Genomic DNA, 283,854 nt, shown 5'->3' with positions numbered 1-283,854 from the left:
CAGGAAGGTGTCCCTCTTCATCCTGAAGTTCTGGGTCCCCTGTCTGTCTCCCCAGCGCTCCAGGACGATGCGGTCCCACCAATCGCTGCTGGTGTCCAGACGCCAGATGTGGGGGGGCACGCTGGCGTCTGGGCACTACTGCGGCTCCTCCATGGCCCCCAGGGAGGCCAGGCAGAGAGGTAGGGGGCTGACGTGCACCAGGTGGTGCCAGGCAGCCTCCAGCCATTGCTGGCAGGCTTGCAGCAGCAAGTCCAAAAGCTGCACCAGAAAGCCCAGGGCGAGCTCTAGCTCCATGTTACCAACTGCAGCGGCGTCCCGAAAGGGAAGCACCGACACAGACAGGCGCAGAGAAAAACGCTTTGCTGTCCCTCGGCGAGGTAGGCAAGCAAGCAGAAAAGCTGAGAACCGGCTGTCCAGGGGGGGTCCCTTTAAGCACGAGCCTCAGATAGCCTCAGACAGCAGCCACACAAAGCAACTACTGACCTGATGCCCTGCCGGAACCGGTTTCAGCTGCCCTTAAGTGCGCCCCAGTGTCTAATCGGTGTGGACGCGCTAGTTCGAATTAGCAAAACGCTAATTCGAACTAGTTTTTAAGTCTAGATGCACTAATTCGAATTAGCTTAGTTCGAATTAACTAATTCGAACTAAGTTAGTTCGAATTAGCGCTGTAGTGCAGACATACCCTTAGGCTGTACAGAACCCAGCTCAGGCTCACAGTCCAGCTGCCTCCTGTGCCTGCAGACTGCATGCTCCCTGCTCAGTCCATACTGAGACCCTGATGGGGCAGTGGGTACATCCTTCAGAAGAGCAGACTGACTCCCTCAGAGAACTGAGGGGCAGGATCCCCTGGGACGCTAACATGAAGGGGAAAGGAGTCCATGCGAGCTGGCAGAATTTTAAAGAAGCCTTAGTGAAGGCACAGGAAGAAACCATCCCGATGCTCGGTAAGAAAAGCAAATATGGTAGGGGACCAGATTGGCTTAATGGGGAAATCCTTGGGGAGCTTAAACACAAAAAGGAAGCTTACAAGACATGGAAACTTGGACAGATGACTAGGGAGGAGTATAAATATAACGCTCGAGAATGGAGGGGAATAATCAGAAAGGTGAAAGCACAACTGGAAGTGCAGCTGGCAAGGGATGTGACGGATAACAAGAAAGGTTTCTACAGGCAAGTTAGCAATAAGAGGGTGATCAGGGAGGGTGTGGGGCCTTTACTGGATGAGGGAGGTAACCTAGAGTGATGCCCTGATGACAGAGGCATGTAGATTAGGCGACCCGGCATAGGAAAATGAAGCAGTGATTTAAATAATCGCCGCTTCATTTAAATTGAAATGGCTGCTGCGCTGAGCCGATCAGCTGTTTGTCGGCTCAGCGCGCTAGTCTGGACTCTCCACGGTCAACATCAAAGGCATTTGTCGACCTCCTCGGTATGCCTCATGGCATCCCACGAGGCATACCGGGGAGGTCAACAAATGCCTTTGATGTAGACTGTGGAGCTTCCAGACTAGCGCGCTGAGCTGACAAACAGCTGATCGGTTCAGCGCGGCAGCCGTTTAAATGTAAACGAAGCGGCGATTATTTAAATCACCACTTCATTTCCCTATGCCCAGTAAACAAATGTATATGGCTCCGTCGATGGAGCCATGTAGTGTAGACATACCCTTGGTGACAGATGATGTGAGAAAAGCTGAAGTATTCAGTGTTCTTTTTGCCTCTGTCTTCACAGACAAGGTCAGCTCCCAGACTACTGCACTAGGCAATGCAGTATGGGAAGGAGGTGGGCAGCCCTTGGTGGAGAAAGAACAGGTTAGGAACTATTTGGAAAAGCTAAACATACACAAATCCATGGGTCCAGATTTAATGCATCCGAGGATACTGAGGGTATGTCTACACTACCACCCTAGTTCGAACTAGGGTGGTAATGTAGGCATACCGCACTTGCAAATGAAGCCCGGGATTTGAATTTCCCGGGCTTCATTTGCATAAGCCGGCCGGCGCCATTTTTAAATGCCGGCTTGTTCGAACCCCGTGCCGCGCAGCTACACGCGGCACGGGCTAGATAGTTCGAACTAGCAAGCCATTCCGAACTATCTAGCCCGTGCCACGTGTAGCCGCGCGGCACGTGGTTCGAACAAGCTGGCCTTTAAAAATGGCGCCAGCCGGCTTATGCAAATGAAGCCCGGGAAATTCAAATCCCGGGCTTCATTTGCAAGTGCGGTATGCCTACATTAGCCCGCTAGTTCGAACTAGCGGGGTAGTGTAGACATACCCTGAGGGAGTTGACAAATGTCATTGCAGAGCCTTTGGCCATTTTCTTTGAAAACTCATGGAGTCGGGAGAGGTCACAGATGTTTGGAAAAAGGCAAATGTAGTGCCCATCTTTTAAAAAGGGAAGAAGGAGAATCCAGGGAACTACAGACCCATCAGCCTTACCTCAGTCCCCGGAAAAATCATGGAAGGGATACGCAAGGAATACATTTTGAAGCACTTGGAAGAGGGCAAAGTGATCAGGAATAGTCAACATGGATTCACAAAGGGCAAGTTGAGCTTCTATGATGAGGTAACTGGCTTTGTGGATATGGGAAAGTCAGTGGATGTGATATACCTTGACTTTACAAAGCTTTTGATACGGTCTCCCACAATATTCTTGGCAGCAAGTTAAGGAAGTATGGTTTGGGTAAATGAACTATAAGATGGATGGAAAGCTGGCTAGACTGTTGGACCCAACAGGTAGTGATCAACAGATAGATGTCAGGATGGCCGTCAGTTCCTAGCGGAGTGCCCCAAGGTTTGGTTCTAGGGCTGGTTTTGTTCAACATCTTTGTTAATGACCTGGCTGAGGGGATGGATTGCATCCTCAGCACGTTTGCAGATGACACTAAGCTAGGGGGAGAGGTAGATATGCTGGAGGGCAGGGAGAGGGTCCAGAGAATCTAGTCAGATTGGAGGATTGATCCAAAAGAACTCTGATGAGGTTCAACAAGGACAAGTGCAGAATGCTGCACTTGGGATGGAAGAATCCTAAGCATTGTTACAGGCTGGGGACTGACTGGCTAAGTAGCAGTTCTGCAGAAAAGGACCTGGGGATTCCAGAAGATGAGAAGCTGGACATGAGTCAACAGTGGCCTGTAGTGGGTTCCTATTTGAAGCCCTAGGGGTGTGCGGGCGCCAGCCTGCCCACTTCTCAAACCCTCTCCCCCAGCTTTGCAGGAGGGACAACTGGACTTAGGGATCAACTAATGAAAGACACGGTCAGGGGGTGCAGGTCAGAGGTTTAAAACAAGGGAACCGGACGGGGACACTGAGCAGAGAACCCCGGACAGCGCCCACTGCTCCTTGAAGCTGTCGATGGAGCCAGTGGATGCCGCCAAGAGGAATCTGCCCGGATACATGAGACCAGGGAGAAGCGGAAGTGGGCCCCACAGTTGCAGACCTGGAGCGGGTGCAGACCTGTCAAGCATCCTCCTCCTGGTGTCATAGATAGCGCCTTTCGCCAGGGCCAGGAGGAGGTTGACGAGGTCTCGTGACTTTGTGGGGCCGCAGATGGGGTGTGCGTAAATAAAAAGGGGAGGGAGAAGTGCGGCCAGAACCTCAATAAAGGTTCTGGAGGAGCCAGAAGAGGGGCTGCAACCTGGCACATTCCAGATACGCGTGTGCCAGGTGTTCCCTCACACTGCAGAAGGGGCAGGTGTCCGGGATGGGGGTGAACCGCGCCAGGTACACGCCCATACTCATGGCTCCATGAAGAAGCCACCAACTGCTGGCCCCGATGGACCGTGGGATTAAAGTGGAATACACGCTGGCCCATCGGGGTTCCTCATCCTCAACAGGTCGCTGCACGAGGCATAAAGGATCTGACAACAAAGGGTGCTGGGGTCAGCTGATCCCCATCTAGACTACCGTGCTGTGCCGACAATCAGCTGATCGGCTCAGCGCGGCAGCCATTTTGATGTAAATGAAGCGGCGATTAGTTAAATCTCCGCTTCATTTTGCTACGTCTAGTAAACTCATCTACATGGCTCTGTCGATGGAGCCATGTAGTCTAGACACACCCTTGGTGTCAGGACGGGACACGAGGGTGAGGAAATGCAGAGTGTGGAGCATAAGTGTGTACAGGTGGTCCCTGGGCATGGTTCAGAAATAGACCAGCTGCAGATCCTGCAGCCGACTGGGAGTCCAAGGATGGGAAAGCTGGGGGGGCCTGTGGAACAGGAGCCCAAGAAAAAGAGCCGGAGGGCTTGTGGTGAGGGGGGAAGGGGGTATCCCTTCACAAGTCTCACTGTAGGAAATCAAGAGCAGGCTGCAACAAAGCCGCTTTCACCTCCTGGAGTATTTGCAGAGGGATTTGGGGGGGCGGAGAGCCCCATGTGCTGAGCAAGCGCTTGGGGATCCACCCAGCCCCCTCCATCATAGTCCACGAGGTCTCCAACCCTGGTGGTTTCTGCCACGCTGAGGGGGAGACCGCCACCTGCACACACAAGGCTGGATTATGGAGCAGGGGCTCCGCGAGGAGGTCGGCTCCCTTGGTGGCCACAATGGACCTGGTCGCTGAGAACAGCTTCCAGGTCTGGAGGAGTTCCTGGTAGAACTCCGGCTGCTCAGAGAGCTCTCGCAGAAGACCCCTTGGGTGGATAAAAAGGAGCTGTCGGTCGTATCAGAGCCCTTGGAGGTGGCAGAGGAAGACGTGCGCCAAAATGCTCCACCCCTGACTACCTGCACTATAGAGGAGTCTCTGCAGGGCCTGGAGGCATAAGGTCTGGACGTGGCTGGGCATGCAGACCAGGCCCTGCCCTGCCTCCTCCAGGGGAAGATACAAGACCCCTTAGAGACCCGATGCATTCATGGCCAGAAGAACTCCAGGGCTCAGGAGTGGCCCGAAGCCGGCTGCAGCAGCTGGCGCCCCTGCCTATATGGTCGTCAATGGCCGTGATGTCATCATGGGGTGCCCCAGGGCCCCGTGACGTCATCATCCGGCACCCGGGCCAGCGGCACCCTAGGCAGCTGCCTAGTTCACCTAGGCTCACGGACCGCCCCTGCCAGGGCTATACTCTGGAGTCTGGCCAGGACCTCTGAGGCCAGGCTCAGGGAGTTGAGCCAGTGCCAGAGCATGGACAGGACAGCTGTGTCTAGACTACATGCCTCTGTCATCAGAGGCATGTAGATTAGACACATAGGCAAAGTCAAATGAAGCCGCGATTTAAATGATCGCGGCTTCATTTACATTTACATGGCTGCCCCGCTGTGCAGACAAACAGCTGATCAGCTGTTTGTCGGTTCAGCGCACTAGTCTGGACACTCCCCTGTCGACATCAAAGCCCTTTGTCGGCAGCCCCGTTATTCCTCGTGGGATGAGGTTTACCGGGGCTGCCGACAAAGGGCTTTGATGTCAACAGGGGAGCATCCAGACTAGCGCGCTGAGCGGACAAACAGCTGATCAGCTGTTTGTCGGCTCAGTGCGGCAGCCATGTAAATTTAAATGAAGCCGCAATCATTTAAATCACGGCTTCATTTGACTTTGCCAAAACAATAAATCTACATGGCTCCGTCGACGGAGCCATGTAGTTTAGACGTACCCGACTAGTTGATTCAGCACCAGCGCCCTTCCATGCAGGGAAAGACACCGGAGCAGTCCTGTCCATCTCCGCAGCTGTTCACCCACCCTGGCCTCCGAACCTTGCCAGTTCTCTGGTGGAGAAGGATGCGTGGCAGATAGAAAAATGCCCAGATAGAGCAGCGGACCCGCACTCCACCTGATGACCTGAAGTATGGGTGGAAGGGAGCCTGCCTGCCACCCGTCCCCAACCACCAGGCTAGAGATCTTGACCCAACTGACCTGGGCATAGCAGGCCACCGATTAGACGGCTTGGCAGGCCTCCACCCACTCCAGGTCACCCAGATCCTGGACCACAAGAAGCACGTCATCAGCGTACGCTGAAAGGACCAGCCGCAACTCCGGCTCTTAGCGCACCAACCCCGTCAACCCCCTGAGGAGCTGACAGAGGAAGGGCTCAATCGCCAGAGCATACAGCTGGCCCAACAGTGGACATCCCTAATGTACTCTCCGCCCGAAACTGACTGGCTCAGTCAGGGTCCAGTTGAGCCTGACCAAACACTCCGTGAGGGCGTACAACACCTGGAGAAAACCCACAAAAACGGGGCCTGAAGCCAAAGGCCTGCAGAGTGCCAAGGAGATACCTGTGGTCCACCCTGTCGAACGCCTTCTCCTGGTCCAGGGACAAGAGGGTGAACGCCAGACCATCCCTACACCCACGCTCTAGAAGATTCCGGACCAAGTACAAATTATCAAGAAGACTACAGCCCGGGGCAGTGTAGGTCTGGTTGGGGTGGATCATGTCTGCCAGCACGGCCCGCAGTCGCAGCGCGATGGCCTTTGCTACGACTTTATAGTCCGTACTGAGGAGCGAGACGGGATGTCAGTTCTGAAGGTCATGAAAGTCCCCCTTCTTCAGTAGCAAGGCGAGCACCGTTCACCTGCATGACAGAGGGAGGACCCCGCTCGCCAAGGTCTTGGCCCAAACAGTGATGAAGTCTGGGCCGAGAACATCCCAGAACACGTGGTAGAACTCCATGGTCAGCCTGTCCATGCCCGGGGTTTTGTTGGTGGGTGTAGGGTAAACTGAGGCAGCCTGGATGTGCTAATAGGCCCCTAAACAGCATGACTCCATCCTGGGATTAGGCCTAGGAACACCACAGTCAGGATAAGAGCTGCAGACAGTAAGATGACCCTGGGCACCATAGCAACCACATTCTAAAACACTCGGACAGGACCCCACTTGGTAACGTAACACATTTTGCTTAAGATAACATTCATAAAATGTCCTTAACTGTCTTGCTTCACTCCTAGATAATGAGCCTGAGAACCAAGCGCTGCACCAACTCAAGGCCATACCCGCCTGCTATAGAAACATCATCATCTATTCAGACTAAAATGTTATTACTGTTTTGCTGACATGTTTTGGCATTTGAACAGTAACTACCTGTATATTAATTAATGAGTTGTTACTTTGCAATGGGCGGAGATATTATGTAATCTTTAGTAGTTCTATTGGCTTATGTGCTCATTTCGTCTTGCTGCTAGACCTATCAAATAATTTTTCCTCTGTCCACCTGCTGACTATATAACCTATTGTATTGTTTTAATTAACCAGTGTTCACCAGGGTAACCCCTGTCACTCCATCAGCTGGTGTATAATAAATCCTCCACTTGTTTTCACCTGCATCCAGAGTGTCCTGGATTATTTCCAACAAATTGGGGGCTCGTCCAGGATTCAGGCTTGTGAGCTGATCGGGAGCTGGAGACTGAAATCCAAGAGAGGTGAGTATATTTAATTTACCACCTCATTAGGTCTAGGGGTTGACGTCTCTGGTTTCCTTCAGACACATCCTGGTTCCGTTCCCATTTGAGGCATGAGATACCTGGATGAGGGTGAACCAAGCATATGAGGCAGGCCTGAAAAAGGGGGGGAGGAACATTTAATCCCCCCCAGGGAACGAGCACAAGAGGGTTGTGTACTGTTTAAACTAAGGGGCTCGTTACGGAGAGACTGGATAAACCACCAGGGAGTGATTAAGCCGTATGTTAAGCTCGGGATTGACCGGATACGCAAGGCGGCAGGCAGCACAAACTGGTGACCCACTCTCTCATTGCACGTAACACTGTAAGACCTGTCAGACGCCCCCCAACAGGCACTTAACGTACACACTCTCGCATAGTGCAAATCCCCACCGGCAGTTGGGAAGGCACCAAGAGGTGCTACAAGGTGCAAAGACCGTACGGTATAAACCACACACGGCATCTCGGGGGTAAAGGCTGATTCCTAAGGGCGCATCTGAGAGACGTAGCTCTTGAGGGATGGCTAAGCCGTGTATGGAATCCCCGAGGAGAAGAGGTACAGGACTGTCCAGTTAAGCCACACATGGAATCTCTGGGGTAAAGGCTGATTCCTAAGGGCGTGTCTGAAAGACGTAGCTCTTGAGGGACGGCTAATTCGTGTGCAGAAGCCGCGAGGAGAGGAAGTACTATTGTCTGTGGAACAGGGAGGAAAACTGTGCGCAACTTCCATAAGCCCCAGCTGGATCGGGAGCCAAGGCACCCGAGCCTGGGCCGGAGAGAAGGAACCCAGTGCCTGTCCGGAGGGACTGGGAAGGTTTGAAGTGAGCTGTAGCTGTTCCAGCTGGAAAGTGTGACCTGCTGAACCTCTGAGTCCTCTGGACCGAGGGTTGTGTGTTTGTATGTCATACCCTGTCATTATCTGTCAGGGATTAGGATTGCCAGCAGCCAATGACTGAGTACACCAATCCGTGGGCTGTTTTAAATAACTACTGGGATTTGGAGCAATCCCAGGGAGTGCTCCTTTTCCTGCTAGGGGTAATCCTATTCCTCCTACTGATACTATGTTGGAAACCACGTTTATAATCACTCATCTGAATGAATGCAAATTGATGTATGAGGCGTGAATGCCGCTGACCAGGTCTGAGACTTAAACTGACTCCAGCCGCCCCAAGACTCCTGCGAGGGGAGACCCGATGACCGGGATATCAGGTCTTAAATGCAAGGGGGGTCAGCCGAACCTCGAGACCGAGCGGATATGTGAGGGAGTGACGACTCCCCTTATTTCATGAGCTGCTGATAAGGTCTGACACTCTAGACCCAGCAGACCCCTTCTTTGGAGTAGGTTTCCTATAAGCCACTGAACGGACAAGGAGTGGACAGGATGCTCCCCTGAATGACTAAAATGGATGGAGATCAGTCTAAGCATACCCCCGCACCACCGAAAGGCACCCCTGTGTACTACATGTACGTGCATCATGGTCCAAGGACCTGTAAGCATTTGACAGATTGACAGAGAAAGAAATTAAAGCCCTGAGGGATGAGATTGAAGCTCAGAAAAGCAAAAAAAGAAATCCTCCCTACAGTGGGCATGAGACGGAGGGCTTCCGAGAACTCGGCCACAGTGAGAGGCAGCTCCAGCCAGTCTTAATCATCCATGCCGACCATCAGGAGTTCAGTCCAGAGCACCCTGCAGGCATCGGCTTTGGTCGGATCCAGAGAGAACAAATTGGCATAGAAGGCCCTGTTTCTTCCATGTATCTCCTCCAGATCCGTGAGGGGGTGCCATCCTCTGCCAAAAGGCAGGTGATGTGTTTTTTAGCCCCCCCCCTCTTTTTCTCCAGGGCATAGAAGTGGCAGCCATGATCCATCTCCTGAAGGAGATGGACGCTGCATTGAACAAAGGCACCCCGGGCCCGGTAGTCCTCGAGGGCCTGGAGTTCCTTCCACTTCTCATGGAGTGGGAGTAGTCACGGCAGAAGAGCCAGGCGTGCACCTTCCCCACATCCCACCATCGCCACGCCGAGGGAAAAGCAGGTCGCTGCCCCCGCCAGGCCAGCCAGAACTCCTGGAAGGATGCCACGAAGCCCACGTCTTCCATCAGGCTATTGTTAAAGTGCCAGTAGGCTGGCCCCAGCCTCCCCTGGCTAAGAGAGGCCTTCACACCCACCAATGGTGGTCCATGAGCGGGGCTGGCCGCACGCTGGAGGAGTGGGCTCGTGCCAGATGGAATCAATGTAGATAAATGTGATCCAACTGGGAGTGGCGCGACCAATTGTCCCCTCCTAAATGTAGGTGAAGGGGGTGATGTTGTCTGGGTGGCGGTCACGCCAGACGCGCACCAGGGAGTGGTGGTCTGCAATCTCCCCGAGGACGCCTGCTGCGGCCTGGCAGTTCTCGAGTCCTGAGCGTGGTCAGGGTCCTCCAGGGTGGTGTAAAGTCCCCACCCAGGACCAGGCGCTCGTGAGGATCCAGGGTGCAAAGGAAGGTGGCCACCTGCTGATAAAAGGTCGCCTGGTCCAAGCCTGCATTCGGGGCATAGACGTTGACCAAGTTCAACATCAGTCCCTCTGTGAGGGCCTAGACGTGCAGCAGGCAGCCCGGGACAAACTCGGCACACCCCAAACCTCCAGCCGTAGGGCAGGGGAGAACAGGGTGACCATCTCAGCTGCATGGACGCTGAGGTGGCTGGAGTACACCCCATCTCCCCACTCCAGCCACTAGCCAGCCTTGACGGTAGAAGTCGTGTGGAAAACCAGCGAGTACCTCTCCTGAAGGAAGGAGAGCACCCAGCTCCTGCGGAGACGTGCCCGGGGCTGTCGGGTGGTTAATGAGGCGATGGTGGTGTATTTCATAGGGAGGGCTGGAGTGGATCCTCATGGGCAGGGTGCTCCTTGGGTCTGGCAGCAGGCCGCGATGTCCTGCCTTTTGGTCCCTCTCCCCTACTGCAAGAGGGCTCTTGTGGCCCGGCGGACAGAGCGTGAAAGTCCCCCAGTGCTGAAGGGTGAGCTGCACCTTACCCTTTGCCCCATGGGTGTCTGCGAGGAACTGGTGCAGCTCGGCCCTCAGTGCCGAGGGGGTCGGGGTGGGGGGTTTTCCTCCGGCTGAGTCCCCAGATGGACTTCGCGGGCCATGGAGATGGGTAAGCGTCCTCCCACTGAGCGAGCGGGGTCAGACCCAGGGCCTTGATCTCCTCAAAGATGGAGCAAAAATCCAGCCCCACAGCCCCAGAGTGCTCCCCGCCAGCCTGGGCGGTAACAGTGGATGGTACAGGGCTTGGGGGAGCTCCACCCAAGGCCTCCTCAGGGGTGGGCTCCGCAGGGGGGACGGCGCCATCCCCCCTCGCTGCCACGGCTTCCTCGGCCGGCGCCTCCTGCTGGCACTCATCAGGGATGTTGTGCGAAGGGGGCCTTCCCACCCCCCTCATCAGAGGCGTGAGATTGAGCCCGCAAACCACAGGCTCTGCGCTTCCCCGGATGAGCGTCCAGCCCTCTGAGCTGGAGGAGGAGGTGGAGGGCTGGTCAGCGGGGGCAAGGCCAGGGGCACCGATGGTTTGCAGGGGGGTCTGGGAGGCAAGGGAGGAATAGTGGGGCATAAGGAAACCTCCCCCAGGGGAGAGCCCTCTCCCTCACCTGGGGGGCAGCTGGACTGGTGGCAGGGCTCTGCGCCTCTCCCCAGCCCTCTCTTAGCGACTCAGCTCACGCCCACCATAGAGCACAGGTATGAAAGGCTCCATCCAGACAAACCCCTCCACAATCCAGGTGGCAGTCCCAGTCCTCTCCTCCTCCTCAACTGGGGTAGGCCTCTGGGTGGTGGGTGCTGGTGGGGCCTCTCCCCCCAGACAGCAGCAAGCTGTGGGTGGTGGCGGCAGTCCTTGGAGGGAGCAGCCCAGCAGCAGCAGGCAGGCAGGGCAGGGGAGAGAGAGAGGGAAGGGTGCTCTGGAGCACAGGAGAGAGCAGCAGCCATGCCCTGCTCCCCCTTCTCTGTAGTGAAGCCTTGAGTGGCCACTCACTGACCCCGAAGGGGAGGCACACCTGGGAGGCTGCACCTGGCCCTGACGATCCACCTGGCCAGAAGCCAGGGGGCGGGGCCAGAGGGATACGAGGTCTGCCAGCAAGGCCAGTGAGGCGCCGGCTGCTGCAAGAGCCAGAAGCCTCCCCTGTGCACCCAGGAGAAGAGCTCGGGCCAAGAGAGGAGGAGAACTGGCTTGGGCCACCGGGGCCCCTCCTGCACGGCAATCAGGGGGACTGCTGACCGCACCCGGCTTCCTGGCGACCCTGCAGGCCACTGAGGATTGGCCCGGACCACCCGGACCCAGAAGATCTGGACCCCTTTGACTCCCCGAGAGACCTGCCGGACACCCAGATACACGCTGAGGGGGAGAAGGGAAGTGGCCCAGGGAACAGCACGGATGATTAAACGCCGAGGTCAACGTGTTTCGGGCTGGAGCCCCCGCTGATTCAGCAGCAGTCAGTACTGCTTCTTCTAGGGCTCTGGGCTGGGGCACAGTGGAGTGGATGGGCCTGCGCCCCCCCTCCCCCGCCACCTGCCGCTTAGGTGGCAGTCTCCCCCTTTCCACCATTGCAGGCGAGCTGCCTGCACCCCTCCTGAGCAAGGAGACACCCCATTGTGTAAATTGTTCAAACTACATAAGAACATAAGAACGGCCGCACTGGGTCAGCCCAAAGGTCCATCTAGCCCAGTATCCTGTCTGCCGACAGTGGCCAGCACCAGGTGCCCCAGAGGGGGTGGGCCGAAGACAATGATCACGCGATTTGTCTTGTTGAAGCAAAGGCTTCTCTCTGTTTCGGTGGCTAACAGACAGCTTTATTGATCAATAAGGCACAAAGTGAGCCAAACGTGGTCCCAGAAGAGCCAGGCCCAGTAAGGCTGGTAATACAATCAATCCTAGTATCTTTATACTCTTAGCCAAACAAGTCTGACGTCAGGGCATCCAATTACAGAAATCAGCAATTCAACTTAGAAAAACAAAGCCTTATCAGCAAGATGGTGGGCAGGTACTAGGAAGTGAATCTCCTTTCTCAGCCAGCTCAATTAACACATTCCAATAGCACATCTGTCTGGCCTGGCACATGTGGGTGATAGAAAGTTCACTGGTCTACGTGCTAAAGCAAGAAGCTGAAATGGTTTCTGTTATACAAGATGGCTTCTAGCTAAATATGAAATGGTTTCCACAGTCTCCTGCCATCCTTCTCCAGCCTCTGACAAACAGAGGCCAGGGACACCATTTTATCCCCTGGCTAATAGCCTTTTATGGACCTAACCTCCAGGAAATTATCTAGCTTCTCTTTAAACTCTGTTAGGGTCTGTCTACACTAGCTTCCTAGTTCGAACTAGGGAGGCTAATGGAGGCATTCGAAGTTGCAAATCAAGCCCGGGATTTAAATATCCCGCGCTTGATTTGCATCTTCCCGGACGGTCGCCATTTTTTTGAAATTTACAAGTCCAGACTAGCTGCCCGTGTCTACACGCGGCAGGGACCCAGTATTTCGAATTAAAGTCCTAAATCGAACTACTTGTTATTCCTCCCGCAAGGAGGTTTAATAGGTAGTTCGATTTAGGGGTTTTAATTCAAAATACCAGGTCCCTGCCGCATGTAGACACGGGCAGCTAGTCCGGACTTGTAAATTTCAAAAATGGCGACCGTCCGGGAAGATGCAAATCAAGCGCGGGATATTTAAATCCCGGGCTTGATTTGCAACTTCGAATGCCTCCATTAGCCTCCCTAGTTCGAACTCACAGTCCATGCCTTCACAGCCTCCTCTGGCAAGGAGTTCCACAGGTTGACTACGCTCTGTGTGAAGAAGAACTTTCTTTTATTAGTTTTAAACCAGCAAACAAACTGTTTGCTTGTTGCCCTGCCCTGAACTAGGGCTGGGCCTTCCTAGACTGTGGACCTACCGCCCGCCCTGACCAAAGGCATGGGACTCCAGACTGGTGGTTTGACCACTACTAATTCCCCCCAAAGACTAAACCAGGCATAGTGGGTTGGAGTGGCCACCCACTGACCCTGAAGGGGAGGCACCGCGACCAGCTTACATGTGGTGGAGAACATGGGCCCGAGCCAACCCCTGACAGCAAGGGGTTTAGCCACACCTCATTTTAAAAAAAAGACAGAGAATGGATGTAGAAAAATGTGTTAAGCATTGGACTGAGAGCCAGCAACAACACTGCCAGCAGTTGATACAGCAGCTGAGTGTGCAGCAGGAGCAGCAGCTGATGCGGGAGATGGGCACCCAGCAGCAGCAGTTCCTGCAAAGACTGGCCACTCAGCAGCAGGAACTCCAGCTATGAGGTTTTCAGCAGCTGGCCTCCCTTAGGGCCCAACCCGACCAACAGCCCCCTGGGGCTGTAGGAGACCCCCGGGGCCTGCCGCACGCGTACGACTCTCCAAGATGGGGCCTGACAATGACCCTAAAACCCTTTTAGAGACCTTCAAGCATGTGGCAGTGGTTGTGGGCTGGCCACAGGAGCAGTGGGCTACGCTCCTGGCTCCCTACCTCTCGGGGCCCGCCCAGACAGCATATCGAGGGCTCTCTATCGAGGAGGCCCAAGACTATGGACGCGTAAAGGCTACAATCCTAGACCCCCTGGATATCACTCCAGAGACCTTCCAGTAACGCCTCTGGGGTGTTAGCTATGTGACCAGGGCCCGACCCAGGGCAGCAGCACAAGAAGTTAGAAGCCTCGCTCGGTGGTGGTTGTGCCCAGAGTGGAATTCAGCAGAGGAAATCATGGAGCAAATCACCTTGGAGCAATTCCTTCAAGTCCTCCCAGCGCGGGGTCGGACGTGAGTTCTTCGACACCACCCAGCGACCCTCCGGGAGGCTGTCGCCTTCATGCAAGACTACCTGGCAGCAGAGGGGCCTATTGGCCTAGGGGCATGTGCCCCACCTCCCCAGGGGCCCAGAAGCCACGAGGGAAGCCTGACCATCGTCTGGGCCCCCAGGACTCCTAGGTCCAACACAAGGAGGAGATAGGCCGACCAGCCTCCATGAACACAGACCTCAGGAAACACCCCAATCAGGCAGCATGGAGGGACTAAGGAACCCAGCTCCGGAGGTTCCTATTAGGCCAGGCCATTCAGATATTGGCCCCTGTTTTGCCTGCCATCATCTGGGACACCTACAGTGCGACTGTCCCGATATGTACTGTAACTTTGGGCGGGTGTACACCGGAGAATCTCGGGCCCAGCGATCGGGGCCACCCAAGCTGACAGTGCCAATAACCGTGGGGCCATAGGAGGTGATTGCGCTTGTAGACTCCAGCTGTGGACAAACTCTGGTCTGCAAGTACGTCATCCCTCCGCTGGTAGTGATCGGTGGGGAGCTCCAGCTCCAGTGCATTCACGGGGATGTCAAGGCCTACCCGCGGACCCGAGTGGATCTGCCCGTAAACGGGATAACCAAGGAAATTGTGGTGGGAGTGGGCCCCACTCTAGCCTTCCCCATCATCCTGGGTTGACTGGCTGGGGTTTACTGACCTGATCCGCAGAATCCGTCTCCAATCCCCCACCGGGCAGGATGCCCCTATGGATAATGGGGCCCACTGAAGATTGTTGGCCGTCCGCAGTATGGAAGTCACTGCAGAAGGGGAGGAAGAAGCAGAAGGAACTAAAGGACCTGAGGGGTTGAGCCAACCAGGGTGTCCTGGTTGGGAGGATTCAGGGCTTCCTCGCCTGGTAGACTTCCCCTAAGACTAGCAAGAGGACCCGCCCTTACAGTTCTCTTACGACCAACTGGCCCGCGTCAACGGGGCTGTTACCAATCCCCAGGCAGCCGAGCAGTGGCCCCATTTCGAGATGGCGTCTGACTGCCTGTATTGGGTGGACCGAGACCCAGAGACCCGGGAAGTTCGGTCGCAGTTAGTTGTTTCTCGTCGCCACTGGAGAGCAGTCCTGAGGCTCGCCCGTGACATCCCCGCCACTGGACACCTGGGCCAAGACAAGACCCTTGCGCGGGTCCTGTCCTGGTTTTTCTGGGCAGGGGTTTACCAAGAGGCAAAGGACTACTGCCAGTCATGTCCCGAGTGCCAGTCAGCTGCTAAGCACGGGATTCCGCAGGCCCCTGGTCCTATTCCAGTAGTCGGTACCCCATCTGAATGCTTGACACTGGACTTGGTAGGCCCACTTCAGAAGAGCAAAGCGGGATTTAGAATCTTGGTCTTGGTCAACTATGCAACCTGCTTCCCGGAGGCCATCCCGGTGCGGAGTGCGATGGCTCGTACGATCGCCGCTGAGTTGGTGAAAGTCTTTGCCAGGGTGGGCCTTTCCTGGGAATTGCTCACAGATCAAGGGATGAATTTTACTTCCCAGGTGCCATGACAAGTCTGTGCACGCCTGGGCATCCACAAACTCCAGACTTCAGTGTACCACCTGCAGACAGCTGGCTTAGTAGAGCGATTCAATTGAACTCTAAAGGGGATGTTGCAGAAATTCTCCCCAGCCGAACTGCAGCAGTGGGACCAATTGCTGCCTCTCTTGTTATTAGCCATCCGGGAGGTGCCACAGTCATCAATGTAGTTCTCTTCATTCGAGCTCTTCTATGGCCGCCAACCTTGGGGGATGTTGGATTTAATGAGGGAGACCTGGGAAAGCACTCTGTCAGCCTCTCAGGGTCTCCTCCAATATGTGTGTCAATTGCAGGAGTGACTTGCCCAGGCAGGGACCTTAGCCTGTGAGAACCTCCAGGCAGCTCAAGCAACCCAGGGGCGATATTATAACCAGAAAGCCCGAGAAAGAACTTTTGGTCCAGGGGACCGAGTACTTATTCTCCTCCCCTTGGAGGAGTCTAAGCTCCTCGCTTGATGGCAAGGCCCCTATGAGATCACCCGGTGTGCGGGTGCAGTGACGTAGGAAGAGCACCAGGTAGACCAGAAAAATAAAAGGCAAATCTATCATGTGAACTTCCTAAAACCGTGGAAGGAGCATGAAGCACTACTAATCACCCCATACCCACCGGAACCCACTCTTGGGGCCCCAGGTGCCTGACCCAAACGAAGAAGAAACTCTGGACCCTATCCCTGTCCTTCAGAGTATCTACGGGTATGTCTACACTACAGCGCTAATTCGAACTAACTTAGTTCGAATTAGTTAATTCGAACTAAGCTAATTCGAACTAATGGATCCAGACTAAAAAACTAGTTCGAATTAGCGTTTTGCTAATTCGAACTATCATGTCCACATTAAGTGGACCCTCAACCGGGGTTAAGGATGGCCGGAAGCAGTGCCGGCAGGGCATCAGATGAGGAGTTAGAGCGTGGAGCTGCTGTCTCAGGCTAGCCGAGGGCTGTGCTTAAAGGGTCCTGACCCCCACCCCAGACAGACAGTTCTCAGGGGTGCCCTGCTTGCAAAGCAGTCCTGGCTTGGAGTGCCCTGAGTGCCCACACTGGGCACATCACAGCACTCGTCCATCAGACCGGCTGCACTTGCTGCAGGCTGCCATCTGGGGAGAGGGGGCAATTGGGGGGCTGCAGGAGAGCTTCCACCCCCAGAAGCCCGTAGAGCCAGCCCAGTCCTCCCCATCGGGGGCTCGTACCCCATTCCTCCCTCACCTCCTTCCACTTACCCTTCCCTAGCTCCCCTTCCTGATGTACAAAATAAAGAAAATGTGTGGTCAAAAATAGAATCTTTCTTTATTGAACAAAACTCAGGGAGACTGGGAAAAGGAGGTGGGAGAGGGGAAGAGAGAGGGTGGGAGAGGGGAGGGCAACTAAAATGATCAGAGGTTTGGAAGAGGTCCCATATGAAGAGAGGCTAAAGAGACTGGGACTTTTCAGTTTAGAAAAGAGGAGACTGAGGGGGGATAGGATAGAGGTCTATAAAAGCATGAGCGGGGTGGAGAGGGTGCATCAAGAAAAGTTCTTTATTAGTTCCCATAATAGAAGGACTAGAGGACACCAAAGGAAAGGAATGGGCAGCAGGCTTCAAACTAGTAACAGAAAGTTGTTCTTCAGAAAGCAAAGAGTCAACCTGTGGAACTCCTTGCTGCAGGAGGCTGTGAAGGCTAGAACTAGAACAGAGTTTAAAGAGAAGTGAGATAAAGTGATGGAGGTTGGGTCCATGGAGTGGTAATAGCCAGGGGGTAGGAGTGGTGTCCCTGCCCAAAGTTTGTGGAAGGCTGGAGAGGGATGGCATGAGACAAATGGCTTGGTCACTGTCTTCGGACCATCCCCTCTAGGGTCCCTAGGGTTGGCCACTGTCGGCAGACAGGCTACTGGGCTAGATGGACCTTTGGTCTGACCCAGTACGGCCATTGTAAGCTCAGGGCTCAGGGTCGGGGGTCTCAGTGGACCCCCTTGATTTTCATGCACACCTGCCCCTGGGTGGCCAGGCTGGCAGCTCTCCTGCCCTAGACGGCCGCTTTCCTGTGCCTAGTGCGGAGGTCGTGGACGAGGTCCACGATGTCTGCACTAGACCAGGCGGGTGCCCGCCTCTTGCGGTCCCGGGCAAGCTCCCGGGAGCCGCCAGCCTAGTCCCGGGAAGAGGGGGAGGGCTGGGGGGCATCGGGTGGCTGGCTCGAGCCGTGCCAGGTGCAGGGTCTGCTAGCTGTGTGCTGGCAGGCTTGCACCTGGCACAGGCACCGTAGCCAGCCCGTGCCCCTTTAAGGGGTCCGGGGCCGGGAGGGGGGCATACGAGTTTCCCTGGTGTTGGCCAGAGTGGCCACCAGGGAACGCTGGGGAGGGTTAGCCTCCCACTAATTCAAATTAAGGGGCTACACACCCCTTAATTCGAAGTAGGCTTAGTCCTCGTGGAATGAGGTTTACCTAGTTCGAACTAAGCGCTCCGCTAGTTCGAATTAAGTTCGAACTAGCGGAGTGCTAGTGTAGCGCCTATCAAAGTTAATTTGAACGAACGTCCGTTAGTTCGAATTAACTTTGTAGTGTAGACATACCCTTACTCTCCCCCGACACTGACTGAGCCACAGCAAAAGCAAGCACGTTGACTGCTGGAGGCCTTTCAAAAGGCCTTTACCACGTTTCCCAGACAAACCATGGTGGTGGCCCATGTAATTCAGACAACGCCAGGCCAGATAGTCCAAGAGGGTAATTGCCCCCTTCCGCAACAGATGAGAGAGGTGGTAGAAAAAGAAGTCCAAGCGATGCTGGAACTCGGGGTAATCAAGCGATCTAAAAATGAGTGGCGAAGTCCTGTAGTGCTGGTGATGAAACCTGATGGATTGTGTACAATTCTGCATCAATTTGCAGAAGGTAAATGCCATCTCTAAAGTCAATGCCTACCCGATGCCCCAGATTGAAGAACTGCTGGACCACCTGGGAACAGCCAACTACATCACAACAGTCGATTTGACCAAAGGGTACTGGCAAATCCTGCTAGATCCGGATTCCTAGGAGAAGACGGCCTTTACCTCCCCGTCTGGACTATTTCACTTTGTCCGGATGCCCTTCGGCCTCCATGGGGCTCCTGCGACTTTCCAGTGTATGATGGACTGCTTGCTGAGACCCCGAACAAAGTATGCTGCCACCTACCTCGATGACGTGGTCATTTATAGTCAACAGTGGGAAGAACACCTCCTTCAAATGGCAGCCGTTCTTCGGATTCTGCGAGACACAGGACTTACGGCCAAACCAAAGAAATGTTGGATCGGCTGGCAAGAAACCGCTTACCTTGGATACCAGCTGGGTCTAGTGCGCCCCTTCATAGATAAAGTCCAGGCCATACAAAACTACCCTGCACCCATGACAAAGAGAAAGGTGTGTCTGTTCCTGGGCTTAGACAGGTATTATTGCCGCTCCGTCCCCCGATTTGCGGCCATTGCCGCCCTGCTCACCTCCTTGTTAACCAAAGGCAGTTCCCAACGGGTATGCTGGACACCGGAATGTGAAGTGGCATTCCAGACTCTCAAAGATTGCCTATGCTGAGAACTAGTGCTATTTAGCCCCAATTTTACCACCCCTTTGTGGTACAGACAGATGTAGGGCTAAAAGATGTCCTGTCCCAAAACATAGAGGGAGAGGAACATCCAATCCTCTGTATAAGTACAAAGCTTTTCCCAAGGGAGCGTAACTACTCGGTCATTGAAAAGGAGGTCCTGGCCCTTAAATGGGCAATTGAGGCCTTGAGGTACTACCTCTTAGGTAGCCCGTTCGTAGTGGAGACAGACCATGCACCACTGAAGTGGTTGCATAACATGAGGGATCCCAACGCCAGAATAACGAGGTGGACCTCGCCTTACAACAATACGCATTTACGATCCAACACCATCCAGGGAAGGAAAACGCTGATGAGGACTTTTGATCACGCATAGGAGGAGGTCAAGCGTCCAGCCCCAATACCTGGGAGCTGGAGTTGGGGAGGGGGTGTAGTGGGTTGGAGAGGCCACCCACTGACCCTGAAGGGGAGGCGCCCCTCCCAGAGCCTTGGGAGGCTGCACCTGGCCCTAATGATCCACCTGGCCAGAAGCCAGGGGGCGGGGCCAGAGAGATAAGACTTGCTGCTGTAGGTGCCAGAAGTCTCCCCTGTGCACCCAGGAGAAGAGCTCGGGCCAAGAGAGGAGGAGAACTGGCTTGGGCCGCCGGGGCCCCTCCTGCATGGCAATCAGGGGGACTGCTGACCGCACCCGGCTTCCTGGCGACCCTGCAGGCCACTGAGGATTGGCCCGGACCACCCGGACCCAGCTGGATCTGGACCCCTTTGACTCCCCGAGAGACCTGCCGGACACCCAGGTATGCTCTGAGGGGGAGAAGGGAGCTGGAGCCCCGCTGACCCAGCAGCAATCAGTACTGCTTCTAGGGCCCTGGGCTGGGGCGCAGTGGAGTGGGCAGTAGGGTAGCCAGGTGCCCGGTTTTGAACTGTACGGCCCCGTATTTGAGGTTTCTTTTCGGGAAACAAATTGAGAAAATAGAAATGAGCAAATAGAAATGTCCGGAATGTTCTAAATCCGACGGGATGTCGATTGTGATGTAATGGCAAGTGTGTCCAGTCTTTTTGTTGAAATCATCTGGCAGCTCTAGTGGGTGGGCCTGCACCCCCTGCTGCCATCCACCGCTCACGTGGCAGTCTCCCGTCTCTGCCATTGCAGGCGAGCCGCCTGCATCCTCCTGAGCCAGGAGACACCAGCTGTGTAAACTGTTCAAACTGTTTGCCTGCTGCCCCGCCCTGGGCCAAGGCAGGGCTTTTGAACTGTGGACATGGCCGCCCCACCTTGAAGTCCAGGCTTCAGACTGTTAGTTTGCTGGCCTGCCCCAAACTCAGGCCACATTGAATATTCTTTACTTTGTCACCCCACCCTGAGGTAAGGGCGTGGGACTCCAGACTGGTTGTTTGACCACTGCTAATTCCCCCCAGAGACTAAGCCGGGTGTAGAGGGTTGGAGTGGCCACCCACTGATCCCAAAGGGGAGGCGCCCCTCCCAGAGCGACCGGCTTGCAGTGCCCTTGTAGCCAAGAAGGCTAATGGCATATTAGGGTGCATTAGGAGGAGCATTGCCAGCAGATCCAGAGATGTCATTATTCCCCTTTATTCGGCTCTGGTGAGGCCACATCTGGAGTATTTGTCCAGTTCTGGGCCTCCCACTACAGAATGGATGGACGTATTGCAGAGGGTCCAGCAGAGGGCGACCAAAATGATTAGGGGGCTGGAGCACTTGATCTATGAGAAGAGACTGTGGAAGAAAACAAGCCTTCACTCGGCATTTGTAAGCAACAAGCAGCCAGAGACAGTTTTATTGCAAGCAATTGCACGGGAAGCCTGATTCGGATGGGGGGAGTGGGAAGAGCCCACCCCTCCGGAAGCTCTTTTGAATTCAAGCAGTTATAAAGCAATAAATATACTTTTCTTTTACATCAACGCTAACAGTCACCTCTTAGTTCCTCCTGAATGCTACCTTATCTCCAGGTCCTTGACCGAGACAGCAAGCGTTCCAGCCTTATCTCCAAGAGCGAGGCCGCAGGCAAAGGCAGTGTCTTATTACAGCTTCCGCATTGTCAAGAGTCAGAATTAGCCTGACTCTAGCTCTCTTGCTAACAAGACTAAGATGGCTGCACACAAATCCCCTTATTCCCTTTTTCCTGCCTCCACAGGGAGTTGGGTCTGTTTAGTCTGCAGAAGCGAAGAGTGAGGGGGGATTTGGTAGCAGCCTTCAACTTCCTGAAGGGAGAGGTTCCAAAGAGGCTGGAGAAAGGCTGTTCTCAATAGTGACAGATGGAAGAACAAGGAGCAATGGTCGCAAGTTGTGGCGGGAGAGGTTCAGGTTGGATATTAGGAAAAACTATTTCCCTAGGAGGGTGGTGAAGTACTGGAATTAGGGCTGTTGAGTGATTAAAAAAATGTAATTGCGATTAATTGTGTGTGTTTCTCCTTTGAACCGCTGCAGCGGCGTTTCAACAAGGCAGCAGCGCATGGAGCCCAGGATCAGCTGGAGTCCCAGCCAATCTCCGGCTCCGCTTGCACTGCCCCTTTGAAGCGCCAGAGCAGCACTTCCAAGGAGCAGCACAGCATTAACACTGCAATTAAAGCATTAAAAAATTAACGTGTTAATCCTGTCCTGCGTTAATCGCAGGCATTGACGCAGGGCAACTGACAGCCCTAACTGGAATGGGCTACCATGGGAGGGGGTGGAATCTCCATCCCTAAAGGTTTTTACGTCCTGGCTTGACAAATCCCTGGCTGGGATGATTGAGTTGTGTTGGTCTTGCTTTGGGCAGGGGGTTGGACTCGACGCCTCCTGAGGTCTCTTCCAGCCCTGGGATTCTGGGATTCTATGATCCCACAGGAACCAGGAAGTTCTCCCAACCTGCTGCAGTTTATAGGCCCCAATTTGGAGTCTCCAGGCTGTTCCCAACACACGCTGCACCGGGGGCTACATCACACTATCACAGGCCTCCAGCAACCCCAACCCTCCACATTAAGATCCAAGATTAGACGAAAGCATCCCAGCCCACAGGAGACTAAAGCTGGCTGTGCCTGCCACGGCAGGGGCTGTCTCAGCTACTCCCACTCGTGGCATGTGGCGGGGGAAGGCCAGAGCCCCGCAGGGATGCCACCAATCTGAATGGCGTGCAGCAAGGCTTTGCAGTGGGGAGGGGTGCAGAGGCGAAGGCTCGTCATTAATGCATGGTGGGGTTGGCAGGCGCTCCAGGTTAGGGTGGGGAGGGCTGCAGAGCGAGTATTCCTGCAGGGTGATGTGGGCAAGCAGAGGGGTTTGCAAAACAGGGGGTGGGCCTGAAAGGAGGGACGAATGTGGGCTGAGCATGGCAGTGCCGAGGGCCTCCGGGAAGCTGCGTGGGCCCTGGAGAGGACACAGCTGGTGCCCTGAGCTACAGGAGAGCACCAGCTGGGGGCGCCCCTGGACACTCTCTGCTGCCATCTGCTGGGGAGAAGGGGAAATGAGCGAGGTACTTGCGTTCCCGGGAGAGCACGGCGCCCTGTGGAGCATGGGCCATCCAGCGCCCTTATCGCCAGGGGAAGGGGACGAGAGCACAAGAGAGCTGCAGCGATGGGCCTGTGGGGAGGGGTCGCAGGGCCCTGACCCGGAACAGCTGGGTAAGGGCACCTGGCCATGACTAAACTGCAAAATGGACCAAGCCAGCGTGCTGGGCGTCACTGCTAGAGCAGAGACTCGTGCGGGGCAGCGTGCCCTCCCCGAGCCCAGGCAGCTCGGTGGCAGGGATGGAGCTGAGCTCATCTGGCCTCGCGGTGACAGACGTAGCTGAGCCGGGCCGGGCTTGGGCTGCGCAGCAAAGGTCAGCTGGGCCCTCTGCCGTGGCCTGCAACCCAAGCTGCAATCCCAGCAGCGGAGTGTGATGGGGAAGGCTCCCGAGCAGCCCCAGCACTGGCCTGTCGGAGCCCCGGGGCTCCCCCAACGGCAAGCGGGGAGCTGGGAAGGAGGGAGTCAGGCAGCACGCCCCAGCCCGCCCTCACAGCGCCAGAAGGCAGCTGCAGCCGGAACGCCAGGCTCTGGCAGGCAAGAGAAGGCTTTTCCCTAGGAAAGATTTGCAGAGGTCCTGCAGCCAGGCATGCTGGGAGACAAGGCAGGTGAGGCACCAGCCTCTGGGGGAGAGACAGATGAACTTTCAGGCTCCACAGAGCTCGTCTTCTGGTCTCCTGAGGTGGGGCCAGGGAGAGTTATCCCCCCCCCGCCCCATCGTGCCTGTTGTTAATGGCCTGTTGGCTCCGCTTCTTTTGCCAGTAAATTCTCTCTGCATAAACCCCTGATTCAGTGCCGGGGGGAGGGAGGGGGCACGGGGAGTGGTGCCCATCAGGGCACTCAGGCTGGTACATGCACTTTCCCAGGTTTTTTAACGATGCAGAAGGAACCGCTAGAAAACTGCTGACACGGCCGGGCTGGGCCCTTGTGAGCAGGGCGTGAATGAGCTGGGGGGAAAGCCATCAGGAGCAGCCTGCGTTTGCACAGACCCCATGTGCTACAGATGGAGATGGCTGGTTTGGGATACAGAGCACGCCTGTATCTGAAGGCGGGAGTAATGACATCGCCCTTGCCCTGCGTTCAGGCAGACGGGGCAGCAGAACGGAGCTTAGCCCTGCTGAGAGGAGTCACCCGAACCTGAGCTGCACATGCTCAGCGGAGGCAAACTCAAGTGAAGCTGAGGAGCTGGTGGCTGGGTTTGGTGCAGAGGCGGGGCTGTTTGATGTGCCTCTCTGCTGAGGTCAGGGACAGACGGGTTTAGACTGGAGCAGGAGTCTCTTCTTCTGCCTGGTGATTTCAAGCTATTTACTTGTTCCCATAATGTAAGAACTAGGGGCCACCAAGTGAAACTAATGGGCGGCAGGTTTAAAACAAATAAAAGAAAGTTCTTCTTCACACGGCGCACAGAGGCTTGCCGGAGGAGGCTGTGAAGACTAGGACTATACCAGGGTTTAAAAGAGAACTAGATAAATTCATGGAGGTTAAGTCCATAGATGGCTATTAGCTAGTACAGGTAAGGAATGGTGTCCCCAGCCTCTGTCTGTCAGAGGGTGGAGATGGATGGCAGGAGAGCGATCGCTTGATCATTACCTGTTCAGTTCACTCCCTCTGGGGCACCTGGCACTGGCCACTGTCGGCAGACAGGACACGGGGCTGGATGGACCGTTGGTCTGACCCAGTACAGCCGTTCTTCTGTTCTTATGTTCTAACTTGCTGAAATCTGTAAAACCTGGGTGAAGTGGCACAGTCTCAGAACAGGGTACTGTGGGCGCAGCAGCTAGTGGCAGCAGCAGAGGAGAGTGGCCATGTGGTGGCAGAGAGACAGTGGCAGCTGTGAGCCAGTTGCAGAGGCAGCAGCAGAGGCATTGTCTGACGCCCCACTCCCGTGGAGTGGGGAGCATGGGCAGGAGACGGGAGTGGTGCAGTAAGAGACTGTCAGACTTTCACATTGGGTAGATGGAAAACTGAGGCAAAGGCACCTGCCCACACACTGGGGATGTTTGTTTCTGGTCACCTGCTTTTGAGTGTGCTCGTGCTGTTTTCCCAAATTAACGCTGGCTCCTTTTATGGTGGGTTAGATTACAAGGGTCCGATTGGGACTGTCACCCAGTGTGTCGGTCATGCCACTGAGCCCACCTACCTGCCCTGTGGGTGCCCCACCTCTCTGTCCTGCTGGGCCAGAAGCTCTGGTCTCCTCCAGCAATGGCCCAGAGTTGGGGTAATCAGCCCCAGCAGAGCAACACAGACACTGACCCAGCTCAGCTATGGGAGGGATCAGTGACAGGTCCACCGAGGAACACAACCCCCAAAAGGGACCAAACCCCAAATAAATCCATCTTACCCATTGTGGCAACGTGTCGGACCCCCCCCCCCCCCAGACTCTGCACCCCGTCTGCAGCAAGACGAGACTCCCGCCAGCCAGTGGAATAAGGAGGGCTTAGTGCTGGGCCATGGTCTACCTGCCATGAGGCCCTCAGGGCCCCCTTGCTGGTCCGTGCGCACAGTAAGGGTCACCCACAGCCCAAGCATAGCGACCAGTGAATGCCCAACCAGAGGTACCGCACGCCCACTACGTCACACCCATGTAAGAGTTTTACACAGAGAAAGCTCATAAACATGAGCCCCTTTTAACAATTGAAACGAGAGATGCACATTGGTGCCCCCAGTAACAATTATTTACACTGGGCTTGGTGATAAACAAAAGTGTCTTATTAAATAGAACTATGAAATGTAGGATGTAAGTGATTGCTAGTAAAAACAAGCAGTTCAAAGTAAATTACTAAGCTAAAATAAATAAAATGCACCAGCTAATCCTATGACACTAAGAAACTGGTTACATGCACGTTCTTACCCCCACAGTTGTCCTACACATCTTTCACAAGCCTCCTGTCTTGGGCCTGATCCTTCCCTCGTTCAGCCTTAGATGTTTCCAGCAGGCATCTTGGCTGGTAAGTGAGGGGAGTATCTCCTGGCGTATGGCCACTCTCCTATTTACCCCTCACTCTTATATTGTTTTTACCCAAGGCAGGAATTCTTTGTGCTCACTTCAAGTTTTCTGCACTGTGAGTGGAAAGGTACCAGATCCAAAATGGGTTCCAGTACCAGATGGCCTGGTCACATGTCTTTGTAAGTCCAGACACAGTTTGGACTTACAGAAAAATAAAACCATTCACAAGTCATTGAGTTGGTCACTGAGGCATTACATTTCTCAAGTGTCGCTAATGGCTTTTACTAGAATCCCTGGACTAATAAAACAAGCTCCCAGTTAATATTTCTAATGTCACATACAAGAAAGATACATGCGCACAAATACAGTCAACAGATTACAATGGTTAAAATGACATGTCACATACTGTGTTTTGCAAACATCTTTGAGTTGTGCATATTCATATTCAAAGGCCAATTTTCATAACGTATGGGGGGCCTGACAATGTTCCCTTTTATTAAAGGGTTGATGTTCTACACAGATTCTGGGCTCCTAGGCAGGGAGATGTTGCCACTTAGCAGTGCCCAGAGTGTTGATAGATTTCCCCAGGTTACTTGGGGGGCTTGAGACAGTTCTATTTCGCACATAAGAACGGCCACACTGGGTCAGACCAATGGTCCATCCAGCCCTGTGTCCTGTCTGCCCACAGTGGCCAGGTGCAGGCCCAGAGGGAATCAACAGAACAGGCAATCATCAAATGATCCATTCCTGCCATCCAGTACCAACTTCTGGCTGTCAGAAGCACCAGAACACCTAGAATCTGGTCCTCTGATTTTGCATCTCTGCCCATCCTGGCTAACAGCTTCTGATGGATTATTCCTCCATGAATGTCTTGAGTTCTTCTTTGAGCCCTGTTCTAGTCTTGACCTTCAGAGCATTCTCTGGCAAGGAGTTCCACAGGTTGACTGTGTGTGGCATGAAGAAAATCTTCCTTTTGTTTGCAAAACCTGCTGCCTATTCATTTCATTTGGTGACCCCTGGATCTTGTGTTATGAAAAGGAGTAAATAGCACTTCCTTACCTACGTTCTCCGCACTATGTGAGATTTTACACCCTCTATTATATCCCCTCTTAGCCAAGCTGAACATTCCCATGCTTGTAAATGGCTCCTCACATGGAAGCTTCTCCATACCCCGATCTAATTTTTCCAATTCTAATAGCTCTTTTTTGAGGTGGGCAGCCCAGAACTGCCTGCAGTACTCATGATGCGGGCGTACCCTAGCTTTACAGAGTGGCATTAAGAGTTTTTCTAGCTTTTGCTGCTTCACCAGGTCTATTTGCTGTTTGAATAGCTGAGGCTAGAATCCAAACGCTCTCCAGATGTAGCTGCTGTGAACATTTCTGTTAATGCAGTAACCAGTCAGCCTCTGATATTTTCAATCAGTTAAAATCAGTTCTCAGCCAATGAATGCAGAGCTTTAATAAAACATTCAACATTTCCTCCTAGTTCTTGGATTTTCTAGCAAAGAACCAGGCTTTTCATAAACTGCATTTTCTGGAGGATAAAGTATACATCTCGTCTTTGGGACTGTCTGCAATAGTCACAGAATTATACAAAAGCTCTGCTCTGCTTGCTCCCCCACCGCATAAACAATCCCTCTGTGTTTCCAGTTGCGTTGTGGACTTTGTCTGCAATTCCAGGTCTTACAAAATACTCTTCCAGTCTGTCCTTTCTGTGGGTCTGTCAAACCTGAACTTCTCTGGGGTAATGAAGAGTGGCACACTGATGCTGGGCCCCTGCAAGCTTTGCTGCTGTTGCTTCTGTTTCTGTTGACAGCTTAGTCCTGACACCATCTCATGCTCCTGTCCTGGAGCTGGCCTGGCCAGAGCGTTGCTCATTCACAGAGGTCCGTTAAGGCCTGCCAGGTGGGGCTATTCCATACTGGCACACAGTGCCCCGGCGGCTGAACAGCAGAAAATCGTTTCAGTCCATGGCAGCAGTTCTTCTAACCCAGCTTCCTCTCCCGGCCACTTGCGGACCTTCGCGAAAAGTTGAATATTCCGGGCAGTGCTGGATGATGCTGGCCTGAATGATGCTGAATACCAGGCTCGGCACATCGAGCCCAGGGGCCCAGGGGGGTGAGCGAGGTGTCTCTGCTCCCCAGGCAGCAAAGCCTTTTTCACTGCCACAAAGTAAAGGAGGAGATTGCCTGGCCGAGGTGCAGCGGGACCCAGGCCCAGGAAGAATGTGAAGGACAAAGCGGCCTCGCAGGGTGGGGAGCGGGTCCCTCCCAGCAGCCTCCCGGGGGGGAGCGGGTCCCTCTCAGCGGCCTCGCGGGGGGGGGGGGGGGAACGGGTCCCTCTCAGTGGCCTCGCAGGGGGGGGAGCGGGTCCCTCTCAGCAGCCTCGCGGGGGGGAGCGGGTCCCTCTCAGCGGCCTCGCGGGGGGGGAGCGGGTCCCTCTCAGCGGCCTTGTGGGGGGGAGCGGCTCCCTCTCAGCAGCCTCGCGGGGGGGAGCGGGTCCCTCTCAGCAGCCTCGCGGGGGGGGAGCGGGTCCCTCTCAGCGGCCTCGCGGGGGGGAGCGGGTCCCTCTCAGCAGCCTCGCGGGGGGGGAGCGGGTCCCTCTCAGTGGCCTCGCGGGGGGGAGCGGGTCTCTCTCAGTGGCCTCGCGGGGGGGGGGAGCGGGTCCCTCTCAGCGGCCTTGTGGGGGGGAGCGGCTCCCTCTCAGCAGCCTCGCGGGGGGGAGCGGGTCCCTCTCAGCAGCCTCGCGGGGGGGGAGCGGGTCCCTCTCAGCGGCCTCGCGGGGGGGGGAGCGGGTCCCTCTCAGCGGCCTCGCGGGGGGGAGCGGGTCCCTCTCAGCAGCCTCGCGGGGGGGGAGCGGGTCCCTCTCAGTGGCCTCGCGGGGGGGAGCGGGTCTCTCTCAGTGGCCTCGCGGGGGGGGGGAGCGGGTCCCTCTCAGTGGCCTCGCGGGGGGGGGAGCGGGTCCCTCTCAGCGGCCTCGCGGGGGGGGGGGAGCGGGTCCCTCTCAGCGGCCTCGCGGGGGGGGGGAGCGGGTCCCTCTCAGCGGCCTCGCGGGGGGGGAGCGGGTCCCTCTCAGCGGCCTTGTGGGGGGGAGCGGCTCCCTCTCAGCAGCCTCGCGGGGGGGAGCGGGTCCCTCTCAGCGGCCTCGCGGGGGGGGGGCGGGTCCCTCTCAGCGGCCTCGCGGGGGGGAGCGGGTCCCTCTCAGCAGCCTCGCGGGGGGGGAGCGGGTCCCTCTCAGTGGCCTCGCGGGGGGGAGCGGGTCTCTCTCAGTGGCCTCGCGGGGGGGGGGAGCGGGTCCCTCTCAGTGGCCTCGCGGGGGGGAGCGGGTCTCTCTCAGTGGCCTCGCGGGGGGGGGGAGCGGGTCCCTCTCAGCAGCCTCGCGGGGGGGGAGCGGGTCCCTCACAGTGGCCTCGCGGGGGGGGAGCGGGTCCCTCTCAGTGGCCTCGCGGGGGGGGAGCGGGTCCCTCTCAGCGGCCTCGCGGGGGGGAGCGGGTCCCTCTCAGCGGCCTCGCGGGGGGGGAGCGGGTCCCTCTCAGCGGCCTCGCGGGGGGGAGCGGGTCCCTCTCAGTGGCCTCGCGGGGGGGGAGCGGGTCCCTCTCAGCAGCCTCGCGGGGGGGGAGCGGGTCCCTCTCAGTGGCCTCGCAGGGGGGGGGAGCGGGTCCCTCTCAGTGGCCTCGCGGGGGGGGGGGAGCGGGTCCCTCTCAGCAGCATCACCAGGAGCTGCGGGGCACTAGGCAGCAGATGCTGCAGGCCAGTCACACGGTGCCGACCTGAGCTCAGCACTGGCTTGGTACGTGAATGGGCCTGGCCACTGAAGGGTTTTGCCATAAGGCTTGAGCCTGCCGGGCAGAGGTTGCAGGAGGGAGCGTCCCAGGAGGCGGGAGGGGCCGTGTGCTGTAGAGGCGCAGGAGGTAGGAGTGGGTGGGGGTGTCCCGCTGGCCCCTCCCGCTTGGCGCTCCCTGAGGTCCCGCCACCCGCTGGCCCAGGGTCCATCACCTCAGCTGTGGAGGCTGCACTGCCCCTCCAGGCCCGCCACTGGCCTGGGCTCCCCAGCTGCCTCCCGCTGTGGCTAAGTGGCCAATTCCCCCGACTGGCTGGATCGATCCCTTGCGGGAATGGCGTCTGGTTCATCCGGTCCAGGAGAGTTGGCATCCGCAGGGCTGACCCCAGTGTGGGCGGCGAAGGGCACAAACAGGTTTGGGGACAGCTCTGCACCCACCCTCGAAATAGTTCCAGCACCTCTGGCTCAGGGTGCAAGCTGGCTGCAGCAGTCAGGCATCTGTGAAAGCAAACGTTAAGCCAGAGCCCACTCCCTGCAGCGCGCTTCGGGGACAGTCATCTCTGCCTGGGGTCTGCCCTGTGGCCTTGCTGGAGAAAGGGGAGGAGGGAGAGGGCAGAGTCCTGGCTGAAAACCCCTCCCGTCCCTGCTGGCACAGCCTGTCACAGGCAAGACGAATGGCAAACATTGAGTTAGCGTATTAATAATCCTTTGCTTCTGGCTCACTGGGTCTAATCCAAGCCTAGTGACCCAAAAGTACCCAGAGAACACTCCCCATTGTTCATGCTAAAAGCCAGGGGCCCCCCCTCTTCTCCAAACAATGCCTGTGTCTCATGGACGGAGTGTGTCCCCGCCAGCTCCCCAGGACAGCACGTCCTCACCCACCCCATGCAGCTCAGCCAGGCAATTAGCATTTGAAGGCCAGTCAGCACCTGGCAGCTGTGTGCCTTGTGCAGTGCACCGCGCACAGCTCTCCGGCATGGGGGCAGCATTCCCTAGGCACACGAGGGAAGAGCCTCCGTGTCACTCCAGCCAGCTGGCCTGAATGCAATGCCTGGCATGCGAAACAGCACAGGGCCAGCTGTTCTGCCCCAGGCGCTCCCACGGCAGAGGGCCCCTTCTGCCCGCGCTCCGTTGTGCTTACTGCAGGCGTGCCGTGGGCATGGATGCAGCATTGCCAGCACCACAAACCTGGAATCCTGAGACTGAAGAAATGAAGCAGGGGCTGGGGGGGAGCTGGCTTTGGGCTTCCCACGAAGCTCCCAGCATGAGGGCGGGACACTGAGTGTTGAGAAGTCACTTCCTAAACTGCCCACAAAATAAAAAATGCAGGCGCCTTCGCACCTCCCTCCCCCTCGTGCCCCGGCTCCCCAACTCTCCAGCCTCCTTCCCTGGCTCCTCCTTTTGCGCAGTAGCTGGTTAAGCTAAGCCCAGGCTCCGCCACAGGCGTTACCTGGACTTGCTAATTGCACGGGGGCCGTCTTCACCAGAAGGCAGCCAGCACACGTGGCCTGGCAGTGGCTGGCACTACGCAAGAGGCCCCTTTTCTCCGGGTGTTGAGGCACCTGTAGAGCAACAGCAGGTGCATCACTCCTCCAGGGCAGTGGCCGGACAGTAGCTTGGGGTGGGTCTGGGCTTTTCTGTCACCTCTGACCAAGGCTTTGCTCCATCTCTGGGCACGACTCACCTCCTTCCCTCCGCTCCACAAGCGAGGGCCCCCGGGGGTAATAGCTGCCTCCCACCAGCGAAAGTGGCCCTGTAGAGCCATGCTGAGCTGGGAGACTTTGCCCCCACGCTCCCTCCCGCTGCACAGCCATCGGGCAGAGGAAGGCCCATGCAGGATGGGCACGGCGCCAAGTCAGGAGTGGGCAATCATTTTTGAAGGGGGGGCCAGTTCATGAATTTCAGAAGTGGTTGTGGGCCTCCCTGGAATGGGCAGGGCCTCTTGTGAAAGGGGCGGGGCCTCTGGCAAAAGGGGTGGGGCAGAAGACTTTGTGTACCTCCCCCCCACCACAGACCCTAATTGGCTCAGGGTGGGAGAGCACAGCTGTTGGTTCCCTCTGGTGCCATGTATCCCTGGCAGGGGGAAAGGAGACTTCCTGCACTCCCGTTTCCAGGTCTCGATTGGCCTGGGGCGCAGGGGAGTGGCAGCATGGTTGAGGGCTGGACCAAAGAGCATGGCGCTATCTTGCCCACCCCTGCACGAGGTGCACAGCTATCACATTGCATAGGACAAGGAGCAATGGGCTTAAATTGCAGCAAGGGAGGTTTAGGTAGGAAAAATGTCCTACCTGTCCGGGTGGTCAAACACTGGAATAAGTTGCCTGGGGAGGTTGTGGAATCCCCACCCCTGGGGGTATTGAAGAGCAGGATAGACAGACAACATCGTCTAGGTGGTGCTTGGTCCTGCCGTGAGGGCAGGGGACTGGACTCGACTTCGCCAGGTCCCTTCCAGCTCTAAGATTTCGTTCCAGGAGGTGAGCATGGAGTGGGGGTCTTGCGTGTCATGGGAACAATAAAACGTGCCGTGCCTTGCAGCTGGGTGGGGAGCTGTGTGCAGCTTTCCCTTGGCTCTGGACAAGAGCTCTACCCTGGGGCCTGAGCAGCAGCCAACTTCCCACCGGCCTTAGCAGCGCTTGTCCAGCTGTGCCAGCCAGGCGAGGAGTGGAGCGTGACCGGCTCCATTCAGGCCCATCCCCTCCCGTGGCAAGAGCTGGCCATGCAGTGAGCCCTGCTATTCTTACTGCGGCTGCCGCTCTCCTGCGCTGGACCCAGAATGCCGGCGTGTCAGCCTGGCTCCCTCTCAAGCGGCGCACAGGAGGATGCTGTCCAGGAAGGCGGATGTCTTGCTGAGGGGAGCGGCTGGCAAACACTTGGGCCCAAGCAGGAAGAGAAATTCTTTACCTTGTGCTATTGTTCGGTAGCCAATATTCTATGTCTACTTCCTTAACTGGAGCCCCAGGGCTCTTCCTGGCCCACGCAGCTCCCTTTGCCGCCTGCCTCTCCCGATGAACTCCCCTGCCCGGTCTCCTCGCCTACAGATGGGCTGCGATTGACCCCGGAGAGTCAAAGGCCAGAGGCGTGCTGCTGGGCAGCTCCTGGCGTCACCACGGTAAGCACGAATGTGTTGTGATGCACGGGCTGTACCTCCCCAGTCTGGCCATTCTCGGTGATCCCACGTGTGGCGGAGATGCCTGCACCGTTGTGTCTGGCCACAGGCGCTGAGAGCCACGTGCTGCCTAAGGGGAAGGCAGAATCCCGAGGCTTCTCGCATTGGATCTTCAATCAGGCCTTAGTTTGGGATGTCCCATTGCCTATGATTCAAGCCAGTGCTGGGGCCCCTGGTGTCACCCAGCCCGTCTGTGTGCACTGGGAATTCCCTGGCTCTTGTCAGCTTGTGACAACCGCAGTGCTCATGGTGGGGTGTGATGCTGCCTGCAGGATGCCGCAATGTGGGTCCCAGCCTTGGGGCAGCCTGCTGGAAATCTGGACACGAGCCAGGTGAGAGTTCTGCAGTCAGATTTCACCAGCCAAGTATCCAGCTTACCCAGCCATACCCTGGGGCCACACACAGATGGTACCTGGAGCATCCGCTCTGTCTCACCTTTGTGACAGCTGGTCCCTCACACCAAGAATACGCAGGCTACTGCCAGGCCCAAAGAGACAGTCACCCAGCCCAACGGCACCTCTAAGCTCGCCCCAAAGACAGTGTCTGCAGCCAATCCTGTCATGCCCCCAGAGTTTATGAAAACTGGACTTATGAATATGTATAACTCAAAAGATGCTTTAGGAAAATGCATCATGTGACAGTTTCAAGCTGCTGCAGGTGTACACTCTACTGCTGTGCATGTATCATTCTTGTATGTGAAGTTAGGAATATGAAGTGTGGTTCCATTTATAAATCTAGAGTTTGTAGTGAGAGCTAGTCGTGGTAGAGCCAGAAGAACTTAATGGTCCAGAAGTTTTGGTAATGATCTGTGAATGGTTTTGTTTTTCCTATAAGCCTGGATTGTAGTTGGTTCTACCAGGACAAGGGGCCAGGGCACCTGATGCTGGAACCCATTTTGTATTTTGTACTTTTCCAACCAAGGAGAGAAAAGTTTCAACTGAGCACAAAGAACTCCCATGTTGGGCAAAAAGAACATAGAGAGGGGGACCAAACAGTAGGGGGTGGCCAAGCACTCGGAGACTCCCACTTAACACTCAAGATGCCTGCTGGAAACATCTAAGGCTGAACGGGGGAAGGATCGGGCCCAAGGTAGGAGGCTGCCTAGCTTGTGAAAGAGATGAGTAGGACAAATGTTAGGGTAAGAACTTGCGTGTAACAAGTTCCTTAGTGTGATAGTATCAGCTGGCTTGGCTTGTTTATTTTAGCTTAGTAACTTAGGGTATGTCTACAGTAGCCCCCTAGTTCGATCTAGGGAGGCTAATGAGGGCAACCGAAATTGCAAATGAAGCACAGGATTTAAATATCCCGCGCTTTGTTAGCATGTTCCCGGCCGGTCACCATTTTATAAATTGACTAGCCCGAAATAACTCATGGAACGAGGTGTACAGATAGTTCGGAATAGGAAGCCTAATCCGAACTATCTAGTCCGTGCCGCGTGTAGCCGCGCGGCACGGGGTTCGCACTAGCCGGCTTTTAAAAATGGCGGCGCCGGCTTTATGCTAATGAAGCCCGGGAAATTCAAATCCCGGGCTTCATTAGCAAGTTCGGTATGCATACATTACCCCCCTAGTTCGAACTAGCGGGGTAGTGTAGACATACCCTATGAGCTTTCTGTGTTTAAAACTTGTATACAGAGTAAAATGGATTTATATGGGGTTTTGGTCTCTCTAGGGCTGTGCTCCTGGATGCTCTCAATGGCTTTACAGCTGAGCTCTCCCAGAGCTGAGCTGGTTCAGCACTGGTGTTGCTCTGCGGGGGGCTGTTACCCCAACTCTGTGCCTGGGCTGGGGGAGAACAGAGCTTCTGGCCCAGCAGGGCAGGGTAGTGAGTGCCCAAGAGACCAGGTAGGCCGGCTCAGTGGCATGACTAGCACACCAGCTGACAGTTCCAAGAGGATTCCTGTGGTTAAACTGTCAGACCTGTCAAACCCTATGAAGCTTTATTAATCAAGGAAAGGAGAGGAGAGATATTTACAAGGTAAAGAAGGGTCAGCAGAGGTGCACACATGACTTACAGTCTTCTGTTTCAAAAGGCAATTGAACATTCTGAAATCAGCACACTCCATATGTCCTAAGCCAGCCAGCGCCCTGGGGAATCTCTTGCTTATACTCCAAAACCTTCCCCTCCCCCCCCCCCGAATCCAAGCAGCACAGAATCCTCAGCCATCTGAAGAAGGGGGCTGTGCCCACGAAAGCTCATGATCCCATCTACATGTGTTGTCAGTCTGTAAAGTGCTACCAGACCATTTGCTATTTGTTAAGTTTTTCCTGTTACAGACGAACTCGGCTCCCCTCTGAAAGTCCTTTCTGTAGTTTGGTGTTTTATCCTCCTCCTGCCATGGTCTCTGAGCTGCCAACTCAGCTGATGAGAGGCATCCACTTTCCTGAATCATCCTCAGGGGGGAGAGCAGAAAAAACAAAGTCTTTTGTCCTTTTAGCATCCCACAATAGTCTGAAGCTCAGCACTTCCCCATAATTAATTCACCTACACCCCACCATCAACCTCACCCTGGACCATTCTACACGAGAGATCCACTTTCTGGACACCACCGTACAAATCAACAATGGAAAATTAGACACCACTCTCTACAGAAAACCCACCGACTCATACAGTTACCTACATGCTTCCAGCTCCCATCCAGAACACACCACATGATCCATCGTCTATAGCCAAGCCCTTCGATACAACCGCATCTGCTCTAATCCTACTGACAGAGACCAGAAGCTTCAGGATCTCTACCAAGCATTTATAAACCTCAACTACCCACCCAGAGAAATAAAAAAGCAAATTGAAAGAGCCAGACGAATACCTAGAAACCACCTACTACAAGACAGACCCAAGAAAACCAACAATAGAACACCACTTGTCATCACCTACAACCCCCAACTTAAACCTGTCCAATACATTATCAATAAACTACAGCCTATATTGGAACAGGATACCATACTCAAAGAGGCTCTGGGAGACAGACCCATAGTCTCCTATAGACAACCACCTAACCTCAAGATGATTCTTACCAACCACCACAGGACATACCACACTAATACCAACCCTGGTACCTTCCCTTGCAACAAACCCCGTTGCCAGCTTTGTCCACATATTCATTCTGCTGATACCATTATTGGACCTAACCAAGTGAGTTATAAGATCAAGAACACATATTCCTGCGCATCCAGAAATATAATCTATGCTATCATGTGCCGAAAGTGTCCGTCTGCTATGTACATTGGACAAACATCTCAGACACTTCGCCAAAGGATTAATGCCCACAAAACAGATATCAGACAAGATCACAAAGAGAAAACAGTTTCTTGCCACTTTAACCAGAAAGGACACTCTCTCAATGACTTAGCCACCTGCATTCTGCTACAAAGACCTTTTACATCTGCACTTGAAAGGGAATCCTCTGAACTGTCATTCATGTTAAAATTCGACACTTTCCAAAAAGGACTCAACAAACGTTTGAACTATCTCACCCATTACCAAGATAGTTTCCCCAATTATCACCTCTAATACCATTAACTCACAAACATCCCACTCTCCCTACCTCTAATATCATCAATTCACAGACACTTACCTTCCTTCCTCCTCCCCCCCCCCCGCGCATCCCCCTCCTGTTCTGCAATGTGATTTGTCCTTTTCATATTTGTTCTTTTTTTTAATTGTATCCTTTGGTATATATGGTTGTGACTACTTTCTTCCACTATTTGATCTGAGGAAGTGGGTCTGGCCCACGAAAGCTCATCATCTAATAAACCATCTTGTTAGTCTTTAAAGTGCTACATTGTCCTGCATTTTGCCCTAATTAATGTCTCTCTCCCTGCAGGTGACTACACAGTCACAGATGCTCACAAGGCAGGTACTCAGCTGTAGGCTTCACAACAGGGGATATGCAGGTGATACAAGTGAGAAGGACTCACAAGCATTTTGTTAAAGCCACCCGGTATAATTCTAAGAGCAGATTTTACAATGCCAGGCTGATTCCAGCCAAGGATTTGGCAGAGCTCAGCTGAGACCTGGGGACCTTGTTGTGAGCTGACACCTGATCTCTTGCATCACAGTTGTATTCTGCCATCTGTGCTCATGGGGAGTGTCTGCCTCTTTGCAGCCAGTCCTAGAAGGTGGGGTTTCTTAGGCTTGAGGGAAGTCCTGAAACTTCTCAGCTTCCCAGTCAGACAGCTGCAGTGTGCAGGGACGGGAGGTGGGCACAGGAGCAGGATGTGAGGGATATGAGATGCCTATGCAAATCCAGTGAGTGAGGTACCTCAGCACTGGGGGAAAGCAGGTTACAGGCACAGGTAAGAGCTAAACTGGTGTGAATGAGTGTGCACGTGACAGGTCTGAGTGTGTATGTGTGCATGAGTGTGCACATGACAGGCCCGAGTGTGTATGCGTGCGTGAGTGCATGTGACAGGTCTGAGTGTATATGTGCACGAGTGTGCACGTGACAGGTCTGAGTGTGTATATGTGTGTGTGAGTGTGCACATGACAGGTCTGAGTGTGTGTGAGAGTGTACATGGACGGGGTGTGTGTGTGTTTATATATGCAAGGGAGCAAGTATGTGCTTGCAATGAGAAATGGTAAGGGCGGGTGGGTTGATTCGCTAGACTGTGGAAATGAATTGTGCTTTACAAGTGCTAGTGAACGTGGGCTATTGATGTGTTTTAAACAGACTCGGCAGCCGGCTGTGTACAAGTGTGTTGTCCGGTTGTGGTCAGCCCTAGCTTCACGGGACTGGCCTATGCTAAGACTGAATGTCTGTGAGGTCGCGCGCTAGCCAGGAGCTATGTGCTGTTACATTCCAAGGGCAGAAGCAGAGGAGCCAGATTTGGGGAGCAGCCTCTGTTGCTGCAAGCCTCCCTGGTGAACTACTTACAGCCTTTCCCTTACCCCTGCCACTGTGCAAGAGCGAATGCAGACAGGGTGCTGCCACTCTTAATACCCCATCATCTGACCCTGCTCAGAGCCAGCCAAGGCAGCACTGCAGTAAAAGTGCCAGCGGCTGCTTGTGCCCTCCGAAGACATGGCCGTTAGGGGCCCACAGTGCTCGTCCAGCTGGAACGGCTCCAGCGACTAATTTAGCTGGGGGACAGCTCAGAAAAGCTCCGTGTAGCCCAGTCCAAAGAGTCTTACCCCACACACAGCCGCTGACAAACTGAGTGTGAAGCTGGTGCTAGCTTGCTGGCCAGGCAGCTCAGGAGCCATTTTGGCCCATGCTGCCCACAGTAGCACAGTCACGCTGCCTTCTAGGCAGCTGGCTCACACTTCCCAGGTTGTGCTTGGTAGAGACTTCCCGAGGTGACGTTTTCACTGTGTTCCTTTTAATATGCCATAGCACCAGGAATTCCCATCACGGACAGCACACCGCACAAACAGAACATAGGACTTTGTAACAGGCAGGAAGCCAGGAATACGAGGAATCTATGAGCCAGTATTGCTTAGCATGAGACACAGTGGTCTCAGCACACTTGCAGCTTAATTGCTGCTTCTTACGGTACCATTTCTTTAGCAGAAACTAGCTCATTCTCATCCGGTGGTGCTGTGCATTCTGGCATGATTAGGGTTACCTGCATCCCCGTTCTATGGCTGTTCTCTTCAGTGCTGAGAGACGCTGTGACATACAGCCACGGTCTTCTTGGAAGCCTCAGTCCTTTGTCTTTAGCTGCAAATGGAGGCTCTCCTTGTTCCTATTGAGATAATCCCGCAACACCCTGATTTTTGGATCTACAGCAAATAGTAGAGGAAATACTCCCTTTTTGCACAGTGGCAGATGCTGCATGGGATATATTCTGTTCCGTAATTAACAGTGGGCCCAATATTTGCCATCCAGAGTAGAAAAGGGATTGAATTGCAATGCTACTTCTTCTTTTGAATGTTGTGTTCAAGGCTGTATTTCTTTGTCAAAGTTGGACGTCCAAACTCTCCAGCCAGTGAACAGCGCCGCTGGTTAGATTGTGGATATCCTTCAATAGGCCAATACATTTTCGTGTTGGGCATTCTGCAACAATGTGATGCATAGTTTGTGGACTGCCACAATCACAAAGTGGAGATGGCAACAAATTTCACTTACACAATAGGTAAACGCACCTGCCCTGACCCGTCCTAAGCTGGTTTAGGACACACCACAGTCTCCAGAGAAGATCGAAATCTTTCTGCTCAGTGGTAGGGTCCGACAAGATGTTAGTTTGGGACATCTACTTGCTGCCATTCACCTTGCCATCGTTCCTTAACATTGGCCGTGACTTCCTTCGCTCGCTGCCAGGGGGCTTGAGGGATCTTAGATGCGATGTTGGAGGCTGATCAAGGTATTTCTGGACGGGAAGGGGTTGGCTGCTGCGGTTCATATGTTGGTATAGTCTGTATTCCTGCTGCTGTCGACAGATGCTTGGTGGGACGATGTTTGCCAGCAGCGGTAACCATTCTACGCTGGTAAATTGCATTAGCCCAGTTTACAGAGCCCAACCATGAGCCATCCCAGTAGGAGCCAGTTGGCCAGGGCAAGAGATGCAACAAATTCTTAAGAAATGACCCAAGAAAGCCCCTCTTTGGCGGTGTTCCAATGCATGCCGTTGTAACAACAGACCACACTTTGCAGGGCTCCTTCGGGGAAACTTCTGTGAAAGTACAAGGGTGGATCTAACACCGACCTGCACTGAAATAACTAAGGCCATGTCTATGCTAGAGAAAAACAGTGTTTTACGCACCATAGCTAATATGCACTAGGTTTGCCCCCTAATCCTCAACCAGCTAAACGCAGCAAATGCCACAATTTGCCCTTTTTGCACTAGGGGGCTTGTTACACAGTTCTGGATCTCTGCTCGGAAAGCCACATGCTTGCCCTCTGTAGAGACGCCTAAATAGGTTTTAATTCATGTCTTTTATTACTTCAGTGACAGGTTACATTTCAGCTGATTCCAGTAGGCCTCTCTAAATCAGAACTAAGAGTCTGCAGGGAGACTTATCAGAGAATCATAGAATCATAGGACTGGAAGGGACCTCGAGAGGTCATCGAGTCCAGCCCCCCGCCCTCAAGGCAGGACCAAGCTCTGTCTAGACCATCCCTGACAGATGTCTATCTAACCTTTTCTTAAATATCTCCAGAGAGGGAGATTCCACCACCTCCCTTGGCAATTTATTCCAATATTTGACTACCCTGACAGTTAGGAATTTTTTCCTAATGTCCAATCTAAACCTCCCCTGCTGCACTTTAAGCCCATTACTCCTTGTCCTGTCCTCAGAAACCAAAAGGAACAAATTTTCTCCTTCCTCCTTGTGACACCCTTTTAGATATTTGAAAACCGCTATCATGTCCCCCCTTAATCTTCTTTTTTCCAAACTAAACAAGCCCAGTTCATGAAGCCTGGCTTCATAGGTCATGTTCTCTAAACCTTTAATCATTCTTGTCGCTCTTCTCTGTACCCTTTCCAATTTCTCCACATCTTTCTTGAAATGTGGCGCCCAGAACTGGACACAGTACTCCAGCTGAGGCCTAACTAGTGCAGAGTAGAGCGGCAGAATGACTTCACAAGTTTTGCTTACAACACACCTGTTGATACAACCTAGAATCATATTTGCTTTTTTTGCAACAGCATCACACTGTTGACTCATATTCAACTTGTGGTCCACTATGACCCTTAGATCCCTTTCTGCCATGCTCCTTCCTAGACAGTCGCTTCCCATCTTGTATGTACGGAACTGATTGTTCCTTCCTAAGTGGAGCACTTTGCATTTCTCTTTATTAAACCTCATCCTGTTTACCTCTGACCATTTCTCTAACTTGCTAAGGTCATTTTGAATTATGTCCCTATCCTCCAAAGAAGTTGCAATCCCACCCAGTTTGGTATCATCTGCAAACTTAATAAGCATACTCTCTATCCCAATATCTACATCATTGATGAAGATATTGAACAGTACGGGTCCCAAAACAGACCCTTGAGGAACTCCACTTGTTATCCCTTTCCAGCAGGATTTAGAACCGTTAACAACAACTCTCTGACTACGGTTATCCAGCCAATTATGCACCCACCTTATCGTGGCCCTATCTAAGTTATATTTGCCTAGTTTATCAATAAGAATATCATGCGAGACCGTATCAAATGCCTTACTAAAGTCTAGGTATATGACATCCACCGCTTCTCCCTTATCCACAAGGCTCGTTATCCTATCAAAGAAAGCTATCAGATTAGTTTGGCATGACTTGTTCTTCACAAACCCATGCTGGCTATTCCCTATCACTTTATGACCTTCCAAGTGTTTGCATAGGATTTCCTTAATTACCTGCTCCATTATCTTCCCTGGGACAGACATTAAACTGACTTGCAGTGAAATGTCTTAGGGTGCGGATTAAACCCGATTTGGTGATTCCGGTACCAATGTGGCAAGCAGCCCAAACAAGTTGAGGCTGGGTAAGGAGCTCAGGGTTTGGCCGGACAACTTTCCCAGCTGGAGCAGGGTAGACACAAAGGGTTAAAGGCATCAGAGCTTTATTGCGTAGATAAAAATTTGAGAGAGGTTCTGGCCTTTCTTTACAATATGAGTTGGTTGAGGTTATTTCTAGGCTGACTGTGGGGTAAATCAGGAGAGACATGTCAGAGCCGAATGCTACAGCCCAGATCAGTCAGAGATTTGGCAGATTTCTTAATGGACAGAATAGAGAACATAAGAACGGCCGTACTGGGTCAGACCAAAGGTCTATCTAGCCCAGTATCCTGCCTGCCGACAGTGGCCAGCACCAGGTGCCCTGGAGGGGGTGGACTGAAGACAATGATCAAACGATTTGTGTCCTGCCATCCTTCTCCAGCCTCTGACAAACAAAGGCCAGGGACACCATTCCTATCCCCTGGCTAATAGCCTTTTATGGACCTAACCTCCATGAAATTATCTAGCTTCTCTTTAAACTCTGTTATAGTTCTACCCTTCACAGCCTTCTCTGGCAAGGAGTTCCACAGGTTGAATATGCACTGTGTGAAGAACTTTCGCTTATTAGTTTTAAACCTGCTACCCATTAATTTCATTTGGTGTCCTCTAGTCCTTATATTATGGGAACTGATGAATAACTTTTCTTTATTCACCCTCTCCACACCACTCATGATTTTATATACCCTATCATATCCCCCCTCAGTCTCCTCTTTTCTAAACTGAAAAGTCCCAGTTGCTTTAGCCTTTCTTCATATGGGACCTGTTCCAAACCCCTAATCATTGTAGTTGCCCTTCTCTGAACCCTTTCCAAGGCCAAAATATCTTTTTTGAGGTGAGGAGACCACATCTGTACACAGTATTCAAGATGTGGGCGTACCATAGTTTTATATAGGGGCAGTAAGATATTCTGGGTCTTATTTTCTATCCCTTTCTTAATAATTCCTAGCATCCTATTTGCCTTTTTGACCGCCGCAGCACACTGTGTGGACGTTTTCAGAGAACTATCCAGGATAACTCCACGATCTTTCTTGATAGGTCGTAGCCCAATTAGCCCCCATCATACTATATGTACAGTTGGGATTATTTTTTTCCAATGTGCATTACTTTACACTTATCCACATTAAACTTCATTTGCCATTTTGTTGCCCAATCACTCAGTTTGGTGAGATCTTTTTGAAGTTCTTCACAGTCTGCTTGGCTACATCTAGACTGGCATGATTTTCCGCAAACACTTTCAACGGAAAAGTTTTTCCATTAAAAGCATTTGTGGAAAAGAGCATCTAGATTGGCATGGACGCTTTTCCGCAAAAGTACTTTTTGTGGAAAAGCATCCGTGCCAATCTAGACTTGGTTTTGCTCAAGAAAGCCCCTATCGCCATTTTCGCGTTCGGGGCTTTTTTGCACAAAACAATACAGCGTAGTCTACACTGGCCTTCTTGCGCAAAAGCATTTGTGCAAGAGGGCTTTTGCCCGAATGGGAGAAGCATAGCATTTCCACAAGAACACTGACAATCTTACATGAGATCGTCAGTGTTCTTGCAGAAATTCAAGCGGCCAGTGTAGACAACTGGCAAGTTTTTCCTCAAAAGCAGCTGCTTTTGCAGAAAAACTTGCCAGTCTAGACACAGCCCTTCTGTCTTGACTACCTTGAACAGTTTAGTATCATCCGCAAACTTTACCACCTCACTGCTTGCCCCTTTCTCTAGATCATTTATGAATAAGTTGAATAGGATTGGTCCTAGGACTGACCCTTGGGGGACACCACTACTTATCCCTCTCCATTCTGAAAAAGTACCATTTATTCCTACCCTTTGTTTCCTGTCTTTTAACCAGTTATCAGTCCAAGAAAGGACCTTCCCTCTTATCCCATGACAATGTAATTTACACAAGAGCCTTTGGTGAGGGAATTCGTCAAAGGCTTTCTGAAAATCTAAGTATACTATATCTAATGGATCCCCCTTGTCCACATCCCCCTTCAAAGAACTCTAATAGATTAGTAAGACATGATTTCCCTTTACAGAAACCATGTTGACTTTTGCCCAATAAATTATGTTCTATGTGCCTAACAATTTTATTCTTAACTATTGTTTCAACTCATTTGCCCGGTACCAACGTTAGACTCACTAGTCTGTAATTGCTGGGATCACCTCTAGAACCCTTTTTAAATATTGGTGTCACATTAGCTATCTTCCAGTCAGTAGGTATGGAAGCCAATTTAAGTGATAGATTACAAACCACGGTTAACAGTTCTGCAATTTCCCATTTGAGTTCTTTTAACCCTTGGGTGCATGCCATCCGGTTCCGGTGATTTGTTAATGTTAAGTTTTTCTATTTGTTCCAAAACCTCCTCTAATGACACTTCAATCCAGGACATGTCCTCAGATTCATCTCCCACAAAGTATGGTGCAGGTTTGGGAATCTCCCCAACATCCTCAGCCATGAAGACTGATGCAAAGAAATCATTTAGCTTCTCTGCAATGGCTTTACTGTCCTTGATTGCTTCTTTTGTATCTCAATTGTCTAGGGAACCCATTGGCTTTTTAGCAGGCTTCTTGCATCTAATGTACTTAAAAACATTTTGCTATTGTTTTTTGAGTTTTTGGCTAGCTGGTCCTCAGAATCTTTTTTTGCTTTTCTTATTACAGTTTTACACTTAATTTGACAGTGTTTATGTTCCTTTCAATTTATTTCACTGGGATTGGACTTCCATTTCTTGAAAGATGCCTTTTTGTCCCTCAAACAAAATACAGGACTATGTAGCACTTTAAAGACTAACAAGATGGTTTATTACTGCTTCTTTTACATCGTTGTTAAGCCACAGTGACTCTTTTTTAGGTCTCTTGCTATGTGTTTTAATTTGGGTGTAGGGTTTCCGTCCGCCCCCACAGCGTTGCCTGTCGTCAACCGCGGGGAATTGGGTCTGCTGACGGCGATGCTACCCAATTCAGGCCACTGTCCTCCGACAGTGCCCACACAGCCTGGGCTTTACCCCTTCCGGGGGGGAGCATTCGTTCCTTCTCAGTTATGCCACGGAGGCCGGGGGAGGGGTACCGGGTAGGGAGGAGAGAGGGGGGCCCGGGTCCGCCCTCACTCCCGGGCCCCAGCCCAGGGCCCCGAAGGACACAGACCAGCTCCGGTCCGGGGCTAGTATGGCAGGGGCATCCTCCTGAAACCTGTCCACGTGAGGGGGCTCCGGTATGGCCCTCCCCTGGGCTACTTCCTCTCCATACTGCCCCCCCCCCCACTGCTGCTGGCCCGCTCATCCCTCCGTGGGTCAGCTGCCCATCTCTCAGGATGATCTTCCGGACCCTGTTGCTCCACGGCGGTCTGCGAAGTCCTGCTTTCCGCAGCCAAGAGAGGGGGGGTTGCCCTCGCCCTGCCTCCTTGGGAGAAGGCCCTCTCCCTCACGCCTGAGGAGGCATTTAAACCTCCCACTGCGCCCGGCGCCGGAGGGTGACGTGCTTCTGATGTCACCAGCTGACTCCACCCCTCCTGCTGCGTCTGTGCCGCCACCGCCGCCGAGGCAGTCAGCTGGTCCGTGGCGCGGGTGCAGCTGGCACAATGCCGGTGCGCACTCCCCCGCCACCCAAATAGGGCTTTTGCCGCGGGGGTCTCAGTGCGGGGTTGCGGGGCCCCGTCACATTGGGGTATACATTTAAGTTGGGCCTATTATGGTGTCTTTAAAAAGTTTCCATGCAGGTTGCAGGGATTTGGCTCTCGTCACTGTGCCTTTTAATTTAACCTCCTCATTTTTGTGTAATTCCCCTTTTTGAAATTAAATGCCAGGGTGCTGGACTGCTGAGGTGTTCTTCCCTCCACAGGAATGTTCAATGTTATTATATTATGGTCCTGTAATGGTTATCTCCTGGACCTGATCCTGCGCTCCACTCAGGACTAAATCGAGAATTGCCTCTCCCCTTGTGGGTTCCTGGACCAGCTGCTCCAAGAAGCAGTCATTTAAGCCATTGAGAAATTTTCTCTCTGCTTCTCTTCCTGAGCTGGCATGTACCCAGTCAATATGGGGATAATTAAAATCCCCCATTATTATAGAGTTCTTTATTTTGGTAGCCTCTCTAATCTCCCTTAGCATTTCAATGTCAGTATCGCTGCCACCAAATCTTTTTCTCCAGAAGGATCCTTTTGCAGCCCCACCATGGCATTATCTGAGCACCTTGCAAATGTAGGTGAAATCATCTTCCCCATGCCAGGGGAGGTCTTAGGACTAAGATTTAACCCTTCACTCTGCAGGCCGGACCCTGCTGCACTGGGCACAGAAAGCATAAATGACTCTGCTCCAAAGAGCTTCCACTCAGAGAGACAAGCCTGAATAGGCGGATGAGCACAAACAGGTCTGGGTGGGGTAGAGAGAAAGAATAACAAGCAACGTGTTTAGGGTGTGCTTGCTGCATAGCTGACCAGCAGCAGTGGCTAGAGCTGGATCCCTGATGCTGTTTCTGCAGGGCCAGCTGGCTGCGTAAAAGGCCACTGCCCCTCCGGCTGCACTGTCCTGTAGGCACATGGCAGAAGTGAGATGGAAGAGGGTATGCAGGAGGAGAAGAGGGTGGCTCGGGGGCTTTGCCTGGGAGCTTTCCCCATTCATAAGTGGGCACAGGAGGAAGAGCAAAGGCAATTGTTGGGGAGGAGGGGCTGTGGCATTTGCTGCTGGTATTTGCAACTGGTGCTGCTGCTCTGCACACCAAACGTCAGGGTGGGCTGTCTCTACTGGGCAGAGGGGACTGGGAGTGCTCAGATTGGGCAGGAAGGCAAGAAGCCAGGTCACACATTTGCTGGGAGAGAAGAGGCCACTTGAGCTGGACAAACATCTGGACCCAGCAGCTGCAGATGGGAATGAAAAGGAAGCGACTGTTGAGGGGAAAGCCAGTGTGAAGGGGGGCGCCTCCGCGCTGCCGTCACACCGGCAACATGCTCTCTGCAGAGCTGTGCGCACGTGTGAATAGCTTGTGGAGCCTCGAGATGTGGGGCCAGCCACTCGGGTGGTACTAAACGGTGCTGTGCCACTCTGGATCTGGCCGTGCTGTGAGGCGCTTGGGTACAATGATGTGGCTGGAGAATAAGAAACTAGACAGACTAGAGCAGACTCTGGGTTGTGGGGAGGAGGGTCCAGCCGGCCGCGGGGCAGCCCAGGACCAAAGAACCTCTACTCCACAAGTCTCAGAGGGGCGCCATGTGAGTCTGTGACTGTGTAACGGGAGAGGCTAGTCTGCCCTCCCCTTCCCTCCTGATCCGGCTGGGGGTTTTAAAATGCCCGCGCCGGCGTTGCGACCTTCTTCCCCCAACTCCCTGCCGGCCGGAGAGCTGCCGCGCGGCTCCGCAGCTGGGCGGCCGCGGCTGAACAAGCGGCGCACTTTGCTTCCCCCCCCCCCCCCCGGACCGTCCCGAGAAGGGATTAGGGCGACTGCGGGGTGGGTCCGCCCCGTCACAGAATGAAACAGCGCGTGGTCCTGCAGCACCTTGGAGATGAACAACCCATGTCGGTGGGATCCTGAGCTTTCGGGACACAGCCCGCTTCCTGAGTGGAAACTGATGATTCATCCAAAAAAGTGGGTTGTGCCCACGAAAGCTCAGGGTGCCACTTACACTCGTCACTCCACAAACACCTGGGTGCTCTGCCTTCTGCATGATAGAAGGTTGCTCCAGGTGTGTTCTGCATTGTACCTACGTTCGCCACGCTGGCTTCTAGATCTGCTGCGGCATGAGCCGTAAAGGCTGCTGCCTGGCAACTGCAAGGACAGCTCCGGCCAGCTGCCTTCCAATGTGTGCGGTTGTAGAAACTGTCATAAAGGGCTGAGCTCCCATTTCATCTCCAGCTTGTTTGGTGAGGCCCCACAGAGTAAACAGAGCGGCTTAGCAAGAGGGCAGGGCGAGGGCATGTTGTTTGCTGGGGAAGGAGGGTGGGGCGAGGGCCGAGTGGGTGCTGAGGCAGGAAGCAGAGCGAGGGGGAAAATCACCCATTTTAGCTGCAGCTTGTGTCCCGGGGGAGTGCCCGGGGCACAGGTGCTGGGCGTAGGGGTGCTGGGGGTATTTCCCACCCCGGCTTCAAAGGGTTTTAATCATTTCCAGGGTTTACAGTTTAGTTCAATGGCCCACACGTTGTTCCAGCCCCCCCATCCATGGGGAGACTTCTGCTAGTCGCTCGCTGCTCGTTCCTGCAGAGCTTTCCAACACCAGTAGGGGCTACTTTTCCCAGTCACGAGGGCAGGGACACACTTAGCTCATCGTCCATGGAACATACCAGCTCTTCTCCAGGTCCAGGGTAGGGCACTTCTGAGAGAGTGACACCCCCTTCCCTCAGGGCTTGGGCTGAGCCTGTGCCAGGAAGCTTACATGACCAAACTAACCCACAGCCCAACCCCCCAAGCCCAAGTCAGCTGGCATGGGCCGGGGGAAGGGGATGTGTTTCCTTTGGTGTGTAAACAGACCCTGCCTCAGTCAAGGCATTTGGCCCTACCCCATGACTCACAGTGTGGCTGCCCTCTTGCCTGTGGATATGCCTTCAGCCTCATGTAATGCACGGGCAGGTGGCAATCAATGTCATTCAGTCTGGGTGTGTCAGTCCCAGGATATCAGCGAAACAGGATGGGGAGGGAATTTCTTTGATTGGACCAACTTCTGTTGGAGGGAGAGACAAGCTTTGGAGCTTGTATAGAACTCTTCTTTGGGTCTAGGACTCTTAGGATATGTCCAGACTACATGCTTCTGGCGACATAGGCATGTAGATTAGGCGACCCGGCATAGGAAAATGAAGCGGCGATTTAAATAATCGCTGCTTCTTTTAAATTAAAATGGCTGCTGCACTGAGCCGATCAGCTGTGTGTCGGCTTAGCACACTAGTCTGGACGCTCCGCGGTTGACATCAAAGGCATTTGTCGACCGTCTCGTTATGCCTCGTGGGATGAGGTTTACCGGGGCGGTCGACAAATTCTTTGATGTCGACCACAGAGCGTCCAGACTAGCGCACCGAGCCGACAAACAACTAATCGGTTCAGTGCAGCAGCCATTTTAATTTAAATGAAGCGGCGATTATTTAACTCGCTGCTTCATTTTCCTATGCCGGGTCGCCTAATCTACATGCCTCTGTAGCATGTAGCAACCCACCCCCTTTGTTAGTTAGAAACTTCTAGCATGGGTGCATACCTTGCCAACTATACAAGGTGGCCTTGGTACATCAGCAACTTTCTTATTAAGACAGAAGGGAAGTACCAGACAACGAGGAGACGGGGAGTTTTCTTATCAGTTTCTTAAGCAAGCTGTTCAGCTCAGCAAGTACAAAAATGCAGCTGTTCGCTTATCTCATGCCCTTGCTCAACTCATGTCTCAAATTTTGTTCAGGGACTACCCAGAACTCTTTGCTGGACTCTTCTCCGTCTGTCTTAGCATAACCGCCCTAGGCCCAATTTTCTGTGGTCTAACACCACACTCCCCCTTGCACCATGGAGATAGTCCTGCGGGAAACTGGTTTTTAAGCACGTGCTCTCCGCTAACTTGCTGCCTTTGCTAGAGAGGTGGCGGGGGTGGGGGAAATTACTAGCTGAGTACTCACTCGACTGCGCAATAGAAGCTAATTTAGTCCCCATCATTTTGTATGTATCATTGGGATTATTTTTTCCAATGTGCGTTACTTTGCATTTATCAATTTAAATTCAATTACAATTCATTTGCCACTTTGTTGCCCAGTCACTTAGTCGTAAGATCCTTTTGAAGCTTTTCACAGGGTGCTTTGGTCTTAGCAATCTTGAGCAGTTCAGTCTCATCAGGACATTTTGCCTCCTCACTGTTTATCCTTTTCTCCAGATCATTTATGGATCTGTTGAATAGGATTGTTCTTAGTACAGACCCTTGGGGATGGGGAGGCACATCACTAGTTACCTCTCTCCATTCTGAAAACTATTCCTATCCTGCCAAGTGCACATTTTCATGCCCTGCTTAGACACACTCTGGGTATGTCTACACGAGCTCGTTAATTCGAGCTAGGTAGGCAAATCAGGCAACCGGAGTTGCAAATGAAGCCTGTGATTTAAATATCCCAGACTTTATTTGCATGTTCCCATCTGGCCGCCATTTTTAAATCCCCCTTAGTTCGAATGAACTGCCCGCGGCTACACGCGGCAGTTTAAAGTTAATTCAAATGAAGTCCTTAGTTCGGATTAACTGTTACACCTCATTCCCGGGCTTCATTTGCAACTCCAGTTGCCTGATTTGCCTACCTAGCTCAAATTAACGAGCTAGTGTAGACATACCCTCCCAGTCCTTCAGAGGAGTGGGAAGTGGCAGAACTCTGTGGGCAGGTAAGGAGCCTTCACTGCCCAACCACAACCCTGGGACTCTTGACCCAGGGCCCTCCCCCATCCGAGAGCCGTGTAGGCCACTGCACTTCCGATGGACACAATGCCAACAATCTGCAGCTCATTACTGACTTGCTCTAGAAAGTGGACAGCTGGCTTGGGACAAATTATTCTTCCTTCACTGTGCACCCTGCAAAATCCAATACTGGCCTGAATGCGGGAATGGGCACTGTCACCAGTGCTCCTGGCGCCCCGATCTCTGGCCACCTCCGCCTGCCAGCCAGCGCTAGCGTCAGAGTTTGAGAGCAGGGGACAGCGCCCAAGCTCACAGTCAGTCGGACCTGGCTGGAGAGCTGAATGGTGCGCGCGCCTGTCAGCAGAGCCCCTAGCCATGGCAGCTCTTTGCCCAAGCGTGAGAGCACAACTGACCAAGGGCTGGGGTGAGTGCCCCAGCACCGATGATTTTTACATTAAGACTGGGTAAGAGCTGAGTAGGAATTACCAGGGACAGTCTCTGGACACCACAGCGCTCCCTCCTGGCCTTGCAGCGAATTGGCAGGTGATGGGAGCCCTCTAGGACAGGAGAAGCCCAGGGGCTACATGGAGTGATGTGGGTGACTCAGGACGGGTGCTCTCCACTAACATAGAGCTCTTTGCTGGGTGAGCGTATTGCTCTCCCCGCAGGCACTGGGCCCATGAAGGATATTCCTTCACCCCCTGGTCTCTCTAATCTCCTGGGATTAGGCCCATAGCACATGAACTGTTTGGGGATTCTGGAAACCCTGTTTCCTAAACTAGGAGCTACGAAGAGACCATTGGCTCAAACCCGTCTGAGCTGCCCTGTGGATATGCCAGACAAAAAGCCTGGAGCCATGTACAGAATGCTGTATTTCCAGGACTTCTTTGTTTTCAAGCACTTTATCTCCTATGTATCTTTGCACCTGCGCGTTATCTGCACACTATGTGTTGTTTGCTAGCCTTGTTATTGTGTGGGAAGATTGCTCAGAATCACAACTGCACTGCACGGGTGCTCACCCAAATGTCTCCATCTCGCAGAGGAAGGTCTGCTAAACCACAGCGTGCATGCACCTTATGCAGGTAGACTCCACCTCTTTTTGGCTGCCGTTGGGGCAGCCTCGATAGAAAATGCTCCCATTTCCTCTCCGATACCAACTTATTCCCATGGGAATTAGGGTGACCTCACATATGAAGTGCCTACCTAGTAACTGTCACCTCTGGAGTACACAGAGTGGGACCGAAGGAGACATTTTCTGTGGAGAAACACTGGATCTGGGTGAGCTGGGGAGACTTTGGGGTTTTTGTCTCATTTTGGAAGCTTTACCTCCCTTGTGCGCAAGAAGAAACCCGGTTCACAGGTGACAAACCTCCTCCAACACAAACCGCTGGGACACAGCAGCATGTGCTGCATGCTGAAACCCTTTCCAGAGGCTGTGTCGTCTCCTGGGACCTGCTAGCTGATTCATCAAGTCTCATATGCTACTGCTGAAGGCTCAGAAAGAGGGACCTGTGCAGGCTGGTCCCTGGGCTGTCCCACCGACAGAAAGGAACAGTCGCTCTCAGGACTTGGCCCACTACACAGCAAAGCTGCACTGCTGAGTTTAACCTCAGCAGTGACTTTTGAACCCACCGAGTTAAACAGGTGCATATGGCTGTGTGCATGCTCAGAGTCCCATTGTGCTAATGATGATTCCTCCATGAGTTTTGATAAATGAAACAAACCTGCTTTACACCAAACTACAAATGTCCACACAGCTCTGCATGCTGGTTTAACTAAACTGGGTTTAAATCTTTCATGTAAACAAGGCCTCGTTTTAGTATGCAGCTTTGGGTGTCTCTGGTGCTTTGCAAGTGAACATGCTCATTTGGCTGTCTCAGCTAACGCCCTACCTAGCAGCTGGGTCAGCTGAGCTTGAGGATGGCCACTTCAATGGAGGAACTGACTATAAAGAGTTCCTGGCTTCTCTTTCCCAAGCTCAGACGGAGAGAGGTAACCGGCAGCAACTCTGCAAGCTCAGCCGGTAAGGGAGTGTGTGCCAGCTGGCAAAGGGGAGACCGGCCTGCTGCTCAGGGTGTAGGAAAGGGTTCCACTGTCACTCAGAGTAGGGGGCTGGCTGGCGGCTGACCCCGTCACTCACACTCGGCGGTTGAGTGGGGGACTAATCTCAGAGCCGCCAAAGGGGTGATGGTGAAATAGCAGGAGCAGACCCTGTTGCTCAGTTTCATGCAGACGCCAGAGCAGTGGGCGACTGCGCCCAACCGGCCCCTTTTAGGGTGTTTTAGAGCGACAGCGTTCCGTCACAAGAGATGATTTTCTGCTGCTGAGCCTCAGCTCCTGCCCCTGCGGCGCAATAAACCCTCCTCGTCCCTCGCCTCCTGCGCTGGGAACAGGCCAGGCCAGCCCTGCTCCTCCTGGCCGCAGGGGCGGCTCTGGCATCTCTGGCTGAGTCTTGCCAGGCAGTTGTCTGGCTGGTGGAATTGCTGCTGCCAGCCCTTTGGCCTGGAGCAAATGGCATCCCTGCTACAGCCCTGCAGGTCAGGGGCACAGGAATGGAGGCCTCTTCTAAGGCTCCATAGTTCAGGGACAAACTGTTTACAAATGGGACATTTGCTCCCTTTTCAGACATGCAAGTGAAGCTGTTCATGGAAGCATCTGCTGGGTGCTCACGTACAGATGGGGATCAGGAAGCCATGGTGCATATACCAGTGCATAAGGGAGGCCCTGAAATGGTCATGTGTCAGCCCAGTGCCTCAGTTTCTCTATCTGTAAACTTAGAACAATGCTAGCGCCCTGTCTTACAGACAGAGTTAGTTACTTGCAGTTACAGTTAGCTTGGCTCCCTCACCTGCTGGTTGAATTTACCTGCTGTCTCTCAGTTTACACTTGGATTGTAAACTTTCCAAGGCAGGAATTACCACGTTCTGTGTCTACAATGCCTTGCCTCATTAGATCACACACACACCCCTGGGCTCGCTAGGCCACATTTCAACAATAACAATCATCAAGTCACTCTGATCCAGGAGCCTCCCAGTTCCAGCTGTGACGTGGCAGCTTTGCACCATGCAGCTGCCTTAGCCTCATCAAAGGTATCCTTTCTTTCCAGGCTCTTCTCTCTCCTGCCAGCTGGGAAGGCAAGGCTGGAAAAATGGAAAGTCCCCATCAAGGGAAACATTTTGGCTCCTCGGGGCTGTATAAGCCCCTTGTTGACAAGAAAAGAGAAGCAATGTCTTTCCTTCTGGAGAAGGGTCAGGGAAAAGGATGCTGCAATGACTTACGCGCAGAGACAAGAGCTGGGGGTGTAGATAGCAATGTAGAGCATATTGCTCTCTCCTAGTGCGCAGGCTGACGAATGGGCCCAGGCCTCTTTTCAGGGCTTTCACCAGGGACAGGTCGCATTTGCTGCCAGAATGTTACTGCTGGCCGGGCAGTGGTGTGTCCCCAGAACAGGGTGCTGTGGTTTTCTCTGAGCTACAGTCTTGGGTGTTCTGGCTTCACCGGGTTCCCTGCAGGTTTGTTAACCCAGCAGTCTGCAGGGCTGGATTCAGACATGCTGAGGCCCAAACTATGTCAAGTTTAAGAGGCCCCACAGCATTAACAACAACAAAGTGTATTATTCTAGTAGAAAGGACAATGGAAATACAGGCAGTCCCCGACTTACGCGGATCCGACTTATGTCGGATCCGCACTTACGAACGGGGCTTTCTCGCCCCGGAGGTCGAGGTGGCGGATTGCTACCTGCGAGCTCCGGGGCGAGAAAGCCCCGTTCGTAAGCTGCTCCGGTGCCCCTGGTCTGCTGGAGACCATCTCCAGCAGACCAGGGGCACAGCGCGGGACCCCGCCGCTGCTGCCGCTTCAGTCCCGGTGCCTGTGGTCTGCTGGGGATGGTCCCCAGCAGACCACAGGCACTCGGACTGAAGCGGCAGCCGCGGCGGGGTCCCGCGCCTCTGAGACTTTGCCAGAGCAAAGCCTCAGAGGCGCGGCACCCCGCTGCCACTGCGGCTCTGCTCCCCGTGTCCCTGGTCTGCTGGGGGGGGGGGGGCGCAGCTAGTGTGCCCCCCCCCCCCCCGAGCAGACCAGGCTTTTGTTTTGGACCCTGGGGCAGAGCAGCTGGGGTGCTGCCGATTGGTCCTGCAGCGCCGCTCTGGGCACTACTGGACCAACCCGGCAGCACCCCAGCTGCTCTGCCCCAGGTCCTGATTCAGCCGCTGCTGGTCAGTTTCAGCAGCGGCTGAATCAGGACTCCTGGGGCAGAGCAGCTGGGGTGCTGTTGGGTTGGTCCAGTAGCACCGAGGAGCGGTGCTACTGGAGCAACCCAGCAGCACCCCAGCTGCTCTGCCCCAGGCGTCCCCAAGTCAGCTTCTGCTGAAACTGACCAGCGCTGACTACAGGAAGCCTGAGGCAGAGTTGCTCTGCCCCGGGCTTCCTGGAATCAGCTGCTGATCAGTTTCAGCAGCAGCTGACTTGGGGACGCCTGGGGTTCTTAAGTTGATTCTGTATGTAAGTCAGAACTGGCGGTCAGTTTCAGCAGCGGCTGAATCTGGACGCCAGTTCCGACTTACATACAGATTCAACTTAAGAACAAACCTACAGTCCCTATCTTGTACGTAACCCGGGGACTGCCTGTAGAAGCAGTAAAGCAGGGGTGGCCAAGCTAAAGGTGAGCAGGAGCCAGAATGTACCAAAGCACATTGCCATAGAACAACCTTTCTGTCACCAGCCCAAATCAGCTCCCCATTGCCGCTCTCAGCACATCCCACCCACGGGCAGCCCCACCGGTCAGTGCCTCCTTCTCCTTTCCCTGCTGCCCACGGGATCGCCTCTCTCAGTGGAGACACCGGAGGGGGAAAGCATGGGTGTTCCAGGCTCAGTGGAGAGGGTGGGAAGTGGCAGGATCCTAGGGGGAAAGAGTCTAGGGCAGAGCTGGGGGTTGAACAGTGAGCACTCTCCGGCCCAGTGGAAAGTTGGCCCCTGTAGCTCCAGCCCTGGATTTGGTACCAATGCAAGGAGCCACATATTAACTTCTGAAGAGTTGCATGTGGCTCTGGAGCCACAGGTTGGCCACCCCCGCAATAAAGGTTTATATTTGCTTATACTCTGGTTCATAGGCAAGCATGCAACTAAGAGCTAGTGTAATTGTTTTGTATGTCAAAGCCCCTCATAAACTGAGGCCCTAAGCTGCAGCTGACTTAGCTTGTGCATCTATCCGACCCTGACAATCTGAATGCTCTCTCTCTCTCTCTCTTCCCGCAGGATCCCAGGCACCATGCTGAAGTCAAACAAGACCTTAGTGCTAGTGATCCTGCTGGTTCAGTCCATTGTTTTCATCTGCTTCCTCTCTCAGCTTCACAGCAGCTATTCCCCCCAGGAAGAGAAGCCAGCTCGGGTGCACATCCTCATTCTCTCCTCCTGGCGCTCAGGGTCTTCCTTCACTGGCCAGCTCTTCAGCCAGCACCCGGATGTCTTCTACCTGATGGAGCCTGCCTGGCACGTGTGGATGACCATGTACCAGAACAGGGCCAGAACCTTACAGATGGCAGCACGTGACCTCCTCAGGTCTGTCTTTCTGTGCGACATGTCTGTGTTTGATGCCTACATGTCTGTGCAGAGGAATAAGTCTGATTTGTTTCAGTGGGAGGCCAGTCGGGCCCTGTGCTCCCCCCCTGCCTGTGACCTCTTCCAGCGCAACCACATCATTTCCAAAACCGCCTGCAAGACCCTATGCAGCCAGTACCCATTCAGCAAGGTGGAGGAGGCATGCAGGACCTACAACCATATAGTGCTCAAGGAGGTCCGGTTCTTCGATCTGACCGTTCTCTATCCCCTTCTCACTGATCCTTCCCTGAACCTCAAAGTCATTCACTTGGTGCGTGACCCGAGGGCCGTGTTCCACTCGCGTGAGAAAACGATGTCTAGTCTGCTGCAGGACAGTAAAGTTGTGGTGGGACCCCAGCAGAACCAAGGGGAGATGGGGCCCTACAATGTGATGCAGGAAATCTGTAGAAGTCACGTCCAGATTTACACTGCAGGCAGCCAAGCCTTACCCAGCTTTCTCAGAGGCCGCTACATGCTGATGCGCTATGAAGACATCGTCAATGATCCCCTGGCAAAGGCAGCACAGCTGTACAGGTTTGCAGAGCTCCACTTCGCGCCCAAACTTCAGATGTGGGTGTACAACATCACTCATGGGAAAGGGCTGGGGACACACGACTTCGACATCGATGCCAGAAATGCAGTGAACGTTTCCAAGGCTTGGAGGAAGAACCTGCCCTTCAAGAAGATAGCAAAGTTGCAAAATGTGTGCAAGGATGCCATGGAGTTATTGGGTTACCGACTAGTGAAGTCTGAGGAAGAACAGAAAGACATGGCACTGAACCTGTTACTTGCCCAGGGAACTCTGCCCACTGACAAAGGGAGCTGAATACAGAAAATGTGCCTGTTTGTCAGCTGAAAGCTGCAGAGTTGAGAAGTGAAGTGTGTGCACACGTGTGCACAGAGCGACAATAGCACCTGACACAGAGCACGGAAGGAGGCATTCAAATTCCTGCAAACTTTCTTCTCTGCCTCACTCTGCTGCCAAGTCTCCACACTAAAAATCCACTGACGCAAGGAACAAGTGACATTAGGTTGGAGCATCCAACGCCCAGCAGCTAAGCAAGCCCTGTTTTTTTGGAAAAAGGCCACAGTTTGGGTGGAACAGTAAAAGAAGAAAAACCAACCTAGCTGAGGGGGAACCGAACACCTAAGGAACAGGACACGAAAAGTAAATTTAGAACCCCCCCAGAAGGCCAATTTTAATTAAACACCAACCAAACTGCAAGTAGCACATACTGTTGGATAACAGGCGGCAAGGGAGTGTCTCCACCAATACAAATTTCACAAAGGAGTAAATGATGCTGAAGAGGAAAGGGGACTGGTTAGAATTGAGGTTTTGGATAGCTCCTTTTCTGAGGGTGCTAAACTTTTTAGTCCGGTTTTCTTCTTCTCTACTTCTGTACCTGAGTATTCACCACTAGTCAGTAGTGTTGGAAAGTAGTGTGACTGTTTGCTATACAACACCAGCCGGAACTCAAACATCTAGTTAAAGGGAAAGCTGTTCTCTGGGTTTGAATAGGCGGGTCCATTTCTGGGACTATGCAAACCCTGTTGTGCTAATAATAATTCTCTGTCTTCTGACCTAGCCACAAAACGTGCTAACACAATGGGAAGGCTGAGAATGCAAACAGATGAGCCTGTTCAAATGGTGGGAAGAGTACAGAGTGCTAAGCATAGCGAAAACCTGGACTAGCTAAGGTTCCTGCTGCACCTTCACTTCTCCACAGTTGCAGCTGTTGTAGAATTGGCATAGCTTTTGCCGGATTCATTGTACGCAGCAGAGGCTGGCTAAAGCTTGGAAGCACTTCTAGCCAAAGGGCTGCTAGTGCTCATGGCAGCGCAAGATGGGAGGACAGAAGAGTGATTTCCAGGTCAGCGCTGCGCTCAAGTTGCATTTAACAGGATCACCTATTTCCAAGAGCCAAGAAATGGGAATGCTAGAGGCAACCTTCACAACTGAATTCTGTAACGTGCGGATTTAAACCCTCCCACTGCGGCGCAGCAGAAGTATTTGATAGTTAGTGTGTTCACGCGGGGATGGGCGGGGTCTGTAAATCCCAAAGTGTATCATTTCCCCTAAGGATCTATGAGCCATCCCGAACTCGAAGTCTTTAACTCAAGCTTAGTGGATTTTTAGACGAGATGCTGTAGCTCAATCAGAAATTATGGGCTTGTTGCAGATCTCAATAAAATTCTCTGTCCTCTGTTATGCAGGGGGGCAGCTCAGATGGCCACAATGCTCTGTGCAAATATTAAGAATCCAGAAACAGGCTTAAAACTCAGGTAACCCCCAAGTATCTGACCTCTGTACACTCTGTACACTGTTGAATGACACGTAAGCAGGGACCGGCCCTACTATTGTGAGGAATTTGCAGCCTCGTAACTAGCCTGAGGCAAGACCGTCCTCGGCGTGGGCGGGGGTGCTGACGTGGCGCGAGCGAAGACGGCGTAGTAGCTGACTTTTCTGCACCCTCTCAGCTTTGTGCCCGAGGCAAATGCCTCCCTCGCCTCGCCCTTGTTACGGCCCTGGGAATTTGCCAGGTTTCTATGCTGTCCCCAGTGAAACTGGAAGTGACAGGGTCTGAGTCTCCCCCTCAACAGTATTTACCCAGATGCCTGCTTGGCCTCAGGTACTCCTCTTCCTTGCTCCCATGCTACAGAGTCCTCCTAACCCTGCCACGGTTGGGGCCACAATCCCCACTGGGTTGCTCAGGACAGGGGCTAAGTTCTCCCCACTCTGGCGTATTCTCTCCTCCCTGGCCACTCTCCTGATCCAGTGATCATTACATTGAATGGAAAACAGGTACAATTTATTAGCCAGCAACTGTAAACCAACCAGGGAAAATGGAGACGGTGAAAGGATCCAGAAACTTGCAGCATGGGCACAGGGACATCATCACCACCACTCGCTGGCTCTGGCCACAGCCCATTCCTACACGTCCCAGATCCTGCCTGTGCAGCGGCGACACCATGGGCTGGACACCTGCCCAGAGCGCTGAGTGGGACACACATCTTAGGCTCCAGGTGGCAGGACACTTCTCCCCAGTATCAGCCTTCCCACGGGGTCATGGTCCCCACTCTCAGGCCAGCCTTCAAGACCCTCTAGTCTAGCACCATCTCCCTCCACTGAGCCTTCTGTCCAGGCCCCCGTTGCTTTCCCCAGCTGTTCAGAGCGCTCAGCTCCAGTCTGCTTGTGGTGTGGACAGCTTCAGTAATCCTGGCTCTGCCCCTGCCCTCCCAGCTGTAGCTCAGCCCTGGCTCCCCATTCGTGCAGCTGGTCCGTGCTGACCCCGCTCTGGGGCCCCCGCACACCCGCCAGTCCTATCAATCCAGCTGGCCTCTCCACTTTGGTGCTGAGGTCCTGTCACCCTCAGGACCCTGACTCCTCTTCAGTCCTTCTCCGTTCTCCCAGCAGCAGGAAACAGTCAGCCAAAAGCAATGCACTCGGTATCAGTAACGGGGCACGGCCCCTTGCCTACATCGCCTTCCCTCCAGGCCAGCCTGGTGAGGCCCAAATGCAGTGTTGCTAGCTCTTGGGATTCTAGCACAAGTCTTCTGATGTCTGGGGAAGAGGAACCTGAAAACATCATGACCCCTAAGTGCACCCTCCAGGCTGAGAAATCAAAAGGCAAATAATACGCCTTGTGCTGCTATGGTGCTGTGGCAGCACCTGCTGTAGAGGTCTAGTCACTGTAAGATTGTATTACAGGCGTCATTTTACAGGGTAGGTCTTTTTATGGGCCCCTGTTAAAGAAATCTGAATTGCTTTGGGCTGTGTGCTACATTGCACCTTCTGCTGCTGATTCAGACAACATCAGTTCTACAAAGCACTCTGTTAATAGAGTGTATTTTAGCAAAACTACTTCCACTGCTGTTCAGAAACCAGTGTGCCACCCTGTGGGAAGGTATCTGACGTCCTTCCCTAGTTGATGGGCTGCAAAGAGGCAATTACTCCAAGATGTAAAGCAGCAGTCTCTGAACTGGGAATCTGCTGGTTCAATGGTCAAATGCTTCGATGATCTGTACGGGACATATTTCGATTATATGTGATTCACAGTAAGAGTGTGTCTAGACTACATGGCTGCGTCAACAGAGCCATGTGAACTAGTTTACCCGACATAGTCAATGAAGCGGGGATTTAAATAATCCCCGCTTCATTAAAATAAAAATGGCCGCCGCGCTGTGCCGACAATCAGCTGATCCGGCACAGCGCGGCAGTCTAGACACGGATTGGTCGACAAGGGAAGCCTTGAGGCATAAGAAAGCGGTCGACAAAGGCTTCCCTTGTCGACCGATCCATGTCTAGACTGCTGCGCTGTGCCGGATCAGCTGATTGTCGGCACAGCGCGGCGGCCATTTTTATTTTAATGAAGCAGGGATTATTTAAATCCCCGCTTCATTGACTATGTCGGGTAAACTAGTTCACATGGCTCCGTCAACACAAGCCATGTAGTCTAGACACACTCTAAGAGGAAAACTGGGATAATCAATAAATCATGATATGAAGCAGCAACAGATACAAGTGTCTCATGTCAGTCGTCAGTCACATGTCTGGGTTACAGATGGGGAGGTGCGAAGGGCTGAGCATGCTGTTGACGAGCACAGCACTTAGACATGTGGCGGGGGGGGAGTGCAGCTACTCCTGGCTGTGTCAGGCTCCAGACATCCATGAGAGGCTACATCCTGGGGCTGGCAGGGAAGTAGACTCCTGCTTCATGTACCGATATCTGCCCTCCGAGGAGGTGAGCGTGCAGTCTCTGTGCTGCCTGAGATGGACGGAGCGGCCCTGGCCTAGCTGTTTGCACCGATTGCAGACTCTCAGGAGAGGGTGGAGACAGGTAGGGAGGCGATAATAAGGTCAGAAGAAGGAGGGCGTAATGGGAAGAACTTGCAAGGCTCTCTGAAGGGACTAACTCCTGGAAGGGCTATGAGAACTACTGAGCTATTGCCTTGAGGGGCGGAGGACTTACCCCCAGCCCCAAGGGGAGAACAGGTGGACCAGAGAAGTCCAGGAAGACCATTGTGGCTGTGATACCAGAGGACAGGCTTTGTGTTAATGGGTTCTCTCTGGAAGTCTTAGAGGCTAAATACTTTCCAGCTGGCTGGAAGAAAAGTGCCCACTCCTTGAAAACCAGGAGGCCCAAATGAACTTGGCAGTCAGACTGCCTTCCCTATAGTGCAGGGACATAATGCCCGAGAGTCTAGAGCCATAGCACCACCTCCTACCCGTCAGGCCGGGGGGAGACAGCCTGCAGCGAGGTTGCCTCTTGCTTCCCAGACACATGCAGCTCTCCTTGGATTTTCCTGCCCCCCCAGGAGCTACTCACAGGCACTAATCACGCCAGTACAACAAACACTGCTACACCCTGGGCATGTCGTCACTGGCACTAGATCAACAAAACTCGTGTCATTGACGGAATCTTAACCTCTCCCCCAACTCGAAGGAGAAAGTTGAAAGCTGGGACAAGTGTGAACCCTGCTGTGTCGGCAGGCGCGCTCTGCTGGCGACAAAGTGCAAACCCCTCGCTGGGGGTGGAAGTAGTGTGTTGGCAGAAGTGCCAATGTCCACACGCTGACTTTTGTCGCCATAGCTCTGTCATCAAAAACTGCGCAGTATGGACATATCCTTAGGCACGGCTGGATTCACCCTTCCGGGGACCCGGGGCTAGTAGATTTTGTGGGGCTCCCTAGGCTCCGGGGTGGGGCTAAAAGTAACAGAACCAGAGTGTGGGAGACGGCTGTGGGTTGAAGCAGTGGGTTGGGTGCACAACAGGGCTCAGGGCAGAAAGCGGAGGAGGGCGTGCTGGGTCTGGGCAGGAGTTAGGATGCAGGAGGGGGTTCAGGATTGGGGCAGCAGTTGAGGTGTGGGGAGTGGGAAGGAGTTAGGGTGCATAAGGGGGCTCTAGGCTGGTGGTGCAGGGTCTGGGTGAGAGTTAGGGTGCAGGCGGGGGCTCAGGGCTGGGGACGAGCAATAGCTAGGATAGCTCACCTTTTATGGCACAGGTCCTGGGAAGTCCCAGCCACTGGGAGTTGTGGGGGTAGGGACTGCAGTGGGGGAAGTGTGCTAGCAGAGGGAGGAACGGGAGCAAGCAGAGCCAAGCCAGGAAGAGCCAGAGCACAGGAAAAGGTAGGAATAAAAAGGCACTTTTTAGAATAGAGTTAACTACTGGTGACCTCAAAGGGACTGTCCTGGGACCAACCCTATTGAACATGGTCATAAATGATCTGGAGAGAGGGGGAAACAGTGATGTGGCAAAATTGGTAGATGATACAAAACAGCTCAAGATAGGTCAGACAAAAGCAGATAGTGAAGAGCTTCAAAAGAATCTCACCAAACAGGGCAATAAAATTGCAGATGAAATTCAATGTTGATAAATGCAAAATAATGCACATTGGAAAAAATAATCCTAATTATGCATATAAAATCATGGGGTCCAAATTAACTGTTACCATGAGAGAGAGAGAGAGAGATCTTGGACTCATTGTGGGTAATTCTCTGAAAACATCCACTCTGTGCAGTGGCAGTTAAAAAAGCAAACAGGATGTTAGGAATCATTAACAAAGGGAAGAGAATAAGACGGAGGATATCTCACTGCCGCTGTATAAACCACGGCACGCCCACATCTGGAATGTGTGTGCAAATGTGATTGCCTGGTCTCAGAAAGATGTGTTGGAATTGGAAACGGTTCAGAGCTGGGCAACAAAATGATGAGGGTCTCGGAGCTGCTGCCATAGGAGGAGAGATTAACCAGTGGGACTTTTCAGCTTGGAAGAGAGACAACTAAGGAAGGTGTCACGGGGCAGACTCACCACCATGGCGCCTCCAGCCGGTTGCTCTGGGAATTAGCTTGTTGACTTGCTGGGCGTCTCCCTCTAGCTGGTGTCTCCCTGGGCTCCTTTGACCACGGCGTCCCCTTCAGGACATGGCCCTCCGGCTGAGCTCACTACAGTGTCTGATCCCCCCTTCTGGGGGTGGGTGTTTATCCTGCTTACACTCCAGGGTCCTCCCCTCCCCGGGGCACCCGGTTCTCCTCCCAGGGAACACCCAGTTCCCCTGGACCTATCTTGCCTCAGTGACCTACTGACAGCTTTCATCTAGCCCCTGCCTCAGGGGCAAACTGCTGTCTGTAATAGCCACTATCACTGGCAAAGGGGGGTGGACCTGCTGCCCCTGCCTACCAAGGCTACCTAGGGTTACCAGATGGTTTGAAAAAAATACCAGCTGCACTTGAGCTCAGATTGGGGGTAGGGGGGAACTAGCCGGGAGAGGAGCGGGGCTGGCCAGGAGGGGGCCAAGGGGAGCGAGGCTGGCTAGGAGACAGGGGGGGAACTGGCTGGCGGGAAGCAGGGCTGGCCGGGAGGGTGTTGGGGGTAGCCCCTTGCAGGCCCAGTAGCCTCAGGCCTTGCTTCAGGCCCTGCAGCCTGGGCGCTTGCTTGGCCAGAGCTTCCCCAGCCCTGCTCTACTTCCAGGGCGCCAGGTCTCTCCCTCTAGCAGCCCTTCTTTATACAGCCCTTCTTTATTACCAGAGCTGCCTCCGCGGGGGTTTCACTCTCAGCCCTCACGCAGGGCTGGGTTTTGCCCTTAAAGGGCCAGTGCAGGGCAAGCGCTGTGTCTCAGGAGGATATGATAGAGGTCTATAAAATCATGACTGATGTGGAGAAAGTAAATAAAGGAACATTATTTACTCCTTCCCATAACACTAGAGCTAGGGGTCACCAAATGAAATTCATATGCAGCAGGTTTAAAACAAACCAAAGGAAGTATTTCTTCACACAATGCACGGTCAACCTGTGGAACTCCTTGCCAGAGGATGTTGTGAGGGCCAGGAGTTTTACAGGATTAAAAAAAGGACTATATAAGTTCATGGAGGAGAGGTCCATCAATGGCTGATAGTCAGGATGGGCAGGGATAGTGTCTCTAGCCTCTGTCAGAAGCTGGGAATGGGTGACAGGGGAAGGATCACTTGATTGGTCTCTGTTCTGTTCACTCCCTCTGGGGCATTGGCTACTGTGGAAGACAGGACACTGGGGTATATGGACCTTTGTCTGACCCCATGTGGCCCTTCTTATGTTCTTAAGGACATACTTTTTAAAGGAAGTCAGAGTATTCTGCTACCATGATGATGAACACACCAGAAATGCCCAGAGAGGACTCCGAGAGTCTATGTCCCACTGATTTCAGAGGAACTCGACGTATGAGTAAGGCTTGTGGTACCAGGCCAGATGCAGTGGAGGAAGTGTCCATCCTGGTTCAACAGGGGGCAGATGTGACCCCCACCCCCAGCTGCCTGCCCAACCACTGTTATCTGAACTGTGGCCGTGCAGCTCCAGCTCGCCCCATCTGTCTTGCGTAGTGGCGCTGATAGTGCTGCTGTTAGTTCTGGAGGAAGTGCAGGCGCAAGATCTTCAAAAAGTGCATCTACTCGATGCTGTGCCAAAGTAAATGGACAGAACAGAGACCCACCCCAGGAACATTTCTCAGTCCGCCTCCCACCCCCACTTTGCAATTTCATATTGTCATCCCACGTTAAGCTTAAAGCTGGGCAGCCCTTGATTTGTGGAAAGGAGAGGCGGTCAGTAACTCGATAGGGAGGTTTTAGCATATGAAAGGCACAACTTAGTTCTGCTTATTAAAGATTTCATGGATTTAGTCAGATCTTTCATGCTCATATTTCAGAATAAGAGATCTTATGTCTGAGAGAAAACATATCCACACACCTGATCTTTTTTCTGTTGGTTTTCAATTCTTTGCACCTTCCCTGATGCTATATCTTCAATATGCCAAATAACTGCAGGTGTTCGTAGTTTAAAGATTCACCCCCCGCGGCGCATGGGGGGGAGAGAGCGCCAGCGCCGGCCCCGGGCGCACGGCGCTTGCGGGGGGAGGAAGCGCTAGCACCGGCTCCGGGCGCGCGGCGCTTGGAGGAGGGAGGGGGGAAAGAGCACCGGCCCGGGCGCGCGGCGCTTGGGGGAGGGAGGGGGGAAAGAGCGCCGTCCTGGGCGCGCGGCGCTTGGGGGAAGGAGGGGGGAAAGAGTGCCGGCCCGGGCGCGCGGCGCTTGGGAGGAGGGAGGGGGTAAAGAGCGCCAGCGCTGGCCCCCGGCGCGCGGCGCTTGGGGGAGGGGGGAAGAGAGCGCCAGCGCCGGCCCCGGGCGCTCGGCGCTTGATGGGAGAGCGCCGGCCCCCGGAATGCGGCTATGGGGGGGGGCCCCGCCCCCGCCTCCCCCTCCGGCGCCCGGCGGGCGAACGGCCACGCCCCCTGGCGCCCGGCAACCCCAAAAGGTTGGGGACCACTGGTCTAGACTACATGCTTCTGGCGACAGAGGCATGTAGATTAGGCGACCCGGCATAGGAAAATGAAGCGGCGATTTAAATAATCGCTGCTTCATTTAAATTGAACTGGCTGCTGTGCTGAGCCGATCAGCTGTTTGGCGGCTCGGTGCGCTAGTTTGGACGCTCCGCGGTCGACATCAAAGGCATTTGTTGACCTCCCAGGTATGCCTCCTACATGCCTAATCTACATGCCTGTCGCCAGAGGCTTGTAGTCTAGACGTAGCCTTTGTGTGCTCTAGCTCAGTGGGGGGGCAGCAGGATGTAACATCAACACAGGCTCTGATGCTGAGGGGCGGGGAGCTCTAAGCCTCAGGAGCTGGAGCTGGTTGCCCACCCTGCCTTAGACCCTCAACAATATGATATAGCCACAGCTATAGTGAGACCTCTCTCCATCTATAATGATCTCTGAACTGTTCTTCCATATCACTCCACGCCCTGTATAGCAACCATAATGGATGCCAGTTTACCAATGCTGAGTGTTGGTTTCTTCATCGATTCTGCACCAGTGCTTCTGGTATCCAAAGCTTCCATGTCTGAGTTAAACTGCGGAAAAGATTTGGTAAAGAACAATTCACATGAGCTAGATTCCCCAGATTCTCCTCGACATCATCCATTGTGAGCAGACTTGGGTTTGGAAAGGGGACTGGGGTGGTGATCAGCTGTCTGTACTGGAACTGTTAAATCTTCTGGATGCCTCCAACACTGTTGGTTTGCCAAAAAATCCCATGAGGCATAGACAGGGCTACTCTGCAGGGCTTACTCTTTGAGAAATTTCTAAAAGACAGAAATTATTTGCTCTTCTGTCCCAAGGGTTCTGTATTGCAGGATTCCACAGGGCTCCATTTATAGCCTCCCCACCCCTTATTTTAAGTTGTAGTGAGTGTGAATGAGGAGGCCTGGAAAGCAGTGTTATCAATATGCAGATAAGAACATAAGAACGGCCGTACTGGGTCAGACCAAAGGTCCATCTAGCCCAGTAGTCTGTCTGCCGACAGTGGCCAGCACCAGGTGCCCCAGAGAGGGTGGACCGAAGACAATGATCAAGTGATTTGTCTCCTGCCATCCCTCTCCAGCCTCTGACAAATAGAGGCCAAGGACACCATTTTATCCCCTGGCTAATAGCCTTTTATGGACCTAACCTCCATGAAATTATCTAGCTTCTCTTTAAACTCTGTTAGAGTCCTAGCCTTCACAGCCTCCTCTGGCAAGGAGTTCCACAGGTTGACTACACACTGTGTGATGAAGAACTTTCTTTTATTAGCTCTAAAACTGCTACCCATTAATTTCATTTGGTGTCCTCTAGTTCTTCTATTATGGGAACTATTAAATAACTTTTCTTTATCCGCTCTCTCCACACCACTCATGATTTTATATACCCCTATCATATCCCCCCTCAGTCTCCTCTTTTCTAAACTGAAAAGTCCCAGTCGCTTTAACCTCTCCTCATATGGGACCCGTTCCAAACCCCTAATCATTTTAGTTGCCCTTTTCTGAACCCTTTCCAAGGCCAAAATATCTTTTTTTGAGGTGAGGAGACCACATCTGTACACAGCATTCAAGATGTGGGCGTACCATAGTTTTATACAGGGGCAGTAAGATATTCTGGGTCTTATTTTCTATCCCTTTCCTAATAATTCCTAGCATCCTATTTGCCTTTTTGACCGCCACTGCACACTGTGTGGACATTTTCAGAGAACTATCCACGATAATTCCAAGATCTCTTTCCTGATTTGTCGTAGCCAAATTAGCCCCCAAATTAGTATGTATGGTTGTGGTTATTTTTCCCAATGTGCATTACAGGCAGTCCCCGGGTTACGTACAAGATAGGGACTGTAGGTTTGTTCTTAAATTGAATCTGTATGTAAGTCGGAACTGGCGTCCAGATTCAGCCGCTGCTGAAACTGATCAGTTTCAACAGCGGCTGAATCTGGATGCCAGTTCTGACTTACATACAGATTCAACTTAAGAACCCCAGGCATCCCCAAGTCAGCTGCTGCTGAAACTGAAAAGTAGGAATAAGGGATCTTCCGGAAAAGGGCTTATTTTCCGGAGAATCGCGTCTACACTGGCGCTTTTCTCCAGCAAAAACCCCGAGCCGGAAAAAGCGGCAGCCATGTAAATGCAAATGCCGCGGGGGATATTTAAATCCCCCGCAGATTTGCAATTCTGAAGTGCCTCATTAGCATCCCTTTTCCGGAAAGGGATGCCAATGTAGACACAGCCGTGCTGTACGAGGATTCATGGTAATAGATGCCTTAAACATAAGAACAGCCACACTGATTCAGACCAACAATCCATCTAGCCCAGTGTACTGTCTGCCAATAGTTGCCAATACCAGATGCCCCAGAGGGAGGAAACACAACTGGTAATCCTCACATGATCCCTCCCCATCACCCATTTCCAGACAAACAGAGGGTAGGGACACCATTCCTACCCATACTAGCTAATAGCCATTGATGGACCTAACCTCCATGAATTTATCTAGGCCTTTTTTGAATCCTGTTAAAGTTCTGGTCTTCACAGCATCCTCTGGCAAGGAGTTCCACAGGTTGACTGTGTGCTGAGTGAAGAAAAACTTCCTTTTGTTTTAAATCTGCTATACCTATTAATTTTATTTGGTGACCCCTAGTTCTTACATTGTGGGAATTCACTTTTTCCACACCACTCATGATTTTATAGACCTCTATCATATCCCCCCTTAATCTCCTCTTTTCTAAGCTGAAAAGTGCAAGGCTGTGTTGACACTGGCACGATCTTGCGCAAAAGTGGCTGCTCTTGTGCAAAAACTTGCTGCCTGTCTACACCGGCCGTGTGTTCTTGCGCAAGAACACTGACGTTCTACAGTATGAAATCAGGGCTTCTTGCACCAGAAATCTGATGCTCCCGCTCAGGAATTAGGCCTTTTGCACCACTCTTCTTGTGCAAGAGGCCAGTGTAGATGCGCAAGAAATTCATGTTGCCTAAGAAAGCCCTATGGTTAAAATGGCCATCAGAGCTTTCTTGCGCAAGAGAGCGTCTACACTGGCATGGATGCTCTTGTGCAAAAGCACATGCCAGTGTAGACGCTCTCTTCTGGAAGAGTTTTTGCAGAAGAAGAGAGTTAATATCTCTTCATTTAGGACCTGTTCCAAACCCCTGATCATTTTTGTTGCCCTTTTCTGAACCTTTTCCAATACATCTTTTGAGATGAGGTGACCACATCTGTACGCAGCATTCAAGATGTGGGCATACCATGGTTTTATATAGAGGCCTTCTAGTCAGTGTTAGGAGTAATCTTTGTACAGCATGTTAACAGTGAAAATACTATGCAATGGCTAAATATTCTCTATGACGGGGTTTGTTCCATACCCTGAGAACAGAAACCCAGCCTCATTCATGAATCCACCTGGCATCTAGGCAGAAGGCAAGGCATACATATTGTTTCCTCTGTACAGCAGTGCATAGGTGGGCAAACTAAGGGCCACAGCAAGTATGGAAATTATATGAAGGGCCAGAAATGCCCATGAAATTGAGGTTGGGGTGCAGGAATAGGCAAGGGCTCTGGCTGAGTGTGTGGGCTCTGAGGTGGGGCCAAATGCTCATGCTGCAGGAGGGGGCTCCAGGCTAAGTGGCTTTGAGGTGGGGATGAAGGGTTAGGGCTGCAAGGGGGCTGGGCTGGGATCAGTGTGTTCAGAAAGCAGGAGGGAGATCCAGGCTGGGGAGAGGCTAAGGGATGCAGGCTCCAGGCTGTGCTTACCTCCTATGTCAGGGGCTCTCTCCTACACTGGGGGGTGAGGAACTTTTTGTGCGTCGGGGCCACTGACTCTCAGAAAAAACAGTTGGGGGTTACACACAAAGTGACAGGTGTGTGCGCACACACAAGCCAACCCCTCACTAAGAAGACTCTCCAAATTCATCCCCACACCAGAGCCTAGGGAGGGCCAGCCTAGTAGATTTTGTGTTCCAGCCACGCGGTAGGTTAGTAGGGGCTGGAGCACCACTGCCGGCTCCCCAATGCCGGGGTTGGATTTACCTGGAGGTAAAAGCAGGTAGCTGTGTGCGCTCTCTCCCACCCTGTCTATAGGCAGTAGCCAATGGGAGCAGCAGGGATGGTCTTGGGGCAGGCGCAGCACATGGAGCTCTCTAGCTGCCCTTATGCAAGCCTGAAGGGGGACATGTCGCTCCTACGAAGAGATCCATGGGCCAAGACATGCTCCAGATCTCACGCCCCAGCAGAAGCCTAAGGGTCAAATTAAAATGACTGGTAGTCATATCAGATATTCGAAAAGGTAACACACAGAAACCTATTGGGATATATTTTAACCTACCTGGGTACTTATTAAGGGACCTCAAAGTCGTATTATTGCAAGCCAATTTCAAAAGTCAGTTTGAAAGGAAGCTGCAGAGTTTAATTTCATTTACAAGTTTGATACCTACAATGGAGGTTTAAATAAAGACCTTAACTGCATTACCTGCTACATTCCAAATCCCAATGACATAAAAGGCCAAACACCAGGTACTTAAGCTTCAGGGGGTAGCTGAGATAGTCTGTACAGGATAAACTTAAACAACAAATGGTCTGGTAGCACTTTATAGACCAGCAGTTCCCAAACATTTCCAGATGGGGACCCATTTTTGACAATTCAGGAAGACTTGGTGACCCAAGGCAATTCAAAAACAGGGGGAGGTGGAGGGGCAGAGCCACCTGCGGAGACACTTGGCAACCCTTTTGAAATGTAATGGCAACCCATATTTGGGTCTCAACCCATAGGTTGGGAAACCCTGTTATAGACTAACAAAACTTGTAGATGGCAATATGAGCTTTTGGGGGGAAGGGGAGGACGAGGAAGGGGGACACAGCCCACTTCTTCAGATACCATCTACATGTTTTGTTAGTCTGTGAAGTGCTACCAGATCATTTGTTCTTTTTTAAGTTTACAAGTACTTAAGAACATGTAGTACCCTATCAGCATCATTTAGCAAACTGATTTTTTTTTCCAGTTTTTTTCTCCTCTCCTTTCACTCCCCTCCCCCGTTATTTGGAACTTGGACCCCTTAAACTCCTTTCACCTAAAGGGAGTGGGTTTTGCCCACGAAAGCCCTTAATACCATCCACATTTTGTATTAGTTTTTATTAATTTTTTTAAAAATTTTGGTGGTGGTCCAAATGCAGCCCACAGTTTGTCTAGTGGCTTTATGTCTGACTACTTTTACCCAACACTTGTTGAATTTAACATACTTTGGATAAGCTGAAGATACTTCACAGTGCTACATACAGTCTCATCATGCATCTGACTAAGCATGGAATACTGTAAGTAAAGTGAAGGAAGTTTGTGGCCTTCTCCTAGATTGCCTATCTCCTAGAACTGGAAGGGACCTTGCAAGGTCATCAAGTCCAGTCCCCTGCCTTCACAGCAGGACCAAGTACCATCCCTAATGAATTTTTGCCCCAAATGGCCTCCACAAGGATTGAACTCACAACCCTGGGTTTAGCAGGCCAATGCTCAAACCACTGAGCTATCCCTCCCCCCAAGGAAAGTGTTTACACTATTCATGTAAAGTGTTTAATCCTTTTTAATCTTACTACATTATTTGCCTCAATAGTGGGGACTGCAGCTAAGGCACTTAGCTCTTCCATAAAAATCTTGAAAAACCAGTTTGAAAGATTTGAATTTAGTATCCACATTCTAAATGACATGGGTGTGACAGAGGCAATGGGTGTTAGAGCACTTTACAGAGGTAAAAACAAATGACTAGTCTTTCAGTCGGTGCACGTATAACATTTCTCTAGAAAGGTCTTCTCACATAGCACTATTGAATAGCAGGGATATTCTCCCCGCATGACGTTACAAATGAATTTGAAAATAATATATTCTCACAGTTGCTAACAACCAATTTAAACTAAAACAAAACTGCAGCACAACAGGCAGAGAGGCTAGAAAGATTTTAGCTGGACACCTACAAACAGTATTTAATATTCTTTAGCCCTTCCAAGTTTTAGTCAGGTATGAATAATCAAAAAAGTTTCAATCCTTAACTAGCATTTGTATCATACTGGATATCAACTTCCCTAGTAGGAAGTGTAGTTTTATATGGATGTAACAATATTTAATATCTGCACTTTGCAGTGGAACCCATCTCTCCCTCCAAAAGCTTAGCAACAAGCTTAGAACTCATCCAGAGACAATCAGACAATCATTGCAAAACTGGTGGCTTAGCAGCTTCTACCTGCATCAACATCAGTGAGTCTTCCAGGGTTATAAGACAGCTGAGGGGTACAGAAGCCTTGAGCATAAAAGGATAATCAAAGTGCTTACTATGTAACCCCTAAGGCACATCTTGTCTTGTGTTAACATAAGTGTTTATTTTGACCTAGAAGGGAGAGATTATCTCGGCCAGGGAAGCTTTACAAACACAAGGTGGCAGTGCTGTTTTTGTTTGCATAAGGCGGCACAGGTTCCTACTTTAATGCTGATATATTAAAAAGCATTTTCATGTATCATCCCAATTCTGCTTTTGTCCTATACACAGTGGTGGGAGGAGGTATCTGTACACAAGTCCATGGAGAGACAGATTTCCACTGCTTAGTTAACTTGGCTCTGAAGAAATTAAGGAGTGCTCATGCTTTACCCAATTTTAAAGTTTTAGATTTATAAGCAGGCTATTCAGCATTTACAAAAAATATATTAAAGACAAGGCTAAGCATAACCATGGAAACTCATGGGAAGAGTTGACAGAAAATGATGTATGAAATGACAGTGCAGGTGGCTATCCTAGCAGCTTCAAACATCTACAAATCCTCACCCTTCTTTTTTCCTGAAGGTTGGAGATACAAGTCTGATCTGCTCTCCTAGGAGGGTCTCAGTCCATGAACCATCCTTCACAAGCTACCATCTAACTCTTCCTGAATGCAACACGCTTTACCACATTCTGAGCTCCAAATTTTGCTATTAATTTGCTTCTGATGTTTTCATCTGCTTTTTGCAAGTCTAAGTCATCCTGTCTGCTCCATATAGGGTACCCGTCCAAGCGCTGGCTAGTCTGTAAGAAGTAGGAAGTGGCCTCCACTTCACCATTGTTTTTCAGAAAGGCTTGTGTAACAGTGGAAAGGTCCATGCTGAATTCCTCCATGAAGTGCTGTACTGTCTTCACTGCATCTGCCACCTCTGTGGGCGAAGGGCAAGACCTTGTAGGTTTTTCCTCCTCTTGAGGGTGAGTTTCAGTGACAGCAGAGTCCTCAGGAATGACCAATTCCTTCAGTCCCATTTTCTGACCAGAGGCGGTTTTTTGGGGAGACTTCAGCTTCTCATCTGTTGCAGGATTTTCTTCCTGAGGGTCAAAGGTCTCATTTTCTGACTAGGAATGGAAATGACAGAGAGTGACATTCCACTATAACTCAGTCAAAAAACACGCGAAGTTAGGAGTCCAGAGCAATGCTGTCCTCTTCTCATCCCATATGAATCCTTCTAACATATACTTATGTTCAACAGGATAGCCAAGCACAATAAAATCCAATGATACAAGTTCAGCAGTGCACAGCACCAAGAATACAATGGAATGTGGAAAGGCAGGAGACAAGGGACTGGATTTAAATAAAACTAACCAGCGTCAGAAATTAAGTTTTGCCATTGTGAACTATATTAATCTACTCAAGGAGCACACACTGTGTCAGTAAGCAAATCACTGAATGGCAAGTTCCATATGCTTACAATCTTTCACAAAGGCATTTTAAACTTGCTTTTTTGGTTAATTTCATTTCAGTCAGTTCTAGGTAACCCTAGGAAGCAGTCTTTTGATGATTATTCAACTGGAAGATGTCAAGTGTAACCCACAAATATAAAGTGAAAAACTGTGTACCCCATCCTTTCCATTACTGCCAATGCAATCCTCTTTGGCCCCATCTCTTTCTGCTACCTAGATGTACTAACCAGTTCTGACTAACCCCCTGTATGAAAGTTTCAGATAGGCAGCAGTCATAGTCTGCAACTGAAAAAACTTCAAACGCTATAAATAGTCCTGCAGCACCTTAGAGACTAACAAAACAATGTAAATGGTATCATGAGCTTTCACGGGCACAACCTACATTTGAAGTGGGTTGTGGCCATGAAAGCTCATGATATCACGATACCATCTGGATTGTCTCTATGGTGCTGCAGGACTATTTGTTTTTTTTTGTTTTTTGTTTTTTTAAGTTTTAACCCCTATATAGTTTGCTCCCAGCCATAGTCCCATTTTTTTTTGTCCTACAGACATGAACTCTGCTGATTCACCACCACTGTCAATTCCTGACTCAATGGCGAAGCTGAAAAGTAACATCACATCTATCCCAGCGTCCTGTCTTCCAACAGTGACCAATGCCAAGTGCTTCAGTGGGAATGAACAGAAAGGGAATCATCAAGTGATCTCGCCATCAGAAACGGAGAGAACAGTCTTGGGAATGGCAATGGTTCTTATCAGCAGGTCTTGCTGTAAGCAGTGGCCCCAATATGGCCTGCTGCTGAAAACTCCCTTTATTCCTCAACTAGCACATCCTAATTAATACTACTATAAAGAATCAGCATCCTGATTTCATCCACATAGGAACAAAATCATATTCAAGATTAAAGCTATTTATAAAGGTTTACAAAGTAAACTGAGGTTTCACTAGTTTTGGATTTGAATCTATTTATCATGAAACAGTGAATACATTATGCAAATATAACTGTACAACTATGAATAAATACCTCACTGTCTTCAAATTCTTGATTAGCCAGCTGGAAAAGGCTCCCCTCTTGAACCACTCCTAGGGATACTTCAGCTGCTTCCTTCCTCCAGGCTTCTCCTAGACAGAGAGAGAGAGAGAGAGTGAACACTGGCATTTGCTGTGCAAATCCAATGCCACCAACCTCGTACTCCCAGCTTCCAATGACACTGCCCCTCCCGCCCGCTGCGAGCGATCCGCCTTCCGGTCACTCTGACCGGGAACAGAAACTCCTGTCCCAGCGCAGCCAGTCAGTCTCGCGCCTGTGAGACTCACCACTCGAAGGCAACCGCGGTCCCGCCCCCTCTCCTGGCTCTCAGGGGCAACCTCAGGGCCCCGCGGCCGCTCAGCTCCCTGCCCGCTTACCCGCGTGCCGGCCGCGCATGGCCCGCTCCAGCGCCTGCCCGAGCGCCCCGCACGCGCCGCAGGATGGCCGCGTCCTCCGCGGGCCGGGCCAGCAGCACCGCGCCCGGCGCCCGCCGGCACCAGCTGCAGCTTGGCGGGCCCAGGCCGCACGGACAGCGCCTGCGCCATGGCAGCCCGCGTTCCCGCCCCTCGCGCTGTGCGCGTGCCCAACAGCCGCCACGCGCCGCCTTCCCGCCGTAGCCTCGCGCTGTGCGCATGCCCAGCAGCCGCCACGCGCCGCCTTCCCGCCGTAGCCCCGCCCCTTAGCATGCGCGCGTGCCCAGCAGCCGGGCTGCCGCGCGAAGGGCCTGCCCCGGAAGTGCCGCTCTCTCGCGCGCTGGAACATGGCGGCGGCCGCCGGGGTGGTTGCGGCCGGTGACGCGGCGGAGGCCGAGGCCCCCCTCAGCAAAAAGTGAGCGCGCGGGTCGGGTTCCGGGGAAGGGCGGCGCGGCCTGCGCTCGCCCGGGCTAGTTCCCGCCATGCTGCGCCCCGCGGCCGCTGGGCTCCTGGGGGGCCCCCGTGGCTGGGCCTGGCGGGCCCGGAGGCTCCAGGCGCTTCATGGCCGAAGCAGGTTGGTGCTTGTCGTGCAGCGCGCGGCCCAGCGCTCAGGGGGCCCTGCAGTGGTGTGTCCTTGGGGCGCGCTCCGATCCTCGCTGCTCTGGGCCTAGTGAAGCCTCTAGCACAGTGCAGCGGCAAGGGAAGTCACCGAGCGCCAGGGCGCCGCGCCCACGGAAGATCGCGGTACCAGCTGCATGTTTGTTAATCTATAGAGCGCTGCCTGACCACTCTCTGTCCGTTGAGTTTATCCTGTACGGACCAACTCGGCTACCCCGAAGTCTCTGCTTTTTCGCGGTGAGACAATGCCCAGTTAGTGCAGATACGGCTGTATGGTGAGAGCAGAACAGAATTTGGGTATTTATCATCTCCTATGAGGTGGAGGAAGGCAGCTTGTCCTCTTGGGAAGAGAGGGACGTAAGAGGAAGGTGACTCTTGAAAAGAATCTTACACAAGGAAACAGGTGCCAGAACGTCTTAAAGAGGCTTCTGTATCTGGGTTCTTCCCTTTTTTGCAGTGAGCTGAAGAGACGCTTGAAGGCAGAGAGAAAAGTGACTGAGAGAGAGGCAAAGCTAAAAGAGCAAAGTGAGAAGCATTCAAGCAAATCTACCTTGACCCTGTCGTCTGAGAACTGCAATGGAGTTGATGAGGAAGGCCTGGACCCCAATGTGAGCAGTTTGCCAAGTGCCTGTTGTTGCTAGTCTTACTGATTCCTGTGTGATTGCTGATAAGTGTTGAGCTGGAAAGTTAGAAAGGCAGTGGAAAAATAATTCCTAATATAAAGTTGATTAAAAAATCAGTTTATTAATACAGCTAATTTAATCTGAATAGGAAATCTGCTCCCTAGGTGAGAAATTGTGCTAGGTATGAGCATGTATGGTCTATCCTATTGAATAACTGAAACATGGCATTTATCCTGCAAAAAGAGTCTGATTAGCAGTTTTTCACCCTACCCCCACATTTATGCTTCTATATCTGGTGAAGCTAGTGCTCGTTGGGAGCTGTCTTTTAAGTCAGCTCTCTGTGAGGACTGACTCCCACCTGCCTCCTGCATGTAAGCAAGTAACCATTGAACATTTCAGCAGTTTCACGTTTATAAAAGTACACATTTTTTAACATCATAGAATACTAGAACAGGAAGGGGCCTTGAGAGGTCATCAAGTCCTGTCCCCTCAGCAGGATCAAGCACTGTCTAGATCATCTCTGACAGGTGTCTGTCTAACCTGCTCTTAAATATCTCCAGAGATGGAGCAACCTCCCTATGCAATTTATTCCAGTGTTTAACACCCTGACAGTTTTTCCTAATGTCCAACGTAAACCTCTCTTGCTGCAGTTTAAGTCCACTGCTTCTTGTCCTATCCTCAGAGGCCAAGGAGGACAATTTTTCTCCCTCCTCCTTGTGACACCCTTTTAGATACCTGAAAACCACTATCACGTCCCCTCTCAATCTTTCTAAACTAAAAAAGCCCAGTTCTTTTAGCCTTCCCTCATAGCTTATGTTTTCTAAACCTTTAATCATTTTTGTTGCTCTTCTGGGCCCTCTCCAATATTTCCATATCTTTCTTGAAATGTGGTGCCTTGAACTGGACACAATACTCCAATTGAGGCCTAATCAGTGCAGAGTAGAGCAGAAGAATTACTTCTTGTGTCTTGCTTACAACACTCCTGTTAATGCATCCCAGAATCATGTTTGCTGTTTTTGCAGAAGTGTCACACTATTGACTCATATTTAGCTTGTGGTCCATTATGACCCCCAAATTCCTTTCTGTAGTACTCCTTCCTAGACAGTTACTTCCCATTCTGTATGTGTGGAACTGATTGTTCCTTCTTAAGTGGAGTACTTTGCATTTGTCCTTATTAAACTTCATCCTATTTACCTCAGACCATTTCTCTAGTTTGTCCAGATCATTTTGAATTATGACCCTATCCTCCAAAGCAGTTGCAACTGCTCCCAGCTTGGTGGTATCTGCCAACTTAATAAGCTTGCTTCTGTAGCAGGAAATGAAACCAGTTTCCTGCTTGAGTAAGAATGTAGATATATATTTCACTTGTGACAGGGTCAAGCAAGTAGGAAGTGTAACCCGCCTGTTGTTCAGCAAGCGAATAAATGTAACAGACATCTGTAACCTTGGAGTCAGCAGGTTTGCATTGTGCCGCTAACCTTATTTGGAGATAAACCTGACTTCCAAGGATATTAGAAGCAAAATAAGGTAACCAATCATGTTAAGGCACATAAACCAGGAAGGATGTTAACCCTATAAGACCCCTTGCTTACCCGATGCTGGGGGTTCGGCTTTGCTTTGAGCACTGAGCTTCTTAGCCGAACCTTGCTTGCAAGCAATAAAATTGAGTTGGACCCAGCCTACAAGCGTGACTGTCTTCTGTGGGCAAATTAGACTAGCCTCCAGGGGACGAACCTTGCAATTTATTCAACACTTCCTATGCTAATATCTAAATAGTCGATGAAGATATTGAAAAGAAACGGTCCCAAAGCAGACCCCTGCGGAACCCCACTTGTTATGCCCTTCCAGCATGACTGTGAACCATTAGTAACTACTCTCTTGGAACGGTTATCCAGTCAGTTATGCACCCATCTTATTGTAGCCCCATCCAAATTGTACTTGCCTAGTTTATTGATAAGGTCATGTGAGACCATATCAAATGCTTTACTAAAGTCTAGATATACCACGTCCACCACTTTTCCCTTATCCACAAGACTTGTTATCTATCTTATCAAAGAAAGCTATCAGATTGGCTTGACATGATTTGTTCTTTACAAATCCGTGCTGGCTGTTACCTATCACCTTATTTTCTTCCAGATATTTGAAGATGAATTCCTTAATTATATGCTCTACCAAATGAAATTAATAGGTAACAGGCTTAGAACAAAAAAGGGAAGTATTTCTTCACACAACACAGTCAACCTGTAGAATTATTTGCCAGAGGATGTTGTGAAGGCCAAGACTATAGCAAGGTTCTAGATAGCCTGGATGGAAAGGAGAGGTGTCACTAGCCTCTGTTTGCCGGAAGCTGGGAATGGGCAACAAAGGATGGGTCACTTGATCATTACCTGTTTTGTTCATTTCCTCTGAAGCACTTGGCTTTGGCTACTATCAGAAGGCGGGACAGTGGGCTACATGGACCATTGGTCCGACCCAATATGGTCATTCTTAATTGGACAGAGAGTCTACAAGCAACAATTACTAATATTCCCTTAAAAAGCTGCCTGAGGAAGAGGATATATCTAAGATTTGAATGGTTCTTGTTTAAAGCAATGATTCACTTTCTGCATCATCACTGCATTTGCTTAGTTTTTTAGTCCAACCTATAAATGCCCTCTGCCTTTTTTGTGCTTTCTGTCAGAGGAGTTGACTCTTCCGAAATGACGAAAGCTTTTTCAATTCAGGCGTTGTCTCTATTTTGTAGTGACATAATCCTCTGCAAGTCACATCAATTCTACTTTAACTTGTGAGATGTCTAATATTAATGTTCTTATTTATGCCTGTTAACAGCAATATTACAAGATTCGCAGTCAGGCAATCCAGCAGCTGAAAGGCACCAGTGAAGATCCTTACCCACACAAGTTCCATGTAGATCTTTCTCTCACAGACTTCATAGAGAGGTACAACCATCTGCAGGCAGGAGATCACCTGAGAGACATTACAGTGAGAGTGGCAGGTAAAGACTCACCTGAGACTTGGGGAAGACAGTTGCCCCCTTTACAAAGACAAACATCATTTTTGAAAGGAGGTAGATAGGAATGCCTCCACAACTCTGTAGCTTGCTTGGCAATTCGTCATGGTGCTAGGTCTGAGGCAGGGTTGAGCTAAATTTGGGTTGGGATCTTTAGAAGAGAGGTAGAGCTTTAGAGTCCTTGACAAGCAAGGTATCTGCTCCGTGTCCATAACTAGTGGAGTTGTCCTGTCCATAGGGCAGTTTGGGGTGGCTGTCCCAGTACCTGCACTTTAGGGGACCCAAAGTGGCCTGGAGTGGCGCCTGGCAAAGGCAGCAGGGGTTGTACTCATCCTGGCAAGAGGCGCAAGAAGCAGAGCAACCCAGTGCCAGATGCTCTGCTATCTCCTGGCTGGGTCACTTGCTTCACTCCCTCAAGTAACATGGCTGGGAGCCGGGCTCAAGGGAGTGCAATGGGCTGGGGCTAGATCACTCCACTTTCTGAGAGTGCTGGGGGGAGGGGGACATCTGACATCTGCTGCTGGTGCCAGTTGTGTTCCCCTCTTCCCCCTCCCCCCCCCAAATCCCTCCGGTAATTCCCCGAGTTATGTCACTCAAGAGAGGGGACTTGGGGAAAGGGATGCAATGGGGGTGGTGGAGCAAGGACGCGAAGAGGCGAATGGGGGTTTTCCCCCTTCCCCCAGAGATAGTGCTGATAAACTAGTGTGATGGGGTGAATTATGAAACTTTCATTACCTTATTCTCCTTGCCCCAACCAGTGAGGGCTGGAGGTTGGTGATATGTAGCCTGGGTGTAAGGTAGGAGTGCTGCTGTGACTTGGCTTGGATGTAAAGATGTATCATTGTTTTGAGAAAATGGAAAGCTTTCTGTAACAATTGAACCATCTAACCTTGGATTTCTAGGCCGAATCCATGCGAAACGTGCCTCAGGAGGAAAACTGATCTTCTATGATCTTCGTGGAGAGGGAGTCAAATTGCAAGTGATGGCAAATTCCAGGTAACTAAGGACAGCCTTGGAAGAATTCTAAACAAACTGTACTTTCTTTAAAAAATGGAAATCTCATTCATCCCTATGCTTGTGAGCTGCAGCTTAGACCCCAAACACAATACAGTACCTTGAGGCTTCATGCTAACCAATAAGTGAATATTACGTGTTTTGAGTTGGGAAAGACTGAGAGAAATTTGATCTATGGACAAAAAGTACTTAAAAGGTGCTTATTTTTTCATTTGCAGGAACTACAAATCAGAGGAAGAATACATACACGTTAACAACAAGCTGCGTCGGGGAGACATTATTGGGATTCAGGGGAATCCTGGAAAGACAAAAAAAGGGGAGCTGAGCATTATTCCCTGGGAAATCACTCTCCTCTCTCCATGCCTGCACATGTTGCCTCACCTTCACTTTGGGCTCAAAGACAAGGTAACAGCTGCTCCCAGTGTTGAAGCCAGTCTGGCATAACTTAAAGATCCTTTTGTATGTGTGTGCATCAAATGAAGATCAAGTTTTATTTTTCCTCTTGGGCAACAAGTATAATTTAGGTCATTCTAAAATTATTCATTCTTTTCAGGAAACTAGATTTCGACAGAGATACTTGGATTTAATTCTTAATGACTATGTGAAACAGAAGTTTATAATCCGTGCAAAGATCATCACATATCTCCGGAGTTTCCTGGATGAGTTGGGCTTTCTTGAGGTAAGTTTGGTACAGTGTTGGTCTTTTTCACTTCTTCAGCTCCTAGGAGAGAGACTGGCCCCTGCCTTGCTCAAAAGGTGTATGGGAGTGGGAAAAGTATAAATATCTTTCTATTCTGTGTCAGGGAATAGAATAGCATAATAAATGGAATAGAATTAATTTTTCTTTATCTCTTCATAGGTTCCCCTTCAGATGACAGAGCAATTTCTGAGGGGTTGTTATTCTTTGAACAAACTCTTTATAGTTAGCAATTCAACTTACCAGTTATCTTTGTTCCCTCCATTGTACTTTCCATAATTTAAGTTTATTAAATAACACCCCTGGGAGTTGGGGGGGAGGACAGATTCCCTCCCTCCAAAGAGTAGAATCAATCTAGCTTACATGAAACACAAGCAGTACTTATCGTAGGGTACAACACATGGTAATATACCAGAACATAAGCCTTATCTACTTCTCGATACTTCCAGATTCCTGTTTCTACTTACATTCTCAAAATATGACACACTGTTTGCTACTCACTACTCGGCAGATTTTAAGCATTTTGTCTACTGGATCCACAAAAGTTGCTAGTGAAGCTGTTTGTGTGAAATAACTAATATTTGAGAACAGCAATATATTGGATAGTGTAGATCTGTGTTGTGTCTAGGTACTTAATTGACTATGTGTGTGCTATTCATCACTTGTAAACTAGCTTTTAAATAGGCCATTTAGGCTTGGTGATCGATCATGCTGGGAATTATAGTGCAGTAGACACAGCCAGTGTCTTTAAGTTGAGGAGGCACAGCCATCAGACTCTACAAAAGTTACTCTTTCCATTCAGATTCTAGGCCTGTTTTGAATCTTCCTTCAATAGAGGCTCTCATTTGGCATCCATTTATTATGTTATGGACAGACCTTTTTTCTTCAATTGGAACCCAGAGTCACATTTTGAATCAGTATGAGAAACTTTTCCTTTTTTCCCTGTTGTAAGTGGTTGCAGTTGGAATTAAAAAGTGCTTGTTTCGTACAGTCCTTCAGTGAGAAGCAGACCTAGATTAAGTGTTACTAATGCAGCCCAAGATCCAGTCCCCTAGTGGTGCTGCTCTCCCTAAAGAGGTGGGATAAGCAGCCTGCAGTCTCTACTTTCGGAGACAAAGAGTTTACTGGTCAGCACTATTCAGACAGAGCGTAGAACAAGGCAGACTATTGTGGAACCCAGCCACATTGTAAAATTGCCTACATCTTGGGGAACCCTTTTGAAAGAGGAGGGGATCTCATTGGTATTGCCACTCACTTGCCCATTTGTGAGATTGCTATGCCACATCACCTTCTTCCCATCAGTGATTATTGCTTTCAGAAAATGTGTTTTGTCTATATACCTGGTATGTATCTAAGGGAGTAGTCAACTACTTACTCCCCCTCCCCTTGCTGTCTCTGTATCAGGGGCAGCATGGGGTGGGGGGAAACAGGAGTGCAGGGGCTGGGGCTGGAGGTGGACAGGCTGCTCCAGCAGCAGCCCTTGTCTGTCAGGGGTCCCAGCTTCGTTCTGGGACCTCCTGTGGGCACAGGATGCTGGACCCGGTGTAAACCGGTACCGAGCAAACTTGTTCAGTCCCTGCTTTTGCCAGTCCGGGACCCTTGTGGCTCTGTTGTTTAAATGTTGAGAGAGACGGGTAGCTCTTACTACATTTAAAATGCAGAGCCACAGTGGTCTGGCTTGCAGTGGTTCAGGGCCTACCCCACTGCAGCTCTGCATTTTAAATGTAGTAAGAGCCAGGCTGCCTGCATACCCGGCTTCTGCTACATGTAAACTGCAGAGTAGAGATGTAAGCGACTAGTCGACTGTCCGATAAGCAAATGTTTATCGGATAGTTGACTCAACTAGTTGCTCCCCTTGCCTTGCCTCTATCAAAGAGGGGAAGACGGGGGGAGCGGGAGTTGGTGTTGAGGGGAGCCAGCTTAAAAGCTGGTTCCCCCCAGCACTGTCTCCGGGGTGCTGCCTGCCCCCCTGCTGCCTCTATCCAGAGGCAGGGCTGGCCATGGGCTGGGCTGCTCAGGCAGCGCAGGTGGCTCTGGAACCAGCATGAGCCATGACTGCTCAATCCCAGCTTGAGACAGCTCCTGGAGCTATCTCCACTGTGGCTCTGCAGAGGCACTTTTCAACTAATCATATTGTCAGTACAAATTCTGTCGACTATATGATTAGCCAGATAATTGCATTTTAACAACCTTACTGCAGAGCCGCAAAAGGGGTAGCTCCTGGACCAGCACTAGCTGGGACAGAGCCCTTGCCTTATTGACTAATCATGTAGTCAGTACAAATTGTATCGACCACATGATTAGTCAGTTACCCGCCTCTTAATATCCTTAATACCTGGCAGCTACTTCCTCATCCTGGCATTTTATTTTACTTGGATCAAATGACTTATAATACTCTTAAATAGACTAAATCAGTGGTGTCCAACTTTTTTACACACAAGATCACTTTTTAAATGTCAGGACAAGCCAAGATCTACCCCATCCCTTCCCCAAAACCCCACCCCTTCCTTGAGGCCCCGTCCTCTCTGTTCCCTTTCTCTCCATCACTTGCTATCCCCGGCCCTTATACACTCTCAGGGTACAGCTACACTCACTGCCGCTTTTTTTCCAGCAATGAAAAAAAGTAAATAAATTTTTCTGACATTTGGCCCGTCTAGACTGGGCCAAATGTCGGAAAGCCCCCTCATTCCTTGTGGAACGAGGAATACAGGGGCTGCTAAAAGAGCGTGTTTGCTGGAAAAACTCCTTCAGTCTAGCTGTACCCTCATGTGGAGAACGGCATGCTGGCTCAGGGAGGGGGCTCCAGGCTGAGGAGTGCTGGGCTCAGATGGAAGATTGGGGTACTGAGCAAGCCACAGGCTTGTGGATATTAGGGTGCAGGAGTTTAGGTTGGGGGTGTGAGTGGCTCAGGGCAGAGGTTGGGAGTATGATGGGCTCAAGATACAAATTTGCAGTGTGTGAATGGTGCAAGTGTGTTGTGGCAGAAGATTGAGGATGTGGGGGTGCAAGAGTTTGGGGATGGTAGAGGCTCAGGACAGGGAGTTCCAGTGTATGACAGGCTCAATTTGGAGTAGGGGTAGGGGGTACAGGAGTGTTATGATGCTGTGGCCAGATGAGGACTTGGTCCCAATTGAGGGCTTGTTGGTCAGGCTTCATTTTTAAATAAAATATTCTGTCAAACACAAAAGGTTTCAGCGTCATCTTTCTTTATGAGAAGGGTGGGTAACCTGTTTTGAGTCGGGTCACTGGCCCACAGAAAAGTTAGTCGGGGCCACACGAGTGAAAAACACAACCCCTCCAAACCCCTCAAACCTCACTAATGCGGCCCCAGCTGTACTTGTGGGAGCTGGGGCAGGGTGCTTCTGGGTGCTGGGACAGGGTTCTGGGGAAGGGTGCCAGTGGGTGCTGGTGCAGGGGACAGCGTGCTTGTGGGTGCTGGGGCAGAGGACAGGGTGCCAGTGGGTGCGGGTCAAGGTACTTGTGCAGGGGTCTAGGTGGGGGAGAGGGGACAGGGACCGAGGAATTGCGCAGGCTGCTCCCCCGTCTCCCAAACAGCGGTGCAGTACCTGAAATGCTGGTTCATTGCATGCCTGATGCCTTCCTGTGCTGGGGGAAGGGGAGTCCTGGACCGCACCAGCCCCAACCGCTCGGGCAGCTTGTGCCTTGCTTCTCCGCTCCCCACGGCAGCGCATGCTGCCTGAGGAGCCGGAGCCAGCGCAGTCCCGGATCTCAACCCTCCTCCCTCTCCCCCACACGCAGGAACAAAGTCCCCAGCACACAATGGACCGGCGTTTTAGGTACCGTGCCGGCTGTTGGGGCAGCGATCGACGGGTTGGTGACCACGCGTTTAACTTGTGAGGTTTAGGGTTATACGTCATTAAACATCTGAAAAATGCAGCTTCTAGAAAAGTTAGCTTGGCATAGTCTCCAGGTGCTTTGCAGCCCAGAGGGAGAAAAATCACATGTTGATTTTCCCTGTCTTCATTTTCCTACAGGTTGGATCTTCCTGGTGTGGGACCTGAGTGGTCAGGCTCCCCTCTGGGCTGTTTGAGTCCCTGTAGCCTGGGCTCCCCACCTTCCTGCCAGCCCCATGATGAGGCTCTGGGGGTTAGCCTTTTTGGGCTGGGACTCTCTCTGCCTACAATGGACCTGTTGCCTCCGGAGATCCTGGCTGGGGCTAGGGCTAGGGATTTCCCCCAGCTGCCACCAGCCCCATTGCTGCCAGGGTTCCCTAGCCAGTGCAGGGGCATCCTCCCAGCCAGCACTAGCCTCACTGCCACCAGGGTTCGGTGCTGGGATTCCTCCTGGCCACCACTTGGGCTCCCTGGGCCCGGACTCCTCACCCACCACAGGACCAGCTCTCCAGTACCTGTGTGATTCCCAGTTGGCTTGTACTCCTCACCTCCAGGGCTCTCTGGTCCAGCAATATAATTCCTCCAGTCTAGGGATATTTCTGGACCAGGGAATCCCGGATTTGGAAGGCTAAACCTGTATCTACAAGGGACGTTTTATTGAGAATAATTGTATACTGTAGAAGCCCTATTGGGCTCCAAGAATTCTTTGTCATACAGACACACATCCAAACAAAACCTCTTCTCACACCCGCTAGTGCTAATTTTGAGTTAAGAAAGCTCGCCATATTGTGTTCTTGGAAATTGTTTGAGGCAATATTATGGCTAAGGAGGAAACAGTAGATGTGCTGTATCTAGACTTTATAGTAAGGCATTTTATATAGTCTCACTAGATCTCATTAACAAATTAGGTAAATATAACCTGGATGAAGCTATTATAAGGTGGGTGTGTAACTGGTTGTATAATTCTTCGAGAGAGTAGTTATGCCTTCTAAGCATGATGGTGAACCATTAATAATGAATGGGATTCTGCAGAGAACAGTTTTGGGATGGGTTCTGTTCAATATCTTCATCGCTGACTTAGTGGCATAGAGAGTCCTTGGCGGTCACTCGATAACGAGTAGGATGTCTTCCTGTCACCCTCCTATTTGTGGATCCGTAAATGGCTGACCAGCCCGATTCTGGAGCTGCGGATCTTATTGCAGAAGGAGCAGGTGCTGATGGCTATTGGAGGGGCACAGTGCAATTTTTGCTGCTCTTTTCTCCTTCTATGTCTCCTCTTATCTGTGCTGTGGTGGGACCTCTCAAATTGCACCATCCCTTCATGGATTACCGCTCTTCACTGGGGATGGTCCTGGGCAGGGTTCTCTCAAGTGTCAACACAGATTTGTCATTTTTTCTTGTTTGCTTTCAGCATGTCCTTAAATCACTTCCTCTGGCCCCCAGTGCTTTCCCCGTCCTTCCTTCAGCTCGGAAAACAGAATTTGTTTTGGGAGGGGCTTATCAGGCATCTGGACCACGTGACCACTCCAGCGAAGTTGTTGGTAGATGATGATGATAGCTTCAATGCTGGTCATGTTCGACTCTTCCAGGATGCTAGTGTTCATGTGCTTGTCCTTTCAAGGGCTATTTTGGACTCTCCTGAGGAAGCAATGAATTGTTCAAGTGCCTTCAGGTGATGCTTATGTTGTCCAGGTGTCCCATACGTACAGCAGTGCTGAAAAAACCACTGTGTAGGACACAAGGAGCTTTGTTTTGATGTCCCGGTTTTCAAAGAGTACATTTATAGTGTTTACAGATGATAAGAAGCTGGGAGGAGTTGCGAGTGCTTTGAAAGATAGGGTCATAATTCAAAATAATTTGGACAAACTGGAGAAATGGTCTGAGGTAAATAGGGTGAAATTTAATAAAGGACTAATGCAAAGGACTCCAGCTAGGAAGGAACAATCAGCTTCACACTACAGAATGACAAATGACCACCTAAGGAGTATTGCAGAAATGGATCTAGGGGTCATAGTGGAACACAAAGCTAAATATGAACCAATAGTGTGACTCTGTTGCAAAAACAGCAATCCTCATTCTGGGGTGCATTAATAGGAGTGTTGTAAGCATAACACAGGAAATAATTCTTCTGCCTAGTCTGTGTTAATTAGGCCTCAACTGGAGTATTGTGTCCATTTCTGGGCACCACATTTCAAGAAACGTGGAGAAATTGGAAAGGGTCCAGAGAATAGCAACAAAAATGATTAAAGGTCTAGAAAACATGACCTATGAGGGAAGATTGAAATAATCTGGTTTGTTTAGTCTGGAAACAAAGGTTGAGAAGGGGACCTGAAAACAGCTTTCAAGTACATAAGGGTGTTACAAGGAGGAGGGAGAAAAATTGTTCTGTCTAACCTCTGATGATAGGACAAGCAGCAATGGGCTTACATTGCAGCATGGGAGGTTTAGGTTGGACATTAGAAAATTTTCCTAAGTGTCAGGGTGATTAAGTATTGGAATAGATTGCCTTGGCAGATTGTGGAATCTCCATCATTGGAGATATTTAAGAGCAGATTAGACAAATATCTGTCAGGGATGGTCTAGAACAGTGATTCCCAAATGGTCCCCTGCAGAACCCTGGGGTTCTGCGAAGTGGAACTCAGGGTTTTGCAAAAAAAATTCTACTTCCCTGCCCCCTGCAGAACCTGTAGGCACCTCCCATTGGGGCTTTGCTGGCAGGGATGGGCTTCTGGGGGCGTGCAGCTTTGGCTGCTCCACCACCCACTGTGGCTGCCCTGCTCATGGTGCAGCCCCCTCCCCATCCCGCAGAACAGCCCCTGTCCCACGGGGCCTCTGGTGCTGTGCAGCTCCCTCCTCCTCCACATGTGCAGGCAGTGACTTGTTACAGTGGCTGCTGCTGCCAGAAGGCAGAGGGGGAGAGGTGGCCGGAGCAGAGGAGCTGCTCCTGGACCTCGGCGTTTTTAAACTGCCGCCTGCGGGGAACCCGTCTCGGGCTCTGCCGCCCTTCCCCCTCTCGCTGCCCCTCGCCAGCCTGCTGGGGTGTTTGTTCTGCCAGTGGGAAGCCTTACCTGATGCTGCAGCTGCACTGGGTTCTCTGCTGCATGGGTGGGGGGAAGGGACTGAACTCCTTCCCCCTGAGGAACAAGAATATGCTGCCTGGAGGCTTTCCCTGCTGTAGCAGGATGCCAAGCCAGGTAAGCGTATCCCCTCATGCCTAGACCCCACACCCATATCCTCCTCATTCCCCTCCCCCTGCTAAGACCCTGCATTCCCAGCTTGCTCTGACATCCTTCCCCAAGATCCCTCCTGTACCCTCCTTCCTGGCCAGACACCCTGCCCCAAGTACCGTCTTGTATCCTTCCTTCTGGCCAGACATCTTTCCCCAAGACCCCTCCTCTACCCTCCCTCCTGGCCAGGACATTGCAGATCATCTTTATGATTTATACACAAACATCATGAAGTATTTTCCAATCATAAATGCAACAATAACTGGATTTGAAATCCATTAAGTATAACAGAAAAGCCAGTCAGTTTTTCTATGCAAGATTTTGAAAACCTAAGCGAAATTACTTCAGATGGCCAATTAATACAAAAATCATAGAATCATAGGACTGGAAGGGACCTCGAGAGGTCATCGAGTCCAGCTCCCGGCCCTCAAGGCAGGACCAAGCTCCGTCTACACCATCCCTGACAGATGTCTGTCTAACCTGTTCTTAAATATCTCCAGAGAGGGAGATTCCACCACCTCCATTGGCAATTTATTCCAATATTTGACAACCCTGACAGGAATTTTTTCCTAATGTCCAATCTAAACCTCCCTTGCTGCACTTTAAGCCCATTACTCCTTGTCCTGTCCTCAGAAACCAAGAAGAACAAATTTTCTCCTTCCTCCTTGTGACACCCTTATAGATATTTGAAAACTGCTATCATGTCCCCCCTTAATCTTCTTTTTTCCAATCTAAACAAGCCCAGTTCATGAAGCCTGGCTTCATAGGTCATGTTCTCTAGACCTTTAATCATTCTTGTCGCTCTTCTCTGTACCCTTTCCAATTTCTCCACATCTTTCTTGAAATGTGGCACCCAGAACTGGACACAGTACTCCAGCTGAGGCCTAACTAGTGCAGAGTAGAGTGGCAGAATGACTTCACGAGTTTTGCTTACAACACACCTGTTCATACAACCTAGAATCATATTTGCTTTTTTTGCAACAGCATCACACTGTTGACTCATATTCAACATATCTATGACCCCTAGATCCCTTTCCGCCATGCTCCTTCCTAGACAGTCGCTTCCCATCTTGTATGTATGGAACTGATTGTTCCTTCCTAAGTGGAGCACTTTGCATTTCTCTTGATTAAACTTCATTCTGTTTACCTCTGACCATTTCTCTAACTTGCTAAGGTCATTTTGAATTATGTCCCTATCCTCCAAAGAAGTTGGAACCCCACCCAGTTTGGTATCATCTGCAAACTTAATAAGCGTACTCTTTATCCCAATATCTACGTCATTGATGAAGATATTGAACAGTACGGGTCCCAAAACAGACCCTTGCGGAACTCCACTTGTTATCCCTTTCCAGCAGGATTTAGCACCGTTAACAACAACTCTCTGACTACGATTATCCAGCCAATTATGCACCCACCTTATCGTGGCCCTATCTAAGTTATATTTGCCTAGTTTATCAATAAGAATATCATGCGAGACCGTATCAAATGCCTTACTAAAGTCTAGGTATATGACATCCACCGCTTCTCCCTTATCCACAAGGCTCGTTATCCTATCAAAGAAAGCTATCAGATTAGTTTGGCATGACTTGTTCTTCACAAACCCATGCTGGCTATTCCCTATCACTTTATTACCTTCCAAGTGTTTGCATATGATTTCCTTAATTACCTGCTCCATTATCTTCCCCGGGACAGACGTTAAAGTGACCAGTCTGTAGTTTCCTGGGTTATTCTTATTCCCCTTTTTATAGATGGGCATAATATTTGCCCTTTTCCAGTCTTCTGGAATCTTCCCTGTCTTCCATGATTTTTCAAAGATCATAGCTAAAGGCTCAGATACCTCCTCTATCAGCTCCTTGAGTATCCTGGGATGCATTTCATCCAGGACCTGGTGACTTGCTGACATCTAACTTTCCTAAGTGATTTTTAACTTGTTCTTTGTGTATCCTATCTTCTAAACTTACCCTCTCTCTGCTTGTATTCACTATGTTAGGCACACCTCCAGACTTCTCGGTGAAGACCGAAACAAAGAAGTCATTGAGCATCTCCGCCATTTCCAAGTTTCCTGTTACTGCTTCTCCTTCCTCACTGAGCAGTGGGCCTACCCTGTCCTTGGTGTTCCTCTTGCTTCTAATGTATTTATAAAAGGTCTTTTTGTTTCCCTTTATGCCTGTATCTAGTTTGATCTCATTTTGTGCCTTTGCCTTTCTAATCTTGCCCCTGCATTCCCGTGTTGCTTGCCTATATTCATCCTTTGTTATTTGTCCTAGTTTCCATTTTTTATAGGACTCCTTTTTTATTTTGAGATCATGCAAGATCTCCTTGTTAAGCCAAGCTGGTCTTTTGCCATATTTTCTATCTTTCCTACACAGCGGAATTGTTTGCTTTTGGGCCCTTAACAACGTCCCTTTGAAATACTTCCAACCCTCCTCGGTTGTTTTTCCCTTCAGTCTTGCTTCCTATGGGACCTTACCTACAAGTTCTCTGAGCTTATCAAAATCTGCCTTCCTGAAATCCATTACCTCAATTGTGCTGGTCTTCCTTCTACCTTTCCTTAAGATCATGAACTCTATTATTTCATGATCACTGTCCCCCATACTGTCTTCCACTTTCAAGTTCTCAACTAGTTCCTCCCTATTTGTTAAAATCAAATCCAGAACAGCTTCTCCTCTGGTAGCTTTTTCAGCCTTCTGAAACAGAAAGTTGTCTCCAATGCAGTCCAGAAACTTATTGGATAGCCTGTGCCCCGCTGTGTTAGTTTCCCAACATATGTCTGGATAGTTTAAGTCCCCCATCAGTAGTTTCTCTGAATATGTTTTGGGGCTGCTTATGTCACGAATATTCAACTTTATCAAGATGTGCAATTCATCGGTTGTTACCATTCACCAGCACATACTTGTGTGGAACTGGGTTCTTGATTATGCAGCAACAAAAACGAAATACAGAAATCGATTGAATGCCGTGCCAGATATGCAAATCCAACTTTTTAGTATTAAACCAAATATAAAAAGAATTTGCCAAGAAAAGAAGGAAAACCACTCTTTGCATTGAAAACTGCCCATGTAATTCATATTGGTTCTTGAACTTTATTTTTTTTTACACATTAAATGTGATTTTTATTTTTAAATATGTGCAGTTAAACTAAATGTTGATTTTATTACCTTATTTAGCATTTGTTCATTATTATTATCCTTACTTACTTGTGGTCTACTTTTTCAGCTCCATATACCAGACTGTTTTCCGGGGGGTGGGAGGGTGACGCTGTTTGTTTGCTCGACAAATTTTCCCTTGGGTACTCTAGGCTCAGCTATAGGGGTTCCTCGAAATTCTTCCGAGTTTAAAAGGGTTCTGTGGCCAAATAAAATTGGGAAACTCTGGTCTAGAAGATTGTGTTTAGTCCTGCCATGAATACAGGGAACTGGACTTAGAGAACCATAACCCCTAGAAGTTCCTTCCAGTTCTATTATTCTTTTTAATACTTTATATTTTAATTTTAAATAATTAATCTCCCTTCTTTTACCAAAGCAATTACATCTAAAGTGGTGGTGTTTGTGCAAAATAATCAAATAACAAAAGGCAAGCTGTTCTTTCAGTGTTTATATTTAATCAGTTGGTTGCTGTCAGTAGGGGCACATCTACACAGCAGGACTTAAACTGAAATAAGCTATGCAGCTTGGACTATGTCAGTTGCATAATCGTAAGTCACAATAGCTTATTTCAGCTTTTGGCGCTGTCTACACAGAGCACTCCAACAGAGCACTCTTTCTCATATTTCTCGTAAAATGAGGGTTACAAGAGTCAGAGTAAGAAGTCCTCCAGCTCGACATTATTTTGACATTATGTAGATGTGCACTGTATTATTTCGGAATAGCGTCAGTTATTCTGAAATAACACTGCTATGTGGACGTACCCTAGCTGTCCCAAATAACTTACTATAAATGATGAAATAGAGCATATGGAACACATTGCAAAAGTTTGATTAACATTGTTTCTGTGTACATAAGTTTCACTTCTCTTCTTGTCAGAGTAGTTTTATAAGGTTTAGGCTTCCTGAGAAGCCAGACTTTCTCTGGTGGAGACTGGTGATATCGCTGCAGATGTCTTCAACTGCTTGGCCTGGTCCTTGGCCCTTCCCTTAATTGTACAGAATATGGTTGTTCATGTCATGCTATTGGTAGAGAAGATGGCTTAAATTGGCTGGCCTTGTTGACTGCATAGGAGGAAAATCTTCTGTTTCAGAAAAATTTCTCTGCTCATGATGGGCAACAAATAAATAGAATGTAAAGATTTCACACCTGAGCTGCGTTCTCTCTCTGACTGAAGTGTTTATTGAATACATGTTATTAAAATAGTTGTAGCATGAGGAATGGAAGGAGGGTTTTAGTTAGGGCATGAGTGTGTTTGAGCTGATATTTAAATTTTTTTTCATCAGATTGAAACTCCCATGATGAATATTATTCCAGGTGGAGCTGTGGCTAAACCTTTCATTACCTATCACAATGAACTGGACATGAACTTGTACATGAGAATTGCTCCAGAACTCTACCACAAGGTGAGATGTGACTGCTTCAGTAGGTTAAGCGTTGTGCTTTTCTGATTCCCTGCGTTCCCAAAATGTGAAGCATGCGTGTGAAGTAAGGATTAGACCAGGGTGGGCAATCATTTTTAGGGCAGGTGGGCCACTTCACTAATTTTGGTATGTGGTCGTGGGCTGGTTCCAGGCCCCCCAGAAGGGCAGGGTGTCAAGGAGAATGGGTGATGCTGGAGGTTACAGAGAGGCAGAGAGAGTACATTAGTGTGAAAGAGAGACACTGTGTGTGACAGACAGACTTTGAGAGACAGATTGAGTATATGTGACTATGTGGTACAGACTGGGTATGTATGATAGTGACACCGTGTGTGAGCTGGCTGCTGCTGGGTAAGTTTTTGAGAGAACTGTTTCTTTAAGGGAAATCTGTCTTGCTCTGCCGTCTTCCCCCTCCCCCCTCCTCCTCTGAGTCACATAGCATCCACACTTCAGACTGGAGCAGCTCCGCTGTGTCTCTCCCTGACCCTGCTCTGCAGAGATGGGGTACAGGTGCAAGGAGACACTCTGACTTCAGCACTCCCCTCCATCCTCCTCCTGGTCTGCACAGCTCGCAGGAGAATCCTGGGAGCAGCTTGGTTGCAGGATGGAGCAAAGTGGCGGGGGGGGGGGGGGGGGGGGAGGTAGCTGAACACACGGTGCCTGCTGTAAGTATGCATGCTCTGCTCATCAGCTGGGGAGAAATCTTGGTGGGTCGGATCCGGGCCCCGGGCCTTATTTTGCCCAACCCTGGCTTAGACTAAAGGCCAGTAGATTAAAGAGATTGACAAAAGCATCCTTGCTGGGTGAAGTAATTACTAAAGAGATGAGCAGGAAAGAGGCTTTCATTGGTTTTGGGGAATAGTGGATGTAGGGTACTTGAACCAGAGTTCTTCATTACGTTGTCTAGTGCTACTTTTTACCTCTGTTTCGCTGATAATCTTGGGACTGTAGATTTGATACAAGTTTGATGGAACTTTTTTGAGCTAATTCATTTCAGAAGGCTAATGTGACCAGCTGGGTTTCTTTTTTAGATATTGGTGGTTGGAGGCATGGACAGGGTGTATGAAATTGGACGCCAGTTCCGGAATGAAGGAATTGATTTGACTCATAATCCTGAATTCACAACCTGTGAGTTTTACATGGCTTATGCAGATTATCATGACCTGATGGAGATTACAGAAAAACTGCTTTCAGGTGACTTAACCTAATATTAATTAGCAGAGATTAAAAATCTGTGTGAAGATAGTATGTGATACAGCATGGTGTTGATTTTAAGTGCAGCTTTATCCTGTAGGAATGGTGAAACACATTACTGGAAGTTACAAGATCACTTATCACCCAGATGGTCCTGAGGGCCAGGCCTGTGAGATAGATTTCACCCCACCCTTCCGGAAAATCAGCATGGTGTGTGAGCTGGAGAGAGTCCTGGGAGTGAAACTTCCAGCAACTAATCAATTTGAAACTGAAGGTTAGATGAGTCTGTGTGATTGCCTCTCCCTTGCTATTATGGGGCAAAGACCTCTATCCCCCCAGTCCATGTTGATCTATAAGCTGCCTCCAATACTGTTTATTACAAGGAGGTGAGCTGCTCGGATCCACACGTGAGCTGAGTAGATGGGGTTGCTCTACAGTGGCTTTGTTCGATTAATGTAAAGAAATTGCATCTGCCAATTGTCCTTTCAGTTCACAGTTGTGGACAGCTGCTTTTTTAGGTGATCATATAGCAGCAATGATTTGGTTGGGTAGTTTTGATCTTTTTTCCTCTGATATGATCCTTACTACTTCTAGACAAGGCTGTAAGGCACTATACTTCAGTCTGCATCTTAAATATATCTGAAAACTATGGCTAGTGAACAATATAGTGGTTGTCTTTAGTATCACATGCTCATTATGAGGTTTGTGTGGTAGGATCTGCCTGGGTTTCCTGGTGGCTTTTTCAGCTGCTTGGTTTAGTTTTGCTAGCCCTACATAATTCTGAGACCTGCCTACTTGAGAGAATGTCTCTCCCTGTGAGTGATACTGATACTGTGGCAATCAGTAGAGGTGCTTAACATGGGAGCCCCTTGATTTATGAGAGTGAAAGCTGCTGGCAGATGTGCTCTTTGAGGACCTGTTCACTTTGGCGCATGCTCCCAATGCCTCCTTGAGCTGAAATGGTCCAAAGTCTTCAAAACTCTTTGTTTGAGCAGGTATTAGGGAGAAATGATATATGTTTTGGGGTATTTATAGGAGCTGGGAGAGGAATATTCTTATTAATTATTCTGAGACTGGCTATTGTCTACAGTGACAGTCTCTGTGGGATTGTTTATAACTTGTCAGAGCATCTAGAGTCTGGAATGAGGAATCTTATGTTTGTTTACATTGGCAGCAATTAATACTGCCCTTCATGCTCTGAGAAAAGCTGAAAACATACTCCTGAGCTGGTATGTCCTATAGTGTATTATGACAGAAAATACCGAAGGTCATTCCAGTCCATTTCCATTGTGTCTGGACTTCTGCAAGTTGGGGAGGATGGGGAGAAGAGTTGACTATATAAATAGTTTCTCTTTTTGCATTATGAAAACAGAAACTCGCAAGTTCTTTGATAATATTTGTGTGGAGAGAGGTGTTGAGTGTCCACCCCCCAGGACCACGGCCAGACTTCTTGATAAGGTAAGTGGAGGTGGCCTTTTAATCATCCTAAGATCTGTCCGTATGAAGTTATGAGGCCACATTTGAAGCAACAGGTTCCTTGCTGACTACTGGTTAGCTAGATGAAGAATTCAGTAAAAAAGAATGGCAGAAAATGTAAACTAATAAAAGGAAGCATTTCAACATACAGTCTGCATTTAGCCTGCGGAACTCATTATCACAGGTTTTTAAAAGAAGGATTGGAGGTTTTCTATATACTGGGACAATATACAGCATGAGACCCTGGCTTTGTTGGTCTCTTGGGATGATCACAGTCTTCTAAATCTACTATATATTTGAGAGAGTTTGACTGTTTAAGAACTCCTCCTAAATTGTGAAAGCTAGGACCACCAAATTTAGTACACCGCTTCCTCTTATCATAATTTAAAGCAAGGTCAGTGTGTGGCTGTGCCAGGAAAATGGGATGTGCCTGGAATGGGACTGCTTTTCATAAAACCAAACAGAAAAGAATCACTAGGCAAGTGAAGGAAGCTGGCTGGGAGTGCCCTGGCTCTGAGATGTTCCCAATTCCCTCCAGATTTTTACAGGGACATTGCTGGCTGTTCCCGTTTGTCAGGCAGTGAGAGGAAAGAGCACAGTTGCTGCATTCCTCGCTCTGGCTGGGGAGCGCAGGGTGCTATTGAGCTGTGCACTGTGGTCTTGCTCCCTGACAGAGAGGAAGAGGCAAAGCAAGGAGCATTGGTACAAATCTTGAAAGCTTGCCCCCCTTCACACAAATACTATCAGTCCACTGCCCAGAGTCCTTCCTCACCCCCACAACCCTGATTCCTGCACCACCACCATCACCACCACTCCCAGATCCTTGCCCTTAGTCCCTCCTTAAAGACCCAAGCAAAGCCAGGTAAATGTGCTAGTGTTTAATAATAATATAAATAGCATACTCACAGTAATGCAAGGTGCAACAAAATAACACAAATCCCATGAGTTTGGAAATGATTGCAGATGAACTTTAACCTAATGGGGAGAAGATCAGGAAGGAAGTTTTCCTGGGTGCAAATAAGTCTCTTGCATCCTAAGTTCCCTCTAAACTGTGGCTGCACAAGCACTCAGGGCTATGGTGAGGAGATATGCCTCTCTCCAAACCCTGGACCTGCTGTAGCACACCTTCCCTGGTTTAGCCCTGACTCAGCCCATCCCCACAGCTATAGAAGGGGACTGGTGCCCAGACCCTGTCCCACTGGAACTACCACAGCTGTGGGGAGGTGCTTCTCACTTGGCCCCTAGTTACTGTGTTGAGAGTAGCAGGGAAGCCTCTCTGTTGCAACTTGGGAGCACCCTCCTGTGCCCCAAACTCCTCATATCAAGCTCACTACACAGTCTGCCCCACCAGTTGGAGCTTTCTACCCCCCCGTCATGAGCCCCCTCCCACATGCCAAACTCTTTGCCCCCCCATCACCACTTTGTCTTTGTGCACCAGGAAGCGATGTCCTATTTTCCATCGACTACAGGCAGTCCCCGGGTTACGTACAAGATAGGAACTGTAGGTTTGTTCTTAAGTTGAATCTGTAAGTCGGAACTGGCGTCCAGATTCAGCCGCTGCTGAAACTGATCAGTTTCAACAGCGGCTGAATCTGGACGCCAGTTCTGACTTACATACAGATTCAACTTAAGAACCCTAGGCATCCCCAAGTCAGCTGCTGCTGAAACTGATCAGCGGCTGATTCCAGGAAGCCCGGGGCAGAGGCTTCCTGTAGTCAGCCACTGGTCAGTTTCAGCAGTGGCTGAATCAGGACGCCTGGGGCAGAGCAGCTGGGGTGCTGCCGGGTTGGTCCAGTAGCGCCCAGAGCGGTGCTACAGGACCAACCGGCAGCGCCCCAGCTGCTGTACCACAGGCGTCTGGAGCAAAGCCGCGGAACACGGGGGCAGCGGGACAGCCCAGACGCGCCGCGGCTGTCCTGCTACCCTCGGGCTCCGCGGCTTTGCTCTGCTTTGCTCCCCGTCCCCCTAGTCTGCAGACCAGGAGGATGGGGAGCAAAGCGGCGGAACATGTGGGCAGCAGACAGCCCAGACGCATCTGGGCTGTCCACTGCCTGCGTGCTCCACGGCTTTGCTCTGCTTTGCTCCCTGTCCTCCTGGTCTGCAGACCAGAAGGACGGGGAGCAAAGCGGCGGAACACGCGGGTAGCAGACAGCCCAGACGCGCGTCTGGGCTGTCTGCTGCCCGCGTGTTCCGCCGCTTTGCTCCCCGTCCTTCTGCTGCCCGCTTGTTCCGCCGCTTTGCTCCCCGTCCTTCTGGTCTGCAGACCAGGGGGACGGGGAGCAAAGCGGCGGAACACGCGGGCAGCGGACAGCCCAGACACGTCTGGGCTGTCCGCTGCCCACGTGCTCCGCCGCTTTGTTTCCTCTCCCTGGTCTGCTGGAGACCAGGGAGAGGGCCCCGTTCGTAACTGCGGATCCGCGTAACTCGGGGACTGCCTGTAGTTGATAAGTGGGGGAGCTGCAGAGGGGTTAGCTCCTGAGGCAGGAGCTAACCCTGCTGTGCTTCAGCCTTTTACACGTATTAAGAACCAGTAGGCTAGGTCCCCTGCTGCACACCATCCTTAAATGTAAAAAGGCTGTAGCACAGCCGGGGGGGACCCAGTGCAAATTAGAAATCAATTGTCCTGGCTCATGCCGGGTCTCTCTCCTCTCCCTCCTCCCCCCCCCCACTGCATTTTTTATTTTTAAATGTATTAAGAGCTGGTGGGCTCTTAATACATTTAATAAGCAGAGGCACAGCATCTGTGACTGGGCGCAAGCTGGGAATCAGCTGACTCCCGGTTCATGCCTCATCCCCACTACCCCCCCGCCCTCTGGCTTTCAAGCTGGCTCCCCCCCAGCACCGGCTCCTGCTTCTGATAGAGGCAGCAAGGGGGGAAGCAACTAGTCGAGGGACTAGTCGACTATCTGATAAACTTTGCTTATTGGATAGTCGACTAGTTGCCTACATCACTAGCATGGACATAAAAAATGAGTGATCCTTGCACTGTCCTCTGAAGGATCTGATCTTGGACACTGCATGAGGTGGAGCTCTGGTCTGATTTGTATGGTAACTCTTGTGTCCCTAAATTATCCATGAGAACCTATGAGATGATGTCAAGTATCAGAGGGGTAGCCGTGTTAGTCTGGATCTGAAAAAGCGGCGAGGAGTCCTGTGGCACCTTATAGACTAACTGAAGTGTAGGAGCATAAGCTTTCGTGGGCAAAGACCCACTTCGTCAGATACAAGTGGGTCTTTGCCCACGAATCTGACGAAGTGGGTCTTTGCCCACGAAAGCTTATGCTCCTACACTTCAGTTAGTCTATAAGGTGCCACAGGACTCCTCGCCGCTTATGAGATGATGAGCTCTTGACTAGCCTTTGTCAGTGAACGCTGTAAGTAGTTTTCTTTGGACCATTCATATCCATCAGAAATTTGCCCTGGTTTAATAAGAACATAAGTGCCACATTTGGCCTAACAGTGGTTCACCCAGCCAGCGTAACAGGCTGGGACTCTCTACCACAGTGCCTCCTACTAGCCATTCTGGGAATTAGCTCTCAGTTCCTCCAGTCAGTGGCACTGAACAGTTGTTAAGAGTGGGAATGCTGAGTTGCACCCCCACCCTTAGCCCTGTCCTCACCTTTCAGCTCCCTAGAGCTGGGGCCAGCCACTGGGATTCCACATTGGGACTGGTGGCTGGGACCCTGAGCTAGCAGCTGCTCCGAGCCCCCAGAACCTCCCAGATAGGCCTGGCAACTGAACAGAATGCTGGGCAGGCAGTGGAGCCCTTGACCTGGCAGTGGGTTCGGCAGCTGGAAGCCCCACACGTGGGATGCCTGTCCAGGACCCTGGGGCCAGCAACAGAGCGCCCAGAACTGACAGTTCTGCAGGGTGTAGGGCTGGTAGCAAAGCCCCCAAGCAGCTGTGGGCATTGGGGTTGACAACCTCGCCGGGCTACTGGGCAAGGCAGGAGGGAGCCTTGCTTTGCACCCCCAGAAGGGACAGGGTCTTGTGCAAAAGGGGCCGGGCCAGTCCTCAATGCCCTGCCCTCTCCAAGCCCTTTGCTGTATTTGTAAATGTTTTACATACATTAACCCGTATTGCCTGACTTTGGAGAATCTCTTTACATAGAGTAGAATGCTGGTAAAAGAATATCAGGGAGGTCACGTTTAAATAGTTGGTATGGCAAAAATGTAATACTTTACATTACATGTGTGTGATTCTTCAATATGGTGAATTCTGAACAGGCACTTCGCCTATTGCAGTGCATAGTTTTTAATGTAATGGGGCCTGCCCATCACAGGGCCCCAGCACAGCCGCCCCCTAATGTGGCCCTGGCCCCAACAGCACCCAGCAGCAGCCTCCTGCCACGTGGCCCTGGCAGCAGCCGCTTGCCGTGTAGCCCCAGCAGGAAAGTGAGTGCTGCTGCACGCCTCTGCAATGGAGGTGGGTAGCCTTAGAGGAAACACTGGTGAGGACTCAGTTCCATGTCCTTTGTGGGGTCCTGGACACAGGGGAGACAGTCACCTTGCATGTACTGTATTGCCAACCCTGAGTGGGGGGGTCGGTTCCCTGGGCAGGAGGCTTTCCTGCACGGGGAGGTGGGGGGGGTTGGCCCCCGGGGCAGGTGAGCGCGCGTGGGGCTTCCCTGCATGGAGGGGGGGTTTGGCCCCGGGGCAGGCGCGCGCGTGGGGCTTCCTTGTGCGGGTGGGGGGGGTCGGCCCCCTGGGGAGGCGCGTGTGCAGGGCTTCCCTGGGGGGGGGGTTCGGCCCCAGGGCAGGCACACCTGGTTTCCGGGGGGGAGGGGGAATGCTGGGAGGAGGGAGATGCAGGGGACTCTCTGCCTCCACTGGCATCCCACTCCCCTATCCCCAACTACAGAATGCTGTCCCCATTCCTGTCCCCACTCCCCAAACTCTGTCCGTACTCCCGTCCCCACTCCCCGAACTCTGTCCCCTGCCGCAGAATCCTGTCCTCTGCCCTCCCAGCACCCTGTTCCCTCTCCCCAGCCGCAGAACTCTGTCCCCACAAAATGTATAATTATAAATGCTTCATTTTAGATTGAAATAGCATGAATAAAAACAGACCATTTATTTCATAACTATAAACATGTGATTTTAATTGTATGTGATTTTTAATTGAATGTATCGCATAATTTAAAAATAAACTGTTTATCAGAGTGTGTAAGTAAGGGCTGGGGATAGCAAGTGATGGACAGGAGGAGAATAGAGAGGGCGGGGCTTCAAGGAAGGGGCGGGGTTCTTCTGAGTTTTAAAAAGTGATCTTGGGTGTAAAAAGGTTGGCGACCACTGTTCTAGAGAGTGTCATAGGTGACTTGGAAGGCCAGTAAGTTTGGCCACTTGTGCCTCAACCTTACAGTGACCCTTTCCTCTAAACATTTTGCATGAGTGGAGAAGTGCATTTAGATTTCCGTGTCCCTCCAAAATGTAAGGTAAATTACTATACTCATACTGGCCTTGCACTTTGCTCTCTTCTGCTCTTCACACACAAACTATTCCTTGATGTTTTTTCTTTGTCTGCTTTGACTAGTGGCTTGTGCCACAGATGTCAAATTGGTCACGAAACTCCAATAACACCCTGAGATGCTGTAGGTAACAGTCCTAGGTTGATGTTCTGACATTGGAGTTCTTGTCAGACTGGATGAAGTTTAGACATTAATCTTGTGTTCTAGCTCAGACGGTATAAATCAGATTGTAACCCCTCCAGGCATGATGCATGGACTGTCTTGCAGGGACTCGCTGTTAATGAAGCTGTTACCCTAAGTAGGTTTCTGAAGTAGTAAGTCATCTCAGTCTTATGGCAGCTCAGTTATTAGTGTGTGTTATTCTGGAGGCAGACTGTTAGTAAAGTGATGTTCTCACTTTAATGTTTTGTCTTTGTTCGGTTTTTCAGCTTGTTGGTGAGCTTCTGGAAGTCACTTGTATCAATCCCACATTCATCTGTGATCATCCACAGATCATGAGCCCTCTGGCTAAATGGTAAGAGTATGAGATTTTGTATAAAGCCATGAAACCTTTTTTATCTTGATGAGAAAAGTTGTGAAAAGGAAAGGTTTGGTGCCAAGTAGCAGTTTTGAAAGTCTGACACGTCCTAGGTCTTGGTTCCTGCTCCTTTGAGCCCATTTCACAGGGCATAAAATCCAGGGAGAAGTATCTATATGGAGTGGCCTGGAGTTTTACAGTGGTGACGGTCAGAGTGGGCATCTCTTCTGAAACAGTGCCCTTGTTTTCAATGAGGAAGTTGTGTTTGTTTCTGAGCTGCCTTGTGACATGTCTCCTCTTCACAGGCATCGCTCTCAGCAGGGACTGACAGAACGCTTTGAACTCTTTGTGATGAAGAAGGAAATATGCAACGCATACACAGAGCTCAACGATCCCTTCCGGCAGCGGCAGCTTTTTGAAGATCAAGCAAAGGTATGAAATTGTAGCGATTAATTGTAGCCAAAATACTTGTGGTTGGGATGAATGCCAGAATATGTATTTCCAGTTCACACAAACTCCTATCTCATTTTTCTACACACAATACTGGCTGTTTGAAACAGTCACAACTAACACCACAGGAATCGTACTGGCACTGAATCTCTCCATTAAATAGGTCAAACATAAGCTTTTGCAAGAAATATCTTCTCTCTAGCACTGCCTGCCACTAGGGGGAGAATTGTTAGGGGACAAATGAATGATGCAGCAAACAGGAGAGGAACACTTGGGAAAGATGACAAAAATGGAGAACCAAAAGAGCACGTTAAATTTTTTCAAAAAGAGCAAAATACTTAGATAATTGAGTCTTAAACACTTTCTTAATATATATTCAATGTAAGCAACTGCTGTAGATTGTCAGGGTCTAGTTCTGCTATGAATTATTTTGATTAGAAGAGAAGATACCTATTGAAATGTAATTCATACTAAAAATTTCAAAGATCCTTGCTGTTAATCCCTTCTTCTGATAGTGGAGTGCTGTTTCTCCAGTTTCCCAACATGCATTTCTTCACACATACCAAAAGAGATCATGTACAGCCTGAATGTCAGAGACACTGCTTCACAAGACAAATTTAACTTAAGAACATATGTACCACCATCCTTGGTCAGACCAAAGGTCTGTCTAGCTCAGTATCCTGTCTTCTGACGGTGGCTAATGCCAGGTGCCCCAAATGAACAGAACAGAGAATGAACAGAACAGGGAATCTAGTGATCCATCCTCTGTAACAAATTCCCAGCTTCTAACAAACAGAAGCAACGGTGGGCAAAAGGGCCTCTGCGGGCCAGATCCAGCCTGCCAAGTGTGTTGATCTAGCCTGTGGTGACCCTGCTGCTTCCCCCTGTCCCGAGGGCAATCAACTTTTAGGAGTGCGGGGGAGTGCCTGAAGTCGCCTCCTGCCCTGCCAGGGATATGGCGCTTCTAAGCATGGTGCACTCTTTGCAGGATAGGGCAGGGTGGGAGGAAACTCATGCTCCACCGGCCCCCAGGCCAATCAGGGTTTGGAAGAGGGGGGAGCATGTGAAGTCTCCTCCTGCCCTATAAGGGGCTTAGCACTGAAAAGTCAACTACCAGCTGCTGAGCAGCTGGTGGTTGACTCTAAGTGCTGCGCTCCCTTGCAGGGTGGGACTAGGGAGCTAGAGACCTCACATGCTCCCTGATGGACGTAGGTACAGCAGGGGAACAGGCGAAGTCTCGTCCTACCACTAGGGGTGTGGGTACCTAGACTTTGCATGCTCCCCTACCTCCAGACCACTCAGGATCTGTGGGTGGGGAAGCAGGGAAGTGTCCTGGCCTACCCATTTCGCCTGAGGCCCTGTCTCTTCTGGGGTGGCCTGGGGCCACTTGAAAAATTTCTGGAGTGGCCCCCAGTCAAAAATTATTGCCCACCCGTGGACTAAGGACATAAGAATGGCCACACTGGGTCAGACCAAAAGTCCATCTAGCCCAGCCCAGTATCCTGTCTGCTGATAGTGGCCAATACCAGATGCCCCGGAGGGAGGAATCACAACAGGTAATCCTCATGTGATCTCTCCTCTGTCACCCACCTCCAGAGAAACAGAGGCCAGGGACACCATCCCTACCCATCCTGGCCAATAGCCATCGATGGACCCAACCTCCATGAATCTGGTTCTTTTTTTTTGAACCCTGTTGAAGTCTTAGCCTTCACCGCATCCTCTGGCAAGGAGCTTCACAGGCTCCTTCACAGGCTGACTGCACCGAGTGAAGAAAAACTTCCTTTTGTTTTAAACTTGCTGTCTTATTTTCATTTGGTAACCTCTAGTTCTTATATGATAGGAATAAATAAATAACTTTTCCTTATTCATTTTTTTCCCACACCAGTCATGAATTCATTTACCTTCTCCACTATGACTTTATCATCTTTGAGTGCTCCATTAGCATCTTGATCTTCCACGGGCCCCATTGGTTGTTTAGCCCGCTTCCTGCTTCTGATGTACTTAAAAATACATTTTACAGTGGACTTCCGATAATCTGGCACCTTTGGGACCTAGGTGGTGCCGGATTATCAGATATGCTGGAGTATCGAGAGGTCTTGGTACAGCTGCACAGTTTAACAACTGGCCGGGACACAATCTCCCTCTCCCCTCCCCTTTCCTCTTCGCTTCTACTCCATGCTGTAACCTGATCCTCTTCCCCCTCCACTCTCCTTTCCTCTTTGCTTCTCCTTCTCCATGCTGTAACATGATCCCACTCCCTCCTCCCCTCTCTCCAACTTTATGCTTGGTCCCCATACAGCTGGCACCTGTGCTGAGCAGCCAGCTTTTTAATCAGCTGGTCAGGAGCGCTTGACATTTTGATGCTGGAGTATCGGGAGTGCCGAACAATTGGGTGCAGGACTATTGGAGTTTTACTCTACTATTACTTTTTGAGTTTTTGGCTAGCTGTTCTTCAAACTCCTTTTTGGCTTTTCTTATATTTTTACACTTAACTTGACAAAGCTTGTGGTCCTTTCTATTTTCCTCACTAGGGTTTAATGTCTGCTTTTAAAGAGAGCTCTTTTTATCTGTGTCTGCTTTTACGTGGTTGTTAAGCCACGGTGGCACCTTTTTGGTTCTCTTACTGTGTTTTTTAATTTGGGGTATATGTTTAAGTTGGGCCTTTATTATGGTGTCTTTGAAAAGTTTCCATGCAGCTTGCAGAGATTTTAGTTTTGTCACTGTACCTTTTAATTTAACTTCCTCATTTTTGTGTCATTCCCCTTTCTGAAATTAAATGCCCGTGTTAGGCTGGGGAGGTGTTTTTCCCACCACAGGGATGTTACATTTTAGTACATTATAGTCACTATTTCCAAGCGGTCCAGTTATATTTACCTCTTGAACCAGATCCTGTGCTCCACTTAAGACTAAATGGAGAATAGCCTCTCCCCTTGTGGGTTCCAGAACCAGCTGCTCCAAGAAGCAGTCATCATATAAGGTATCAAGAAATTTTATCTCTGCATCCCATCCTGAGGTGACATGTACCCAGTCAATATGGGGATAATTGAAATCCCCCAGTATTATTTTTTTTTTAAATTTGATAGCCTCTGTAATCTCCCTTAGCATTTTGTAATCACTGTCCTGATCAGGTGGTCGATAATATATCCCTACAGCTATATTCTTATTATTGGACCATGGACTAGAGAAACTATTCCTTGACATCCTGACTAATAGCCATTGATGGACCCTAGCCTCCATGAATTTATGTAGCTTTTTGGAACCCCATTATAGTGTTGGACCTTCAAACCATCCCCTGGCATGAAGTTAAGGTAATGGACCACCTGGAGGAAATACGAAATCCTGCAAATATTCTCCAGTTCAAAAAACTTGACTAGAATTGGATGTTTTCTGGCAACATCCAGGCCATTTTCTAAGATGTGGCCTTCAGAATATTCCAGACACAGACTTAGAATTATAGGACACTAGAACTGGAAGGGACATCAAGAGGTCATCGCTCTGCCCTCATGGCAGGACCCAGTACCAGCTAGAGCAGTGGTTCCCAAACTTTTAAGCATCATGCCCCCTTTTTGATTTTTGAGAAACCCTCATTGCCCCCCCTCCCCCCAATAGCAGCAAAACTTGTTGAGCCAAAATAAAAGGAACTGACCGGGGCCGAAAAACAAAAATAGCAGCAAAACTTAGGGGGAGAGGATTGACCTGGGGGGGGGGGGAGGGGGGGGGGGAGGGAGGGTTGCCTCGCTCCCCTCTGGAATTTCTTCACGCCCCCCAGTTTGGGATCTGGATCTAGATCTAGAGCATCATTGATTGATGTCTGTCTAACCTGCTCTTAAATATCTCCAGAAACGGAGATTTCCACAACCTCCCTATGCAACTTATTCCAGTGTTTTACCACCCTGACTGTTAGGAAATTTTTTCCTAATGTCCAACCTAAATCTCCTTTGCTGTGGTTTAAGCTGATTGCTTCTTGTCTTATCAGGGGCCAAGGAGAAAATGTTCCCCCTCCTCCCTGTAACACCCATTTAGATACTTGAAAATTGCTATCATGTCCTCTCTGTCTTCTTTCCAAACTAAACAAGCCCAATTCTTCTAGTCTTCCTTCATAGGTCATGTTCTCTAGACCTTTAATCATTCTTGTTGCTCTTCTCTGGACCTTCTCTAATTTCTCCACATCTCTAGTTCATTTCTTGAGCTGATTTTACAAATACACAGATCCTACTGGAACATAGCCACCTGGATTCTAGGAATATAGTGGCATTCCTTTGTGGTGACGTAGGAATTAGGAGTATTGGCATTTCCTGTACTGTGGGATGTAGGAATTTGTCACTGTTAATTGATCATCTAGGCAAAAGCAGCAGGCGATGATGAAGCCATGTTCATTGATGACAACTTTTGCACTGCATTGGAATATGGACTTCCACCTACAGCTGGATGGGGCATGGGCATTGATCGGCTCACCATGTTCCTTACAGACTCCAATAATATTAAGGTAATGGACTACCTGGAGGAAATAGTAAAAAATTCTGCAAATATTCACCTTTAAATTAAAAAAAAAAAAAAGGACACTTATGTAATGTGAGTGTGATTGAGACACCTGTGACCTTCACCCCAGCCTAAAGATCAAGGAATTCAGGATTACAGCTGAAATTCAAACTTCATAGGCACTGTTAGGGGTAAAAATTAAAATTGTCTTAATTACTTTTGGGGTCCTTGCTCTCACACCAGCAGTTTCATGGTGTTCATTATGGGGTCTGGGAAAATCTAGCTTTAAGCACTGAGGAAGTAAGTTGGGTTTCACATGTTAAGTGTGCACAAATCAGGTACTTGCAATTTGCTGGTTATGGGGCTCTTATTTTTGTGCAAAAAGAAATGTGCACAGGGGGTGAGCAGTGGGCAGAGGTGGGGAAGCTGATGGTGTTTGATTTCTCCCCTAGGAAGTGCTGCTGTTTCCTGCTATGAAACCTGAAGACAAGAAAGAGGTTCACCCCAGTCCTGCTGAAGGCACCTCAGTCTGAGGGGCTGCCAATCTTTGCCTGTGTCTGTTTGGCAGGCTTTGGTCCTCAGTAATAAGGAAGTGTTGTGGGCAAGATGGTTCTTGCATTGAGAAGACCAGTGAAAGCTGCTATGTAGTGATTCCTGTAAATGAATAACAGACAGTACTGTTCTGCCTCCTGTTCCTTGGTGTTGATTTGCAGGGGAGTGGTTGGGGGCTGGGGAAGCAGCTATGCCTAGCCCAGAGTTTTACCTGCCTGTGTGCAGCCAGGGTTGAATTTCATGTTGTTTGAAGGGGTTCCTAATCCCTGGCACAAGTCTGCTAGAGATGGAGCCCCTCCCTGCCTTATATGGTCAGTTGCCCAAGCTTGGTTCCAGCCTGGCAGGGCTTACAGTTCTTTGATCCTCCCACTTGCACCTCACTAGGAACATGCCCATTCGTGGTAGCTTGGGAGGTATTGAGCCCGATTAACAAGAGTGAATTTGAGTGCTCATGAACTGTGAGGGAGTTCAAGTGCGGAAGGCCAGTGCTGGATTCCCCGGATTAATAGGAGGTGACTGTGGAAAGGAAGGCGATGGAAATGAGCCCTAGCCAGGGGGGAGCTGGTACCTGCACCTACCGAGGTTGCCTAGCAGCGCTTTCCCTCCTTTGTACGCTCGCTGCTGCTGGGGGCTGGCCCCTCCCCTTCCCTGCCCGCACGCTGGGTGCGGCCGCTTTCACCGGCGGGGCAGCTGCCGCGGGGGGGCGCGAGGGACAGTCTGTGCATCGTGGGCGGGGGAGGGGCGCCCTGTGCGCAGCTCAGGCGGGAGCGGCTGGGGGGGGGGGGGGGCCGCGCGTGCTCCCGGTAGCGGCGCCTTTTCCACGAAGGGCGTCTCTGGCCGGGCACCGCTGCTAACTACAACTCCCAGCAGCCCTCGCGGGCTCTCCAAAGCAAACGCCTGGTACAGTTTGGACATTTGCGCATGCGCGTTATTCTGCACTTCCTGCCTACAGCGCGCATGCTCCGAAATATCCTGGTCCAAGGCTTAGGGCGGGGGCGCTGCTTCTGTTTCCGGGGCAAGTGGCTGCGAGCGGGACAGGCCTGTCAGTGGGCCGCGGCCCCGCCCGGCCCGTGTCTCGTCACCGCAGCGCGGAGTGAGGGATCCAGACCGTGTCCGCGGGGAGCCTGGGCTGCGAGCGCGTGACACCAGCTGGCAAGTGCCGGGGCCGCGCTGGCCGCAGTGCCCCGCGTGTCACACGCATGCGCGGAGCTCATGCGCCAGCGCTCGGTGCCGGTGCGGGCCCGTCGCACTGAGCTCTCAGTGCCTCGGGGAGCCCGGCACGAGAGTTCGGGTCGCTCTGCGCGATAGTAACGGTCTGGGGCGGGGCTCGAGGGGGCATGGGCGCAGCAGAGGGTTCTTACTAGGGAGCTAAACATTGCGTAGTTGACTAGTCGAGTACCGGAAGGGATTTCCATCCGCTAGGTGACTAGTCAGTAGGTACTTGGCATTCCTCCTTTGAAATGTACACGAACCCCAGTGGAGGTGCCTGCATGGAGCCTGGGATCAGTGGGGGATTCATAGTGGGGGGGTGGTATGGGTGAAGGAGCACAGATACAGAGGGTTTGGATTTTGACCCGTGCTGGGGTGCAGGAGGGGGAACAAAAGGTTGGGAGAAAAGGGCTGGGGTAGGTTCTAGCCTGGAAGCACGTATGTAGGCAGCTTCCTAGGTGCCAGGTGTAGGCTCAAGCCTGGAAGCAGCTTCTTGATGGCAGCCCAGTGGAAGCCTCAGGCAGGCTTCCTGCCTTATGTGCTTCCCATGCTGCTCAAAGCTGGAGCTGTGAGATTGTGCGGGGGGGCAGGGAAAGCATGCTAAGCCCCCCTCAGCGGCTCCTAGTGTGCAGACACACATGGTGCCCGCAGCCCGTTGCTTTGAGTAGCACAGGGGCGGAGAAGGCAGGGAGCCTGCCTGAGGCACCATCTGGATTATGGGATGATTGCAGGCCCGATCTGGCAGTTTGGTGGGGTGAATATGGCCTTCAGGCTGTATTTTGCCAGCTCCTGGTCTAAATAGACCATGCAGACACAGAGTGAGGTACTAAGTAGAATGTAACAGCGAAGTGAACAATGTTGATCTTATTTTGTTAGTTTTATATTGGTGGGCTTGCTTAAGAGGAGATAAGATGAATGGAAAGAAGAGGGAAGGGACAGAAGGTGAGTGGCACAGATTAGAGGTGAAGAGAGAATTTGAATTACAATTTTTCAATTTTTATTTTTTTTTAAATGTTATGTTAGCACCAGTAGGTCCTAAGTGAGATAGCTCAAACCCTCATTGTGCTGGGTAGACATAGGGTAAGGGGAATTAGGCATAGAGGGGAGAAGTGAATTGTGCATGACAGGTCAGAGCTGGGAATAGAAACTGGGTCTCCTGACTTCCAGTCCAGTGCCTTATCTTTTGGCCAGTACATTCTTTTTCATGACTCCATCTCTCCAGGAACTTTGGGGAACATCTAAAGGAGCTAACTTGTTTGAAATACCGCTTAAAAATCAAGTTCTGCTGTATTATGCTGATGTATAGGTGGGAACTGATGACACTAATGAGGTGGGGGGTTGGGGTGGGGTAGTAAGAAGGCGTTATATGGGGTTGTGGCCTGTGATGCTATTTTGGTCTTTTTTTATGCTGTATCCCAGTTGTGTTTAGGAACTGATGTGGCATCTGCAGACATGTGGTCAGCTGATGAAGTTGCTGGTCTGTGCTACACACATTATAGCTCCAAGCTTCCTAAGCAGGGGAAGCCAGATCCTAACCGGGAATGGACTTTATTGGCAGCTGTGGTTAAAGTGGAGTCTGCACCTGACAGAGAGGCTTGCCCTAATACTGAGAATCTGCAGGGTGAGAATGAATCTCCCTTTCTCCGTAAATGCCATGCATTTGTCCCTAGGAGGATATGGGCCAGGGACACCTACCCCCCTCTTTACCCGTTTCCTCCAGCCCTGCCCATTCCTGTCCCGAGTGACTCTGGACTAGGAGTTGGTGAAGTGGAGCTGAGTGGGGCCTGTTGCTCTGCTGTTGCCCCCATGCTGCCCGGGCCCTGAGTCCACCCCCCTGTCCTCGTAGAGCAGGGTCAGTTTCTCTGCTGCTGGCCCCCATACTGGCTGGGCCCCTCGCCCCCATAAAACACAAGGCTCCTCAAAGCTTGGGGCAATTGTCCTGAACTGTCCAGTGGATGGGATTGATTTGCATATGACTTCCAGTTTATTTACAGGTGACCTGTAAGTAAAAAAAACCTGCAATTTTTTGCCTGAAAAGACTTTTGAATTATTTCTGTAACTTTTATTCTAGGAACATCAGGAATGGTAAATATTCTTTTCTTCTTTGGTGGAGATCTCCCTCAGAGGGCTCTGAGAAGTAAAGTGAGATCTTTTGTAGCTCTTCTTTTAAAACAAAACAATTTTTTTTCACTCAGCACACAGTCAGCCTATGGAACGCCTTCTTGAGGATTTGGTGAAGATTAGGACTTTAACAGGGTTAAAAAAAGAGCTGGATAGATTCATGGAGGTTAAGTCCATCAATGGCTATTGGCCAGGATGGACAGGGATGGTGTCCCTAGCCTCTGTGTGTCTGGAAATGGGTGACAGGAAAGGGATCACATGAGGATTACCTGTTGTGTTCCCTTCCTCTGGGGCTTCTGATATGGGCCACTGTTGGCAGACAGGATACTGGGCTGGATGGACCGTAGGTCTGACCTAGTACGGCCGGTCTTATGTTTGAAAGGACAAGGGTGTGACTCCTCAGCAAAATTATTTTCTCTCAGGAAAAATGGAGTTCCTGATCAGACCAGTCATCTCATTTGTTGAGTATCCTGTCTCTGACAATGCCAGTTCTCAGTATCTTCTTAGTAAGGTCTGAGAAATCCTATAATAAAAAAGTGACAATCTGCACAAACAAGGCTGTCCCTTCCTTTGTCTATATGCCCTATGGTTTTGGTGTGGCACATGTTAATGTAGTGTCTGATCACTTCTCATGTAAAATAGACTGGCAGTAGGGATTTACAGAGTGTCTTACTCTTCTTCCTTTTGGGGTTTTGAAATAAGGACGTTAAGGACTAGTCGACTATCCGATAAGCATTTGCTTATCAGATAGTCAAGTCAACTAGTTGCTCCCTCCTGCCCTTGTTGCCTCTATCAGAAGAGGGAATACTTCAAAACAGCAGCACCGCATAGAGCCTGGGGTATGGGCTCCGTGCTGTGCCGCCACTTTGAAATGCCGCAAAGGGTAGTGCTGCATGGAGCCCTGGGTTCAGCTGGGGACTCCCTCGCTGACCCCGGGCTCCATGTGGCATTTTTGCGGAACTTGGAGTCAGCTGGGGAATCCCCAGCTGATCCCAGGCTCCATGTGGCGCTGCCACTTTGAAATGCCATGTGGAACTCGGGGTCCCCAGCTGACCCCAGATTCTGCAGAAATGCCACACGGAGTCTGGGCTTCCCAACTGATCCTGGGCTTCGTGCAGCATTTCAAAGCAGCAGGTCTGCATGGAGCCTGGGATCAGCAGGGGACTCTGAGTCCCTCACTGACTCTAGACTCCATGCGTGCGCTTCCGCTTTGGAATGCGCAAGAGCCCCCACTAGGGACTCTTGTACATTTCAAAGCTGGCACGCTGCGTGCAGCCCAGAGCCAGTGGGAAGTCCCACTGACTCCAGACTTGGGGGAAGAACCTGCATGGAGCCTGGAGGCAGCAGGACTTCCCACTGGCCCCGGGCTGCACGTGGAGTTCCAACTTTGAAATGCACAAGAATACCCACTGGGGCTCTTAGCCACTTCTGCATTCCTCCTTTGGAATGTACATCAACTAGTCAAGTAGTTGATGGAAATTCCATCTGTTACTCAACTAGTAAATTAATCTATATTTAACATCCTTATTTTGAAAACTCTGCAGGGAATGGCAGTTTTTCATGTGCTCTATGAGTGTGGCAGGTAGGGAGGCATGGTTGGTGCTGTGTCGTCGTCTTTCAGGAGGAGGGTTTTGCAACACTTCTGAAAGGGCTCAAACTCTGCAGTCTTGTGCCCCCTGGAAGCTAGTTCCCTAGCCACATCTTTTTGATTGAGAACACTTTGTCCCTGGCTGTCACATGGTTTATTCTGGGCTTCATGATCTACTTTGGCCTAACTCTCTTGGCATTTTCTAGTTTGGAATTTGATCTCTAATGTAACTGGTCTTGAGTAATTAATTGGTCTTGATCTTCAAAGAAAACTTAATACTGGCATTGGAAATGGACTTAGGGACAGTGCCATGGAGTTAGTGTTCTCATGGTACCCTAAATTACAGAAGATGTGAGCAACTGCACTTTGTATCAGCTGGAGCCTTTCCGCTATTCTTGCACTCTGCTTCAGACAAGTGAATTTCTGTAATCCAGCTTGGAGGTGACAAGTGTGCGCATCACTGCAGTCAGATGCTGTGGAAGGGGAGGCGAGGCCAAGTAGCTGGAGGTGAAAGATGGCATTTGTAGATACTGATGTTACCTGGTCGTCCAAGGGTAAGTAGGGAGTCAAACAGGCCCCCCAAGGCTTCACATCATGCTGAATAGACAGTGTGTGCCTTCAGTGAGAAGGCTTCTTTTGTCCTAGCAACCCCACCATATTTACTAGCCTCACCAGGGTGAGAGAATCTCCCAGTTTATTCCTTTGTGTTTACCCGTTCTGGCCAGCATCACTTCCTGTCCTTTTCCAGCTGACCATCTCTATACCATTAACTGTTTTATATGTACTTATCATATCCCTTCTGTGAACGAAACAGTCCAAACCTCTGCAATCTCTGCTTATATTGAAGGCTTTTTAGGACTCTAGTCATCCTTGTTGCCTTTCTCTGGAACTCTTCTGTTCTGCTATATTTTTCCTGAGAAGAGGTGACTAGAAACGAATACCGTGTTCAGGGTGTCACGAATTAAGAATCAGCATGGTTGTACTGGGTGTTGTAGCAATACACATGAGGGGATGGTTCCTGCCTCAGTGTGCAGTCTAATACAAATAACTACGAAGGGCAAGAGGGAGAGGATCACAGTGCAATACCTACCATTTTTATGGAGTTTTGCAGCTGCAATTTTTTTGCCAGGTATAGATAAAATAAATGGCAGATAACCCTATCTGCTCATCAACCCATTATTAATCTATAAATGGAGAAGAGGGGGGAATTTTAGAGACTAGAAAAATGGTCTAATGTAAACAGGGAAGTTTAATAACGACAAATGCAAGGTGCTCCACTTAGGAAGGACAGAATAGGACCTGTTTAGAGAGTGGGAAAAGATCAATTAAAATAAACTGAAGGAGTGATCTGAGAGGTAGGAGAATTGAGAGGACAACCATAAAAGCCAAGAGGCACAAAAGGGTTGAGCCGGCAAAGGTCATCATGAGGCAGGAAGGGGATGGGTCGGGTTACTGCTGTATGGGGAAGGTTTAGAGGAGGGGAGCAAGGGATAAACTTCTGTCAGTGACTAGGGATGATATGGAGAATGTTGGACATGGTGAGTAGGTAGCTGGAATTGTGGATGTGGCCATATCACTGCTCTCCCCTTTCTCCAGATCGTTGTTAGACATATTTCAGTGCTAGTCTTGGAGTGAACCCTTGTACGCCTGCTCTTAACCATTTCCTATGATGAAGGGGCCATTTATTTCTGCTTTGTTTCATGCCTGAGCCAGTTTTTAGCCATGACAGAAATTTATCTTTTTCTCTCCATGTTTATTGTCATTGGGATTTTCATTAATGACATCTCAATATGTTCTCCTGTGTCCTCTGTGTTCTGGACGTGGTCACAGATTGAAGAGGCCCAGTTTTCCTTTACAGACAATGTGCTTGTTTGTCTCTCTCTAGTATTCTCTCTTTTGGTCTTTCATAATTCTGTAACTGTCACTGAGACACAATAGTACTAAAGCAAAACTTGCTTGTCTTTTTCTTCCAGGATCTTTCTTAGTGCTGGACAGACACATTTGCTACTTTCCAGTCCTCGGCATATATGAGGGCATGTTTTTGATAGCTGCTCATCCACTTCATCTTAAAGCTCCTTCTGAACTCCTGGATGTACGTGCTGCTGACTAATTTATCAGTGTGTCTTTTGACACCACATATCTGATTGTGCCACATATACCTTTTCTGCGATGTCCTTATCCCCGTAATAGCTAAATCTGGTGATCCAGTGAAACCATCAATTTCCTTACAGCTTCTTATTTTTGATATACTTAAATTACATCTCTAGCTTCCAATTCCATCTTTAATTAAGATGAAAGTTACAGGAGTGATTACCTTCTGTTTGCTTTGGCTGGAATTCCATTTTCTGTTGGATACTTGCTTTGATTTACATAACTTCTTGAACCTTGCCAGTTTCCATAATGTTCTAATTTAGGGATGTTAGTGTGTAATTGCATAGTCATAACCACACCAAACGTTAGCAGTTACATGACTATTCAATAGTTCCCGGGATGGAGCTGGCAGCCAGAGTGCTCCTGGTTGCACCTCGGAGAGTTCCCTGCCACCTGCCTGTATCAGAGGCAGCAGCATTAAGTGGCAGGGGGGAGCTGGTTTAAAAGCTAGCTCTCTGCGCAGACCAGCTCCCGCCTGCTGCCCTGTGCTGCTGCCTCTGAGAGAGCCCCTGGCCACGTGAGTTCCAAGCTCCTTGAGGACAGAGAATGCTCCACAGAGAATGCTGCATGGCAGCCTCCCTCTCCCCCGCTCTGTGTCTGTGGAGGCAGCAGGGGGAGGGAGGCAGATGGCTCCGCAGAGCTGGCATGCATGAAGAGCTGGGTTAAAAGCCGGCTTCCTGCGTGTACCAGCTCCCACCTGCCTTCTCGCCCTCCATGCTGCTGCCTTTCCTATAAGATCCAGTGCTCGAGGAGAGCTAGCTAGCTCATGGGCACCGGCTCCCCACCCCCTTGCTGCCTCTGATACAGAGGCAGCAAGGGGTGTGTGTGTGTTAGTCGACAGGATTAACCGATAGGCCTAGGCTTATCGGTTAATCATGTAGTCATCTGCATATTGACATCTCTAGTTTAATTTTTGGCTTTCCTGCACCGGTTTTGTTTGGGATATACATACCTTCTATAACTGACAGTTATTTAATTTAGTTAATCTGAGATGAGTTTCCTCTCTTCTAACTTTTTAGGTGAGTTACATTCCTCTTTCTAGTACTGGATATTCTTCTTCCCATGATCATGTTGAAGCAAAAGTGATCCTGAGATAATTTTGTCAATACTTCAGCTACAGTTATTTCCTGAACCTGTTACTTTTACAGATAATCTCTCCTCTGTGCAGTTCAAAGTCAACTGTTCCAAGAAGCAAGTGTTTTAGCTGTTGAGAAATTGCAGTGTTAAGCGAGTCGTGATTTTTTGAGTGCCTCTTTTAGAGATGCCTGCTTTTTAGATAGTGCTGAGCACCCACCCTTTTAAAGTCTCTCTTTGGGCATTCAGGATCCCTACTCGCTTAAATGTAGACTTTTCTACTACGCATTCTGATGTGAAACTGACCAGTTCATATACAGTGAAATAGGCAAGACCTGAATTTTGTATATAAAAAGCCCAAACCCACACTCTTCATAAGAATCCAGTAAAGGATCCTAAACCAATTTTTTTTTCTTAGCAGATCTCCTTTTAAAAAAAATTGAGGTTTTAAAGGTAATCCAGTTAGCATATGCCTTCCTGGCATGCTTACCATCTACCCAGTTAACTGGAGCCGCCTCTCCCCACGGTGGCCCTGCCCTCAGGGCCATGGTGGGTCCAGAGCAGCCCCCACCTCCTGTGCTATGTCTATGGCAGGGCTGAGGCAGCCCCCCGACTATAGCAGGTGTAGAAGGAGGGGCCCCTACCACCTGCAGCTGGTGGTTTACTGGTTAAACAAACTGTTTAACTGGTGAGCTATTCTGGGTGGTTTTACATCTTTAATCAGCATCATCTTTGTGCTGAGCATTATATGGTACATTTCCTTTATGTCCTCTTCCCTATTTGGGAGTCCCTGAGTTGGTGGTCATCTTGTGTTGTCCATGTAGTTCCTCATGTCAGTGCTTCTCCCTTCATGTGCCATCTCTTTCTCCATGTGATTATACTCCCCTCACTGTGTGTCTGGTATGTAGTGTGCCCCCCCTCCCCCCTCCTGTGTGGGGTGTGTGCATGAAGCTGGTGTTACTTCATCCACACCTCTGGTGTGGTGCCCTCATGTGCTGTGTGACTGAAATGATCAAATGAGGGTGATGCTTTTAGAAGTGGTTCTCTCAGCTAACTTTGTTGTTTTTTCCTTTTCAGTAACTAAGGAAGTTGTTGCTATGGGGACTGGAACTAAATGCATTGGCCATGCAAAAATGAGGAAAACTGGTGAGTATCCTGTAGTAGCTAAGACTGCGATTTTGGCTTTTTCATCACTTAACGCCAGTGCATGAGTTCAGCCTCTTGAAACGCATTCAAGCCACAGTTTCCCACCCTCTAGAGTTGAGTGGACAGCATTACCAGCTAGGCTTGCTGCATTGATTTTCCATGATCTGAAGCCCTTAAGGGGAACTGACAAAAGTCATATAAATGGACATTGTTGGGTAGTATAGCTCCCAAATGTACTGGTGCTTACAAAAATAACATAAAAGGCAAATCTTGTTTAGTCTTATCCCTTCAGAGCCCAGTCTGCAAACCACCATAGGAACAGTGTACCAAGTAACCAAGCTCTAGAAAAGTGAGAGAAAACACCTCTTATTTAGGTATAATCAGCAGCTAGATATTGCATTGATTTCTCTGCTATGGAAAGTTATTTGTCTTGTCTCTTTCTCTGCTATGCATATTCATAACAGAGGAGGGCCAGACAGACCTTGGCAACTCCTTGGGCTGTGGAGAGACCTCTAGAGACTTATGTCAGGAAGTAACCTGGGAAAGTGATGTGGCCAAAACAAGTCTTTCAGTACAGGGCTCTTTGGACTTCTCATCTAAATGGTGGATTGACGCTGCAGCGATCAATCCATCGGCTGCTGATTTATCGAGATTGCTTAGACATGATAAATTGACCTCTGAGCACACTCCTCTTGACTTCAGCACTCTTATCAGGACGACAAGAGTAGGCAGAGTCAATGGGAGAGCATCAGCCGCTGACCTTACTGCATGGAAGGCACTGCAGTAAGTAGGTCAAAGTATGTCGACTTCAGCTACGCTACTGGTATAGCTGAACTTGTGTATCTTAGATTGATGGGGGCAGAGGAATAGTGTAGGAGATTCCACAACCTCCGTAGGCAATTTATTCCAGTGTTTAACCACCCTGACAGGAAGTTTTTCTTAATGTCCAACCTAAACCTCCTCTGTTGTGGTTTAAGCCCATTGCTTCTTGTCCCATCATCAGAGGCCAAGGAGAAAAATGTTCCCCCCTCCTCCCTTTTATATACTTGAAAACCGTTATCATGTCCCCTCTGTCTTCTCCTTTCCAAACTAAACAAGCCTAATTCCTTCAGCTTTGCCTTATAGCTCATATTTTGTAGTCCTTTAATCATTTTTGTGGCTCTTCTCTGGACCTTCTCCAATTTCTCCACATCTTTCTTGAAATGTGGGCAAAACTGTTTCTGTGCTCTATAGTGCATTTTGTATATAAACACCTTTTAGAATCTCTTTATTTTTTGCTTTGCACAAAATGCTGTATCTTGGATTATTCATTATGGGTCTTTCTGGAGTCAGCACCATCACAATGTAATATTAATATGGATATTTTCATGATTTAATTATTGTTTAAATACAGTTAAAAACCTTTTATTGCCTTGATTGCAGCCACAATGATGAAATCTTGTATGATCTATAGAGTGAAATTCCCCACACGAGTGAACTTGAATAGTTTTTTTTCAATCATTTAATTTTTAGTTAAATAAGACTTAAAGATTACAGTAGATAAGAAGCTAGATATGCATCAATAACGTGCCCTTGTTGCCAAGAATGCTACATATTGAATACTGAGTTGTATTAATTGCATTGCCAGCAGATAGAAGGGAATAATCACTTCCCTCGATTCAGGACTGGTGAGGCCACATCTGGAGTACTGAATCCAGTTTTGGGCCCCACACTACAGAAAGGATGAGAATAAATTGGAGAGTCCGGGGGCAGGCAACAAAATTATTAGGAGGCTGGGGCACATACTTACGAGGAGAGGCTGAGGGAACTGGGCTCATTTAGTCTGCAGGAGAATTAAGGGGTATTTGATAGCCTTTCACATACCTGAAGAGGGGTTCCAAAGAGGATGGAGAGAGGCTGTTCTTAGTGGTGACAGATGACAGAACAAGGGGCAATGGTCTCAAGATGCAGTGGGAGAGGTCTAGGTTAGATATTAGGAAAAAGTACTTCACTCGGTTGGTGGTGAAGCACTGGGCTGGTGAGGTGGAAAAAAATTTCCATCCCTAGAGGTTTTTGAATCGTGGCTTGACAAAGCACTGGCTGGGATTTAGTTGGGATTGGTCTTGCTTTTAGCAGAGGGTTGGACAAGATGCCTTCCTGAGGACTTTTTCAACTCTAATCTATGATTCTATGAAGGAATGTCACAGGTGAAAAATCAACTGGATTTTAAGATTAAATTTTGCTTTAATCATCTCAGGTAGCATTGGTACCCTGACAGATCTATTAAGAGAATAGGGAAAGGTTCTTTGGTGCTATTAGCAATCTCAAAAGTCTGTACATCTAAAGAAAAAAAGATAGCCAGAATGTTTATGCATTTTGTGATATTTAAGTTTAATAATTTAATAAAATGCATGGGATTACAGTAAAATGCATTATGATAGTGCTTGTGATTGGCAAGGACATTTGAGAAGCTACATTATTTCTTTGTATCAGTCTTCATAAGAAGGGAAATTCTTAACTCACACCTGCTGTTTCCTGGTAACAAACAGAAGGTAGTCTCATCTCTTGAGATGGTAGGAGAATAAATGCTAAAGCAAATCAGTGATACTAAATTCGCACAGTCACCAGACCCAGATGGTCCATCATCAAGTTCTGAAGGAGCTCCAATATGAAGTATGTGAATTGGTCACAAAAATATGAAATCTTTCATTTTAAATAGCTACTGTTCAATAGACTTGGAGAGTAGTAAGTCTTGTACTCTGTTTTGAAAAGGTTCTACATATTGATTTGGGGAAATTTAGACTAATTAACTTTATCTGTAACTGCCATATTAGTTGAATCAAAAATTTAAAAAGAGAATTGAGAAAACATCGGGAGGATCATATTAGGATTCTGCAGAGGACAATTATTTAATTTCTTAGAATTCTTTTAACTTGTCAGTAAAATATTGGATAGAAGATAAATGGTTGGCCTAATGCATTTAGCCTTTCAAAAGATCATAGAATACTAGGACTGGAAGGGACCTTGAGAGGTCGTCGAGTCCAGTCCCCTGCCCCCGTGGCAGGACCAAATACTGTCTAGACCACCCCGATAGACATTTATCTAACCTACTCTTAAATATCTCCAGAGATGGAGATTCTACAACCTCCCTGGGCAATTTGTTCCAGTGTTTGACCACCCTGACAGTTAGGAACTTTTTCCGAATGTCCAACCTAAACCTCTCTTGCTGCAGTTTAAGTCCATTGCTTCTTGTTCTGTCCCCAGAGGCCAAGATGAACAAGTTTTCTCCCTCCTCCTTATGACACCCTTTTAGGTATCTGAAAACTGCTATCATGTTCCCCCTCAATGTTCTCTTTTCTAAACAAACCCAATCCCTTCAGCCTTTCCTCATAGGTCACGTTCTCTAGACCTTTAATCATTCTTGTTGCTCTTCTTGGGACCCTCTCCAATTTCTCCACATCCTTCTTGAAATGCAGTGCCCAGAACTGAACACAATACTCCAATTGAGGCCTAACCAGTGCAGAGTAGAGTGGAAGAATGACTTCTCATGTCTTACTCACAACACACCTGTTAATGCATCCCAGAATCATGTTTGCTTTCTTTGCAACAGCATCACACTGCTGACTCATATTCAACTTGTAGTCCACTATAACCCCTAGATCCCTTTCTGCGGTACTCCTTTCCAAACAGTCGCTTCCCATTCTGTAAGAATGAAACTGATTGTTCCTTCCTAAGTGGAGCACTTTGCATTTGTCTTTATTAAACTTCATCCTGTTTAACCTCAGACCATTTCTCCAATTTGTCCAGGTCCTTTTGAATTATGACCCTATCCTGCAGAGCAGTCGCAACTCCTCCCAGCTTGGTATCATCTGCAAACTTGATAAGTGTACTTTCTATACCAATATCTAAATTGTTGATGAAGATATTGAACAGAGCCGGTCCCAAAACAGACCTGTATGTGAGACCGTATCAAATGCCTTACTGAAGTCTAGGTATACCACATCCACCGCTTCTCCCTTATCCACAAGTCTCGTTATCCTATTAAAGAAAGCTATCAGATTGGTTTGACATGATTTGTTCTTTACAAATCCATGCTGGCTGTTCTCTATCACCTTGCCACTTTCCAAGTGTTTACAGATGAATTCCTTAATTACTTGCTCCATTATCTTCCCTGGCACAGATGTTAAACTAACTGGTCTGTAGTTTCCTTGGTTGTTCTTATTTCCCTTTTTATAGATGGGCACTATATTTGCCCTTTTCCAGTCCTCTGGAATCTCTCCTGGGTTCCATGATTTTCCAAAGATGATAGCTAGAGGCTCAGCTACCTCCTCTATCAGCTCCTTGAGTATTCTAGGATGCATTTCATCAGGCCCTGGTGAATTGCAGGCATCTAACTTTTCTAGGTGATTTTTAACTTGTTCTTTTTTTATTTTACCTTCTAAAATTACCCCCTTCCCACTAGCATTCACTGTTAGGCATTCCTTCAGACTTCTTGGTGAAGACCGAAACAAATAAGTCATTGAGCATCTCTGCTATTTCCAAGTTTCTTGTTACTTTTTCTCCCTTCTCACTGACCAGTGGGCAGTTGCTATTAAAGAAACTTAAGTAGTCATGATGTGAGAGGCAAAGTATTGTCTTAGATCAAATGCTGTCTAGGAGACAAAACGGAAAATGACCTAAATGGTCATCTTTGATCATGGAAAAAGATGAACAGTGGAGCCTCAAGATTCTGTACTAGGTCCCATCTCAAAACTAGGTGAGTACTGAGGTAGCAAAATGTGGGGCTATCTGGGGATTACTATTAGGGATGTTTGAATATAAATGGCTAACCTTTTAACTGAAAAGGGGATGCCTATCAGTAAACAGTATTGGTTACCCTCACTGAAGCCTCCTCCATCTGAGCTGGGTGGGCAAGAGCTGGTCCTTGCTTCCAAGGAGGCTTTGCTGCAGACTCTATAGTGGAAAGCTAAGCTTTATACCACAGTGCCAGCAGAGCGGGTAACCACTTTTACTCCGTTATTTGATTAACATCCCTAATCACTGTAGACTTCTTCATAGAGATCTCTGCATCAGAAAAACACATGAGCTTAGGCTGCATGAGGAATGGCATGAAGAATGCTTAAAACAGTCTTTCTATAAATTAGTGTTGCGACCTGTGCAGTACTGGGCCATCCTCCCGCCCTCAGTCTCAAAAACAATTATTTCAGAAGAGGTGAGTTAGAGAAGAGCAAGAATGATAAAGGCCCTGGAAAAGCTACATGAAGAGAGACTGAGAAATTTGGAAATGTTTACCTTAGAGAGGAGATAATTAAGAGGGATCATGATAAAAGTACATAAAATAGTGAATGGTCTATGCAAGGTAGAGCAGACGCTTGTTTCACCTGTCTTCAACAAGAATAAAGGGACATTCAATGAAATCAAAAGGTTGGAAATTAATAACTGATGGAAAGAAACGCTTTCACGCAACATGTGATTACACTGTGGAAGTTGGTGTGGCAGAAAGTCACTTAAAGTTAAGAAGTTTAGATTTAAAAAGGGATTGAATATCTATATGAATACCAAGACCTATCCAAAGGTCGTATTCTAAAATTAATGGTGCCTTTGTGGTTCAGGCCATAAGACAGTCACTAACTAGAAGAGACCTGGATGAGATCTATGTAGGGGAGAGGTTACCCATATTTGTCCACGGCTGGATTCTTGTGCCTTCATCTGAAACAGCAAGTTTTGGCCACTGACAGAGAATACTGGACTAGATCGACTCTGGGTCTGTTGCACTTTGGAAATACCCGTAAATATTTAAAATGTTGAATCTGAAACAGGAAATGAATTATATTCAGCTATAGATATTTCACTGTTACATTTGTAGTAACTAAGATTTGTTTTTGTGCATTAATATTTCCAGCAGTTCTCAGTTCCTAAAAAGGGGTGGAAACTTTCTGATGGTTTAAAACTTGCTACGATTGAAGTTTTGGAGACGAGTCATCATCCTCTGAATCAGACACAAAGTTTCTTCTCACCACCTTAATTAGAAGAAAATTGACTTGTAACAGGCTAAAATTCAAATTCAGTAAATATTTCAGTTATCAATCCAGTAAATACGTCCCAGTTCCCTTAGCAGTCGTTAGTGCATTGAAAGGGGGTCATCAAATTTCATATCACCAGTTTTCATTGTCTCCTGATGCATTTAAACCTGTCAACACTGAATGTCACCTCCTCTAACGTTAGAGGTAACTAACTTCTGTTTATGTTGCTAAAAGATGATTCAACCAGCTTCTGCGCTTTTAAAACCATCCTGAAGCTTTGACTCTGAGAATGCCTTGACTTTTGCCTGAACTGCTGTTTCTTAGCATCTTATCCATGGGCAGATATTTTTTAAAAAGTGTGTTGAGGGGGGGCAGTTAAGGAGCTCACTGAACATACTGCTCTGCCACCCTAAATGCTTTGGGAAGTTCATTTCCAGTGGGCCCACCTCTGGTATGGTGAATACATTCTTTGCTTTCCAATGTGCATGCTCATATCTTCTCCATCACTGAAACATGCCTGCTTTGAATGCTGTGGAATGAGATCATTAGAGGTTCCAATTCAGCTGCTATCCCAGCCCTGTTCACCTTGTAGGATCTGGCTGGATCATAGCCCAAAGAGGGCTGGCTTTAAGCAGTGGTCCTCTGCATTGGTCGTGCAGCAAGACTGCACCATGGCACAGGAGTGTGACAGTGAGCATTTATGGTGTCTGGGTTGTTCAGATGTCTTAGGATGGCTTAGTTCAGACAGCTGCACAAGTACTAGTGTCAGGCCTACAAAATGCAGGGGCAGGGCTGGCACAGCACACAAGTCTGCCTCCTTAGATGATGCTCTTCGTGTTGCATGTGACTTTACAGTAATGTTGGGGTTATTTAATTTTTTTTTGGGTGCTGCTGCAGGGGATATTCTCAATGACAGTCATGCTGAAGTCATTGCCAAGAGGAGTTTCCAGAGGTGAGACATTAAACCGCTTGTGCTGTTCAGTGGGCTGTTTGCTTATGTCTACGTCTTTCAGGATGTTTACACTATTACGACATAGATGAATGTTTCCTGCACTTGGAATACAGCCCCTTTCCCTTGTCCAAGGAGCTAAGCTATGTAAGAAGAGCATGGGAGAGGCTAGCACCTCTCATGTTCCTTCCCTGGGCAGTATGTTTCTGTCTTGTGCACAGGCCTCTTTTTTTCCCTTTTGGGGTTTGTCTCCTGTCCTACACACCCTGACTTCTTTCTGCCTGATGTATACAGGCTTTGAAAAAATAACTCTTCAGATGGGGCTTAATCCATGTTCTTTGGGCTCACTATGAAGCTTCTATGTATCCTTGCTGATGGATGTAGATCCACATTTTACATCTAACTTACTGCAAATATGTGGATATTCGTGGATCAGTTTTGCAAATTGCATGCAGATTAGAATTTTGTCTCAGCACAGGGCTTTATTTGTGGGCCCTGATTGAATTAAATCTTTACTTGTTCCTATGTCTCAAGTTAAGGGATTCTCAGTAATCCTTTTTTGTCCTCCAGATATCTCATCCACCAGCTGTGGCTTGCAGCCTCATACCAACAGGGCAGCATCTTCAGCCCAGGCACTGAGAGTGGGACATGGAAACTCAGACCACACATCACCTTTATTTTTTTCTGCAGTCATACCCCATGTAAGTACATTAGAGTCAACACCTCACTCTCATCCCTGCCTGGTGCATCTGAGCCAGCTACCTCAACTATGGGTTAGTGAGGGTAAGCCAGCCTCCATTCATATCAGTAACACATGCAGTGAAACAGCACTGGCCCAGCAAATTGGCATGCTGCACTTTCTACCGTATTGGGTATATTGATGTGAGAAGGGAGCATATGTATAAGTCAGTCCCCTCCCTACTCCAGTATATACAAGTGCTCCAGTTTCCCCTGGTTAGAAAAGATGTGGGTTACCATTTTCTTGCCCCAGAACTAACAGTGGTCCTATCATACTAAGTCTTTCATTTTCTTCGTTTTGCTTTACCTGCATACTCACTTCTCATGGGGAGCTCAGGTACATTTATTATAATCTGTTTGTGTAAAATAATTATTCCCCCATCACAAAAAATCCCCAAACTGGATTTTTTTTAATTAAATGAAATCCAAAACACATGTTCTGTGACTCGCTTCATGGCAGATTTATTTTGCCAACATAAAAAGATGCAGCATCCAAAATGACACTGTTGCAATTCTATAAGTGAATTGCAAGAATAAAGACTTTCTAAAAATAGCAAACGGAATTGATACCTGATTTTGCACCATTTTGATGGGACAGACTGATACAGCCTTCACTAGCATAGATGTAGGACAGGAATCTGGATCTTCAAATGTAAGTGTGGGAAGAGAAAAAAGGGTACATTAGGACTGTGCGCTGTCAGCTATCTATCAGCCCCTTCCTGTGTTAGGTGTGCCTTCACTAAGAATGCCAAGGTCAGGGCTGGCTGGGAAAAGGAAAATAGATTCCCCACAAAGTTGTGGTTAACACTGAAGTTAGACTCACCAGCCAGTTACAAATTGTGCTCCTAATTTCTCCCCTGCCCTGCCACAGGTTATCAAGAAGCTAAAAAAGAACGCAAACTGCTCTTTTTATTGCCTTCCTGGTCTCTAGCTCCTAATCACATATGTCCAGTACAGTGAGAAATTATTTTAAAATATTGCTTGCTATACAAAATGCTCTTGTCACCCCAAAAGGCCAGCTCAGGGGGTAGTCAATATTAGTTTGACTTTTACCCAAAATACCATGTTGGCAGCCAGTTCTTTAGTGTCTGAAATTAAAAGTTTATAAGAAAAGGACAAGAGGAGGAGTTAAGCGGTAAAGCAGTCACACACACAGATATTTCAAAGTCAGTACCAGAGTAAGGATTGCAGGGGTACCAGATTGTTAGTAATATTGGTAAGTTTGCTGGCTTGAAAGTCCCTCTGAAACATAGCCACAGCTTGGATGAGTCTGTCAGTCCATTGTTCAGAGGCTTCAGTTTGTGGAAGAATTGCTCCAGATAAGCAGGATCGAAGAAGAAGTAGAGAAGGTAGCGCTGTCCTTTATATTCCTTTTGCCAACAGGCTTGTACTTCCTGTGTCTTAAACACAAACTTTACAGCATATTGCATGGAAAAGTGTTAGAGTTCCTGTCCACCACCCTGCTGATTCATACGTTGTATCCCCTTGCTCTTTTCAATAATTTCATGGTGCAGCTGATGACCTTTGGTGGGCCATCAAACAGGCCAGACAGTGCTGATGCCAATCTGTGTGGGGTTTCAGCCAGAAACACAGCATAAGTTTGGAAATACAGCTATACCATAAGTACCTATAACATGGTACAGAGGTGTTACAAATATATAAATGAGATGATCTGTCTTGGCAAATCATAACATTTTTACTGATGCCTTACATGGCATGTCTGGCTGTTAGCCGGTGGTCGGGGCTGTGAGTGGTCTATGAGCCCTATTAAACACCTGAGTCTTCAACTGCTAGGATGGGGTCCCTTCGCAGCGGGCAGCCGGGGAGGCTGATGGGTGCCCCAAGGGTCTGCCCCGTGGAGGCGGCAGAGCCCCAATGCCGAACTCTCACTGCGTCTACCCCTGACTGGCTATGTTCTTTTGATTGTGTCTGGTTCTGTTACAGCAACTGAAGGAGTCAGGTCAAAGCTTAAACAGTTACTATTTTATTGTTACAAGGCAAGCTTAGCTGTTAAATGTTACTGTTGTGTTACAAATATCCTTTTTGTAGTGGCTGTGTAAGACAGAAATTACACTAAACAGTCACTTACAGGTACCATGAAACCCTTTTGGTTCTCTGAGCTCTTATTAAATGCGCGCAAAAAAACCAGACACCTAGCAGGTATATTCTTACCCCTGCAATCCTTACTCTGGCTAAGCCAGATTCCTCTCAATCCCAATGGGAAGCAGTCAATACGAGACGAAGGCGTCCCTAAAGTCTCGGGTGTCCAAGACCGCCTGACCAGCAGGTATATGAGTGGATCTCTAATTAGAGTGGGGCACAGGGCCCCACTTTATACCCCTGTGGTCACGTAGACGCTTCTCTTGTCATTAAAATGCCAATTAAGTTGGACCGTCTTTGTGACGCCCATTTCCACAGGGGGTCCGAAGCTTAATTTGCACCTGTGAGGTGGAGGTAACTAAATCATTAGGGCATTCTTTTCCGATGGGACGGCAGATTCCTCTTCCGGGACAGTGTGCAGGCGTATCAATTACTGGTACCAGCCAAGGGCAGCCTGAGGCCCCGATCACCTGCTGGCCCAATTGTCGTTATCTGGTTCTTGTCTAGCATCCAGGGCCATTGTTATTCTAGCACCTCTGGAGGCCCTGGAGCCTTTGAAGACAGAGTTTCGCTCTCAAGAATTCTCTCTTCCAAGGATGTCGGGGGGAGGGAGGGTGTTCTGTCTGGTTACACTGGCATGATTCATTGGAATTTTATACTGATAATAATACTGTCTCCATATTCTGTACAGAAGGGGTGGGAAACCTTTGAATGGGTGCCACTGACCCACAGATAAATCAGTTGGGGGGGGGCACACAAGTAAGAAGCAAAAAACAACACCCCCCCTCACTGACATGGACCCAAAGGGATGGGGGGGGGGAAGTGTGGGGGAAAGACACCTCATCACCTCACAATGTACTGCAGGTGGGGCTGGATTAACTCTTCTGGGCTTCTAGGCTCCACAGTGGGGCCAAAAATGAGGGGTTCAGTGTGTGGGAGGGGACTGCAGGTAGAGGTGGGTGTGGGAGGGGGTGAGGTTTTCAACTGGGCTGGGGGATGGGACTGGGGATGAGGCATTTGGGACACAGGAGGGGGCTCAGGGCTGAGGCAGAGGGTCGGGCTATGGGGACTGGGCGGGAGTTAGGATGCTGGAGGAGGCTCAGGGCAGAGGGTGGGGATGCAGGGCCCTTACCTGGGGCAGCTCCTGTTTGGTGGTGGTGAGGGGAAGAATGGCTCCATGCTCATCTGCAGGCATTGCCCCTCTCCACCTTTAGGATTGCAGCCACTGAGAGCTGCAGGTGAGGGCAGTGTGGGGGACAGAGCTTCTCCTGGGTTAGCCCACGTGTTCCTGGCTGAGTCCTATGCCTCCCAGTCCTGTCAGGAAGGGCTGGGTTGGAATACAAAGGCGTTAGGGGCTGCAGCCCTTAAAGCCTCTTTCTTAATCAGGCCTTGCCTGTGGGCTGAATCAAAGCAAGCCGGGGGCGACAGGTTCGCCAGCCCTGCTGTACAGCATCACCCTGAGGTTTTGGGGGGATTAGTCATTTAAGATAAGCAGTAGAAAGGTTCCATTACTCATGTATTTTTCATTATTTTATTATCTTCTTGTGCGGTTTCATTTCTTTGTTAATTAGATCAAATCAGATTCCTCTAAGATTGCGATAATACTGTCATTGGTTTACAATCTGCCATTGCCCCCTTGTTGTTTTTGTAATTGAATGTTGTTGTTTTGGTCTGTCACTGCTCTGTTCAGTACAAATTGCAACACTCTCATGGTATCTGAAAACAGATGGAGACGCACAGTCTTCCTGAGAGTTCCACTGTGTATTGTGGAGCTGGAGTAAATCTGCTAATCATGCCACTGATGTAACTGCTCTCTCCACGAGGGTTCAGTAGTTGCAGAGCACTAATGCCAGATCTGAGGTGATTGAAGCCGAGCATTTTCTAAAGTTTTCCTTTTTTGTTTCTTCTAAGAAATGGCGAAGATCTTTCCGTTAAAAGCATTTTTGGAAAATCATGCCAGTGTAGACGTAGCCATTGAGTATTGCAGCTTTTCCCACATCATCTGTCACTAGGTTACCTCCCTAATCCAGTAAGGATCCCACACCCTCCGCAATCACCCTCTTATTGCCAACATGCCTGTAGAAACCTTTCTTGTTGCCCTTCACATCCTTTGCCAGCTGCAATTCCAATTGCGCTTTCAGCTTCATGGTTACACCCCTGCATTTTCAAGCAATATATTTATTCTCCTCCCTAGTCATCTGTCCAATTTTCCATTTCTTGTAAGCTTCCCTTTTGTGTTTAAACTCACCAAGGATTTCACTGCTAAGCCAAGCTGGTCGCCTACCCACAGGGGTGGCCAGCCTGTGGCTCTTCTGAAGTTAATATGCGGCTTCTTGCTCAGGCACTGACTCCGGGGCTGCAGCTACAGGTACCAGCTTTCCAGTGCTCAACTCCTGGCTGCTGCTGCTGCTGCTCATCCTCTCCAAGCGTATGGCACCCTCACTCCTTTCCGCCCCTCCCCCCACAGAGCCTCCTGAGTGCCATGAAACAGCTGGTGTCAATGGGCAGGAGGCATGGGGAAGGAAGAGGAGGCACCTAGTGGGGACTGCTGACAAGTTACTGTAGCTCTTTGGCAATGTACATTGGTAAACTGTGGCTCCTGCTCAGGCTCAGGGTGGCCATACCTGGCCGACCATATTTGCTTTTCTAACTTCATGTTGGGTTGGTTTGTTTTTGTGCCTTCAATAAGGCTTCTTTAAAATACTGCCGGCTCTCCTGGACTTCTTTCCCCTTCATATTGGCATCCCAGGAGATCCTGCCCATGCGTTCCCTGAGGGAGTCACGGTCTGCTTTTCTGGAGTCCAGGATCTGTATTTTTTTTCTTTTGCTTTGCTGAAGGTGATATTGTTAGCAAATATAGGGGGAAAGATTGCATTTCTGAGATGAGTACAGATGTTTCCTTTTCTTGATATTTAGCCCTTGATGCTGATATTTTACTTTGGAATTTATGTTTGCGTTGCTTGTTTCCTGTCTTTTCAACTTCAAGCATGCTGTGTCAGATAACTGCTGAAATTAATCACTGAATGCTAATCACTTGTATCAGATATGGAGGCAGCCGCATGTACCGGCTCCTGCTTCACACCCAGGAAGCTGGCTGCTGGACACCGCTGCAGGCTCTGATACGGAGCCAGCAGCACAGGGTAGGAGCCTGTGTGTAACCGTTCCTGGTAACCAGTAAGCCCACGCTTATCACTTATGGTTAACGTTTATCCAGTTGCACAAGTGACTTCATCTGTTCCTCTCCAGAGGTACAGATCACTGAGTCAGAAACTTATATTTTCCTCATTGGTGTAACAGTAAATTTAGTATTTTCAACACTTTGAGTAATTAGTTTTAAGGTAAGATTTTTAAAAACTTTGTCCCAGCTTTTTCCAACTTTTTGTTTCTTGTAATATTAACCTTCTCGTAAGGGGACTTTAATCCTCATTTCCTGGTTGGTTAAAGGTTGAGTTTTGGGAACTTAAAATCTCCCATTGTGGAAGGGCGTGAGAAGCAAAGAGCAGTAGTGAGCACTTGCAATCTTAACCACAGTTAACAAAGTTTTGTGTGTGCTACTGAATAGAACAGCAAAGGAACATTTGTCCCTTCAGGATAGGGGTGAGGTCCTTTGCTGGAGGAGTGTGCAGGTTCTTTGAATGACATGTAAGCCAGGTCTGAAGTCTCATTCATGTGTAACTAAAGTACAGTACAGTGCAGAGTCCTTTGAAGTGCTTATTCTCCCTGGCACTTGAGGTAATTTCTTTTGAAGTTCAAAACTTTAGAAATGTGTGGCGATTGCCTTGTGTGTGGTGGGGTCTGCATCAAACGGCCAAGACCAGCATTGCCTTAGAAAGAGATTTCTGCCAATGTAGCTTCCTTTCTTCTAGGTGGGGATGCCTCCATTATTCCAATGACCAAACCAGAGAACCAGCCTTGTGAGCTGGTTGGTGGAAAAGATCCAACAGGGCATTCAGCAGAGTGCCAGGGCAGCTGTGATCCTGTGGGTCCAGAACATAAAAGGAAAACAGAGGAAACTGCAAGTGATCATGTGATCAAGAAACTGAGAACAGTGGTGGGTGATTCTACATGCGAGGTCACTGAGGGAGTAGCTGCTCAGCACGTTCCTGACAGTCGGCAGAACTTACAAGACACAGAATTTGTTACAGATGATCAAAAAGAATGCTCAGTGGGGACCAAGGAGACTGGACTGACAAGAACCAAAGTGATGGATGTTTATAGAACTGGAGCAAAGTGTGTTCTGGGCGAGGGGGCTGATGCTCGGAGACCTGGAGCCGAGTATCATTGTGTTGGGTTACTACGAGTAAAGCCAGGCCGTGGAGACAGGACCTGCTCCATGTCCTGCAGCGATAAATTAGCTCGCTGGAATGTATTGGGATGTCAGGGAGCCCTCTTGATGCATTTCTTACAGCACCCGGTGTATCTCTCAGCGATAGTAGTGGGGAAATGCCCATATAGCCAAGAGGTCCTGCGGAGAGCAGTTATTGAAAGGTATGTGACCCACAGAAGATTCTACCAAGTCTGAGTTGTAGAGAGCAATGTCTGTCTGGGTGATGTAGGGACATGGGCATTAGAAAGTTTGCAGCAGAGATCCAAGTGAGGAAGCAGTCTTGTGTGGCTAAGAGGGACCTGGCTCCTGAAAGATCAATTGTGAGAGTTTGGTGTCTTCCCAGAAACACTTCTCGGGTTTCTAACTGTTGCTGTTCTTAATCCTTTGTCAAGTGTTAGCCCTGTCTTTATGCAGTCCTGCAGGAGAATGGCCTCCTATTCCTTTGATCGTTCCTCTAGTTCTCCTCCCTTTTCCCACGATGGACTAATCCAATAGTAGTTCCTTTTTTTCTGATGTTGCGCTCAGTGCTCTCAAATTTGTCGCTCTGGCCCCTTTCTTAAAAGTGACCTACAACGAGTAATATTGGGTTTGCACATTTTTGTTTCATGAGGTACAAAAAAGGGCCAGCAATAATTTTATTAAAATAAAGATTATTTTTCTGCATGTTTTTGGAATTTGAAAATCAGAATTTGTCTATCCTGGACTGTAGATCCAGTGATATTGTGTGTCAGGTTGAGAGCGAGTTTTAGTCAGATTGTTTTAAATCCCTTTTTAACTCTTCAGACCATTGAGGGCAGTGGTCCTCAATCTTTTGGGGCTGCCAGGCGCCTGGGGGTGGGGCTGCGCATGCGCTGCGCGCAGGGCCGGATTAAGGGGGTGGGCTAGCCGAGCAGCTGCTTGGGGCACCAACCTATGGGGGGTGCCTGATGGCAGCTGTAAGGGGCACCGCGCGCCCGGCCACATGGCGCCCCTTAGAGCTGCCATCAGGTTCCGCGTGCCCAATTGCAGTTGTAAGGTGCACAGCGTGCCGGAGGGCGGGGCCGCGCATGCGCCATGCACCCACTGCCTGGGATGCAGGAGTGGCTTGAGCCGGCCCTGGTCACTCAGCGGTCACACACAAATGCCCTGGTGGGTGCCATGGCGCCTGCGGGCACTGCGTTAGGGACCACTGATCTAGGGTTTCTTTGTTAGGTTCCAAACCTATCCCACTGCCCTGCATTTAAGCTATGAGAACACAGCTACATGCTGAGCTTCCACAGCGGCTCTCCAGCAAAACCAGAGAAGGTTATTTCTGAATTTGATAATGTGGCTTTTTTTTTTTTTTTTAAACATAGAGGATGAAAGTGTACTACTGTTATCAGTTCCTCCTTTAATTTAATTGGCAGAGGTCCGTGCTATGGATTTAAATATCCTGGGCTTAGAACCTGCTGATTGTCCAAGCAGAGATCAGTGATTTTTATGAGAGAACATTTCAATTTCTTCAGTTTTCTTTTATTAATTTTATGAATTTTCATTTAAAACACATTAAGACCTTTAAAGTTGCAAAACCAAGCTCTCAAAAGTTTGGAAATGCCAAAATTAAGGTTGGCCATGCTACCTTAATTTTGCTTTTTTATGTAGCAACATTCTGATACAGATTTTTAAAACTGTGTGCATATATGTTTTGGCGCAGAATTCCCTCAGGAATAATATAATATACTACAAGGTATGTGTATCTGAGATTATATCATCTGTTACTGTGCTCCATTCTGTGTATGCCAGACAGTCCAGGGAAATTTACAAAATGCATGAAGAACCAGGCATGGATTCTGGGGGGAAATCTTTTCACATTTGCCCTGTACCTTATGACATCAGAGATGTAAAGAAATATGAATTTACCTTTTTAAAATTTAATTACTTTATATCTGGTTCTATTCTGGGGATCTGAAATATAATTCTTAACTAGGAAGTTGTTTGTATTAAATTGTGGAATAGACTGTTAGTGCAAGTGGTCTCAGAGGGGTAGCTGCAATAGTCTGTAATATTAAAAACGACGAGTAGTCCTGTAGCACCTTAGAGCCTAACAAAATATATATATAAGTTAACCATATAGAGTGTGACAAACTGCTGCAAAATCTACTCACCAGCCCCGCACTGTGCATGCACCAGACCTGCATTGCGCATGCGCGTGCCTCCGGTGAATAGGGCGACCAGCTAAAATTTGTCGAGCTTTGTATATAAATATACAGGGCTCGACAATCTATGTAATCTACTTGCCCGTGGCGAGTAGATTACATCCCAGAAGAGCCGGGTTCGAGCGATCTGTGCATGTGCAGAACACTGGACAGCGCGGCTGGTGAGCGGGGCTCGCCGCGGCTCAGCAAGCCCTGTAGATATATATAGTATTTTGTGCTTTTGTGGGTAGAACCCACTTCCTCTACTCTGCTCATTTGAGGAAGTGGGTTTTGCTCATGAAAGTGCATGATACTAGATATATATTTTTGTTAGTCTCTAAGGTGCTACAGGGCTACTCAGTGGAAGTGATGGATGCTTGATCTCCAATGATATTCAACTGATGCAAAATGTTTACGCTTGGTTATTTGATTTATCTTAAATGGTCTACATTAGGTGTTTTGTCAATTTAATTTAAAATGAAATTATATTCGTGAACTTTTCTAGTATAGACATGATTTTACAAAGCTCTTTGGTTAAACCAATATCATGAGGCTCTGAGTTCCACAGATCACACAGAAGTTTCTTGGTAAAGTATTTCCTTATGTCTATTTTGTTTCATTAAGCGGCGGTTGCTGAAGGATCAGACTTTCATGATTTTCATTTTCCCCTATCTACTGTAGGTGTCAGCACATCTCATTTTTACCAGATGGTTTCCATGTTCAGGAAGTGAAAATGTTGCAGTCAAATCTTCAGTTCAAACATAGCCGCCATGCAATTCAGGCAGCCCTTGCTAATAGCAAAGCAAAGCTTTTTCCTTGTGGGGCAGGTGAGTGACTTGGATCAAAGAGTAAACTGTATGACTTCGGTACAATTTTCCTGAAGCATTATTTTCTTTAGGGTTTTATATGTCAGAGTCAGAAATGGCATGCAGCAAAAGATTGCTTTTATGCCGAGACTTCTTCATCTTTAGCAGTTTTGATTTAATAGTAAATAGCTCCTGAAGTGTGCTGAGGTCACTTCACAGAACGTGTACAAGACTTGGTCAATACCTCAAAGCAGCGTTTCCCACGCTATGGGCTGCGGCCCGGGCCTCAGCATGGCTGCCGGGAGGAGAGCAGAGCGGGGCGGGCTGGGGGGGGGGAGGAAAGGGGGAAGGAACCGGCCACCAAGAAGCAGTGCTGGGGGCAGTGGGGCTGTCCCAGTGGAAATCCGGGCAGGTGGCCAAAGCAGAGCTGAGAGCGGCGAGGCTCTCCCGCGGAGATCCGGGCGGGTGGGGAAAGCAGGGCTGGGAGTGGCAGGGCTGTGCCGCAGAGATCCGGGCGGGTGGCAAAAGCAGGGCTGGGAGTGGCAGGGCTGTGCCGCAGAGATCCGGGCGAGGGGGGAAAGCAGGGCTGGGAGTGGCAGGGCTGTGCCGCAGAGATCCGGGCGGGTGGCAAAAGCAGGGCTGGGAGTGGCAGGGCTGTGCCGCAGAGATGCGGGCGGGTGGCAAAAGCAAGGCTGGGAGTGGCAGGGCCGTGCTGCAGAGATCCGGGCGGGGGGGGAAAGCAGGGCTGGGAGCGGCGGGGCCGTGCTGCAGAGATCCGGGCAGGTGGCGAAAGCAGGGCTGGGAGTGGTGGGGCTGTGCCGCGGAGATCCGGGCGGGGGGGGAAAGCAGGGCTGGGAGTGGCGGGGCTGTGCCGCGGAGATCCGGGCGGGGGGCGAAAGCAGGGCTGGGAGCGGCGGGGCTGTGCCGCGGAGATCCGGGCGGGTGGGGAAAGCAGGGCTGGGAGCGGCGGGGCTGTGCCGCGGAGATCCGGGCGGGTGGGGAAAGCAGGGCTGGGAGCGGCGGGGCTGTGCCGCGGAGATCCGGGCGGGGGGGGGAAAGCAGGGCTGGGAGCGGCGGGGCTGTGCCGCGGAGATCCGGGCGGGTGGGGAAAGCAGGGCTGGGAGCGGCGGGGCTGTGCCGCGGAGATCCGGGCGGGTGGGGAAAGCAGGGCTGGGAGCGGCGGGGCTGTGCCGCGGAGATCCGGGCGGGTGGCGAAAGCAGGGCTGGGAGCGGCGGGGCTGTGCCGCGGAGATCCGGGCGGGTGGCGAAAGCAGGGCTGGGAGCGGCGGGGCTGTGCCGCGGAGATCCGGGCGGGTGGCGAAAGCAGGGCTGGGAGCGGCGGGGCTGTGCCGCGGAGATCCGGGCGGGTGGCGAAAGCAGGGCTGGGAGCGGCGGGGCTGTGCCGCGGAGATCCGGGCGGGTGGGGAAAGCAGGGCTGGGAGCGGCGGGGCTGTGCCGCGGAGATCCGGGCGGGGGGGGGAAAGCAGGGCTGGGAGCGGCGGGGCTGTACCGCAGAGATCCGGGCGGGTGGCGAAAGCAGGGCTGGGAGCGGCGGGGCTGTACCGCAGAGATCCGGGCAGGTGGCGAAAGCAGGGCTGGGGGCAGCGGGGCTGTCCCGCGGAGATGCAAGCGGCGAAAGCAGGGCTGGGGCTGTCCCATGGAGATCTGGGCATGTGGGCGTGTGGCGGGGGCAGCGGGGCTGTCCCGATGGAGATCCAGGCGGGCGGCCAAAGCAGGGTTGGGAACAGCGGGTCTGTACTGTGGAGATCTGGGCAGGTGGGCGGCCAAAGCAGGGCTGGGAGCGGCGGGGCTGTGCCGCAGAGATCCGGGCGGGTGGCGAAAGCAGGGCTGGGAGCGGCGGGGCTGTACTGTGGAGATCCGGGCAGGTGGGCGGCCAAAGCAGGGCTGGGAGCGGCGGGGCTGTGCCGCAGAGATTGGGGGGGGGAAGGAGGGCAGGCGGCCAGCGGAAGCAGGGTTGGGGGTAGCGGGGCTGTCTGGCGGTGGAGATTGGAGAGGGCGGCCGGCGGAACCAGGGCTGCACAGGGGAAGGGGGAGCTGGCCAGGGGAGATCAAGAGGAGGAGGATGGGAGAATCAGCTGCTGGAAGCAGGGCTGGATGGGGGAAGCGGGGCTAGTGGGGGAGATTGGTGGGTGGCAGGGGGGAACCTGTTGCTGGAAGTAGGGCCGGATGGGAGCATTGTAGAGAGAGAGAGAGAATAAAGGAGTATGACGTGAACATTTTGTTGGCATGGCTCTGGGATGTCTGTCTTCTTCATAAGTGGCAGTGAGTGAGAGAAGCAGGTCACTGTGTGTGTGCTTTCACTGTTTATTCTTAGGGCTTTGCAAAGTGTTACATGGATATCACCACCACGTGTAATACGTCACTTCTTTCCATCTGTGCGGTACACATGTACCATCTGCTGCCATGTACTTTTCTGGCTTAGTTGAAAACTAATTTGCCCAGCTGGTGACTGCAGGGGCAGACTGGCCTGGTGGGCCGTTGTGACGGGCTGGCCGAAGCCCGTACTACGGGTGGCGCAGCCCCATCTGATCTGCCGGCCAGCGGAGGAGCAGAGAGCCACTGGGGAGGGGGAAGTGTGGTGATTCTTGCCACCAGGGTGCCTGCGTTAGCTCTGGCGCAAGGAAGCGGGGCGCGAGCCAGAGGGCGGGACGCCAGCAGGACGTGGCCCTGCCAATTTTAAAGGGCCGCAGCAGCTTGGCTTCGGCGCGCGGCGCAGCCAGGCCCTGCCCCGCCGGCTCCAGCCCTGCCACGGCCCCAGCCCCCTCACCAGCGAGAGACCGCTCCCTGTTGACCGCCTGGCTCGCTGCACCCGCCCCACGCCCCTTTGTCCCCACGCCACCCCTGCACCCCGGACCCACTGCTCTCCCTCTTCCCTGCGACTCTCTAGCTCTGCACTGCCCTTGCTCCCTACACCCTGCCCGCCCCGATCCCTGCCCCCCAGCTCTGTGCTGCCTGTTCCTTGCACTGGCCCAGACCCTGATCCCTCTGCCCCTCCCATTCCCCGTGCCTCCACCGCATCCTGCTCCCTCCGATCCCTGCCCCCCCAGCTCTGTGCTGCAGTTCCCTGCACTGCCCCTAGACCGCGATCCCTCTGCGCCTCCCGTTCCCTGTGTCCCATTCCCTGTGCCTCCACCGCACCCTGCTCCCCCCGATCCCTGCGTCCCTCTGTGCCTCCCGTTCCCCGTGCCACCCCTGTATACCCCCACTGTTCCCTGTACCCCTCTGGCTCTGTGCTGTCCCTGCACCCTGCTCCCCCTGTGGGCTGGGAGTGAGGGGTGCTTTTACATAGGGAGGGGCTGGACAGGGCAGGGAAAGGGCTGCTGTGACCCAGCAGCAGTGAAAGGGGGAGTTCACTTGAAGCGCCTTTGACTTCATGGAAAAAAATGAATGAATATGCTATTTGCTATTTATAGGGCTAAAAGGCCGGACGAAAACAAACCAAAAAACCCCCCATTACAAAATGCAAACATGTAAAAGACAACAAAAAAGGGCGGGGGTGGCCAAAAAATGTTTTGTTTGGGGCAGCAAAAAACCTAGAGCTGGGGAAGGGGCTTGTGCGGAGGGGAGGGGAGTGGAGGAGGTCAGGAGAAGAAGAAAGGGGAAGGCAACAAGGGACAGGGGTGAGGAGAGACAAATGCCAGGGGGCCAAGTGCAGACAATGAGGAAAAGGGCAGGAGGGGAGGTGTCAGTGGGAGGGGGGACAGGGTGATGCTGGGAGAGGAGAGGGTAAGGGCACTGGGGGCTAGAGGGGGAGGGGGAGGTGCTGGGACAAGGCTTGAAAGAAGGGGTGGGCATGAGGAAGGTGGGGAAGGAGCAAGGCATGTGTGAGGGCACGGGCATGAGGGGAACGGGGGCAGAGGGTGGTGAGGGGGTGGGTATCAGGGAACAAGAGGGCAAAGGGGGCAGAGGCAGTGAGGGAAGGGGGAGGCACCAGGAGGATGCAGGTGCCAGGGGATTCTGGGGCTGAAGCAGAAGGGCAGACACCTGCAGGGAAGGGACCACCACCAGAGGAGAGAGGCAGGGCAGGTGTGTAGAGGGAGATGTTAGGAGCGGGGATGAGGAGGGGTAGCTCACATGAGCAGAATGGTGCTACTGGAAGAGTGGGCACAGGGGGGAAAGAAGGGCTGGTGAAGGGGGGCAGGTTGCAGGAGGGCTGAGGCCAGTGAGAAGGGCAGGAGTCAGGACAGCAGAGGAGGGTGAGGAGTTGGGGGGCAGCAGGCACCAGGGGAGCTGATGGAGCAAGGGGAGGAGACATGGCAGTAGAGGGAAAAGGTAGAGGTTTATAAGCTATTTATTAATAACTTGGGTGATATTTATTAATAACTTATTAGTAATTACTCTTCTTATTCTTATTAGGAATTTATGCCATTAAAAAACCACTTTTTGAGGGGGGAGGGTGCCATCTGGCGAGTAGGGTTTTCCATAATTTGTCAAGCCCTGTTAATGGAGATGTGCCTAGGAATACTGACAGAGGAATGGAAAATTGATGGAAGTTGTAAACAAAATAATAGCCATGCCACAGGTTGGATGGGTGCTTAAATTAAGCAGGTCCAGCTTCTTTGTGCTAGAAAAGGTGCTCCCAGTATGACCAGTTAGAGATCAGGACAGCGTCTGGGGCTGTAAAGAGAGAGGTTGTCTGCAAAGGAAGTGGGAGCACAGCAGAGAGTCTGCAAGAGGACTTGAAGCAGAAAGGACTGAGAAAAGCAAAGGGAAAACTCTTGAGAGCTCTAGCCCAGCATTGGCTGAGGAACTGTTTTGAGTTTTACTTATGTTTGGAAAATAACTGACCTGCGTGAGGCACGAGGCCCTTCATGGGCTGAAGACATGGCAGCGCTGTACAAACCATGTTAGGGTTGGTCTTATTTAGTGACTTCATTGGCAGAATGGGAAACAGCATATTAGTAACATTCACTATATTAGAGTATACTGCAAATGCCAGTGAGAAATATGTTTAGCTACTGTAGTGATAAGGACTCCAAATAACTAAAATAGAGATTAGAAACATTCGCAGGAAATAACAAAATGCACCTGATTCATATGGGAACAGCTAATCTGAAACACACGTGCCAGTGGGACAGAGGAAACTTAGAAGTAATAATGCTGCAAGAGACCCAGGATGGGACTAGAATTGTTTGCACTGCAGTACAGCAGAGAAGAAACCATTGCAATTTTAGCTGCTCCCACAAAGGCATTGCATCACGGAGCTGAGTGGGAGTAGGCTGTTCATATGCTGCTTGATGCAACTACACCTGCACCCAGTTACCAGGGAGACAGAAAACAATTAGAGGGAATTCAGAGATGAATAAAAACAACTTACTGTGAGGCTGTAGAGATTTGTACAGAAAGAGTAAAGGAGTTTTAGCTCGTCTCTGCAATGACCATTTGGGTACATTATTAGTGTTCATTATTGTTTCTGTATTTATATTACACTAGCACCCATACACTTTCAACTCATAGGAATACACAGGCCTGGCACCAGAGACCGTACAATCTAAGATGAGTAGAAACAGGGTTAATATCAAGTCTTCTCACTCCTATTGAGCCTTCATTTGTTGGCTAATTTCTACTGTAACTTTTAAGGATCTGTTGACAGATATTTCAAAGGGAGAAAAAGGTTGAGGGATGATTTAGTGTGGTCTGGGGAGTACAGAAGGTGAGACTGCTGCAGGAATATAGGCTGATTAGTTGGCTAAACTTCTGCCATGAGGTGGAACGTTCTGTAATCTGCGCTCTCCAGCAAATAGAGAGAGCTTGGTTGTCTGGGGAACTTCATGTGTTTGACCAAAACATGGCAGTGTCATGAGGGAAACTCTCCTGCCTTGTGAGGAAGGATATGGCAACACTACAACCTTATTTCGAAATAAGCTATTTCAAAATAGTTAATTCGAAATATCTTATTTCGAAATAACGCGTCTACACACAAAATGCATTTTGAAATAGCTTTTTGCTATTTCGAAATAGCGCGTCCACACTGAGTGGACACTAAATCGGGTTTAAGGCCAGCCAGAACCATGTCTGGCAGGGCATCAGGTCAAGATTTACTTTGTGTGGCTGCTGCCTGAGGCTGAGGCCTGTGCTTAAAGGGAACCCCCGCCTGGACAGCCGGTTCTCAGCTTTCCCTGCTTGATAGCCTACCTTGATGAGGGACAGCAAAGCATTTTGTCTCTGCATGCTCTGGTTGCCCTCGGGACACCACAGCACTCTGCAACATGGAGCCAGAGCTGCCCCTGGGCACTCTGGTGCTTCTTTTGGACACATTGCTGCGAGCCTGGCTGCACTTTCTGCAGGCTGCCATCCAGGAGGCCCATCGGGGGGCTGTCAGTGTCCAGGAGGCTCTGCAGGAGAGCTTCCACCCTGAGGAGCACTAAGAGCCTCCCTGGTCTGTCCCACTGGGGGCTTGTGCCTCATTCCTCCCTTACGTCCTTCCACTTACCCCTCCCTAACCCCCCTTCCTTATGTTAAATAAAATACATGTATTTTCATGAACACAAACTTTCTTTATTTGACAAAACTGGGGTGGGGGGGGAGAATGGAACTCTGGTGAGACTGGGGAAAGGAGGCAGAAGAGGGGAAAAGAGAGGGTGGGAGAGGAGAAGGGGAAACCTGGGAGGAGGGAGCCGGAAGGGGGAAGCAAGGGGAAGAAGGGGGAGGGGAAGCTCAGGGTTGGGGGTCTCGCCGGAACAACTTGATTGTCATGCAAACATGCTCCTGGGTTCGCATGTGGCTGTTGGTGGCCAAGCTGGCAGCTATCCTGCCATAGACGGCTGCGTTCCTCCGTCTAGTGCGGAGATCTTGAACGTTGGGGGCACCCTCCCCCCCCCAAACCTGAATAAGGTCCATGATCTCCACCCTGGACCAGGAAAGCGCCAGCCTTCTCCGGGCCCTGGCAGACTGCTCCTGGGGAGCGGTGGAGGACTGGCTGGCACTGGCTTACTGGCTCATGTTTTGGGGCCACTGGGTCAGGGGCAGAGACTGCTGGCTCTGGGCTGGAAGGCTTGGAGCTGGCACAGGCACTGTGGCCAGAGTCTCTACCCCTTTAAGGGCTCCGGGGAGGGTGGGAGGGAGAGGAGTGCTCTTGGTTGAGGCTGGAGTAGCCACCAGAGCACCCTGGAGGCTCCCTATTTTGAAATAAGTGTCTATGCAGCACTTATTTCGAAATAGCTATTTCGAATTTGGCATTATTCCTCGTAGAATGAGGTTTACCAAATTTGAAATAAGCGCTGTGCTATTTCACATTTATTTTGAAATAGCAGTTTGGCTGTGTAGACGCTAGGAAAGTTATTTCGAAATAAGGGCTGTTATTTCGAAATAACTTTGCTGTGTAGACATACCCGGAGAGAATACGGGCTAGATTGTAAAGGTAATTAGGTGCCTAAAGAAGCAAATACATTCTGAAAATCCCCTTGGGTGCCTACAAGTAGGTTCTTGTATGCCTTTGGAAATCTGCCCTTATGTGACAAGATTGGTCTTTGCTATCTCTAATTTTTGTGTCTGTCTCAGAAATCTAGTGGATTATTGGGGAGGGAAGGAATGTGCCATCTTTCTGGTTTGCCTGAATGATTCTGATGCGTGGTGTACAGTCATCACATACTCTTCTGATTTGCAATGTTGACGGTTTTGATTTTCTGCTGAGAATCACCTTGTACATGATCTTTTTCCCCAGCTATCAGCTGGAGTGCGGTTCCTGAGCAACCCCTAGATGTCACCTCAAATGGCTTCAAGCAGGGAACAACTAAGAAAGGAATCGGAAGTCACCAGGCCAGGTGCGGTGGAGGGAGAGGGGGGTCAGGGCTCTCTGAGGGTGCATCCTTGCCAATGTATGCTCCTCTCTCTCTCTCTCTCTCCACCTTGACATGGAGGGTGGTGTTTGGGCTTCATTGGGAGCTGGAGGATGGGAAAGCAGTCCCCATGTGTGTTCTATCTCTGACTCTGCTACCACTGCACAGAATAGAGAGTAGGGGCAGAGTAGGTTGAATATGTTCATATAATTTTTAGCCCCTTTACTGGCATGTTTCTTGTTACTGTTGCCTAATAGATTTTCTAATCATTAAAACAAGGGAGATATTTGTAAATGAAACCACACTCTCTTGAGATGCAGGCTATGTTGTCATTCTTTGCCTAGAAGGCAGTGGCTTCCATTCTGGAGAGTGGGGAGGAGATGAGCTGCTTGTTTTGTAGAATTTTCACTTGTGGCCTTCTCTTATCGGTGAGGGTTGTTACAGTGCTCTTGTTATTGTTGGAGGAATTAGTTTCCTTGTTGCACTTGTCTGAGTGGCGTGTGTTCCCTTGCATGCTGCAAATCTTATTTCTGCCTGCTTTGCATCAAGTAGAATCGCTTGATTGGCATCTGAAACAACTGTTGTTTATTTCTAACGCAACTGGATCACTTTGGTCTTATTTTGGCCCATGACAGTTGCTCTTTTTATGGTCATTAACATGTCAAAGCTGGAAGCAGACCACTGTCCTCAAGATGGTACTTTTTAGAAAAAAATGCTGTTTTGTCCTGTCCTGTCCTGACCTGTTTGGAGTGTTGAATTTCCTGTGGTATTTCATGGCTGTGGACAGAAAGAAGATGCTGCTAAGTTAGGATGTGATAACTCACAAGTGATGATGGGCTATGGAGATTTTACCTATGAGTTGGCTGGTTCAAATCCAATTCAGGTGAATGACCAACAGTTGTCACTGTCTGGTGTTAGTTCAGTAGACTGTGTGACAGCAGACTCCTGCATTTCAAGGTTAGAAGGGACCATTGTGATCATCTAGTCTGATCTCCTACACGTTGCAGGCCCCAGAACCTCATCCACTCCTGAAATAGACCCCTCACTTCTGGCTGAATTACTGACGCCCTCAAATCATGGTTTAAAAACTCAGCGTACATCTACACTACACAGCTATTTTGGGATACCTGAAATAGCTAACCTGCATTTTCACAAGCTGCCTGTTATTTCGAAATATTTTTCAAAATAATGGGTGCACTATTTCGGCATCCCGGTAACCTTTGTTTCAATTGACATAAGATATGCAATTTTCAGTTGAGTTTAGGGTGCTGTGTAGACACACCCTTAGATAATTCACTACTTGCTCTAAACCTGCATGAGCCATGTCCCCATGCTGCAGAGGAAGTGAAAAAAATTAACCTTAGGTTTCTGCCAATCCGATGTGGGGAGAAAAATTCCTTCCTGGCCTCAAATATGGTGACCACTTAGACCCTATGAAAATAATTTGCAGTCTTGGCTGTGTTCTGGTCCTGTAGTCAGGTGTCCACATCACCAATCCATGAGCTGATGTCTTACATGACCTGTCTTTCTATGGGCTGGTAGCTGAGCAATAAAAGGTGGGGTGATGGGGAGGAGAGTCTTAGATTTAGTATTATGGGAGAAGACTCTAAGACAAGATGCCATGCTTTTAAGAGAAAAATCTGCCTGATGTAGAACAGAGGTCTACCTCTATCAAAAGTCCACTGCTCAGTGTTTCCAGCCCCTCTCTAGAAACAGGAGGACCAAGAAATGTATGGTTTTAACTTAAATGGGGTAGTTGGGAGAAAATTCATTAATAATTAGTTAATTGTCATATATGGTTTTTGTAAATTGTTTGTACATTTTGTACTAATTGTTTGCTTATACATTGAGGAGAAACCAGCCAAGAGACTCTAGCGAATGGGAGTAGAACCGGGAACCTTTTGTACCAGTTAAGTAGTAGTTCTGCAGAAAAGGACCTGGGGGTTACAGTGGATGAGAAGCTGGATATGAGACAACAGTGTGCCCTGGTAGCCAAGAAGGCTAATGGCATATTAGGATGCATTAAGAGGAGCATTGCCAGCAGATCCAGATATGTCATTATTCCTCTTTATTCGGCTTTGGTGAGGCCACATCTGGAGTATTATGTCCAGTTCTGGGCCCCCCACTACAAAAAGGATGCGGAAGCATTGGAGAGGGTCCAGCGGAGGGCAACCAAAATGCTTAGGGGGCTGGAGCATATGACCTACGAGGAGAGGCTGAGGGACTTGGGTCTGTTTAGTCTGCAGAAGTGAAGAGTGAGGGGGGACTTGATAGCAGCCTTCAACTTCCTGAAGGGAGGTTCCAAAGAGGATGGAGAGAGGCTGGTCTCAGTAGTGACAGATGGCAGAACAAGGAGCAATGGTCTCAAGTTGTGGTGGGAGAGGTCCAGATTGGATATTAGGAAAAACTATTTCACTAGGAGGGTGGTGAAGCACTGGAACGGGTTACCTAGGGAAGTAGTGGAGTCTCCATCCCTAGAGGTGTTTAAGTCTCGGCTTGACAAAGCCCTGGCCGGGTTGATTTAGATGGGATTGGTCCTGCCTAGAGCGGGGGGCTGGACTTGACGACCTTCTGGGGTCTCTTCCAGTTCTATGATTCTATGATAAGGGGATGGTTGGATGAAATAACATGATCTTGGTAACTAATTGACCATTCATTATCAGTTGGAAATAGGTCAATGGAGGGATGATAGGAGTTGCTATAGGGAACTTTCTGGGTGTCTGGCTGGTGAGTCTCGCCCACATGCTCAGGGTTTAGCTGATCGCCATATTTGGGGTCAGGAAGGAATTTTCCTCCAGGGTAGATTGGCAGAGGCCCTGGAGGTTTTTCGCCTTCCTCGGTAGCATGGGGCACAGATCACAGCTGAAGGACTCTCTGCATGTTGGGGCCTTCAAAGTATTTGAAGGCTTCAATATCTGAGACATAGGTGAGAGGATTATTCTAAGAGGGGTGGGCGAGATTCTGTGGCCTGCACAGTGCAGGGGGTCAGACTAGATGATTATAATGGTCCCTTCTGACCTTAAAGTCTATGAGTCTGAGTACCTACGGTCCCTCAGATTTTTCTGCAATCATCATCTCAGTCATCTTTTTCATTGGACTCTGCTCTGTGCTGAGTGGCTCTTTTTGTTCTATCTCCCTCCCCCTAGACTCCTCACCTCATCTTCACTCCTCTTACTCTTTTCTCCCCTGCCCTAGCCCCTCCCTTTCCTTCTCTTTCCCTTTAGCTTATAAGTAACCCCTTACCTGCCTCCCCTCTGAAAAAGTAGAACTAGCATATTGTTTGCTCTCATCACGTTGTTTACTCCACTGGTGTGTTCTACTCCTCCCCTCACTCTGGTTCTGTGTGGTCTAGTTATTCTGTAAGTTCTGCTGCTCTGTGTTTGTGCAGTGCCTGGCTCTGTTCTGGGTGGGCCCTTAGGCACTGCTGTAATAAACATGTTAAATAATAACCCCTGCTTCTAGATCAGGATGTTAAATTTAGTTTAATCAACTAATCGACTAGTTGATCTGGATTGCGGGGAAACCTCTCTGCACACAGATGCACTTCCTGGAGGCTTTCCCTGAGGCTCCCATTGGCCAGAACCCAGCCAATGGGAGCAGCAGGGGGCCACACCTGCGAGTGGAGGGGGGTGCAAAAGCAAGAAAGTGCCCTCCCTTCATGCCTTGATCCTGCACCCTTTCCCTTGATTGTTTTCTGTGGCCTCCAACTTAAAAAAGGTTCCCCGCCTCTGCCATGAAGACAATGTTGAAACCTTTTGCGTTGGACATAAATTAATATTTTACTTCATTTAAAATTAAGTTTGGTAAACTAACATGAGAAAGTTAAAGCGCTTAACCTGTTTAATAATTTCAATTAATATTTCCTTTCTTGTTGGTGAAATTAAACCTTTCTCCCTAGCTGCGGCACTAGCAAAATGGCTCGGCGTAATTATGTAATTAATGGCAAGTTTCCATTAGCAGCTTGTGGCCCATGGAACAGTTTGGATTGAGCTGGGAGGGCCATGGGCCAAAAAGTTTGAGAACCACTGTTCTAAAGCTAAAAAATTGGCAAGAAAAAAACCTCTTTAAAACACTTTACCTTCTGGGTCTTTCTTATACATCTTAATTGTCAAATGGGACTCACTTTCCTTATTTCCTGATGGGCTTTTCAGTGTCACACCACCATAGCATCAAGTGCCTGGCACCCAGTAACGAGTGTGTCTGTCTGGCCACCACTGTGGGGCAGGGCAAGATTTTTATTCCCTTCTCCTTTGCCTCCATCTGTCTTACTGGTGTTTTTTATTCATGATCAATAATGTAATTGTTGGCAGGTCTGCCAGTCTGGTGGATTGTTTTCTTGCTTGCTGAGCCTCTGGCCTCTGAGACGTATGTGAGCTGGCAGGGGCACAGGATGCTGTGGGGATAGTGAAAAATCCTCTCTGCAGTCTGACGTAGCCCTGGCTAGGGCAGCTCTACAGTGTGCCTCTTGGACAATGTAGCTCTTTATCAAAGTTATCACTTCAAGTGACAGGAGTTTGGGGAGCTGGGATGGAGCAGCAGAAGTTAATCGTTAAGGATCCCTCAGGAAATAAACAAAGGGTCTTTGTCTGGGCTATGATAATGTGCTTCTGATACTTTTATGAAACGTGCATCAGCATTTTCTATCCCTCTGCTGTCTTTGTCAGCATACACTGGCCTACAGTTGTTCCCAGTTCCTTATGGCTTTTCGAGACCCTTCCTTTCTCCTCATTTCACTCCTTTCGCTTTTCTAGCAATCCCATTATTTCAAAATTTAAATCTATACTTAGAAAACCAACTCAATTCTCTCAGAATCCTGGAGAACAATTAATTGTAATAGTGTTTTATATTTATGGCCTCTCTCTAAATATTTATTAAATTAACATCATTTTGTGGCTTGACCGGGGAATAACTTTGTAAAATGCCTTAAAGCAATTAATAGATCATGTTTGCAAAAAAGTCTGGTTAGTTATAAAGTAACGTTAGCTTTTGTCACTTCCACAGAAGGACTGGAACAGAAATAGAACCATTTTCTCCAATATATCAACCACATCTTCAAAACTAGGTTTTTCAATCAAATGAAAGGGCATTTGTTTAAAGGTTCCTTTCTTGTGGCATCCTCTTCTGTCCCCAAGAGCAATTCTAGATGCACAAGGAAAGAGCACAGGAGGCCGTGGAACGTCCTCTCTGCAGTCCGACAGCCCTGCTTAGGGCAGCTCTACAGCTTACCTCTTGGACAGTGTATCACTGAGAAGTGACTAGTCATTTTTAAGATTATCTTAGGCAAAGCATATATAATGAAGGGAAGGAACAAATTATCAATCATGGCTGTAGGTCTAATGAGAGAGATGTCTATAGCAAAACTGCTGTTTTATGTCCACTACGGCATCTAATTTGAATTTAGGGTTTTTTTTTTCCTGTTAGGTCGCGGATCTGTAAGGTGGAACTTTTCCATGCATTTCAAAAACTGATGGCTAGTATTTCTCAGAAGAATCTGCCAGCATCTCTCAGGTGAGGAAGTACTCTTTCTAAATGGTTATAAGGAGACTCTCAGAAGATCCCAAGAGTGGTTCTGATGAAACCATAGGCTGTCAATAGAAGAGGATATGGTTTTTGCTGGAGTCAGCATTAAAATGTAACTTTTTACAGCTACATGTGGATGTTGGCAAGTGCAGCATGTACTTTCTTATATTTTACAATTGGAATTAGCAATAATGGCACCTCTTGCATTCAAGTGAGGCTGTGATGTAAACAAGTTTTGAGGGACTTGCTAGTTCAGTTGAAAAGGGATGAGAAACAATTTGGTTAAAATGCAGCCATTGCTGGCATGGACAGAAATCAGTGAGAATTATCCTGCTTGGTGTCTATGAAATGATTAGGTGGGGCTTAGTGAATTTCCAGTGAACAGGTGCTCACATCACAAAAACCCACTGCTGTAGCATTACTAATTACCAGTAAAGTACTAGCATCAACAGAGAGAAGACAAGGATCAAAAGTTTCTTCCTTCAGGTTGCAGCTGAGGCCTAGTGGGAGTCTGGGCCAGTGTGAACAGATTGTGTGTCTGCTTCCTCTGCTTTGTGGACTTTTACTAACAGCAGAAGCTCTTGCCTAGTGAAAATTGCATGATGTTACTAAAGAAAGCAAGTGCCTAGGTTTTAAAGTCATTCTGATAATCTAGTTTGACCTGCCTAATATCACAGGCCATTGAACGCCGTCCACCACAGCTGCATCAAACCCAACATCTGGTTGAACTCATTCATATATGTTAGAAAGAGACATCTAATTTTGATTTCAATAGTCCAAGGGATTAAGAATCTATCACATCTATTGGTAACCTGTTCCATAGATTAAATATCCCAACTGTTGGAAAAAGGGTCTTATTTCCCATTAGGATTTTTTAGCTTCCCCCCATTGGATCTTATTTATGCTTTTGTCAGAAGGCTTAAAGATCCCTGAAATATCTTCTCCCTGTTAGGGATGTAACTGGTTAATTGGTAATAGTTAATCATCTGCCCCGGCTGAAACAGCGCTCCATCCTGCGGTGGACTTGGCTAGGCTGAAGCATGCCCTCTCTTCCCCCAGTTTAAGCAGTTAACTGGTTAAACAGAACTGTTAACTGATTAAATGGGTAAAAGTCTCAGATAAGGATGTTAAGGTTTAGTCGACTATCCGATAAGCAAATGCAGAGGCAGCAAAGAGGAGGGAAGAGAAAGGTACTTCAAAGTGACAGCTCCATGCAGTGCTGCCGCTTTGAAATGCCGCTGTGGCATTTCAAAGGGGCAGTGCCGCTCAGCTGATCCTGGAATTTTTGCGGAGCTACTTCTTTGAAACGCCGCTGCAGCGTTTCAAAAGGGCAGAGCTGCAGGGAGCCCGGGATCAGTTGTGCGGTGCTTGCATGAGGCTCCATGTGGCACTGCTCCTTTGAAATGCTGCGGCGGCATTTCAAAGGGGCAGTGCCGCCCTATCAACTATTTGATTCGTGAATTGCACTATACTTAACATCCTTAGTCTCAGAGGGCCATGTTAGTCTGTAAATGAAAAAACTTAAACAGCAAATGGTCCTGCAGCACTTTAGAGACTAACAAAACATGTAGATGGCATCATGAGCTTTTGTGGGCACAGCCCACTTCTTGAGATGAGTGGAATAAGGGGTCCTGAGTACAAATAAAGAGCAGAGAAAGGGAGGCGATGAAGAGGGGTAAATGGGATTTTACATCCCTACTCCCCATGTAAATACTTAATAGACCACGATCAAGTTGCCACTCAACCTCTATTTGATGAGCTCTACAGATTGAACTCTTTACATCTTTTACTGTGCAAGGCAGCTTTTTTAAACCTTGATTAGTCTTGTAGCTCTTTTGAGCCCTCTCCAGCGTGTGTGTATTTTTTTTTTTAAGAGTGGACGTGAAAAGTGGACACGTTATTCAGGTACAGAGAGGCAATACAACCTCTCCACCCATCGCGGGTATTTACCCGTTTTAAGGAAGGTAAGATTTGTCATCTTAGCCTCAGCATTGTAAGGAGAGCTTTACTTCAACTGTTTGCTCAACGTGACTTCCTCATAACTGAGCTGGCAGATGCTGGGTTTGTGACCCCCGTTGGTGGCATGTGGATGCGTGATTGGAAGGCTGGCCATGTGCTGCCTGCATAACACAGTTTCACCTTAAGCCTTTTCAGGATTCTTGTGGTTTTGTAATTTCCTGTGGCATTTTTGTCCTTTGTCATTTTCTGTCTCTGGACTTCTCCTTGTGGCACAGTTCAGCAGACACACAGATAAGAGAGTCTCTGACACAGGCTATGCAAGATTAGTGTGTACAGCTCTCCTCTCAGCCAGCCCATGTTCTAGTACACTATGTTAGCACAGTTATCTTTACTGTCGGATTTGTAATGGCAAGTATGGATGAGCACTTCAAAGCAAAGTTGAAACTGAGCAATGGATCAAGGGTGTGGCTTTTGTGCTGTGGATAAGAGTAGGTAGGCTTCAGATTTTTTCAGAGATTTGCCTGAGGCTGCAGAAGAAGAGATCATCTCTGCTCTTGCTTAGCACTGGCTGATCATGTGAGCACGCCTAGTGTGCAGTGCTTTTCATAGAATCATAGGACTGGAAGGGACCTCGAGAGGTCATCGAGTCCAGCCCCCCGCCCTCAAGGCAGGACCAAGCTCCGTCTACACCACCCCTGACAGATGTCTATCTAACCTGTTCTTAAATATTTCCAGAGAGGGAGATTCCACCACCTCCCTTGGCAATTTATTCCAATATTTGACCACCCTGACAGTTAGGAATTTTTTCCTAATGTCCAATCTAAACCTCCCTTGCTGCACTTTAAGCCCATTACTCCTTGTCCTGTCCTCAGAAACCAAGAGGAACAAACTTTCTCCTTCCTCCTTGTGACACCCTTTTAGATATTTGAAAACCGCTATCATGTCCCCCCTTAATCTTCTTTTTTCCAAACTAAACAAGCCCAGTTCATGAAGCCTGGCTTCATAGGTCATGTTCTCTAGACCAAGTATCTTACAAAATTACAGATTCTATTCAATGGTAACACCACCAATACTACATAGTATCTTGGGGATAAGAATAGAATTGGTAGGTAAGGGCATGAAGGGAATTCAGATAGCAAATATTGTGACCATGCTGAATTAGGCTAGGTCAGGACGACTTGCGCAGCACCACTAGCAAAAAGTGACCAGGAATTTTCATCGCAGGTGCTTAAGGCCATCACATCTCAGTCAGAAACTGGGGATACAGGCCAAATGATTGACTGTCTTGTTTGTAGTTTGAGACATTTCTGATACACTACAGCTTGAATTTATTGTAGAGTACCTTCCCTGCAGGGTGGATAAAAACTGATAATTAAAAAAAATTAAAAAAAACTAATTTTTTTTAAATCGGATTTTTATGATTTTTTGTAAATCACCAGTAAAATATTACATTTCTCATTTAAAAAGTTAGTTTAATCTCATCACAGACATTCTACACCTACACTTACAGTCTTACAAAAATGAATTAATGGCTCCAGTCTGTCCAGCCTACTAGATTTTGCTTCTTGAAGTTCGGGGCTTTCAATTCAGTTTCTCAGACTACAAAGTAACCCATGCAAAGACAGACACCAGTTGGGTAGGATTGTTTTTGTTCTGTGCTTGTGTGGTGGTAGGACCTTGGCCAAACACAGCAGAGGAGTTAGTGAAGACATTGTCTGAAAGACAGAGACAATATGTAGGGAAGGATGGGGGCAGCAAAGGAAGGAACAGTGGGGTGGACTGGAAAGAAAAAGGGAAGACATTATTCAGTGCACACACAGAGCTTTCTAAATTCCAACTGCGCTTTTGCCACAAAAAGTATCATGGCATCTGGGTTTGAACTTGGGATTTTAAGAGTTGCTAGAGACTGAGCCAGAGGAGAGTTGCTTCCCTTTAACTGGATTGTGTTAGGTCAAGAATCTGGTTTTAATGCTGTTTGTCTGCACTGAGGACCTGGGCTTAAGCCTGATGAGGATGAGCTGCTACCTCCCTTCTGACATGGGATGTTTTCTGAGAGAGCACAAATAAGCTCTGTACAGTACATTCAAATTAATGAAGATAAAGGAGGGGGAGGCCCCAGGGTCTCTGAGGTAAGGACATTTGCCAGCAGTCCCTTAAATGCAGGAGGATAAATGTAGATACAAGGGAGTGTCTGGCCAGAGATGAATCCCTCAAGGGGTCTTCACCTTGCCTTTTTTTTGCCAGTTGGGTACCCAATGGCGGAATGGGGAGCCTTGCTGCTGCCCCCTGCCAGAGCCTTTCCCGGTGGTGGGGAAAGGCTCCAGCACCAGGGAGGCAACAGGCCACTGAACGAAGGTTGCCAGGCATCTGGTTTTTGACAAGAGCACCCCATCGTAAAGGGACCCTGGCAGCTCTGGTTAGCACTGCCAACCAGGCCTTTTTATAGCTTGGTTGAAGCCGTGCCGGCAGGCTCCCTCCCTGGTTCCACATGGCTCCCAGGAAGTGGCGATATGTCCTCGTACCACCTAGGCAGAGGCATGGCCAGGTGGGTCTGCAAACTGCCCCTGCCTGCAGTTCCAGCCAATGGGAGCAGTGCCTGCTGGTGAGGGGGTAACATGCAGAGCTGCCTGGCTGTGCCTCTGCCTAGGAGCTGAAGGGACCTGTTGCCACTTCAGGCAGCACTTACCTCGGTCTGGTCCTGCGGAGTCCTCACGCTCACTTAGGCCCCAGCCCTGAGCCCCCTCTCGTGCCCAAACTCCCTCCTGGAGCCCACACCCAGCACCCCAGCCTGGAGCCTGTTATCCCCGGCCCCCTCCAGAGCCCCTTCCTGCAGCCTGAACCAGAGTCTGCACCTCTGACCGGAGCCCTCACCCTCCTGCACCACAGCCCACTGCCCCAGCCTGAGGAAAATGAGAGAGAGTGAGGGGGAGGGGGAAGTAAGCAGGATGGGGCCTCAGAGTGGGACAGGATCTCTGATTAGCAAGTTGCAAATTCTATGCTACTAAAAATAGCAGTGTAGATAGGGTGGAGCTGCTTGAACATGCAGCAAATCATGTCTCGCTTAACTTGCTGAAGCAGGACCTCAACCTCACACTGCTACATAAACCTGGGCTGCGAGGTGTGTAGTGTGTGTGTTCTGCACCCTGCCATAAGGAATGTGCTGTGCAGATGTTTCCTACAATAGCATTTGTGGTACCTTGGCTTCCGTGCACTGTAATCTGATTTGTGGGGTGGGCGGCGCAGCACAGCCCTTCTTTGACTGATGGAGTCTCCTGAAGTCTGCTTTCCCCATGGCCTAGTTCAGTGTTACTCAACCAGCGATATGAGTACCCTTAGGGGTACTCGAGAAGTCTGGGGGGTATGTCAACATGTGAAATTTGGAGAAAACTAAACTTTTGTTTTAAGTTTTATAGCACTTAATTATTTTTGTACTTCTTTACACCCAAAAATTTCATCCCTTGCTCTGCTACAGTTAAATTGTTTAAACTTAATGTGTTGCAGGTAGAAAAAAAAATTGTGTGTCTGAAAACTGTAGGTACTGGGGGTATTTAAAATTAAAAAAAAAAAAAGAGGGGGGAATACTTATAATTCTTTAAAGCGTCCTTTATAAAAAAAGGTTGAGAAACACTGGCCTAGTTGACCACTCTCAGGGCTCTTCCAAGCCCCTGTATCAGTGCTGAAGGTTGGCAACTTGTTCTGAAGGGCAGAGCTGCAGTGTCTCTTATCGGCACTGCCCCTCATAAGACACACTCTGCAGTGACTTGAGGTTTATGTGATGTAACCTGAAGTGGATAGCAGTGAAGTTGTGAAAGCTACGTTGAAAGTGCCCGAACGCCATCCTGCATGTGCATGTGGTGGCCTAGTCCGCTCCTTTTCTAATGCGTTGGCCATGGCTAGTGCCCATGGAAGGGATCATCTCAGTAGGGAAGTAAAAGGTTAACCAGTGAGCCTCACCGTTAATGGATGAGATTTACTGGTTCCAGTTAACTAACTGGAGCAGCTCCCCACCTACCCCGGTCAGGAGGCTGCTCCAGACCTCCGGGGTGTGCTAAAGGAGGGCCTGGCTACCCTGCCCCCTGCCAGCCGCAGGTTGCACACAGAGGAGGCTTCACTTTGGGCTCTGCAGTATCCTAGAAACCTCAGGAGGCATTGAGTCCAGCCCCCTGCCCAAAGCAGGACCAGTCCCAACTAGATCATCCCAGCCAGGGCTTATTTAAACCTGATACTGCAGAGCCTGTAACCGCGTAACCACTATCATTTTTAACTGCATGTTTATATCCCTAAATCTCAGTTACATGCTGAGCAAAGTCACAATGCCCTGCTGGACCATTGTCGTGCCCACAAGGCAGAGGTGTAGAGACTGACTCCGTTGTTCCATCACCCTGTCTTTGCCTTGAACTTGAGGCAAAGTTCATCTGAACTTGAGCTGTTCTGGCGAACGCTTGCCCTGTGTCCTTCAGCAGAACGAGGCCAATCCCACCTCTCTGGAATGTGGGTCTGCACATAATGCACTCGGCTGACACTACCCTGTTGTTTTTCCTCATGGCTGCTATCGCTCTGCTGCACTCTGCTTGCACATAAAGACCTCATCCTGTTGCTGGTCCCAAGGCCCAAGAGAGACAGGAAGAGGCCATACTTGGAGCGAATTTACACATCCACCCTGGAGAAAACTGAACAGAGCTACTGTCCAGAAGCCAGGGACCTTCTAGAAATCTGGAAGTGTCTAGAGACCCTGACTCCTTCACAGCAGAGCTCCTTAACCATCTTCTCTGAAACCTAGGAAACTTCAGCTGCCAGGTGACTTCTCTCTTAGGCTTATCTAGTTTATAAGAGGTCTGGTAGGCCAGGTGCTGTGTCTGCTAGGTCCATGGATCTGAGGTAAGATGGTTGTAGGCTTTTTCACCTCTTATTTGTATGCCTGCCTGTTTGCCAAGAATGTCAGGAAAAGCAGTCAGTGCAGACAGGCCTCTCTCCAGCTTGAATATTTGTCCAAAAAGGAAAGGCAACATCCTATTAATGAGAAAACTGAAACCTGTCTGTTGTGGTGCATTTCCTATCAGGGAGAAGAAGTTGGAGACCTATTGGGAGTACAAGGAAGCCTCAGCAAACTATCAAGAAGCTTGGAACATGCTACGTAGCCAGGCCCTAAAAGCCTGGGTCAAGAATACCAAGGATTACCTGCAGTTTACATAAAATGGCAGCTGAGAGAGCCCAGCATTGATGGAGCCTTCAGAGACAGACTGGGAGGAGATGCTTTAGAATGTGAGCCAAATTCTGGCTGTCAGTTGGAGGCAGCGCCTTGTCGCTAAGGCCCAAAACCTCTGGGCCTCAGTTCTGAGTGAGGGAGACAGAAAAGGTAATTTGTTTTGGCTGCTTCTGTATGTCATTCTTTCTAAATATAGATTAGATCCAAGGGGGTTTGGTTACTTCAGAGCTGCATATACCATAGTATGAGATGGGGAACTTCTGATCCATCTACTATAGTCTGACAAAGGGGAGGAAAATAGGAAGAGGGTGACATGCCAGTCTTTCCATCTGCTGCAGGGGATACAGAATCCAAATTTGTTGGTTTGGAACTAACTCTCTTTCAGTGGGTTCAGCACTCTAGTGAAACTAGGACAAAACTCTACTTTCAGCTAGATTCCCTGGAACAGAGGGACTGTACCTTCAAGCCAAGATCCATCCCAGAGGACTAAGGTGTCTGGTCACCTACTGATGAGAGAGAGAATGAGACAAGAGTTGGGTATAAATGGGACTTTTAATCAGTCATTTTAATTTTTATATCCAGATCATTCCATAAAAGACTACACCTTTTACACCGAGGAAGGGTTTTTTTAACATCTGAATCAGGGCAGAAAAGATGCCACATTTCAGTTTAAAAACAATGTTCAGTGAGAGAAGAAACTACAGCGTTTAAAACAAATTCATGACAGAAATACTAACTCTGAAACATCCAAGCCTTTTATTAACCATTTATACTTGGGAAACCAGATCTTGGTTGTATCATTAGGGGTCTCATGTGACAGTTACCATTTGGCTTGTGTCAAGTGTTACCTATGCCTAGTAAAAGCTGGAGAGGCTCTGGTAGCAATATAGAGTCCCTGAAGCACTTGTTGTAAAATGTTAACAGATGTTTGGCGCTGTGTGTGTTCCTTCTTTGTGCACCCCAGCCCTATGCAGACAGCTTGCATAACAGACCTCAAGCAACCTGCTCAATGTCCACATTAAAGGACAAAGGCACAACCTGGTAAACTCTGAGGACACTAAGGCATCCATGCCCGTGACAATGGGTGTGGCTCAGTCAGTGGCAGAATTTTCCACTGCCCCCTATACTGTCCAGAGATACTCCCTAATGAGACACATTATACCTGGATACAAACAAATTAATATGCCCCCTGATGTCACCTTGTACATGTTGGTTCATTCAAAAGATCTGTGTCGCAATAATGTTTTCCTGACCATATCTTTTAGGAGAGCTCAGTGTGTTCCCATTATCTTTGGGGGATGTTTTTGTACCATCCTTGATATCCAAATGTTTTGGCATTACTTGATACTGGGATGTGTTTGCATGAATGCTCTGTGACAAGCACATCTTAGTCAAGATTCTATGAACAACTTCTGCCTCGTACCAGGCTGACACAGACGCGATCTCAAACATTCCCTTGAAACTGTCACCTCATGTGCTGAAATTACCACTAAAGCCACTCACCCTGTTTTACTGGGCCAGAAACTCTGGTCTCTTCCAGGTATGGCATTGATTAGGGGTCTACAACTGGCTTCACAGGCTGTCTCCCATCACACAGGTTCTGATACAAGGGCTTATGTCTCAGGCTCTTTTCTTCCTACATATGTGTCTAAGCAAAATATTTTTAGTTGACATGAGCAGGGCTCAACAATTAGTGTAATCTACTCGCCTGTGGCGAGTAGATTACAAGATGCCGCAGCGCAGTCAGCGCATGCGCAGCGCGCCGAACCGCGCAGCTGGGGAGCAGGGCTCGCTGCCGCTTGGCGAGCCCTGGACATGAGCATGGCAGAGCAGTCTGTCTGGTGTAAAATGCCCTAGTCAAATTAGGGGGAGTGTTATGTGGTGCACTGTGACGGGTCGGGCACACCGTTGGCGCCGCCCCGCACTGAGATGGGGAGCCCAGGAGCAGCGTCCCCAGCCGGGACGGCCATCGGCCTGCCAGCGTACCCGGCGCCCGCCGATGACGTCACGGGAGGCGACGGGGAGAACGCTGGGAGGGGCGGGGCCCGGGATGACTGGACCATGCTGACCGCGGCGCCCGCAGGGGAGCGGGCGATTCAAAAGGCGGCTGGCCACAGACTGGGAGGGGGGTGCACCGGGGGCGAGGGAGAAGATCCAGGCTCACCGGGAGGCTCACAGGAGACGCGGGATCCGCGGCAACAGACGCCCCGCCGGGGGCAAGGACTCTGAGTGAGTCTATCCCCTCGCTGGAGAACGGGTGAGTAACAGGCCGGGAAGAAGTGACCCAGGGCGGGGCCGTGGTCCCCGCGAGTGGAGGGTTTGGGGGGAACGCAACCCCCTCCACTGACTAGGGACTAGCATCCCCGTCTCAGGGCCCTGGGTCGGGGTTCGGAGTGAGGGAGGGCCCGGACCCCCTTCCCGGCGTCCACGGGCCAGTACGGGCCCCGGCTTTCTCTACAGTCTGTCGGAGACCGTGATCAGGAGGAGACGTAGGAGGCCAGTCCTCCGTTTGGGACGAGGGCCACCCGGACTCGGGGTGACCACCAGGGTAGTGGGTTACATGCACACAGACTCTTCCCTCTGGGAGGTTAGTGACAGTTCATGTGGAAGTGTTTTTTTTTTCTTTAACCTGAGGCTGGGATTATATAATCACACAAGAACCATTGATCCCTCAGACTATCTGGCTGCTGTAGCCGAAGTTTTGCAAAAAGATTGAGCGCAGTGATGGTAGCAGTATCCTGCTTTAATGGTTCATTTGGGGACTGTTGTCAGGTGACTTGTGTTAAATCTGTCCTCTAATACAATACCATGGATATGCATGGCACTCTTTAGAACAGGAGACATCTGAGACCTGGTCTACATTAGGGATGTTAAATATCGATTAACTGAATAGTCGAGTAACCTCATGAATTTTTATTGGTTAGTCGACGATTCTATAGTCCCCAGGGGCAGGACCGGCAGCCACTGTATCAGAAGCGGCAGCGCAGGGGGCCAGGCGGGAGCTGGTCCACAAGGGGAGCCAGTTTAAAAGCCAGCTCCCCTCGTGGACCAGCTGCCTGTGCTGCTGCCGCTGATACAGAGGCAGTAGCACAGGGTAGCAGCTAGGGATGTAAGTGACTAGTCGCTTCCCCCCCCCTTTGCTGCCTCTATCAGAGAGAAGCAGCAACAGTGCTGGGGAGAGCCATTTTAAAAGCTGGTTCCCCCCAGCACCATCTCTGTGGGGGGCAGTGAAGGTAGAGACACAGCGGGGAAACAGCACAAGCGGGAACTGAAGCCGTCTTCACTCGCAGCAGAAATGGCGTGATTCTGCTTTTGAAATGTACAAGAGCCTCAGAGGCCCCGGCAGAGCTCTTGCTACAGTTCAGAGGTGGAGGTGCCCCTATAGACTAATTATCCCTTACAGAATTAATTTGATTAGTTAATCTAAATTTAACATCCCTAGTAGCAGCAGCCCCTGTTGGGGGAGGGGGGTCTGAGCTCCCGGACCTGGCGTGAGCTGGACTGCCTGCCAGCCTGGCTCCTCATACGCTTTAAATGCAGGGCTGTGGCAGGGTAAGTCGCCAGGATGTCTCCTCCCACCACCAGGGGCATGGGTGCTTAGTGGGAAGGGCAGGGGAGGGGGGGCAAAGGGGCTCCCCCTCCCCCAGAGCAATCATGGTCTGTGGGTGGGGAACTCGGAAGCACCCTGGTCCCAGCCTGGGCCAGTTCAAAAAAAAATGTTAAGTGGTTCCTGGCAAAAAATTATTGCCCATCCCTGATGTGGTCTATAGCATTAACCTATAAACTCTTGCTTTATTGGTCAATCTACTACACTATTACATCCCTAAAACTGAGTGGGATCTCTGAGAGGAATGAGAATACTTCAATACTTTTTGTAGCCAGGATCAACATTCTGTCTGGAAAGAACAGAGCCATAAGAGTAGAGGAGCTGATATCTAAGCAGTACATTTCCAAAATCATTACCTCCTCCCTTTCCTAAAGTCCTGTGAGAGACCCAGATTTTCTGAACATGCTTGTTTCCCCCACTGTTATTCATAAACAAGGACTCGAATGAGCCTGCAAACCGGATTGGAATGTTTCCATTTCCTCTCCAGCTGTTATGTTAGAACAAGTTGTGTAAGGCTAGCTATCACAGCCCGTCTCAGGCTAACTTACAGGTCAGTAGTTGGGAGATGGAGGGTTTTTAACTCTTTTCCCAGCTTTTAATTTGGCTATTCAAGGGGTGGTTGGCTCTGGAATGTTTCCCTGTGCTTTTGTACAGTGAACTAGTGTGCCTGTTTCTATTAAAATGTGTTGGAGGAGCCAGCAGCTTTGGGGTTTCTGCCCAATGTCATTAACCTCACTTTTGGGATGGTATAGTGAGGCAACTTGTGCTCCTTCTGACCCAGAAGGGGGAAGGACTCCTTAAGACCCCCTTTTGGGTGGGACCAGAGCAACCCTGCCCCATCCACAGGAAGCAGAAAGACGGGACTGGAAGTTAAAAAGCAGGAAGCAAGAGCTCAGTTGGGGCACAGCCACAGAGCAAGCTACATGGTCAGCCCAAGCTTCTGAGGAGGGAGGCCCAACCGCACTGCCCTAGAAAGGAGAACTGGCCTGGGCCACAAGGGACGCTGCTGGGCCCAGAAGACTGGGCTGGACCACTGTTGACCCTGACCTGGAGTCAATGGACACTCTGCCAGCACTCTCATCCCCAGTGGACCCAGAGGAGCAGAGGCTGCGGCAGGTAGGCCTGCAGGGGGAACTGGGAAGCAACCAGGGTAGCCAACCTAGTGCCAGCTGAAGAAATGGAGGTCAGCTGGGATGCGTGTTGCAGCCAGGATCCATGCTGCCATTGCTATGGCCCTCGTCTGGGACGCAGTGGAGCGGGCAGGCCTGTGTCTCTACCTTGTCACCCTTTACCTTGGGTGGCAGGTTTGCCCATTGGGGTAAAACCCCCTGCGTTTGTTGGCTCTCTGCCAAAGCAAGGAGACCCAACCCCCACTCAGCCTGCAGACAGGCCTGAGCCTCAAACTGTTGGTACTGTTTGTTTGTTGGCACGCCCTGACCAAGGCCTGGGCTTATGAACTGCTGCTCAACCTGCAGCCAGGCCCAAGCCCGTAAACTTTGCTGCTTGCCCTGCCCTGAGAACAGCTGCTTGGCCAGAGCATTGGCCTGAGCCCCAGGTATTTTGCTAGCCTTACCATGAGCTAGGGCCTGGACACCATGACTACTACTTAGCTGGGCTATACCAGAGCCCTCAGATGGTGGTGGGACAGCCTTGAAGCAGGGTTCCACAGGGCTACGAACTGGTCTAAATGCCGTGTTGTGAGGCAGCTTGGCCTCCCTCCAGGTGGAGACCAGTACATGGGGACAATGAGAGAGTCTGAATGCTATAGCTTTGGATGGATCATATCATTATAGAACAGGAAGGAACCTCAAAAGAGGTCAAGTCTAATCACCATCTAGACCAGGGGTGGGGAATCTTTTTTGGGTGGGGGGGGGCACTGACCCTCAGAAAAAAATCGTTTGGGGGCCACACACAGGTGAGATGCCCCTGACTGCAGAAGAGAAAGATACTCCCCATGTTTCCCTTGCACATCAGAGCCTAATGGGGCCTAGGCTTGTAGATTTTGTGTACTCCACCCCCTAGGTGGGGGGCTGGAGTGCCAGCATGGGCTCCCCAATGCTGAGCCATGGGGGCCTGATTTGGCCCCCAGGTATGAAGTTCCTCACCCTGATCTAGACCATCCCTGACAGGTGTTTGTCTAATCTGCTCTTAAATATCTCCAATGATGGAGATTCCACAACCCCCCTAGGCAATTTATTCCAGTGTTTCACCATCCTGACAGGAAGTTTTTCTTCATGTCCAGCCTAAGCCTCCCTTGCTGCAATGAGTTGTTAGTGTACCCATACAGGAGAGCAAGAGCTAAAACAACAAAGCACTGGAAAGCCTCCTTGGCTGAGCTTGTGAGGCCTTACACTAAATGTTCGCAGGGTTATTGCAGGCATGTTGGTCCCAGGATATTTGAGAGACGAGGGGAATGAAGGAATTGGACTGACTTCAGTTGGTGAAAGAGATGAACTCGGGAAGCTCATCTCCTTCATTAACAGAAGTTGGTTCAATAAAAGGTAACCTCATATCCCTTGTCACTCAATGGCATTTCTTTCTTTGATGAGGGGGAAAAAAAGCCTGAATGGCACAGCCAATCAATTCCAGAATTTCAGGGAATCGCCAATGCTGGGGGCTGGATTCTCCACTGATTTTGATGAGGTGGAACGGACCAGGGTGGGTTGGGGGCAGACAGCTCTGTGGCATCTGATTAGCAGAGCTATCAATTTAACCAGAAAATTCTCTGTAATTGGCTATACATCACAGACCCAGTGAAGAAAACCATTAAGCCATTTCCCCAATACTGTCTGTCCTGCCATTACAGTTTAAAGTGTTAGCATCCTGAAGTAGAAAGAAAGAATGGAAAATAAGGGGAGAGAAGTGGGATGTGTACGTGTGCAGCCCCAGGGGGCAATAAGGGTGAAAGATATGGGAAAGGAGGGTCATACAGTGCATGCGACAAGGGCAGAAGGAAGAACGCTTGGTAGAAGGGCAGATGGAAGAAAGTAGGGAGTGGGGCTCTCACAGTTCTGGCTTGGGAGACTTGGCAAAGGGGAGGTAACTGTGGAAAGAGCCCCAGGCTTGAAGGTGGGAATAGGAGTTGCAAGTCCTGCACAGAACTGAGGGAGGGCTAGCTCAGTGGTTTGAGCATTGGCCTGCTAAACCCAGGGTTGTGAGTTCAATCCTTCCAGAGGCCATTTAAGGAGTTGGGGCAAAAAATTGTCAGGGATGGCACTTGGTCCTGCTGTGAAGGCAGGGGACTGGACTTGATGATCTTCAAGGTCCCTTCCAGTTCTAGGAGATAGACAATCTCCATTACATTAAGTCCCTGAAAAAGTTGTAGGTTTACACTTTTCCTATTTCTCCAATGCATAAACTGACTTGCCACTGCCAATATGGAAGCTATAACAAAAATAAGGAATTGGGGGAGTCTTCCCTATAATTTGTATGTCCGTGTGCAGCGTGAATTTTATGTGCACTGCTAGGGAAATGATCACCTCTATACTGGAGCACATCAAATTAATTTTGCACAGGATGTGTGGCAGAGATGGGTTCAGAGTGTGGGAGGGGGCTCTGGGTGGCAGTGTGGGCATGAGGCATTTGGGGCTTAGGACAGGAGGTTGGGTTGGGGATGTGGGGTATTGGGTGGGAGTTAGGTTGCAGGAGGCGGCTCAGGGTTGGTGTGTAGGGTCTAGGAGGGAGCTAGGGTAGTGGAGTGGGCTCAGGGCGGAAGTGCAGGGTCGGGGTGCAAGGCACTTATCTGGGGCAGCTCCCATTTGGTGGGAAGGGGAACATGTGGCTCCACGTGACCTGTCAATTCCCATCCAGTGGAAACTGCATGGGCAGAGCCTCCAGGTAAGGGCGCAGTGCGAGGACAGAGCTTCCCTGCATGATATGACTTCAGCTCACTCTGTTATGCTGCCAACTACATGTATCCAGCTCTTGAGACAATATAAAGGGACCATTATAGAGCCCTTTCTCATTCTTTTGTGGTAGTCTTTCTTCTTGTACAGTTTTTTACTCTGAGTTGCTGAGTTTAGACTGGCTAGTAATCTATGAGGGAGTGGCAGGAGAAATAATGGCATCACTTGTTCAGATATTTGTGAAGGAAATTTCCCAAAGTCATTTCAGCCTGTCATGCCATGGGATTAAAGTTTATTCCTGTCAGGTTTGGGTTGTGCCCATGTACAAATAGGGTGTATTTAAAATGTTCAGGGAAGGTTAAGTGATAAACCAGTGAATTACATAATTATCTGCTTCAATTTATGGCCTAACTAGAAGATTTACCTGGCATTGCTTGTGTCCTTAACTCAATTTTTGTTTTTTTGGAAAATGAAATGAAAATATACATCCTTCATTTAAATCACTGCTCTGGGCTGGGGCTGAGGGGTTCATTATGCAGACTGGTCTGAAGAGAGAGGACTACCCCAGGCCTCTTTTACCACAGGAGCTTGGGGCCAGATAAGAAGAACCTCTCCAAAGGCCCTGCAGTTCCAGTGGGCACAGCTGGGAAAGGGTGCCTGTCCTACATCTGGGACAGATGCAGGTTCATCTTCCCTTTGCGTTCCCCAGGCTGAGTGAGGAGTTGAGCAAATTGTGCACGTCCCCTCCCTAAAGAGGAGTTGGTGCAGTCCAAGCCAGCCCCTTTCACCTGCCTGCTGATGGTTTATTTCTGTGTGGTTTTCTGAGAAGCAATCCCATTCTAGGCACAGCTCATTTCCCTGGCACAATCAAACCCTGAACTTGCTTTAAATTATGATAAGAAGAAGCTATATACTGAATTTGGTGGCCCTAGCTCTTCCTGTTCAGGAGATGTTCTTGAACAGACAGACAAGACACTCTCAAATGAGCCTAGTTGTGCCTATGGACAAATGGTGCAGTGTTTCAGATGAAAGAATACAAAGCTCCTTTTTAATGATAAAGGATACTAAAAAGCAGTAAATCTGTTTCTCTCCTACTAAGTTTTGAAAACCAGGCCAGACAGTCCCTCCAGGCAGAGACTTGCTATGCCAAGTTACTGCCCAAAGCAAACACAAATAAGAGTTAATGCATGAAAAAGACAGTTCACAATAGAAATGATGACAAGACCTTAACTGCTGCAGCACTCAAATAATGAAAGGCTTATTGATCAAAAGCACTTTTTCCAGATGCAGGGAGCACATGCTGCACTCTTGAAACCAGCATTAATAACAGCACACTATCAACATTTCATAAGATCCTGCCTCTTCCCAACAAAAGCAACTCTGTGCAGGCCATTCAGCTAGCACCCATAAATGTGACCATTAGAGCCAAACATAACGTTAGCTATAGTGTAAGCTCCTGGCAATTTCAACTTGTGTAAATTCAGGAGTAGGCTCACCACGATGAATGCCACATGGTATCTGGTACACTTAAAAAAAAACCTCATTAAGTATCAGAGTGTAACAAAAGGTGAGAATCTGTTTGCAGCCCCTAGTTTGAAGTTTTGATTAGTGTTTTCCCACTGCTCCCCTGCATTAAAAGGAATGCCTGTTCTCCACTATCTCAGTTCTTGCCACGTAGCTATCTGCCCTACTCATCACAGCCTATGTGCCCCAGCGTCCTCTTCATCACTCAGCAGCACAGCTTCCCTTGTTCTGCCCTGCCTAGCCAGAGTATAGAGAAGCTGTGCAAGCCTAGGGCTGCTTATATAACTAATGCCACTTGGTTCTCTGTGCAAAGTATAAGCCATGATTGCCAAAGGTCAGTACTGTGATTCACTCCTGGTTCCCCGAGTGAATCACCATTTGTGCACCATTGTAAAAGTGAAGATCAGAACAATTTCAGCCCCACTTGTTTCAGAGGCATGTTGAGTATGAAGTGAAAAAGTGTAGCTACAGTGGCACCACGAGCTAGTCACCCAAGTACATACATAGGACCTTTGAGGCTACTGTACTTGTGACTAGCCTGAGCCACTATGTCCACACTGCTGTTTTTAGTATGCTAACTCAATTGTGTGTTTGGCTGCCCACCCTGAGAATTCTAGCTCCCAGCTGCTACACAGATTTATCCACCGAGATCTATGATGTGGCTCTACTTTTTTCCAGTCGTGAATTTGGAGTAGCTTTTCATGTTCATGAAATAGTATGAGAAACTTCTTGAAAGGGTAATACAACCTTCTTTCACCTTTGGCCTGCACCACTTCTGCTAATTCCAGTCTGAACTGTTTTTATTTGAAAGAACAGAAGAGTTGTCTTGGGAACATATTCCTTCCCATTCACAATCATGAAATAGCTAAAGCAGTTGCTTACCTGGAACAGGCTTTATATAATATTTCTCTTCTGTGCAATCACTGATTTTGAAAAAAGTTGTCCTGTTTCTCTTCATATAATCTCAATCTCCTACCTAGTGGATTATTTTTCCCATTGCTTTGCTGTCTTGTCTTTTTCTGCCCCAGCATGTCTTGTCCAGTATCTTGACTGTCAGCCTTTTCCCATATATACAATGCCATGGTCCAGTTCTCTCCTTGGCATCTTTGGCCTGACATCTGGGTTCCATTGGCAGTTCCTTAATGACTGGCTGCTCCAGTCATGGTAGTTTGGTCCACAAAAACAAATCCCCTCCTCTTTTTGTGTGCATCAGAGTGCGTTGCAGAATCTTGACACACCACTTGCTGGCCAAAATCAAGGCAAAGAAAGGACATTGGCCACATAACAGCATGTGTGTGGGAGGAATTTTTATTGTAGTTATTCCTTAATAGAACTCAGAGGAACATTAACTCAGTTCAATATGATAAGCATCTTGCTATTGCTCAGAATAGGCTAGTGAAGCAAGTGTTCCCATGACTAAGAATAATTAATATTTTAATTCTTATCAAGTTAACACCTCAAACTAAATTGAGAATAAATGCATATTCCTCTTTCATGTTTTAGTAGCCCACCTACTTTGCATTAATACATAAACAATGCCATTAAATGTGTGTTCCAGAGGCGTGAAGCTCTGGGAACTTATAGCCATGAGGACAATGCACAATAAAGGAACACTCCCCTCCCCCCCCCAACCCAAAACCCTGATAATTTACCAGTCTAATAAAACAAGACCTATCAACATATTAGGAAATGAATCCAGTTACAAATGCATGATGTGTATGGGAGAAGCCTCTGTGGCTGTAGTAACTGAAAATGGTTGGCTATTTACAAAATACACAGAAGGATGGTGCAGCAGCCAGACCCCAGCATTCAGAAGCCAAATGTGTTTTCTCCACTGTAGGCCACATATAAGAATCCATCCTCATCCTTCTCCTTCTCATAAAGCTGCCCCATAGTTAGGCTTGAACGAGGGGAAGAAAAAGAAAACAATGAGAAATTGCTCTAGGCAGCAGATCTGCACATGGTAACAATTACTGCATGGCATACAGAGAAAGGGGGATCAATGAAAAACAAAGCTCTAGACTAGAAAGGTAAGATCAATAACATACACAATGAGAAAATCTGAAACGTTACTGATTCCAGAGAGACATGCAGCCAAGCAGCCACATCCCTTAGACCTCACCGATATCCCTAGTTGCTCTAGAAGATGGTCTAGCACTCACATTCATAGAGAATTTTTGGAAAACTGCAATATGCCTGAATGTTTACTATTAAAGTTTGTGGACCTTCACAAATGTAGATTTTTAGTAGTTGAAGTTTGAAGCCTAATGCACCAGTATGTTTCCAGTCTAGAAATGCTGAAGCTGAAGTCCTGGGATGTCATTGCTACTAAAGACTAATCTGAGTAACTCCTGCTTCAAAATGTCTGTAGCAAGTTTAAATTTGGCAGGAAATTAATCCTCATTGATGAGAGAGGGCTTTGAGTGTTCATGTGAAAGCAAGTTTTGATTTGACCACATGATGAAGGCTTGAGATTAGTTTTATGCAGTTCCAGTATTTTGGAAATCCTATTCCAAAGAAAGGAAGGATGCACTTAGCATATGTGTGGTGTTAACCTTAGGGCATAATGAAGGAGTTGATGTACATAGAAGGCGGCAATGTTTCTACTGTGCCTTATTCACTACAACGTAAGGTGTGCAATGGTATCTATAGAAGTTATGCCTCATTCATTGTGCGGTAAAGGACATGCACTACATACCACTGTCCTAAGTGTGCATCTTGTACTTAACAGGCTGTTTCGGTGCTGTCTATCCAAATAGTTCCAGATGCTGTAACTTTGGGTTTAATGAGATTTTGTAGGAGGGGTGTGTGTGTTGAGTATTAAGTGATCTTTAAAATGGGGAAGAAAAAATCCTGACACCTCTTATGCTGCTTTATGGTGTATAATAGCTGGAGAGTTTTGTGTAAAACAAAAAACAAACAAAAACAGGTTTTATATCCTGTTTGTTGTTTACATTGGACAGTCACCTTTATCCCCCCGCAGATGGCCTGGGGAGACTGTAATAGCAGGAGATGAATAGCTGGGGGAGGGGGGGGGTTAATTTTCAGCAAAGCTGAGTGAATGAGGCTTACCCTCCTTGACAGCATTTCTTTGTTTTGAGGTAACACATTGATTCCTGAACGCCACATCCTAGCTATCTCAAGGAATGTGTTATGCTACAATGGGCAGAATTTACCTTGTTGATTTTAGTAGGAAGCAGAAAATAGGGAGGGTGAAATGGAGGACACATGAACACCTGGCATCTGGTTAGCATCAACCACTTCTGTAATTGTCTAAAAATCAAGGAATCAGTTGATGACAGCCAGTAACACTGTGGTGTCCAACACGCTAACACATGTGGCTATTTGGTGGGTTGACTGTGGCTAATTGGCTAGAACAATGTGGCTATTTGGTTGGACACCACCAGTAGCATATGCCAGTCTAATATAGCTCATGGTAGCTCTACCCTCCCTTCCAAGAGTTTCAAAATGGTGACACCCGGAAAAAGAAAGAAAAGAAGAATAGTTCAGGGAAAGAGGGAATGAAGAGGCACCGAGAGGAAGAGAGGATACACACAAAGGAGGAGAGAGGATGTGGGACCCTGGCATGGGGGGGGGGGGGATAGTGAATAAGGGGATGTGATGTGTGTACAGGCCCTGAGACCCCCTGCTAAAGGCCTTGTAGCTGTACCACAGCCCATCCCAGGAAAGAGCAGTAGAGGTGAGTCCTCCAGGCTGCAGAGAGAGACTGCAGGGAAGCAGTCATTCAGAGCCCAGCAGGCTCATATAAAAGGAGCTGCTAGACAGAACAGATCAGTTGCTGATTGGAGCAAGGACAGTGCTCCTGGCTGGCAGGATTGACTCAAGAAGGACTTCAACTCTGAGGTGAAGGTGCTGGGGCTATCACGGAGGGGGGGCACACGAGGCCCCGGGCATAAACAGGTATGTGTGTTGTAATGAGTCTTTTAAATAGAGGGGAATAGCAGAGTGGCACAGAGGAAGCATATAAGGACATGGAGGAATACAAGGACACTCCCCACCCAATATGTGAAATGAGCTTGACCTACAGAAGCAAGAAGTGTGTGACCCCTATGTAACCTTGTGTGACCCCATGCAACCTTGTTTTTTGTTAACATTTGGCAAAAACATGCCTTTGTTACAGATTCAACACTCCTTTCACAGATGAATTAGATGGACAGGTTACATCTCACATTTGAGAGAGACACCCAAAGAGGCGATACTGCAATAAAAGGATGATCAGATTAGAGACACAAGCAGGGAAGGTCAGGGGAGGGAGGGCTGGGAGAGAAGAGGGCCAGCCTCTCCCCAGCTACCTGGCACCACTGGCTCTGGCAGTTCTGCAGGCTCCTTGGCCCCACACATTCTCGCAACCTGCTTGCTGTGGGCTCTATGGCTGATTATTCTGCTCCATAGTGATTCATACATACCGGGGCAGATTTAAGGGTATTCCAGGAATCCTGACTAGGAATGTTAAATTGCGAGTAACTGACTACAGGAGGCCCCTGAGAAGCGACTTCCTGAGTTCTGACACCCCGCACTGTAACCATTTTTGTAAGTGCAGAAGGGGCTGAAAACCCCCGACTTACGTCCTCGGCCCGCGTTTACGACAGGCACAGCGCGCCTATCCTAAAGGAGGGTTCGAGTTACAACGCTCCTGAATTGCAGTGCTTCCCCAGGAACGGATCGCGTTGCAAGTCGGGGGTCTCCTGTAACTGTATAGTCAAGGGGGTGCCTCTGCCTTTGAAGTGTAGCAACAGCCCAGTCTGTTGCTGTGCTTCAAGGGCGAAAGCACTGCGCAGAGCCCGGGGTCAGCTGGGGCTCCTCTGCTGACCCGGGCTCTAGGTGGTGCTGCCGCTTTGAAATGCTATGGAGAGCCTGGTGTCAGGCTCCTCATGTAGCCCGGATCAACAGGGGGACCCAGGCTCCATGCAGTGCTGTCACTTTGAAGTACTCCCACCTCATCCCCCCATTTGCTTATAGGATAGTTGACTAGTCTTTCACATCCCTGATCCTGACTGATACTCACTTTTGAGCATTTAGTCATGCAACCTCAGTACTCCCAATGGAACTTTGTTAGTATCATGCTTGGTGCTGCAGACTAACAGTAAGCACAGGACTCGTCCCAAGAAAATTGAAATCTAAGAGGATTTTAGTGACCCTCTCCCCAGGATACTAAAATAAATCCTGAACTATTGCTGAAGTGCTGCCCATTTTGTTAAACACCATCTATACTTCAGATTCCTACATGGCATCTGAATAGCCTTCCTCACCAGCCTTCCCTGATGCATGTCATAAATGAGATACTTTACAATCATCTTTTCTTCCAGCTTAACTCTTACAAATTAGAAAGTGTTTTAAAGTATTTTGCCAGCATTTAAATGAGAAAAATGAGAGCAATGATATTAAAACAGCAAACCATTCTTTCTTTACTTCCTCAGTAAGCAGCTCCTCAGTATATCATGTTGAGGGGTTAACACTAATATCACAGGTCTCTTGTGCTTATGTATCCTTAATGAAATGCATACAAATTCCAGTCTAATGGCTTCTCACCTGGACTGTGGGACCGTCTTGTCTACAAAGAGGAATATTGCTTTCTCAGATGGCAGCTGAATCCTCTTCCTGATGATCCACATGAACTGGGCCACAGTGATGTCAGATGGAACCAGATATTTCCTCTTATCAATGTCAACAATCTGAGAGCCTGAGACCTTTTCCACAATGACCTATCGAAGCATAGACACAAAGATGAGGCTTTTCTGAGCAGATCTAGACAGGTTATTCTCTCTTGCTAGGACAGGCTTACAATGCTATGGCAGGGAGATGGCAAATAGAGCGGATTCATTTCACCTTCTGGATTCATCCACTATAGACAGCTCAAAAAGCCCTGCTCAATGTGTAGCAGCAGTCAAAGGAGAAAACAAAATGTTTGTGCATAAGTAGTGCCCTACCAAATTCACAATCCATTTTGGTCAATTTCATGGTCATAGGATTAAAAAATTTGTGCATTTCATGATTTCAGGTATTTACATTTGAAATTTCACAGTGGTGGTGGTGTAAGGATCTAGACCCAAAAAGAAACTGTGGGGGCAGGGTTTGCAAAGTTATTGTAAGGGGAGGTTGCAGTATTCCAACCTTTCCATGCAGCTGCTGGCGGCAGTACTGTCTTCAGAGCTGAAGAGCAGTTGCTTATGGCTGTGAAGGCTCTGAAGGCAGAACTTGCTGCCAGCAAAAGCACAGAGGGATGGCATGGTATGATATTGCTACTCTTACATCTGTGCTGCTTCTGCAGAGCAAGGCCCTCAGTCAGCAGCCATCAACTTTCGCTGCCTTCAGAGCTAGGCAGTGACACAGAAGAAGATGGCATGATACTGCCACCCTTACTTCTGTGCTGCTGTTGACGGGGTGCTGCTTTCAGAGCTGTCAAGTATCAGAGGGGTAGCCATGTTAGTCTGAATCTGCAAAAGCGGTGAGGAGTCCTATGGCACCTTATAGACTAACTTATAGACCAATTAGTCTATAAGGTGCCACAGGACTCCTCACCGCTTTTTCAGAGCTGGGCACTCAGACACCCACTGCTGTTCTCTGGCTGTTCAGCTCTGAAGCCAGTACAGAAGTAAGGGTGGTAATGTTGAAACCTCCATACAATAACCTCATGACCCCTTTACCATTTCCTTTGGGATAAGGACCCTCATATTGAGGACTGCTGGTCTAACCCCATGAAATCTGTATAGCAAGTTACAGAAAGATACAAAATACAAGATTTCACAGGAGGAAGGTGATTTCAGTCAGTGACTGTTTCTCCTGAGCTGTGAATCTGGTAGGACCCTATGCATAAGGAATGGAAAGAAAATAATGCAATCAATATAACACTCCTACATAAAGCAGTGGGATGCCCTGCATATTACATTGTCTGTTTGCTTTCATTCAAAAAAAATCAAGCAAATACAGAGGAAGGTTTAAAATGGGTGACAAAAATGAAGGACTGTGGAAAGGAGACAACAAGAGGGGATGTGATACAGAGTGACTAGTGAATGGGCTAGAGCAGTGGCGCTCAGGCTTTCCAGACTACCACGCACCTTTTCAGGCATCTCAAAAATCTTGCATACCCCAAGTTTCATCTGACTAAACAACTACCTGTTTATAAAATCAGGCAAAAATATAAAGGGTCACAACATCCTCTTCGTGCAAACCTGCTGACTTTGTCTCCTTTCTGTCATGCAATTATGAAGTAAATCAATTGAACTGTAGATATTGTACTTCTCTTTCAGTGTACAGTATACACGAGTCACTGTCTGTACAGGTTGGACCTCCCTGGTCCAGCACTCTAGGGAACTGAGCCATCTTGGACCAGGGAAGGTCAAGGCTCACCCGCTGGCTGCCCTGCTGACAGCTCCTCTCACTGGGGCTCCCTGCCCTGCCACTGTGCCTCTAAAACGGGCTGGGTAAGGCTCCCAGTCCTGCTACCTGCCTGCTCCTCTGGGGGCTCCCAAGGGTACTCCAGCCAGGGCCGTCTGGCTGCCACCAGCCCAGCTACCTCCAGTAGTTCCTTGGGTTTTCCCATCTCTGGGCTGCCCAGCTGCTACAGCCTGGCCCCAATACCACCAAGGCTTTCCAGGGGTTCCCCAGCCACTGCCAGTCCTGCTGTCAAGGTCTCTCTGGCCACCTGACCCCACTGACACAGGGGGTTCCCTGGCTGGAGTGGAGGCTCCCTGATGCTGCCTGTCCCCACTGATGCCGAGGGTCATCTGCTGGGACTCCCTGGCTGCCTCCTTGCCCTGCTGCTGAGGTCCCCAAGCCAGAGTTCCTGAGCCCACTGCCTAGCCCCACTGCAATTTCCCAGTCAGGGCTGCCTGGCCATCCCAGCCCCACTGCTGCCAGGGGGCTCATAGGGTTTCCTGGCTGTCACCAGCCCTGGTGCCCGGGGTTTCTCTAACTGCCTGACCGCACTGACACTGGGATTCCCTAGCCAGGGTGGAGGCTCCCCGATGCTGGCCTCACTGACACCAGGGTTCCTCTGCCTAGCTGCTGCTGGCCCAGCCAAGACTCCACAAATACCACGTTCTCTCGGCTGGCTCCCACTCCTAGGGATCTTTGGTCCAGCAACATCCCAGCTAGACCAGAGAGTCCTGAATTTGGGAGGTTCAACTTGTCTGAAATTTTAGTCTGTGCTGACTTTGCTAGTGATTTTTTTCATGTAACTTGTTGTAAAACTAGGCAAATATACAGAGGAGTTATGTGCCCATGGGAAGATGTGTGTGTACACCTAGGGGTGTGCATACCACTGGGCTAGCAAAAGTAAAGCTCTTTTCCCCTATGGACAGGTCTTTCCATAATTGTCTATTCTGGGGTTTCTTGTACCTTGTGAAGCATGTGGCACTGGTCCCTGTCAGGGACCAGGACATGGGCCTAGACTAGGGGCTAGCAAGATATGGCCTGCAGGCTGGATCTGGCCCCCTCACTGGGACTCTCTAGCACACAGCAGCCAGCTACTTTGCAGTAGCCCCATGCCATTAAGCAGCTGGCTTCTCCTCGTGGCTCTCTGCTCCCACGGGAAGGGAAGGCTTCATATGCTGCCCCTGCTCCCCAGCAAAATCTCTCAGCTCCTATTGGCTGGAAGCCATATCCTGGTTTGGAGAAAGAGAGGAACCTGAGAACTCTGACCCTGAGAAAAAGGGCATGTAAAAAGAAACCCAGGGAAGCAGCAATAACACATTGAATTGAACAGTATGTGGCTGCTGTTTATAGTTACAGGCTTGAAAACTGAAGTAGTGGGTGGTCCTGGCTTCTCCCACTGGCAAAGTGAGGTGGGGTAAAGCCTAACTAACCCAACCCCCCAGATGGGTACAGAGCTCATTTAGAAACCTGAGGAGGACTGAATTCACAGGTGCTGGAGCTGAAGGCTCTTATGAGAACAGAGAAACTGTTCATTTGTTGGACTTCTAGCTATGCAACAAGAGGTTAATTTTGACTGAGACACCTGGCTGGAGGGATGAGCCACTGAAGATCCACCAAGCAAGGTTGACGACTTCTGGTGCCAGGAGTGGGACTATAGGACTGCCTCCAGCTGCAAGTAAGTTCTCAGATGTAACTGTCCCCCCCTCTGTGTATAGACAAATATGACGCAGAGACTTACCATTCTTAGAATTACTATTGCCCATCCATAGTCAGTGCTTCCACCCAAGCTAATGCCCAGCACCCATTCGCACAAATTAGCTACTTGCAGTTTTCAAAATACTCTAAAACCCATGCATAGCTAAATTACTTTCAAAACGGGGATGCTGCACCAGGGGCTGGGATATAATATGTGGTACAAACTTGGGATCATTTGTACAAAAGGGGTAAAGCCCCCATAATACAGAGCTACCCTCAAGATGTAATCTGCTGCAAAAGTCACATGCACAAGGAGATAGTCTTGAAAATATATATTTAGCAACAGGGACATGGGTAAATATTCACAGGAGCCACAGAACACCCACTGCGATGAGTGCAGCTGTTCACATGTCTCCTAGCTATGGTCAGGCTGTAGTCACCTCAGTGAGGATTCTCATTAAGCGTGAGACTTGAACCATCTTAACTTTAGTAAGGCTTCCGACACTACCTGACATTCTCATACACACGCTAGGGCAATGTTTCTTAAACTGTGTTCTGTGGCACACCAGTGTGCTGTGGAGAATAGCAGAGTTCAAAATGGCTGCCCTCAACAAAAAACCCTCGGTGTTCCTCATAAAAAAAATTGTTTGGTGTTCCTTGGTCTTAAGAAGTTTAAGAAACTCTGTGCTAGGGAAACGTGCTCTAAAATTACTCTGTTGGGTGCTCACCCGGTAGAAAGACTGTATTCAAATTTATCAATGCTTTTCTGTCCATCTGGGAGAGTATATCTAGTGGGATCACACAGAGGCCAGGCCTAATCAATATTTTCACTTATCCATTGGGTAATGGAGTGCAGAGTATGCTTAAAGTTCTAGATTACAAGACTCTTGGATGTGTTGCAAGCAATGTGGAGAACAGGATAAGAGTTCAAAATGGCTCAGCAACTCTGCCATTTGCACATTTGCTGTTTTTGTTTTTCCACTGTTCATTAACAGGCCTACCCTGCTGTTGGTTGTCCTCTTGTTTCTAATATATTTGTAGAATATTTTCATTATTGCAGAGTTAAGGTTGACAATCACTGCTTTGTACCCTTCCAGAATGTCAAATGTCCCTATAGAGAGACAAGGAGAGTGAAGGTAAAATCTTTTATTGGACTAACTTCTGTGGGTAAGAGAGCAGCTTTCTCATCAACAGAATTTGGTCTAATAAAATATATTCCCTCACCCACTTTCTAATACTGTATCTTGGGACCAGCACAGCTACAACTACACTGCATACAAATGTCCCTATAATGAGTTGTCTATGAACCAGGAAATAGAGGTGTGATGTACATACCTGTTTGATACTACAATCTTAACTCTGATCAATATCTAAACATACCCAACAGACACCATACCATACTGTGCCAGATAATATGGAGTGTGGTTGGAATGGAGCACAAGTACAGGCAGTCCCCGAGTTACGCGGATCTGACTTACGTCGGATCCGCAGTTACCAACGGGGATATTCTCACCCCGGAGGACTGGAGCGGCAGGACGCCTGGTCCCGCCGCCCGCCTCCTCCGGGGCAAGAAAAGCTGCTCTCCGTCTCCCTGGTCTGCTGGGGGAGCCAGCAGACCAGGGAGACAGGGAGCAAAGCGGCGGAGGACCCGGGCCAGACCCGCAGCGCTGATCTGGAAGCGCCGCGGGTCCGGCCCGGGTCCTCCGCGGCTTTGCTGATCTGGAAGCGGGTCCTCCGCCGCTTTGTTCAGCGTCTCCCTGGTCTGCAGACCAGGGAGACACTGAGCAAAGCAGCGGAGGACCCGGGCAAATGGCTTTTTCCAGGGGCCCACTAATACCAAACGCCAGTATGCAGAACCTACTTCTCAAAACATGAGGTTTTTTTCTTTTAAAAAACAATTACCTACTACACCTATGTGTCTATTTCATATTAAGTGTTTCGGGGGGCATCTGTGTTTTGTACAGCACCAAGTCAAAAAGTGCTAACTAATTTGTTTTAACTAATACTTAGCTCTTAAATAGTACTTTTCATCAGTTGATCTCAGGGCATTTTGCAAACGAGGTAATGCATCTGACGAAGTGGGTCTTTGCCCATGAAAACTTATGCTCCAATATATCTGTTAGTTTATGTCAGTGGTCTCCAAACTTTTTACACCGAAGATCACTTTTTAAATCTCAGAACAGGCAAAGATCTACCCTCCTCCCCTTCCTTGAAGCCCCGCCCTCTCTATTCTCCTCCTGTCCATCACTTGCTACCCCCAGCCCTTACTTACACACTCTGATACAGTTTATTTTTAAATTACGCGATATAGAAAATTAAAATCATGTGTTTATAGTTATGAAATAAATGGTCTGTTGTTTATTCATGCTATTTCAATCTAAAATGAAGCATTTATAATTATACATTTTGTGGGGACAGAGTTCTGCGGCTGGGGAGAGGGAACAGCGTGCTGGGAGGGCAGAAGACAGGGTTCTGCAGCAGGGTACAGGGTGCCAATGGGGACAGAGTTCAGGTAGTGGGGACGGGAATGAGGACAGTTCTGTAGCTGGGGACAGAGGAGTGGGGACAGAATTCGGGGAGTTGGGACGGGAATGAGGACAGAGTTCTGTAGCTGGGGACAGGGGAGTGGGGACAGAATTTGGGGAGTTGGGACGGGAATGGGGACAGAGTTCTGTAGCTGGGGACGGGAGTGGGGACAGAATTCGGGGAGTTGGGACGGGAATGGGGACAGAGTTCTGTAGCTGGGGACGAGAGTGGGAACAGAGCTCTGTAGCTGGGGACACGGGATTGGGGAGTGTGGACAGGGGGCGGGGTGCCAGTGGTAGCAGAGAGTCCCCTGCATCTGCCTCCTCCCAGGATACCCCCTTCCCCCTCCGAGGGAAGCCAGGACATGACACCTCCAGGCCCGACTCCTTCCCCCCCCCCGGCGGCGCAGGGAAATCCTGCATGTACCTGCCCCGGGGCCAACCCCCCCCTTCCCCCGGGACAGGGCCAAACCCCCACAGGATCCTGCCCCGGGAGCAACCCCCTCCCCCCACAGAGGGGCCAAACCCCCGCGGGCACCTGCCCCAGGGCCAAACCCCCCCTCCTGCGGCGAGGCCAGGCCCAGCCAACCCCGCCCCTCCTGCAGCGCAGACAAACCCCGGGGCCGACCTCTGCTCCCACATCACATGGAAACCCCTGCGCTCAACTCACCCCTCCGGCACCGGCGGCGCAGGGAAGCCGCCGCACTCCTCCTCCAGGGCCGATGCTCCCTCCTCCAGCACGCAACAGAGCTGTGGGAGGGGAGCAGCCCACGCACTTCCAGAACCCCCGGAAGTGACGCAGGCTTCAGAAAGGACTTCCGTCCACCCCGCGGCAAGCCTGCACTACACTAGAGGTAGGTAGTGGGGCTTCTTGGGGGTGGGGATGCCCGAACGCCTTGTGATCGACTGGTCGAGGCCTTGCGATCGACGGGTTGGTGACCACGGGTCTTGTTATACTACACTGCCTCCTTAATCAACAATAGGTCACTCTACTAGTACAGACAAGGCCTAAAAAAGATCAACCTCAGGCCTAGGAGAAATATTTGATATGCCAAGCATCTGCCCCAGAGGGTAAGTCAATATGTTTTGAGATTTAGGCCCCAACTCATGAAGCATTTGCTGAGAATGGAATGTGCTAATGCATTTTAGGACTGCTTCTCACTATCCTTGGTTTCAAGTTGTCTCATATCAACACTGATGTCCCTATTCCTCTCCCAGAGTTGGTTACTAGAAGCAGGTCTGAATAGAACTCTAGCTATCTTTAGTCAAAGAGACATTGTCTGGGAGAGGGGTAATCATCCAGATGCGATGTTGTGTGTGGGCAGGGTCTGCACACTGGCAGGCAGCTGGATTGGGAAGGGATAGGTTCAGTTCATCAAGAAGTAGGCAGCGTGGGGACAGGCAAGAATAGGATCAGCATGCACTTGTGGAAATTAAGGTGTCTGTCAGAATGGAGTTGGGATGTTGCTTAATGGAACAGAGTTAGCAAGAGGAGTGGAATAACAAGATAAGGCCTTAGGTTTGCTCCACGGGCTGGCTGATGGAGTTCATTCATGCACTGGCTGGTCAGGGTGGGGGAGTGTGGTACACAGACAGGGGTGCAACGGTTTGCTCACAGGTACGTGGCAAGGTGTTGTTCATTGGGATATGGCATGAATGGCGGTACATGATCTCAAAGGGGAGGGAAAGTCATCTACTACTAACTGGTCACATGGGCAGCTGTGAAGAAAGGGCCATCCAACCAAATCCTGTCAGATTGGCTGCATGCATAGGGAACTCATCAAGATATGACCATGTCATAGAGTTTTAAGTCCGGAATGGACCAACAGATCATCTAGTCTGATCTCCCGTAGGTCATAAGCAACCAGTACCCATACAACCCAAGAACTGAGATTAAATCTTAGTATACAGCCCATAGGATAGCAGAGTACTATGTGCTACAGGCAGACAACAGAAAGGACCAAATGCAGTAGTGCCCAACACCCTTGCAATGGCAGGGAAAGGATTGGACAGAGAAATGGATCTGGCATAATATTTCATCCACCAGGTTAAAGTCAGGGCATAGGAGCATGCACAGAGGGTGAATCAGAGGGAAGCGACCTATCTAGAGACCAGGCATGAAGGAAGCAGTCACTAGAATGTGGTTAGATGAGGGCTGCTGCCATGAGATCACTTGTTGGGATCATAAAGCTGTCCAGAAGCTATGATCTGGGAAGTCAGGGGGTGGTAGTTATTTACCAAAAACTGGGGGGGCAGATGACTGAAGAATTGTGTTAACAGCAAGAACAAGAAGCATATGCTTCATTGGGCCAGTGGTTTTCAAACTATGGTGATGACCCAGTACTAGGTTATGGAATGTCAGGTGCTGGGTCTCATTGTTGCAGGCGGATCAGGTGATCAGTGGGGGTGCTAAGGCAGGCTATCTGCCTGTCCTGGCACCGCTGACTGTGTTGTGCTACAGAAGTGAATGGCAACAGGCCCAGCTCCTAAGTGGGGGGGAGGGGAAGAGGGTACAGGGCTCTGCACACTATCCCTGCTCTGAGCACTAGCTCCACACTCCTACACTGGGTACCTGCTTCTGGAATGCAGCATGGTCTGAGGTGCCAGGAGAAGCAAGAAGCCTGATTTCGCATCCCCGCTGCACCTCTGACCAGGACTGCTCCATCCCTGACACACCCAATGCTACAGCCCCCTCCTTCACGCCAAAGCTCTCCTCCTCGGCCCCACCCTGGAGCCTACACTCTAGTTAGATTATACTGGGTTGCAGCATCAAACATTTTCTTCAACTAAGTCATAAGAAAAAAAGTTTGAAAAGCTCTGCATTAGGCTACTGGGCAGAATGTCAACAAAGAGAGTGGACAGCAAGGAGGAGAGGAAGTACTTACCAGCTCAGCTGGACAGAGCAACAAGGGGTGGGGAAGAAAGTGGCATTACAGGGTTGACATGGGTTACTCACCGGCACACGGTCTGGGTATTTGGCTCGGATTTTTGCAGACTCTATGCATCTGTGCTCTGTGAACAAAACATTTAATTAGAAAACGACTGGGGCAGACCTAGAAGGAATAGGAGGGATGAAGGAGATTAGATAACTCAGGAGAATTTCCCCATTTTCTCTGCCCTGACAATTGCTTTCATACGTCCTGATCCTACGTAATTGACTTTAAGGTAACAGAATTTTTTCAGGTGGAAACGCAGCACTGGTGACCCCAGGCCATATTGCTAACAGTCAGCAGGGGGAGGGAGACAAGGCCAGTACCCACTGCGTGTGGCAGTGGTAGAAGCTGGCCGGGAATCACTGGGGGGGGGGGGGAAGGGAAGAGCAATGCCTGCTGCCTGGGGGGCTGGCCGAGTATCACTGCGCGGGGGGGAGGGGCTGGCCGGGGAGCACTGCGCGGGGGGGAGGGGCTGGCCGGGGAGCACTGCGCGGGGGGAGGGGAGGACTGGCCGGGGAACACTGCGCGGGGGGGAGGGGCTGGCCGGGGATCACCGCACGTGGGGGGCAGTGCCGGGGGGAGGGGCAGTGCCCGAGCGCGGGGGGGCCTGCAGCGCGGGAAGGGGGGGGCTGGGCACGGCCGGGACGCGGAGGGGTGGCCCCGCCCCTTACCCAGCGCGTGATCTTCCTTGAACATCCACTTCATGGTGCGGCCCGGAGCGCGCGGGGGTCGCAGCCCGGGGGTCGGTGCCGGGTCGGGCCGGACCTGTCACCGTCACAACAACAGCTAAGCGGGCGGGGCTTCCGGCTCACGAGTTGCTTAGCAACCAGGCGAAGGGGCGGGGTTTCCGGCCTACCGTGACCGAGCACTCGTGATGGGTGGGGGCGGGGAAAGGACCATGACATCCGGGGACCTCGCGCCGGGTCATATGGCGGTCACGTGACGCCGTTCCGAGTGGCGCGCTGTATGTGAGGCCCCCAGGCAGCCGCGCTCCACGTAGCGCCGGCAGCGGGGCCCGGCCGAGAGGCGCCCTGCCGGGGGACTCAGAGCAGTCATTGGACAGCGGCCCTGCGGTGGGCGGGGCTCCGAGTCGTCTCGCCCTTCTGATTGGCTTAGTTGCCTGTCAATCCCAGTGTGTCCCAGTTGCCCTGGTAACGGATCCGGCTGTGGGGCTCGCGCCATGGCCCGGCTGGAGCTGTTCTCCCACGCGGGGCTGCGCGTGCGCTACCGCGCCGGGCTCTGCTCGCTGGCGGCGCTGGGGCTGCTGCTGCTGGCGGCGCTCACCTACCTGCCGCCGCTGCTGGTGGCGTATCGGAGCCAGGGTGAGCGGCCGGAGCCCGGCTCGCTCGCGCGGGTCAGACCGAAGGGCCATCGCGCCCGAGGGCGGGAATCCCCGAGCGACCCCTGCCCAGCTCTTGGGGACCCCGTTCTAGCCTCGCCTTGCAGGTCCTCTGGCAAGGAGTTCCACAGGTTGACTGCGTGCTGGGCTATCAACAACACTTCCTTTTTATTTTAACCTTGCTGCCCGCTCATGTCATTGGGTGACCCTTAGTTCTTATGCCAAGGAAACCAGTAACTATCTTTTCCTCAGTCACTCTCTCCACATCGCTCCCACTCTCCCTTAGCGTCCTTTTTTCTAAAATGAAAAGTCCCAGCTTTTTAATCTCTTCATATGGCACTTGTTCCAAACACTTCATCATTTTGTTGCCCTTTTCTGAACCTTTTCCAATGCCAAGAAATCTTTTTTGAGGTAAGGCAACCACCTCTATATGCAATATTCAAAATGTGGGCATCCCATGAATTTATAGAGTCAATAAAATATTCTCTATCTTATTCTCTATACCTTGTTTAATGATTCCGAACATTCGGTTTGCTTTTTTGCCTGCTGCTACATGTTGCATGATGTTTTCAGAGAACTATCCAGAATGACTCCAAGATCTCTTTCTTGATTGGTTATACCCAGGGCTCGCCAAGCCACATGCACAGATCACCCGAACCCGGCTCTTCTGGATTGTAATCTACTTGCCACAGGCGAGTAGATTGCATTATTTGTTGAGCCCTGGTTATAACTAAATTAGTCCCCATCATTGTTTATGTATAGTTGGCATTATTTTTTCCAATGTGCATTACTTTGCATTTATCAATATTAATATTCATTTCCTATTTTCTTGTTCAATCACCTAATTTTCTGAGATCCTTTTGAAGCTCTTCACAGTCTGCTTTGTTCTTAACTATCTTGAGCAGTTGAGTATCATGTGGCAAATTTTGCCACCTCACTGTTTACTCTTTTCTCCAGATCATTTATGGCTATGTTGAATAGGATTGTTCTCAGTCCCTGCTTGGGGGACACTGCTGTTGTTGGCTTCCACATCAGGGAGGGGCCAAACTCTGGCAGTGTTCACTCCTCCTTCAGCATCATTCCCAGCACATATTTTCCTATTATGTCTCTGCTTGCAGGACTTTGGCTGAAGCAAAGTACCTACATGGAGCAGCCCACAATACAGTTTCGATATGAGGTACTTCTGGTGGCTATGACTGGAGCTGAGCCTGGCAGCTTCCTGGCTTGGAGTACATTTCCAACCTTCAATCGCCTCCAGCAAGACCAGCTGCGAGTTCCTCTTATTTCAGTAGGTTATGTGCAGTGGGGTGGGATCATAGGAGGGTGCTCTGTTGACTTAATTATCTGTGTTTGAAATATGTGCCAGTTGGCCCACACACCAACTTGAAATACCTCCAGTGATGGGTTACACTAAGTAAAATGCCCTTATGGGCTGGGAGAGGGGAATATGCAAACCTTGCGAATATATATATGGTACAGTAGATAATTAAAGGGAGACGTGAGGGAGGGAGGTATAGAGGTTAAATAAGCGGGTGAGGTATAAAAAACATTAGCAAGAGAATGGAGAATACAGCTCCATTGTATTGGATAAAGGAAAAATAGATGCTGGAAAAGATCTGAGAAAAAAATGTCACCAAGTATTGTGTAGAAAGTCTTTTGGTTAGCTGTTCGGTAGTGCTTTCAGCTTCTAACCTCTTGGTGGTAGTTCCCAAGTGAAGTATTCTGATTCCAGTGGCAAACTGTTATACCTTTTGTATCATATAGACCAGAGAAGAAGACCAGAATCATGATGGCAAAATGGACCAATTACATTTTAAATTAGAGCTTCCTCTACAATCTACAGAGCAAGTACTTGCTGTCCAGCTCATTCTGACTTTCTCATATCAATTACATGTGAGTAGTTCAGAGTCTGTCAACGTAGATGGCCCCCTCACAATGATATTTGAGTGCCCAGTTCAGCATTCTTGTAACAATAATGTAAGTGACAATAAAAGACCATAATATACATTTTTTAGAAGTCTGCTGTATGTCAAGACTAAGTAAATCCATGTTTGATATTTTTTTACTCCTGGCCAAGCTTTCTGCTGCATATGTCATCAGACTGCTAGAACTCTCCTAATTATAGCTGTGGGGTTTTGGCAGGCACTGAGAAATATACAATTTTGTTAGAAAAGGATGCTGCATTTTTATATTCCCTTAGCTTCTTGCAATACCTAATGATATGTCAGTTCTCTAGGGGTGACAGTAGCCCCTGTTTTAGCAGATATTCTTACAATTATTTTATATGCTCTTAGATTATAGAGCAGGAGCAGTTAAGATATGGCCTGCTGGCTGACTTTGGATCCGCCCTGCACCACCCTCTCTGCTCTCTGCCTGCTTCAGCCCCAGGCCACTCAAAATGGCTGGCTGCTCCCTCCATATGTCTCTAGGCACTGCATGCCCCTTGCAGAGGGGAGGGAAGACTGTGCATGCCCCTGCACTCACTGGTAGGAAACAGAGCAATGTGGTCAGGGAGCAGAGCAAGCAGGAGTCACATTGCTTTACTTCTGTCTCTGTTGTCAGTGAGTAATACGAGAGAGGGCAGACTCCAGTTTCCAGAGCCCTTGTAGTCCCCCAGGATGCATCAGTTGGGGAAAGAGGGTGGGGGGCAGAGTAGGGGCAGGGGAGGCATGGCCTGGGGCAGATGGGGGTTGTCCTGGCTTTTCCCCAGACTGAGGTAGGGTCATGTGGCCAGTGGCTCCCTGTGTCCCACTTCACCAGTCACCCCTGCTTCTGGTCTTAGAATCTATGAAGCCTCATGTCTAAAATTATCTTATCTCTTTTTGGCTCTTAAAATTTAGTGTAAAATAAAATGCATATAGAAATTTTGTAGCGATTTAAGGATGAAAGATTTTTGGAGAGTTTTCTTGTAGATTTAGTTGTATCTACTGTTTTAGTTTCAGTAGATTTAGTTGTATCTACTGTTCACTTTTTCAGAGAATGTCAACATTTGTGATGCAGAGCATGGCTTTTATCCAGTCGTCCTCCCCTATTCCAGGGTCCCAGCTTTATGTGAATGGAGACCTGAAATTGTACCAGAGGCAATCACTTAGCCATTGTGGAGTAGACACCAGATACAATGTGAGGAGAACCTTTCTTGTCCCATTACCCTTTTTGCATGAGTAATGACCAGAATTATCCCTACTCAGAGCACAGACTGCATCCCAGACTAGCTAAACTATGGTGTACTTACTGAGTAACAGGGTGGGAGAAGCTCCTGTGGCTGCCATGCCATGTAGGCTGTGGACTGGGATTATTTATCTTTATAGACAGAAACACTTTGTGCAACAAATTGGGTAAAAGCAACTTTCTGGTGAGGGACATGAATTCTTTATATTGGCATTAAAATACCACATTGTGTAACAGGTATCTGTGATCAATGGCACAAGCCCTTTTGCAAGCGACTACGAAATCACTAACATCATTTCAGCATACCAAGATAGAAATGGTAAGTCAGAACTAATGAATTTTAATCCTAGGACGGTTTATATGAAGTTTGAGGAACAGCTAGCCAAAAATTGTAAAAAGGAATAGCAAAATGTTTTTAAGTACATCAAAAGCCAGCTAAACAACCAGTGGGGCCAGTAGACAGTCAAGATGCTAAAGGAGTACTCAAAGATGATAAAGCCATTGTGGAGAAAATAAGTTCTTTGCTTCGGAATCTCCAGCTGACCCGGCATTTCAAAGGAGCAGCGCAAAGCAGGGCCTGGGGTCAGCTGGAGTCCCCAGCTGACCCCAGGCTCAGTGCAGCACTGCCCCTTTGAAACACTGTGGCAGGTGGAGTCCCCAGCTGATCCCAAGCTCCATGTTGAGCTGCCCCTTTGAAATGCTGCCCCAGCTGGAGTCACCAGCTGACCCTGGACTCAGTGCAGCTCTGCCCTTTTGAAATGCCATGAGCAGGGACTCCAGCAGATCCCGGGCTCCCACTGCGCTGCCCCTTTGAAACTCCCTAGTGGCATTTCAAAGGGGCAGTGCCCAGAAACACCTGCAATTAATGTGTTAAAAAAATTAACGCGTTAATTGTGCTCTGCATTAATTGCAGGCATTAACATGCATTAATTGACAGCCCTAGTATTTACTTGTTCGCATAACATAAAAACTAGAGGTCATCAAATGAAATTAATAAGTATCAGGTTTAAAACAAAAGGAAGTATTCATGCAGAGCGCAGACAACCTGTGGAACTCCGTGCTAGAGGATGTTTTGAAGGTCAGGACTTTTAATAGGGTTCAAAAAAAGAACTAGATAAATTCATGGAGGTTAGGTCCATCAATACTTATTAGCCAGGATGGGTAGGAATGGTGTCCCTAGTCTCTGTTTGTCAGAAGCTAGAAATGAATTAACAAGAGAGGAATCACTTGATGATTCTCTATTCTGTTCACTCCCTCTGGGGCATCTAGCATTGGCCACTGTTAGAAGACAGGATGCTGGGCTGGATGGACCTTTGGTCTGACCCAGTACGGCTGTTCTTAAGTGTTTACATATAACAATGGTTGATGGCTGTTCCTGAGGATTTATCTTTTGGGTATCAGTTTGAAAGGCCTCTTACGCATCTTCATTCTTTTTTGATTGCAGTAACAACAGTTTTTTACGGTCCCAATCCTGTGTGGCTGGTAGGGAGAGCTGCAGAAGCACCATTTGTGATTAATGTCACTATCCGTTACCCAATGGAAGTTATTTTATATCCTTTAGTAATTGTGTGAATTTCAATTATATGGTAAGATATTTAATGATGTTCTGAACTTAAAATACAGTGCCTTTCCCACTTCACCTGTATGTAATATCAAACATATCAAAGTAGTGAAAATGTTTCTAAACTTTCATTGGTAAATGTGTAGATTCTAAGGTGGAGCTACTTGTGCTCAGAATAGTAAGGCTGTTTTAGAAACTTGTTCAAACTCAGTTATGGCTCCATCTTCCAGTGGTTCTCTTATGAAAAGTTATGTACAATTCCCATAGTCCCATTTTTTTTCCTGGATTTATTTCTAACCTCTTCCTTTTCTAAATATACATACTCACTTCTGTTGAGTTGTGCTGCATTTAATTTTAAGTTTACAAGTTCGGTAATGCTCCTTGACTCTTACTACATATCAGCCAGGTTTCTGGGAAATGATCAAATTTGCTTGGATCCAGTATGTTAGTATCCTGCTTATCTTTCTTTGGGTGTTTGACAGAATAAAAACCTTTGTGTTCCAGAATCAGGTGCTAACCACAATACCAGTGTTGCCAGTTTCCCCAATATCCTCTTATAAACAGCACCAGGCCTGATCAAATGCCTGAAATGACTTCAAAGAGACTCAGATAAGAGGCTATACTTCATTTTCATTTTCTTTAAATGTGTGTATCTCTGAAGATGGGGAACTTTATAAGTTACATTCTGGATCATGTTCTGTTAATGCTACCGCGGTCTAAGGTTCCAGGATATTTTTATTTCTTTGTATTTAGCAGACATCAGGTTGCTGTGAGAGAACACTGTTTTGAGATTTGTGTTCGGGAGTGGGAACGTGGGGGAGAGATTTTAAAAGAATGGGAAAGAGGCAAAGGCACACTTCCCAAGAGTTTGTGGTTCCACATCCTCTTTCATTGTTCTGGTACCTTAATGTCCCTGTTCCACAATCATGAACAGGCAACAGCCCTGTTGCTTTCTGTGTTGCACCTTTGTTTGGAAGACAAAATGTTATCATATGAATTAGATTTTATTAAATGCCAGATATTTTGAACATGTAACATTAGGTGTCATTTTAATTGAATGATGGACAGACTTAATTTGATGTATTAACATTAATTATCATTTTGACACTTTATTATTTATTTGTATTACCATAGTACCTAGACATGGACCAGAACCCCAGTGTGCTTGGTGCTGTGCAAGCACAGGACAAATTGATTATCCCTAAGCAAAAGTACAATTTCAGGTATGATGATTGATGACAAATGGATACTGAAAACAAGGATGCAGTAAGACAGTACTGGCTAGCATGGTAACAGTGCAGTCTAATTTATGCAATCATTACAGTATTTGTTTGTTGGCATCCTGGCAAATGGGTCTTAAGGAGGGAGTTCAAGCATGAACAAATGAAGTTAAACCATGGAGAAGGTAGGGTTACAATGTAAGAAATGTAAAACCATGGTAATTGGAGATACGGATTTAAACATCAAAATTGATGATGAGCTAGAGTGGGTAGATCAATTTCACAGATCTTGGAAGCATAATAAGTCAAGATGGTCCATGTTCAGAGGAAATAAGAATAAGGATCAGCAAAATGAACATGTCTTCGGTAAACTTAGGAATATTTAGAAACTTACTATCATAGAATACTAGGACTGGAAGGAACCTCGAGAGGTCATCGAGTCCAGTCCCCTGCCCTCATGGCAGGACCCAGTACTGTCTAGATGATCCCTCAGACATTTATCTAACCTACACTTAAATATGTCCAGAGATGGAGATGGAGATTGCACAACCTCCCTAGGTAATTTATTCCAGTGTTTAACCACCCCGACAGTTAGGAACTTTTTCCTAATGTCCAACCTAAACCTCCCTTGCTGCAGTTTAAGCCCATTGCTTCTTGCTCTATCCTCAGAGGCCAAGATGAACAAGTTGTGGCACCCTTATGACACCCTTTTAGATACCTGAAAACCACTATCATGTCCTCTCTCAATCTTCTCTTTTCCAAACTAAACAAGCCCAGTTCTTTCAGTCTTCCTTCATAGGTCATATTCTCTAGACTTTTAATCGTTCTTGTTGCTCTTCTCTGAACCTTCTCCAATTCTCCACATCTTTCTTGAAATGTGATGCCCAGAACTGGACACAGTACTCCAACTGAGGCATAATCAGCGCAGAGTAGAGCGGAACAATGTCTTCTTGTGTCTTGCTCACAACACACCTGTTAATGTATCCTAGAATCATGTTTGCTTTTTTTGCAACAGCGTCACACTGTTGACTCATATTTAACTTGTGGTCCACTATAACCCCTAGATCCCTTTCTGCCGTACTCCTTCCTAGACAGTTGCTTCCCATTCTGTATGTGTGAAACTGATTGTTCCTTCCTAAGTGTGGAGCACTTTACATCTGTCCTTATTAAACTTAATCCTGTTTACCTCAGACCATTTCTCCAATTTGTCCAGATCATTTTGAATTACGACCCTATCCTCCACAGCAATTGCAAATCCCTCGAAGGTTGGTATCATCTGCAAATATGGTATCCTTACATACAAAACTCAGTGTGTGTTTCATCGTAACTCCATATGGAGAATATTAGGAGTAAACAGTGAGGAAAGAAAAATGAACTATGAGGTCAGAAAAATGGCTACAGCATGGTCTCTATTGCAAAAAATTTGTAAGAGAAGACCTCAATGCCTAGGATATGTGTTATGAATGGGTCCTAACTGACTGTCATAGAATCCTGGGTCTGGAAGTGACATCATGAGGTCATTGAGTCCAACCCCCTGCCCAAAGCAGGACCAATCCCAACTAAATCATCCCAGCCAGGGATTTGTCAAGCTGAGACTTAGAAACCTTTAGGGATGGAGATTCCACCTCCTCCCTAGGGAGCCCATTCCAGTGCTTCACCAATAGTGAAATAGTTTTCCCTAATATCCAACCTAGACCTCCCCCACTGTAACTTGAGACCATTCCTCCTTGTTCTGCCATCTGTCACTACTGAGAACAGCCTCTCTCCATCCTCTTTGGAACCTCCCTTCAGGAAGTTGAAGGCTGCTATGAAATACCTCCTCACTCTTCTCTTCTGCAGACTAAATAAGCCCCAAACCCTTAAACCTCTCCTCATGTGCTCCAGCTCCCTAATCATTGTGGTTGCCCTCCTCTGGACCCTCTCCAGTGCGTCCACATCCTTTCTGTAGTGGGGGGCCCAGAATTGGATGCAGTACTCCAGATGTGGCCTCACCAGTTCCGATTAAAGGGGAATCATCACTTCTCTAGATCTGCTGGCAATGCTCCTCCTAATACTCCCTAATATTCCATTCACCTTCTTGGCTACAAGAAAAGAGAAGATTGCGGGGGGACATGATAGCATGGTGCCAGACAAGTCAGAGTTACTCAGACAGGGGTTGCTGGAACATCTCACAGCTGGCTTGGTCTTGAAGTGCTTAGATATTACACTGCTTTCACTTAGGCTTGGGCTATTTGCAGGGTGATGGAGAAAGCTGCAGGTGCATGATTGATCTTACCAATCGACAGTCTGTTCAGCAGTGATCTGTACCGCTCATGATTCGTGTTATACAGATGTCGGCATAGTCTGAAGCTCTGACTATAACATGGCCAAGGACATGCCAGTGTTTGAAAACCACCTGAGGCATCCTCGGTCCAGTTTGTTACTCTGCCTGGTGCTGGTGTTTGTGAGGAGCTGGCCATGCTTCACACTGTTATGGAGGAGAATTACACTGGGGTAGACCTTTCCCACCCGTTCTTTGCCCATTGTGCCACTGCAGAGTGGGGAGCCCTGTCCGACTCTGGCATTGAAATCTCCAGGAGGATGTTTGCCTGCCCTAGGTGTGGCTGCAGTCCTCACATCAAGTGTTTATAAAACTGCTCCTTGTTGCCTTCATCATCCTCAAGTCTTGGGGCGTGTGCACTGATCACTGCAGCATTGTCATGATCAGAAGGAGTGCTGAATAGCACCCGGTGACTAAGGGGTTAATTCAGGTACCTAGCAAAGATGTTGGCTGGAGGGAGGGGTTGGGCAATCAGCCAATAACAATAGAGGTAGGAATTTCAGACTTGAAAAGAGGGGTTTTTCTTTTCTTATTTTTTCTGAGGTCAGAGCAGTTTCTCCCAGGTCTTGAGGGAGATGGGAGGCACTTTCTGTCTCCAAGAACCGACTTCTTGAAAAGTTTAAGTGGTAGGGCTGTCAAGCAATTAAAAAAAAATCACAATTAATTGCGCGATTAATCCCGATTAATTTTTTTAAAACAATAATAAGACTCCAGCTGACTCCAGGCTCTGTGAAATGTTGCCCCTTTGAAACACTGCCATGGCATTTCAAAGGGGCAGCGGGGCACAGCTGATCCCAGGCTCCATTCATGCTGCCCCTTTGAAATGCTGTGGCAACATTTCAAAGGGTCAGCACTGCACGGAGCCTGGGGTCAGCTGAGGACTTCAGCTGACCCCAACTTCGCTTTGTGCTGCCCCTTTGAAACTCCACGGCAGTGTTTCAAAGGGCAGCACTGCATGGAAATGCCTGCGATTAATCCACATTAAAAAAATTAATATGTCAATTCTGTCCTGCATTAATCACAGGTGTTAATCTGCATTAATTGACAGCCCTAGTAATTAGGGAAAAGTTTAGCTAGTCCATCAGGATTTATTGTTTTCCTTGTTTGGGGGTTTGAAAATCATGACTGAGCTGGCTAATTGTTTTTCTCTTTTGTAACTAAGGATTACAGCCCAGGAACTTTCCCTGAGTATATGTATCAAATTGTGGCTATTTTCCACCTAGCCAATTTACTATACTTGCAACAGTAGTTTTGTTTTGATAATAAAAGTTCTGACACAACAATCGGCCAATACTGGTTAATTAAAAGAAAAAGAAAACTCTTAAGTGCCTAGTTACAAGGGCAGAGTCCATGGTTGTCTGTGAAATCCCTCTGTTTTTCCCAACTCCAAGCAAAACGGAGATTGGGGCAGGGGGAGAGCTTTACCTTAGGGAGGGGATTCCCAAATGATCCCTTCTCTGCTTTTCTTGGAATCACTTCAGTGGTGGCAGTTGTTACCCCAATTTTTATGCAACAGCAATGAAGAAACAGTCCTGTTTTTTTTTCTTTTTGAATCTCAGGAGACTGAAATTGAATAAGTTTGTCTCTGGGAATCAGAGACAGGTTTGGCAGAGGTTATTCTGCTAGCCGGCCCCCCAACTCTGCATGCATACTCCTAGGTTGGTGGATTGAGCCGTGATGGGCATAATGGTTATTCCAGAGCTGGAGCTGAGGAGTCGTGAGATACTCATTGATCCCCACGGGGAGCTCCAGCAGCAGACTGGCGAGCCTATGTTTGATGGCAAATCCAATCCCATGGAATTGTAGGAAAGCAAAGCCATCTGAGAAGAGACAGAAGGTGTCAACACCCATATCCTCTTTTCATTGGCCCTCATCAGCTAAGTGATTCCCATGAGAGCTGCAGTGTCAGAACTGTATCTTGCCAGGTCTCTAGCAATTAGAATAATAGAATCATAGAATCCTAGGGCTAGAAGAGACCGCTGGAGTCATTGAGCCCAATCCCTGCCCAAAGCAGGACCAATCCCAACTCAATCATCCCAGCCAGGGCTTTCTCAAGCCAGGACTTAAAAACATCTTGGGCTGGAGATTCCACCCCTCCCTAGGGAACCTGTTCCATAACCCATTCTGGCTGTTCTCTATTCTGGGCATTCGCTGTGCTGAGAGTCCGTAAGGGTGTGGGCATTCCAGGTGGCAAAATTCAGTGTCTCAGTCGTGATGTGGGATGGTTGGGACACTATCAACCTAACATTTTGTGAAGGTGCAAACAGCTCTTTGTGTAGATTCCTGTGTTAGGAAGAGTGCTATCTATTGACTTTGTTTCTTATCTGCTTCGTTTTAACTACCTGATCTTCAGGTGCTCACTGATTCCCAGTTCTGCCTTCCTGTTTTTCCCTTTGATATTTGCATATCCTCTGCTCCCTGCCCCCTCTCCTTTTTTTCCTTCCCTCCTCTCCTATTTATTTTGGGTCTGCACATCCTAAACTCAAAAGTCCAGTCATCTAAAGAAGTGGGCTGTGCCCACGAAAGCTCATGATAGCATCTACATGTTTTGTTAGTCTATAAAGCGCTACCAGACCATTTGTTGTTTTCAAAGTTATATCTTGTTTAGGCCATGGAGTTGAGTGATACTATTGGCTGCGACCATCCAGCTGGAAGAGTATGAGAGCGCCTTTACTCAGATCACCATTTCTAGCCCCCTCCATGTTTTGGGTGAGCCAAGGAGATAGATCTCTTCCAACCCTCTGATTCTATGATTCTCAGGAGGTTAATGAGTCCAGCCCTCTGCCCAAACCAGAACCAATCCCAACTCAATCATCCCAGCCAGGGCTTTGTCAAGCTGGGACTTAAACACCTCTAGGGATGGAGATTCCACCACTTCCCTAGGTAACCCGTTCCAGTGCTTCACCACCCTTCTAGTGAAATAGTTTTCCTTCTATCCAATCTAGACCTCCCGCACTGCCATTTGAGACCACTGCTCCTTGTTCTGCCATCCATCATACTGAGAACAGCCTCGTTCCATCTTCTCTGGAACCTCCCTTTAAGAAGTTGAAGGCTGCTATCAAATCCCGCCTCACTCTTCTCTTCTGCAGACTAAATAAACCCAAATCCCTCAGCCTCTCCTATTAGGTCATGTGCTACAGCCCCTAATAATTTTTGTTGCTCTCTGCTGGACTCTCTCCAATATGTCCACATCCTTTCCATAATTGGGGACCTGGAATTGGATGCAATACTCCAGATGTGGCCTCACCAGTGCTGAATAAAGGGGAATAATCACTTTTCTAGATCTTCTGGCAATGCTCCTCCTAATGCTCTCTAATATTCCATTCACCTTCTTGGCTACAAGACGACTGGCCACCTCTAGGACCATGGCCACCATCAGGACAATTACTCCAGACGTGACAGATTAGGCATTTTAGAACTCACTTCTCAAAGAATTAAATTTAAGCATAAGAGAAATACGAGTTATGAAATACACACGCCAGTCAACTGTTGATTCATATAGTGGATGAAAAGCTGGATAACTTCCAGGTCCTTTTCTGCTGAACTGAACTCCTAATGCACCCTAATATGTCATTAGCCTTCTTGACTACAAGGGCACACTATTGACTCATATCCAGCTTCTCATCCACTGTAACCACCAGGTCCTTTTCTGCAGAACTGCTACTTAGCCAGTTGGTCCCCAGCCTGTAACAATGCTTGGGATTCTTCCGTCCCAAGTTCAGGACTCTGCACTTGTCCTTGTTGAACCTCATCAGATTTCTTTTGGCTCAATCTTCTAATCTGTCTAGGTCACTCTGCCCTCCAATGTATCTACCTCTCCCCCTAGCTTAGTGTCATCCTCAAACTTGCTGAGGGTGCAATCCATCCCCTCATTCAGGTAATTAATAAAGATGTTGAACAAAAACCAATCCTTGGGACACTCCACTTGAAATCGACCACCAACCTGACATTGAGCTGTTGATCACTACCCATTGGGCCCGACAATCTAGCCAGCTCTCTATTCACCTTACAGTCCGTTTATCCAATCCATAACTTGCGGGCAAGAATATTATGGAAGACCGTATCAAAAGCTTTGCTAAAGTCAAGGTATATCACATCCACTGACTTCCCCATGAGCTAGTGACCTCATCATAGAATCTAAGCAGATTGGTCAGGCAGGACTTGCCCTTGGTGAATCCATGTTGACTGATCACTTTCCCCTCCTCCATGTGCTTCAAAATGGATTCTTTGAGGATCCCCTCCATGATTTTTCCGGGGACGTAGGTAAGGCTGACTAGTCCGTGTAGTTCTTCAGGGAGGTCACTGATCAGGATTTACTGCCGAGGTGTCCTCACAGGTCTCTGGCTTCATTGATAATAACTAGGAGGCTGCTTGAGTGTGTGCTCTGTGATGTGTGCCTTATAGACTTGTTCAGTTAGTCTCCACAGCAGACCCCAAGTGAGCCCCCTCAGCTGGTGGTCAGGGCAGTGCTTGGTGTATGTTGTACGCCCGAGTCTTCAGCTGCTAGAACACAAGGTCCCGTCGCAGCGGGCAGCCTTAGGGAAGGCCGATGGGCGCCCCGAGAAGTTTTATGTCCATGTCTTTGACCGCTAGGACTGGGGTCCCTTCGTGGCGGGCAGCCAAGAGGCTGACAGACGCCCCAAAGTTTATAGGGGGAGCTTATTACACCTCAGACTTTAACTGCTAGGACACAAGGTCCCGTCGCAGTGGGCAGCCAAGGGAAGGCTGAGAGGTGCCCATGGGTCTGTACCTTGGAGGCGAAACGATCCAAATGCCCAGCTCTCCCTATATCTGTCCCTTATGACCGGCAGGAGTTCTTTTTGTTTGTGTTTGGTTTGGGTACAGCAGCACGGGTTCAAGTCAGAAACTTGACACGCACTTGCTTATTTGTAGGAGAAAGAGAAAGGAAGGAAAGAAAACTTGGTTCAATATATAAAGTGAATGAGGGCACAAACTTATTTTTACTATAATTTAGGCAGCGGTCCGAAAGCAAACCGGGTGGCAACTTGATTGACAGGACAATGATTTCTCGGGGCTTTAAAAATGGCCGCCCAATTTGTGAATGAAGCAAAATGGCTGCTGCACCTTTGATTGACAGGCTAATGATTTTTCTGTGGTCTGATTGGATAATTGCTGACCGCAGGTCTCCAATGAAACAAAATGGCCATTCGCAGTGCTTCAATTGAGGAGAAAGTTTTCTTAAGTATGATTGACAGCCTAACAAGATACCAGAGTTTACATAGAAGGGAACGGCCATTCAAGGTTTCTAATAGAAGTTAAGTGTTTATTGCAATTTACAGGTAGATACAAAGACTCCCTGCTGTTTGATTGACAAGTTAATTGGGTTTTTAGTTTATAGCTAAATCACATTACCAAAGGCAGTTTTACAATAGAAATGAAACAGTTTGACCTAAGAAACTATAGCAGAGTAATTAAACTTATAACATAGTAACAATTAAAGTGTACACATAAAGAAACACATTGCAGGTACAATTCTCACCCCTGTGTTCCAGACTTGGCGTGGCCAGCGTCTTTCTCTCAATCCCTCGGGAAGAAGCAGGACGAGGTTGGGCGTCCCACAGACCTCAGGAGACCATCAATACCTACCAGCAGGTGTAGGTGATTGGAGCTCAAATGGGGCGGGCTACTAAACCCCTCTTTATACCCCTTGGGTCACATAGGCTTCTTCCTGGTCTCAAGTGGCCAATTAGGAAAAATGGCTTTGAACACCAAGTTTCCCACGAACGGTGCAAAGCATAATTCACACCTGGGAAAATGCAAACAATGGGCACCTCTGGTATGTGACGGGCGAAGAGTCCTTTCCTGGGACAGTGCGGGCCTGTCAATTACTGGTACTAGCCATCAGGGCGACGGGAGGCCCCAGTCGTCAGCTAGCCCATTTACTGTCTGGTTTCTGTTTATGGTAGAGTCAGGGACAGGCAGCACACCTGCGTTCCCAGGGCATCAAAGGCTGACTGCCTTTCTCTTGCTCTCTGGGGGAGGGGGGAAGCAAGATGGGATTCACGTCTGGCTACAAGCCCCCAAAGACCACAAACCAGAGATAATTTCATGGAGGTTAGGTCCATAAAAGGCTATTAGCCAGGGGATAGAAGTGGTGTCCCTGGCCTCTATTTGTCAGAGGCTGGAGAGGGATGGCAGGAAACAAATTGCTTGATCATTGTCTTTGGTCCACCCCCTCTGGGGTACCTGGTGCTGGCCACTGTCAGCAGACAGGATACTGGGCTAGATGGACCTTTGGTCTAACTCAGTACGGCCGTTCTTATGTTCCCATGAGAACCAGAGCCTGTGCTCTGGAAGCTTTTCTCAGTTGTCTGAAGAAAGCGTCGTCTATCTCATCCTCCTGATCCGGTCTATAGCAGCCACCAAGCACAACATCACACCTGCTGCTTCTGCCTCTAAACTTAACCCATAGACTCTCAACAGGCTTTTCTTCTTTGGGGATGTCCCCGCGGGTGCTGCACTATGGGTGCTGGGCTTGCCCCAGTGCCGCAGACGGAAGCTTGTGATGAGCAGTGTTCAGCTGGTCCGTGCATGTGCCACGGGCTCGCAGTTTTCGCGCTCTTTTCTGTCTCGCGCGGTCCGGCCCCCCGCCAGTTCCTCTTCACTGCCTCAGGCTGCAGACGCTTGGAACCACGCTCCTCATTTCACTCACTGAACTAGATTCCTTCTAGTTCCTGCTTGTACATACACCTCTGTTTCCTCTTTCCTTTGTGTTTTCCTCATTTATTAAAAAAAAAAAAAAAAAAGAGATAAAGTCAACAGAGACATTATCACTATATTACCATTACTTTAGAGATAAAACTTCTAATCCTCAGGCAGCTAAACATCTCTCCACGACTGCAAACAAGAACTGTCTCAGGGCAACCTGCAAAATGCCAGCTTCAAGAAATGCGGCTCTTGCCGGGAGGCAATGCCAGCCTCCAATGGCCACTCGGAGTGCATCCGTTGTCTGGGGAAATCTCATGTCCCCCAGAAGTGTACCTACTGTACCAGACTCACCTCCAGAGCTAGAAAGGATAGAGAGAGGCACTTGTGAATGCTCCTCTTTGATAAAACCCTGGAACTGCAACAAACCAACTCTGACCAGCAGCCCCACAAGCACCGGGCTTCCTCCCCGACTGTGGGGCTTCAGAAAAAGCCCAGGATCTCTCCCACGAGCTGCCCTGAACACCAGGGAAAGCCAGCCTGAAAGACCAGGGACTCTTGGCACAGCTAAGTCAGGTCCCCCTGTCTCAGAAGCTTCAAAGCCGAAGCGACCGCGGGAGCTTCTGCATATGCAGGCTCCACAGGCAGCATTGCCTCTGCTGCCGCCTCTGCCTCCCTTGCAGAGTGCTGGGCCGGCTGCAATATCAGACCCAGAGCTGAACATCATGGCATCGGCACCCGCATCGCTCCCAAGCCTCCATGCAGTGCCGGACTATGCGGCGCCGATCCGCCTCCCTGCCGGCACGGCGCCAGCTGCTGCTGCTGCCTCTGAGCCCCTGGCGCCGATTAGCACCGCGCTGGCTGTCTCTTCTGCACACTCAGGCAGATCAGGAGCTCTGAGTCCTGCTCCTCTGATCTCCCCGTGCCGGAGCTGCTCTTGCTCCCACCTTTTCTCGTCGGCACCGTCCTCGCCTCCCCCAGTGCCTCATTCTCCACGCTGCTATACCCATTGGCATGGGTCCCCCCATGCCTCCTCCAGGCTGCCTTCATCATTCCTGACTGCTGCACCTTCCCACTGCAGACACCACTACAGGCAACTCTCTGCGTCTCCTGCTTCTTCCAGGGCATCAGACATCCGCTCCTGTTCACCCTGCTCTCCGTACCGTTACTGATATTACGCCCGTTCCAACTATCAAGACGACCGCTCACCGCAACATGACAAATATTATCGCGACGACACCACTCTCGGGGCTCCCACAGCGGCTACTCTTATCAATCACGTTCTGCCTACGATTATCTATCACGCAGACGCTCTCCAACTCCGGCTCCCCTTACCCCTCCACATCATTCAGCGTCACTACCTCATCCTCCATCAGACACGGATCACACCGCCTCCGGAGACCTCCTTCCGGGGACTTCCATCCGAGTCTCGTCCCCGCCAGATGAGGTAGTCACGGCAGGCGACAACTCTTCACCAGATGACCTCCGTCAGTTCCAAGAGTTGTTTAAGCGAGTAGCTATCACACAAGTGATTCCGCTGCATGAACTCAAGGACAAGCAGCACAAGCTTTTCAGGAATCTCCAACCACAGCGTAGGTCACGCCTGGCCATTCCTCTTGACGAGGGCATCCTGGAACTGGCTGATGAAGTGTGGCATGCTCCAGCGTTGGCTCTTCCGACCAACAAACGGGCCGACAAGAAATATTTTGTACCACCGAAAGGCACAGAATTCCTCTTTGCCCATCCACAACCTAACTCCCTGGTAGTTGACACAGTTCAACAGAGGGCTAGAGCCCCACACCTCAAACAACAGGGCTCCCATAAGGACGTAAAGTGACTTGACCTTCTGGTCAAGAAGGTCTACACTTCAGCAACGCTACTCCTCGGAATTGCCAATTACTCGGTGCATCTCTCCAATCACACCTTTGATATGTTTTCACGCCTCACCCCCCTCATGGATCATCTCCCTGATTCTAAGAAATCAATCCTGAGGTCACTAATCCAAGAGGGCTACACATCAGTGAGAACGTCCCTCCAAATAGCCATGGACGTTGCTGACACCGCTGCTCGCTCCACTGTTACTGCCATTGTTATGTGCAGAGCTTCTTTCCTTCAAGTGGCGGGAGTTCCGAAGGAAATACAGGCCAAAGTCGAGGACTTACCCTTCGACAAGGATAAGCTCTTCGCAGAGATCACGGACTCGATCTTACACTCCTCTAAAGACTCCCGAACAACCTTGCGAACTCTGGGAATGTACACTCCCCCCTTTAAGAGAGGCCGGTACTCACCATACCAGTGCAGATATGACTACTCCTACATCAGACATCAGTGGCAGCAACAACACCAGCAACAGAGGCCCTTCAACAACCAACGCTCTCGCCAGAGGCCTCAGCGACGCCGAAACCCAAACAGCAGGATGAACATGCCTCCCAACAACAAGCAACAGGTTTGATGCGTTGGTCGAGGGTGAGCAGACAGTCACAGGCAGCATCACGAATCGTACAGCCTAGCTCTTTCACCACCGGCTGAGGCCCTTTCTACATCAATGGGCAAAAATCACTACAGACAGATGGGTCCTCGAGATTGTTTAATCTGGCTACCCTATCCCTTTCATAGCCATCCCACCAACCACCCCTCTCACCTCGTGCCTCTTCAGGGACCCCTCTCACGAGACCCTCCTCTGACTAGAAGTCGACCGCCTTCTCTCTCTGGGTGCCATAGTGCCAGTCCCAAAGGATTTCAGGAATAGGGGCTTTTACTCACATTATTTCCTCACCCAGAAGAGGTCCGGAGGTTGGCGCCCCATCCTAGATCTCCGCCGTTTGAACAAATATCTCAGGAAACAGCCATTCAAAATGACGTCTTTAGCTGCCATAATCCCTGCGTTAGATCCACAGGACTGGTTTGCCGCCCTCGACCTCCAGGACGCCTATTTCCACTTTCCTATCCATCCAGCTCAAAGGAGATTCTTGCACTTCGTTGTGGCAAAAGGACCGCTTTCAGTACAAGGTCCTCCCCTTCAGGCTATCGTCAGCCCCCAGGGTGTTTTCAAAGGTTCTATCCGTGGTCACGGCCTTCCTCCGATGCCAAGGGGTACTCATCTTCCCTTACCTGGACGATTGCCTACTTAAGGGCCCTTCTGCGCATGAGGTCTCCCAGATAGTTCACCTTATGAGGCAAGTCTTTCAATCGCTCGGACTCCTCCTCAACAAGCAAAAGTCCGTTTTGCGCTCCACTCAGAACATCGAGTTCATTGGGGCCCGCCTGGACTCAGTTGCCAGCAGAGCGTTCCTACCCTTACAGAGGTTTCAAGCCATCCAAGACCTCATTCACACCATCACCGTCAGCCCTGCCATTCCACTCATTACATGCCTCAGACTGATGGGTCATATGGCCGCCACAACATACGTGGTGAAATATGCCAGACTACATCTGCGCGCTCTTCAGTACTGGCTGACCCTCATATACGACCACACCAGATACGATCTCCACAGGCCGGTAACGCCGCCACCTGGTGTTCTCCAATCACTGCTATGGTGGACCAGCCACACAAACCTACTGTCAGGTATAGCTTTCCATCAGCAGGCGCCACTCCACCAAATCACAACGGATGCCTCCCTACTAGGCTGGGGGGCTCACATGGGCTCCTTCTCAGTCCAAGGCCAATGGTCCTCACAAGAAGCACGGCTACACATAAACCTTCTAGAGCTAAGAGCCATTTTCAACGCATGCAAATCCTTTCTCATCTACATTCGAAACACCACGGTGAGGATACTCACGGACAACATCACAGCCATGTATTATGTGAATCGCCAAGGCAGCCCTTGCTCCCATTCCCTATGCACGGAAGCCATTCGCTTCTGGAACTGGTGCATTCGCCACGGAATAACACCTACGGCATCCTACTTACCTGGCACCACAAACGTGATGGCAGATTTCCTGAGCAGACACTTCCATGTGAAGCACGAATGGGAAATGCACGATGGAGTCCTACGCGAGATCTTCCAATGTTGGGGTACTCCCCGAGTGGACCTCTTTGCAACTCCCGCCAATACAAAATGCCGCAAGTACTACACCAGGGCGGGCCTAGGCCGCGCATCCCTGGGGGATGCCTTCCTTATGACTTGGCGCGGACCCCTCCTCTATGCATTCCCTCCCATACCTCTGATCCCCAAAGTCCTTCAGAAGCTGAAGATGGACAGGGCAACGCTAATCCTCATAGCCCCAGGCTGGCCTCGCCAGCACTGGTTTCCTTTCCTCCACCGTCTCTCCGCGCGGACACCGATCCACCTTCCGCCTCTCCACAATCTCCTCACACAAGACCGAGGATGCCTGAAACACCCCCAGATACAAATGCTGAACCTAACAGCATGGTTCCTAAGTGGCTGACTCCATTCGAATCCCTCTGCTCCATTCCAGTCCAGCATGTCCTAGTACACAGTAGACGACAAACCACGAGAAAAACTTACCTTCAGAAGTGGCGCAGATTCTCCTCCTGGTGTACCTTGAACCACCACGATCCGACACGTCCGTCGATCCCCTCCGTCCTGGACTACACGTTGCACCTAAAGAACAAAGGCCTCACGTTAGCCTCCATCAGGGTGCACCTCGCAGCAATTTCAGCATTCACATCACCGATAGATGGTGTTTCTGTCTTTGCCCATCCTACTAAGAGATTTCTCAAGGGCCTTACCAACATGGCCCCACTGCACAACCCAGTCCCACCAGTGTGGAGCCTGGATGTAGTCCTCGACGCCCTAATGAGGCTGCCGTTCAAGCCTCTGGCAACTGTATCCTTGCATTTCCTCACTTTGAAAACCGTTTTTCCTGCTTGCCATAACGTTGGCACGCAGAGTGAGTGAGCTTTCTGCCATGATGGCCATGCCACCATATACAATTTTTTGTAAGGATGGAGTAGTCTTGAGACTACACCCAAGAGTCATACCCAAAATAGTCTCCCATTTCCATGTCAATGAACCAGTGATCCTGCCAACCTTTTTCCTGAAGCCCCATGTCTCACCACGAGAAGCGGCCCTACACTCCTTGAACACCCGAAGGGCCTTAACATTCTACATAGATCGCACTAAACCTTTCAGGTGTACGGACAACTTATTCGTCTCCCTGGCACACAGGTCAAAGGGTCAACACCTATCTTCCCAGAGGATTTCCAATCTCGTAACCTCATGCATAATGCAATCGTACACAGCAAAAGGCTTACCCCTTTCATCCCAACCATGTGCCCACTCCACTAGAGCCATGGCCACATCTATAGCGTTTCATAGAGGGGTAACTCTGAAGGACATCTGCAGGATGGCGACCTGGTCCTCACATGAGACCTTAACACTATTCTATTTCTCTAATCACTCGTTCAGATGGGGCAGTGGCGACTGCGGTGCTCTCCACAGCAGATAAATAGGGACTCCTTGTCCTCCTTCCGTTCTGGCAACTACTGCTATGCAGTCACCCATAGTGGAGCACCCGCAGGGACATCCCCGAAGAAGAAAGCGAAGTTACTCACCTTCGGTGCAGTAACTGTTGTTCTTCGAGGTGGTGTCCCCGCGGGTGCTCCACTACCCACCCTCCTCCTCGCTTCAGAGTCCTCTCTCTCTCTGCTCTTGTCTCTTCCAGACTCTGAGGCGGTCTCGAGGAACTGGCGGGGGGCCGGACTGTGCGAGACAGAAAAGAGCGCAAAAGCCTCCCTACTGTAACCCAATACCTGGGTCTCACCAGAGCCGCCACCACCGCCACAACCATGCACTTCTCCTTCCAGGAGCTGGGGCGCGTGCGCGGAGCAGCCATGAGCAGTCCGGGTTCGCAGCTCTTAACTAGCAAGAGCCACACTTCTTTGAGCAAAGTGCCGCATGCAGCTCAAGAACCGCAAGTTGGCCACCCCTGTGTTAGATGTTATGCTGAAAGATTCAGCTAAACTTAGTGATAGCCTTCATGTGAGGACCTAGAGAAGTCTGAGTGGAAGATGACACCTGGCTTGTTGACTTGAATATCAGCCAGCATGATGGTGTCCACAGTGATAGAGAAAGGAGGCAAGGGGAGGAGGTGGAGGACAGATTAAGAACTCTCTTGTAGACGTGTTGAGGTTGAAGTAAAGTCGATACATGCTCAAGTAGATGTTAGAGATAAACAATTTAGTTTGGACAGGAGGAAACAGGTCTAGAGTACAGATTAGATCTATAATTCCACATGCAAGATGATAGTTGAATTTTTATTTCTGGAGAGAAGAGAAGGAATTCTGTGAAACTGCCATCCCAGAAAGTTTGAGGGAGGTTTGAGGAATATCCTTTGAAGGACATGCTGATGGAGTGATTAGAGAGGTAGGGAGAGGGCCAAGAAGACAGAACTTGGCTGAGACATACAGTGGTCCCCAATTTTTTGGGGCTGCTGGGCATCTGGGGGCGGGGCCATGCACGCGCCACATGTCTGGGGCGGGGCCGCGCCTGTGCCATGTGCCTCGGGGTGGGGCCGTGCATGTGGCTCGCACAGGGCTGGATTAGGGGAGGGTGCTAGCTGGGCAGCTGCCCGGGGTGCCATCCTATGGGGGGCGCCTGATGGCAACTGTTAGGGGCGCCGTGCGCACGGCGCCCCTTAGAGCTGCCATCAGGCGTCCGGGGCTGCGGGCTGCATGGCGCCCCTTGGAGTTGCAAACAGGCACCACCCACCCGATTGTGGCTGTAAGGTGCACAGCGTGCCGGGGGGGGGGGGGGGGGCTGTCGCACACCCGCTGCCCGGGGCGCAGGAATGGCTCGAGCCGGCCCTGACTGCATGCTCGGGGCACAAGAATGGCTTGGGCCAGCCCTGGTCACTTGGCGGGTGCGCATTAATGCCGCGGCGGGAGCCATGGCACCCACAGGCACCGTGTTGGGGACCACTGTACCAGACTAATGAGCAGGTGTCTCACCCTTGCCATGCCTTATAATGCCTTGCTGAAGTAGTTCCCACCTGGATCACGCTCAAACAGCCTTCCAGTATGCTAGCCATTCCCTAAGTGTCTGTAACTGCAGCCTGCCAGCCACACTTGGCTTACACTCTAGCTATCCCTAGTCTTGCGTATATTGCAGGGTGACCTCAGCACCCCCCGTCCCACCCCCCAAATGTCCTGTACTATCCACCTCTCCTGGATGGAACAAAATATTTTAAGTTTGAAAATACTATATCAGCTTATTATCTCAAATGGCTATTTAGGTAGTTCAGTTTTATCTAATACGCTAAATTAGATAAAACAGTAAATCAAGTTTATTAACTGCAAAGAGAGAGTATAAGTGAGTATAAGTAATGAAGCAAAAAAATCAGGAATGGCTACAAGAAAAAGAGAAGATGTTTACTAAAACCTAACTAACCAATGTGATGGACTGGGGCTAGTCTGGGCACAGCTGAGGGCGTCCACTCAGGGCAAATTGCTCAAACTTGGGGCTCCTTATCGCCCCTGACTGGAGACCTTCCAAACAGGCCACAAACCAGTCACACAGATCACTTCAGCTGCCGATCTGGCTAGCCAGAAGCCTCACAAGCAAAATCCCTCTGACACCCAGCTCTTCCTATGCCCCAATCAGCCTCGGGCGTAACATACAGGTGAGGGGTTTTAGAACCCAATCTCACCTACCCCGAATGGGTTCTTCCGGTGCCAAGAAACCAGCCACAGGTCCCGATCAATTTACACTCTGGATCTTACCCCCAAGCTCATGCTGAGCCAGTCCTTTAGAATTTAAAATCTAAAGGTTTATTATTAAAAGAAAGAAAAGCATGAGAGTGAGGTTGTTAAAGGATAATACATTACATGCATCGAATCACCCAGTTCTTGACACAGTTCTCGTAGCAGAGATGTTATAACTGCTGACTTAGAAGTCTCTGGTGTACATCCTGTGTCAGGATGGGTCCACAGTTCTTTCTGGTTCATTGTTCCCTGCAAGGCTGCATCTGAGATTTGGAGCAAAACTGAAGACCAAGATGGAGGGTGCCACATGACACTTTTATACCTCTTTTGGCATCTTCCTGGCCAGAACAGGTCACTGCAGGTCACATGGTCCATTGACTTATCCTCATGTCCCAAGTCAGTCACATTCCTGAGATGTGTATTGGCACCTAGAGATTCATTGTCTCTTTGCTAATTAGCATAGCCATCGGCTGAGCATTCCTTGCCCATTGCTCAGCCACAGAGAATTTTCCAGCATCCCTACAGAATACATGTTTATAACTCCACATACAGATATTATACAATTACAAGAATAGCACACACAGAATCAGTAGAACAGAAGCTTTCATGTGACACCTCACATGGCCCCTTTGTACACATTTTGGGGCAAACACCCCCCCCCCCATGGGTGCAGCAGTGATCTGGCTGCTTCCCTTAAAATCCAGTAATGTGACACCAACTATACCTAATTCAAGCGAAGTTTCTCACCACATGCTTTCAGCAGTGTTTCTGACCAGTACCTGTAGCTCAGGACCCTTACCCAGAGATGAATAAATGTTTCCATTGTCACTTCAGGTGGAATGAATGCATTGAGCAGGGAAAGAGAGGAGGGTGTCCCGTGGTGATTGTCCCTTTTTTCTATAGTTTCAATTTCTTTCTTGATAAACGTTTTTAGCTTGGCACTTGGAGACAAAGTTTATGTGGAAGGATGTGCCCTGCTGGCTTTTTTTTTTTTTTTTTTTTTTTTTTACCTGTATGAACTTTCTTTGTTTCCCTTCCTGCTTGATGCCTGTTTACTGCTTAAATTTAACTTAAGCAGAACAGATGTTCCTTTGTTCAGGACAGATGTTTGCTAGTCTCAGTTTGGTCAGGGCTGTGAGGTTTGAAGCATGTATTTTGAACATAATACAGAGAAATATTATAACTTTACATACATTTTGTTACACGTATTATCAGAATAGTAGTGACCAGCACATGAGTTTTCAAATGATGATTTACAAAACATGCCTTGTGCAAAAATTATTATAATAGTGTGTAGGGTTGAACACAGGGTATTGTCTGTTATACTGACAAAAGGATTCAGTGGAGCTCCCAGGACTGAATTCAGATTAGAGAGGGTCTAGGATGGAATTGAAGGAAAGGAACTTCAGACACTGATTGTAAACAGTGCTTTCAAGTGAGGTTTGAGGTGAAAAGGAAAGAGGAAATGGGCAGTAGTTGGAGAAGCAAGTAGGAGCAAGGGTGGGTTTTTTATGAGACTAAAGTGTGCTTATAGATGAGTGAGAGGTGAATAAGGTAGCATGAAGAAGTTCAGGAGATGGGATGGGATAACTGGGACAAGTAGATGGGTTAAAGGAGGAGAGCAGACGAGAAATTTGTATCTATGACCTGGGAGGAGGAGACATGAGTGGTAGAGAGTCATATGTTGCATCTTATTTTACCAGTTTTCTCTTGGAAGAAATCTGCAAGATCCTATGCAGAGAGAGAAATGGAGACATTTCTGCGGGGGCTTGCCATGTTGGAGGGGGGATTCACATGGCTTCCAGGTGTTCATGCAATTAGTGTGTGTTCTCTACCACCTGTTTTCAGGGAGAGTATAACTTTCTCTTCCCACAGGTGCCTGCTGGGGAGTGGGGGAACCGTGCTGGCTTAGAGACGCGTGGTCAGCAAACCTGGGGTAGTGCTTTGTTGGGGATAAGCAAATGGAGATACACTGCTTCACTGGTATCACTTACAGAGCTTCCCCTGCTTCATCTGGGTTGCCATGTGCAATATCAGACTTCTCTGAATCTCATACTAGATAATAAGGAGCAGATACTGACTGACCATGGCCAGAAACCTAGACCTTATCCTGTAATGATGCCAGATCACTACTGATCACTTGGCGTGGAAAGGGATCCTGTCACACAGGATGGAAGAGGGCAGGCCGCCCTGGAAACATTCTGAGGATGAAAGAGTACCTCTGTGAGAGCTTTGTGGCGATGTGCAGGGAGGAGTCCCGCTCTGTCTGCTGGCACATTAACAAGCTGTTTTGGGGAGCATCCGCTGTGTAGGCAGAGTGGCCACCACAGATAAGACCCAATTCCCTTAACCCACTTGTAGCATGGTTACAAATGAGACCTCACCAGAAGTGCCATCCCTGGCAGCAGCATGTCTTGGAAGGAGGGGTTGGCTCCAAAGTTTAAAAAAAAAAAGATCCTGACTGTTGGTGAGATTGAATGCTACATTTGACTGCTGAGCATTTTCCTCCTCCTCTTCCTCATCAACAATACTCTTCTTGTTATTGCCTGAGGCGGCCTGAAAATCACTTGGGAGGTATCCACAGACAGCTTCGGGACACTGGTTGGGTCTCCTCCTAGAATCCCATGCAGCGGCTCATAAAAGCAGCATGTTCGCAGCTATGACTCAGACCCACCATTTGCTTCCTTTGCCTGCCTGAGCTCCTGTATTTTCACCTGGCACTACGAGGTGTCCCTGGTGTTCCCTTTTCCAATCAACATTTCTTCTGCTGCTTTGGGGTTTTGTGTGCACAGATTCTTCTACCCACACAGCGATCAGATCCAAAATCATCTGCACACTCCATGCTGGAGCTCATTTGCATCCCTGAGCATTCATGGTCAGATATGCTGCAGAGGCATACAGCTGGGCTCACCATGCTGGCCACATAGGAAATGAAATGCAAATTTTTCCAGGGCTTTTCCTGTGCACCTGGAGAGCAGCAGAGTTGAGAGCGCTGGCCAGAGCAGTCACTTTGGGGCACTATGGGACACCTCCCAGAGTCCAAGAACATCGACTTATGCAGTGCTGCATCTGCACTACCCCAAAGGTGACCGTACAAGGCTGAATTTAGCATTACTCCTCTCATCTAGGAGTACAACAGAAATTGACGTTAGCCATCCTTAAAGTTGGTGAAACAGACTTGGTGGTGTAGACTCACTGTTTATGAAATCTACATAATACAGCTAATTTCATAGAATACTAGAACTCTAAAGGACCTTGAAAGATCAAGTCTCGTCCCCTGCCCTCACAGCAGGACCAAGCTCAATCTAGATCATCCCTCAGGTGTCTATCCAACCTGCTCTTTGTGCAATCTCCATCGCTGGAGATATTTATCTCCCTAGGCAACTTATTCCAGTGTTAACCACCCTGACAGGTAGGAAGTTTTTCCAAATGTCCAACCTAAACCTCCCTTGCTGCAGTTTAAGCCCATTGCTTCCTGTCCTATCCTCAGAGGCCATGGAGAACAGTTTTTCTCCCTTTTCCTTTATAACACCCTTTTAAATACTCGATACTTAGATACTTTCAACCTAAATTTGCAAGACAGACCAGGTCTCAGGCTGCTTCCCTGAAGTCCCCTGCTTTTTCTAGACCCTACTTCATTGCCTTTCTCTACTGAACTCCATTTGGTGCCATTTTATGAAGCCCAAGCCCTGGTCAGGCTGTCCCCTGACTCCAGAGGGTATGTTTATACAACATTTTGTAGCCCATGGCAGCAAACCTCCCAGCCCAAGTTGGTGGACTCAAGCTACATGGGCTTTTTACCCTATGTTATGCTTATAAGAAGCACATGGGATCTTTTCCAGGGGGAAAGGCAATACACCCGTTGAGGCTCTTGTACATTTCAAAGAGGAAGTATCCGCATGGAGCCTGGAGACCCGCCCACACACACAGGTCCTGCAAATGCTGCATAGTTCCCAGTCTGTCATGGCTTAAGTCAGTCTTACTGGCCAGACAAGACTGCCTGAGTGCGGAGTCGGGGTTCCTCAGTGACTCCCCTGAGGCTTGGCTTTTGTAGGACTGAACCCAGAGCTTTACTTCCCATAGCTCCCCTTCTTATACATGTAAGTTGCCACTTGAATCAAGTCTTTTTGATTGTCTAGATCTTCCTGATGTCTTTTTCACACATCCTTTACTTACACCAAACAATGTACAGAGCACTGTAGACAAAGGGTTACAGAGCTACTAAAAGGCACAACTTAGTTTGCAATGCAGACATGAAATACAATTTAATCTGTAATGCTAACAGGAAGCAAGACCTTACAGTAAACGTTATTTCCCCCTGTCTCTCATGATTAGATAGAAGCATACAGAACTTATAAGTAAGTCATTATACATCAAATCACTGTGCATCATTCTTATAACCAATACTAAAATAAACATTGTGGCTACATTATTCCCCCTTTTGACCCCTTAAGAACAGTTCTTGAGTGGGTCACGCTTTAAATTCTCTGCAATTGTTTTAGGATTGTCTACTGAGTTACTATTTGAGGCTGTGGCTTTACTTTGAGAGACTTTTTTTTTTTTCATTTAACAGCACAATCAACATGACAGTGAACGATATTTCAATATGTATAACAATTATTGGGTGAAAAGCGATATTTAAGATGGAAGTCCAGATGGATGATCAGTCTTTAAAAATATCATACCATTGATGAATACATATTTTTTTAGCTTTATCTGAAATGTATTTAGGATTTTATACCCTTGATGTAAAATTGCCACTCTGTGTTTAATTTTGAACACCTGTGGCATTAATTAGTTGGCTAGTTTGCTCATTTTAATAAATCCAATGATATAGCTTTGTTCAGTTAACTCCTAATGATACAACAGACTTAATAACATTAGCCACTATGTTAACATATTTATCCTTTTGTACTGGAAAATTTAACCTTGCGCTTTAAACTTGTTTATTCTTATCATTTTCACCAACAGATAAACCTTGTGTTTCATGCATTTCTTCTTCGAGTGGTTGCTCATGTCCATTCAAATTAGGTGTGCGCACCGCATGCACCGCGTCTTCTGGAGCGTTTTCCCCAGCGGTACCCATAGTGCTGGCAGGGCGCCCCCTGGAGTGGTGCCTCCATAAGTACCCCTGCCAGCGTTGCCCCACCTCACTTCCTTCTTATCACCTGTGACGGTCGTTGGAGCGTGTCTCTCTCTCAGATCAGTTAATGGTTCCCGTTTCTCTTAGCATTGTAGATAGTTCTGAATAGTTCAGTTAGTTAGATAGTTAGTGTCTCTTTGTTTTCCTTCTCCCGCTTCGGGGGTGAGGAATGCCAGGTCTGCAAGGCTTTAAGGCGTGCACTGTCTGCGCAAAGTTCATGCCCAAAGGAGACCCTCATGACAGTTGTCTGAAGTGTCAGGGTGAGGGTCGTCTTACAGACGCCTGTAAGATCTGCAAGTCTTTTAAGCCGCGCACTAAAAGGGAGAGAGACTCTTGTCTAAAACTTCTCCGCATGTAGGCGGCTTTACAGCCAGCACAGGCTGGGCACTCTGCGGTGTGCAGTGCACCAGTGTCCATGCGGGATGCTCCATCCCGAGGCCAGGCCTCGGCGTCGAGGGCCCGGCACCAGTCTCACTCTCCGGCACCGAAGAGGTCAAGAACGTCTTGTGGTAGGTCTCCGAGCCGAGTATCCAAGTCGGGCCTACATCACGGTGCCGAGTCACCGGTGCACAAGTCCTCATCCTCCACGGTGCGGTGTAAGCGAGCAGGACGTCCGTCCAGTCCAGGGCAGTTACCCTTGCACCACCCATCCACGTTGGACACCTTTGAGGCGGCGCAAGACCTCATTAGTCTCACTACCTCCCCTCCGTTGTCGGTTGAGGCGGAAGGGTCGAGGTTGCCTATGCCGGAGGCCGTGCTGGCTCCGGCTTCGCCTCCGCACCGGCATGACCAGACGGTTCCGGCCACTTAAGCTTGCCTCCTCATCAGTGCCGGTCTCAACGCAGGCCGCCAGGATTCACCCGGTGCCCAACTGGGCCCAACCGTCCTCGGTGCTGGGACCTCTCCCAGACCCCGTCTTGGCTGCACCGGTGCCATACCACTCTGGCCTTATGCCAACGTCTACGGCACCGTCATCCTCGACGCCGGTGCTGAGCAGCTTTCCAGGGGTGCCATTCCAGTCGTTGGCACCGGGCCCTTCAGCATCAGCTTCTTCAGCACCGATGCACTCATTGGCACCATCTCAGGCACCAGCGTTGACCCTGTGGACCTCGCCAGTACCACCATCGACGGTGACGTCGGCTTCTTCAGGGTTCGTTTCACAACCAGTACCGGCTTCAGCAACGCAGTCTTGCTCCGTGTTGGCACCGCAACCAGCTTTGGTACCAGGACTGGTCCTCCCGGTGCCGCAACCGTCTTCACCCTGGGCACTGGTGCTTGTCCCTCCGGCACCTACTCCATCCCCGGCACCAGTATCGGGGTTCCCGGTACCACAACAGGCACCATTAACGGCACCGGGACCGGTCTTCCCGGTGCCGGCATGCCCTCATCGGGCGAACACGGGCAAACCCAAGTCGATGGCCAGGTTTGCCCCTCCTTCAGTGACAGGACATTCATCATCTGCGCCTCCCTGGCTGGAGTCCGACTACTCATTGGATTCTGATGCGGCATCGTTCAGATCGGAGTCCTCAGGAGCTTCCTAGGCTCATAGATCCCATTCCCGGCACCGATGTGATCATTCGCAGGTGCAGCAGACTTGGCCACCTCAACTGCAGTGGCCTTTTTGGACACCGTGGGCTTACCACCAGTGGCAGGGGCCTGTGCCCTCCTCTGTGATGTTAGGCGCCTCGGGCCACCGAACGCAATCATTGGTATCGCTGTCGCAACCCCCTCCTTCCCCCCAGAGTTTGCTTGCCTCGGATGCCGCGGCTGAGCCACAGGCCTCGGTACCGGAGCCGCTTCCGCAAGCGGTACTGCCTGCCCAACCGGCACCTTAACCAGTTCCTACGCTGGGCCTGGCACCGATCCAGGAGTCATCGTCATCATCGTCTCCTGATGAAGCCTTGACGGATCCCGCACCGGCACTGCCTACTATGGATACCTGAGCGCATCAGGAACTGCTTAGGCATCTGGTCTCCAACCTGGTTGTCCCTGTGGAGCCAGTAGTGGAGGACACAGACCCCATGATTGACATCCTCTCGGAGGATGCGCCCACCCATTTGGCTTTGCCACTTAATAAGACTGTGGCCAAAATTACCAATGCCTTGTGGCAGACACCGGCGACCCTGACCCCTACCTTAAAAGGAGTCAAGAGGCGCTATTACGTTCCCCAGTCAGGGCACGAACACCTGCACTCCCAACCTATCCCTGGGTCCTTGGTCGTTCAGGCTGCGGTCCAAAGGGAGAAGCTTCCCCAGCCGGGGCCATCCCCAAAAGCTAGGGAGCCCAAGCATCTTGACTTGATGGGCTGTAAGGTGTATGCCACCGGTGAGGTGCAACTCCGCATTGCGAACCAGCAACCGATGCTGAGTCGTTATGTTTTTAATACATGGCAGGCCGTGGATAAGTTTTAGGACAAGCTGCCTTCCAAGACCCGTCAGGAGTTTGCGGCCATGACCTCTGAGGGTAAAACCATCGCACGCACGGCCCTCCAGGCTTCCCTGGACGCTGTTGACTCTGCAGCCCGCACCATGGTGTCAGGTGTGGTTATGCGCCGTGGTGCCTGGCTGCAGGTGTCTGGAATACCTCCTGATGTCCAGTCTACTATCCAGGATCTGCCTTTTGACGGCAAGGCATTATTCTCGGAGCATACGGACTCGAGGCTCCATACGCTCAAGGACACGAGGTCTACTCTCCAGTCCTTGGGGATCCACACGCCAGCTCCTCACCGTCGTCAGCTCCCCTACAGACAACAGGGGAGACCGCAGTCCCAGGTCCCCGTGGGGATTACTGGAGACGCCATCCTTGTGCTCCTAGTGGGTGTGCAGGGGCGGCTGCGGGCCCCTCATCCTCAAGGGGTTGTCGACGTCGCCCGAGAGGGGACAACCTCCGTGGGGTTGGTCAAGGTCCCTCCCAGCAGCACAAGCACCAATTTTGATGGGCTTCTAGAGAGTCACGCACCAGCCTCCCACCCTGGCCCCCCATTTGGGGCCAGGTTATCCCGGTTTGCTCAGGTCTGGGCAGAAATCACGACTGATGCCTGGGTCCTAAGGATAGTCAGGAGTGGCCATACCATCCCTTTTCTGGGCTCGCCCCCTTCCAACCCGCCCATCCCGTCCCTCTTCAGGGACCTCTCACAAAGACACCCGCCGCCAGGAGGTGCTGGCACTCCTCCTAAAGGGAGCTGTGGAGAGGCTCCTTTTACATCTGGAGGGCAAGGGGTTTTACTCCCAATATTTCATTGTCCCGAAACCCAAGGGTGGGGTTCGTCCCATCTTAGATCTCAGGGACCTCAACAAGGCAGTCGTGAAATCCAAGTTCAGAATCGTAACCCTGGCTTCTGTCATTCCGGTTCTACAGTTAGGAGACTGGTACGCAACTCTCGATCTCAGGGACGCTTACTTCCATGTGGCAATAAGACCCAGCCACAGGAGGTTTCTCTGTTTTATTGTTTCCTGATGCCACTTTCAATTTACAGTGCTCCCATTTGGCCTTTCAACAGCACCAAGGGTCTTTACAAAATGCATGGCAGTTGTAGCGGCGTTCCTCCGCAAAAAAGGGGTACACGTGTTTCCATACCTGGACGACTGGCTAATTCATGATCGTTCCTACAAACAAGTCGAGGCTCATGTGTCCCTCACAAGGGCCCTCTTCGTAAGGCTGGGACTCATGCTAAACAAGGAAAAGTCATTGGTGACTCCTTCTCAGCACCTCAAATTCGTAGGTGCCCTCCTGGATGCCAGGGTGGCAAGGGCACTTCTCCCCAGAACCAGGTTCCTGTTCATAGTGGAGCTGGTCCCTGCATTAACTCAGTTCCCTATCACAACCGCCCGGGTCTGCTCGAGGCTGCTGGGTCACATGGCGGCATGTACGTATGTGGTACGCCATGCTTGAATGAGGCTCAGGCCTCTGCAGACCTGCTTGGCAAAGGCGTTCAATCAGTCCAGGGTGTCTCTGGGACACAGTTCTCACAGTGCCTTCAGAGGTGATAGCCTCTTTACAATGGTGGACTCAGGAGGCGGTGGTGTGCAGCGGGGTTCCCTTCACCATACCTCCCCCCTCGCTTACACTGGTCACAGATGCCTTGGACCTGGGTTGGGGAGCACACCTGGGTGTCACAGGACCCAGGGTCTCTGGTCCCCTGCAGAGCAGGCCCTGCACATAAATGTCCGGGAGCTCAGGGCAGTCAGAAGAGCGTGAGACCTTCCTGTCAAAGCTCTCTCGCCGTTCTATCCTGGTCCGCATGACAACATGGCGGCTGTTTTTTACCTCAACAGGCAGGGAGGAGCCCAGTCACCTCCCCTCTGTCGCGAGGCTCTGTGCCTCTGGAACCTGTGCGTAGAGCACGACATAGTTTTGCAGGCAGAGTACCTGCCGGGCTGCAAAAACCTGCTGGCCGATGCTCTGAGCAGGTCCTTTGGAGCCCACAAACGGTCTCTCAAGGACTCAGCTCTTTGTCAGATCTTCCACAGGTGGGGCTGTCCCCTACTAGACCTATTTGCCTCGGCACGCAACACCAAGTGTCAGAGTTACTGCTCCCTGTTGGGGCTGGGGGAACGCTCCTGGGGGGATGCCATGACGGTGACATGGCTAGCGGGCATCCTCTATGCTTTCCCTCTGTTTCCCCTAATTCCCAGGGTTCTGACCAGGGTCAAGACCTTCAGGTCCACGGTCATCCTGATAGCCCCTTGGTGGCCCAGACAATTCTGGTTCCCTATACTGGTGGACATGCTCAGCGAGGAGCCTGTAACACTCCCGCCAGCTTGGGATCTCCTGACCCAACCTTGGGACGGGGGGACCATGCTTCACCCGAATCTCAGGTCTCTCCACCTAACGGCCTGGTTTATCCGTGGCTGACTCAACCAGAAAGGGAATTTTCCCAGGAGGTACAGATGGTGCTCCTAAGTAGTAGGAAACTGTCTACCAGGTGTTCGTATGTGGCCAAGTGGCAGCGCTTCTCGTCTTGGGCGTCCAGAAGGGGAGTGCACCCATCCTATGCACCTGTTCCGTCCATTCTGGACTACCTCTTTGAACTTAGGTCCAGTGGCCTCTCTACCTCCTCTGTCAAAGTCCATGTGGCATCTCTCTCCGCCTTCCATGTTGGTTCGACAGGAGTTTCCCTGTTTTCCGACCCTGTGGTCAAAAGGTTCCTTAAGGGTTTAGATAAGTTGTATCCCTCGGTTAGACCCCCTCTGCCCACTTGGGACCTCAGCCTCGTGTTGTCTAGGCTTGTATCGCCCCCTTTTGAGCCGCTGGCCACGTGTTCTTTGAAGCACCTCTCTATGAAGGTTGCATTCATTGTGGCCATTACATCGGCTCGCAAGGTCTCCGAGTTGAGGGCGTTAACTGTAAACCTGCCCTACCTAGTGTTTTCTGACAATGTGAGGCTCCACCCTCATCCGGCTTTTCTCCCCAAGGTGGTGTCACCATTCCATTTGTCCCAGGAAATCTACCTCCCAGTTTTCTTTCCAAAGCCCCAAGCCTCCCCTAAGGAGCAAGTGCTCCATTCCCTGGATGCTAGACATGCGCTAGCTTTTGATATTGATAGGACTAAACCCTTTCGCAAATCCACACAATTGTTTATCGCTGTCGCTGACAGGATGAAAGGGCTCCTCATATCGACCCAGAGGTTGTCCAATTGGGTCACAGGGTGTATCAGGGAGTGTTATGCCTTGGCCGGGAAGGTCCTGCCCTGGATTACAGCACATTCCACTAGGGCGCAGGCGTCCTCTGTAGCTTTTGGGGCGCAGGTTCCAATCACTGAAATCTGCAGGGCGGCCACGTGGTCGTCGCTCCATACCTTTACAACGCACTATGCGCTGGCACAGCAGGCCAGGGAGGACACAGGGGTGGGCTCTGCAGTCCTCAGCTCTGTATTGTAAATATGTATGGTTTATCAGTGTCACATTGCACTTTATTCAGTTTTTCTGTGTTCGCTTGATTGAATAAATTTGTTTGAGTTGTTCAACTTTCGTGGACTTCTCTTTCTGAGTGCTCCGATCCCTCCTCCTTGAAGTGGGGTTGGCTTGGAAGTCACTTAATTTGAATAGACATGAGCAACCACTCGAAGAAAAGAACGGTTACTTACCTGTAACTGTTGTTCTTCGAGATGTGTTGCTCATGTCCATTCGACTCCCCCCCCCACCTCCCCTTCGTCGGAGCATCTGGCAAGAAGGAACTGGGGTGGGGCAGCGCCGGCAGGGGTACTTATGCCCCGCCATGGCGGTGCCACTCCAGGGGGCACCCTGCCGGCACTATGGGTACCGCTAGGGAAAACGTTCTGGAAGACGCAGTGCACGCAGTGCACACAACTAATTCGAATGGAAATGAGCAACACATCTTGAAGAACAACAGTTACAGGTAAGTGACCGTTCTTATCTTGCCCTTAAATATGTCTTTACCACTTTTGGGTGTTTTCCTATTATCAAGACTGGCATTCCTTGGCCTCTGTCCTTCTGAGACACTTTTTTTTGTAAATACAGTCCAAAATGCTTATTAATTCTTTTCTGCCTAATGTAGTATTATTTAGCACGATACACAGCAATGCTAGCAATAAGACGAACACCACAAGACAAACAAACATAAAACACAATCTTTGTTGCAACAATAGATCCATGGTATTTTAAGGTGTTCAGCTGGTGCCGGCTCTTCCTGATGTTCTGAAAGACAAAAACATTTTTCTATCCTCTTGGGGATGGCACATTATATCTTAAAATACTCCTCTTTTTACAAATATTCTTGCTGATTCCTCCATACTTACCTATGTTTTTGTTTTGTAAGCAGGCCAAGTTTCAATAGTTTCTTCCCTTTAAGGGTTTAAGGTGAATTATCCCACTGTTCAATCATTTAATTCATGAGGTAGTGTACCTCAGTTTCCCTCTTTATACAGCAGACTAGGTGTCAGCCGACGGTCAGGGCAGTGTGTATGTGTGTGTGTGTGTGTGTGTGTGTGTGTGTGTGTGTGTGTTTCCGAGAAAAGGATTAACGTCCGTGTCTTTACTGCTAGGACCAGGGTCCCATTGCAGAGGGTGGCCAGCAGGCCAACAGACACCCCGTTATATAGGAAGAGCTTATTACACCTTAGATTTTAGCTGCTAGAACACAGGGGTTCCTTCGCAGCGGGCAGCCTAGGAAAGGCTGAAAAGGTGCCCCAACGGATCTTGTCACCTGGGAGTGACACAGATCCAAATGCCCAAGCTCTCCCTATGTCTGTCCCTTTATGACCGGCTGAAGTTCTTTTAAATTGTGCTTGGTTCTGTTACAGCAACTGGAGGAGTCAGGTTAAAGCTTAAACAGTTACAGGTTTATTAAAAGACTCATAAAAGCATATGGTTACAATGGCTATTGCTCTCTTTCTTAAATGCTAGCATATATATATATATATATATATATATATATATATATATATATATATATATATATATATATATATAGACACACACACACACACACACACACACACGTCTTAAAAATGACCACAGGAAAAAGATAAAGATAGAAAATAGAAATAATGGTACCAAGTGACAGCTTAATCTTTAAAGAGCTCTAACACTATGTATATATATACTTAAGCAAAGGACCACATCCAGGTACAATTTTTACCCCTTTCTGTGCCTCTCGACTCCAGCGTGTCAGGCCAGGGCCGGTCTCTCAATTCCTAGGAAAGACGAATACGAGGTGGGCGTCCCCTCTGGAACCTCGGGAGATCAAACACCTAACTTGACCAGCAGATAGATGGTAGATTGACACTCAGAGAAAATGTGCTGCTGGACCCATCTTTATACCCCTGGGGGCCCGTATCCTCTTTCTTATCTAAGATACCGAATTGTACAGGTCCGTTTTGTGGCGCCAGTTCTTACAAGCAAGTTTCAAGTTAATTTACACTTGCAAGAGAGATAACTAAATTGTGAGTACTAGACATTTTTTTACTGGGCGAGAGATTCCTCCCCCCGCGGATGGATGTGTGTTTGTATCAATATGGGTTTGAGTCAAGGGCACCCCTTGGCAGCCTCTTGGTCAGCATTTGGCGTATCTCTGTTTACAGCCATTCACAGTCACACAGCCTGGGCCTTCTGCTCTGTGTGCCCTGGATGCTCCAGGAAAGCAAAAATGGATGTTACAAGGGGGATTCCTGTCTGGCTACACTAGGTTAATAAGTTTCTCTGCTGTGTTAAGCCTTAAGTTTATTCACAGAAAATAGCCAAGAAGCATTATTACAATAATCCTTTTTTTAACCCCCTTTACAATATACTTTGCATGTGTCACAGGAAAATGCACGTTTTTTATAGTTTGCTATAACATTACTTTAGTCATTAATTTTTATATAGGATGTAACTTTTATTCTCACAATTTTCATGAACTTTTATCAAATTGACAGTCTGTTTACTTAGAGCCACCTTAAGGTTCAATGTGTTTTTAACATTGCCTTTTTTTCTTTACTTTTAGCTCTTATCTACTATTGATACAAAAAAACCCCAAAATCCAGAATTTCTTCCCATTGAATCTTTTTCCATTTTCCTGGTTCTGGCTGCCTCTTGTAACAGCCACAACTTGAGCTATAAAAATATAAAGTATTGAGGTACCTTAAGGGTTAAATGCTAAATACAAAAGCCAAGCAACACTAGTTACCTGTGTCTGGCAAAAAGTGTCTTGTTAGTTCTGCAGCTTTCAATTAAATGGCCTTACTCAAAATAAAACCAATTTACATTAAGCTTACAAAACAGAATTTCATAAACCTCACTGTACATGGGGGGGGGTCCTCAGACTCATCCCCGTGTCTCTCTCTCAAGCCCTTGGGGCCAGTCCCTCACCTTCATTTCTTACTTGTCACCCCCTTGGTCCAGCAGCCATTCGTGGCCACAGCGCTGGGCTTCGGAGCCTCTCCGGTCTGGGAGCACAGGGTAGGGGGGCCCGGGCCTGCCCTCTCTTACGGGCCCCAGCCCAGGGCCCTAAGGACAGGTTCACCGCATCCTGGCTGGCTGGTGGTGTGTGTGTGTGTGTGTGTGTGTGTGTGTGGGGAGGGGTCCCGAAACTCACCAGCCTGCTGGCCGCGTCCACAGGCCCTGCCCTGGGCTGCTTCCTACCCCACTGGCTCCAGCGGCGTCCCTTCATCCTCTCTCATTATCCGTGCCCTTGCCCACACTCGCCTCCTCTCCCACTCCCTACCTCCTTCTTCCCCCTTCTGGCCCTATCCATCGGCCTTTTATCCCCCCGCCCTCCCCTTGACCTGGTGATGTCACCCGCCGACCTCCCCAGCGTGTCCCGACGTCCAGCCTCTGCTCTGCAGCTGCTCTTCCCCCCGTCAGCTGGGCTGCCACTGCTGCACAGTGCGTGCACGGCGTCAACGCTTCCCAGCCAGCCCTGAGGAATGCGAGTGCTACCGCGAGGTCAGTGCAAGGCGGATTGGCTTCGGCCGGGTGGGGGCGATCCACCCCGTCACACTCACTAATATATATACAGCCAGTCCCCGAGTTATGAACGCATTGACTTAAGACCTTTTGTATTTACGACCAACCTCCTATACAGCCAGTCCCTGAGTTAGGAACGAAATCCACACTTACGAACAGCGCGGCCATACGTAAATGAATGGAATCTGACTTACGAACAGATCAAGTTACGACCTAGTGTTTGGTACGTAACTCGTTCGTAAGTTGGGGACCAGCTGTGTGTACACACACACACACACCCACACCCACACTCTCTCTCTCTCTCTCAACATTTCTTGCCCTTTTTCTACATAGCTGTGTGACGTAGTGGGGGTGTTGTCCCCTCTTATAGTCCTGTGTTCACTCGGTTGTTACATTCACTCTGCTGTATTGTGCTCTGTGTGTGTGTACCTCAGTTTCCCTACCTCCCTGTCCCCACTACAGCGCACTCTGCATGAGGAGGAAGAGGCTGGGCATGACTCACTGCAGATGTGTATTGGGCCCAGACACCAGAGGGCCAGACATAGGAGATAACTCCTGCCCGGAAAGGTAGACAAAAGGTAGGCGGGACTGACACCATACTTGGGGGTAGGGCCTGGGAGAAGGGTCAGTCTCAGCTGGGTTAGGAGGAGAGAAGGATGTTGAAGAAGGAAAAGGGGGGAGAAGAGCCTGGGTCCCCTTCTTGAGAGGAATAAGGCTGCCTGCTCTTGGTCCTGTGTGAACATCAATTCTAAGCTACGCTGTGTCCCTATGAACCAATAAGCCTTCTGTTCTACCTGCCAGCTGAAAGTCACATCTGGCTGCGGATGGGGGTGCAGGGTCGGGGACTTCCCGATACTCCATGAGAATGGTAGCAGAGGATGGTTGGACTGTATCCTGTGGATGGAACATCCGGCAGTGACTGGGACACAGTAGAAGGAAGGGGGCTTGCAAGAGCCAGGTGCTGGAGGCAGTGAGAAGTGGTTCCAGGAAGCGGAGGGACAGGCAGCTTAACCTGAGTGTGGCCTTGGAGAAGGAGAGTTCCCCAAGACCATGGGAAGTGGCCCCAGGAGACAGAGGGGTCTGTGATCTATCCCCTGTGGGAAAAGGCGCTCAAGGAGGCTGTCACAATGAGGGGGTCTTCCTTGGTATCGTGGGGTGCTGCAGCATCAACCTATGAGTCTGCACCCTGGGGAATGGCAGGGAGATGGCCTACACTCAATTCCTTAAGACAGGCGCTGTGGAATTGTGCAAGGAAAGAGGCCTGCCCATGGGGAAATTGACCAAGGTCCAGCTAATTGTCCAGCTGGAAGAGAATGATCATTCCAGGGGGCTGGATCCTGTCCCGGTTGGGAGCAGCCAGATTGCCCCTAGAAGTGTTTCAGGATCTGAGGCAGGGAGAGACGGCAGGAGACTGCCAGCCAGACGCGGTACCCACCAAGCCACACTAGACCAGCAGCGGTTCGTCCTGGGCGGGGTCCCCCTCAGTGGATCTGCGATGGCTGGAGATTGAGCTCCGGCTAAAGGAGTTGGAGGATTGTAGGGAGGAGCGCCAGGACCAAGAGAGACAGTGCCAGGAACAGGAGAGACAACGGCAGCATGAGCGGGCCACAGCAGAGCTGAGGAGCAGAGAGGCCCCAGCTGCAGTGAATGGGGAGGGGCCCGAGGGGCCTGGGACTACAGAGCACTTTGAGAGGTCTGTGCTGTCCTAGTGTAAGGATGTGGGGGACCTGGATGGATTCCTTAATTCCTTTGAGTGAGCCTGCAAGCTGCATCTGGTCTCCCCACTGACTGGCTCCAGCAGCTCACCCCATTACTGGATCAGAAGGCTGCAGAGGTGCTCGGCCAGCTGGAGGGGCTGCAGCAGGGGGACTATGACCGGGTCAAACAGGCCCTGCTGCACAAGTTTGGGCTGACCCCTGAGGCATACAGGAAAAAGTTCAAGTGTGCGCAGAAAGGCCCTGAGGAGACCTGCATAGACCTGGCCTCCTGCCTGATACAATACTTCTGACAGTGGGTGTGCGGGACTGGGGCCCAGACCACAGAGGACCTGGTTAAGCTTATGGTCCTGGAAACGGTTCTATGAAATGTGCCTGCCCGACCTGAGACTGTGGCTGAAGGACAGGAAGCCGGAGGACCCACACGGACAGGGAAGCTGGCTGATGAGTTCACAGGCAGCCTGCCCAGGTATGAAAGGGAAGCCCAGAGAGACTGGTTCATGGCTGTGCAACTGGGGAAAGCGCCTGTGGAGGGGTCCCAGAGGGGAGGGCCCAACAACCTTCCCCCCAGAGGGCCAGCCAGTACCCAGGGGGACCAGCTGGCCTGAGGGTACCTGCAGGACCTGACCTGCCATTGCTGTGGGCAAAGGGGCCACAAGCAGGCTCAGTGCCTCAAGCGCCAAGACAGGCTCCACAGCCCGAGACTTCCCAGGGTTAACTGGGTAGGGCTGGAGGAGGAGCAGGCTGTCCCCGTGGCAGCAGCTGGCAGGCTGCCCTCAGCTCAGGTAGGGGAGGCCACTCAGGCCAGCTCCTCAGGGAGACTTGATGCTCCAGAGGCAGGTTTTTCCGTGTACTGGTTTGGGGCAAGGCAGCCCCTGTGGAGCGAGTGCCTCCTACCCCTGGAAGTGGATGGCAGGAAGGTGATGGGTTACTGAGATATGGGCGTGGAGGTGACGCTGGCCCATCCTGAGCTAGTGACCCCAGACTGCATGGTGCCTAGTGCCCACCTGACCCTGACGGGCATAGATGGGACCCCGTTCAAGGTGCCTGTGGCCCAAGTGCATCTCAAATGGGGGGCAGAGGGCCCCAAGGAAGTGGGGGTACACCAGCACCTGCCTGCTGGGGTGCTGATGGGCCGGGACCTTGAGGATTGGCTGGAAGGACCCCACAATGCCCTGGTCGTTACCCAGAGCCAGCGAAGGGCCCGAGGCCCTGGCCCTGGGGAGGGCACTCTGCAGGGGGCGCTAGGCCCTATCCCAGCAGACAAGGGACCCCAGGGGGCTGGGCTCAACAGAGCTGGGACCCTGGACCCAGGCAGTGGGGAGGGAACAGGTCCCTGTCCCTTCCCCAGCTGCTGAATTCCAGGGTGAGGTGCCGACAGATCTCTCCTTGGAGAAGCTGAGGGACTGGGTTGGCCTCGATGTAGCTCAGCCCCTGTGGGGAAGCTGCCGGAAGAGGCTCTTGTGGGAGAGGGGATTCCTGTAATGGGAGTGGTCCCCCCGAGAAAGTGGAGTCGAGGGGGGTCCAGCGGCAGCTGGTTTTTCCCCAAAAATACCGCAGGCTGCTGCACCTGGCCCATGACGTCCTGTTCTCAGGACACCTGGGGATCCGGCGCACCCGGCAGAGGCTGCTCCAGAGCTTTTGTGGCTGTGCTGTGGTACTGCTGGTCCTGCGCCACCTGCCAGCAGGTGAAGAATGCCCGAGATAGCAAGAAAGCTACCTTGAGGGTCCTGCCCATCATAGATTGTCTTTTTGCCTGGATTATTTGCAAAAACAAAAGGGAAAACTATGTAGCACTTGAAAGACTAACAAGATGGTTTAATAGGTGATGAGCTTTGGTGGGCCAGACTCACTTCCTCAGATCATATTCTGAAAGAGAATTGGCATGACCATATATACCAAACGAATACAAGGGGAAAAGTGAACACATTATTAAACTGTCAAATTAGATTTAGAACAGAAGGTAGGGACAGGAAGGGAGGGAATAGCTGTTTATAAGTCAATGAATGGCTGATCGGGGGTGATAAGTGGGGAAGCTATCTTTATAATGTGTAAAGTAATTAGCATCTTTGTTAAGGCCCATTAGTAAAGTGTCAAATTTAAGCATGAATGAAAATTCTGAAGTTTCTTTCTGTAATCTGGTGTTAAAGTCTCTTTGAAGTAAGATGCATGTAGTAAGGTCGTTAAGACTATGTCAAGGTATGTTGAAATGCAAACTGACAGGTTTTTCCTTGTGAAGATGTCTGATTTGTGGGCATTAATTATTAATTCTTTGGCAAAGTGTCTGAGAAGTCGGTCCAATATACATAGCAGAAGGACACTGTTGGCACACTATGGCATAAATTATATTTCTGAACGAACAGGAATATGTGTCCTTGATCGTATAACGGACATGGTTAGGTTCAGTGATGGTGTCACCAGAGTAACTGTGGACAAAGTTGGCAACAGGGTTTGTTGCAAGATAAAGTTCCAGGGTTGGTATTGGTGTGGTATGTCCTTTGGTTGTTGGTAAGAATCTTCCTGAGGTTAGATGGTTGTCTATAGGAGAGTATGGGTCTGTCTCCCAGAGTCTCTCGGAGTGTAGTATCCTGTTCCAGTATAGGTTGTAGGTTACTGATAATGCTTTGGAGGGGTTTAAGTTGGGGGCTATAGGTGATGACAAGTGGTGTTCTATTGTTGGTTTTCTTGGGCTTATCTTAAAGTAGATGGTTTCTGGGTATTCGTCTGGCTCTTTCAATTTGTTTTTTTATTTCCCCCGGTGGATAATTGAGATCTACAAATGCTTGGTAGAGATCTCGAAGTTTCTGGTCTCTGTCAGTGGGATTAGAGCAGATGCGGTTGTATCGAAGGGCTTGACTATAGATGATGGATTGTATGGTGTGTCCTGGATGGAAGCTGTAGGCATGTAGGTAAGTGTAGCAGTCAGTGGGTTTTCTGTAGAGAGTGGTATTTAATTTTCCATTAGTGATTTGTACTGTGGTGCCCAGGAAATGGATCTCTCGTGTAGAATGGTCAAGGCTGAGAGTGATGGTGGGGTGTAGGTTGTTAAGGTCTCTGTGGAATGCATCCAGTGTTTCTTGACCATGGGTCCAGATCATAAAGATGTCATTGATGTAGCCTAAGTAGAGGAAGGGTAAAAGGGGACGGGATGTGAGGAAACATTCTTCTAAGTCAGCCATAAAAATGTTAGTGTACTGTGGGGCCATGTGGGTACCCATGGCTGTGCCGCTGATCTGGAGGTATAAGATGTCCTCAGATTGGAATAATTGTGGGTGAGAACAAAGTTACATAGGTCTGCTACCAGACTGGCAGTGGTATCCTCTGGGATAGTGTTTCTAATTGCTTCTAATCCATCTTCATGTGGAATATTAGTGTAGAGAGCTTCTACAACCATGGTGGCAAGGATGGTGTTATCAGGGAGGTTATCGATGTTTTGTAGTTTTCTCAGGAAGTCAGTGGTATCTCGGAGATAGCTGGGAGTGTTGGTTACATAGGGTTTGAGGAGAGAGTCTACATAGCTGGATAATCCAGTAGTGAGTGTGTCAATACCTGAAATGATGGGACGTCCGGGGTGTCCAGGTTTATGGATTTTGAAAAGTAAATAGAACAATCCCGGTTGGGGTTCAGAAGGAGTTTCTGTGTGAATTTGGTCCCGAGTAGAGGTAGGGAGTTCCTTAAGGAGACAGAGTAGTTTCTTTTGGTATTGTGAAGTGGGATCAGATGAGAGAGTTCTGTAAAATGTGGTGTTAGAGAGTTGTCTAGCCGCCTCCTGTTCATAGTCTGACTTATTCATAATGACCACAGCACCCCCTTTGTCAGCCGGTTTGATTATAATGTCGGGGTTGTTTTTGATACTCTGGATAGCATAGCGTTCAGCGCAACTGAGATTGTATGTCACTTGTTGTTGTTTGTGCATAATGTCAGTCTGTGCATTGTTGCGGAAGCATTGTATATAGAAATCCAGATTGTAATTACAACCATCAGGGGGAGTCCACATAGAAATTTTTTTCTTTTGGTGTTGATAGCGGGGGATCTAGTTGGTCAGATTGATGTTCATGGGTAGTTTGGAAGTATTCTTGTAGACGGAGGCAGCGAAAGAAAGTTTCAAGGTCACCACAAAATTGAATCCAGTTCATGGGGGAGGTGGAGCAGAAAGAAACACTAAGATAAAACAGACTCTTCTGCTGGGTTGAGTTTGTAGCTAGAGAGGTTGACAGTATTATCTGGTGGTCTGAGGTAGTTGCTGTTGTAGTATCCAGTGGTGTGGAGTAGTTTAGAAAGTTTATTGTCTTTTCTTTTTTGTAGGGAATAGAAGTGTGTATAGTAGATTTCTTGTCTGGTGTAATAAAAGTCCTGTAAGATGTTAACCAGTATGGATGTTTGTCTTGAGATGAGATTTTCAAGGTTAGAGATGTCATTCTTGATAATCTTCTGTTTCTTGTGTAGAATACTATATCAAGTGGTTCCTTAATTTCTTTAAAGTGCTACATTGTCCTGCATTTTGCTTCAGCTACCCCAGACTAACACGGCTACATCTCTATCACTATTCTTAATTTCTTGGATAGTGTGTGGCACAGTCTCTCACTATAATCAGTACAGTATGTTGATCTTAATGGATTGTTCACGTTCAGTACAATGTCCATCTTTTTGCAGTTGGATAGTAAGATGATGTCTGTCTGGATCTGTGCAGGTTTTTTCATATGGTTGATGGATTTCCATTCCAAATGGCTAAATGTAGTGCCTTGCATGTTGAATAGTAGTAAAGAGATAGCCATATTAGTCTGATCTTGCTAAAACAAAAGGAAAATCTATTTAAAGACTAACAAGATGTTTTAATAGGTGATGAGCTTTCACGGGCCAGACCCACTTTCTCAGATCATATTCTGAAAGAGAATTGGCATGGCCGTATATACCAAAGGAATACAAGGGAAAAAGTGAACACATTATTAAACTGACAAATCAGATTTAGTACAGAAGGTGGAGCGAGGGAGAGGGAGGGAGGGAATAGCTGTTTATAAGTCAATGAATGGCTAATCAGGGGTGATAAGTGGGGAAGCTGTCTTTATAATGTGTAAGGTAATTAGCATCTTTGTTAAGGCCTGTTCGTAAAGTGTCAAATTTAAGCATGAATAAAAGACATTTGCAGACATTCCTTTGGAAAAGGGCCCATTTTTCTTTCAGAATGGCTGCAAAGAAACCAAGAGTTCTTCACTTTTTCTTTTTAGCATTTTTACAATATTTTAACTGCTTATTTCCCTCCAGACTCTGCAGAATTGACTTTTTACTCTTGGGTTTTTTTACCAAAAATAAAAATGTAGACATTACTATTCCAAGTATTGTTTCAAGGATCTAATTTTTAAATGCCCGTACTTAATGTTTTTCCTTTCTCCTGCCACAAGACCTTCAATCTCTTTATCTTATGTCTTCCTGCTTGTCTGGCCTTGATCCTGCTTTCCTTGCTGAATGGCTGTTTGTCTGGGCCTGATCCTGTTTTTCTTGCCCCTTTCCATGGACACAGGCTTTGTTCCATTACCAATTTAGCAAGGAGTGTGGGCTCCTCAGCTAGCCCTCGCATCTCCTGGTTCCTTTTCTTGAGTAAATCCAAATTTTGATTTCTTCAATAGGCTAATTTTTTTTAAATGCCTCATCACAGGTTTCTCATGACAACCAGACTTTGGCAGTATTTCTTATTGTGGTTAAGGGTTTTATTTTCAAGGTCTGCATGGTATAAATATCAGCTAAGGCATTATCAGCCTACACTTTTGCAGTATTTGTTCCAAAGATATACTTTACTTTTTCTCCTTTTCATGGGGGGTTTATGAATCTTTGCACCACTGTGCCCAGCAATCTTTACTCTTATTTGTCTTGTACCTTTAGGACCCACCACAAGGTAGAACGGAGATGCTAAGCTTTGTTCATTTTTTTGGGCTCGACCATACTACAACAGAAGCAATATCACCTTAAAATTATTTCCCCAGGAAGTGGGTTGGAGAATGGAATACTAAACCCTTCTCTTAAATTTGGCCTTGCCTACAACCGATGGTGTATATACCTTTAAGACAATTCCTCTTTTCCTGGAGCAAGAAAACTAATTAACCTCCCTTCTTTTTAGTGCTAGCAACTCTAGGACGGAGGAATGAGAAATCTAGTTTTCCTCCACTCTTTACCTAGTCTTCTACCACATGGGGTGTTCGCACCTTAATGGTCAATTACTTCAATATCCCAAAAACATTTCTGTGGTATAAAAACTTACCACTGCAGTCAAACTCTTCTGCAGTATAGTCTCCTTTTACCACTTTTCTTTTGTTTCTCAACAAACAACAGCATATGCTACCCTCTCTCACAATTCTCCACCAATAATGTTATGCTTATGAGAAGCACATGGTATCTTTTTCATGGGAAAAGACAATACACTGCATTTATTGAGAATACAGTATAAAAGCAGTTAGCCTATGCTTTATAAAGGCAAGCCCATGCACACACAGATGTCCTGCAGATGGTGAATAGTTACCAGTCTGTCATGGCCAGGCAAGGCTGACTGAGTGAGGAATCGGGGTTCCTCTGAGGCTTGGGTTGCAGGACTGAACCCAGAGTTCTAATGGCCAGATCTCCCCTTCTTATACATCAGAGGGGTAGCCGAGTTAGTCTGTAACAGGATGTCAAGGCTTAATCCCCACTCTGGCATGATGAATGCAGAAGTGGGGGCCCGCAAAAAATACCCCAAAACCTTATCTCCAGGCTTTGGTATAAAACTTCCCCCCAAAATCTTAAAAACCTAGATTTTGGGGATAAAAATCCCCTGCCACCACCCAAGTAATGATAAGGAAACTAAGGAAGAGATCACTTGGGAAATATCAGCCCTAAAGTAAAACCAGGACACACAAAAATTAACCAATACCAGGTTAATAAAAAAGAAAGAGAGAGAACTTTTATTATCACCACAATACTCCTGTTACAAGCATAATGTCTAGATGGAAAAGTCACCAATTAATAAACTCATGGGATACGTCTAGACTACAAGCCTCTTTTGAAAGAGGTTTTCCTCTTTCGAAAGAGAGCGTGTAGACTACGAGCAGATTTTTCGAAAAAGCGAGCCGCTTTTTCAAAAGAGAGTCTAGACACTCTCTTTCAAAAAAGCACAGTTTGCATTCAATAGCGCCTTTTTTTGAAGGGTACTTTCGAAAAAAGGCGTTATTCCTCGTAGAACGAGGTTTACCATGATTGGAAAAAACTGCTGCATTCTTTCGATTTACTTTCGAAAGAACGTGGCTGCAGTCTAGACACAGCTACTTTTTTCGAAAAAACCCTGTAGTCTAGGCACACCCATGGGGAATTCCGCCATGGGCCAAAATTTAGTTACAAAGGAGAGAAAAAAAACATTTTTAAATGCGCAGACATCAGATTCCCATTCCCAAACCATAAATCAATAAAACCTGACAGATCTATCTAAACTTTACCCTACTTACAGATAGTGGAGAGTCTTTTCTTGGAGAGAGATATTTTGTCTGTCTCCCTCAGTATCTAGAGAGAGAACTCCAAAAACCCAAAAATTCCTTTGTCCCAGTTTGAAATCCCTATCTGCATTTTTATTGGCAGACTGCTACCTGTCTTAGGTATAGTTAACCCCTTAATCCCTAGGTTGCTGGCCATCCCTCATGATCATGACACAGAGCCGAATAAAGGAGAATAATGACATCTCTAGATCTGCTGGCAATGCTCCTCTTAATGCAACCTAATATGCCATTAGCCTTCTTGGCTACAAGGGCACACTGTTGACTCATACCCAGCTTCTCATCCACTGTAACCACCAGGTCCTTTTCTGCAGAACTACTACTTAGCTGGTTGGTCCCCAGCCTGTAACAATGCTTGGCATTCTTCCGTCCCAAGTGCAGGACTCTGCACTTGTCCTTGTTGAACCTCATCAGATTTCTTGTGGCCCAATCCTCCAATTTGTCTAAGTCACTCTGGACCCTATCTCTGCCCTCAAGCGTATCTACCTCTCCCCCTAGCTTAGTGTCATCTGCAAACTTGCTGAGGGTGCAATCCATCCCCTCATCCAGGTCATTAATAAAGATATTGAACAAAACCGGTCCTAGAACGGAACCTTGGGGCACTCCGCTAGAAACCGACCGCCATCCTGACATTGAGCTGTTGATCACTACCTGCTGGGCCCGGCCTGCTAGCCAGCTTTCTATTCATCTTACCATCCATTTATCCAATCCACATTCCCTTAACTTGCTGGCAAGAATATTATGGGAGACCGTATCAAAGGCCTTGCTAAAGTCAAGGTATATCACATCCACTGACTTTCCCACATCCACAGAGCCAGTTACCTCATCATAGAAGCTAATCAGATTGGTCAGGCATGACTTTCTCTTTGTGAATCCATGCTGACTATTCCTAATCACTTTCCTCTCTTCCAAGTGCCTCAAAATGGATTCCTTAAGGATACCTTCCATGATTTTTCCAAAATATAGGAGTATGTAGCACTTTAAAGACTAACAAGATGGTTTATTAGATGATGAGCTTTCGTGGTCCAGACCCACTTCCTCAGATCAAATAGTGGAAGAAAATAGTCACAACCATATATACCAAAGGATACAATTAAAAAAATGAACACATATGAAAAGGACAAATCAAATTTCAGAACAGAAGGGGGATGCGGGGAAGGGGAGAAGGTAAATGTCTGTGAGTTAATGGTATTAGAGGTGATAATGGGTAAGGTAGTTGGGGTCTTTGTTAAGACCCCGGCGTAAAGTGTCGAATTTTAGCATGAATAAGAGTTCAGAGGATTCCCTTTCAAGTGCAGATTTGAAAGTCTTCTGAAGTAAGATGCATGTGATTAGGTCATTGAGACAGTGTCCTTTCTGGTTGAAATGGCAAGAAACTGTTTTTTCTTTGTGATCCTGTCTAATGTCTGTTTTGTGGGCATTGATTCTTTGGCGAAGTGTCTGAGATGTTTGTCCAATGTACAAAGCAGACGGACACTTTCGGCACACGATAGCATAAATTATATTTCTGGATGCACAGGAATGTGTGTTCTTGATCTTATAACTCACTTGGTTAGGTCCAATAATGGTGTCAGCAGGGTGAATATGTGCCTGACCCATGACAGATCCCTGCAAGCTCCCACTCACTATACCAGTGGTCACCAACCAGTAGATCTTGGAGCCTCTGACAGGTGATCCTGACTGGTTTGGCCAAGATGCTAGCAGGCACAGCACTTCAGCTGCCCCCTGTCCCAGGAGCCTCCTGTTTGCTGTGTAGAGCAGGGAAGGGAGAGGAGAGGGCTCTGATATCAGGGTACTCTCCTCCCACCCTGTATTCTATCATCACAGAATGAGGAGGGCACACGGCTTGGGATGGAGGGAATTTGCTGGCTGCTTTTGAGAGTGGTGCAGGGCCAGGGCAGGGATGAGAGCCTACCTTAGCCCCGCTGTACCACCACCCAGGAGCCACCTGAGGTAAGCAATGTCCAGCTGGAGCCAGAATCCCAAACCCCTGCCCCAGTCATGAACCCCCTTCCTGTACCCCAAGCCCCAGCCCCAACTCCCTTACAAAACCTATACCCTGAACCCTTTCCTGCACCCCAACTCCCTGCCCCAGGCTCAGCTCAGAGCCCCTCTCACACTCCAAATCCCTTAGCCCAAGACCAGAGCCTGTGTTCCGACCCAGTGTAAGGGAGGGAGGATGGGAGCAAGAGGGAGGACGGAGTGAGCAGAGGTAGGGCTTCAGAGGAGGTGCACAAAGGAGGTGGGGCAAAGGTATCTGGGTCTGACGTAGATCCTGGATTGCACTTAAATTTGAAAAGCAACCTTGTGCTTAAAAAGGTTGGGGACCACTGTTCTAAGCCCTTCCACTGATAACTATACTTTCAGTGCAGTTTTTCAAACAACTCTGTAGCTATCTATCTAGAAGGCTTGTCTAGGCCTTACTTCCCTAGTTTGCTTCGTAGGTCATGCGAGATTGTATCTGAAGCGGAGGACTGGAAGGAGGTTTCATCTTTTGAGGGCTAGAATTAGGGATGTAAACAAATCATTAGGCTGAAAAAAGAAAATTTGTGCTAAATTAGCAAAATAAATAGATCAGGAGGGTAAAATGTAAGATATTACATTTTAATATAAGATATTTGAATCTCTTCATCGGTTCCTTAGGTATTCCAGAACAGGGATGCCAACATGTAGTCAGGTACATGATGAACTGATAAGCCAAGGCTTATTGGTTAATCTTACACACTACACAGATTTCTTCCCACCCTTACTACCTCTGTTTCAAAGGTAGCAGTGCAGAGCCAGTCTCTGCGGGGAGCTGGTTTTTAAACTGGACCAGCTCCCATCTGCCATACCGCACTGCTGCCTCTGATACAGCAGCTTCAAAAAGACTCACCAAACTAAGTGATTGGGCAACAGAATGGCAAATGAAATATAATGTTGATAAATGTAAAGTAATGCACATTGAAAAAAATCCCAACTATACGTACAATATGATGGGGACTAATTTAGCTACAACTATTCAAGAGAGATCGTGGAGACATTGTGGATAGTTCTCTGAATATATCCACTCAGTGTGCAGCGGCAGTCAAAACAACAAATAGAATGTTAGGAATCATTAAAAAAGGGATAGAGAATAAGACACAAAATATCTTATTGCCTCTGTGTAAAACCATGGTACACCCACATCCTGAATACTGTGTACAGATATGGTCACCTCATCTCAAAAAAGATGTACTGGCTTTGGAAAAGGTTCCGAAAAGGACAAGAAAAATGTAGGGGTTTGGAACAGGTGCTATATGAAGAGAGACTAAAAAGACTTGAACTTTTCAGCTTAGCTAAGAGGAAACTAAGGGGGGGTATGATCAAGGTCTATAAAATCATGATGGCTGTGTCTAGACTGCATCCCTTTTCTATAAAAGGGATGCAAATTAGACACATCGCAATTGCAAATGAAGTGGGGATTTAAATCCCCCCCACTTCATTTGTATAAACATGGCTGCCGCTTTTTTCCAGCTCGGAGCTTTGCCGGAAAAAAGCGCCAGTCTAGATGGGGATCTTTTGGAAAATAAAGCCTTTTCCGAAAGATCCCTTATTCCTTTTTTAAAGGCCCCCCGCTACAAAAAGGATGTGGATCCACTGGAGAGGGTCCAGCGGAGAGCAACCAAAATGATTAGGGAGCTGGAGCATATGACCTATGTGGAGAGGCTGAGGGAGTTGGGTCTGTTTAGTCTGCAGAAGCAAAGAGTGAGGGGGGATTAGCAGCCTTCAACTTCCTGAAGGGAGGTTCCAAAGAGGCTGGAGAAAGACTGTTCTCAGTAGTGACAGATGGCAGAACAAGGAGCAATGGTCTCAAGTTGAGGTGTGAGAGAGCCAGGTTGGACATTAGGAAAAACTATTTCACTAGGAGGGTGGTGAAGCACTGGAACGGGTTACCTAGGGAAGTAGTGGAGTCTCCATCCCTAGAGGTGTTTAAGTCTCACCTTGACAAAGCCCTCGCTAGGTTGATTTAGTTGGGATTGATCCTGCCTAGAGCAGGGAGCTGGACTTGATGACCTTCTGAGATCTCTTCCAGCTCTATGGTTCTATGATTCTAGGATGAAATATATGAGACACAAATACAAAGTACTTCCCTTGGGAAGGAGCAATCAACTGCACACACAAAATGAGAAATGACTGGCTATGAGAGTCCTGCAGAAAAGGATCTGGGGATTATAGTTAAGGCTGTGAGTCTGCCATGGAAGTCTGGAATGCAGGGACTTTCTGGCACCTCTGACTTATGCAGCAGCAGTGCAGCTGAGCCCTAGGGTGACTGTACCTGCTGCTGCTTAGGTGGCAGTTTGACCTGAAGGATGCTGGAGCAGCAGAAGTCCAAACCAGCCACTGGGTACTGGGCAGTTCCCCTCACTCCAGAAGCAGCTGTGGGACCCCAGGCAGCCCCCCTCTCCCTCCCAAGCAACTGGACCTTCCCAGGTAGTCCCACCTCCTTCCAGAGCAGCTGCGCACCCCAGATAGCCACCCTTCCCCTGGGCTGACCCCCCCTCCAAACAGCATTGGTATACTGGGGTGTCCCCCTCCCCTGGAGCAGCAGCACTCTGGAGACCTCAAGAGCACCCAAGATGTAGTTAGGAGTATTTATAGTACAAGTTATGAACAGGTTATTGAGCCATGACTTTTTCTTTATTGCCTTTGACCTGTCTGTGATCATTACTAAAAAATACTCGTGACTAAAATGTAACTTTAGGTAGGGTGGATCACAAATTAAATATGAATCAACAATGTAATACTGCTGCAAAGAAAGCAAACCTCATGCTGGTATGTAGAAACAGTGGCTGTGTCTACACTGGCCAGTTTTTCTGGAAAATCAGCCACTTTTCCGGAAAAACTTGCCAGCTGTCTACACTGGCCGCTTGAATTTCTGCAAGAGCACCAACTTCCTTCTGTAAGAAATCAGTGCTTTTTGCAGAAATACTATGCTGCTCCTGTTCGGGCAAAAGTCCCTTTTGCACAAAAGTTTTGCGCAAAAGGGCCAGTGTAGACAGCTGAGATTTGTTTTCTGCAAAAAAGCCCTGATCATGAAAATGGCGATCGGGGCTTTTTTGCGCAAAAGTGCGTCTAGATTGGCACGGACGCTTTTCCGCAAAAAGTGCTTTTGCAGAAAAGCGTCCATGCCAATCTAGACGCTCTGTTCAGAAAATGCTTTTAACGGAAAGCTTTTCCATTAAAAGCATTTCTGGAAAATCATGCCAGTCTAGACGTAGCCAGGGTGTTTTAAAATAGAGATGTGATTCTTCCCCTTTGACTAGTACTGATAAAGCCTCAGCTGGAGAATTGTATCCAGTTTGGGGTGCCACAGTTTAAGTAAGATGTGTACAAAATGGAAAGAGTCCACAGGAGAGCAACACAAATGACTAAAGGTCTAGACTATGTGACCTCCGAAAAAAATGTATTTGATAGACTGAGGGGAAACTGTACAACATCTTCAAGTCCATAAAAGGGTGCTACAAAGAGGAGAGTGATAAATTATTCTCTTTATTCACTAAGGCCAAGAAAAGTAGCAATGTGTTTAAACTGAAGCAAGGGAGATTTAGGTCAGACATTAGGAACATTTTTCTAACTGAATAACTGGCTGGCCTGGGCTGTGGAGCTATAACATTTTAATGTAGGCATTTGGGTTTGGGCTGGAGACCAGGCACTGGGAGTCAGCCTGAGCCTCAGCATATTCACTGCACTTTTCTAGCCTCCCAGCTGAGTCCTATGAGCCTGAATCAGCAGAAACAGGCTAGTCACAGGGGCAGTGTGGACACACCTGCTAAGCACTGGAACAAATTACCCAGGGAGGTTGTAGACTCTCAAGTACTGGAGCTATGTCTACACTGACGGGTTCTTACACAAGAACTCTTGCACAAGAACACATCCACACAGCCATGTGCTTTTGCGCAAGAGCATCCATGGCAGTGTGGACGCTCTCTTGCGCAAGAAACCCAAGCCGCATGTCCACACTGTGGAAGAGGGCATACACTTGTTAGAAAAGAGCGTAGCTCTTGTGCAAGAAGCTATCTCTTCCCACTCTTTACTGTAAATCTTCTTGCGCAAGAGCGGGTAGGCTGTGTGGATGCTCTGTGGGTTTTTCCACAAGAACCCACCAGTGTAGACATAGCCTGGAAGTTTTAAAGAACCTGGAGGATGAAAGGGTGATCACTAGCAACCAGCATGGATTTATTAAGAACAACTCATGACAAACCATCTCGATTTCCTCAGTTCTCTGAGGGAGTCACAGGCTGCTTTTCTGAAGTCCAGGGTGTGTATTTTGCTGCTCTCCTTTCTTCCTTTCGTCAGGATCCTGAAATCTAGCATCTCATGATCACTGCTGCCCAGGTTGCCACCCACCTCTACTTCCCCTGTTCGTTCCTCCCTGTTTGTGAGCAGCAGGTCAAGCTGTGCACGGCCCCTGGTTGGTTTCTTTAGCACTTGTAACGAGAAGTTATCCCCAACATTCTCCAAAAACTTCCAGGATTGTCAATGTACTGCCGTATTTGTCTCCCAACAGATGTCAGGGTGACTGAAGTCCCCTATGAGAACCAGGACCTGAGATCTGGAAACTTCTCTCAGTTGTCTGAAGAAAGCCTCATCTACCTGATTGGGTGGTCTATAGCAGATGCCAGCCACAACACCCCTGTTCAGGGCCGGCTCTATGGAGCGCGGGGCCTGGTTCCGGGGGCAGGGCCTCATATGCATGGGGCCCTGGGTAGCACGGCGCATGCGGCACACGCCAGAGCCGCACAACGCATGCGCTGTGCATCCTAGATGTCACAACACATGCGCAGTGCGCCCAGGACGTCACGATGCATGCGACATGCTCCTGGCGCACTGAGCATGCGCTGTTCCCCTGGGCACGGGGCCCCACGCCGGGGAATCAGCTGAATTGGGCTAAGGCCGGCCCTGCCCCTCTTGCTCCCACCTCTAAACTTAACCCAAAGACTCTCAACAGGCTTTTCTCCCTCTATATACTGGAGCTCCAAGCAATCCTACTGCTCTTACATACAGTGTAACTCCTCCTCCTTTTCTCCTGAACAGTCTATACCCTTCCATGACAGTGCTCCAGTCATGTGAGTCACCCACCAAGTCTCTGTTATTCCAATCAAATCCTAGTTCTTTGACTATGCCAGGGCTTCTAATTCTTCCTGTTTGTTTTCCAGGTTTCTTGCATTGCTGTACAAACACCTTAGATAACTAGTTGATTTCCCTATCTTCTCCATTCCAAAGCAGGGGTCCTGCTTTGTTGCTCCTTCCTCTTGGGTGTTTCTTCCAGGTATCCCACTTAGATCACCATCCCCTGACAAACCTAGTTAAAAGCCCTCCTCACTAGGTTTGCAAACCTGCCCCTGAAGATGCTCTTTCCTCTTGCATCTTGGCAGGGGTAGGACTAGCTGACCATCATGGTCCTTTATAACCCAATGGTTTTCTGAGTCTTTGATGGAACTGAGCCATAGATTGGTTAAGGCCAACATTTACAAAAATGTTGATGCACTCTTTTTGATGCATCAATACTTAGGTGCCCAGTTTGACACCTAACGCCTGATTTGTTGGAGTACTCTTTTATAGTGCAGCAGCAGTTCAAAGCAACTGTACAGCACTGACTAATTCATCCTTACCTTTATTAGTTACATGGAATTACTATCCCAAATCTGCAAAGAGGAAAACAAGTGATTTGGCAAAATTAACTCCTAGTTTTGTTTCCTCCGTGAGACAAGTTGGCTAGCGCAATGTCTAAGTGAGCGTGAGAGACTGGTTTAGATGACAGCTCTATAACCGACGTTATTGCCAGCCTGAGTCTCGTGGTGCCCGTTTGGGGGAGCGCTCAACTATTGCAATGCTGTCCATATTTCCTAGGCAGGCCCTGGCGGAAGGATCCGTCTCCCGGGAGGGCCTTGGGGCACCGGGAGAGATGCTGGAGAACCCCAGCAGGACTCGCCCCTCCCCTCCCGCGACGCCGCTCTCCCGGGCCCGGCTCCCCTTGGCTCCGGAGCCGCCCGCCGCCTTCACACGTGAGGGATCACAGCAGCCGGGGCCAAGCTGGCGCGGACGGGCCCGGCCCGGCTCCCCCTGGGCGCTGCCCGCGGACCAGCCCCTTCCCGGCTCCTCCCGCCGCGCTGGGGCTCGGCCACGTCTGAAAGCGGCTCATTGTCTGCGAGTCCCGCTCGGCGGCTGCTCCAGCGGGGGACGCGCGGCAGGTACCGGCGGGGCCGGGCCGGGGGCGCTGCGCGGGAAGCTCGCCGCCCGCTCCCTCCCTGCGAACCCTGGGCTCGCCCCGCGCCGCCTCCATCTCCCTGGCGAGGGTGGCGCGGACCCCGGGGGCGGAGGGCAGCGGGGACCGGCGGGAGGCGCAGCGTGGGTCCCTGCTTGCCCGCGGGCAGCCGGGTTGTGGGGCCCGGGATGGTGGCGAGAAGGCGCTGAGGCAACGTGGGTGCTGGACCCACGGGGCGAGCCCGGCTCTCGGGGCTTTGCAGCAACGTGCTGGCCTCGAGCCGGGACACCGAGCCCGGCCCGGCTTGTGCTCAGGGGCCGCCGCAGCAAGCTGGTCGGAGGCTCCTGCCGGGGCTGAGCATGAGTTCTAGGGGCCCTGGCAAGAAGCTGCCCCACTGACTGGGAAGAGATGGGGGCTCTGGGCCCATCTACCCAGCCCGTAGCAAGCCACCGTGTGGTAGCAATGGGCAGTGCGGGCGGGTGAGTGCTCGATGGCAGCAAGACTGTGGAAGCCACGGGGCCCCCTGGGGGTGGGGTAGTTCTGCCCACTGCACCCCTACACCTAGAATGCGGGGGGGTGCAAGTGACCTGTAGCCGCACCGTGAGTGGCTGGCGAGCGCACGGCTCTCTCAGTACTGGGTGCAATCAGCATGCACCTCACTCCTGCCCTGGCTTCATATGTGTGTCACTTCAGTCATAACGGTAGGGAAAAAGTGAACGAAAACCAAAGGGATCTGGTAACCCTGCACGCTGGGGCACGGTAACAAAATGTTTTGTGGGCCACACACAGTGGCCCTCGGTTGCCCATCCTGGGGGTGTAGTAACACTTGCTGAAATCGGGACTGGCACAGGCAGGCACTCTAAAGCCGAGTGACAGTCACTCTTGTCTGCTTTCTGTCACTGTTGCTAGTCACAGTCTGTCTCGAACCCTGACCCCAGGCAAAGCAATGAATTCCTCAAACTCCTGCCATACCCGGGAGTCAGCATGATGCAGTTCAGTAGTCCCTGAGCATGGATAGCACATGAGTCCCCCTTTCAGGGAAGCTAGCCATGTGGCCCCACCCCTACCAATCGCCCATCCTCCAGAGCCCTGAGTATGCCTCTCCTGCAGTTGGTGGAGCTCTGGTCACGGGGGCTGGCCCAAGCCCCTCTGCACCCTGCTTGGGAGCCATGCCCCCCAGTTTGGGAACCTCTGGTCTAGTTGTAGCACTGGATTGAAACTCAGGAGACCTGCCTTCATTCCTGTTTTGCTCCTGATTTGTGGAAGCATTGGTGAGTGGCTTCATCTCTCTGTCCCTGTTTTCCCTCCCACCTTGCGTCTATGAAATACTTTCTATAGACTGTAAAACCTTCAGGGTAGGAATCTGTATAGTGATTGATACTACCACATATTTGTATAGTGACTGGTAAAGCCAAGAGTGGAACCTGTAAATATTGCCAGCCAATAGCAGATGTTGGGGACCTATAAGTGAGCTTCTCATTGGAGCAGAAATCAATGATATGGACTTGTATATTCATAGTGTACAGGAAACCCTTACCATTTGTGGGGAATGTGTTCCCGCGTCCACCACAAATGACAAAATTTGTGAATACTGGGAGCTCTGGCTCCTGGCCCCTGTGGTGGCGCCTCACTCCACTGTGAGGCCAGAGTGTACAGGGAGCTCACTGCAGCTGCCAGGAGCCATGGGGAAGGGAATTCACTATGGATATGTCTACACAGCACAGTTATTTCGAAATAACTTTCCTAGCATCTACACAAGCCAACTGCTATTTCGAAATTAATTCGAAATAGCAGAGGGCTTATTTCGAAATTGATAAACCTCATTCGACGACGAATAGCGCCAATTTTGAAATTACTGTTTTGAAATAAGCGCTGTGTTGACACTTATTTCGAAATAGGAGGCCTCCAGCCCTTCCCATGGTGCCCTGCTGGCCGCCCTGACCACAAGGTAACTTCTGACCTAATGCCCTGCCAGAACCAGTTCCAGCCGGCCTTAAATGTTCAAAATGCATTTTGTGTGTAGAGGCGTTATTTCAAAATAAGATATTTCGAAATAACACTGTAGTGTAGACATATCCTATGACCCCTGGGCAGCTGTGAGGAACTCTACACCTGCCGGGTACCACAGGGAACACCCTGGCTCCTGGAAGCTGCGGTGAGTTCCCCATGGTTCAGGGTCACTGCAGGGACAGGAGCCACATCTGCCACAGCCCCCCTCCAAGCCAGGACAGGAGACCTGCAAATACACGGAACCATGGATAGTGACTGGGAAGGTATCTTGTAACTCATTTTATCTATGCTATGTGTACCTGTCTTCGAGCACAGTGTTCACATATGGCATGCCTGAAAATCCTTCTTTCAGAAATGCAATCACAAACTTTAATGCCTGGTTCCCAGGAAACAATTCTACCCCATCTTCTCCCCCCCCCCCCCCAAAAGACCTCTTGATGCAGAGGCGTAGCAAGGGGAGTGTGTGGGGGGGGCAATTGCCCCCGGGCGCCACGCTGGGGGGGCCAGATTGGTGTGGGACCGAGCGCACCGAGCACACGCTGCTCTTGAGCTGCCAGCTAAGTGCTGCTGCATCTGCCAGCACCGCTCTCTCCAAAGTGCAAGCCAAAGCAGCCAGCTGGGGGGGAGGAGCAGTGCTCTGAAGAAAGGTACGTTCCTCCGTACCTGGCTGGGGGGGGGGGGGGGATTTGATTGAGGGAGTGCTCCCCCCCAGCACTGGGGGTGCCTTGCTCTGGGGGAGGCGGGGGGAATGTTTGGGGGGGCTGGCTTTGGGGCAGGGGTTAGGTGAGTGTATTGGGATGGGGAGCACTGTCACTGTGGGGGGGCTGGCTTGGGAAGGGGTGTGAGTGCCTTTGGGATTGGGGTACTGGGGGGGCTGTCTCTGGGGCAGGGATGGTTGTGTTGGGGAAAAGGCAAAATGCCACATTTATTGGTAATATACACATAGCAGTCAATACTTATATGCATGGCTCGCCAAACCGCTGCGAGCCCCGCTTGCCAGCCGTGCTGTCTGGCGATCTGTGCATGAACAGATCACCCGAACCTGGTTCTTCCAGGTTGTAATCTACTCGCCATGAGCGAGTAGATTACATAGTTTGTCGAGCCCTGCTTATATGAATATAATACAGCACGCACACGCACACACACACAGCCACCCCCACACACCCCATCTTGTTTTCATCAATAGCTGTTCCACCTAACTGCTGGCCAGATTACTTAGGTGGGGGAGGGTTGGAGCCAGATGAATGCTCCCATGTTGACTGCAAGATGCCTTGGAGATGTATAGTATCTTCCCTCTCATGCAGAGAGTCATCATATGCATATGCAGTTATTCATCTATGGCACCTTATTCTGTGTGTGGTTTTTTTAAGGCTCCCCCATTCACCTTTAAAAAGGGACCTTCCAAAAGCAGGCACATTCTACTTATTCCCAAGGCATCCATAGGTCCAGCCTTCTTTCAATGAGCCCACTTCACAGGTCCCATTGTTCTTATTGTTCTTGAATCTGGCTTCCACCTTTCTCCAACCATTGCAAGTGCCCAGAGATGCTTCTCTTTCATGCCTTATCCATTCACACCTCATTCACTCAACAGGACAATCAGTTTAGCAAAGTGGGGAAGGGGGCTAAAATGTCTACAAGATACAAGGTTTCTATGTAAAAAGGCTTAATACAAAGTTTCTATGTTCTGTAAAAGTATACAAAGTTTTTATAAAAGGACATAATACAAGAAACTAAACACTTTTTACAAAACTAAAAGGACTTGATACAAAGTTAAAATAAAAAAAAATCAATGAGAAAATGATTAATACAGAGATTAATGAGATTTCCCTATAGTTGCATTGGTATGGAGGGGGCTGAGGTGCCTGCTCTGGGGAAGGGGTGTTGTATTGGAATGGGGGGTGCCTGGCTCTGGGGTAGGGGTGAGTGTCTTGAGATTTCTTATTTTTGTAAATAAAATATACTTTATAACAAAAGGAAAAACTTAAAAAACAATAATCTGGTAGCACTTTAAAGACTAACAAACATGTAGATCATGCATGTCAAATTGAAGCCGGCTGAGGGTCACACAAATGAAAACTGATAGCTTTCAGGGACACCAAGGAGAATCAAAATGCAGGACAATGTAGCACTTTAAAGACTAACAAGATGGTTTATTAGATGATGAGCTTTCGTGGGCCAGACCCACTTCCTCAGATCAAATAGTGGAAGAAAGTAGTCACAACCATATATACCAAAGGATACAATTAAAAAAATGAACAAATATGAAAAGGACAAATCACATAGCAGAACAGAAGGGGGATGCGGGGGGGGGGGGGGGAGGGGGAGGAAGGAAGGTAAGTGTCTGTGAATTGATGATATTAAAGGTAGGGAGAGTGGGATGTTTGTGAGTTAATGGTATTACAGCTGATAATTGGGGAAACTGTCTTGGTAATGGGTGAGATAGTTCAAATTCTTGTTAAGTCCTTGTTGGCAAGTGTCGAATTTTAACATGAATGACAGTTCAGAGGATTCCCTTTCAAGTGCAGATGTAAAAGGTCTTTGTAGCAGAATGCAGGTGGCTAAGTCATTTAGAGAGTGTCCTTTCTGGTTAAAGTGGCAAGAAACTGTTTTCTCTTTGTGATCTTGTCTGATATCTGTTTTGTGGGCATTAATCCTTTGGCGAAGTGTCTGAGATGTTTGTCCAATGTACATAGCAGACGGACATTTTCGGCACATGATAGCATAGATTATATTTCTGGATGCGCAGGAATATGTGTTCTTGATCTTATAACTCACTTGGTTAGGTCCAATAATGGTATCAGCAGAATGAATATGTGGACAAAGCTGGCAACGGGGTTTGTTGCAAGGGAAGGTACCAGGGTTGGTATTAGTGTGGTATGTCCTGTGGTGGTTGGTAAGAATCATCTTGAGGTTAGGTGGTTGTCTATAGGAGACTATGGGTCTGTCTCCCAGAGCCTCTTTGAGTATGGTATCCTGTTCCAATATAGGCTGTAGTTTATTGATAATGTATTGGACAGGTTTAAGTTGGGGGTTGTAGGTGATGACAAGTGGTGTTCTATTGTTGGTTTTCTTGGGTCTGTCTTGAAATAGATGGTTTCTAGGTATTCGTCTGGCTCTTTCAATTTGCTTTTTTATTTCTCTGGGTGGGTAGTTGAGATTTATAAATGGTTGGTAGAGATCCTGAAGCTTCTGGTCTCTGTCAGTGGGATTAGAGCAGATGCGGTTGTATCGAAGGGCTTGGCTATAGACGATGGATCGTGTGGTGTGTTCTGGATGGGAGCTGGATGCATGTAGGTAACTGTATGAGTCGGTGGGTTTTCTGTAGAGAGTGGTGTCTAATTTTCCATTGTTGATTTGTACGGTGGTGTCCAGGAAGTGGATCTCTCGTGTAGAATGGTCCAGGCTGAGGTTGATGGTGGGGTGTAGGTTGTTGAAATCTCTGTGGAATATCTCCAGTGTTTCTTGGCCATGCGTCCAGATCATAAAGATGTCATCAATGTACCGTAGGTAGAGGAGGGGTGAAAGGGGACGGGAGTTGAGGAAACGTTGTTCTAGGTCAGCCATAAAGATGTTAGCATACTGTGGGGCCATGCGTGTACCCATGGCTGTGCCGCTGATCTGGAGGTATAAGTTTTTCTCAAACTGGAAATAATTGTGGGTGAGAACAAAGTTACATAGGTCTGCTATCAGGTTGGCAGTAGTGTCCTCTGGGATAGTGTTTCTAATTGCTTGTAATCCGTCTTCATGTGGGATGTTGGTATATAGATCTTCTACATCCATGGTGGCAAGGATGGTATTATTGGGGAGGTTATCGATGTTTTGTAGTTTCCTTAGGAAGTCAGTAGTGTCTCGGAGATAGCTGAGGGTATTGGTTACGAAGGGTTTGAGAAGAGTGTCTACATAGCTGGATAGACCAGTAGTGAGCGTGCCAATACCAGAGATGATGGGACGTCCGAGGTGCCCAGGTTTATGGATCTTGGGAAGTAGATAGAACAATCCTGGTCGGGGGTCAGAAGGTGATTCTGTGAGGATTTGTTCCCGAGTAGCTGTGGGGAGGCTTTTAAGGAGACAGTGTAGTTTCTTTTGGTAGTCCAAGGTGGGATCAGAGGGGAGAGGTTTGTAAAATGTGGTGTTCGAGAGTTGTCTGGTTGCCTCCTGGTTATAGTCGGCCTTATTCATAATGACCACAGCACCCCCTTTGTCAGCTGGTTTGATTACAATGTCCAGGTTGTTTTTGAGACTCTGGATGGCATGGTGTTCAGCGCGGCTAAGATTGTGTGTCGCTTGTTGTCGTTTGCGAATAATGTCAGTCTGTGCGTTGTTGCGGAAGCTGTGTATATAGAAATCCAGATTGTAATTCCGACCGTCAGGGGGAGTCCATATAGAATTATTTTTTCTTTGGTGTTGGTAGGGGGGATCTGGTAGGTCAGATTGATGTTCAGTGGTGGTTTGGAAATATTCTCGGAGACGGAGGCGGCGAAAAAAAGCCTCAAGGTCACCACAAAATTGTATCCAGTTTGTGGGGGACGTGGGGCAGAAAGAGAGACCCCGGGACAAGACAGACTCTTCTGCTGGATTGAGTTTGTAGCTGGAGAGGTTAACAATATTATCCGGTGGGTTGAGGCAGTTGCTGTTGTAGCCAGTGGTATGGAGCAGGTTAGAAAATTTATTGTCTTTTCTTTGTTGTAGGGAATAGAAGTGTGTATAGTAGATTTCTTGTCTGGTGGAACAAAAGTCTTGCAAGGTGTCAGTCGGTGTGGATGTTTGTCTTGAGATGAGACGATCTAAGTTAGAAATGTCATTCTTGATGGTTTTCTGTTTCTTGTATAAAATACTTATCAGGTGGTTTCTTAATTTCTTGGATAGTGTGAGGCAGAGTCTTTCACTGTAGTCAGTGAAGTATGTTGATCTTAGTGGATTGTTCACTTTCAGTCCTTTGGGTACGATGTCCATTTTCTTGCACTTGGATAGAAAGATGATGTCTGTCTGTATCTGTGCGAGTTTCTTCATATGGTTGATGGATTTCCATTCCAAACGGCTAAATGTAGTGCCTTGCATGTAGAATAGTGATAGAAATGTAGCCGTGTTAGTCTGGGGTAGTTGAAGCAAAATGCAGGACAATGTAGCACTTTAAAGACTAACAAGATGGTTTATTAGATGACAACCACCTAACCTCAAGATGATTCTTACCAACCACCACAGGACATACCACATTAATACCAACCCTGGTACCTTCCCTTGCAACAAACCCCGTTGCCAGCTTTGTCCACATATTCATTCTGCTGATACCATTATTGGACCTAACCAAGTGAGTTATAAGATCAAGAACACATATTCCTGCGCATCCAGAAATATAATCTATGCTATCATGTGCCGAAAATGTCCGTCTGCTATGTACATTGGACAAACATCTCAGACACTTCGCCAAAGGATTAATGCCCACAAAACAGATATCAGACAAGATCACAAAGAGAAAACAGTTTCTTGCCACTTTAACCAGAAAGGACACTCTCTAAATGACTTAGCCACCTGCATTCTGCTACAAAGACCTTTTACATCTGCACTTGAAAGGGAATCCTCTGAACTGTCATTCATGTTAAAATTCGACACTTGCCAACAAGGACTTAACAAGAATTTGAACTATCTCACCCATTACCAAGACAGTTTCCCCAATTATCAGCTGTAATACCATTAACTCACAAACATCCCACTCTCCCTACCTTTAATATCATCAATTCACAGACACTTACCTTCCTTCCTCCCCCTCCCCCCCCCCCCGCATCCCCCTTCTGTTCTGCTATGTGATTTGTCCTTTTCATATTTGTTCATTTTTTTAATTGTATCCTTTGGTATATATGGTTGTGACTACTTTCTTCCACTATTTGATCTGAGGAAGTGGGTCTGGCCCACGAAAGCTCATCATCTAATAAACCATCTTGTTAGTCTTTAAAGTGCTATATTGTCCTGCATTTTGCTTCAACTACCCCAGACTAACACGGCTACATTTCTATCACTACCAAGGAGAATGTACTTCTATAGGACAGTTGTAATTATTTATTATTATAGATTATGTTTTAGGTGTATTTTATAATATTTTTCAGGTCTTGTTTTAATATAATACAAAAATTTGATGTGTAAAATTATTTGCTCATATAAAATGATTTTTAATTTAAATATAAATTTAAGGTACTTTAAAAATTTGTATATGATACATAACTTGTTTTGTTGAAATGAAAACAGATATAGACCATGGTCAATCAAATAGAACAGGTTTTTGTGAAAATTTCAGATACTTTGTGAATCTGAAATTTTGCATAAACATATAATTCTTTGTGCAATTTGAAAAAAATGACATTTATTGATATGAAATTAATATACATTTTGTGATTTTATTTGGGAATAAATAAATAAAAACCAAAACATTAACAAAATATTCCCCTCCTTTCCTCCAGAGCCAGGCACCCCCACACCAATCCAATCCCCCTCAAGATAGTTCTACTCTGATCTACTAACTGATCTACTAATTGATCTAAGGATCTGTGGCTATTAGTAGTGTTTGTGATTTTTTTCTTATGTTCTTATTTTTTTGCTGACTTAGAAATAGTAACAGATCCACAGTAACAAATGATTGCAGGGGTGTGTGTGCAAATTTGGGCTTTGCCCCTGGGCGCAAAACATCCTTGCTATGCCTCTGTGTAGATGAGAGATTAGCACAGAGAGCAATTTCTCCTGCTGTTTGCAAATGGTCACCCAAAAGAAATGGCATCATAAAGCTAATAGCATTTTGGCATATCTTCAAAGACTGTATGCTGTTTCTGTGCAAAGAAAAAGAAATTGTAAGAATGTGTGTAACAGCACCATCTGGTGAATGCTGGCATATCACTATAAATATACAAATATTTTACAGATATTTATATTCAGAAGATGCTTTATGATTCCTGAGAGATTACCACCTTACTTTCCCCAAGTTACACAGTTAATATGATGAGGAATTCTGTGGCACCTTAAATGCAAGATTTATTTGGGCATACATGTTTGTTTGTGGGCAAAACCCACTTCATCAGAGATAGTTAATATTGAGATGTGGCCTGAGAATAATACAAATGGGGAATGCAATTGAAAACAGTACAGAAAGGTTAAAACAACCAAGGAATACATATAAATACCAGTAACATCCAAGGCCAAAGAAAATAGCGGCACCACCAAGGATATGTCCACACACCAGCTGGGAGGTACAGTTTCTGCCTTAGGTACACGTATACAAGGTATCTCTGCTCACGTCAGTGAACGGTGTGTCTGTGACGGCCCAAACAGTGGCTTGGGCTGACCATCTGAGTACCTACCTCGGATGCGTTTGTACTTTGGCGTTGATCATGAGCTGCTGTTGGTGCTGTTGCAGCCACACTGATATTTTTAGCTCACTTGCTCAGAGTTAGCACAGGTAACCCCCCTCCCCCCCGCCACATGCAGTGCCAATGTACCTTTAAAAAGGCAATCCAATGCAATGGATTTGTGGTTGGTTTATTCTGTCTGCATTCTGAAGGGATTTCTTTGGGAAGTTTAGCCCTGCAACCAGAATGTCTGATGTAAGAGAGATATTTGAAAGTGCTTTTAAATCCGCAAACAGACACAGGGCTGGTCTATGCTACAGAGGTAGGTAGCTTACATTAACCTAACTACCCCTACAGGTTGCCCTTATCAATGTTACCATCTCTCTGCACTGACTAGTAACTCCACATCCATGAGCAGTGTGGGAGACAAGGTCGATGTAGTGAAGTGGACTCACGTCGACTGTTACAGGCCTCCAGAAGGCATCCTTCAATGGCCCACACTGGCAGTACTATCAATACAAGCCCTCCTGACAAAGATGCACACTTCCAAAAAAAGGAGCAAAGCAGAGCCATGCACAAGTGATGTAGTTACTGCAGGGGCTGTGTCCCCATGTGAGCTAGGCCAGCGTAATTTTGCAGTGAACATAAGAACATGGTAACATAGGAATAGCCATACCGGGTCAGACCAAACCGCCATAGAATCATGGAACTGGAAGGGACCGCGAGAGGTCATCGAGTCCAGTTCCCTTCCCTCATGGCAGGACCCAGCACCATTTACAGCAGTGGTCCCCAACACAGTGTCTGTGGGTGCCATGGCGCCCACCAGGGCATTTATGTGCGCCTGCCGAGTGACCAGGGCCAGCCCGAGCCATACTTGTGCCCTCAGCCCCGGGCGCGCGGCCAGGGCCAGATCGAGCCATTCCTGCGCCCCGGGCAGCGGGCGCGCAACGTATGTGAGGCTCCACCCCTGGGCACACAGCGCATGCATGGCCCCATCCCACAGCGCGCTGTGCACCATACAGCTGCAATCGGGCGCACGGCACTTGATGGCAGCTCTAAGGGACGCCGCGCGGCCCCTGGCTCCTGGCCCCAGGCACGCAGCGCTTGATGGCAGCTCTAAGGGACGCCGCGCGGGCCCTGGCCCCAGGCACGCAGCGCTTGATGGCAGCTCTAAGGGACGCCGCGCGGCCCCTGGCCCCAGGCACGCAGCGCTTGATGGCAGCTCTAAGGGACGCCGCGCGGCCCCTGGCCCCAGGCACGCAGCGCTTGATGGCAGCTCTAAGGGACGCCGCGCGGCCCCTAGCCCCAGGCACGCAGCGCTTGATGGCAGCTCTAAGGGACGCCGCGCGGCCCCTGGCCCCAGGCACGCAGCGCTTGATGGCAGCTCTAAGGGACGCTGCGTGGCCCCAGGCACGCAGCGCTTGATGGCAGCTCTAAGGGACGCCGCGCGGCCCCTGGCCCCAGACGCGCAGCGCTTGATGGCAGCTCTAAGGAACGTCGCGCGTCCCCTGGCCCCAGGCGCGCAGCGCTTGATGGCAGCTCTAAGGGACGCCGCGCGGCCCCTGGCCCCAGGCGCGCAGCGCTTGATGGCAGCTCTAAGGGACGCCGCGCGGCCCCCGGCCCCAGGCACGCAGCGCTTGATGGCAGCTCTAAGGGACGCCGCGCGGCCCCCGGCCCCAGGCACGCAGCGCTTGATGGCAGCTCTAAGGGACGCCGCGCGGCCCCTGGCCCCAGGCACGCAGCGCTTGATGGCAGCTCTAAGGGACGCCGCGCGGGCCCTGGCCCCGGCCCCAGGCACGCAGCGCTTGATGGCAGCTCTAAGGGACGCCGCGCGGCCCCTGGCCCCAGGCACGCAGCGCTTGATGGCAGCTCTAAGGGACGCCGCGCGGGCCCTGGCCCCAGGCACGCAGCGCTTGATGGCAGCTCTAAGGGATGCCGCGCGGCCCCAGGCACGCAGCGCTTGATGGCAGCTCTAAGGGACGCCGCGCGGCCCCAGGCACGCAGCGCTTGATGGCAGCTCTAAGGGACGCCGCGCGGCCCCTGGCCCCAGGCACGCAGCGCTTGATGGCAGCTCTAAGGGACGCTGCGCGGCCCCTGGCCCCAGGCACGCAGCGCTTGATGGCAGCTCTAAGGGACGCTGCGCGGCCCCAGGCACGCAGCGCTTGATGGCAGCTCTAAGGGACGCCGCGCGGCCCCTGGCCCCAGGCGCACAGCGCTTGATGGCAGCTCTAAGGGACGCCGCGCGGCCCCTGGCCCCAGGCACGCAGCGCTTGATGGCAGCTCTAAGGGACGCCGCGCGGCCCCTGGCCCCAGGCACGCAGCGCTTGATGGCAGCTCTAAGGGACGCCGCGCGGCCCCTGGCCCCAGGCACGCAGCGCTTGATGGCAGCTCTAAGGGACGCCGCGCGGCCCCTGGCCCCAGGCACGCAGCGCTTGATGGCAGCTCTAAGGGACGCCGCGCGGCCCCTGTCCCCAGGCACGCAGCGCTTGATGGCAGCTCTAAGGGACGCCGCGCGGCCCCTGGCCCCAGGCACGCAGCGCTTGATGGCAGCTCTAAGGGACGCTGCGCGGCCCCTGGCCCCAGGCACGCAGCGCTTGATGGCAGCTCTAAGGGACGCTGCGCGGCCCCTGGCCCCAGGCACGCAGCGCTTGATGGCAGCTCTAAGGGACGCCGCGCGGCCCCTGGCCCCAGGCACGCAGCGCTTGATGGCAGCTCTAAGGGACGCCGCGCGGCCCCTGGCCCCAGGCGCGCAGCGCTTGATGGCAGCTCTAAGGGACGCCGCGCGGCCCCTGGCCCCAGGCACGCAGCGCTTGATGGCAGCTCTAAGGGACGCCGCGCGGCCCCTGGCCCCAGGCACGCAGCGCTTGATGGCAGCTCTAAGGGACGCCGCGCGGCCCCTGGCCCCAGGCACGCAGCGCTTGATGGCAGCTCTAAGGGACGCCGCGCGGGCCCTGGCCCCGGCCCCAGGCACGCAGCGCTTGATGGCAGCTCTAAGGGACGCCGCGCGGCCCCTGGCCCCAGGCACGCAGCGCTTGATGGCAGCTCTAAGGGACGCCGCGCGGGCCCTGGCCCCAGGCACGCAGCGCTTGATGGCAGCTCTAAGGGATGCCGCGCGGCCCCAGGCACGCAGCGCTTGATGGCAGCTCTAAGGGACGCCGCGCGGCCCCAGGCACGCAGCGCTTGATGGCAGCTCTAAGGGACGCCGCGCGGCCCCTGGCCCCAGGCACGCAGCGCTTGATGGCAGCTCTAAGGGACGCTGCGCGGCCCCTGGCCCCAGGCACGCAGCGCTTGATGGCAGCTCTAAGGGACGCTGCGCGGCCCCAGGCACGCAGCGCTTGATGGCAGCTCTAAGGGACGCCGCGCGGCCCCTGGCCCCAGGCGCACAGCGCTTGATGGCAGCTCTAAGGGACGCCGCGCGGCCCCTGGCCCCAGGCACGCAGCGCTTGATGGCAGCTCTAAGGGACGCCGCGCGGCCCCTGGCCCCAGGCACGCAGCGCTTGATGGCAGCTCTAAGGGACGCCGCGCGGCCCCTGGCCCCAGGCACGCAGCGCTTGATGGCAGCTCTAAGGGACGCCGCGCGGCCCCTGGCCCCAGGCACGCAGCGCTTGATGGCAGCTCTAAGGGACGCCGCGCGGCCCCTGTCCCCAGGCACGCAGCGCTTGATGGCAGCTCTAAGGGACGCTGCGCGGCCCCAGGCACGCAGCGCTTGATGGCAGCTCTAAGGGACGCTGCGCGGCCCCTGGCCCCAGGCACGCAGCGCTTGATGGCAGCTCTAAGGGACGCCGCGTGGCCCCTGGCCCCAGGCACGCAGCGCTTGATGGCAGCTCTAAGGGACGCCGCGTGGCCCCTGGCCCCAGGCACGCAGCGCTTGATGGCAGCTCTAAAGGACGCCGCGCGGCCCCTGGCCCCAGGCACGCAGCGCTTGATGGCAGCTCTAAAGGACGCCGCGCGGCCCCTGGCCCCAGGCACGCAGCGCTTGATGGCAGCTCTAAGGGACGCCGCGCGGCCCCTGGCCCCAGGCACGCAGCGCTTGATGGCAGCTCTAAGGGACACCGCGCGGCCCCTGGCCCCAGGCACGCAGCGCTTGATGGCAGCTCTAAGGGACGCCGCGCGGCTCCTGGCCCCAGGCACGCAGCGCTTGATGGCAGCTCTAAAGGACGCCGCGCGGCCCCTGGCCCCAGGCACGCAGCGCTTGATGGCAGCTCTAAGGGACGCCGCGCGGCCCCTGGCCCCAGGCACGCAGCGCTTGATGGCAGCTCTAAGGGACACCGCGCGGCCCCTGGCCCCAGGCACGCAGCGCTTGATGGCAGCTCTAAGGGACGCCGCGCGGCTCCTGGCCCCAGGCACGCAGCGCTTGATGGCAGCTCTAAGGGACGCTGCGCGGCCCCAGGCACGCAGCGCTTGATGGCAGCTCTAAGGGACGCCACGCGGCCCCTGGCCCCTGGCCCCAGGCACGCAGCGCTTGATGGCAGCTCTAAGGCACGCCGCGCGGCCCCTGGCCCCAGGCGCGCAGCGCTTGATGGCAGCTCTAAGGGACGCCGCGCGGCCCCTGGCCCCAGGCACGCAGCGCTTGATGGCAGCTCTAAGGGACGCCGCGCGGCCCCTGGCCCCAGGCACGCAGCGCTTGATGGCAGCTCTAAGGGAAGCCGCGCGGCCCCTGGCCCCAGGCACGCAGCGCTTGATGGCAGCTCTAAGGGACGCTGCGCGGCCCCTGGCCCCAGGCACGCAGCGCTTGATGGCAGCTCTAAGGGACGCTGCGCGGCCCCAGGCACGCAGCGCTTGATGGCAGCTCTAAGGGACGCCGCGCGGCCCCTGGCCCCAGGCGCACAGCGCTTGATGGCAGCTCTAAGGGACGCCGCGCGGCCCCTGGCCCCAGGCACGCAGCGCTTGATGGCAGCTCTAAGGGACGCCGCGCGGCCCCTGGCCCCAGGCACGCAGCGCTTGATGGCAGCTCTAAGGGACGCCGCGCGGCCCCTGGCCCCAGGCACGCAGCGCTTGATGGCAGCTCTAAGGGACGCCGCGCGGCCCCTGGCCCCAGGCACGCAGCGCTTGATGGCAGCTCTAAGGGACGCCGCGCGGCCCCTGTCCCCAGGCACGCAGCGCTTGATGGCAGCTCTAAGGGACGCTGCGCGGCCCCTGGCCCCAGGCACGCAGCGCTTGATGGCAGCTCTAAGGGACGCTGCGCGGCCCCTGGCCCCAGGCACGCAGCGCTTGATGGCAGCTCTAAGGGACGCTGCGCGGCCCCTGGCCCCAGGCACGCAGCGCTTGATGGCAGCTCTAAGGGACGCCGCGCGGCCCCTGGCCCCAGGCACGCAGCGCTTGATGGCAGCTCTAAGGGACGCCGCGCGGGCCCTGGCCCCGGCCCCAGGCACGCAGCGCTTGATGGCAGCTCTAAGGGACGCCGCGCGGCCCCTGGCCCCAGGCACGCAGCGCTTGATGGCAGCTCTAAGGGACGCCGCGCGGCCCCTGGCCCCAGGCGCGCAGCGCTTGATGGCAGCTCTAAGGGACGCCGCGCGGCCCCTGGCCCCAGGCACGCAGCGCTTGATGGCAGCTCTAAGGGACGCCGCGCGGCCCCTGGCCCCAGGCACGCAGCGCTTGATGGCAGCTCTAAGGGACGCCGCGCGGCCCCTGGCCCCAGGCACGCAGCGCTTGATGGCAGCTCTAAGGGACGCCGCGCGGGCCCTGGCCCCGGCCCCAGGCACGCAGCGCTTGATGGCAGCTCTAAGGGACGCCGCGCGGCCCCTGGCCCCAGGCACGCAGCGCTTGATGGCAGCTCTAAGGGACGCCGCGCGGGCCCTGGCCCCGGCCCCAGGCACGCAGCGCTTGATGGCAGCTCTAAGGGATGCCGCGCGGCCCCAGGCACGCAGCGCTTGATGGCAGCTCTAAGGGACGCCGCGCGGCCCCAGGCACGCAGCGCTTGATGGCAGCTCTAAGGGACGCCGCGCGGCCCCTGGCCCCAGGCACGCAGCGCTTGATGGCAGCTCTAAGGGACGCTGCGCGGCCCCTGGCCCCAGGCACGCAGCGCTTGATGGCAGCTCTAAGGGACGCTGCGCGGCCCCAGGCACGCAGCGCTTGATGGCAGCTCTAAGGGACGCCGCGCGGCCCCTGGCCCCAGGCGCACAGCGCTTGATGGCAGCTCTAAGGGACGCCGCGCGGCCCCTGGCCCCAGGCACGCAGCGCTTGATGGCAGCTCTAAGGGACGCCGCGCGGCCCCTGGCCCCAGGCACGCAGCGCTTGATGGCAGCTCTAAGGGACGCCGCGCGGCCCCTGGCCCCAGGCACGCAGCGCTTGATGGCAGCTCTAAGGGACGCCGCGCGGCCCCTGGCCCCAGGCACGCAGCGCTTGATGGCAGCTCTAAGGGACGCCGCGCGGCCCCTGTCCCCAGGCACGCAGCGCTTGATGGCAGCTCTAAGGGACGCTGCGCGGCCCCAGGCACGCAGCGCTTGATGGCAGCTCTAAGGGACGCTGCGCGGCCCCTGGCCCCAGGCACGCAGCGCTTGATGGCAGCTCTAAGGGACGCCGCGTGGCCCCTGGCCCCAGGCACGCAGCGCTTGATGGCAGCTCTAAGGGACGCCGCGTGGCCCCTGGCCCCAGGCACGCAGCGCTTGATGGCAGCTCTAAAGGACGCCGCGCGGCCCCTGGCCCCAGGCACGCAGCGCTTGATGGCAGCTCTAAAGGACGCCGCGCGGCCCCTGGCCCCAGGCACGCAGCGCTTGATGGCAGCTCTAAGGGACGCCGCGCGGCCCCTGGCCCCAGGCACGCAGCGCTTGATGGCAGCTCTAAGGGACACCGCGCGGCCCCTGGCCCCAGGCACGCAGCGCTTGATGGCAGCTCTAAGGGACGCCGCGCGGCTCCTGGCCCCAGGCACGCAGCGCTTGATGGCAGCTCTAAAGGACGCCGCGCGGCCCCTGGCCCCAGGCACGCAGCGCTTGATGGCAGCTCTAAGGGACGCCGCGCGGCCCCTGGCCCCAGGCACGCAGCGCTTGATGGCAGCTCTAAGGGACACCGCGCGGCCCCTGGCCCCAGGCACGCAGCGCTTGATGGCAGCTCTAAGGGACGCCGCGCGGCTCCTGGCCCCAGGCACGCAGCGCTTGATGGCAGCTCTAAGGGACGCTGCGCGGCCCCAGGCACGCAGCGCTTGATGGCAGCTCTAAGGGACGCCACGCGGCCCCTGGCCCCTGGCCCCAGGCACGCAGCGCTTGATGGCAGCTCTAAGGCACGCCGCGCGGCCCCTGGCCCCAGGCGCGCAGCGCTTGATGGCAGCTCTAAGGGACGCCGCGCGGCCCCTGGCCCCAGGCACGCAGCGCTTGATGGCAGCTCTAAGGGACGCCGCGCGGCCCCTGGCCCCAGGCACGCAGCGCTTGATGGCAGCTCTAAGGGAAGCCGCGCGGCCCCTGGCCCCAGGCACGCAGCGCTTGATGGCAGCTCTAAGGGACGCTGCGCGGCCCCAGGCACGCAGCGCTTGATGGCCCCAGGCATCCCTTAGAGCTGCCATCAAGCGCTGCGTGCCTGGTGCCAGGGGCCGCGCGGCTTCCCTTAGAGCTGCCATCAAGCGCTGCGTGCCTGGGGCCAGGGGCCGCGCGGCTTCCCTTAGAGCTACCATCAAGCGCTGCGTGCCTGGGGCCAGGGGCCGCGCGGCGTCCCTTAGAGCTGCCATCAAGCGCTGCGTGCCTGGGGCTAGGGCCCGCGCGGCGTCCCTTAGAGCTGCCATCAAGCGCTGCGTGCCTGGGGCCAGGGGCCGCACGGCGTCCCTTAGAGCTGCCATTTTCATTTGACTCACGGGCTCTTATGAATAATTTCTGTTGTGACATTAAAACAGCTTCAAGTTGCTTCAACTTTTCACTGCGGTCGTGCCCTGTAAGCTTGTTGTATGTGCTATGTCTCGACTGGTAGTGTCTCTTGACATTAAATTCCTTATAAACAGCCACAGTCTCTTGGCATATCAGACAAACACAGTGATTCTGTATTTCAGTGAAGAAATATTCCACTTTCCACCTGTCCTGGAAGCGGCGGCCCTCACTGTCAACTTTCCTTCTCTTATTTACAGTCGCCATTTTTTTAAATTGACCAGAAGGGGAAGGGATCATGTGAGCGCAGTGCCAGAGGTTTAATACACTGCCCAAGTAATACACTGCACTAATACACTGCCCAACAAGAATTCTCTTGCCTTTGTGGCTGTTTGTGGCGAAGTGTCTAATGATGACCTCCGGCGTGTTCGCAGCTCCACGTGCCTGAGCCCGCCAGAAAGCTGACAGTGCGCAGGGCCAATCACAGATACTGAGATTGAGCAGCTGCGGAGTCCATCCCTGATCTCAGCAGCTGTGGAGTCCGTCCCTGCACTCTCAGCCCCAAGGTAGAGGGCCTGCAGGGTCAGAGGCGGGCGGACAGCGCAGGGCACGCTGGCCTCACGTCGGCCCGGGGGCAGGGCGAACCCGCAGCCAAGCGGGGGAGCAGGGCTGCGGATGTGCCCTACATGGCAGACTTTAGGACCGCAGCGGCCGCCATGGACGGCGGCGGCGCGGCTGGAAGCGGCGCCAGTTCAGAGGAGCGCCGGGGAGCCAGGAGAGGGGGAGGAAGCGGGGGCTTTCCCCGCACTCTCAGCCCCAAAGCGGAGTGCAGGGGCAGGATCTGGGACCGCGGCGGCGGCCCGAAGCGGTGCGCTGCACGCGCCAGTTGAAAAAAGCACCAGGGAGCCGGGAGAAGCGGGGGGCTGTATTAAATCCGACCGCGGGCCGCAATTGGCCCACGGGCCGGACTTTGGACATGCCTGTTCTACACCCATGGTGGCCAGGATAGTGTTTTCAGGAAGATTACTGATGTTCTGTAGTTACATCAGGAAGTCTGTGGTGTCTCCAAGATAGCTAGGAGTGCTGGTAGCATAGGGTGTGAGGAGGTAGTCAACATACTTGAATAATCCTGCTGTAAGTGTGCCAATGCCTGAGATGCTGGGACATCTGGGACTTTCAGGTTTGTGGATCTTGGGTAGAAGATAGAAAACTCCTGGTTGAGGATTTTGGGGTGAGATTGTATAGATTTGGCCCTGAGTTGCAGCAGGGAGTATCAGGAGCAAATGGCCTTTAGTGGGATCAGAGGAGAGAAGCCTGTAGAATCTGGTGTTGTTGGGTTGTTGGCAACCTCCTAGTCATTCTAAGGATTAGTCAAAGCTTATAAATGTGTTTAGTAAATATATGTGCTTATACAGTTAGCAGTGTTTGTTGGAGATTTCTTACTTTGGTTATAGCTGTACTATGTAATATGTTATTGAAGAAGATGTTTTATGAGAAATGCTTATGGGTACAAGCATACATGTATACATATAAGAACAGCCTGATTGGGTCAGACCAAAGGTCCATCCAGCCAGTATCCTGTCCTCCAACAGTAGCCAATGCCAGATGCTTCAGAGGGAGTGAACAGAACAGACAGTAATTCATCCCCTGTTCCCCTTTCCGAGCTTCTGGCAAACAGAGGCTCGGCATGGTTTTGCATTTGTGCCTATCCTGGCTAATAGTCCTTGATGGACCTATCCTCCATGAACTTACCTAATTCTTTTATGATCCCTGTTGTAGTCTTGGCCCTTGCAATACCCCCTGGTACTGAGTTCCACAGGTTGAATGTGCTCTGTATGAAGAAGTAGTGCCCTTTGTTTCTTTTTAACCTGCTGCCTATTCATTTCATTTGGTGACCTCTAATTCTTGCATTGTGAGAAGGAGTAAATAGCACTTTCTCCATACCAGTCATGATTTTAGCGATGTCCTCTGTAGCTCTCTGTTTTGTTCCTCCAGATGAGCATTCAGAGACATTCTCTGTAGTTGTCTCACAGAGTGTGTTATGCTTATAAGACGCACACAGGGGCTACGTCTAGACTGGCATGATTTTCCGCAAATGCTTTTAACGGAAAAGTTTTCCGTTAAAAGCATTTGTGGAAAAGAGCATCTAGATTGGCATGGACGCTTTTCCGCCAAAGCACTTTTTGTGGAAAAGCGTCCATGGCCAATCTAGACGCGCTTTTCCACAAAGAAGCCCCGATCGCCATTTTCACGATCGGGGCTTTTTTGCCTAAAACAAATCTGAGCTGTCTACACTGGCCCTTTTGCACAAAAGCTTTGCACAAAAGGACTTTTGCCCGAACGGGAGCAGCATAATATTTCCGCAAGAAGCACTGATTTCAGACAGTAGGAAGTCAGTGTTCTTGCGGAAATTCAAGCGGCCAGTGTTGATAGCTGGCAAGTTTTTCCGCAAAAGCAACTGCTTTTGCAGAAAAACTTGCCAGTCTAGACACAGCCAGACTCTTTTTCAAGGGAAAAGGCAATATGCCACATTTATTGAAAGTACAACATGAAAAACAGCACGAGTGGGGAGTTGGGGTTCATCAAGCATGATTCAAGGACCCTCAGAGCCTTGGCTTTTAGGACCCGATCTCAGAGTCTAATGGGAAGAGCCCCCTTCTTATACACATAAGTTTCCATTGGAGTCTATGGCTGTGTCTACACTGGTGCAATCTTGCACAAAAGCTGCCGCTCTTGTGCAAAAACTTACTACCTGTCTACACTGGCCTCGTGTTCTTGCGCAAGTAAACTGATGGTCTAATGTATAAAATCAGGGCTTCTTGCACGAGAACTCTGACGCTCCCACTCAGGAATAAGCCCTCTTGCACAAGAGCTCTTCCAGAAGAGGACAGTGTAGACAGGCAACATGAATTTTTAACAACTAACAATTCTGCTCATTTTAAATCAGCCTTAGGCACAATGGGTGTTTCCTGGTTATCTTCAAGGTTCCCAGTTCTTGACCTCCTGGGCATTTGTGTTGCTTTCACACTTGCACACCACCTCCACTAGCACCAAACGGTTTTGCAGAGAGTTGCAGACAAGATTAGAGTTTAGAAGGGATTATATAGTTACTGAAGGAATAACAAAAAGGAATCTTCCACAACTTAGTTTGCCATGCAGACATTGTCTGATCATGAGAAACATACTGAAATAGAAGCCTACAGAATTTATGAAGAAATTGTATAGAATTTGTAACAATGCCGAAATACTGTATTTTGGCTACAAGTGTCTGGTAACAATCCATACTTGTAGCTGTATTGAATGTTCTTTGGTTCTCTTTCTGCTGTTGACCACAAATGTCCAGTCCTTCTGTTTCGTTTTACATAAGAATGGCCAGACTGGGTCAGACCAAAGGTCCTTCCAGCCCAGTGCCCTGTCTGCTGATAGTGGCCAGTGCCAGGTGCCCCAGAGGGAGGGAACACAACAGGGAATCAGAATGTGATCCCTCCCCGTTGCCTTTCCCAGCTACTGACATCCAGAGGCTAGGGACACCATCCCTACCATCTGACACACACTGCTTTTCTATAATGTACCTCAGTGATCACAGTCTGTCAGGCTGTTAAGCTATAATTTCTGACTGCCTGTCCTGAGTGCTTTCTCCCAGCTGCTAGTTTGAATAATTCCCCTGACCCATCTGCCTTCAGAAGTTGTCATTTTTGAAGTTGTCAAGCATAATTCCTGCTTTTGCCAAGGTAGAACCTATCACTCTTGAGTACAGTTTCCCTTCCTGAAAAAGTTCCTTGTATCTCATAAATGTAAATCTCTCTTTCTTACACTTGTTCCCTCACTGACACCCAGGCAGTCCCCCTGAGTACCCAGTCCTTCTTCTAGAACTGGAAGCGTTTCTAAGAAAATTACCTTAGAGGGCCTGGGCCTTTCCCTTAGTTATTTAAATTTAGTTTTCAGGACCTCTATCTTAGACCTCCAATCATTTTTGGTACAAGTATGAACCAGAGCTATGGACTGTTCCCCAACACACACTAGAAAATTGTCTAGCTGTGTTATGAGACATCTTTACATCTGATAACAGCGCTTATCGACTAATCATATAATTGATACAAATTGTAATGACTATACGGTTAGCCAGATAATCAACATTTTAACATCCTTGCTTTACATAATTGAATCTCTGCTCCTTCAATGTAGCATCTCTGGCATCAAGATGTTATATTTGGGCTCTGAGTGCCATGTGCTTCTCTATGGGGGCCATTTTAATCATATACAGTGTGTACTTGGCAAGCCCCATGTTGCCTAAATTCTTACTGCCTCCATTAGTTGTTAGGCTGGTGATTTTACCCTGTGGCTGAGTTCCAAGGTATGTCTACACTATAGAGGTTTTTTTTTTTTTTTTTTTTTTGATAAACAGCTGTTTTTCTGAAAAAAAAACCTTCAATTACGTCCACACTGAAATTGCGTTCTTTCAAAAGAAAATTTTGGGTTTTTTTCTGGCATTGGTAATCCTCTTTCTGTGAGGAAGAAGCCTTTTTCTGAAAGAGCTTTCGGAAAAAGGTGTGTGTGGACAAGGAAAAGGGAGTTCTTTTGGAAGAAGAGGAAAAAGCACAAGTGCCCTGGTGGCCACTCTGTGCATAGTAATCACAGTTTAAATGCTAGATAGCGTCCGTTCAGTGTGGACGCTATCTTTCGAAAAAGCAGATCACTTCTTCGATGCTCTTTGGAAGTGTGGAAGCGCTTTCGGAAGACGTTTTTTCTTCTGGAAAAGCTTCTTCTGAAAGAAGCCTGCAGTCTAGACGTAGCCTGGGCTGTCCTGTGTTTTAGACATGAGTGAGAACATCCCCATTTTTAAGATCTACAGTACCTCATACTGCAAGACATAAATTGAACTATAACTAATAGGAAGACGAGGAAGCAATTTGATAGATGAGCCATATTTCATATAAATTAAATCACTTGCTTCCTCACCCCATCATGTGTTGTTAAAGTCCTGTCTAACTTAATGTAAACGTCTGCTGGGCTTCCCACCCCAGCTTGGGGCATGCTGCCATTTCATAATTGTGTGCTTTTGACCGTAGTTTGAGATTATGACGGGTTTGGTCATAGAGTTCCCTTTGTGACTGTCACTTGATGTGCTGAACTACCACTGAGCTGAGCTCATGTCTTCCTGGGCACCTTATCTGTCTGGCTGAACTAGGCCCTCAGGTCTCTTCCAACACTGACACAGAGATGGGGTCACAGCCCTATGCAGAGTAATTCAGACGCTGACACCAGCACAACTCTGGGAAGGCTGAGTTAAAAGAGATTTTCCACAGCCCCAGTGGGACCTGAACCCCAGATAAAGCCATTTGACTCTGTATAAAGTTTTGTGCAGAGCAAGCTTGTATTGTCTGCCCTCTTTCTTACCTAAAGAAGGATATACACAGCAGCTTTTTCTCTCCCCAGTAACAATTATGTACACTGGGTTTATTAATAAACAAAAGTGAATTTATAAAGTATAAAAAATAAGATTTAAGTGGTTGTAAGTAATAGCACACAGAACAAAGTACGCTACTAAGCAATAGAAAACAAAACACGCCTAATTCATTAAGAAACTTGTGATATGCAATACCTTGCTCTAAGAGTAGTTCTAGTTATCTTCTTTCACAGACTGCAAAGCCTCCAAGTCTGGCCTTGATCCTTCCCCAGTTCACTCTTAGATATTTTCAGCAGTCATCTTGGATGGTCAGCAGTGTTCCCACCCAGTTGCATGTCAGCATAGTTTCACAGGTGATTAATCAGCCTCGCCCAGTCAGAGGCTCAGAGCTCTGTGCACCTGTGAAGCTGTGCTGCACAGAGGGAACACTGGTGGTCAGCAGGGTGTGCTGATGTCTGTCAGCCGCCCCTGTTGTTTGGCTTCCCACCTGTGCATAGATTTTTGTCAAAGGTGGGAATTTTTTGTGGTCAGTTTAAACTTTTTCTCACTTTCAGTGGATAAGTACAACATTCAAGATGGGTCCCAGCATCAGGTGACCTACACACAAATCTTTGTTAGGGTTGCCAGGTGTCCAGTATTGACCCAAACAGTCCAATATTTTTGCTTTAAATGTCTGGTATTTCCTGATTTTTTCCTGGCCAGGAGGAGAAAATACTGGGTGCTTACCTGGTTCCATAGGGGAGCTGTCTGGCCCAGAGCAGGAGGACAAGATGGCGGACAGCTGCGGGCAGGCTGTTAGGGCAAAAAAGCCTCAAAAGCATTTCTTAAAGGGGCCATTCTCGGTTTTTTTAATTTAATTTTATTTTTTTGCTTTATAACTCTCGGGGTCCTTTTTTTTTCTCAACAACTTTAATCTCCCCCTTTTTTTCTCTCGACAGAATTTTCCCTGGTGTTTTGGGGGTTTTTTGGGGGGGAGGGGAATTCGGTATTTTGGGTTAAACCATCTGACAACCCTAATCTTTGTGGGGATTCTCACTTCCTCCTATGGTCCATAGGGAGGGAAAACATTTACAGATCATTGACCTTATCAGTGGGCCAACATGTTTCTGAAATACCCTTAATGGCCCTCACTTAGCATGTCACTATTAATAAAACAGGTTTATAACTTCAAATTCCGGAATGATTTATGCACACAAATGGGAAAACCATACTCAGAAGATTACACTTTTCAAATGATACCTCACACAAAGTATTTTGCATAATGCATTTTCCTAAAAGTTGAGCAGCCTACTCTCTGCAGCATCAGACACCCACTCCAAATTTTCTTCTACTCTGTACTCAGGCCCACCAATGGGGGGAACAGCTGTCCTGGGGCCTGGCAAGGTAAAAGGGCTCAAACCTATCAGCTGCTGCTGCCACTATTGCCCCGAGTCCTTTAAATTGCAACTGGAGTCCTGGTTGACTCTCTCTGGGTGGAGTGAGAACAATCAATGGGACACAATCGTTCCAGGGTACAAAATATATCAGAAGGACAGAACAGGTCATGCGGGTGGGGGAGTGGCACTATATGTGAAAGAAAATTTAGAATCAAATGAATTAAAAATCTTAAATGAATCAACATGTTCCATAGAATCGCTATGGATAGTAATTCCCTGCTCTATTAAGAATATAATGGAAGGGATCTATTATTGGCCACCTGACCAGCATAGTAATAGTGACTATGAAATGCTAAGGGAAATTAGAGGGGCTAGCAAAATAAAGAACTCAATAATAGTAGGGGATTTCAACTATCCTCATATCAACTAGGTACATGTCACCTCAGGACAAGATGCAGAGACAAAATTTCTTGATAACTTAAATAACTGTTTCTTGGACTAGCAGGTACAGGAATTCACAAGGGGAGAGGCAATTCTCAATTTAGTCCTGAGTAGCATGCAGGATTTGGTCCAATTTGGAAATTGTGACCATAGTATAATAACATTTAAGATTCCTGTGGTGGGAAGAACACCTCAGCAGCCCAGCACTATGGCATTTAATTTCAAAAAGAGGAACTATGCAAAAATGAGGAGGATAGTTAAACAGAAATTAAAAGGTACAGTGACTAAAGTAAAATCTCTGCAAGCTACATGGACACTTTTCAAAGACACCATAATAGAGGCCCAACTTAAATGTATACCTAAAATTAAAAAACATAGTAGAAGAACTAAAAAAGAGCCACTGTGACTTAACAACCATGTAGAAGAAGCAGTGAGAGATAAAAAGGCATCTTTTTAAAAGTGGAAGTCAAATCCTAGAGAGGAAAATATAAAGGAGCATAAACACTCCCAAATTAAGTGTAAAAATGCAATAAGAAAAGCCAAAAAGGAATTTGAAGAACAGCTAGCCAAAAACTCAAAAGGTAATAATAAAATGTTTTTTAAGTACGTCAGAAGCAGGAAGCCTGATAAGCAACCAGTAGGGCCCCTGGAAGATCCAGATACAAAAGGAGCACTTAAAGACGATAAAGTCATTGTGGAGAAACTAAATGAATTCTTTGCTTCAGTCTTCACGGCTGAGGATGTTAGGGAGATTCCCAAACCTGACCGTCCTTTGTAGGTGACAAATATGAGGACTTTTCACAGATTGAAGTGTCATTAGAGGAGGTTTTGGAATTAATTGATAAATTTAACAGTAACGAGTCACGGGACTGGATGGCATTCACCCAAGAGTTCTGAAAACTCAAATGTGAAATTGCGGAACTATTAAATATGGTTTGTAAACTATCCTTTAAATCAGCTTCTGTACCCAATGACTGGAAGATAGCTAATGTAATGCCAATATTTAAAAAGGGCTCTAAAGGCGATCCCGGCAATTACAGACCAGTAAGTCTAACATCAGTGCCAGGCAAATTAGTTAAAACTATAGTAAAGAATAAAATTGTCAGACACCTAGAAGAACATAATTTGTTGGGCAAAAATCAACATGGTTTCTGTAAAGGGAAAACGTGTCTTACTAATCTATTAGAGTTCTTTGAAGGGGTCAATAAACATGTGGACAAGGGGGAATCCAGTAGATATAATGTACTTAGATTTCCAGAAAGCCTTTGACAAGATCCCTCACCAAACGCTCTTATGTAAATTAAGTTGTCATGGGATAAGAGGGAAGATCCTTTCATGGACTGAGAACTGGTTAAAATATAGGCAACAAAGGGTAGGAATAAATGGTAAATTTTCAGAATGGAGAGGGGTAAGTAGTGGTGTTCCCCAAGGGTCAGTCCTAGGACCAATCCTATTCAACTTATTCATAAACGATCTAGAGAAAGAGGTAAGCAGTGAGGTGGCAAAGTTTGCAGACGATACTGAACTGCTTAAGGTAGTTAAGACCAAAGCAGACTATGAAGAACTTCAAAAAGATCTCACAAAACTGAGTGATTGGGCAACAAAATGGCAAATGAAATTCAATACGGATAAGTGTAAAGTAATGCACATTGGAAAAAATAACCCCAGCTATACATATAATATGATGGAGGCTAATTTAGGTACAACTAATCAGGAAAGAGGTCTTGGAGTCATCATGGACAGCTCTCTGAAGATGTCCACGCAATGTGCAGTGGCAGTCAAAAAAGCAAACAGGATGTTAGGAATCATTAAAAAAGGGATAGAGAAGAAGACAGAGAATATCTTATTGCCCTTATATAAATGCATAGTACGCTCACATCTGGAATACTGCGTACAGATGTGGTCTCCTCATCTCAAAAAAGATATACTGGCATTAGAAAAGGTTCAGAGAAGGGCAACTAAAATGATTAGAGGTTTGGAACGGGTCCCATATGTGGAGAGATTAAAGAGATTGGGACTTTTCAGCTTGGAAAAGAAGAGACTAAGGGGGATACGATAGAGGTCTATAAAATCATGGGTGGTGTGGAGAAAGTGAATAAGGAAAAGTTATTTACTTGTTCCCATAATACAAGAACTAGGGGCCACCAAATGAAACTAACGGGCAGCAGGTTTAAAACAAATAAAAGGAAGTTCTTCTTCACACAGCGTATAGTCAACCTGTGGAACTCCTTGCCTGAGGAGGCCGTGAAGGCCAGGACTATAACACTGTTTAAAAGAGAACTAGATGAATTCATGGAGGTTAAGTCCATAAATGGCTATTAGCCAGTATGGGTAAGAAATGGTGTCCCTAGCCTCTGTTTGTCAGAGGGTGGGGATGGATGGCAAGAGAGAGATTGCTTGATCATTACCTGTTCGATTCACTCCCTCTGGGGCACCTGGCACTGGCCACTGTGGGCAGACAGGGCACTGGGCTGGCTGGACCTTTGGTCTGACCCAGTCTGGCCGTTCTTATGTCACTGAGGGGCTGGCTGGAGGAGAAGAGCCTTCAGCCCTGTCCTTCCTCCCGAGGCCCTGCCCCTTCGGGGTTGTAGAGCCCTCTCTTCCACCTCCTTGCTCAGGGTCTGGCAGTTCTGTTGGCAGCTTTGTGCTTAATCTTGCACTGCCTGCTCCCCATTCTATTTACAGCCTTTCTCAGCTCTCTTGCTGATGGATCCACCCTGCAGACTCCACAAGCTATACTTACGGATAAGAAAAGTCTGAACAGTACAGTAGGCTGTGCATTGTGCCATTATGCTACTGCAGCTGTTACCAAATACTAAACAGCCTTTTCCTCTCCCTTTTCAGGGTAATAGTTGCTTTCCTTCAACCAGCATGGTGAGACTGCGGATTTCCAGCACCATTGTTGTGGTTTTCCTCATGATTCAGACTGGATTCTTATTGTTTATGTATGTGCAACATAACAACTTCCTGCCTCGATCTGAAGAGAAGCCATCTCAGGTGCACATCCTCATTCTGTCTTCCTGGAGGTCAGGATCTTCCTTTGTTGGCCAGCTCTTCAGCCAGCACCCGGATGTCTTCTACCTGATGGAGCCTGCCTGGCACGTGTGGGTGACGATGTACCAGAACAGTGCCAAAGTGTTACAGATGTCTGTTAGAGACCTAGTCAGGTCTGTGTTCAAGTGTGACATGTCTGTGTTCGATGCCTACATGCCTTGGAAGAGAAACTTGTCTGATCTCTTCCAGTGGGCAGTGAGTCGGGCACTCTGTTCAGCCCCTGCCTGTGATTCCTTTCAGCGCACTGACATCACCAATGAAATGGCTTGCAAGACCCTTTGTGGCAAGTACCCGTTCAGCAAGGTGGAGGAGGCTTGCAAGACATACAGCCACGTTGTTGTCAAGGAGGTCCGGTTCTTCGATCTGACCGTTCTCTATCCCCTTCTCACTGACGCTTCCCTGAACCTCAAAGTCATTCACTTGGTGCGTGACCCCAGGGCTGTTGCCAAGTCACGAGAACAGTCAGTAAAAGCCTTAGCGCGTGACAATGGGATTGTTCTGAGCATGAATGGTACTAAAGTGGAGGACAGCAAATTTAAAGTAATGCAGGAAGTTTGTAGAAGTCATGTCCAGATTTATGAAACAGCTACTCAGAAATCTCCAAGATTTCTAAAAGATCGCTATTTGATGATCCGTTTTGAAGATCTGGTACGAGATCCCTTATCAGAAATCAGGGACATGTATAAATTTGCAGACCTTAGACTGACCCCCAAACTTGAAAGCTGGATATATAATATCACACATGGCCAAGGAGCAGGAAAGAAAAAGGAAGCCTTCAAAATCACCTCCCGAGATGCAGTTAACGTTTCCCAGGCCTGGAGGAATATTCTTTCCTTCCAGAAAATCAAGAAAGTACAAGAAGTTTGCAGAGGTGCTATAAATATGCTTGGCTATAAACTTCTGGATTCTGAGAGAGAACAAAAAGATTTGTCATTAGATTTAGTGTTGCCAAGACAAAGAAAGCAGTTCAGTTGGGCATCATTCAGTCCAAAGAACTAAGACAGAGATACATTTTTGTAAATGTTATCCACTGTGCAATGTACAGGTAGTATGAAAAGTTCTGGCTGCCAAGTTTAATCCTACTCATAGCTGATATCTTTTTCAAGAGATTGAAGTATTTTTTTCCAATTTCACATCGGAGAATATGAAACAAATAAAAATGAAACATGAGATGTGTCAGTTTGCAGATTTACAGCTGAGGTGAGCTGTTCTGAATATGCATCTTGTAAATAATATACCAGGATGGGCAATAATTTTTGGCCAGGGGCCACTTCAAAAAATTTTTGAAGTGATCCCGGGCTGTCCTGAAAGGGGCGGGGCCTAAGCTGGAAGGGGCGGGGCCAGGATGCTTCTGGGTTTCCCCACCCATAGACCATGATTGATCTGGTGCTGGGGGGAGCCCCTTTGCCCCCGTCCTTCCCACTAGGCACCTATGCCCCTGGCAGGGCGGGAAGAGGCTTCACTCTCCCCCATCCCCAGGGCAGTCAGGGCCCGGGAGCAGGGGAGCGTGCGAAGCCTTCGGGTGAAGGAAGTTGGGGGCGGCAGGAGCACACGAAGCCTCCTCCCGCCCTACCCCCACTCTACGAGGAGCATGCATCACTTCACAGTTCCATGCGCTCCTCGCAGGGTGGAAGGAGGTTTTGCGTGCTCCCGTGCCAGTCAGAGGCTGGGGACAGGGGAGCTGTGTGAAACTTCCTTCGCCCTACCCCCGCCCCTGCAAGCGCACAGCACTTTGAAGTGCTGCATGCTCCTCACAGGGTGGGGAGGCGGGTGGAGGGAACTTTGTGACATCTCCTCCCGCCCTGCGAGGAGTGCATGTCGCTGCAAAGCACTGCGTGCTCCTGGCAGGGCGGGAGGAAGCTTTGTGTGCCCCCCCTTTCCCAGGCCCTCATTGGCCTGGGGGCGGGGGAGCAGCAGGGCCTCTGTGGGCCGGATCAATCTGCTTGGCAGGTCGGATTCGGCCCACAAAGGCCCTCTTGCCCACCTCTGTATTATACTCCCATATGTTAAAGTATCTGACTTTGAAAGTTGAGTTAGCGGAAATGGAAAAATGCCATTTATATTTATTAATACTTTATTTTTAGACCTTTATTAAACTCGAGATAACAATTGATTAAATATTTTAAGGAAATCTCAACATAATCTCAAAAACAAATGCATGGAAATGAGGATGACAAAGTCTCTCAACTTTCTGTGTTCTATAATTTTAGTGTCCCCTGATTTGTTTTTGTCTTTCATATCTTCCATTCCTTCCCCCCAAGCTGCTTTGCAGCTCTGTGTTTTTTTAAATTTGTCTGAACTTTTTGTTTGTTTTCATTTTTAATAGTGCATATTATCCTGGGAAAACCCAGAGAACTGGGGTTACTTCTAAAAATGACCTGTCTTTGGCTCAGCTGTGAAATCCTGACCTAGTAATGCTATTTTGTCAGTAGATGTCCCTGTGCTCCCATCTGAATGGAAGAGCTGTTATTTGATCTAGGTGCTGGAGTAGAGCTTCTACATTGGAATATGGAATCTAAAAGCAGAAAATGGAAGTAACAAATTAGAATGAGGGAATCATCATGCTAATAGCCTGTTCAGATGAATAGTCATATCATAGAATCATAGAATAATAGGACTGGAAGGGACTTCGAGAGGTCATCGAGTCCAGCCCCCCGCCCTCAAGGCAGGACCAAGCTCCGTCTACACCATCCCCTACAGATGTCTATCTAACCTGTTCTTAAATATCTCCAAAGAGGGAGATTCCACCACCTCCCTTGGCAATTTATTCCAATATTTGACCACCCTGACAGTTAGGAATTTTTTCCTAATGTCCAATCTAAACCTCCCTTGCTGCACTTTAAGCCCGTTACTCCTTGTCCTGTCCTCAGAAACCAAGAGGAACAAATTTTCTCCTTCCTCCTTGTGACACCCTTTTAGATATTTGAAATCCGCTATCATGTCCCCCCTTAATCTTCTTTTTTCCAAACTAAACAAGCCCAGTTCATGAAGCCTGGCTTCATAGGTCATGTTCTCTAAATCTTTAATCATTCTTGTCGCTCTTCTCTGCACCCTTTCCAATTTCTCCACATCTTTCTTGAAATGTGGCGCCCAGAACTGGACACAGTACTCCATCTGAGGCCTAACTAGTGCAGAGTAGAGCGGCAGAATGACTTCACGAGTTTTGCTTACAACACACCTGTTGATACAACCTAGAATCAAATTTGCTTTTTTTGCAACAGCATCACACTGTTGACTCATATTCAACTTGTGGTCCACTATGACCCCTAGATCCCTTTCCGCCATGCTCCTTCCTAGACAGTCGCTTCCCATCTTGTATGTATGGAACTGATTGTTCCTTCCTAAGTGGAGCACTTTGCATTTCTCTTTATTAAACCTCATCCTGTTTACCTCTGACCATTTCTCTAACTTGCTAAGGTCATTTTGAATTATGTCCCTATCCTCCAAAGAAGTTGCAACCCCACCCAGTTTGGTATCATCTGCAAACTTAATAAGCGTACTCTCTATCCCAATATCTACATCATTGATGAAGATATTGAACAGTACGGGTCCCAAAACAGACCCTTGAGGAACTCCACTTGTTATCCCTTTCCAGCAGGATTTAGAACCATTAACAACAACTCTCTGACTATGGTTATCCAGCCAATTATGCACCCACCTTATCGTGGCCCTATCTAAGTTATATTTGCCTAGTTTATCAATAAGAATATCATGTGAGACCATATCAAATGCCTTACTAAAGTCTAGGTATATGACATCCACCGCTTCTCCCTTATCCACAAGGCTCGTTATCTTATCAAAGAAAGCTATCAGATTAGTTTGGCATGACTTGTTCTTCACAAACCCATGCTGGTTATTCCCTATCACTTTATTACCTTCCAAGTGTTTGCATAGGATTTCCTTAATTACCTGCTCCATTATCTTCCCTGGGACAGACGTTAAACTGACCGGTCTGTAGTTTCCTGGGTTGTTCTTATTCTCCTTTTTATAGATGGGCACAATATTTGCCCTTTTCCAGTCTTCTGGAATCTCCCCTGTCTGCCATGATTTTTCAAAGATCATAGCTAAAGGCTCAGATACCTTCTCTATCAGCTCCTTGAGTATCCTGGGATGCATTTCATCAGGACCTGGTGACTTGCCGACATCTAACTTTCCTAAGTGATTTTTAACTTGTTCTTTGTGTATCCTATCTTCTAAACTTACCCTCTCTCTGCTTGTATTCACTACGTTAGGCACACCTCCAGACTTCTCGGTGAAGACCGAAACAAAGAAGTCATTGAGCATCTCCGCCATTTCCAAGTTCCCTGTTACTGCTTCTCCCTCCTCACTGAGCAGTGGGCCTACCCTGTCCTTGGTCTTCCTCTTGCTTCTAATGTATTTAAAAAAGGTCTTCTTGTTTCCCTTTATGCCTGTAGCTAGTTTGATCTCATTTTGTGCCTTTGCCTTCCTAATCTTGCCCCTGCATTCCCGTGTTGCTTGCCTATATTCATCCTTTGTTATTTGTCCTAGTTTCCATTTTTTATAGGACTCCTTTTTTATTTTGAGATCATGCAAGATCTCCTTGTTAAGCCAAGCTGGTCTTTTGCCATATTTTCTATCTTTCCTACACATATGCTCTAAAACTCCATGATACACGCAATAGGAACAGATCTGCTTCCACAGCCCATAGGCATGGGAATTGGGGATGTGAGGGAGAGGCAGGGGAGTGCTGCAGCAACCCCAGAGTTTGTGCCTGGTGGGGATCCTGGACATCACCCTGTGTCCCAGCCACTGGACCACACCCCAGGGGCTCCACTGCTGGTCCCAGGGTCACAGTTGCTAACCTCTCACCCAAAGACTTCGCTACCAGTCCTAAATTGCTGGCCACCAGCCCCACTGCTGCCCTGTGTCCTGGCTGCTGGCTCTGCAGTTCCACTCCTGGCCCAGGCCTCCACAGCTGTCCCCAGCTGTGGCCCCAGCCTGGAGCAGTGAGGGGCACAGACAGAATTAAAAGAGGGGATCAGCTCTTAAAAAGGGGAGCATCCCCCACCCTAAAAATTGTTCCAATATCACTGCTGAAGTCTGTGTAGCTTACAGCTATTTAAAATCAAACTCCAGTTGTAGTCCTGAAGAGTCAATTCTTAATTAAATTCACTACAACACAAATCTGTCTGTCTTTGATGCTTGTGTGTTATTTATACTGCTGCATGCAATTCTTAACAGAAACAAATATTGAAACAGAAATAAAGACTTATTTTAAACCCTTCATTTGAAGAAAGTCATTAAATAATCAGTTTTGGGTGAACAGTTAATATTAATTGAGGGGTCAGTTTTGGGACCAGTTCTCTTCAATATATTCATCAACTATTTAGATAGTGACATAGAAAGTATTCATATTAAGTTTGCAGATGATACCAAGCCGGGGAGAGGGGCAGGTTGCAAGTGTTTTGCAGGATAGGATAATAATTCAAAATGATCTGGACAAATTGGAGACATGGTCTGAGGTTAAACAGGATGAAGTTTAATAAGGACAAATGCAAAGTGCTCCACTTAGGAAGGAACAATCTGTTTCACATATACAGAATGGGAAGCAACTGCTTGGGAAGGAGTACGGCAGAAAGGGATCTAGGGGTTATAGTGGACCACAGGCTAAATATGAGTCAACAGTGTGACTCTGTTGCAAAAAAAAAATAAACATGCTTCTGGGATGCAATAACAGGAGTGTTGTGAGCAAGACACAAGAAGTCATTCTTCTGCGCTACTCTGCGCTGATTATTGTGTCCAGTTCTGAGCACCACATTTCAAGAAAGATGTGGTGAAATTGGAGAATGTCCAGAGAATAGCAATAAAAATGATTAAAAGTCTAGAAAATATGACCTATGTGGGAGGACTGAAAGAATTAGACTTGTTTAGTTTAGAAAAGAGAAGACTGAGAGGGGACATGGTAGCAGTTTTCAAGTACCTAAAAGGATATTACACTAAGGAAGGAGAAAAATTGTTCTCCTTGGCCTCTGATGATAGAACAAGAAGCAATGGGCTTAAATTGCAACAAAGGAGGCTTAGCTTGGACATTAGGAAAAACTTCCTGTCCGGGTGGCTAAAAACTGGAATAAATTGCCTAGGGACGTTGTGGAATCTCCAACATTGGAGATATTTAAGAGCAGGTTAGATAGACATCTATCAGGGATGATCTAGAGATGGTTCTTGGTCCTTCCATGAGGGGGAGGGGGGCTGGACTTGTTGACTTCTTGTGGTTTGGATATAATCTCAACCAAGTATATACCAGAGCTGTCAAATAATTTAAAAACTTAGTCACATTTAATCACAAAATTAAAAAATAATCATGGTTAATCACAGTTTAAATGTCACTGTTAAAGAATAATAGAATATCATTTATTGGTGTTCTGTGTGTTTTCTGCATTTTTAAATATATTGGTTTCATTTTCAATAGAGCAGCGGTGGCCAGCGAAGAAATTGTGGCTCCTGAGGGAACCCAGAACCGCTCAGGTCATCTGGGCCTCTGTGAACCGCATTTCAGCGCATGCTCATGGCCCGCACCGTTGTGCTCATGACCTCCAGCGCCTGCGTCACGTCCTGCACGTGCAGGATGTCATGTCCTGCACGTGTGGCAGCAGTGGCTTTTGTGGCGGCAAGGGCTCATGTGGCGGTGGCAGATCTTGAGGCAGCGGCAGCTGCGAGGAGGGCTTTTGCAGCATTGTGGGCTCCTGCAATGGTGAGGGGTCTTGTGGCGGCTGAGGCGGCAGCGGCAATGAGGGGGGCTTTTGCTGCAGTGAGGGCTTCTGCGACAGCGAGGGGTCTTGTGGCGGAGGCAGCAGCAGTGGCGAGGGCTCCTGCGACAGCGAGGGGTCTTGTGGTGGAGGCAGCAGCAGTGGCGAGGGCTCCTGCGACAGCGAGGGGTCTTGTGGTGGAGGCAGCAGCAGCGGCGAGGGCTCCTGCGACAGCGAGGGGTCTTGTGGCGGAGGCAGCAGCAGTGGCGAGGGCTCCTGCGACAGCGAGGGGTCTTGTGGCGGAGGTAGCAGCAGTGGCGAGGGCTCCTGCGACAGTGAGGGGTCTTGTGGCGGAGGCAGCAGCAGTGGCGAGGGCTCCTGCGACAGCGAGGGGTCTTGTGGTGGAGGCAGCAGCAGCGGCGAGGGCTCCTGCGACAGCGAGGGGTCTTGTGGCAGAGGCAGCAGCAGCGACGAGGGCTCCTGCGACAGTGAGGGATCTTGTGGTGAAGGCGGCGAGGGCTCCTGGTTCGGCGGCCTTAGGTAAGGTGGGTTGGTTGCTGGCTTGGGAGCAGGGCGGGGGGCTTGGGTTTTGGTGCCTGGCTCGGGAGAAGGCGGTGGGGGGGCTTGTGTGAGTGCCGGTGGAGTGCCTGGCTCGGGGATAGGGGGACTGGGTTAGAGCTGTGGTCACCAGCCTGTGGGCCCACATTCCACTAACCCTGGAACTGCAGAAGTTAATCTGACCTGGGGCTGGAGCGCCAGGGGAGTGAGGTGTTTCAATTGGGGCCACATTATTGAGGCTCAGGGAGAGGATTTGGAGGGTTTGTTACTTTGCATCTCACTTGTAAGATTTCTGTGGGTCAGTGACCCCGGATTCCAAACAGGTTCCTGCCCCGTCATAAATAAAGACAATGCTGAAACCTTTTGTGTTTGATATATTTTATTATAAAATGAACCCTGGCCAATAAACCCCCAATTGGGGCCAAACCCCCATCTGGCTGCAGCATCGTAACACTCCTGCGCTCCCCCCCGAACTCAAAACTGAGCCCATCATACACTGAGCCTCTGACATCCCCAAACTCCTGCAGCCAGAGGTGACTGGTATGGTGCCCTGGTAATGGGCCAGCATGGACCAGTGTGGCGTCCTGGTGATGGGCCAGCATGGGCCGGTGTGGCGTCCTGGTGATAGGCCAGTACGGTGCTGGGATTGTGTTCTTGTAATGGGCCATCTGTTGCTAATATGATGTCCTGGTAATGGGCACAGGGGACCAGTATAGCCTCCTTTTAATGGGCCAGCACAGGCCAGTTTGGTGTCCTGGTAACAGGCCAGGAAGGGCCAGTATTGTGTCCTGGTAATGGGCCTGCATGGGCCGTTATGGTGTCCTGGTAATGGGGCAGAGGGGACCTGTACAGTGTCCTTGTAATGGGACAGCACAGGCTGGTACGGTGTCCTGGTAATGGGCCAGAAAAAGCCAGTATTGTGTCCTAGTAACGGGTCAAAGGGGACTGGTACAGTGTCCTGGTGATGGGGCAATCACGGGTCAGTACAATGTCCTGGCAATAGGCCATCACAGGCCGGTACGGAGTCCTGGCAATAGGCCATCACAGGCCGGTACGGAGTCCTGGCAATGGGCCAGAGAGGGAGGGTATGGCATCCTGGTAATGGGCCTGAGGGAGCCAGTAAGGTGTCATGGTAATAACAGAATACGAGAATACTAGGACTGGAAGGGTCCTCGAGAGGTCATCGAGTCCAGTCCCCTGCCCTCATTGCAAGACCTAATACTGTCTAGACCTACTCTTAAATATCTCCAGAGATGGGGATTCCACAATCTCCCCAGATAATTTATTCCAGTGTTTCACCACCCTGACAGTCAGGAACTTTTTTCTAATGTCCAACCTAAACCTCCCTTGCTCCCTTCAGCCTTCCCTCATAGGTCATGTTCTCTAGACCGTTAATCATTCTTGTTGCTCTTCTCTGGACCCTCTCCAGTTTCTCCACGTTTCTTGAAATGCAATGCCCAGAACTGGACACAATACTCCAGCTGAGGCCGAACCAGCGCAGCATAGAGCAGAAGAATGACTCCTCGTGTCTTGCTCACAACACACCTGTTCATGAACCAGCATGGGCCGGTGTGACGTCCTGGTATGGGGTCAGAGGCGGCCGATGTGGTGTCCTGGTAACTTGTGGCATCCTGGTAGTGGGCTAGCACAGCATTCTGGTGACGAGCTGGTATGGCACCCTGAAAGAACTGACCGCCAGGACAAGCGGTGTCACAACATCACTTTAATGTTGCAGCCCCTTTTATTCTCCTTGGCAGCGGCCCTGCTGGTGGGGTCTTGCAGTGTTGCTGTGCCCAGGCAAAGAGGGCAGTCACATTGAAACATTACTGCTGATGTTGGGAACAAAATAGGGAGCAGCTTGAGGGCCCTGGGACTGATACAGGCTTGTGGCTCCCAGCCACCACTACTGCAGCAGCAGCAGCAGCTGCTCTGGGCCCTTCAAATGCCTTCCAGAGTCCCAGAGATCCCAGCTACCGTGGCAGCCCTGAAGTGCTGGCTGGGGAAGTCTGGTCCCCAACCCTGTCCCTGCTGCCTGAGGCAAGGCCCTAACCCACTCCGTCCCCTTTCTCAGCAGGACCATGGCAGACAGGTAAGTCCGCTCACTTACTTTGACTCACTGTGTCAGTGTGACTGCAGTCTATGCTCCTAGTGTCAGTGTGACTGCAGTCTATGCTCCTAGAGCTACAAGCTTGCAGTCAGGAGTATTCAAACAGATGTTCAAATGAGCCCAGATCACCAGGAAATCCAAGTCACTGGGTAACTGACCCATCCTTATTGTTTGCCAGCCTATTGGCCATTATGGTATTTTCAAACTTTACCAGCAGTGATTTTATGTTTTCTTCCAAATCACTGAAAGATTTTGAACAGCATTAGGCGAGAAGTGGATCCCTGAGGAATGCCCTAAAACTCTCCCCTCACTGGATAATTATTCATCATCTGATGGAAGTGGGTTTTGCCCGTGAAAGCTCAAGATGCTAATATATTTTTGTTAGTCTCTAAGGTGCCACAGGACTAATAATTGTTTATTCATTTACAGTTACTTTTGATATCTGTCTGGTAGCCATCTTTTAAAATGCTTCCTGCTAGCTGTGGCTCGGTTTCTAATACGTTTTCCTGCTCGTTCTGGATGTGGGAGGAGAACTTCCCCATCTTGAGAGTAGCTAATCTCTCGGGGGGAGGGGGGGGCGGGGTGGAGAAGCACGTCCTCCTGAGCAGAGGCCTGGAACTGGGATGGCGACTGCCAGTGCTGAATTTGTTCTTTGTGACTTCTCTCTGTGTTGGCTAATGTGCTCAACACACCAGTTCATCTGATGAAGGGACTTTTGCCCACTAAAGCTCATGATTCTAAAAAACTCTGGTCATCTGAAGGAGGGGGCTGTGCCCATGAAAGCTCATGATACCAGCTACATGTTTTGTTAGTCTATAAAGTGCTACCAGGCCATTTTGTTTAAGTTTCTCCTGTGTATTGTGGGTAGTCTCTCAGGTGCCACAGGACCACTTGTTCTTCATGGCCATGTTCACCATGCATCCAGTGGTGACTCACGTATATCTATCTAGAGATCTCTGTGCCAGTCCACTTTGTGGTGGGCAGGGGAGGGAGACTTAAAGTTGCTGCTGCTTCTCAGGTGTGCTTCTAGTGCAATGTGCCTTGACGCAGCAGGGGACCTGAAGCCTTCTCTTACCTTTGTTTGAAAAATGTGGTGTCCTATGTGCTACCCCGTGCAACTGGAGGTGTGATCAGTGATTTGAAAACCTGCATACATAAGATTGCAAAGACCGACTTGGGTGCTGAAACTGTATTCCCCAAAATGCCCCCTCAGATGTGTTTCTGCCACTATCCTTTCCCTGATGCCGTGGGGTGGTGTCCAGTTGGAAAAATTATCTTAAAAATCTATTTAAACGTAATTCTGTGTAGTGGTGAACCAGTGGAGTGGTCCTGGGGCTGGAACATTCACAAGTGCGGGTAACAACACATGCATATTCAAGTGTTTTCAGGATTCGCGCCATTCAGCTGCAACGGGACAACAGGGGAGCCGCCGTGGCCGGTGGGAAATGGAGGCCGGGGCAACTACATCTCCCAGCAGCCACTGCGGGGTCAGCAGCAGTGAGAGGGGCAAGGCCCCGCCCCTGCTCCTGATTGGGTGGGGGAGGCTTTGGCTAAGCTGCCATTTGCTCCGCGAGGCGGCGGAAGTGGATGAAAAAGGAAGTGACGTTGGCGCGCCGGACGCCTCCTGGGGGTTGTAGTTTCCTGCGAGCGCGCTGCATTCCCCGTTGAGCGTTTCCCTGTCCAGTCCCGGGCAGAGTCCCCCGCCTCAGCGCGTGGCCTCCAGCTGCTGCGGCCCGGCCCCGCCCTGACCCTGTCTCAGCGCGTGGGCGCCCGGCCGGGGGGGGGGGGGGGGGAGGAGCTCCCCTGCTCAGCGCGTCCCGAGCCCGGCCCCCCAGCGGTGCCCGTGACGGGCCGAGCCCTTCGCCTGCGTCTCTCCGCACCCGGCAGCTCCGGGCCAGCCTGGGCCGGGCGCGGAGAAGGGGACGCGAGGCGCTGAGGCGCCAGAGCCGCTGGAGGGGGGGTTCGCGGGGTATTAACGCGCTGACGTGTGGGCGAGCGGGCTCGCTACAGGCCGCTCCCTGGTTCTTTCCGGCTAAGGGGCGGGTTCAAGGGGCCGTTAACGGGCGGCTCTGTGGGCAAACGGCCTGTCGCGAAGGGGTGTGTCTCTCCTGAGGGATCGGCCAATGAGCTTTCCGGAGCGGACGTTACCAGACTGCTTTGTAGGCACGTGGGCAGTCACTATAGGGGCGTGCTCCGGCTCTGCTGGCGGCCAATAGGCTGTCCGGGGTGAATCCCAACCGACTGCTCTGTCCACAGAAGGACGTGTTCTGACTCTGAGGCTTTCCAATAGGTTGACCCGGGGGGCTCTTAACGGACTGCTCTGTCCGCGAATGGGCCGTGACTCTGGGGCGTTTCCTGGAGGTGTGCCAGCCAATGGGCTGTCAGCAAAGGGTTTCCCGCCTCTGGTTCGGCCAATGGGCTCTCCCCAGGCGCCTGTAACGTGCGGCCCTGTCGGCCAATGGGCTGTCGCCGGGGGCGTTGTCTGACTGGGCGGCCGGCGCCGCCATGGCAGGAAGGTCCAAGGAGCGCGGGAGCACGAGCGGATCCTGGGTCCGAGCGCGAGGCTGCCCCGCGCCCAGCCCGCCCCTTGTTGGCCGCGCTCCGTGTCACACCCGGTCCCGCGGGGCAGCTTCCCGCCTTGTCGCTGTTCCTGGCGGGGCGGGAACCTGCCGGGGGGTGACCCACAGAACAATCAGTAGTGACCCCCCCGCGCGCTGCCGTGCGCCCCCGGACACCTCGCTGCCCCGGGCGGGGGAGGTTTAAGCCTCTTCGAGCCGGAGTCGCTCCTCGGGGTCCCAGGGCGCCGGGTTTTGTGGCCCTGAGGCTCTGGGCGCAGCCACAAGCAGGGGGCCAGCGTGCGGGACGGAGCTGCCAGCGGGGGGGCGGGAGCGGGCAGGGGGCGGGTTGTGGGCCTGGGGGAGGGGAGGGAAGATGGGGGAGCGGGGTGTCTGGCCTGGGGGGGGGGGGGAGGGAAGATGGGGGAGCGGGCCGGGGGCGGGGTGTCTGGCCTGGAGGGGGGGGAGGGAAGATGGGGGAGCGGGCCGGGGGCGGGGTGTCTGGCCTGGAGGGAGGGGAGGGAAGATGGGGGAGCGGGCAGGGGGCGGGTTGTGGGCCTGGGGGAGGGGAGGGAAGATGGGGGAGCGGGCCGGGGGCGGGGTGTCTGGCCTGGGGGGGGGGAGGGAAGATGGGGGAGCGGGCCGGGGGCGGGGTGTCTGGCCTGGAGGGGGGGGGAGGGAAGATGGGGGAGCGGGCCGGGGGCGGGGTGTCTGGCCTGGAGGGGGGGGGAGGGAAGATGGGGGAGCGGGCCGGGGGCGGGTCGTCTGGCCTGGGGGAGGCGGGGGGGCGAGGGAAGATGGGGGAGCGGGCCAGGGGTGGGTCGTCTGGCCTAGGGGAAGCGGGGGGGGGCGAGGGAAAATGGGGGAGCGGGCCGGGGGTGGGGCATCTGGCCTGGGGGAGGCGGGGAGGCGAGGGAAGATGGGGGCGCGGGCCGGGGGTGGGTCGGCTGGCCTGGGGGAGGCGGGGGGGCGAGGGAAGATGGGGGAGCGGGCCGGGGGTGGGGCGTCTAGCCTGGGGGAGGCGGGGGGGGCAGGGGAAGATGGGGTAGGGGGCCGGTGGCGGGGCGTCTGGGCTGGGGGAGGCGGGGGGGGGCGGGGAACGATGGGGGCGCGGGCCGGGGCTGGGGCGTCTGGCTAGGGGTGAGGTGCAGGAGTGGGCTGGGCGTGAGGGTGCTGGCCAGATACCGTGTTCCCCGGGAGGTTTCTGTGCTACCGTTTTGCATATCTGATTTGTGTCCCTGACTCCTTTGTCGTATGGTCTGTCCAGTGTGGCCGACACACGTGGCCGAGGGGCCTGGCTGGCAGGGGTGGCACAGATCGCCTTGGATGTGCCCTTGTATGAGCCTCTGATGCGGTGGCTGATGTGGTTAGGCCCTGTGATGCTGTCACGTGTGCAGATGTGAGGACAGGGCTGGCACTGGAATTTCTTGGGGAGTTGGCTTCCTGGCTGAGTGTCTTTGAGGTGGGATGTCTGGTTTCTGGAGAGAATGTTTCAGGGTGGGGGGTGTCTGTGAGCGAGGACCGGCCTGTGTCCTAAGGCCTGTGAGAGTGAGGGATTGTTTTCCAAGGTAAGTCGTAGATTGTTAATGATGCGCTGGAAGGGTTTCAGTTGGGGGCTCTAGGTGATGACTAGGAGGATTCTGTTGTTTGTTGGGCCTGTCTTGAAGCTGAGGCCCGGGCACTCGTCCGGCTCTGTCAATGTGTTTTTCCACTTCGCCAGTGGCACTGCTCCCAGAGAGTCTCTCCCATCATAGAGACACCAGCGTGGTTCTCCCTCCCCCCCCCTTGTTAGGACCCAGGGCCTTGTCCCAGGCAGCGCCACAGCCCCTGGTGAGTAGAAGGTGAGATTTGGCCCCTCCTCCCCCCAGGGAGCGCACATCCTGGGGCAGGCTGTGTGCAGGGCAAGGTCTGTCCCAGGCTTCTCCCCCCAGGGCTGGGCTGTGAGTCCCTGCCTTTGGCAGAGGGGAGCTGCTGCAGCCCCCAGCATTTGCAGGGAGTGGGAGCCTGGGAGCCAGCAACATGTGGGGAAACAAAGGTGGGGGAGCTGGCAGGAGGCTCGGAGGGCAGAGGGGGAGGGGGAAGAGGGTTGCAGGGAGCCCCGCCCCAGGAACAGTTGTACCCCGCCTCCGACTCCAGCAGCCGCCTGCCAGGCAGCCAGCCCTGGGAACAGCGGGGCAGCCACCACGTGGGTCTGTCTGCGGCTCCAGCCTTCGGGCAGAAGTCCTGGCCCACTCTTCTTCTGGATGGAAAGTCTTTGAGGAAACCCTGCCCTGGAGCTGGAGTTGAGGGTGGTGGGTATGGGGGGTCAGGGTGAAACTCTCTGAACCAGAGGTGGGGGGGGGGGGGGTCCAGGCAGCCAAATGTGTCGCAGCGAACCTCCATCTATCACAATCGGCTTCCCCTCTGTGCTTGCAGAACTGCGTCGCTAAAACGGTTAGAAGCCAAATGTGACCGGCCCGTGTGTGTCTCTGAAACGGCTACGGAGAGCCAAGTGTGGTGGCAGCTGTTTGTGATGTCACACCGGCCCCGCCCCCGGGACTGTTGAATCGTCGAATAGCTGGTGAGAATTCACGAGTCCATCGACTGCTCTGTGAACCGACATTGAACAGCCCCACCCCCACCTGCTCTGCTTTCTCTGGCCAGCACTCATGCCTCAGTTTCCTCCTTTGCAATTACGTCATCAGCACCCCTCCCCGCGCACTCGCTCCTCCCCCTTTCCTGGATCCAGCACCAGCCCCCCACTCCCTCCTGGTCCCAAGCAGGACCCAGGCTGCACTTCAGCCTGGCGTGCATCACTCGCTTCCCCAGGCCGCCCCCTCCCCCCCAGGGGTGTGCCAGTGCTGCGCGCTCCTGCCTGGCTCCAGCCAGGTGGGCCTTGGGGTGGGAGGGAGGAAGGAGGGAGTCATAGTGGCCTGTGGGAGGGCCAGAGGGAAGAGCCAGGCAGGACAGGGACTCGGGCTCAGGGCCCCACCCGTGACTGTAGCGGGAGCTGGCAGACACTGAGACGGACACGCGCCCTCTCAAGGGGGCCTCTTGTTTTGACAGTTCACACATGGGAACCCCACTCCGGCTCCCATGATGCATTGATGCGGGCGGGGGTGTAGGGATAACATATTAATGTATTGAAAATGATTCCCCCAAATGGAAGTGACTCCCCATAATTCCCCACAACTTAAAGTGTTTAGATTTATTATTAATTCTTCTTCTTCTTCTTAGTTAAGATTGTTAAATGTTTAGATTTATTATTATTATTGCCCCTTTAGAATATAATGTATTAGGTCATATAACTTAGAACTGTTAAGAATATAATCCTATGTAGCCAGAAACAGCCCCCCCTCTGTGCCCCAGGGCATGCTCAAGCTTGTGCAAGGGGCTGCTTGAAATTGACATTGCAGAGATACATTGTAACAATGCATTGTCAGGCCACTAACTCTGCTATGGGAGCCAAGCCCTGTAATTGACTAAGGGCCTTGTTACATAATTGATGCCTGTTCTCTTTAAAACATTGTAACTTTACTCAGCACTGGGAGAATGTTTTAAGCAAAACCACCCAGAAACTTTTGTAACTACAACTTTTATTATTATACAAAATACTGTATGAATGTATGAGAGAGTGCTTGGACGATGAATGAATGGTTCTGAGAGGTGCCAGCCTGAGAATACAGCAACAAAGGGCTGAAGAAGGTGTCAGGTGCCAGTGCAACCAAAAGGTGTCAAGTGGAGAAAACCAACTACTGGAGATCCACCCAATGAGATCACTGACGAGCACCTGGCAGCCACCCTGGACATCAGCATGATGCAGCAATTCCCATAGACTGGCATAGGAAGAAATTCCTGTAAGAACTGGACTAAAAAACTATGGAATCAGATTCCAAGGTTCTGCTGCCAGCCCACCAGGAGCTTCAGATGCGCATCTGATCAGGACTTCGCTCCCCACTCCCATCACTTGTGTACAGAATACCTGGCCAGTATTCTGTCACAAGCAACTTCCAGGCTGGGAACAATAACAATACACAGAACTTGCATGAATGGATGAATGAATGTTTATATGTATAAGGGTTAAGTAGTTAAACAACGTTGTTTGCTTCTATCTTTTCTTTATTTTTTTTATTATTATCTTTACAATAAATGTGGCTTTTTGCCTTATCATAGAATCATAGAATAATAGGACTGGAAGGGACCTCGAGAGGTCATCGAGTCCAGCCCCCCGCCCTCAAGGCAGGATCAAGCTCCGTCTACACCATCCCTGACAGATGTCTATCTAACCTGTTCTTAAATATCTCCAGAGAGGGAGATTCCACCACCTCCCTTGGCAATTTATTCCAATATTTGACCACCCTGACAGTTAGGAATTTTTTCCTAATGTCCAATCTAAACCTCCCCTGCTGCACTTTAAGCCCATTACTCCTTGTCCTGTCCTCAGAAACCAAGAGGAACAAATTTTCTCCTTCCTCCTTGTGACACCCTTTTAGATATTTGAAAACCGCTATCATGTCCCCCCTTAATCTTCTTTTTTCCAAACTAAACAAGCCCAGTTCATGAAGCCTGGCTTCATAGGTCATGTTCTCTAAACCTTTAATCATTCTTGTCGCTCTTCTCTGTACCCTTTCCAATTTCTCCACATCTTTCTTGAAATGTGGCGCCCAGAACTGGACACAGTACTCCAGCTGAGGCCTAACTAGTGCAGAGTAGAGCGGCAGAATGACTTCACGAGTTTTGCTTACAACACACCTGTTGATACAACCTAGAATCATATTTGCTTTTTTTGCAACAGCATCACACTGTTGGCTCATATTCAACTTGTGGTCCACTATGACCCCTAGATCCCTTTCCGCCATGCTCCTTCCTAGACAGTCGCTTCCCATCTTGTATGTATGGAACTGATTGTTCCTTCCTAAGTGGAGCACTTTGCATTTCTCCTTATTAAACCTCATCCTGTTTACCTCTGACCATTTCTCTAACTTGCTAAGGTCATTTTGAATTATGTCCCTATCCTCCAAAGAAGTTGCAACCCCACCCAGTTTGGTATCATCTGCAAACTTAATAAGCGTACTCTCTATCCCAATATCTACATCATTGATGAAGATATTGAACAGTACGGGTCCCAAAACAGACCCTTGAGGAACTCCACTTGTTATCCCTTTCCAGCAGGATTTAGAACCGTTAACAACAACTCTCTGACTACGGTTATCCAGCCAATTATGCACCCACCTTATCGTGGCCCTATCTAAGTTATATTTGCCTAGTTTATCAATAAGAATATCATGCGAGACCGTATCAAATGCCTTACTAAAGTCTAGGTATATGACATCCACCGCTTCTCCCTTATCCACAAGGCTTGTTATCTTATCAAAGAAAGCTATCAGATTAGTTTGGCATGACTTGTTCTTCACAAACCCATGCTGGCTATTCCCTATCACTTTATTACCTTCCAAGTGTTTGCATATGATTTCCTTAATTACCTGCTCCATTATCTTCCCTGGGACAGACGTTAAACTGACCGGTCTGTAGTTTCCTGGGTTGTTCTTATTCCCCTTTTTATAGATGGGCACAATATTTGCCCTTTTCCAGTCTTCTGGAATTTCCCCTGTCTGCCATGATTTTTCAAAGATCATAGCTAAAGGCTCAGATACCTCCTCTATCAGCTCCTTGAGTATCCTGGGATGCATTTCATCAGGACCTGGTGAATCCCCCTCATAAAATCCTGCTTGCTTTTATTTGGTACAACAGGGGGATTGTAACTCCCGTGCCGCGTTCTGGCAGGAGGCAGGAGCTGTGCGTCTCGCATCCCTCACGGGGCAACAAACAGCAGTCACGTGGGCGCTGTAAGCTCTCACAATGTAGCGTCATGCCGGCACGTGTGGTGCAGTGGACGCCCGCGCCCCGGCCCATGGACCGGAAGTGACGTTTGCTCGGTCCACAGCCTGACAGCAACCGACTGGGAACCGTGACTGGAAGGTGCCCAGGTACATGCTCCAATCGCGTCCCCCGGGAACAGGGCCCGGAGTCGATTGGCTCCGGCGAGTGCTCAGCTGGTGCCGGGTCTGCAAGTGACAGACAGAGGGAGACACGGGGCCAGGCGGGACAGGTTCAGACTCAGGGTGCCTGGCTGGGACAGCAACTGGGGTCGGAGGTTTCCTGCGGCGGTACAGCCAGTGTAGCCCCCCAGCTCCTGTGGTACGGAGGGGTCTGAGGGGGGACACCAGAGACTGAAACCGAGTGGCTATGGAGGCTGGAACCGCTCCGACAAGGCACCACTCTGCTTATGGTTGCCAGGTGACGGGTTTTGAACTGGACGGTCCAGGATTTCAGCTTTTTCTTCGGGAAACAAATTGAGAAAATATTAATGTCGGGTATTATCTAAATCAGATGTAATGTAGATTGTGATGTCATGTCAGGTGTGTCTGGTATTTTTGTTGAAACCATCTGGCAACCCTAGCTCTGCTTCTTGCTTGGGCGGGGCGGTGCCCTGCCTCTGTGGCAGGTCCTGACGTCACAGGGAGCAGGTTCGCCAGGAAATCCCACCTTAGGCGGGCGGATGAGAAGCGATGCAGTGCATGCAAGGAGAAGTGAGAGCGCCTCCACCAGCCACTGCGGCCTTGTGGCACCATAGGAGCAGTAGCAGCTTCCGGACTGCGCCACCCGGCCCCGAGGAAGTTCCTGCGGGAGGCGGCAGGGAAGTCAGAGTGTGACGCTGACCCGCCTGGATCTCAGCCCTTGGGCACCCGAGTGTGCACACCGCCCAGCCGGGCCGCTCCCCTGTAGCTCTGCCCCCAGCGCTGCGCCTGCTGCCTCGTGGCCCGGCTTGGTGCGAAGATGCCGCTGCCAGTTACGAACAGCAGCGCACTGCTAGTGACGTCATTGCCCTGGCGCGGTGCATGCAAATGATGGAACGCGGGGCACATCCTATCGGCTCCCGTCAGGTTGGAGCACTGAATGGTCCGGCGAGTGACACGTGGGTTTGTGTGGCACACAAACGGGTCCCAGGCTCCGTCATTAATGGCAGGGGCACGGTCTGGTCTGGGGGCGGGGCCACTGACTCACAGGAACTAAGCTGGGACGCAGAAGTGAGCAGCAGGAAACTCTTCGGGGTCTCCAGAAAATCCTTGTGTGGCCCCCTCTGTCTACGTCTACACTGGCGTGATCTTGTGCAAAAACTCTTCCAGACGAGTTCCAGGCTGGGGACCAACCAGCTAAGTAGCAGTTCTGCAGAAAAGGACCTGGGGGCTACAGGGGATGAGAAGCTGGATATGAGACAACAGTGTGCCCTGGTAGCCAAGAAGGCTAATGGCATATTAGGGTGCATTAAGAGGAGCATTGCCAGCAGATCCAGAGATGTCATTATTCCCCTTTATTCGGCTCTGGTGAGGCCACATCTGGAGTATTGTGTCCAGTTCTGGGCCTCCCACTACAAAAAGGATGTGGACGCACTGGAGAGGGTCCAGCAGAGGGCAACCAAAATGATTAGGAGGCTGGAGCACACGACCTACGAGGAGAGGCCGAGGGAGTTGGGTCTGTTTAGTCTGCAGAAGAGAAGAGTGAGGGGGGATTTGAGAGCAGCCTTCAACTTCCTGAAAGGAGGTTCCAAAGAGGATGGAGAGAGGCTGTTCTCAGTAGTGACAGATGGCAGAACAAGGAGCAATGGTCTCAAGTTGTAGTGGGAGAGGTCCAGGGTGGATATTAGGAAAAACTCTTTCCCTAGGCGGATGGGGAAGCGCTGGGATGGGTTCCCTAGGGAGGGGGTGGAGTCTCCATCCCTAGAGGTGTTTAAGTCTCGGCTTGACAAAGCCCTGGCCGGGTTGATTTAGTTGGGATTGGTCCTGCCTAGCGCAGGGGGCTGGACTTGACCTTCTGAGGTCTCTTCCAACTCTGTGGTTCTAGGATTCTAAGAGAGCGTCTGCACTGGCCTGTGCTTTTGCGCAAGAGCATCCGTGCCAGTGTGGACGCTCTCTTGCGCAATATGCTATGCTGGCCATTTTAACCATCAGCCTGGTGGGGGAGAGTAGACTGCAGGGGGGTTTGGTGGGGGGAGGAGAGTGGGAAGGGTTTGGTGGGGGAGAGTAGACTGCAGGGGAGTTTGGTGGGGGGAGGAGAGTGGGAGGGTTTGGTGGGGGAGAGTAGACTGCAGGGGGTTTGGTGGGGGGAGGAGAGTGGGAGGGTTTGGTGGGGGAGAGTAGACTGCAGAGGGTTTCGTGGGGGGGGGAAGTGGGAGGGTTTGGTGGGGGAGAGTAGAATGAAGAGGGTTTGGTGGGGGAGCATGGGGGAAGTTTGAGGGGAGTAGACTGCAGGGGGTTTGGTGGGGGGAGTGGACTGGGGAGTAGACTGCAGGAGGTTTGGCGAGGGGAGGAGAGTGGGGGTGTTTGGGGAGAGTAGACTGCAGGGCGGTTTGGTGGGGGGAAGAGAGTGGGAGGGTTTGGTGGGGGAGAGTAGACTGCAGGGGGGTTTAGTGGGGGGAGCAGAGGGGGGTTGGGTGGGGGGAGCGGACTAAAGGGGGCAGGAGAGTGGTGGGGGGAGCAGACTAAAGGGGGTTTGGTGGGAGAAGCAGGGGGGCGGGTGGGGGGAGCAGTGGGGGCTTAGGAGGGGGAGCAGACTGCAGGGGGTTTGGTGGGGGGAGCAGAGGGGCGTTGGGTGGGGGGAGCAGACTAAAGGGGGCAGGAGAGTGGTGGGGGGAGCAGACTAAAGGGGGTTTGGTGGGGGAAGCAGGGGTGGCGGGTGGGGGGAGCAGTGGGGGCTTAGGAGGGGGAGCAGACTGCAGGGGTTTGGTGGGGGGAGCAGAGGGGCGTTGGGTGGGGGGAGCAGACTAAAGGTGGCAGGAGAGTGGTGGGGGGAGCAGACTGCAGGGGGCAGGAGGGGGAGGGGTGAGCAGAGGGGGGTTGGAGGAGGGAGCAGACTGCAGGGGGTTTGGTGGGGGGAGCAGAGGGAGGGTTGGGTGGGGGGAGCAGACTGCAGGGAGCAGAAGGGGGTGGGGGGAGCAGACTGCAGGGGGCAGGAGGGGTAGGGGTGAGCAGAGGGGGGTTGGGGGAGGGAGCAGACTGCAGGGGGCAGGAGGGGTGAAGGGAGCAGACTGCAGGGGGCAGAAGAGGTGGGGGGAGCAGAGGGGGTTTGGGGGAGCAGACTGCAGGGGGCAGGAGGGAGCAGAGAGGGGTTTCGCGGGAGCAGACTGCAGGGGGCAGAAGGGGCGGGGGGGAGCAGAGAGGGGTTGGGGGAGCAGACTGCAAGGGGCAGGAGGGAGCAGAGGGGACTCGGGGGGGAGCAGACTGCAGGGGGCAGGAGGGGCGGGGGGGAGCAGAGGGGGTTTGGGGGAGCAGACTGCAGGGGGCAGGAGGGGTATGGGTGAGCAGAGGGGGGTTGGGGGAGCAGACTGCAGGGGGCAGGAGGGAGCAGAGGGGCATTGGGGGAGCAGACTGCAGGGGGCAGGAGGGAGCAGAGGAGGGTCGGGGGAGCAGACTGCAGGGGGCAGGAGGGAGCAGAGCGGGTGGGGGGAGCAGACTGCAGTGGGCAGGAGGGAGCACTGGGGGGTTCGGGGAGCAGACTGCAGGGGGCAGGAGGGAGCGGGGGGGTGGAGGGAGCAGACTGCAGGGGGCAGGAGGGAGCAGAGGGGGATCGGGGGGAGCAGACTGCAGGGGGCAGGAGGGAGCAGAGGGGGTGAGGGGGGAGCAGACTGCAGGGGGCAGGAGGGGTGGGCGGAGCAGATGGGTGTCTGGGGGGAGCAGACTGCAGGGGGCAGGAGGGGTGGGCGGAGCAGAGGGGTGTCTGGGGGGAGCAGAGTGCAGGGGGCAGGAGGGGAGGGGGAGCAGAGGGGTGTCTGGGGGGAGCAGATTGCAGGGGGCCGGAGGAAGCAGAGGGAGGTGGCGGGAGCAGACTGCAGGGGGCAGGAGGGAGCAGAGGGGAGTGGGGGGAGCAGACTGCAGGAGGGAGCAGAGGGGGGTGGGGGGGAGCAGACTGCAGGGGGCAGGAGGAAGCAGAGGGAGGTGGCGGGAGCAGACTGCAGGGGGCAGGAGGGAGCAGAGGGGAGTGGGGGGAGCAGACTGCAGGAGGCAGGAGGGAGCAGAGGGGGGTGGGGGGAGTAGACTGCAGGGGGCAGGAGGGAGCAGAGGGGGGTGGAGGGGAGCAGACTGCAGGGGGCAGGAGGAAGCAGAGGGAGGTGGGGGGAGCAGACTGCAGGGGGCAGGAGGGAGCAGAGGGGGGTGGGGGAAGCAGACTGCAGGGGGTGGGAGGGAGCAGAGGGGGGTGGGGGAAGCAGACTGCAGGGGGCAGGTGTGCGTCCTACCAGCCTCCCTTCTTCCTTCCCATCCCACACACCCTCCTCGCACACCCCTCTCTCGCCAGGTCTGCGTCCTACCAGCCTCCCTTCTTCCTTTCTCCTTAACCCACACACCCTCGTCGCACACCCCTCTCTCGCCAGGTCTGCGTCCTACCAGCCTCCCTTCTTCCTTCCTTCCCATCCCACACACCCTCCTCACACACCCCTCTATCGCCAGGTCTGCGTCCTACCAGCCTCCCTTCTTCCTTCCTAACCCACACACCCTCTTCGCACACCCCTCTCTCACCAGCTCTGCGTCCTACCAGCCTCCCTTCTTCCTTCCTTCCAAACCCACACTCCCTCCTCGCACACCCCTCTCTGGCCAGGTCTACGTCCTACCAGCCTCCCTTCTTCCTTCCTTCCTAACCCACACACCCTCCTCACACACCCCTCTCTCGCCAGGTCTACGACCTACCAGCCTCCCTTCTTCCTTCCTTTCCAACCCACACACCCTCCTCGCACACCCCTCTCTCGCCAGCTCTGCGTCCTACCAGCCTCCCTTCTTCCTTCCTCCCTAACCCACCCACCCTCCTCGCACACCCCTCTCTCGCCAGGTCTGCGACCTACCAGCCTCCCTTCTTCCTTCCATCCTAACCCACACACCCTCCTCGCACACCCCTCTCTCGCCAGGTCTGCGACCTACCAGCCTCCCTTCTTCCTTCCTTCCTAACCCACACACCCTCTTCGCACACCCCTCTCTCGCCAGGTCTGCGTCCTACCAGCGTCCCTTCTTCCTTCCTCCCTAACCCACACACCCTCCTCAGAACCCCCTCTCTCGCCAGGACTGCATCCTACCAGCCTCCCTTCTTCCTTCTTTCCCAACCCACACTCCCTCCTCGCACACCCCTCTCTCGCCAGGTCTGCGTCCTACCAGCCTCCCTTCTTCCTTCCTTCCCATCCCACACACCCTCCTCGCACAGCCCTCTCTCGCCAGGTCTGCGTCCTACCAGCCTCCCTTCTTCCTTCCTTCCCATCCCACACACCCTCCTCACACACCCCTATCTCTCCAGGTCTGAGTCCTACCAGCCTCCCTTCTTCCTTCCTTCCTAACCTACACACCCTCTTCGCACACCCCTCTCTCGCCAGGTCTGCGTCCTACCAGCCTCCCTTCTTCCTTCCTCCCTCACCCACACACCCTCCTCACACACCCTTCTCTCGCCAGGTCTGCGTCCTACCAGCCTCCCTTCTTCCTTCCTAACCCACACGCCCTCCTCGCACACCCCTCTCTCGCCAGGTCTGCGTCCTCCCAGCCTCCCTTCTTCCTCCTTAACCCACACACCCTCCTCGCACACTCCTCCCTCGCCAGGTCTGCGTCCTACCAGACTCCCTTCTTCCTTTCTAACCAACACACCCTCTTCGCACACCCCTCTCTCGCCAGGTCTGCGTCGTACCAGCCTCCCTTCTTCCTCCTTAAGCCACACACCCTCCTCGCACACCCCTCTCTCGCCAGGTCTACGTCCTACCAGCCTCCCTTCTTCCTTCCTCCTTAACCCACACACCCTCCTCGCACACCCCTCTCTCGCCAGGTCTGCGACCTACCAGCCTCCCTTTTTCCTTCCTCCCTAACCCACACACCCTCCTCCCACACCCTTCTCTCGCCAGGTCTGCGACCTACCAGCCTCCCTTCTTCCTTCCTTCCAAACCACACACCCTTTTCACACACCCCTCTCTCGCCAGGTCTGCGTCCTACCAGCCTCCCTTCTTCCTTCCTTCCCATCCCACACACCCTCGTCACACACCCCTCTCTCGCCAGGTCTGCGTCCTACCAGCCTCCCTTCTTCCTTCCTTCCCCTCCCACACACCCTCCTCACACACCCCTATCTCTCCAGGTCTGCGTCCTACCAGCCTCCCTTCTTCCTTCCTCATTAACCCACACACCTTCCTCGCACACCCCTCTCTCGCCAGGTCTGTGTCCTACCAGCCTCCCTTCTTCCTTCCTAACCCACACACCCTCCTCGCACACCCCTCTCTCGCCAGGTCTGCGTCCTCCCAGCCTCCCTTCTTCCTCCTTAACCCACACACCCTCGCACACTCCTCTCTCGCCAGGTCTGCGTCCTACCAGCCTCCCTTCTTCCTTTCTAACCCACACACCCTCCTCGCACACCCCTCTGTCGCCAGGTCTGCGTCGTACCAGCCTCCCTTCTTCCTCCTTAACCCACACACCCTCCTTGCACACCCCTATCTCTCCAGGTCTGCGTCCTACCAACCTCCCTTCTTCCTTCCTTCCTAACCCACACACCCTTCTCGCACACCCCTATCTCGCCAGGTCTGCGTCCTACCAGCCTCCCTTCTTCCTTTCTTCCTAACCCACACACCCTCTTCGCACATCCCTATCTCACCAGGTCTGCATCCTACCAGCCTCCCTTCTTCCTTCCTTTCCAACCCTCACACCCCTCTCTCGCCAGGTCTGCGACCTACCAGCCTCCCTTCTTCCTTTCTTCCTAACCCACACACCCCTGTCTCACCGGGCCTGGGACCTGTCAGCCTCTTATTCTTTCTTTCACGCCCTCAAGTTGCACTCCTACCTCCTCACTCCTCCTCCTTCCCAGCACTGCCAGCCCGCCATATCGTTCCCTAATCTGCTCCCTGGAATGGTTATCCCTCCATTCATGGGATCCCTTAACCCCCAGCTCTCCCTAATTCCAATTATTGTTCCCCATGAACTTGCTGAGTTGGCTTTGCCTGCCAACCTGGGGTCCTCAAACACTCCTCTATGCTCTCCTCCATCTCT

General features: G+C 50.0%; 6 protein-coding genes across 26 annotated transcripts; 4 read left to right on the top strand and 2 right to left on the bottom strand.

Annotated features, from left to right (window-relative positions):
* Positions 1-32,226: 32,226 nt before the first annotated feature.
* LOC102447575 (carbohydrate sulfotransferase 4) lies at positions 32,227-56,923 on the top strand. 3 transcript variants are annotated; one of them, XM_025183765.2, is made up of 2 exons: positions 32,227-32,595; positions 54,643-56,923. In XM_025183765.2, exon 2 carries the CDS (start codon positions 54,656-54,658, stop codon positions 55,808-55,810), a length of 1,155 nt encoding a protein of 384 aa, XP_025039550.2. In that variant the 5' UTR covers positions 32,227-32,595; positions 54,643-54,655; the 3' UTR covers positions 55,811-56,923. The 3 variants fall into 3 exon arrangements, 2 of the variants coding, with proteins under 2 accessions (XP_025039550.2, XP_006121382.2); XM_006121320.4 differs by lacking the exon at positions 32,227-32,595 and adding an exon at positions 36,829-36,950; XR_012900252.1 differs by lacking the exons at positions 32,227-32,595; positions 54,643-56,923 and adding exons at positions 36,838-36,950; positions 37,325-37,419.
* A 13,996-nt stretch (positions 56,924-70,919) lies between these two features.
* On the bottom strand, positions 70,920-73,637 carry TERF2IP (TERF2 interacting protein). Its single transcript, XM_075918250.1, has 3 exons — positions 73,401-73,637; positions 73,018-73,115; positions 70,920-71,650 (listed from the first exon to the last, which is right to left on the bottom strand). The coding sequence occupies exons 1-3, from the start codon at positions 73,417-73,419 to the stop codon at positions 71,189-71,191; spliced, it is 579 nt and encodes a 192-aa protein (XP_075774365.1). The 5' UTR covers positions 73,420-73,637; the 3' UTR covers positions 70,920-71,188.
* A 56-nt stretch (positions 73,638-73,693) lies between these two features.
* On the top strand, positions 73,694-105,310 carry KARS1 (lysyl-tRNA synthetase 1). Of its 2 annotated transcripts, none has more exons than XM_075918244.1 (14): positions 73,694-73,851; positions 74,512-74,662; positions 77,507-77,672; positions 78,590-78,683; positions 78,920-79,106; positions 79,255-79,380; positions 90,909-91,028; positions 92,075-92,237; positions 92,338-92,511; positions 93,610-93,695; positions 99,606-99,691; positions 100,000-100,126; positions 104,487-104,630; positions 105,076-105,310. In XM_075918244.1, the coding sequence occupies exons 1-14, from the start codon at positions 73,784-73,786 to the stop codon at positions 105,154-105,156; spliced, it is 1,773 nt and encodes a 590-aa protein (XP_075774359.1). In that variant the 5' UTR covers positions 73,694-73,783; the 3' UTR covers positions 105,157-105,310. The 2 variants fall into 2 exon arrangements, with proteins under 2 accessions (XP_075774359.1, XP_006121392.2); XM_006121330.2 differs by lacking the exon at positions 73,694-73,851 and adding an exon at positions 73,862-74,010.
* Positions 105,311-105,928: 618 nt separating this feature from the next.
* On the top strand, positions 105,929-162,646 carry ADAT1 (adenosine deaminase tRNA specific 1). Of its 6 annotated transcripts, none has more exons than XM_075918246.1 (10): positions 105,930-106,327; positions 107,804-108,005; positions 114,396-114,464; positions 121,364-121,418; positions 121,986-122,116; positions 128,120-128,741; positions 131,415-131,560; positions 139,224-139,323; positions 144,760-144,846; positions 151,878-162,646. In XM_075918246.1, exons 2-10 carry the CDS (start codon positions 107,837-107,839, stop codon positions 152,008-152,010), a joined length of 1,512 nt encoding a protein of 503 aa, XP_075774361.1. In that variant the 5' UTR covers positions 105,930-106,327; positions 107,804-107,836; the 3' UTR covers positions 152,011-162,646. The 6 variants fall into 6 exon arrangements, with proteins under 6 accessions (XP_075774362.1, XP_075774361.1, XP_075774364.1 ...); XM_075918245.1 differs by lacking the exon at positions 105,930-106,327 and adding an exon at positions 106,635-107,326; XM_075918247.1 differs by lacking the exon at positions 107,804-108,005 and having other exon boundaries at positions 105,929-106,327.
* Positions 139,323-176,386, bottom strand: GABARAPL2 (GABA type A receptor associated protein like 2). Of its 4 annotated transcripts, none has more exons than XM_075918251.1 (5): positions 176,219-176,375; positions 175,571-175,626; positions 171,091-171,200; positions 166,550-166,722; positions 139,323-140,115 (listed from the first exon to the last, which is right to left on the bottom strand). In XM_075918251.1, exons 2-5 carry the CDS (start codon positions 175,617-175,619, stop codon positions 139,992-139,994), a joined length of 456 nt encoding a protein of 151 aa, XP_075774366.1. In that variant the 5' UTR covers positions 175,620-175,626; positions 176,219-176,375; the 3' UTR covers positions 139,323-139,991. The 4 variants fall into 4 exon arrangements, with proteins under 4 accessions (XP_075774366.1, XP_075774368.1, XP_075774367.1 ...); XM_075918252.1 differs by lacking the exon at positions 139,323-140,115 and adding an exon at positions 162,292-162,899 and having other exon boundaries at positions 176,219-176,366; XM_075918253.1 differs by lacking the exon at positions 171,091-171,200 and having other exon boundaries at positions 176,219-176,386.
* A 74-nt stretch (positions 176,387-176,460) lies between these two features.
* On the top strand, positions 176,461-264,138 carry LOC102448959 (carbohydrate sulfotransferase 5). 10 transcript variants are annotated; one of them, XM_075918238.1, is made up of 8 exons: positions 176,461-176,620; positions 178,005-178,174; positions 178,651-178,779; positions 179,863-180,006; positions 180,292-180,373; positions 181,499-181,609; positions 182,016-182,059; positions 258,684-264,138. In XM_075918238.1, the coding sequence occupies exons 2-8, from the start codon at positions 178,031-178,033 to the stop codon at positions 259,890-259,892; spliced, it is 1,863 nt and encodes a 620-aa protein (XP_075774353.1). In that variant the 5' UTR covers positions 176,461-176,620; positions 178,005-178,030; the 3' UTR covers positions 259,893-264,138. The 10 variants fall into 10 exon arrangements, with proteins under 10 accessions (XP_075774353.1, XP_075774350.1, XP_075774352.1 ...); XM_075918237.1 differs by having other exon boundaries at positions 176,478-176,698; XM_075918234.1 differs by having other exon boundaries at positions 176,486-176,869.
* Positions 264,139-283,854: the final 19,716 nt, after the last annotated feature.

The sequence above is a fragment of the Pelodiscus sinensis genome, unplaced genomic scaffold (genome assembly GCF_049634645.1).
Source record: "Pelodiscus sinensis isolate JC-2024 unplaced genomic scaffold, ASM4963464v1 ctg64, whole genome shotgun sequence".
NCBI lineage: Eukaryota > Metazoa > Chordata > Testudines > Trionychidae > Pelodiscus > Pelodiscus sinensis.
The sequence above is the reverse complement of the archived record's forward strand: the minus strand, read 5'-3'. Positions and strand labels throughout refer to the sequence as shown.

What these genes read in the sequence shown, in the direction of transcription:
- LOC102447575 (XM_025183765.2), top strand. Translation starts at nt 54,656, where the DNA reads ATGCTGAAGTCAAACAAGACCTTAGTGCTAGTGATCCTGCTGGTTCAG.
- TERF2IP (XM_075918250.1), bottom strand. An exon ending in AAGAATTTGAAGACAGTGAG is followed by an intron (nt 71,651 to 73,017) that starts GTATTTATTCAT and finishes TTCCATTCCTAG; the next exon opens with TCAGAAAATGAGACCTTTGA.
- KARS1 (XM_006121330.2), top strand. Translation starts at nt 73,919, where the DNA reads ATGCTGCGCCCCGCGGCCGCTGGGCTCCTGGGGGGCCCCCGTGGCTGG. An exon ending in TACAGAAAAACTGCTTTCAG is followed by an intron (nt 92,238 to 92,337) that starts GTGACTTAACCT and finishes TTTATCCTGTAG; the next exon opens with GAATGGTGAAACACATTACT. An exon ending in ATGAGCCCTCTGGCTAAATG is followed by an intron (nt 99,692 to 99,999) that starts GTAAGAGTATGA and finishes TCCTCTTCACAG; the next exon opens with GCATCGCTCTCAGCAGGGAC.
- ADAT1 (XM_075918245.1), top strand. Translation starts at nt 107,300, where the DNA reads ATGGAAAGAAGAGGGAAGGGACAGAAG. An exon ending in GCCAAGAGGAGTTTCCAGAG is followed by an intron (nt 121,419 to 121,985) that starts GTGAGACATTAA and finishes TTTGTCCTCCAG; the next exon opens with ATATCTCATCCACCAGCTGT. An exon ending in TTTCTGCAGTCATACCCCAT is followed by an intron (nt 122,117 to 128,119) that starts GTAAGTACATTA and finishes CCTTTCTTCTAG; the next exon opens with GTGGGGATGCCTCCATTATT.
- GABARAPL2 (XM_075918251.1), bottom strand. Translation starts at nt 175,619, where the DNA reads ATGCATAGAGTCTGCAAAAATCCGAGCCAAATACCCAGACCGTGTGCC. An exon ending in AATACCCAGACCGTGTGCCG is followed by an intron (nt 171,201 to 175,570) that starts GTGAGTAACCCA and finishes GTCTCTCTATAG; the next exon opens with GGACATTTGACATTCTGGAA. An exon ending in AAGACGGTCCCACAGTCCAG is followed by an intron (nt 140,116 to 166,549) that starts GTGAGAAGCCAT and finishes TTCTGTCCACAG; the next exon opens with CCATGAAATACCACAGGAAA.
- LOC102448959 (XM_075918234.1), top strand. Translation starts at nt 176,728, where the DNA reads ATGGCCCGGCTGGAGCTGTTCTCCCACGCGGGGCTGCGCGTGCGCTAC. An exon ending in TGCGAGTTCCTCTTATTTCA is followed by an intron (nt 178,175 to 178,650) that starts GTAGGTTATGTG and finishes TGTATCATATAG; the next exon opens with ACCAGAGAAGAAGACCAGAA. An exon ending in AATTTGCTTGGATCCAGTAT is followed by an intron (nt 182,060 to 258,683) that starts GTTAGTATCCTG and finishes CTCCCTTTTCAG; the next exon opens with GGTAATAGTTGCTTTCCTTC.